At 46.7% G+C, this 288,358-nt stretch overlaps 1 protein-coding gene across 2 annotated transcripts; it reads left to right on the forward strand.

The window, feature by feature from the left end:
* Positions 1-16,160: 16,160 nt before the first annotated feature.
* Positions 16,161-205,947, forward strand: SYNDIG1 (synapse differentiation inducing 1). Of its 2 annotated transcripts, none has more exons than XM_025399274.1 (4): positions 16,161-16,708; positions 82,324-82,881; positions 124,997-125,134; positions 204,763-205,947. In XM_025399274.1, exons 2-4 carry the CDS (start codon positions 82,402-82,404, stop codon positions 204,919-204,921), a joined length of 777 nt encoding a protein of 258 aa, XP_025255059.1. In that variant the 5' UTR covers positions 16,161-16,708; positions 82,324-82,401; the 3' UTR covers positions 204,922-205,947. The 2 variants fall into 2 exon arrangements, with proteins under 2 accessions (XP_025255059.1, XP_025255060.1); XM_025399275.1 differs by lacking the exon at positions 16,161-16,708 and adding an exon at positions 16,761-16,880.
* Positions 205,948-288,358: the final 82,411 nt, after the last annotated feature.

Raw genomic sequence — 288,358 nt, forward strand, 5'->3', positions numbered from 1 at the left:
GGGTCTCAGGTGGCGGGTCCCCCATGCAGTGGGACACTGCCCCACACTCCTTCCCATCCTGGGGTCTCAGATGGCAGGTCCCCCATGCAGTGGGGGCACTCCCCCACACTCCCAGGAGCTGCACCTGCCCATCACCCTGTCTCTATTGTCTCACAACACTTGGCATCATCTCGGGATTCCTTTCTTTCTTCCCCCAATGGAACATGAGTTCCCCGAGTACAGGGACCAAGCCAGTCTCATACATATCTTACTTCCAGTGCCAAGAAGTGCCTGCCATGGATAAGGCAGTCAAAAAACATTTGTTAAAAGTGAGTGACTACATAACTGAGTGACAAATGCCCACCTTCTCCATCTGTGGTTCTCAACCTTGGAGGCACATAAAATTCACAAATGAACTTTAAAAATACAAATGCCAAGGTCCCCCTCAAACCTTGAATTTCTGACTTAATGGTTCTGGGGAAGAGCCTGGGTATCACGATTTGTTAAAACTACTAATGTGAATCAGATGTGGATCCAAGGCTGGGAATCAACTGGAATGTAGGTTTCAACCTGCAGAAAAGTTGTCATGATCCAGATACTGTCCACTCCACTCCTTGAAAGGACCCCAGAAAAAGACCTACTGCAAAAAGAAAAACTTCCATCTTGATGGTATTAGTTCTCAAAAGGGCAAAGTCAGGGGACCCTATGCATTGGTTTCAGGGCCTGAGCTCAGTGATTGTTAAGGCAAGTCCTGAAAAGTGAGGAATTGGTTGGAACTGGCAGAGTCTGACAACACAGTTTGGGATTAAAAGGCACAGCAAAGGGAGGGTCTTAAATGAGGTGTTGGTGAACAGACTCTTGAGTTGAGCCTTATGTTCCAAGAAGACGGATTCTGTGGCACAGTCTCCCAACTTCTTGCTATGTTTGCTTCTTTGGAGGTTTGTTTTTGCTTCGTCCCAATACTGTTTAACACATGAACAGGAATTCCTGTTGGTTTCTGCTCTCAATATTAATCAGAAGGAAAGCTTAGAAGCAAGTTTGAATCCACGCAAACAGAAGTATATTCAGAAAGAGTAAATGAAAATCCATATGGTCAAGAGGAAAGAAAAAAATCAAGCACTATGACATTGCCTCCACAGTCAATGGGGAAGCAGAGTCTGAAAGTTTTCTGAATTAACTACTAATTTTTATTTTAACATAAAACTATTGCATGATTAATAATATAACCCAATCTATTAAGCACAGTTTAATAAATCAACCTAATATTTTTGCAAGGAGTGAAAGATTAAGAATATGAATGTATTAGTGAAACAAATGATTTATTCTTAAAAAATGCAACATAACAATTCGAAATTAAAATCAGGAACCTAATTAGAGACCATCACAAAAAATATATTGATTTTGTTAAACATGTAGAAGATGGTTGGCTAGGAAAGCACATAGCAAGTTGTTTAGATGACTGCTTCACCAAGATACAAAGAGAGGTGCACTTTAGGAGGGACCATCAGCAGCCACCTGTGCTCCATCTACAAAGATCTGGCTGTGACGGCATGGCTCAGGAGCTGATCAGAAAATTTCTGGTAGACACTGTCTCCACTCCAAGCCATAAAGACAACTAACTAACCACTTCATTGGATCTAGATGCCAAAGCAAGCCATCTTGATTTAGATCCTTAATTTCCCTATTCACGAGGTAATAAAATAGAATTTTCTTTCTGGAAAGATGTTTTAAATCATGAAAATATTTAAACTGATCACAAAGCTAAGTGAAATACAATAAAACACAATGTCTGCAAGTATATATCATTTTAACGTTTTTTTAGAACAAATTCTTCATAACAAGATTCTTGTTGGGAGACCAGCGGGATGAGCCCAGGACCCCACCCCAGCTGGCTGGGCTGGAGGCTCAGCCCCACGGGGTGGAGGCTGTGCCTGGCCCTGACCCTGGGCTCCAGACACAATTTCCCTTCTTTGACCCCCCCGTCCCTCATTTTACATTCCTTCACAGCAGTTCCTCCCTTTGCTTTGGATGTTCTTGGCTTCGTCTCTTCCCCACTCCTAGACCACAAGCCCTTGTCAGGCAGAAGCTGTGTTTGAATCATCTTCTACCGTAACATCTAAGACAACACCCTGAAGTTACTGAGTGTTTGCTGAGTGAACTGTGTCTCTTGACTGCCTGCTTATCTGAGGGTGAGCTGTTCCCCGTAAACTCAGATCTCCCTTTTCCAGGACCGCTCAGGAGTGTCTGCTCATGAACAGCCAGGCTCAGCCAGCCCTGGAAAAGTAAGGTCTGCATGCAGGCGAAGAAAGAAGAATATAGTAGAAAAAACAGCAGTTGTCCTCGGTCCATTGAAATTCAAAGGATTCCCTGGGGATTTATTTTCTAAATGGCTTCTTATTTCCCTAAGTGTTTTGTCCTTTTTCCTCTGATGTGTGGGCATCCAATAAGCAGGCACTGGCGCCATCAACTCCTTATGTTCCCTCCCTGGAAAAATCCTCTAATTATAAAGCATCACTTGCTGCATGAGCCAAAGGGAAGAGTAAATTATTCCACTTTTGTTTGTACCATTGACTCCAGAGACGAATGTCTTCTCGTCCCCTGGGAAGCCAAAGCCATCCACGTTGACCTTTTGCAGAGGCGGGTGCGGATTCTTGTGCTCACCACTCTGTGAACCCCACAGCCCGTGAATTCGGGTGCCTGCCTCCCTTCTCCTCAGAAGCAGTCTGTGTGTATTCCAGCTTCCACTGTCCTCTTTTCAGAATGTCAAGGACACTATCTCCTACTGTTTGAGTCCCTCTGCCTGTTCCCATCTCCCAAGCAACAGGAGAAGGGCCTCTTAAATCCCTGATTGGGATACAATTCTCCTAACAACATTCCCAATTGCCTTTAGGGCTACATTGTACACAGAAAAAGCGTAGACAGCAGAGAGTATTTAACGCATGGTGACAATTAGTGTATACCGAATGCAAATGTCGCCTCCATACCAAGACCTTATATGCATGGTGTCATGGAACCCCCCGCAGCTGATCCATGATGAAGAGATGCTGTTGATGACTCCTTTTCAGTTTCAGACTAAGTGACCTGCCCAGGGTTCATCTCTCTCTCTCTCTCTCTCTTTCTCTCTCTCTCTCTCTCTCTCTCACACACACACACACACACACACACAGTCACACACGCACACTCTTGTAAGTGTCAGAGCAACCTTTTGGCCCCAAGCACTCTGACCCCTCAGCACGATGTCCTGCTGTCTCCCTAGAGCATCTTCCCTTTATGTGTCTTAGCTGTAGTCTCAGGAAGTTAGAACTGGCAGAGGCACTAGCTTAAGTGAGAAACCCAAGCACAAGGGTGGGTGAACAACAAGCTTGGGCCACAGGGAGATTATCCAGATAGCCTCTGAGACCTTGAGCAAGTCACGAGATCCAAGTGTCCTAGGCAGGTTCTTCCAGAATCAGACTTCTGATGAGAATCCACAGGCAAGTGACTGATGACGGGAGAGGCGCCAAGGGAGGTCAGGGAGGGAGCAGGAAAGGAGGGTGGGGAGGGGGGAAGTCAAGCCAGGCACAATCTCAAGAACAGTCTTGTAGGGTGATCTTCAGCCTGATCTTGAAGAGGCCTCTGGAGGGCAAGCAAGGCCTCTGAATTTGTCCTGCCTTGAAGCAGGGAAGCTGGACTTTCCCACTGCTGCCTGCCAGTCATGAGTTACTGACCACTAGGAAGGACATGCACCCACAGGCCCTTGTAGTTCTCTGAACAGCGAGACTAAGCAGCTCCCGTGGCCCAAGTCCCCGAAGAAAGAGCATGGGCTGCAGTTAGAAGAAAAGCATGCAGAAACTGCAGAGCTGGCATACAGATCAGACGCGGGCATCGCAGGGCATCTGAGTGGAGACCACCAGGTTCCAGGATACTCGGCCCCAGTCACTAGTACAATGCCCCACGGGGGGCCAGAGCTGTGTCTGTGACTGGGGCCCCCATGACCTCATCAGAAGATCTGGGGATTTGGGAGGTGAAATCGATTAAGGGGATTAGAAAGTAGGTTTTGAAGGAAAATTGACACAATTAGAGTATTTCACCTCCAGAGAAGACTAAATAGTAAGCCAGTAACTACACAAGTACATAAAGACTTCTTACCAAAAAATGATGGCTGATTCAAGGACTGCAGAAGTAGAATAATTGACATACTGCACATACAGAAGGGCTCCTACTGCACAAAGGAAACCCCAGCCTGACAAGGAAGGGAAGCCCCAGAAGACTGTAAGGAAGGGTACATGGTCAACATGCCCAGCATCTGTCTTGCAGGATTACACAGGGTCCCTCTGAAATAATTTGCTCTGAACAGATAAAGCACAACAACCAGGAACATTTCCTGTGTGTCTCTTATGTGGGAGGGTTTGGAAGCAGAAGTTCATAAAGTACATGAAAATGAGGATGAGAAGACCAGGATGAGCAGATCTTCAACACTGCCCTTGACCCTATGTTGGGAGAGTTGAGGCAGGTCAACCCTTAGAAGCCTGAACCTAGCATCAGAATGCTGCAGGGAGGGCCCTCTCCAGCCCAGAAGCTCCATACTGACTACTAGGCAGTATGGAACCTCTTAAAGAATCCATCCCTCATGTGAACAACGGCAGTGATACTGTCCCTGCCTCACTGGGCTGTGATCAATGGGTGCAGACACACTCAGAGCTCTTGCTACAGAGCTGGGAACAAAATAATGAAGTGTCAACTAGAATGGGTCTCCACATGTGAAATATATGCCCAAGCCTGGTGGAAAGGTGGCATTCACTGCTGCTTCAAAGGATTCAAAACACTCCTCTGCTCAAGCAGAATGTGAGTCAACACAGAACCATCAAGGGACACCCAATGTGTCCCACATAGCCAGCTCATATTATTTCTGTTTCTTCCAGTTATTGACACAGAACCTTCTAGCACACATACTCTGCAGAAACACAAGCTCATTCATTCTCCCCATGTCCTTCCGTGTTAGGTAAAATCTGGAAACTAGAATCCCCATTTTGCAAATACAAAGTAACTGAGAAACAGATCAAACTGCGACTCACTGAATCTGGAGCAAAAGCAGTTTCTATCTCCTGTCTCCTTCCTTGCAAGCTCAAGTTCCTGCTCCACTAGCCTAGATGTCAAGGTGCTTTATCCTTCTCCCTGCTCTGATATTTCTTTCTTTCCTTTTTGTAAAAAATGAATGAATCTTTCTTGATAGGAGTGACAAAGGAGTGCACAGAAAAGGTATGGAAATTTCAGAAGGGATGAGGTTCCTTCCCGCAGAATCTGACACTGGATCCCTGATTTACACAACCCGGGCACTGCCCCAGGAGCAGAGAAGGAAAAGCGCAAAGCAGGCTGTGCACATCCCCATCCATCTGATCAACTCACTGGATCCAAGCCTGGGAGATGCCTGCCGGGGAATTGTCATCTGTTCACTCTTATGCACTGCCCACAGATGGAACCCTCCAAGGTCAGTGGATGAGGGACAGGCTGTGGACAGGAAGAAAACCGGGAGTCAGGGGGCCTGGATGCAGGGAGTATTTCTTCCAGTTTCCAAATGTGACTTGGGGTGCCTGGCTCTGGGTTCCAAAGGTCGTGGTGAGCCCTGAGTGCTGCCCCTCCTCTTGCTTATACTGAACAGGGTCCTATTCTCAACTGAGAGGGGAGGCTGTCCAAAGCAGGATAGTGAGGATCATGCTCCAGACTGTTGTTGGGAGATGCTGTGTCTGACACAGGAGAATGATGTCAAGTCCAAAGACTAAGGAAGGGGAAGCAGAGGGCTAGATAGCAGCTGCGGAAGTCAATGCCAAAGGAACTAGGGGCAACATCAGCTTTCAGACTGTGCTTCAGAGTGAGCCCCCATCTGTGAGTGTGAGCTAGTGCCTCTCTGGGACACCAGCACCACTCCAGGAGCCTTGCGGCCTCATCTGCAAAAGGGGTCATCGTACCTGTGGAAGAGGCATCTCCTTAGGAGTAGAAGAGAATTTATGTGAAGGAGCCTCTGGTCAGTGCTGAGTCCAGATCACGGGTGGCTCCGTGATGACCTCAGGTGGATCCCAAATGTCAGACACTCCCCTACTCATTCCACAGTTAGCCGAGGGCCTCTTCCTCACCATCAACAGCAAATGGGCACACACTGAAAACCTTGGCTGTGCCACATTTCTTACCTATGTTGATTCTTTTACTCTTTGCAACAATGCCATGCCTGGGGCCCAAGAGGGAAGGGATCCACCCAGGGTCGCTCCACTGCAGACCTTGCAGCCAAAGGGAGCCGCAGCCTGGCCACACCCTCACTCTTGGTCTCCATGCTGCCACCTTGCCACCATCCTGATCCCGTCCTGATCTAGGAGGAAAGTGAAGGCTGCCAAGGGATCTCCAGCAGAACCTTCTTTTACAATTACAGTAGAAATTGGATCCTTCTTATTTCACTGCTCTGGTTTTGTTAACAGGCTATTTCTGTGTCAGTAACTGCCCATGGGTGTCAACTCCCCAGTGGGCTAGAATAAAGGGAAGATGTGACGTCCTTTCTTCTTCAGCAAAAAAGGATTGCCAGTATTGCTCCTTTAAACTTCCAGCCCACTCATCTGGGAGGTTCAGCCTGCCCTGTCACCTCAGAGCGCTCAAGCTGCTGGGCATGTCCTGACTTTTCCCTTTTCACATTCCCTTTGACTCTGCAGGAGGGAAGCGGGTCCAGTTGATCTGGAGAGGCTGAAAGGAGAAAGAACTGAGACAGAAGTAATCAGTGGAAATTCCAGAGGGAGATAGATCAGAACCTACTGTCTAAGCACAAAGGGCTGCTGGCTTAGTAAAGTGAGGCTAAGGTGGGGAGGTCAGTGAGCCAGGGAGCCTGCCCACCTGCAGAGTGGCTCTGCAGCTTTGTCCCTGCAGGATGAGGCCCTGAACTCTGCACCCACCCTGGTGGGCTGCACATTATGTGCTGGGAGACCACTGCAGGTGCAGGCTCAAAGCCCTGTCCCTGCAACTCTCTCCACCAACGTGCCTCCCGAGAGGCAGGTAAGGAAGAGGTAGGCCTCACGGAGCCACCCTCACGAAGTTGCGGGCGCCCTGTTTACTTCTCTGGACTCTGCCTTTGCCTTGATAACTAGGGGACAGTTAGGTGGTTTGCAGGAAAAAGACATGTTGCTGTTGAAAATTCTGTTTTCAGGCTGGGCACGGTGGCTCATAACTATAATTCCAGCATTTTGAGAGACTGAGGTAAGAGGATTGCTTGAGGCCGGGATTTTGAGACCAGTCTGGGCAGCATAGCAAGACTTCTCTACAAAAATAAATAAAATTTTCAGTGCAGCATTTGGGGTTTTTTTTGTTTGTTTTTTTGTTTTGTTTCGTTTTGTTTTGTTTTTGAGATGAGATCTTGCTATGTAGTCCAGGCTGGACTTGAACTCTTGGGCTCAAGAGATTCTCCCACTTCAGCTTCCTGAGTAGCTGGGACTACAGGTGTGTGCCACGGCACATGGCTAGCAGTTGTTATTTGTTTACACTGTGTTATGAACAGAATGTCTGTGTCTCCCCTCAAAATGTATACGCTGTAGCCCTAAACCCCAATGTGATGGTATTAGGAGTTGGGGCCTGTGGGAGGTCCTTAGGGCTAGAGGAGGTCATAAGGATGGGCATCCATGATGACATTAGTGTGCTTGTAAGATGAGGAAGAGATTGACCTCTTCTGGCTCCGAGTGAGCGCAGTGACACGGCAGTCGTCCTCCACCAGGAGGAGAGTCCTCGCCTATCAGCATGCTGAGCACGGACTTCCCAGCCTCCAGAATTATGAGAAATAAATGTGTACTTTTTTTAGGAGTGTATTTTTCTATTTGTTTGCTTTTAGGGAGCCTAAACAGAGTTTCTTGACGGGACAAAGTACATTATTATTAGAGATAATGCAAATTATTAATTAGCAAATATATTTGTATAGAAAGGGAAAAAGCCACAAAATATCTATGAATTGTAAGAAATAAGCACTGTTGCAGTGCAAATATCCCGAAACATTCATGTGGTGCCATGTTCAGCTCTCCGAAGCTCTTTAGCTCTTACCTGGAGCAGCCGTGCTCAGGTGATGCTGCTGGGAGTCTGGAGATAGATGAAGACACTCCCCCTACACCCGCCTTCATACCTACACATGCACCTGTACACTGGGACACACACTTGTGCAACACATACGCTGGAAAGGCCTCCAGTCCAGTAAGTGAAGCACAAAAGGTAAATAAATAACAAAGCTCCAGACAGGAGAGTGTGCGGCCCACAGAGACGGGGGCAGGCCCGCTGCCATGTTCCCAGGAAGTGGGATGTAGTCAATGGACCTTCCTTCCAGGGTGGGTTGGCCGTGCAGCCAGGAGAGTGATAGGAAATGGGAATTCAAGGGGCCACCCTAACAGGGAGTCATCTCACATGCCTTCAGGTGTTTGTCCGAGGAAAACGCATTGCAAAGAGTGTGAGAAACATCAGTGTGACTATTTCAAAGTGACGTGAAGAATCAAGGTTCATCAGCATTCTCTGCTGTCTGGGGAAGATCACTCACAGCTTACCTACACCAATCCAATCCGATTCTATCACTCTATTCACAGGTTGCTCACAGCCCAGGATGAGGCCCAATCCCCTAAAACCTGGTATGAGGCCTTTAGTGATGAGACCACTACCCACCTTTCCGGTCTTATCTTACGCGTCCTACACTCGTGCTCCATGCTTCTTCAAACTCAAAAACCAGAAAGAGCAAAACTGCCCCAGGAGCACTGCCTTCCCCCACCCCCAGGGTCATAAGCACCCACACGCAGGCAGGCCCTGCTCCTCGTCCAGGTCTCAGCTCTTTTGATTACTCCCTGTCTTCATGGGCTCCCCTCCCACTCTGCTCCCCCAGGACCCCTTCCTCGCCCCTTTGGAGCAGTCATCACTCTGCACAGTCACTGCTGTTTACTTGTCCTTTTGGGCAGGGCCATACCTGCCAGGCTCACCTGCTCCTGTGCCCCCAACAGCTGCTCTGTACCTGTCCAGTAGCAGACACCAACCAACACTCACCAAGCCAATTGACAAACACACAGGCAAAGAAAGAATACACCTGGGGACTGGGCCTCCCCAAGCAGTGTGACTCTACCACTGTGGATACAGCAGCTTCTTTGTTCTTGGTTAAATCACTTTGTTTTGCTATTTTTTCACCATGGCTGAGGGTGAGAAAAGCTTTACGTACATTCGGCAAGGTCTTCTTAGCTGGTGAGTCCTCTTTCAATCAATTCTGTATTTTCAGGTAGCTCTTGAACAGAAGGAGCTCTTCTTTCTGCTGCTGGCCAGGGCAAACGTGTCCTGTACCCCCAAATTGGATAGATTCTGTGAGGCCATGCTTAATACGTGCTATGGCAGGAGACCCTTGTGGGACCTGGGTGCCTGATAGCAAGCAAACTGCATCAAAGGAATGCCCCTAAGGACCAGCTGCCAGGCCAGCTGTGCAGAAGCAGAGTAAGGGCTCTTTGTGGGCTGGTGCTGATCTGCATGACAACTGCCCAGGGAACACAAGCCAGGGTGCAGCAGAGAGCTGCCTTTGGTTCAGGCACTTGCCTGAGTGAGTTCCTTTGTTTAAAAGGCATTCTTTTCTTAAAATATGAGTGATAAACCGAGAATCACAAAAATGAAATTGCTTACCTTTGTGTTTCCTCCCTTCAGTTCCACACGCTGCAGAATTACAGAAGTGGTTATTTTTGCAAAAGAACTTTTTTTCGCTCACAGAAAAAAAGCAAATGCAGCAAGAAATATGTTTTCTTGAGCCAAAAACGAGTTCTTAGGCCTTTTAGAAAGTGCCAGCAACCATGCTAATAATTAATGACATGTTTAAATGCTTAGTGCTGCACCAGCAATGTTTTCAAGAATCCCAACTTCTTAGTTTTTCTTGACGTTAGAGTTACACTTGTACAGCAAGAAAAATATAGTCTTCCTTTATCTTAGTGAGGAGGTGCATTGCACTGTTCACTTGGTGCCTGGATTGAAGTCGATGTCTGTGTCCATTTTTGGAAGCTCGAGTTTTTGAGCATATGCTACAAATTCTGGCCTCACAGGTCATCCTGTAGCAAAGCTTTGTAAAGCTTTTTCTTCTTCTTTTTTCTTTGTTTAATCTCTAATGGTCCTGAGAACAATCGTGTTTTCTAGCTTTCAGCTGAACTACAATTTTCTTAAAAATACTGAAGCTTCTGATACCACATTCAGTCATAATAATAGGTACGTATTATGGGACAATTAATTGGATCATAGAAATTAATAACTAGATAAAATTCAAAGAGAAGCCATCTGCTCAGGCAGGACAGGGGTGAGGCAGGTTTCTGGGGGACATGAGGACAGACAAGTTGGTGACACAATGAGGATGCAGGCTCTGGTGTGGACAGGCTGGGTCATTACCCATGGTAGCCGGAAATGCCTGGGAGAATGTAAGGCCAAGTGTGTGTTCAGGTCAAGTGACAATCTAAGAACAGGAAGTGGAAGACAGAGGTCAGGAGAGAGCAGAACAACTGCAGGGCCAGCCATACAGGACAACAAAAGAAAGAGCCACCATGTCCTTATGGGCAAGTGGGGGGCTTGAACTTTGTTCTGTCTTACCTGATTTCTGGCTGTCTGGTGTGTGAAAGGGCTGCTCGCTGGTGATGGTTTACGATCTCTCCCAACTGGACAGCATAAACAAAACCTACCTGTGCGACTATCTGCTATAAGCAGCCTTATGGCCCAGGCTCCACACAGGCTCACATTTAGAAAAAAGATCAACTGGACACCTAAAGTCTTGAATTGAAATACAGATCTCTAATGTAGGCTTGGGTAATGCAGGAATTCCACATCTTAAACGACACAGCAAGATTTCCCAGGATCCTATTTTGACATCTCTTTTCTGTTAGAGGGAACCCACTTCACACACTCAGGTACCACTCAGCAATACGGGTGATGCCTCCTCCTCCCCGGAGGGCAGAGGCTGATGGAGGTGCATCTCCTCTTCATCCCCTGGCTGGGTGATTCTGAGAAACACTCTTTTCCTTCCAAAGGGATGGAGAGTGGCTGCTGCCTGCAGTGGTGACCAGCTCAGGGATTCCTCTGCCATCTGACTCCCCTCCCACCCTGCTGGCCACCCACTGGCCCCTTACCCCTTTTTCCTGGGATTATTTTCCAAATAAATGTCCTGACTGAGCTCTCCAGCCCTGGTTTTGGGAAGGGAGACACAGGCCAAACGTCACATTCTTTCTGGGTATTTTAGCACCTCTGGTTTACTGAGGTGTGACAAATCTTATCCAATTTATCCAATTAAGGTTTGTGAAATTGTGAACTTGACTGAGGGAAACTATTCCAGCAAAGGATGGGCATAAGAACACCAGAAAATAGGTAGTAAAAGCTGCTATTTTGGCTTCCATGGGGTATTGAGGAAAGAAGACGGGTCTTAGAAGGGTCTGCTGACAAGCGCAGTGCTGCGCTGTGCCCATGGTGACCACCATTCCTCTTCTGTGTGCCCACGGCTGTCAGTGCCCTGGACACGCCTTCCATGCTCAATGCCAGTATGCCCACTTTCTAGATGGAGGAACTGGCATTTCAAGAAGATGAGGAGTGGCCGGGCGCGGTGGCTCAAGCCTATAGTCCCAGCACTTTGGGAGGCCGAGACGGGCGCATCACGAGGTCAGGAGATCGAGACCATCCTGACTAATATGGTGAAACCCTGTCTCTACTAAAAAATACAAAAAAACTAGCCGGGCGAGGTGGCGCCTGTAGTCCCAGCTACTCCGGAGGCTGAGGCAGGAGAATGGCATAAATCCAGGAGGCGGAGCTTGCAGTGAGCTGAGATCCGGCCACTGCACTCCCGCCTGAGCGACAGAACCAGACTCCGTCTCAAAAAAAAAAAAAAAAAAAAAGAAGAAGATGAGGAGGTTGTTGAATGTAAGCAAGTAAAGGTCGGATGTGAGGGAGTGGAGTTAAACTCACCTGGCCTGCCTCTGAGGCTGGCATCCTCTCCACCATATCATGCTGCACTGCCCACCCTCCTAGATAGGCCTGGGTGGCTCTTCAGGAGCCCACATTTTCATACTCTCAGAAGAGAAACTAAAGCTGTCCAAGGACTAAGGATAATACTCAAGACATTTTTGGCGTGAGCCATTGAGCAACAGAGTCCACAGGAGCTAGGGGCAGCCAGACGGAATCAGCCACTGAGATCTGGGGCGTCTAATCCAGACACGACAGTGTCTGCTGCACTCAGCCTCTGCCCCCTTGAAACAAGAAGATCCCCAGCTGAGGGAGAGACATCAGTCATGGTCCTAGGTTCTGAGGGTCTTCACACCAGCATCGGCTTTGTGCCAAGGATCTAGACTTTGCCATTTCTCTCAGCTTCTCAGAAAAAGCACCAGCAGCTCTTGTCTTGCCAACCATCTTTAAGAAAGGTGACCAGCCAGCTCCACTAAGGAAGGCGCTGCCAGCACTCTGAGCCTGCCCTTGCCTCCTACAATGCTAGGCAGCACATAGAATAAGCTCATTTCAGAGGTGAGGAAATCCAGGTGCTGTTAATCAGGATAGAGTGTGAGAGAGAGCAGCAGACACTTGCCTCCAGCCCAGGCTTGGCTGGCTCTGAGATGTGAGCTTCTACTTTGGCAGGGAAGCATTCAGCTGATGCCTGACAGACAACCCCTATTAATGTTGGCTACTGGGGACCCCACCCCACTTCTCACAAGCAATGTGAAGACAGAAGAGCCACTCTGTTCTCAAAATTCAGCTTCTTCCTCTTCCTGGAATCATTCCAAATGGCCCCACGGAGCGTAAGATTCAATGAGGTTATATTTATAAAGAACTCATCCCATTTCTAGACATGGTAATTGAAAAAAAGGCCACAGATTCCTCCTGTCACTCACTGCAAGTCCACTTCCAATGTGACTTTATAGCCACAGTACAGGATATCTCCCCAACTCCTGAATCTGGCCTGGGCCACTTGATCTGCTTTGGTCAATGAGATGATGTGATGTCACCCTGAAGAGTCATGCACATTGAGGCTTGCCTTCCCTCATTGCTATCGGGCACCCCGAAGCCACCACTGGGTGAAGAACTCTGAGCCAGCCTACAGGAAAAGGAGAGACATGGCCCATAGCCAGCCTACTCCCAGAAATGTAAGGTCTTTGGCTGCCAGCTGACCGCAGATGCCTGAGTGAGCCCAGACAGCACTGTGTGAGGCAGAGGCAATCCATCCCAGATGGCTCAGCCCATATTATCAACCCATAGCACTGTGAGCAAATCAATGATTATCATTTTAAGCCACTGAGTTTCGGAGTAGTTTGTTCAGTAGCAACAGATAACTGATACACCAGCACTATAGAAGTTGCTTAAAACATAGTATCTTTCTCTCCTCCTTGTTTCTTTCCAAAGTGCTGTAACGAATGCATGGGCAACACTGCTGATGCTGGAACTGAGCAGACCCAGACGTGCACTTGACCCTCTACTTTGGGAGGCTGAGGCAAGAGGATCATTGAGAAGTTTGAAACCAGCTTGGGTAACATGGCAAAACCCATGTCTCCACACAAAAAGAGAAAAAATACAAAAATTTTCCGGGCATGGTGCTGTGTCTGTAGTCCCAACTACTCAGGAGGCTGAGGTGAAAGGATCACTTGAGACCAGGAAGTTGAGGCTGCAGTGAGCCATGACTGTGCCAGTGCACTGCAGCCTGGGCCACAGAGCAACACTCTGTCTCAAAAAACACATTTACCTACATAACAAAACTGCGCATCCTGCACATGTACCCCTGAACTTAAAAGTTGAGAGTTAAAAAAAAAAAAATGTTAGCTGGAAGGTGTGGCAGCTTGCTCGGTGCCTGAGTGACAGTTCTTCCCAGCACAGGAGGTGGTCCACAGACCTCTCTTAACTCTGAAAGTTCTGTAACTTCCTCTGAGATAAGCATTGTTGAGGTTACCCCAATTTCCAAGAGACTTGGTAATTTCTATTGTGTCCCATTGCCTAATATGTGACAGCTCCTCGCTGACTTTCTTGAAAGTCTCTATTTCAATGCTATATCACAGCATACTAGATAATATTTCAAGCCACAATAAGGGAATCACAGGTAAGAGAAACTGCCCATCATGTGCTGGGCCACTGAGGTTCCCACCAGGAGCCCTTTTGAGCTGCTACATCTCCCAGGAGTGGGTGACATCCGTCTCTTTACATACATGTCCCGGCCCTGTGAGTTTCTTTTGCAATGAAGTGCAAGGCCCATTTGAATTGCATAAACACTAAGGGGTGTGTGTGTGTGTATGTGTGTTGGGGGGGTGTCAAGAAAAGACAACAGACAAGACACCTGGGGATCTTGCAGCTAAGTGAGCAGCATGGGACAAATAAAAATAATAGTATATTTTTAAATCCACTACATTGATTTCATGAATTTTCTTCCCTTTTCTCTCAAACTACTGTCTTTCTTCAACAGACATCAATTTCTTGACACCACAGTCCAATGTGGTTTGTTTTCAGTAACTATCAGCTGCTAGGTATTTGTTCAGCACTTGGGATGTACCCAGGCAAAGAGATGTGCAAGTATAAAACAAGGGAGCCCACCCTGCAACTGGGAAAGAGGAGTTACATGTTCATTCCAAAACAGAGAAACAATGTAAAAACAGGAAAAAAAAAGAAAGAAAGAAAGAAAGAAAAAAAGTATCCATGCTCAACTCATCAGCTGGGAAAGCCTGTGTGTAAAGTTCTGAAGCCTGAAAACTTTCAAAGAATCAAGGGTATAAAGGGTCCAGAAGAACTCAATACAGGACACAATTGCAAAAGTATTTTCTTCCTTTAATTTCTGCAACCCTCACTTTTGGAGGGAACACAGCCAGCGGTGACCTGGGGCCCCACGGGTTAGGCTGCACTCAACAAGGTGCCTGCTTGCTATATTAGGAAGAGTCCACTTTCAAATTCAAACTGCACCCAGGAGACAAAGGCGAGTCCTGGCTGTAGCCCAGGCAGGTGTTCTCTTGTCAAAACAAAACCTGCCTCAAAAGTCAATTCAGAGACTGGGCAAGTGAAAGAGCAGTGACTTAGAGATAGGGAACCGAGCTTGAGGCTACTCCTGCACATTGGGTCACTACGGAATCGTAATTACCCTTTTAAAACTTCAATTCCTTCGTCTGATAAATGGGATCAATGACGCTCCACCTCAAATGGGTCTAACAGTATCTGCTCAACCTAATGGCTTAGATGGGAAACTGCTTTATTCAGGAAAGGGCTCCGGAACAGTAAGCTGCTTTACTAAGGTGTGGTGGCATGTTCTTCCAAGTTGAGAAGTTCTGCTAGATGGGAGAAATGAACAGTGCCCGTTTCTGAGTGTTCCAGACTACAGCCTTGCAGCTCCGGAGACCTAAGGGAAGAAACATCAGGCATGTCTCGCGGGGCTGCAGACATGAAGATGGGGATGGAATTCAGGTGATGGTACTGGTTGCACTCACCTGCTCCTCCTTCAAATGCCTCCTTCTGGCACTCTGCATTTCAGCATTCTCTTTGGGCTGTGGAGGCTCCCCAGAAGCCACGTCCCCTGAAAGGAACATAGGAAGGACCTCTTGTTCCCGGCACCACCTTTAACTCCTGCCCCTGCCCACCAGGACACCTGGGCAAGACGCATCGCAATGGTGGGTTATCAGGCAGGAGGGAGGGCTCTAGGAGGGTTGGGAGCTGTGGAACCCTGGAGCTTAACCTTTTCTGACCACCAGAGAAGGAGACTGCGGTGGCAGGACTGGGGCCTCTGCCTAGTGTTGAAACGGGAGCGCACAGATGCTTTTCTAAATAACTTTTGACCCCCTTTCTGGTAAATCTTTTTTTCATACTTGATTCTCTATGAAATCTAGACTGCAAACACCACCTCCTCCTCTCCTAGAACGCAGACTGGCTTACCACCGCCCTAGTTTCCTTCCAATTCCAACTGGAGCGGGCCCGCCACGGGCCAACAGCAGGCTAGCTCAGGGCTGAGGGGGTCTCTGGAGTCTGAACTCCGCGCCCGCTTGCTCCTCCATGGCTTAGCTGGTCAGGACTTGAACATTCGCCGGACCCATAAATTGGGTCATTTTGAACCTCAAAACCGAACCGGAGCCTGGGGAGGCCTTTAGGACCGAGGGGAGCCATCCCTCCCTCTAGTCGGGCAGCAAATTCCTGTCCTCCTAGTCCCCCGCAGTTATCCACCGCCCCCAGCCTCTGTGGCCCTCATTGTCAGACACCGGCCCCGGGCCACCCTCTGGACGGGATCCCCCGCTAGGGCCTCCCTGGTCTGGGGCAAAGTTGGTGGCCACCTTCGCGCGGGCTGCGCCTTCCTCCTCTTCCCTGCCCTCCTCCCCCGGAGCCCGCGCCCGCCTCCTCCAGCACGCGCGTTGCCAGGCTCCGCAAGCTAAGCTGAGCGGCTGGCCCCAGGGCGCCCCTAGCCCAGCCTGCCGGCCAGGCGCGTGCGACGATAGTCTCCCAGCACCCCTTCCTCTCCCGAGAGGACTGGGCTCCGCCCCGGCGCCGCAGCTCCCGACTCCCCGCCGCTCGGGCTGCAGCCGCTGCCCCGCGCCCGGCGCTCGGGGCAGCCGGGGGTGCTGGCGGCTAGCGCAGGGCGGGGAGCGGCGGGGGGAGCGGAGCGGCGCAGAAGGGAGGGCAGAGGAGGAGAGAGCCTGGGAGCGGAGGAGCAGAGGCGGGTGCCGCACCGCCCCGCATGCTCGCTCGCTGGATAGACTCGCGGGCGGCCGCTTGGGCGCACTTGCCGGGTCACCTTGTCCCGGAGGTAAGTCCCGACCTCCAGGCCGCGGGGGCGGGCGGAGGGGCCCGCAGTGGGCGGGGTCGCGGCGGGGGCAGCGAGCTGGCGGCGGGAGCGGTAGGCTGCCGGGCGCTGGCGGGTGTCCTAGTCCTGGCTCCGCCTCGGAGCGCGCAGACCCGGCGGCGGCGTGGCGCCCGCGGTAAGTCCGGGTGGTCGCCGGGACGAGACTTGGGAGACACGGGGTCGGCGGGCGGGAGGAAGAGCTGAGCCGGCGGAGAAGATGCTGAGGAAAGGGTCGGTGCTGGCCCGGGCTGCACCTTGGTGCCTTGCCACCCCGGGAGACGCGAAGGGGCTGCTGTGCGAAGTCGATGGGAGCTGCTGAGACCGAGAACTGGGAGCGTAGTGGAGCCAGGCTGCCCAGCAGGGCCATGGGGGCGCGCGGCGGGCCAAGGCTCTGCGGGTTCGCGCTACCCCTCGGAGTGACCCGAAGGAGACCAGCCGGGGCTGTGAGCCGGGCGGCCGCGGAGCTGGGGACCTAGGTCTGTTTGGGAGTAGGAAGGGAAACAGACTAATCCTCCGAGCGGAGCGGCAGGCAAGGTGCAAGAGCGCTTGGGATGGGGAATCCCGACGGGCGACCGGGGCGGAAGCAGGGACTTCGGGAGCCTCCTTCCTCTAGCCAGGGCAAGACCTGCCTTCGAAAGCTGTCTGGCCCCTGGCAGCCGCGACAACCTGCAGCCCTGGGAGCCAAAGCCCCGGCGCCGAGATGGGAGCGAGCACATACGCTGTTTTGGTTCCAGTTTGAATCTCGCTTTTTCCTAGTCGTGATTTCTGCCTCTTCGTGTGAGCTCTCTGGGCAGTGGGGAGGAAGGAATGGCTCACTAGATGAGTTGGGCACTTTTCTTAGGGAAGGGGCTTTGGTCCCTTTGCGCTTTTTGCAAGACCCTGGTAGACTGGCTCTGGCAGCCGAGCTTTGAGGAGGCGGCCAGAGGGGCCGTTTGGCATCTCTGAAAGACGAGAGGAAGGAGTCTTCTGGTAGTCCTGTTTTCCTTTGGGGGTTTCCTTGCACGCAGAGGTTTGGGCGCTTGGCACCCCGACTTCAGGTGCTCACAGTCCTCCTGCGACATCAGATGCGCTGGCGCCGCGGCTCTCCTGGCTCGGACCGATGCCTGCGACTTCCCTGGCCATGTCTTGGTGTTTAGTGCAGCAGACACCGGCCGAAGGCTTGGCTGATCGGGGGTGTCGTGGAGGGGAGGGATGGGCATTACACAGTGGCTCCGTTTTCTGGTTGGAATCAGTTGGTGGGGCGTGCTCGCGCGCGTCTGTGTATCTGTCCGTTCCCCTCCTACAGCCCAGCGTGTTTGGTCTGAGTCCAAAGAAGGAGGTGGTGTGTGTGCTGCGTAGACCTGCGCCTGTGGGGTGAGCAGCCTCATAACAGCCCCTAGAGCCGGCCAACTTCTCAGTGCTAGGCTGCGACCTCAGGGGCCGCCGCGTCGGGGATCGGAAGTGGTCTTCAAAGAGGGGTCTGGCTCTCGAAGTCCTGGCAGCAGCCGAAGTGAAAAGGAGCTGCCAGGAGGCGGGCGGGCAGTCTGATGTCCGTTCTGGCGCGGACAGGAAGAAACTGAAGTCGAATTTTTAGATGAATTGCGTGCTGTGTTTGGCGGTAGTGTGGCCCGTTCTTTTGGAGGTCCACACCACAGGTGTGAGGCCTGTGGGCCCTGAGGAAGCGCCCTCCCCTTGTTTTCTCCCTCCCCTCTCTCTCCATCTCTCCACCGCCAGCCCCTTTCTTTGCGAGGAGCAAGCCTGACTTAGTAGCTGATCGGCGCCCTCTCTCACCCTGCCCCCGTATCCTGCATGAAAACGGAATCCTCATAATCAAGAGGGCCTTGTTTAAAAAAAGATGGAGAAATCTATTTTTAAACTATTTTATTATGGAAAATTTCAGTGGTACACAGTGGCAGACAGAGAATAGTGCCCTGAAGCTTTGTGTACCCCCCACCCAGTCACCACCTGCAGTTACCTTTTGTAGAGTTTTGGAGGCCTTATTTGATGAAGTATTTCAAAACTCATTCCAAAATGCTAAGTATTGGATAGTATGTTAATTAGCTCCATTCAGCCATGACACATTGTATACACATATCACGGCATCGCTTTGTACCCCATAAACATATACAATTATAATTTGTTAATGTCTGATAAAATAAACTAATTCATTAAAAATACAAAATTACTTTGATATAAACTTCAAAAAAAAAAAAATTCCAAACTCACCTCACCTCTAAACACATCCATCTGTATCTCCAGCTGATGACACTTCATTTTATGTTACCTAACTATCAGAAATGTCAGTTTTTAATAACCCCATTAGAGTATAGGTGATATTAAAATAAAAATGAAGGCCCCCTCCATTCCCATTTTAGGGTAGAAAAGGAAAACCTGCTAACTCTCCTTAGGGCGTACAGGGGCGAGATATTGAAGGAAAGACAAGTCCAGATCTCTGGAAGAGAGACATGTTAGCAATAGGACCAGACTTATCCTAATTCATGCAGGGTGTAAACATGATTCTGGTTGAGCCATGATAGGCAAGATAATTTTTTTTTGATAAAAACTTTAAAACTCAGTTCAAAAATTATAAGCAATTAATTTCTTCCACATTTAACATTGAGATAAAGGTGCTCTACCAGACTTATTTTTCTCATTAATTTTAAATCATATTTTCTAGGGAGTTATTACTATTATCAGAGAATAGAAAGTTATTTTCTTATGTAAGATTTCTATCGGAGGCACTAGTCGGTGCTATGTTGAGGTTCATGGAGCGTACTGAACATTTCATTGTTTAATTAGAAAATGTTTGGTCGTCCTCCAGGTCACACCTGCTCTGCCCTCTGAAGAGGCTCTGGGCTTGCTGAGATGTGATGTCCAGTGTGACTTTTACTGGCTGGAGAGGTGTGGCACACAGGGAGGCACTGGAGGCAGTGGGAGGGGATGCCCTCCCTCCACCAGCCCCCTCCCATCCTGCACACCTCTGTGCTTTCCTTTATATAAAAGCAGTTCCTAAAAATTGTCAATGACGTTCTTAGAGGAGTCAGTCAGACTTTTGAGTACCTTTATAAAGTGCACTATTTAAAGGCGTCCTTAGTTAACCTCTTGTAAGATGAATAACCATCTTGTAGGTGAGCAGTTTTATGTCCTGTCACCCCATCCCCAAATAAAACCTTGTCTTTTCATGACTCCAGCTTGGCCTGTGCCCCTCACATTGGCCTTTCAGATCCTCATGCACATTGGAAAATGCAGGTTCCATCTCAGAGTGAACGCACTGCTGTGGCCTATAGTTTGAACAGATGTCACATTATCAGCAAAATTCTTTGAATGAGTGGGTAAAGTGGCAAGGACTGAAGTATGGGGTGTTATTTTGACAACACCAGCAAAACACGGGGGGTAAGTGACTAGCAGAACAGCCTGTTGTATCAGTGGAAAGTTGCATAAGGTCATTTTGGGGCAGTGCATTGATAGAAGTTTTTGGAGCCATAGCTCTTGACTCAGCATCACTACACTAGAGGCATGGTGTCAAAATCTCTACAAAGCAGTACTGAAAACAGTAGAGATAGGCTGACCAGGTCTCTAACCACATCACTGGAATTAGAATAATGAAGTTGGCAGTGGGAGGTTTGAAAAATGTGGTTTCTCAGCATTCTCTATGCAAGATGCCTATGTTGAATGATTCCTAAGAGATCCTAAACTTGTGTTCAGAGAGCAGCTGAAGTAACCCGGGCACCAGCTATGATTCAGTGCCCTCGTGACTGCTTTGCTTACATCCAGGCAGCATATTGGATTGTGCGGAGAGTGGAGGAGGGATGCCCTGGGGAGACAGGTGTGCAGAGTATCTCCTGTCCCCAGGCTGCTCCCTCTTTCCCTTTGGGCCTTCCCCGAGTGCCATGAGTAGACATAGGCTCCAGAATCTGAAAGGTCCCATTTGTTTTCTCAGAATGCCATGTGAATACAAACTTTACCCAGAGAAACTTTGAGACAATGAAATGTCCTCAATCCAGTGTCTTTTTCGTTTAACAAACTGTGACAACATTAATGCTTGGTTTTCAAAATCCTGGAAAGAATATGGTTGAAAAGAAACGATCTCAGAAAAGTGACGTGGTTTGTCTAAGATCATTCAGCTAGCAAGCAGCAGAGCCCAGAGTCTGGAGCCTACAACCTGTCATTGGCAAGGGTGAGGATTGGGACAGTGCGTTTGCACTCACTTGGGGTGGACGTACACATGCACAGGAATGTGCCCAGGGTGCATACATAGCCATGTGGGCTAAAGATTTATGAGAATGTATAGGAAAGGCATGTGAGCAATAGCTTATGAAATTTAGCCTTAACATAACTAAATTTAGATTCATATTACCTTATAAACTTACGTGATGCATTCTCTAAGATGGAAACATTTTTAAAACAGATTACCAACAAACCACCACCCTCCATTTGTAATATGTGATGATTCAAGATGCAAGCATGATTCAGATAACAAAATGTAAATCTTCTTAAACTATTGTATGATAAATGACCTGTTAAATTACCAAAAACAAAGAAAAATAGAAATTCTAAAGAACAACAACAGATAAGCTTCGGGATCAAAAATAACTGTTAGAACCAAAAATAACAGAACCAGGAAACATTATACACAGGTAGAAAATAATAAAAATAAAAGCTGCTTCCAAAGGCACAACCCAGGGGATAACTTCGCCTGTTTAGTTATGTAAAAATAATTTAAGAGTTCAGTTAGCATTATTTCAGAGGCATGGGCCTTTTGCTCTGGAAGTTGCGCAATCAGTGTTCAGTGTGAAAACACTTTTCGCTTGGTTTTTAGTTCTTAACTGAATTTTGTGTCAATAAAATTCTCTTTTAAATACTGGTGTGGCATTTAGAGAATGAGTCTGAAGGAGAGAGTACTTGTGTGGATTTTAAACTGGGTGTTTCAAAAAGGGCTCACTTAGGGTAAATTTCTATTTTGAACAATTCTTAGGTCTCCAACAAGTTCAGCTGTTATCTATCACTTGACCTCACTGGGCAGGCACTTTCAGATGTTACCTCCGTCTGTTACTTCCCTAGGTTTCCTCTCTTTCAGAAAACTTCAGTGCCCAAAACAAAACCAGAAAGCAAACACATTTCAGATAATTCTAACTACAAAAGTTTTATTCCATTGCCTCAACTTTAAACTACAGATCTTTCTGAAAGGGAGATACAGTAATCTTACCTCAAATACATTTGGAACCACCCCCCACGCCCCTGCTTGGAAAAGCAAATAAATGAAGTGTTATAGAAACTCACTCTTCTGTCATGCATACAATAGTCAGTTTTTAACTTCCTCCTATAGGAGGAAGTTGGTCTTCACATGTTGGTGGTACAGACCCTCAGCTGGCGTGGGTCTGAGAGACAGGAGTTTATCCCTGAAGATCCTAATGGGATTAAGTCCTGGGACAGTTTCCTAGTGGAAACCCAGTAGCCATGCTTGGGGGTGGCCTGAAGCATTAGCTTTAGGGTAGACCCCGGGGAAGCCCAATTCATCCTACAAAAGATTGGTACCAATTCCACTGTTAATTATTTGCGGTTTCTAAAAGTGCATTTAATAAAGCCTATGTGTTTCTGTAGCCAACCTTCATGTCTGACATCTCAGCCTCAGCCCATCACCCATGTGTCTCCTTTATAAGAAACCTTGTTGTTCCGTTGAGTGCCCCATGGGATAATGGCACAGCACGAGTAAGGCAGTCGAAAGAGTCGAGATGTGATAGGTGGTGTGCGTGGTTTCTGAGATGCTGTCTAAGCGCAGGGACTGGCCTGGGCTGGTAGGCATAGATGATTGACTGTCACAGATTGACTGTAAGAGGCACTCATCTGCTGCAGATCTCCCGTGGAAACCCTGTATTTATGAGGACCTTGGAGAGGACCCTGCACCGGGCAGTCCCACCAATCCTAACCCAGTCTTGGAATGCTTTCAGATACCTCTTGCCTCTTTTGGCTTTACTTTTCTCTCCCAATTCCTCACCGTTTCCATAGTGCCTTTGTGACAAGTGGCTCCACAACAAAGAACTATGAGCTGATTAATGTGCATAGTGTCTTTTTTTTTTTTTTTTTTTAATGGCGTCTCACTCTGTCACCCAGGCTGGAGTGCAGTGGCACGATCTCAGCTTACTGCAACCTCCACCTCCTGGGTTCAAGCGATTTTTCTGCCTCAACCTCCCAAGTATCTGGTACTACAGGTGCACTCCACCATACCTGGCTAATTTTTCTATTTTTAGTAGAGACAGGGTTTTCACCATGTTGGCCAGGCTAGTCTCGAACTCCTGACCTCAAGTGATCTGCCCTCTTAGCTTCCCAAAGAGCTGGAATTACAGGCATGAACCACTGTGCCCAGCTTAAGGTGCATAGTATCTTAATAGTTTTTTTCTTATATACTAAACCTAGAGATACAGCTCATTAATTTCAGTACTCTAATAATAGTTTAGTGCTCTAAATTCCCTCACAAAAACAGGTTTTTGTTGAAAGCTAACTTTGAGTCAAGGGAAATAATCTTCTTTGTTATTTCTAAGTTTATTCTCTGCCCTTCATTCTTATCCTGACCTTTAAAAGCTGTGGATATTGGCCAGGTGCGGTGTCTCACGCCTGTAATCCCAGCACTTTGAGAGGCTAAGGCGGGCAGATCACTTGAGGTCAGGAGTTCAAGACCAATCTGACTAACATGGTGAAACCCCATCTCTACTAAAAATAACAAAAAATTAGCTGGGCTTGGTGGCGGGCACCCCTAGTCCCAGGTACTCAGGAGGCTGAGGCAGGAGAATGGCGTGAACCCAGGAAGCGGAGTTTGCAGTGAACCGAGATCCGAGATTGTGCCACTACACTCCAGCCTGGGTGACAGAGCGAGACTCCATCTCAAAAAAAAAAAAAACAAAACTGTGGATATTATATTAAGTATCACACCTTCACACAGTCCATTGTTTTCACTTTGTTCACAATGGGATCACTAACTGGAAGCCTCTCCTAACTGGTCTGGACTTGGCAAGGACCCTACAGCCTGCAGCACAGCTGTCTATCCCACTCAAGTGGCCTGGAACAAGGAGGGTCATTTGTCCAGCTGCATTTCTGTCCTTCTGCCATCCGCTCATCCGCTGTGGCCCTGCTCGTGTGGGTCCTCTTGTGTAAGATTCATTGGTACACTTGCTAATCTGAATGTTCTGGGTGTAGCTGTATTAGCTGTGAATCGGAGCCCTGGATGTATTTGGGGACATCACAGTCTATTTTAGAACCATAGAGATGAAATGTATCTCTTGACTCAATATGTGCAGAATTCGGTAGCTTCCTTCCTTGCCTATTGCTAGACCTCGAATTTCTGATTTGCCACATACCTTTCCAGGAAAAACATGCGTCACACTCTTGGGACACAGAAAGAGTTTGCATCCGTAATCCCAGCAACGGTTCTGTCTGTTGCTCTTCACATGCCTACAGGGCAAAGTGGCACAGGGCTGCTCAGTGAGTGCTGGGGTGACCAGGTGGCCCTACCGTCTCACCATTGGTGTTGGGCCATAGCCAGTCCTCAAACACGGTTTTTTTTTTTTTTTTTTTTTTAACCAGAGCAGGGCCACATGGGCACCTCCCTCCTCCCTAAGCTCTCCTGCATCCCATTGATTGTCTGCAGTCACCCATCTGTCCCACCCAGAGTCTGGCACTGCAGTCACCAGCTAGTCTATTCTACTACTTCAGCCTTGCCCCAGGTGCACCTGGGACTGTAGCACTCAGACTCACAGACAGTGGGAGCAAAGGGCTTCCTAATGGTCTCTGGATCAGAGAGCCAAGCTGTAAACCATCTGTGACTGCCCTGCCTCCCCATCATCTTGTCTTCCAGCGATTGCAATGCCCTGGATACCTGCAGAGGTTACTGAGGGGATGGGGTACACTGCACCCCACTGCCCCTGGCTCCAGTGTGTCCTGGCAGAGGGCCAGGTCAGTGCATGGAAGTGGGGTAGGGAGAGCCATGGCTCTGGGAGATACTTGCCCTTCTGGGGAGACTGAGGCTGGGGTGTGATGGAGTGCGATGGAGGGGCTGATGGAGAGCCCAGCATTGGTCAAAGGATGGACCTCAGTCACTAGTACTTCTACATGGTTATAGATATTCCAAACTCCAGGCGTTTCTGACCTGTCTGGACCTAAGACACAGACGTGGGCTTCTAGCATTACTGACCTCAGGATTTAGCTCTGGGCTGGACAAGAACTCCACCCTGCCAGTGGCCAAGCATCCTTTCTTGGTAGAACCAGGTAAGCCCTATGCCTCGCGGTGGAGCCGCCTGGCTGCTCTAAAAGGGTGGCCCTGCTCTTCAGATCTGGGTGAAATAGAGGTGAGCTAAACAATTGTGGGGAAATAAAGGGAGCTCAAACCCAAAGGGTCAGATTAAAGCTGGCAGGGCCTGTTTGGATGTTGTCATGAAGGTGATTCAGGAAGACCACCAGCTTTAACTATTGGTACCTTGTTGCTTCAGTGTCCCTCTCAAGGACCAGAGTGGCAGCGCCAGGCAGGGCAGGGAGGAACCCTAGGAGGGAAGGGTGGAGACTGAGCTTTGTCTGCTATTCCGTGTGACTCCCTCAGCAAGCTCCCCAGATGCCTGTTTGACACTTGGTGGAAAGAAGGGACCCAGAGGGCTTCCCCAACGTGCCATCCAGCCTCTGCATCTGCCAGATGCAGAGCCAGGGCACAGGGACCCAAGTTTTTAGGGCTTGTTTGCTTTTGTATTTGCCTCTAAAGTGCATTTTTTTTTCTCACCCACCATGCTCAGTTTTCTTGGCATTGCTGGAACCCAGAATACTGTTTGAGACAATGACAGACCCCGTGCACTGTAGACAAATAGATGCAGACAGCTCTGGCTTCCAGCAAGCCCCAAGTAGGACACAACATGATGAGGACATTTCTCTATCTGTGCTTTTCGGTGGTTTCCTGGGAGGAGAGCACCACAGCCAGTCAGGGGCACCATGGGCGAGGGGAGGCCCAGGTCCTAGGCCAGGCCAGGAGTCATGCACCTAGAAAAGTCTAGGAGAACAGAAGCCTCCCACAGAACTCCCAGGCAGGCAGAAGGGAAGCCGCATTCCTGTAATGCCAGAGGCCCAGACATTTAGAGAGAACGTCACATTGAACTCCGCAGGACAGCAGGTCAACTTTTAGACCTCGTGGGCACTGTGTTCTTGTCTTGCTCTCAGCATAAGGCTTTTCCCGGAAGATGAAAATGTTCTTTCTCCTTAGACACTGCCCAGAAATGCTGATCTTCCTGGAATTTCTATTCAGAGCTTGAAATATTACAGAAATGTATATTTGGTGAGTTGGGCTCTGCCAACTGTTTCAGTCGCTCCTTAAGGCTAAGTTGGTGCCTAATTAGAGTAAAAACAAAGATGCAAATTGTTTCTTGGGGACCCAAATCAGAGGGTCTCTGTCTCCACCAGAGCCTGGCCCAGCCCTGGAGAGTGACTTGGGAGCACCATCTTGACAGATCCTTCCCTCTCTTCTGAGACTTTCTCCCCAAGCCCTCAGCCTCCTTGGATTCCACCCACCAGACTTTCTCTGTCAGAATGGAGTGGCCCCAAGGGCAGGACTCACCGCTACCAACTGAGCTTTCCTATGTTCACAACTGGCTGCCCTGCATATTTTCCTGTTCCTACCCCTTACCCAACGTCATCTCTGGGAAGTTCTCTGGGGCAGCAGCCTCAGTGAACCCATTCTCTGTCTGCTCCCTCCAGCCCCTTGGGCTTCCCTTTCCATGCCCCTTCCTCTGATAATGATACTTAGTAACCCAGGAATCCACACTAGAAACTCCCTCAGCCCCTGTGCTCCTTCCTCTTCCTCATCACTAGATCTAAGTATTTCCTGCCTCTCTCTTGCATCTTTTCCACCCTTGGCCCTGTATGCACACTCCTCTCTTGCTGGATCATCTCAGTAGCTTCCTGCAAGCTCTCCCTGCCTGCTGCATTGTGCCTCTTGCCTCCAGGACTGCCAGGAGAGTGAGCTGTCTCAAGTGCAGATCCGCCTCTGGGACCCTCCTCTTGAAGCCCACTACTGGCACAGAACAGGCTGCTTGGGAAAGATACAAGGCAAGGCTGTCCTATCAGTCCCTGTTCACCCTCTAGCCTCATCCCCATTTCTCTACGTGCCCAGAACACCGAGTTACTCCTGCCCCTGCCATGCACAAGTACATGTGCACACACAAATGCCTGCACACACACACACTCCATGGTCCCACATGTGCACATGCACACACACACACATTACATAGTCCCACACCTCCCCCACCTGCAGTTGGCTGCCTCTTGCCTCTTGCTAATCTCCTCTGAGGTTCAAAGGCTTAGCTTGATCATCACCTCTTCCCAGTATCCTTCCTCCAAGTTTGGCATCCCCGCTTCTAGGTGCCCTTGGCACCTGGGCCCACACCAACACTGGTGTGGCGTTAGCAGAACAACCAAAGATGAAATATCTACAAAAAACTGTCAAGAAATGTGTAAGACCTATATAATGCTATTTCAATCAGAATGCCATTATTTGCCTTTTGAGCTTGACAGAATTATTCAAAAGTTCATGAAAGAATAATCAGGCTACAGTACTACCTTTTTTTCAGTGAAGAAATGTCCTACCAGATAATAAAACGAAGTGTTCAAATTACATTAATTGACCTCAAATCCACTAGTATGGCTACTGTCAAAAAATCACAGAAAATAACAAGGGTTGGTAAGGATGTTTAGAAATTGGAACCCATGTGCACTACTTGGGGAACTGTGAGAGGATGTAGTTGCTAGGGAAAATAGTGTGGAGGTTCCTCAAAAACACTAAACATAGATTTGCCATATGATCCAGCAGTCCCACTTCTGGGTATATATCCAAAATAATTGAAAGCAGAGTCTTGAAGAGATATGCACATGCCCATTTTGATAGTAACATTATTCACCATAGCTCAAATGTGGAAGCAAGCCAAGTGTCTATCAGCAAATGAGTAGATAAGCAAAATGTGCTAAACACATACAGTGAAATATTGTTCAGCTTTAAAAGGAAAAGAAATTCTGTCATAGGCTACAACACGATGAACCTTGAGGATACTAAGCTTCGTGAAATAAGCCAGAGACAAAAAGGCTCATACGATATGATTTCACTTATATGACATACTGAGAGTTCTCAAACTCAGAGGCAGAAAGTACAATGGTGGTTGTCAGGGTCTGGGGAAGGAGAGATGGGAGTTATTGTTTAAAGGGTATAGAGTTGCATACGTGCAAAATGAAAAAGTTCTGGAGACTCCTTGCACAGCAATATGAATATACTTAGCACTACTAAACTCTATACTATGAAATGGTTAAGATTATGTAAATTTTATGGGGTGTGTGTGTGTGTGTGTGTGTTGCCACAATAAAAAAAAACCACATTAATTGGAAATGTAAGATTCTAGTTACTGGCATGTAGTTAACAGGCTATTCTGATTTTCTACTGTTGCATAACAGACTGCCCCCAAAACTTAGAGTTCATGGATCTGTGTGTCAGGAATTTGAAAGGGCACAGTGGGGACGGCTTATCTCTGCTCCGTGGCTCCTGGGGCCTCAGCTGAGAAGACTCACATGTCTGGGACTGGAGTCTTTGCCCAGGCTGGGCTGACTCAAAGCCTGGACCAGGAGCACCTACACGTGACCTCTCCCTGGGTTTCCTCCCAGCATGGTGTCAGGATGGCCAGACTTCACATGCCGAGGCTTCTGCTCCAAAAGTGAGTGTGAACACGGTCAAGGCTGCACGCTCTCCTGCCCCATCTCCACAGCCACTCTGGGTCAGTGCCGCAGGATTCTGTTGATTATAGGCAAGTTTCTAAGCCAGCCCAGAATCAAGGAGGCAAATTAGACTCCGTTTTTGAAGGGAGGTGTATGAAAGAATTTATGAACCATACATTCAATCTGCCATGCAGACAAGTAGGTCAGAGAGAGAACTCTGACACGGATGCCAGCCCCAAGAGCCTAGTGAATGTGTGGGAGCCGGCGGGGAGAGCTGAATTAGTCAATGTGGAGCACTTTGGAAGTAGGTAGGTGGGCTATAAAGTCAATTTATACCTCCCCATTTCATAAAAAGTTCTGAATGTATTTTAAAAGCATTGATAAATAAATATTTTAAAAGCATGAATAAATTCAGCCTGAACATCTTACCAGTAATCCCAAGAGAAAAATAATTCATAAAGATTAAATATATGTACACATTCTGTACAACAGGCACTGTAAACAAAATTGAAAAGCATATAATAATCTGGAAACAAACATTTGCAACAAATTAAATGCTTAATAATCCTCCCAGAGCAAAGAAGAAAACACAAACAACCTTATTAAAAACTGAGTTCATGCAATGGAGAAAAAGGTGGGAAGAAGTGGAAATAACTAAGAAACAAATATATGGAAAAACATACGTGCATCTTTTCTTGTTTTTTGGTTTTTGTCGTCGTCGTTTTTTCTGAGATGGAGCCTCACTCTGTCACCCAGGCTGGAGTGCAGTGGCGTGATCTCTGCTCACTGCAACCTCTGCCTCCCAGGTTCAAGTGATTCTCCTGCCTCAGCCTCCTGGGTAGCTGAGATTACAGGTGCATGCCACCACACCTGGCTAATTTTTTCATTTTCAGCAGAGATGGGGTTTCACCATGGTTGGCCAGGCTAGTCTCGAACGCCTGACCTTGTGATGCACCTGCCTCAGCCTCCCAAACTGCTGGGATTACAGGCGTGAGTCACCATGCCTGGCTGTGCATCTTTACTTGTAATGATGAAAACGCACATTGAAGTTAGGGAAGATACATCTTTCCAAAATGACTGCCCAGCCTCAGAGATTCCAGTTGCTCAGTAAAGGCACCTGAGGCAGCTCTTGGGATCTCTGGGGAGGTTGAATCTCTTGTCTTGAAAGTTTCACTGAAAGGTTCACTGAGGTCCTTCCCTTATATCCTTGGCCCCATAACAGAACCATTAAAACATTTCTAAGACACACGCAGAGTATGTGCATCTTGACTTCAAGTAATGAACTGTCAGAAAAAAACTAAATGTCTGTCAAAAGGGGATGGTTAAATATGATGCAGCTATCATGATGTTCTTAAAATAATGATTCCATTATTTTAAATCCCTGGCCCATTGGCCAGGGCTGTGCTGAGTATGTATTTATATGGATCAATGTCCGTGGTAAACTACTAAGGATGGAAAGCTAGAGGTGGTAAACTACTAAGGATGGAAAGCTAGAGGAAAATATGTTAAACATTTGTGCGAATATGTTATTCTCTGGGAGTGAACTTTAAATATTTATTCAGATAATTCTTGAAAGCTGTTCTCCACATTGTTAATGGTATGTAGTCATGAGGAGTAGAATGGAAATAGGAACTTCCATGGTTTTAATTTTCTATGCATTGGTATGATTTCAATTCATAAACATAAACATGTTGTTTTTGCCATTTAAAAAAAAAAACCTATTTAAACACATATCTATCCTTCGGAAATAATCAGAGGTCTGGATGTAGTGGTTTGGCTACACGTTCACATTCATACCTGATTGGGGAAGGTGGAAAGCCTGGAGCCTCCTAGAAGTTGAGTGAAGGGTGTCTGTGTCAAGCATGCAATGCACGCTGTGGCTACAGTGTGATGCAGCGGGAATCCAAGCCGTGGGCACTCACACGCATGCAGAGAAAGGTGTGCATGTGTGGGAAGGGACTGCAGGAGACGCCAGTACCACCATGAGTAGCTCCAGGCATGGAGTTACATGTGGATTTCATTTCCTATGTTATGTACTTTCCTGATTTTCAACTTGATCCTTGATTACTGTTTTGATTTGGAAAAAAACTCAAAAGTTTAGAAATTATTTTGTTGCCTCTCTCATTTGACTGAAAATCTGTTTCTTAATCATATTTTATGTTCCCACGTCCTATGCCCAGAGCCTAGCACACATTATGTGCTCAGCCAATGTGTACTCTTCCTGGGCTTCTCCTGGGCACTTCCCTGCCTCTTGAAAGAAGGTGCTCTGCATTGCCCCCCAGGACTCCCAGTCTGAGGAGGCCCCTCTCCTCTGAGCATGTGTGTGCATGCTCCCGCCTGTGGCTGGCAGCCTTGGCTCTAAGCCCCACGACAGTGGATACGTTTTCAAGAGTAGTTCATTCACCATGTATTGAGGACTTGCCATTTGCTTGACCTTGTGGCAGACCCCAGAGACAGAGATGAAAGGCTGTGGTCCCTCACGGAAGAAGGGCGTTCAGAGGCCCTGCCTAATGTGCGAAGCCTCACTTAGCTTGACACGGTGCAAAATAGCGATCCAGGCGCAAAATGGCGATACAGGCAGGCACCGGGGCTGCAGGAGCAGGGGTGCTGCGGCAAGATGCAGCCAAGACTCAGAATGCGAAAGTGACTAGCCTGGAAGAGTAGAAAGAAGGGGTCTTCTCGGCAGAGGGTGCAAGATAGGGCAGAGGTCACAGAGGCCTCTGTGCACCTAGAAGGTGGAAGTTGGATGTGGCTTCAGAATTCAGTCTGCACCAGTGGTGTTTGCTGAGATCCAGGTGCCCACACGAGAAACAACAGATGGCGTCAGACGAATTCAAGTACAGTCCTGGCTACCTGTTGCTGCCCAGGTTGCCCCAGAATGTATAGCATGAAAACTGCTGAGGGTTGGGAATATTGGAGGGGTCGGCTGGGCGCATCCAGCCCAATTCTCTCAGGCAGGTGCTGTCAGACTGTATCTGGAGCCAGAAAAGTGGGGGCCTGGGGCTACTGGGGGTCAGCCGGGTAACTGTAACCTCTGGTGTGCTGCACGTGGTCTCCCCACATGGACGACATTGGCCTTTCTCACAGCATGGCAGCCTTGAGGTATTAAACTTCGTAAGAGGAAGGCCAAGGCTCCGGTTTGAGTGTTCCAGTAAAAGACAGGTTGCATGATCTTTTCTGACCTAGCCTCAGAGGTCAGGTCACGTCACACTTCTTCTATTCAGGGTGAGTCTCAAATCCACCTGGGTTCAAGGGGAGGGAGCAGAGAGACCCCACGTTTCACTGAGAGGAGTATCAGGGCCATATCCAGGAATAGATGTGGGATGGGAAGTAGTGTTGTGTCCACCTTTAGAAAAGATGATCTGACACAGATACTGAAAAACAAAATACTCCAATTACTTGCTCTACACACAGTAGGTCTTTAGATCACAAAATAATGAAAAGTAGAGCTTTTTCTTACTAGAAATTCATCTAGATCTATTTGTTTAATACATGGATTTTCTGGAGTGCTATGGTTTGAGTATGAATTATTTATTCCCACCAAAACTCATGTTGAAATGTGATCCCCAGTGTGGCAGTGTTTGGAGGTGGGGCCTAGTGGGCGGTGTTTGGGTCACGGGGGCAGATTCCCCATGAATGGCTTGATGCTATTCTTGAAGTGGTGAGTTCTTTCTTCCTTGAGGCTGGATTAGCGCTCCAGCCAGAGCAGGTTGTTATAAAGAGGGTTCCTCCTTCTGTTTGGTCTCTTCCCCTGCGTTTACGCTTCCCTTTTGACCATCTCCGCCATGTTATGATGCAGCACAAAAGCCCTTACCAGAAGCCAGGGCCATGGCCTTGAACTGAGCTAAATAAACCTCTTGCCTTTATAAATTACTCAGTCTCAGGTATTCTGTTACAGCAACACAAAACAGACTAAGACACATAGTCTTAATTATTTTCCATTGTCTGTATAAATTCTTAGTGTGTCAACTTGTTCTTTAAATGTATATTCTAGAGTGTGGTGCTATACTTGAGTCCATAATGCAGAATCTGGGACATAGATTTATAGCACCAATTTTGTCCATTAGATGGATGCGTTCGTCATTACATAAGGGAATTATAGGTCTTTGGAATTTTGTTCAATTCCGTCTCTCTCCAACGTTTTCACTAAAAAGACAGAAAGGAAAAGTGGGAAAAATTTTGAAGTTTCAGGTCCTTGTAGATCAGTGACTTCTCCAGACTTATGCAGAAATCAGTGGCAAAGCTAATTTTGATATAATTTGGATACAGTTTTTTTTTTATTGCCTTCTTGTTTTCTTTATTTCGTACGGTAATATCTCCTTTAAAGAAAGAGCCCTTTTAGCAAGTGTATGTATACAACATAGAAATAGTACCACAACAAATGACAGAAGACTGAACACGGCTGAGTGTTATTTAGGAGCTGAACAATGGAGTTTTCCATACCTGGAAGAGTCTGGAAGCAGGAGCTACTGACTCAGCAGCTCAGTGCGGTTGGAGCTGGATCTGTATAGTCCTTGTGGTCTTTCCTGGCTCCCAGATGGCTGCTACTGCCCCCGATATCACATATGAGGTCAAGGCAAGAAGTGAAAAAGGTGGACAGAGACCCCCCCAGGAGACATCTTTGGCCCAAGCTGTGTCTCATGGCCACCCTTGGTAATAAAGTATGGGGTACACGTGAGGATTTCATGAGAACTTAACTCTTCCAACCTCCAGGTGAAGGTGGGCAGGGTGAAGCACTGACGTTCAGCAGTGGGTCCTCCACTCATCCAGGGAGTGTCACCCCCAGCTCTCAGTGACAGGCGTGCCAAGGCCACATCACAGGGTAGGGGTGGGAAGGGAAGACTGGGTGTATTTATGAAGTCAAAGGAACAGTCAGTGGTTTGCTGGTGGGTGTGAAGTTGGGTGTGGTGTGTGGGCAGGACGGCACAAGAGAGGGCAGGGTGGGTGCTGGAGAGGCGGCAACCCCCATGCCTGGGCTGGGTAGCCAGGTGGAGGCCCTGGGCTGATGCCATTGCTGCTGATCCATAGACTTTGAGTAGCACGGGTCCAGAGTGATTCTCAAGTTTCGCTGCATGTTGGATTCACCTGGGGTTATTTAACAATTGGTTTATATACAAATAATGTAAAGACCAAAAATTGAGTTTAGTCCATAATATTAAAGAAGCAGCTGAATCAGTTTTGCTTACTGAAATATCTGTTCAGGCACCATTCCTCAAACTCTAATGCACGCACACAACACCTGGGGATTTGCAGGCACGCAAGCTCTGGTCCAGTGGGTCACTGGAACCCGAGAGTCTGCATTTCTTTTTTTCTTTCATGTATTTATTTATTTATTTAAATTTTTTTTGAGATGGAGTCTCTCTCTGACACCAGACTGGAGTGCAGTGGCATGATCTCAGTTCCCTGAAACCTCCACCTCCGGGGTTCAAGCAATTCTCCTGCCTCAGCCTCCTGAGTGTCTGGGACTACAGGTGCGTGCCAACACGCCCAGCTATTTTTTGTTTTTTTAGTAGAGACCAGGTTTCACCATGTTGGCCAGGATGGTCTCGATCTCCTGACCTCGTGATCCACCTGCCTTGGCCTCCCAAAGTTCTGGGATTACAGGCATAAGCCACCGCGCCAGGCCGAGAGTCTGCATTTCTAACAAGTGCCAGTGATGACAGTGCTGCTGTCCGCAGGACACGCTTTGAGCAGCCAGGGAATCACGGGCCAAGGTTAGCGGGGAGGGTCGTTGGGTGTAGGGTGGGGGTTTGAGAGTAGTTGTCCCTGGCTGGGCCACGGGAGGGAAGAAATGGCTTCAGGTGGAGAAGCTAGCAACACAGAGCTTGCAGACTTTCACTTATGGTTTAATTTGCCTTAAGTAAACTTATGTAACCTGGATTTTGGGTCAAGAAATATAATGCTTAAAATTTGTCTTATGTAACAATATAATAAAAAACAAATTTTTACTATCCTTTTATTTAAACATTTGGAGGTAGAAAATCAGTGCTGTAGTTGGCAACTGCTGTGCTTCTAGGTTTACTGAGGTGAGTGTTGCAAGAGACACAGCAAGAGCCCAGGCTCACAGGGGATGATGGTCCAGATGCCAGCTCTGTCCCTTACAGCCCCATGGCCATGCTGAGTTATCTGCTCTGGTTCCCCCATCTCTAAGTGAGAGCTGAGTGCTATTATCTCAAGAATGTGAGTAATGCCTTGCAAAGGGTCCAGCACACTTTTTTCATACGGTGGGACTAAATAAATGAATCCATGTCCACATGGAAATGCACACAGGTGTGTTTGTGTACATGTGTATGTGTGTGTATAAGTATGCATCGACGCATGCTAATCTTCCTTCCTTCTGGAATATTTGGCCCCATGTGATGTGTTTGTAACAGGGGCTGCAACACTTCCTCTCATCCTGCTGCACACAGCCCTTGGCACAGTGACATTGCCACAGCTCCCGTCAAGAAGAGGAGGTCCTGGGATCTGGATCTGGACTGAACCCATAACTGTCTTGGAGCACTAGAAGGAAGCGAAAGTGGCGATGGACCCTTTCTGAGGTAGTGCAGCCAGCAGCTGTCACTCACCGCCAGACACGTCGATGAGGCTGTAGTGTGCCGATCTACTCCAGCTGACTGCGGCTTCATCAGTGACCCCAGGAGAGACCAGCCAAGAATCAAGCATCCCAGCGCAGCTTCGCCTGCCAACCCAGAAAATAAGATGACTCCATTTTAAGCCACCAACTCTTAGGGTGGTTGGTTGCACAGCAAGTAATAACACATAGCTAGAAAAAAATGAGCTAGAAATATCTCTGCATAATACTCTATATTTACACTCAACTCAACAATATAGCCCTTGAGTAAATGTTGGAAGGGAATTCAGCTGGTCATTTATTGCTCCTGCAGAGAGGAAATGTGAGAAATAATTCAGCTGGGATCCTGGCCTTGGTAAAAGGCAAGACACCATTCGAGGCACTGCATTCACAATGAACCAGACATGAGAGGCAAACAGACATTTCCCAATTGTGCACGCATACAAAGTGCTTCACACAGTGCCTTGTGGGGTGCCCCTGCTTCTCTTCAGTGCTCCACGTCTGCTCGTAACTCACTTAGCTCTCACTACCTGGTGGTGTGCTAGAACAGTGGGAGACCAGCTGGACAAGCCCCAGAGTGGGGAGCAGAGGGAACAGTTCATCCACTTCAAGCCCTTCTGCAGGCTCCAGGCACAAACTGATGAAGGACAGAATTCTTTTGTCCTGCTGGAGCCAGTGGGTGTGAACACCGGAGGAGCCGTCCCCAGGCATCACATTGGCTCCTGCCCAAGAAAGGTGAGTCCCCGTTTGTTCAGCCTTTGCCAAGAACTCTATACCGCAGGGAGGCCCACGGTGTCTCATCGATGAGCTAAGTGGGACCAAGGTGTGAGTGTTTCACAGAACAGAAGTTAAATATGGAAGACTCTTCCTGCCTGGACTCTCAGCTGAAATACCTCTCCGGTATCTGCTGATGTCTTTAATGCCAGGCCTGGTGCCAGAGCATCCCTGGGTGCTCGGAGGAAAGGGACACGCCTCGCTCCACAGCTCTGGAATGGGGCATCAGTCCTGGGGTCAGGATTTTCCTCCTGTTCTATGTGAAAAGCCTCTTCCCCTGTTAGTCATCATTTCCCTGCTGTGACTGAGCCCTGTCCCTTGGTCTTGGCAAGTCTAAGCCCCTGTGGAGGCTGAGATTCCCGCAGGTGTCCTGACCCAGAACTGAACATCCAGCTTCTTTTAGAAGGCAGTGTTCTAGAAATGTGGAGGCCACGTTCCCGTCTGTATGCATGCACGCACACAGACTCATGGGGGCATACAGACACATGCACACACCATACTCAGACACACAGACACATACATGCACACATACAGTCACATGGACACAGACACTTGTATGCACACTGCCACATAGATACACACGCACACACAGACACAGACATGCATGCACACACATGCTCACAGGGACAAGCACAGTCACATGCAGGCACACACAGACACATGGGCACACAGATATAGATGCATGTGCACACACACAGGCGCATGCATGCATACACAGACATGTGGACACAAGATACAGGTACATGCACACACAGACACATGGACACACAGACACATAGACACATGCACACACAGAGACGCATGCACACAGAACATGCAAGTACACATGGATGGATGCACAGACACATAGACACAGATACATGCACACACACAGACACACATGCACACATATGCTCAGAGGGACAGGCACAGATACATATGGGCACACACCATAGTCACATGACCACACAGACACATAGACACATAGACACATAGATACAAGCACACACACAGATGCACGCACATAGACACATGCACGCACACATGGAAGGACGCACAGACACATGGACACATAGACACAGATACATGCACACACACAGACACACATGCACACATATGCTCAGAGGGACAGGCACAGATACATACGGGCACACACCATAGTCACATGACCACACAGACACATAGACACATAGACACATAGATACAAGCACACACACAGATGCACGCACATAGACACATGCACGCACACATGGAAGGACGCACAGACACATGGACACATAGACACAGATACATGCACACACACAGACACACATGCACACATATGCTCAGAGGGACAGGCACAGATACATACGGGCACACACCATAGTCACATGACCACACAGACACATAGACACATAGACACATAGATACATGCACACACAGAGACGCATGCACATAGACACATGCACGTACACATGGAAGGACACACAGACACATGGACACATAGACACATATACATGCACACAGAGACGCATATGCGCACATATGCTCACAGGGACAGGCACAGACACAGGCACACATCATAGCCACATGACCATACACAGACATATATGAATGCACACGCACATGCTTAAACAGACATACATTCACCACACACACATACATGGACACAGAAATGCACACACAGACACACTCATCCCCTGAACAGTAACCGCTCACCTCTATGACTGTCACTGCAGCATGGAGGGAGGAGGCAGTTGCCACTGGGGAACCAGGGGCCTCAAGTCAAAGGACAGTGTGTGGTTCAAGGACAGACTCGAGCGCCAAGTCAAGAACAAGAAGTTCCAACCACAGGCACTGGAGTGCGTTAAGAAGCCCCGTGGGCTGTTTTGTGTCGTCACCGAGCAGGCCTGGCCGCCAGTGGCTGCAGTGCATTGGCGCCCGGGTTCATCTGGTGAGGGTGAGGCGTGCCATCTGTGTGTGGCCCCCGAGCTGAATCCACCACATCTGCTCTCACAAATAACAGAAGAGAGAGGCAGGGGGTGCGCAGCCAGGGACAGGGATCAGGGAGGCACCCTCCAGGATACCTTTGGGGCCCTGCACCCTTTCCTGTTCCATCCGCACGTTCTGGGCAGTGACAGGGACAGGGCAGAAGGCCCAGGGGAGTGCCTCTGTGGGGTCTGATGTGTTGTGGAGGGATCAGTGTGTGTCCATGCCTGAAAGAGGAACATGCAGATCACAGTTTCCAGAGTACTTTATGTAAAGCTCATCTTTGCGGCTTCTTGATTTTTATTTATAGAGAGCTATTTCACCTAAAATAGCAGTTACGCCTTGCCTATGAGCCCACGAGGATGGGATTTGCTTGTGGAAGTTTGGAAGTGAAGAGAGGCCTAGAGGAGGGGAAACCAAGTCACAATCCTCATGGGAAAGGTGGTTTGGGGCTGCCGCAGGCAGTGGAAGGAGCTGGGCATAAAGGAGGCTATGCCTGGGGCTCTGCTGCCAGTGTGCCCGGGCTTGGATCCTGGCTTGCCCCTAGCCCTTGGGAGATCATTTAACCTCTCTGTGCCTCAGTTTCCTTATGAATGAAGAGAGCACACCAGTTACACCTCCATGGTGTCGTCAGGATAATTACCTGGATGAGAGATGTGCAGTGCTCAGCAGAATTGGCATGAAGCAGGGCCGAGCATGACAGCTGTGGCTAGGACTCCTTATGTGGGGCCTCAGCCAAGGCTAGCACCAGGGAATGAGCTGATTGGAGCCCATCATATGGCAGGTGAAGCTCTGCTAGGAACCTGGAAGTGCCAGGCTCCAGGGCGGCACAGAGGAGGGCAGGCAGATGCCAATCAGCAATCCAAGCTGCACAGTCTGGAAATTTGCACCAGTCTGAGTGGAGGTAGAGCCAGGGAGGAAGTAAATCCCGGAGGAGAAGGCCTGGGCCAACATGTTAGAGCCCAGCAGCAGTACTGAGCCCACGTATGGAGGTGCCATGGAGTCATGGCCCCTGGAGCTCCTCGTGCATCTGGTTGCTGTGGCAGGTAAGGGTTGGCCATTGAGGTCCAGGGCCAGGAAAGGACAAGCGCCATGGTGTGCAACAACCCCTATGGGACTGATAGTAAAACATACAGAAAATAATGTTTCAATAGCAAGCACTGCTGCCTCGGTCCGTAAGATGCTAACCTGTTGGCTACAGTGAGTGTGAGGTCAGCCGCAATCCATTTTGGGAATTCTTTGAAGGCCAAATGGTGACTCGTGGAATACTTAATAAAGCAAAGTTAAGGGTTGCCCCTGGAGAACAGAGGTCTGTACAGGCTGGGAGAGCAGCCAGGAGAGGACAGGATGCTGGAGTCTTTTTGCAGGGCCAGTCATGTCCGAACAACACCAGTTCACTTGCCGTAGGTTGACAGGTGCAGCAGATGAAAGAGTGGCGAACCTCAGATGCTATTGCCTTGATGTTATTAGCTCCTGATTCTGACAGCGCAGGGCCTGGCCCAGGGCACAGCCGCGCACAGGGTTAGCAGCATGCCCTGCTGCAGGAGGGAGTTGCCTTGTCACCATCCCCATAGCAGACCCAGGACAAGGTCCGTCACGTTCCTGATGCCAGGGGATGTGATATGTACATCCCTCAGTGGCTTCCAGGTGCAGACCCAACACTGACACTGACCTTACAGTCAAATGGCAAAGTAGAAAATCCAACCATAACATCAGCAAAGGACACTAGCTTGACAGCACTTTGGAGTATCTGGAGGAAATTAAAAGTATGGTTATGCTCGAAGAGATTTCACTGAGTCACAAGTCTCTGGGCTCTTGGGCACATCAAGATTTGTGTTGTGCACTTTCTGGGAAGAAAATATAATGGAAAATGGGGACATTCCATCAGGAAGTTGATAGTTTCCTTCAGTGCAAGTACTCTTTGGAAACGAAAGCAAAACAAAACAAAAACGATAAAAAATACAACAACAAGAAATGCTGAAGACAGGTGGAAGGAATGAAAATAGGCCTGAAGCAGGCACGTGCCCTAGGCAGAGCAAGGCACACACCTGCTGAGAGGACCCCACCAACAGGTGACCCAGCCCGGAGGCTCCCAGCCAGCTCCGTGTGAGCAAATCTTCCCATCCCGTTGTGTCCGTGTCCACAGCGAAACTCCAGGCACCGCAGGGACGCTGGGGAGAACCTTCTCCATCCACACCCCCTTGGAATGTGCCCACCCCTTTTCGCTCTTCTGGTGGGCTTTTGGGTTCTTGTCAGGGTTGGGGCTCCACCAAGTAGCCAGAGTGAACACAGAAAGCAGCCCTTGAGCCTGGCCTTCAAAGAGAGTTGCTAAGGGGTGACTAGGAGATGAGGAGGGTAGGCTCAGCCCCGCCGCTTCTGCTGTCTGGTTGGAGATCAGCTGCTGGCCACCGCAGGGGACATGTGCATTGTCATCTATCTTGGGAAAGACTTTGGTAAACCTCCAAGTTTCAAAGGAAAAACAAAACCTCACAGTGGCTCCCCTGCAGGATAAAGGACAGCACCGCCTTCTGTTTTCTTCAGAGGCTGGCTTGAGCCAGGTTTGCATAATCCCCCGCCTAGCCCTGAGCTGGAGAGAGAGTGTAAGAGCAGCTTCAGGTCGGATCCTTACATCCTTAGTGCAGTTCCCCCCAACTATCCCCTCCACCTCTCCTTCCCCGTTACATTGCTGGAGTGTGAGAGGCCTCCATGGCCAAAGGGCTTCCCAGGGGAGGGGCCCAGCGCCCAGCTTACCACCTGCACATCCAGCCCACTTTCTCCCTCCTCCTTCCCCTTTACCTTGCCTCTCCTTGCATCCGGCCAAAGTCCCACTCTGCCCTTCTACCTGAAAGCCAAATCCTCTAAGCAAAAGAATGGACACATTTTGCAAAGTGGCAGGAATTCAAGGTGCTGATGCACACGATGCTGGGCATGGCTTTGTGTGAGATTGAAGCATTGGTGGGGATGATCCTGCTTTGCTAATTTCACTAACGCCTGGAGAAGAGAAAATCTACAAAGCCTCAGGCAGGTAAAGGATATTGAAATTCAAGGCCATCAAAATATTGAGATGCCCTCAGAAAATTTAGGGAAGCCTTAATATTTCTGCATAAGTCATTCTCTTTCCTGTTTCTGTCAAAGTCAGTTTCGTTGGAAAAATTACACAAGCAAAAAACCTCAACGACACTTGATCATTTTTCACTCCAACAATTAGCACATACTTATAATTATAATTCAAGTCATGTTAGAAGCTAAAGGAACTCACTTTCCTAGTCGTGGGTTTCCTTTATTGGCGTGAAGCTGAACTGGCCCTCGTGTGCACACACACAAGGGCACACACGCATGCACGTGCACACACATCCACACACAGGCATGGACACACACACGCATGCACACACATGTGGGCACACACAGACATGCACTGGCACACACAGGCATGGGCACACACACATCCACATGCACACATGGACACACGCACACATGCAGGTACACACACTGTGGTGAAGTTTGCTTCCTGGTTTAAGTAGATTTGTTTTAACTACATCTTCACCAATATTAAATATCCTTGAGGGTTTTGAGTTGTAGGCTCCATGAGGGAGTTTTTGTCTGGTTTTGTCACTGCTCTGTCAACTGGGCCTGAAATCTAGCACCTAGAAGAAGGTGCTCGAATGCTCAGTGGAGTTGGTGACCTGTGGAGGGTGGTGGAGGAGGAGCAGAGCTCTGTCTCGACACTGTAGTGTGAGGAGCTTTACCCCCACCCTCAGGGGACCTTTGGGCAGCTGCAGGCTCAGAGGGGAGGCGTGGCTGGGTGCTGGGGGCACCACCAGCATTGGAAGAGCACTGAGACCCCAGGCTGGCCAAGCTCAGTAGGTAGAGAGAGAAGGAAGAAAAGATGAAGGAAGGGTCTTGGGTTCATCCCAACATGTGGAGGCCTAGAGGAGGAGACCCAGCCCTGGAAGCTGGTGACAGAGCTGCGGACACTGGCGTTTTGAGATTCCTGGCTCTGGCGGCTGAGCCGGGTGCATCCCGGCCACACCCCCGCTTGCTGGGTATGGGGTGGGAGGATCTAGGAGAGAACTGGGTTTGAACGCAGCAGAGGCTTCACCAGCAAAGTAGAAGGGCAGGGAAGAGGGCTGGGGGCGGCGTGCACGGCCGAGGACTGGATCACTGAGTGCAGATTGGGTAGCACGGCAGGGCAGCGTGTGTGGGACTCATGGTGTGGGGGAAGGCAGTGAAGGATGGAGGATTGAGCGCACAGTGTCAGGGAAGCTGCTGGGGGCGTGAGCAGGGAGGGATGCTGAGAAGAGCGGCCTCAGATCCATGCAGCTGGAGGAGCTGGCAGGTCCGAGGGTGACTGTGGGAGCAGACGACTCAGGAGGAGCAGTGGGAGAGATCATAGAAGTGGGGCATGAGGAGCTCGAGAAGCTAGCACATTGGCTGGGCATTGAAGTCACAGAGAGTGGTGTAGGCAGTGGTGGGTGAAGGGACGGGGCGCCTGGTGTTGACAGCACTCATTCCTGGGGGACTGGTGCCACCAAACGTCTGTGAAATTGAGCCCCGAGGGACAAGGAGGAACAGGATACAGGGAACAGGCCCCCCCGGGAAGGGTGCAGGTGGCTGGGGAGGGTGGGCAGGACTGGAGGCAGCAGGGACCGGGGCCCTGAGGAGCCACCCTACTCACCCTGCCCCTTTGCCCTGCAGAAGGCTGGCCTGACTGCCCAGAGGAACCCCTACTGTGCTGGCTTCGGGGACCTCAGACGTGACAGACACCTCCAGCCTTCCCCATGTCCCGAGAGAGTACGTGGTGGCCCTCTTCCCCTCTGAGAGAGGCCCAGAAATGCCCTCGGTGCCCTGGCAGGGTGCAGGGCCTCAGCCCTCTGAGTTTTTGCATTATTATAGGAGCCTCTGTCAGGAGTGACTCCCGCTGCCTAAGTCCAGGTCCTGGGTTCTCATTCCTTTTATAACCATGCCCTGGTCAGTTAAAAAGGTAGAACCCAATTACAAGAACAGTCACGAATGCATCTGCAGTAGCCATGGTCATTGACAGCTGTATTTATGACGCTTCACACTGTAAATTTAAACTAAGACAAGGATACGACGCGGTACAATGTCCATGTTCCTCTACTAGGGTGGGGTTTACCACTTAAACTTTGTGACCCACTTTTATGACATTCTTAGGGGCACACAAGGGGCATCACAAGGGAAGGTGGATTTCCTGTCAGCTGTTTCAGAAGACAGGACTACCCTCCAGGCCCTCAGCTCACTTCTCACTTGCGCTCCGGTCTGCCCCTGGCTTGCTGGAGGCCAGCCACTTGGCCACTTTTAGGGGGTCACCTCCCCATTCACTGCACATAACACTTATCCTTTATTGCCACCCCCACCGCAGTTTATCCCTCAGGTATCACCAGTTATGGTCCCAGCCCGCCTCGTCCAGTTCCCCGAGCTGGAAGATTCTCTGTCATGCAATGGCAGCGAGGCTGGGAATGTGGCCTGTGGTCTGGGACCAGGAGGGTGGCTATGATGCTCCACCTTCCACCTTCCCCTGAGACGCCGACTCACAACCCAGCCTCCAACAGCAGTGGGCATAGCTGGAACGAAGACACCAGAGACCATACCCTTATAAAAGTGCCTCGGGGTTTTATTCGGACAGAACAAGGATCAAGTCCTAGGACTAGGACTTCACTTTCTTCATGCACAAAACGAGAGTAATTGAGTTCTAAAGTTGACGGGACTCACATGTGATCACACTGGTGAGGTGGGCCAACCCCCTGGCCAAATGCTGGGCAAAGAGAGCTGCCGGGAAATGGAGGTAGTTATTATTTCTGTTTTCAAAAACTGAGCTTGACACCATGTTTCGGGAGCAGCAAGAGAGGGAACCCATCCTTCGCTTTTCCCTGTGGATGTTAACGTGAGGATACACTTGTCCATTCTGCCAGCTGTGCCACTGACGGGACTGCACTGAAGCAATGGCTGAATTTGAGAAGTGTTGCCATCTAGTGATACTCAGTCTTCCAGTTCATGAACATGGATATCTCTCCATATATTTAGGTCTTCTGTGATTTCTTCCAATGAGATGTCTTGTGGCTCTTAGCATACAAATGTTTCATTTCTTTTGTTAAATTTAATTCCTTAATATTTTATCCTTTTTGATTCTAAAAGCATGGGTTTATATAGTGGAATAAATGGGGTTTTTGGCATTGGTCACACCTGGGTGTAACTCTTACTGACCAGGTTTGTAAGGCAGGGCAAGATACTGTTGCGTTTTGTTTAGTTTTTTTCTGGACCTCTGTTTCCTCATCTATAAAATGGGCATCATAATTTATTTCTACTTGGCTTAGTGAGATGATCACTTGGGATAATGTGTATGAAAATACACAGCACAGGCCAGGTGCGATGGCTCATGCCTGTAATCCCAGCACTTTGGGAGGCCGAGGCAGGAGGATCACGAGGTCAGGAGATCGAGACCATCCTGGCTAACACGGTGAAACCCCGTCTCTACTAAAAATACAAAAAATTACCCAGGGTGGTGGCAGGCACCTGTAGTCCCAGCTACTCAGGAGGCTGAGGCAGGAGAATGGTGTGAACCTGGGAGGCAGAGCTTGCAGTAAGCTGAGATTGCGCCACTGCACTCCAGCCTGGGCGGCAGAGCGAGACTCCGTCAAAAAGAAAGAAAGAGAAGGAAGGAAGGAAGGAAGGAAGGAAGGAAGGAAGGAAGGAAGGAAGGAAGGAGGGAGGGAGGGAGGGAGGGAGGGAGGGAGGGAGGGAGGAAGGAAGGAAAAGAAATAAAATACACAGCACAGCAGCACAGTGTGGTAAATACTAGTTTCCTTTCAGATCTACAGTAAAGCTATTATTTTTTTCACATGTAACACGTTACCCCTATCCCGACACCAAAGCACAATATCCCCTGACACAATATCCCCAGAGTTGGGGGAGAAAAAAAGATCTGTTTGCTTTCACTTTTGTACTTTAAATATTTAAGATTTTTCTTACCCTTATTTTTTCTTTAGTGATGTAATTTTTATCTATTTCTAATTCTCAATTTCTACCCCTCCCCCCCAGAATCCTCCTGGTACCTTTGAGTTTCTAGATCCAGCCTTAGTAGGCTTATTAGAGTTTTATATCTTCATAGTAGCACTAATACCATTTGCTTAATTTACTATTTCATTGCTAGCTCATATTTTCTTAGGAGACAGAATTTTATCAGAATTTTATTCTTCTGTTCTTACGTATTTGAAATGAGATGACTGATGTCCAGACCCTGTGAATCAAATAAGTTTCTTCTGCTTCTCTCCTTTTCTTTTATCTCTTTTTCTTTCTTTCCTTCCTTCCTTCCTTCCTTCCTTCTTTCTTTCTTTCTTTTTTTCTTTCTTTTCTTTTTTTTTCTTTCAGACAGGGTCTCTCTGTGTTGCCCAGGCTGAGTGCAGTGGTGCGACCTCAGCTCACTGCAACCTTCGCCTCCCAGTTCAAGCAATTCTGTTGCCTCAGCCATCTGAGTAGCTGGGACTACAGGTGTGTGCCACCAAGCCTGGCTAATTTTTGTATTTTTAGTAGAGATGGGGTTTCACCATGCTGGTGAGACTGGTCTTGAACTCCTGGCCTCAAGTGATGTGCCCACATCAGCCTCCCAAAGGCCTGCGATTACAGCTGTGAGCCACTGTGCCTGGCCTCAGTTTCTCTTAATTTAGTATTTGTTTTCATTTAAATCACAAATGGGCTTCTTAGATTTCAGGACAGTTGGGATCTTGGAAGGGATTGGACTAGTCTTCCATATGCACTGCACTGCCCATGCCATACAGAGGGAAGGTAAGAACAGATGGAAAAGCAGCATTTCTTCAGGAACCTGGGGTCTCTGCCCAAAGTTAAATGGATACAAGGGCTTCTAGGCAACCCTGAGGACCATTGCTGTTAAAAAGAAAAACCAGCAGCTGGTGAAGAATATCAGCTACAGGGGCTGAAGAGCAGAGTTAGCTCATGGTCCCAGAGTGTAATTGAAGATCATGCCCTATTCTGATTTCATATGTGATCTGTGGATCCATTTGTGCCTGAACAAGATGGTAAACAATGGCTAAGTGCTGACAGTAAACAGCTTTTTCTTTTTTTTGAGACGGAGTCTCGCTCTGTCGCCCAGGCTGGAGTGCAGTGGCCGGATCTCGGCTCACTGCAAGCTCCGCCTCCCGGGTTTACGCCATTCTCCTGCCTCAGCCTCCTGAGTAGCTGGGACTACAGGTGCCCGCCATCTCGTCCAGCTAGTTTTTTGTATTTTTTAGTAGAGATGGGGTTTCACCGTGTTAGCCAGGATGGTCTTGATCTGAGCTCGTGATCTGCCCGTCTCGGCCTCCCAAAGTGCTGGGATTAACAGGCTTGAGCCACTGTGCCCGGCCAGTAAACAACTTTTTCAACCTGGATTGTCCAGATCCATGATCTTACACTGGAATCTCAACACAGGCTGTCATATAGAGCAGACTTGGCCATCAGCGAAAGCCACTGGCAGGTTATTTAAATAAACACCACAATCTCACAGCCCTCATTCCAGGGCAGTTTCCCACATGCTGATCTCACAACCCGGGCCCTGAAGAGGTGTCCAATCAGCAGATTCTTTAAGCAAAAACAAATCAGCTGACTTTACTGAAGTTTGGTTGACACACAAAAAGCTGTGCATGTTTAATGTATGCAACTCGAGGAGTTTGGACCTCAGGGTACACCCCCTGAAGCCATCAGCATACTCTGTGCCATAAACCTATTCATCACTTCCAAAAGCTTCCTTCCACCCTCTTTATTTATTATTAGTAGTAGTATTATTTGTGATAAGAAAACTTAACATAGGGTCTACCCTCTTAGCAAAATTGTAAGTATATATTATATAGTACTTAAAATTTTGTACTTTAAATGTCTACATTAGCCATAGCCGCTGAGCTGCACAGTAGCATGCTAGGACTTTGTCATTTTGTATAACCAAAACTGTGCCTCTTGACCAACACCTTCCCATTCCCATCTCCCATTTCTTGGCCCTGGCAGCCACTATTCCACTCTCTGTTGCTGTTAGTTTAACTGTGTTAGATTCCTCATATCATATATGTAGATGTGTCCTCGTGTGTCGGCCGTGTTCCGCTTAGCATAATGTCCTTTAGTCTTGTCCATGTCACAGATGTCAGGATTTCCCTCTTTGGTAAGGTTGACCAGTGTCCCATGGTGTGCACACCACCTTTTTTCCCTTCATTTGTCTATCAGTAGGCCCTTAGGCTGCTTGCATACCTTGGCTGTTATGAAGAATGCTACAGGGAACACGGGTGTGTGGCATCCAGATGTACAAGAAGAAGCAGGATTGCCAGGTCATAGGGTAGTCCGAGTTTCCATTTTTTGAGGAACTGTTTTCCCCAGGGGCTACACCAGTCAGTAGACTCTCAGTAGGCACTAGTGTCTCCTGTTTTGTTTGTTTGTTTGTTTGAGACAGAGTCTCGCTCTGTCATGAGTGCAGGCTGGAGTGCAGTGGCGCGATCTCGGCTCACTGCCACGTCTGCCTCCCATGTTCAAGCAATTCCTGCCTCAGCCTCCCGAGTAGCTGGGATTACAGGTGGGCAGCATCATGCCCAGCTAATTTTTGTATTTTTAGTAGTCACGGGGTTTCACCATGTTGGCCAGGCTTGTTTCGAACCCCTGATCTCAAGTGATTCCACCGCCTCAGCCTCCCAGAGTGCTGAGATTACAGGCGTGAGCCACTGCACCCAGCCTAGTGAAAGATGGGAGTCTTTCCTGATCCAGTTCAGCCACGAGTGGTCAGAAGAGGAACAGGACATGAGGCTTTATGTTCTCGTTCTCAGGCCCAGTGGCACAGTTATTTCCAGCAGTGCCGAAGGATAATTAAATCTCATTCATCACCACCCTCCTCTGCTACCCAGGCAAGGCTGCACCGCATGCATCCATAAATGACAGGATGTTTACCTATGAACACGAGAGAACTACCAACATGTGCCAACCTGTGATGGCATAAACACAGCAACTAATGTGGACTAGAAGTGACATGTATGGACTGAGTCAGTACCTGTCCAGATTCACTGGCTTTGCCAAGAACCTAACTGTCCAAACAGCAATTCTCTATACCCTTCCTGGGCAGAGGCTGCTCACTGGTGGGCGAGAAAGCAAGAAAGCAGAAGCACTGTTGATAAGGCAAGGTATGAGCACTCTCCCATCACGTAAAAATTCTATACAACACAATGAAAATCTTTATACAAAGTTGATATCAATATATGTAAAGCTGATTCCTGATTATCAGCCAAGGGAGTAGAGATAATAGATGCCTTATAAATCATGCCAGTAATTTTCACTATTCTAATGCAAATAGCTGCACTGAGAAGTGCCATCACCACTCACTCCGTACCCACTCATCTCCCCGGATTTAGTGAGAAGTGAAATGGCCCAAAGGTGGGCATCAGGAAAGGGAACCCAAAAAAGGCCAAAGCCAGCTAGCCAGCCACTTCTGGGTTGTCGGTTTGCTGCCAAAGACTCTAGACTCAGTTTCTGTGCATCCTTGTTGACAAAAGCACCAGAACTTGCTAGCATCCCTGGTCCTCTCGGTGATGGTGATGTTTGATTTATGCATGTGTATCCCTCAAATGGCATTTTAAATGATGCCAAATGTGACTCCTATGTTTCTTTAAAAGTGAGTGAATATATTTCACAGATGTCGTTGATAGAAAATGGCAGAAAAAATACAAATACCTTCTATGCTGCCAAAGAAAGAATGGAGTACCTTTCTAACAAGTGCTGTTTTCATCCTTTTTCCACGAGTTTCCACAAAACAATGGGTTGTTCAGGCATTTCAGTATCAACTTAGAGAGCTGGCTGTTTCTACTTGGAAAACAAAAGCAGATTCTTTTCTTTCTTTCTTTCTTTCTTTCTTTCTTTCTTTCTTTCTTTCTTTCTTTCTCTCTTTCTCTCTTTCTCTCTCTCTCTTTCTTCCTCTCTCCCTCCCTCCCTCCCTCCATCCTTCCCTCTCTCCCTCCTTCCTTCCTTTCTTTCTTTTTCTTTCTTTCTTTTCTCTTTCTTTCCCTCCCTCCGTCCCTCCCTCTCTCCCTCCTTCCTTCCTTTCTTCTTTCTTTCTTTCTTTTCTTTCTTTCTTTCTTTCTTCTTTTCTCTTTCTTTCTTTCCCTCCATCCCTCCCTCTCTCCCTCCTTCTTTCCTTCCTTTCTCTTTCTTTCTTTCTTTCTCTTTCTTTCTTTCCCTCCATCCCTCCCTCTCTCCCTCCTTCTTTCCTTCCTTGCTTCCTTCCTTTCTTTCTTTCTTTCTTTTTCTCTTTCTTTCCCTCCCTCCATCCCTCCCTCTCTCCCTCCTTCCTTCCTTCCCTTCTTTCTTTCTCTTTCTTTCTCTTTCTTTCTTTCTTTCTTTCTCTTTCTTTCCCTCCCTCTCTCCCTTCCTTCCTTCCTTTCTTTCTTTCTTTCTTTCTCTCTCTTTCTTTCTTTTTTCCCTCCCTCCCTCTCTCTTTCTCTCCCTCTTTCTCTCTCCCTCCCTTCCTCCCTCCCTCCCTTCCTTCCTTCCTTCCTTTCCTTCCTTCCTTCCTTCCTTCCTTCCTTTGTCTTCATTCAAGTGACATGTGCCATGCTTGCTACAGATGATAAAATGCAAGTGCACCGCTGTGTGCAGACACCACAGATCCTTCTTTAGACTTGGCCTCCTGTCTGGCTCCACAGTGGGCTTAGTTAAAGCTCAGCTTTTAAAATGATGGTCCTGTCAGCCATGTCCATTGGAACATCAGCAACCTGCCTGACCAAGGAGGACACTATAGAGTGTGGGATTTATATTTGGAAGCATGTGCTGTGGAAGATTCATTCCCCATAAAGCAAAATAAATTGCATTTACGATCTTAGGCTGACAAGGTGTGTACACAACTCTGGGGGAGCCCTGAGGGAAAGTTTTCTAATTAGTGAAGAAATACTGAAAACAGAAGTGGGGTAGCTGACCAATTCTACCATATAAACACTAAAAAACACAAGAAATGAAACTTGAAAAAGATATTTCCTGAAAGTGGCAAGCATACTAAAATAATTTAAAGCTTTTAGGAAAAGAAATCTACCTATCCATCTACTTATCTACCTATGTAGATATCCTCTATCTACCTATGTAGACAGCATATTTACATATTCCATCTATTTTTGTGTATGTAAAGTTTATTTTGTACTTTACATATGTAGTGTGTGCTTTGCTTTGCACATTGTACTTCTGCTTATAATCCACTAAAACTCTTGACAATGGTGATTCCGCTGGGACCTAGATGTCGTACCTGTAGCCTCCATATCCTCTGCAGCATGCACAGGGCAGTAGCCCTGGATGACAGCGAAGATAGCACATATGATGTGCTCTGAGCAGTAGGAGTGGATTCCATGGATCGAATCTGTGAATCCAGTTCACGGAGATCGTTGATCACCCTTCAAGCTTATTTCAGGCTCTAAGCTGTGCTGTGCCCAGCCATTTATATGGCTGCATTTCTGATGGGAAGCTGTATAGAGTAGGGACTGGGGACAGAGGTCCCAAGGCCACACCAGCTAGGTTCAGATTCCAGCCCTGCCACTTATTAGCTGTGTGATTGTCAGTGACATACTTTGCCTCTCTGTACCTCTGTTCCCTCTTCTGGAAATGGGGGTAGTAATATAATGTCCATGTCACAGGGGGTTGTGACGTATTTCATGGTGAGGTGCTTGGCCCCTGTGCTTCTGATAGTGTTTATCTGTCATGCACTAGCCTCAGTCTTACAGAGTTAAAGAAGCACCCACTTGTGGTGTATCATCTAGGAGAGATTTATGCATCAGAGCAAGTAAGGCCAGTGCCCCAGGTGTACCCACTGGGCACTCACCTCTGCAGGCCCCAAGCTGCTTCTGGCTGACACCTGTGGGCTTCTTCCTGGGGATTCTTTTCCAGCAAAGGGAGACTGCTCTGCCCATGCCAGGGCAAGCTAAGGGCCAAGAATGAATGGCCCACGAGCAGTCCTTGCCCAGTGGCGGGCAGGAAGTTGCTGGGCAGATGCCCCTGTCCTGATAGCTCTGAGTGAATGTCCTACACTGTCCCCCAGACGTTCTCACAGGGCTGAGCCCCAGCTGCTGGCAGCAGCAACTGGCTTAACCGCACATACCTCTCTCCTTCTTTCTGCTCCCTACTTTGCCTTTACCCAGTGCTTTCTGGAACCACCTCCCAAATGTACTGCTTGCAGTCAGATCCTCGTCACAGGGCCAGCTTCTGGGAGGTCTTGGGCATCATCCTAGATGCAGGAGGCATAGCCTTGTGGAAGCGGCAGGCCTGTTCTGCGTCATCTGTTTTCTCCCCATCACTAAGTGAATCCTTTCCAGGACAAGTGGTGAGCAGGGCTTGGTGTGTCACGTGGGAGGCAGTGTCTCTTGGGAAGCAGCTCTGCCTGTGCATTGATGCTGCTCTGATTCACAGAGCGTCGTCCTGGCCTCTCCAGGATGAATCATACCCCGGGCACAGACAGGAACGAATGTCAGGGAGACAGAATCTTTCAGAATCCTCACCACTGAATCTTCCCTGCAGAGTGCTGAGAAAGAATGTCTTTGAAACAATTATTTATTTGACCCTGGCAGCTATTTCAATGACTTTTAAGCAAGCTTTTTTAGTGACTTTTAAAAGTTAGTGTCATTCCATGGATGTCCCATTCAAATCTTTGTTAAGAACATGCTAGTTTGCTTTTCTAGATCAAATGCACATCCTCCAAGTGCATTGCCATTTGGCTTCTGGTAGGATGGTGTGAAGGCTTTGGGGCTGTCCTCTCTGTTAAAAGAAATAAAACACAAAGGTCACTGAAGAAGAGAAGTACCAGCACTGATTCATACAGTGCCTGCTGATGTGTCTGGAGAGCAGAGCGCTGACATGGGAGTTTTGTCTTTGCATTTATGTTAATTCTGCTTTAAACTCTGGTAAATTAAGTGGATATGAACTTAGCACAGTTATGTTCAGTGATCATTCAAGATGCCATAGCATGAAGCCCATCACACTTCCAAGTTTCAAGGGCCCTTTATCTGGGATGCATGAATGGACAGATTCATGGTCAGTGTCTCAGAAGCTTTGTGCTCTTCAGCTGAGCTTGGGAAGCAGACTGTGCCCTCATTCTTTCTTCTCCGTTGCTCGTTCCTGAGGACTGTGGGGGAAGGCAGGCGTCCCCTGCCAGAAGGCAGCTTGTGATGCCTGGAAATATAGCTGGGGATGCATTGCTTCTGCACGGTACTTATCACACGAGGCAGGGCGGACAGGTGGCAATATAACAAGATTGGCTAACCAGCTAACTAAATGCACAGGTGATCCTAACAAGCTGGAGGAAAAAGATTAGGAAAAATGAGATCACACCAAGAGGGAGGTGAGTACCCCAAATATATTTTGGTGTCTAGAGCTGGCTGTATGCTCAGCAGCAGTGCTGAGAGGGAGACACAGTCAGCAGCATGACTCACAGTGTCCGCGCGGTAAAAATAGACCAGGGGCTCAGGAGAAGCTCGTCTACTTTTGCTCTGATATGGGATGCAGAGTTCTCATAGAAGCAATGAGTGTCATCCCCCAAAATCCCCCACTGGGAATGCCTCCCCAGACCCGCAGCGCTCCAGTGCCCCTGACCCTATGCTGGCTTTCCACCGCTCTTATCTGCAGAACTAATTTATTGAGCTCATGATCTTAGTCCCTTGGCGCTTCAATCCCCCTGACCCTGTGCTCACTTTTCTACAGCTCTTATCTGCAGAACTCACTCATTGAGCTCATGATCTGCCTCTCATCTTTAGGTCAAGTGTGAGCTTCACAAGAACGTAGGCTTCTTCTGACTGCTTCCCGGACACCCCCAGCACTGAGAGCAGTGCCTCCTGCAGGGTGGGTACCTGGGCATGATTTATTGAATGACTGGGTTGAAGACATTTCATGGGGATTGCTGCTTACAAAGCAGATCCGTGGGACCTGGGGAGATCAGTTTTATGCTTTGTGGATGTTCATTGGTGTGACTCTCTGATGGCTTGTTTCACTGCAGTATACATTGTGGCATAGGTAGCCCAGGGAGCAATGAAGTCGTACATAGTAAAGAGACCCTATGCATAGCAAAAAGGCTTGAAGGAGCCCCTGGAAAGAAAACAGGGAAAGACAGGACAGAGACACAGTGAAAGAAACCCAAGCCCAAGCAAGCCCTACTGAGCTCCCTTGGCCCTCTCTGGATGCCACCCTCACCCTGGCGCTAGGTCTCCATCTGTGGCTCGGAGGCTGCCTGGGCGCTGGGACCTGGGGCTGTATTGTCCCTGTGGTGGAACATAGGTATTCTTAGTTTTCAGTTTTCTTCAGAATGAATCTGGATACAAACTTTAAAATCTGTAGCTCATGAAGAACAGCTTCTGCTTCAAAGAAGACCAGTGACGCAGGAACATAGAGAGTTGGGGGATGTCCAAGTTGAGACGGAGGTCTAAACGGGGATTGGCATATGCTGGCCCTCATGAGCCTTTGGTCTGTTCCCCTGGAGCTGTGTCACTGAAGAATTCCTGCAGAGCTGTCACAGAACCAATTCCCCTTCTGAAAGACCCTGTGGTTGCTGCACTAGCCCAGTAAGGATGTGGGGAAGCAAGTAGGAGATCGTTGAAGTGGCCTGGGTGAGAGGATGGTAGCTTGGTCCAGGGTGACGAGGGAGAGGAATCAGTAGGACTTGTTGATGCTTTGATTTTCATGGAGGAGGTGGTGAACAGATCCCAGGTGTGGGGCAAGGCCAGGTGAGCAGCGGCAAGGCTGTTCACAGACGTGGTGGGTGAGGAGCCAGCAGAGGGTCTGTGCATGTCCAGCTTGCTAGCCGAGTGGTCATTGGTACAGGACAGGTGGCACCACAGCCTACAGGGAGATGAGCTGGAAAAGGCTGAACAGAGGACCTGGGAAAGAGCCATTGGGAAGACCTGGTGGGGGAGCAGGAAAACCAGCCGAGGGCACGCAGCCAGGGGAGCCCTGGGGAAATTCTCTCAAGAAGAAGGAAGCTGCTCAGGGTGTCATGTTTGTCCGAGGTCGGGCCTGGTAGGGAGAGGTGGCCATTCTGTGGGCTCACTGACGTTTAGGACCCCCTCAGCAGGGACGAGGGGGGCTCAGAGTGGCTCCTACATATCCAAATCCCAGATCTGCCCCCTTACTCAACCTAGCAGCTAAATTGGGGCGGATTTTAGGAATCCACATGGATTGCTCTCTTCTGGGGTTTTTGTAAATGGCACTGCAACATTTTTAATAAAATTTAAATTGCAGAGCAGACTGGATCCTCGCTTCCGCCCATATTTGCTGTTTCCATGTTTACTCCACTCGCCCGGGTCAGGTGTTTGTGCTGTCTGGATGCCTCTCAGTGTTCTCCTTAGGAGACCAAGTCCTGGACATTAGGACACAGTGGGGCTGGGACTTATTTTAGAAGATCAGAAATCCAAATATAGAAAGTGAGATGCTAGACTTTCCCTTTGCAGCACAGTTGCAAAAAATCCTGAAGCTAGAGACATGCCATTAAAAGAGTTGCAGCATTTTCACTTGTCTCAGTCTTCCTATTCTGCCAAATTCTGTGGCTTGGTAGTAGCTAGATGCAGTCATGAAAACAGCACTGCTAAGGGGAAATACTTTCTTTGTAACTGATCCAGAACATCAGTGCCAGGATGGCAGGAATCAGAGAGGGGCCATAGCAAATGCTGACCCTCCAGTGCCGACCCCAAAAGTACGACTTAGCTCCCACCAATTCTCAAACCCTGGCCCCAGTTTATCGTAAGTGCTTTAATTTGGCACCACCAGGTCTGGTTCATAAATAACCTCAGAGAGGAATTTCCATGAAGGTGAATGCAGCTGCAGCTGGGACCATACCCATTGCCCAGGTAAAGGTCTGTCTGTCCAGACATCCATATCCTTAGCAAGTTATAAGACAAGGGGCACGTGGAATAAGATGAGGTGGAAACCTCTATCTAACCATGCCACGTGCCAGGCGGCAGCACACCCACATACCCAAAAAGGGAAAGCGTGACTGTGATGCCACGTCTGAGTTGTCAGGAAACCACTCCAGGTTTAGGAGACAGAAATTCCCCCAAGCGCCAAAGAGAGGGAGAGCATGGCCACAATGCCCCTGGTGCCACCAAGGGCTGAGCTGAGGGTGGCCAGTGCTTTGAGGTATTGGCGCTATTATTTTTTTCTTTGAAAACTGAAGCAATAAAATCTCAGACTCTGAAGTTTCTCTTGAAGTCCTATTAAGGTCCACCAGAAAAAGTCCTTCTCTGGAAGCCCCAGCCTGGCCCTGCTGCTGGGATGGAACTGTGGCCCTGTGGGCCTAATCTGGGATGGGCCACATCTAAAATAAAAGCTCCTATGGGTTCCCTCTTTTTATTTAAATCCGCTGATGCTGTGGTGTCCAGGGCAGTGGCTCCTCCAGGACCTGGCAAGCCATGTTAGTGTGGTCCCAGGCAGTCCCACATCGGTTCCCAAAGTCAGGCATACCTGAGCCCTGTGGGTCCCAGTTGCATGTGAGGGGCAGGTTTGAGTCACTCACACGGGCAGAGAAGCTGGGCAGTGGGCAAGGAAGCCCGGGAGCTCATTTAGTCATGAAGGGATTCTAGAATAAAGGAAGGATTTGGCAAGAGGGCCCAGGTATCTTAGATGGGCTCCCCAGAGTCCCCTGAGATAAGAATTTGGGTGCATGTAGCTTGCATGGGAAGTGATGCCAGAAAGCACTGGAAGTCAAGTGGGAAGTGAGCGTTCAGGGAGGCTGCCCAACACCCAATTCGTCATCAGCAGTTCCCAGCTGGGCAGGGGCCCCAGTCCTGCTGGTGACCATGGCAGGTGGAATAGGACCTCCTCTGAGTTACTGGTGGTCCATTCTCCACCTCTGCTTGTCAAGGCTGTGACTGTTCCTGGGCATTGACCTCCCCCTACAGTCTGCCAAGGCTGTGGCCCACAGGAGCTTGCTGCGTGCTGGCCGGAGGATGCTGCCAGGGCTTGCCCAGGGGTGAGAGCTGAGACACACAGCCAGGCACCAGGAATGCCTGAACCTTTCTGATTTATCATCTGTATTCCCGCGTGGTTCCTGAAGGAGGAACAAGTAAGACTCAATACCCATTTATCCCTGGCTGGTGAGAAACAGGGCTTTTCTGGAAGGAGCTGTGATGAGCTCAAAACAAAGCCCCTCCTTTGTTGGAAACCCTGTTCCTAGCCCATCCCTCTCCAGCTCCAGGAACCCAGCCCTTGCCACACTCTGCTGCACCCGGGAGCCGGGAGTGTGGCCCTCAGAAGAGGCCCCTTGCCCGCACCTGCTCAGCAGGAAGGCGGCAGCTTCCTCCTTTGGCTGCTGAAGGTCTATGGGTGTGGGGGAGCCTTCCCTGCTAGAGATAAGAAACTGAGCAGGAGCGGGTGTGAGCAAGGCATCTGAGCTAGGCTCAGGCTCCTCCCCCATTTGACCAGAAGAGAAGCAGGCAGCAGGAGCCTCCTGCAGCCATCTGTTTCCTCCTGTCCAGGACACGCTAATGGGCACCATTGGCCCAGAATCCATGGGTCCCACCCAAGGAGCTCATCTCCGAGAAGGGCTGGTGGGACAGCCACGAGGTGAGCTATTCCACAACCCAGGCACCCTCCGCAGGGAAGCTGCCTTCGTGCAGGGAATCACCCTCAGTGGGTACAACAGTGACCTCTCAGAAGACCCTGGGACCCAGGAGGACCACTGCAGGCCAAACTACCAAGTGTTTTGGATCTCCCCAGGTACCTAATGTGGTCTGAAAAGCATAAACCAATAAAAAAAGAAATGAAAAGAAAATGCCTGAGGAAAAGAGAAGATAAAACATAGATAAGAAAGGTGAGAAGGTTAAGAGATTAACACAAAAATGTTAACCATGGGGTAAGTGAAAAATTAAAATTAAGGAGGATCTTTTTTTTCTTCTTCCTTGAGACAGCATCTCACTCTATAGCCCAGGCTGGAGTGCAGTGGCACGATCTCGGTTCACTGCAACCTCTACCTCCCGGGTTCAAGCAATTCTCCTGCTTCAGCCTCCCGAGTAGCTGAGATTACAGGCATGCACCACCACGCCCAGCTAATCTTTGTATTTTTTTTTTTCTTTTTGAGACAGAGTCTCGCTCTGTCACCCAGGCTGGAGTGCAGTGGCACAATCTGGGCTCACTGCAAGCTCCACCTCCCGGGTTCACGCCATTCTCCTGCCTCAGCCTCCAGAGTAGCTGGGGCTACAGGCGTCCGCCACCATGCCAGGCTAATTTTTTGTATTTTTAGTAGAGAGGGGTTTCACTGGGTTAGCCAGGATGGTCTTGATCTCCTGACCTCATGATTGCCCTGCCTAGGCCTCCCAAAGTGCTGGGATTACAGGCATGAGCCACCACACCCGGCCAATTTTTGTATTTTCAGTAGAGACAGAGTTTCACCATGTTGGCCAGGATGGTCTCAAACTCCTGACCTCAAGTGATCTGCCCCCCTCAGCCTCCCAAAGTGCTGGGATTACAGGCATGAGCCACCATGCCCTGCCCAGGAGGATAATATTTAAATGTCAGATAATTTCAAAGCCCCAGTGAAGAAAAAGGTGAAATAAAAGAGATTTTAAAATAAATGTTTAAATGAACAAACAAAAAAAAACTAGAGCCAACAAAATTCAGAGGAAAGCCTAGAAGTTGAAGATCAAATTTTAAAGTAAAAATAAAAACAAAATGAGCAGGTAAAAGTTAAAACCAGGCTAGGGGCTGGAAGAGCAACAAAAATAGTTCTTCAAACTGATAAAAACCATGAATGTGCACCAGCTCCCACTCCATTCCCCTGCAGGCGCAGGCTGGAGTCACATGAGAACTGAAGAAAAGGGGAATAAATAGAGGTGGAAGCGGGAAGCTGAAGATGAAATCGAGGGTGTTACTACCAGGTCAGCAAGAAATAAAAACCCAATTGCCCAGATGCCAGGTCCCACAACCCAACACGTTCATGGTGATTTAAGAAAGTAACATGGAGTCAAAAGACCATCAGTAAAAAATGTGAAGAATCCCCTGGGCTTTAAGCATAAACCTCCCTGCAATGAGCATTGGTTTACTGTTTCACGTCCCTTGGTCCCTGTAATTTTAGCAGAAACCCCTGATGCAGACACCTTAGTGTGAGTTTACAACCTGATGGGTTATGGGCATGTTTTATTTAGCCCCTTGAGGGATTTAGTGTACACACACACATGTGTATGTATGTATATGTGTGTGTGTATTTCAATTATTTGTGATTATAAAATAATTCTGGAGCTCCAGTTTCTCTGAACTGTTTTTATTTTCCGTCTACTGGCTTATATTTTATTTCTATCATTAGATGTTACCCTTAAATTTTTAATATGCATTTCTTTTTTTTTTTTTTTTTTTTTTTTTTTTCATTTGAGACAGAGTCTCGCTCTGTCGCCCAGGCTGGAGTGCGGTGGCGCTATCTCGGCTCACTGCAAGCTCCACCTCCCGGGTTCACGCCATTCTCCCGCCTCAGCCTCCGAGTAGCTGGGACTACAGGCGCCCGCCACCACGCCCGGCTAGTTTTTTGTATTTTTAGTACAGACGGGGTTTCACCATGTTAGCCAGGATGGTCTCGATCTCCTGACCTCGTGATCCACCCGCCTCGGCCTCCCAAAGTGCTGGGATTACAGGCTTGAGCCACCGCGCCCGGCAATATGCATTTCTTAATGTGCAAATTCTAGAGTTAATACTGTCCATCTTTCTTCCTAACAACACAAGGAGTTTAGCATCCCCCTGCTTTCTTACGTTATTGTTCTGTATTTCAGTTCCTTCTAAGTTTTGTTCCAGCAGAATTAACCATCCTGAGTGTGGTTAGTTTTGCTGTTGTTTTCTATGGTCAATGCTCATTAAGTATTGCTCGTGTTCTTTACTTACTTCCCACCTTGCATCTCATTTTTACTTTGTCTGATCAGTTTTCTTTTTTCTGGAGAATATGCTTTAGTAGCCTTAATGAAGGGCTGCTAGTAGTCCATTCAGTCTTTGTACAAAGGCCTTATGTTCTCATTTGTGAATGATAGTTTAAATAGGTATAGAATTCTAGGATAAAGTGTTCTGTCTCACAAACACTGAAATTATTTTTGATTTCCTTATGGTTTCTAGTATAGTTTGGATGTGTGTCCCCAGTCCAAATCTCATGTTGAGATGTAATCCCCAATGTTGGAGGTAGGGCCTTGTGGGAGGTGATTGGATCATGGGACTGGTTTCTTCATGAACAGTTTAGCTCTGGCCCCTTGGTGCTGCTCTCACCATAATGAGTGAGTTCTCGTGAGATCTGGTGGTTGAAAGGTGTGTGCCACCTCCCCGCTCACTCTTGTTCCTGCTTTGGCCATGTGAGCTGCCTGCTCCTCTTTTCTTTCCACCATGATTGGAAGCTTCCTGAGGCCTCCCTAGAAGCTGAACAAATTCCAGCACCATGCTTCCTGTACAGCCTGCAAAACCATGAACCAAATACACCTCACTTCTTTATAAATTACCTGGTATTTCTTTATAGCAGTGCTAGAATGGCCTAATGCACTTTCTGTTGCTCTTGTTGAGAAACCTACTCTTGGTTTGCTTTTTTTCCTATAGGAATTTGAAATTATTTTCTCTGGGTTGGGCACAGTGACTCACGCCTATAATCCTAGCATTTTGGGAGGTCAAGGCAGGCGGATCACCTGAGGCCAGGAGTTCAAGACCAGCCTGGCCAATATGGTGAAACCCCATCTCTACTTAAAAGATTAAAAAAATAAAAATAAAATCAGTTGGGCATGCTGGCAAGCACCTGTAATCCCAGCTACTAGGGAGGCTGAGGCAGGAGAATCACTTGAACCCAGGGGGCAGAGGTTGCAGTGAGACGAGATTGTGCCATTGCACTCCAATCTGGGCGACAAGAGCAAAACTCCATCTCAAAAAAAAAAAAAAAAAAAGACAAGAAAAGAGGTTGAGATCATATTTTTGACTTTTGTGTAGTTACTATATTTAGTGTGGGATAGCTTTAATTTACCTTGTATTATATATGTCTGAACCTGCAAATTCACATCTTTTATTAGTTCTGAGAAATTCTCAAATATCTTCAGATGTTGCCTCTTCCCCATTCTCAATGTTCTCTCAGTCTGAAATTCCCAGGCTATTCATCTGGATTTTCTATTAGCAGATTGGGAGACCTTCTCATTTTTATCTTCCTACCTTTTAATGTGTCTTCCATAGTTTCCAGATTTATGCTGAATTCTAGGTAGTATCATCAGTTCCATATTCCAGTTCAAGTCCCTCATCAGATATTTCAAGTTTGCTTATTAACTCATCCATCATGTCTTAAATTTAATATTTATTTTTATTTCAGGAAATTCCAATTTGCCTTCTCTCTTTTGATAATGTATTTTTCCCCACGTGGATTTGGTTTCACCTTGTGTGCTAGAATATCTTAAGAGAGACTTATTTTATCTATCACTTGAAATTCTTGGAAGGCTGCTCTCTCTGCTGACTGAGGCTCAGGGCAGACCATTTCTTGGTAGATTTTAAATTTTTGAATGTTGACCTTTCTCCAAGGCACTTCCATTGAAAACTGTCATTATGCATTTCCTGAAGTGAGGATGCAGTACCAGGTACCCCTCAGAATCACTGACATGTCACCACTTTTTATGTTAGTTCCTCAGTGTAGGGGTTTCCTAGCTGCACAAATAATATAATCCCAAACCCCTGATCCACATGATGCTGTGTTTTCAGCATAGAACTTTCCCAGCACCAGGCCAATGGGACGACCCCATGTTTTCCCTCACTGAACTGATGGGAAGAGTGATTCTGGATTCAGAGTTTTCACTGGATACATTATTCTCTGAGCTTCCCATCTTTGTCTGGGGGTCTGGTTTCCACTCCCTTCTTGAGGAGACCCAGGCCCTGTCTCCTCTGCTCCCGCCACTAAACACATGCCCTGTTGCCAGGACTGGCCTGTCTCCCCACAATGAGGCAGCATCAGCTTGGGCTAAGGCTTCATATCCAACTTTCCTCCTTAATTCTAGCCCCTGAAGATTTCCCTTGCTTTCCTATGACCTTAGCTGTGGCTTATTAAAAAGTGCTATATTATGCAGTGTACTTACATGCTTTGTTGCAGGAAGTGTTTGAAGTGAATCTGGCACCATGTTTATAACCAGTTTCTGCTGAGAAATTTGAAGATCTGGCAATATGACATCTGTCTTTCAGCAGGACTAAAATTCGCTAGAAACTTGAGTGGCAGGGGGCATGTACTCCCTGTTCAGTCTCTAACTTATCACCTGTAATATTATTTTGACTCCTGTGTAGGCATTTATGATTCAGCATAATATATTCCATCTTTTACCCTTTTCCACGAAATGGATCTTAACAGCATCCAGTTCATATACCAATTCTGTACCACAAGCCTTTACTATTGATAAAGGAGAATGGCAGTCATGTGGCGCCATTGGTCTTTTGAAAAAAAAAAAAAATATATATATATATATATATATATATATATATTTTTTTTTTTTTTGAGAGGGAGTCTTGCTCTGTCACCCAGGCTGGAGTGCAGTGGCGCAGTCTCGGCTCAGTGCAAGCTCCGCCTCCAGGGTTCACTCCATTCTCCTGCCTCAGTCTCCTAAGTAGCTGGGACTACAGGCGTCCGCCACCACGCCCGGCTAATTTTTTGTATTTTTAGTAGAAACGGGGTTTCACCGTGTTAGCCAGGATGGTCTTGATCTCTTGACCTCGTGATCCACCCACCTTGGCCTCCCAAAGTGCTATTTTTTAGGACTTCGAAACTGACTTCCAATGAAGCCCACTAGCCAAAGACCAATAGAAGCACACTTATAGTCAAATGAAATTGGTTAAATTTAGCTGCTGCAGCAAGAAAATGGACTACATGGAATCTTGGGAGCACCTTCAGTAGGAGAAGATTCTTCAAGAATGGGGGCCTGTGCTAAATCATATTCTCAGGAGCAAGCAGGGGAGGGGCCGGCTCTGGACTGGTACTAGGGAGAAGCATCGATACCTAGCAATAGGGAATCTTTGCAGTCTCTGTACAGACAGTGGAGGAGCTGTCAGGGCTGGGACTGTCACCGTGAGAAAGGGCATGGCTCAGAAGCAGGGATCGAGGGCAGTTTTGCAGCTGCAGGAGGGTTCTGCTGCAGAAACACAGTTTATGGTCATTGTCCTTGTCCTGTTGGCAACACTGTGTCACCAGCAGGGCTAAATTGCACTTCCTGTCTGGGGGTTCAGCTAATCTTTCAGAAAAGTATTTTTGTCCGAGAGAAATTCCTTGTTCCAAAACAAAGCTCACTTCTTGTGACGCCCTGGGCAGAAGGTGCTGGGAGCAGCTTTCTGGGTGGCCCTGCTCATTTCCCAACCTCTGGCTTCCTGCTGGTTCTGACTCACAAGGGCCCTGAGGCTGTCACAGAGGACTCATCTCCATATTCACTGCTTGAGCATGTCTCCCAGCTCCATGTTTTCACTTGTGAAAGCATGGTCTTCAGGACATAAAATAATTTACCAGGAGAAACCAGTTTCTGTCTGTTGGCATCCTAGTGACAACAACGAGGACCATCACCACCTGTCTTCTGGCAACCACAGACACCCCCGAAGAAGCAGCGTGCCCCCACAGGGTCTCTGGAGTGAGAACACTCTTCCAATTTGGGTTTCTTGACCTTGCTAGGTTCGCACAGCCCACTACTAGCTGGCAGAGAATAACTCAAGAGCAAATGGCCCCAGGAATAAACTTGAGATATTAGCATGGGAATGCTGGATTGAAATGTGACTCATTTTCTCATCAGTCAGCATGCTGATGAACTAATTTCAGCTACTGATATTTTTTATGTTTCCCAGACTGAGCTGTTGCTCTGTTTCTCATACACAGGTCCGGGAGGTAGTCTGAGGGTTTATGATGTTAATTAATTGGAAGATGGACCATGACACTGTCCGAGAGACTGTGTAGTCATTTCTGAACCTTTGTAATAAACTGTGCTTCCCTATTGAAGAAGCACTTAGTTAAAGGAAAAATGTGAGAAATAGTCACTTTTTGTTTTTATGCTTTTGGTTTATTTCAGCAAATCTGAGGTTTAGTAAAAACCAATGGCACAGGAAAAAGCGAGTCACTCCACCATTTTGTTTCTGTGGGTACTTAAGATCTCATGTTGCACCCTAAGGATTTTTAAATAGATCATTTATGATGTGAATAATGAGCTGGCCATATTGTCACTTCTGGGTTCACTTCTGTGAGCTTGGGAAGATTAGAAGCACAGTATTCTTCAAGTTTCTTTTTCACCCTCTTTCACAAAATGGATCCTGGCAACAGCCAATCCACATCTCAGTTCTCCACCACATGCCTTTACGGTTGATACAGAGAATGGCAGCCATGTGGCTCCTTTGAGCTTTTGGTAAATTTGTATTACTCATGCAACTCTGGGCCTACTGAAAACCCTCAGTGCATAGTGGATTTTTCTCTTTCTCTTTCTCCCTCCTTCTCCTTCTCCCTCTCTCTCTCTCCTTTAGACAGACAGACACATGCATGCGCATGCACACATACACACACAAACACACATACCCCACCACCACCACCATCAAAAAACAGAATGTCATCACTGTAGATTAAACTCATTTAGAAACTAACCCATGCTAAGGAATTTTCCAAGTAGTGTTGCAGTCTGTGGTTCTTTCTCTCTTAGTTTATTTTCTATTTAATATTACATTTCTCCAATTCTAGGATGCACATTCCTTTCTTTTCACTTGTTCCTATTTCTGAAATTCTGAAACAGTGATGTGCCTCACAGTCAGTGGCTTCTGACCCTTGATGGAGTCCGACAAGGCTTTTCCCTGAGCGTGCTTTTATGTATATAGGTAAATCTAAGTGAATATTGACTGAATAAAAAACACTAACAAAATATTGTGGTGCTTATATATGTTGAACATATATTATTTTATATGTTTTTGTATCTTACATAATAGTATATGTATATTATATATAATTTAAAATAAAGCCAACAATAGTACTACAGTACTAAATTGGTAGATTGTAATCAGAATTAATATGTTTGAGGTTCTTATATTTTCCAGAAAGTGAAGAACTAACTTACATGAAATTCCAGTAATTTCAGGCCGGGCGCAGTGGCTCACGCCTATAATCCTAGCACTCTGGGAGGCTGAGGCGGGCAGATCACTTGACCTCAAGAGTTTGGGTCAGCCTGGGCAACATGGCAAAACCCTGTCTCTATTAAAAATACAAAACTCAGCTGGACATTGTGGTGTGCGCCTGTAATCCCAGCTGCTCAGGAGGCTGAGGCAGGAGAATCGCTTGAACCAGGGAGCCAGAGGTTGCAGTGAGCTGAGATCACGCCAGTGCACTCCAGCCTGGGTAACAAGAGAGAAACTGTCTCAAAAAAAAAAGAAAAAAAATATTCCAGTAAATTCAAAGATACTATACTTGTGCCTTTGTATACTTGTACCTAACGATGTTGTCTTGTACACCAACATTGTTACTTCTTATTTTTTTGAGAAAAGTGCTTTTTTATTGTAGTAAATACATATAAAATATGCCATTTTTTTCCTTTTTAAATGTACAATTCAGTGGCATTAAATTCGTGCACATTGCTGTGCAGCCATCACCACCGTCCACCTGCAGAACTTACCATCATCCTAAACCGAGACCTTGTCCCCATTAAGCAGTAACTCTCCGTTCCCTCCCTTCTGCAGCCCCTGCAGCTGTGTTCTATCTGTGAGTGTGACTACTCTAGGTACCTCACATAAGTGGAATCATGCAGTATTTGACCTTTTGTGACTGGTGTATTTCACTTAGCATATTGTCTTCAAGGGTCATCTATGCTATAGCAATGAGGAAAGTTTCCTTCATTTTGAAGGCTGACTAATAATCCAGGGTAGCATGTGCCATATTTTGCATATTCATTCCTCTGTCAATGGGCGTCTTCATTGTTTCCACCTCTGACTACTGCTGCATCATGATGCTGTGCACTTCAGTGTCCTCAAATCTGTGTTGGAGTCACTGCTTTCAATTTTTTTTTGAGACAGAGCCTTACTCTATTGCCCAGGCCTGGAGTACAGTGACACAATCACACCTGCTTTCCATTTTGGGGAGTGTATACTTGGCAGTGAAATGGCTGCTGTATAGTAACTCAACGTTGAATCTTTGAGGAGCCACCATCTTGTCTTCCACAGTGGCTGCTCCATTTGACATTTCCACTGGCAATGCACAGGGTTCCAATTTCTCCACAATAATATGAATTTTGAAGGCTATTTTCATATGGTTATTCTGGTTATTCTGGCTAGGATAATAAAGGCATATTTAAAAATTAAGTAGTACCTTGCCGGGCATGGTGACTTACGCCTGTAATCCTAGCACTTTGGGAGACCGAGGAGGGTGGATCCCCTGAGGTCAGGAGTTGGAGACCAGCCTGGCCAACAGGGCAAAATCCCGTCTCTACTAAAAATACAAAAATATTAGCTGGATGTGGTGGCACATGGCTGTAATCCCAGCTACTCGGGAGGCTGACGCAGGAGAATCGCTTGAACCCAGGAGGCGGAGGTTGTAGTGAGCCAAGACCATGCCACTGCACTCCAGCATGGGCGAAAAAGCAAGACTCCCTCTCAAAAAAAAAAAAAAAAAAAAAATTTAATTAATTAAGTAGTACCCCAAAATAGTAATGAAAGTTACAAACCTTTCCCCGTGGCCCCTAACATATCACTTCATATGCCCAGACACTCCTCAGAGGCAGCTCCTGCCCACCTTCCTGTTTTGACTGTTATTGCCACACCCTGACAACTGTGTTCATCCTGTTCTATCTTTTTTCTTTTTAGAGATGGAGTCTTGCTCTATTGTCTAGGCTAGAGTGCAGTGGCATGAGCACAGCTCACTGCAGCCTCAAACCCCTGGGCTCAAGTGATCCTCCGGCATCAGCCTCAGCTTCCTGCCTTAGTCTCCCACCTGTAGCTAGGACTATAGGTGCATATGCCTGGCCAGGTTTAAAAATTTTTTGTAGAGATGGGGTCTCATTATGTTACCCAGGCTGGTCTCCAACTCCTGGCTCCAAGTGATCCTCCCACCTCTGCCTCCCAGTGTACTGGGATTATAGGCATGAGCCCGTGTACCTGTCCGCATCAAGTTATTTCTTGATCCGTTAGCTTTAAATTCTGCCAGTGGACTCCCTACTTTGAAAGGGTAGAGACTAGTTCACTTAAGGTTAGAATTTAGTTCACTTACACTACTGCCCATCTCCTCCCCACTTCTCCCAACTTCTTAGGGATGTATTATTTTGAGTCCTTCCCTTGGTTACTGTCGTATTCATCTCCTCACTCCGTGGGATGAGGCTGTGGTTAGCATGCTTACCCACACTGCTTCTCTCTTTCCCATTGGCCTTCTGTATTAGTCTGTTTTGTGTTGCTATAAGGGAATACCAGAGGCTGGGGCATTTGTAAAGAAAAGAGGCTTATTTGGCTCATGGTTCTGTAGGCTGTACAAGCATGGTGCCAGCATCTGCTTGGCTTCTGGGGAAGCTTCAGGAAGCTTTTAATCATGGCAGAAGGGGAAGTGGCAGCCAAAGCATCACATGGTGAGAGAGAGCAAGAGAGAGAAGTCAGGGTCTTTTAAACAAGCAGCCCGCATGTAAACTAACAGCAAGAACTCACTCCTTGCCACAAGGATGGCACCAAGCCCTTCATGAGGAGTTCACCCCCATGACCCATACACCTCCTGTTAGGCCTGCCTTCAACACTGGTGATCACATTTCAATAAGAGATTTGGAGTGGACACACGTCCAAACTGTATCACCTTCCTATTGAGGTTGGTTGTGTCGTCAATTTTACATGAGAATGAGTCCAGCTTACTGGCTATGAGTCAGACCCTAAAGCCAGGCTTCCTGGCTGTGAAATCCAGCTCTGCGGCTTGTAGGTGAAAGACCTTAAACAGGTTGCTTCAGTTTTTGATGCCTTCGTTTCCACATCTGCAAAAGCGAGGATAATAACTATACCTATTTAATGGGGTTGTTATAAAAATTAAACAGGATAGTCCTTATTAAAAGTTTAGCACGATGCTTTGGATTTAGGAGAAGCCGAACTCTTGGCCGACATGATAATGTTATGGCTATAAATCCGAGTTTTGGTTATAAGTTAATGTTTCCTCTGGATTCAGCTCCAGCACCATAACCCCTGTGCCAGATAAAGGAAAATATAGAGTCCAGGTCAAATGGATTCTGTCATTTTAAATTCCACAGCTGTGTAAAATGATGGGAAATTTTGTTTTGCTTTATATTTGGACCCATGGAGTTCCTGTACACCTTTTCTGGCTGTGTGTGTTTTTCTGGAGTTTCTAAATGACATTCTTTTCACATTGAGGACAGAAACCTGCGCCTTCCTCACAGCATCCGTCTTAACTTCCAGCTGTGCGTGCATGCTGCCATTCTTGCTCACAAAGATGGTCTTTGTGAAGCCCACGGTGTTTATTATAAATGGGACAGATTGCTGCTGGCCAGCTGCCATGCAGAGATTGCTTTTTATTCATTTAAGCTATTCACTGCTTTCTCCTTATCTTCTATTATCCACATCCATGGTTTTCACTGCCATTTGTTTCTGGAGTAAATCTTTAAGTTACTTATTCAGACAGGCTGCTGTGAGACACATTTTCTGATTCTTGAAAATATTTATTGTCATCCGTGTTTTGTCTCCTTTTTGTTTTTACTCATCCTTGGAGGAGTGCTTGATGGAGTACATACTTTAAAAGTTTTTCTCTCAACTTCGAAGGTGCTGTCCCATTGCCTGTCCATGTACACGGTTTTGATGAATGGTCTTCTGCCAGCCCGTGTTCCTGTGTCCTCTTGGCCACCTGCAGGCTCCAAACATGAATTCCTAGCTGCAGCTTCTGCCCACACTCCTTCTTCTCTCCTTTGGTTAGATACCTCATCTACTGTTATGCTTTAAAATTATTTATCTTGTTAAGGATGACTTTTTCCATTTTCTCTTCCATTAAGATTCTTTTTGCTCTTTCACTAACATTTTAACGGGGTCTTGGAGAGAGGGGAAGAGTGATGTGTGTCCACTTCTTCGTCTAGCCCAGAAGCAGGCTCCCTGGTTCTCTCTTTATACAGCCTCATCAGACAGTTGTCTTTGCAGGGAAAAGACTTGGCCTTGTGGATCCTGTGTGGTATCTTTGCTTTCTGATTCACTGCCTCTGCTCTTACCTTGTTACCTCTTCTCATATATTCTTCGCCTTTATTATTATTATTTTGGTGAATTTATTAATTTAGATGGGGGCTCATTAATTTTTAACCTTTTAAAAATAATATATGCATTTAAGGCTACATATTTCCCTCTTCTCCTGCATCCCTAGGTTTCAATAATTTAGTTTTTCAATGATTCTGTCCTAGATATTTTTATATTTTGTTATGATTCCTTTTTGATCAAATGGTTATTAAGAAAGCATTTCTTTTTCTTCATTTCTAAATGAATGTAGTTTTTATTAATTGTATCAACTTTTATACGAATTGCATTGTGGTTAAAGAAAGTGATCTGTAAGATACTAATTTTTTATACATACATCTTCTGTTTTTTTTGTTTTTTTTTTTTTGACGGAGTCTCACTCTGTCACTCAAGCTGGAGTGCAGTGGCATCATCTTGGCTCACTGCAACCTCCACCTCCCGGGTTCAAGCAATTCTCCTGTGTCCACCTCCTGAGTAGTTGGAATTACAGGCACATGCCACCATGCCTGGCTGGTTTTTGTATTTTTAGTAGAGACGGGGTTTTGCCCTGTTGGCCAGGCTGGTCTCGAACTCCTGACCTCGGGTGATCTACCCGCCTCGGCCTCCCAAAGTGCTGGGATTACAGGCATGAGCCACCATGCCCAGCATACTTCATGGCCTAATACTTGATCAATTTTTGAAAGGAAGAAAGAGAGAGAAGAATGGAGAGAGAGCAAGAGAGACAGAGAATGAGAGAGAAAGAGAACATGTATGCGTAGAAGAATTTGTATTCTCTGTTGGATGCCAAGTTTTATACATGCATTTTTGATCAAAATTATTATTCAAATATTCTGTTTTTCTTAATTTGGGCCCGTTTATTTCTCAGCATAATTGAGAGCATACTTTTCAGTCTCCTGTTGTGATAGTGAAGATATTACATTATCCCCATAATTCTATAAATTTTGCTTTATATAATGTGATATAAATGGATTGTGTACATAGAAGTTGAGAATTATTGTATATGGTTAATTGGACCTCTCTCTGTGTAACTATGTTACTATATAATAATACTTTCTACTCCTTAATGTCCGCTTTGTTTTGTATTCATTACACCATGCCAAACTTCTTATTTGTTGCCTAGGATTTTCCAGGTATATATGTTTTCCATCCTTTTACTTTTAGCGCTTCCATGTCCGTATGCTTTAGATCTATCTCTTATGAATAACATATGTCTGGATATTATTTTAAATCCAAACTAACAATTTATTTTAATTGACAACAATTTAAATTAATTTGTACCTATCGTGAATACTGATATGTTTAGATTTGCTATTATCCTCTTTTTGTATTTGGAATTTGGCCTACTTTTTTTCTGTTTCATTTTTTTCTTACCTCTTTCTGTTTGATTGAGGTTTTACTGTTTTTTTCAGTCTTACTCATGTACTTCTCTCCCCTGGTTTAGAATGATTAGAAATGTTTCCATTCATTTGGTAGTTATCCTTGACATTTGCCTATGTATATTTAAGTCTAAAACTGAACATGTTAACACACTTCTGGAATATCAAAAGAATCTTAGAATCACTCACCTCCTGATTTGCATGCTATTGTTTTCCTGTGTTTAGAGTTTTAAGAATAAACCTAATGATTTACGTTTATATATATATATATATATATATAGAGAGAGAGAGAGAGAGAGAGAGAGAGTCAATGTTTGTTTGGATTTATAAATATGTTGTGAGTTTGTGTGCTCATAAGTCCTTGCATCTCAGATCATCACCCGGCATTATTTTTCTTCTTCCTAAAGTGCCTCCTTTAGAATTCCTTTTAGTTTAAATCTCTAAGTAGTTTTTTTATTTATTTGCAAATGGATTTTTCACTTGGCTCTTGAAAGATAATTTCATTATGTCCAATTCAAAGTTGAGAGTTAATATCTGTCAATATATTGAAGATATCAGTCCCTGGTCCTTTGGCTTCCGTTATTGCTTGATATGTGTCTTGCCATTCTAGTTTTTGTTGCTATGTAGATTATCCACTATTTTCCTTTGACTGCTTTTAAGACCTTTCCACTTAATCTTCAGCAGTTGCACGTAATGTGTCAATGTGGTATCTCCTGGATCAGTGAATTTGTGTTTCTCATCAGTGCTGAACATTTCTTAGGTAGCGTCCTTTGAAGTGTGGCTACTCCTCTCCCAGGCGTTCTTTCTCCATTTCCGAGACTCTCATTAGAAGAGACTGATCTTTCTCATTCTACCTGCCAGACTCTTTGCTGCTCATTGCTGTTTCCTATCTTTTTTTTCTATTCGTGAGGTATTTGGGGTTTTTTTCTCAGATCTGTCTTCTGGATTACATTTTTTTCTTAGCTGTGTTTATTCTGCTGTTAGATTCCAAATCTTCTGTTGTGCTTTTTACTTCAACAAACATATGTTTTGCTTTTTGAAATTCATGTTTCATTTTTCTGTTTGTTCTCATAGTCACTTGTCACTTGCTCCTTCTTGTGTTTTATTTATATAAGTGTTTCGTGAACAATTGTTCTGTACTTTCTTCTCACTATAAAAATATGTAAAGTCCTTGATGGTCCGGAGTTTTTCTCTCTTTCTCTACAGATACTCATGGTGGCATGCACTCTTTCGTGCATGATGATCTTTCTCAGCTCGTTGTTTGACCTTATTCTGTGGTTAAATTTGGGGGAAGGGGTTCTCTTAGAGATGTTTGTTTCTATTTCTGCCTGTAGTGAGGGGTCATCACTGAATTGCTCTATTGCAATCAACAGAACAGTGGTTCTCAGAGTGTGGTCCCTGGATCAGCTGCAGCAGCATCACCTGTGAGCTTCTTAGAAATGGAAACTTGGGTATCCCTTTCCACACTGAGTAAGGAACTCTACAGCCTGGCAATCTGGGCTTTAACATGCCTTTCAGGTGATTCAAATGCATGCTTAAATCTGAGACCGCATCCATAAAGAATCTTAGCTTAGAATAAAGTTCAGCCTCAACTTCTCTATCTTGTCTTTCTACAAGGCTATAAAACTTACTATCACTGTTACTGTTGAATCCTAAATCAATCCTAAATCCTAAATCAATCAATGCTAATCAATCCTAAATCAATCCTAAATCTGCCCCTTCAAGTAATCTTCTATGGAAGAGTGGTGATATTTGGAGATTTTCCTTCACAATCAATAATGTCTCAAAGTGTGTTCCAATCCTGCATCTAATTTTGTAACCAGGGAATCTCTCAGAGCATCTAGTCAATTTTAATGCCAAAAATAACAGTTTGTCCATTGACTTTTAATTTCACTGATGTGTTTTTATTTCTAAAAGTCCTAAATATTTCATTTGTAAAGTATCCTAAGTATGGTTATTTTATAATCTTCATCTGAAAGTGTTAATACCTACATTCACTGTGAACCAGATTTGTGATATTTCTGCTCACCCTTGCTTATTTCTTCCTGTGTTTAGTGCTTGTCTTAGTTCACTTCTGCTGTTACAACAAAATACCACACAGTGTAATTTATCAATAATAGAAATGTATTTCACACAGTTCTGAAGCCTGGGAAGCCCAACATTGAAGTGCTGACAGATTCAGTGTCTGATAGGGACTCACTGCCTTCTTCTAAGAGAGCACCCTGTTGCGTGTCCTCTGGAGGGGATGAGCACTGTGTGCTCACATGGCAGAAGCGAAAGAAGGGGCTGACTCTTCCCCCTCAAGCCCTTTTATACAGGCACTAATCCTATGGGTGGGGGCTTAATCACCTCCAAGGGCTCCGCCTCTTAATTCCATCACCTCAGGAATTTAGTTCCAACATATTAATTGCAAAGGGACACATGCATCCAAACCATTAGCAGTGCTCATTTCCCTCCCTTAAATCCCAAGCTCAGTTTGCTTTCTGAGACTATCCATGGGCATTTTCTAGGCCTGTCTTTAACATACGTTATCCTAGAGGACATTTGCATTTGCTTCTGCCAAGAATCACAGTGGTGGATTCCCAGCCCCAAACACTACAAACTAAGTGTTCAACTGTGTTTTTTAAGGCACATTAAGGGTGTGAAATCTCAGAGAGAGTGTGAGTGCGGGCTTGTGGTTAGAAATTCTCAGAGATGAAGCCCCTCTGGCCCTCCTCCAAAGAAGAAAAAAACAGTTTTACCCAAAATAATTTTAGAGATGAGAATGCTTTCAAGGCTTTCTCTTTCTCTCCTTCAGTGGGTGGGGAGGAAGACGTCTTGGCTGAGGCTGTGTCCACATTCACAATCTTATCACTTAAATCTTTGGTCACATGGGAGCCTCTGCATCTCTAAACCGTGGACTGTGTGTGTGTGAGAGGGTGTCACTGGTGTTGATGGTAATGATGACAATGGTACTGGTGACATTACTTGTACCAACAGTGATGTTAGTAGTAGTAGTAGTGGTAGTAGTGATATAATGGTGGTTGTGGGTCTGATTTCTGGTAACGATGGTGGTGGTGGTGGTGGTGTGGAAGGAATGATGGCTAGGAATCAGTAAAATTTTTCTGTAAAGAGTCAGATAATATTTTAGGCTTCATGGACAATATGGTCTCTGTCACAACTGCTCAACTCTTCCCTTGTTGTGAAGAAGAAGCCATAGACATATGTGCATGAATGGTTGTGGGTGTAGTCCAATAAAACTTTATTTATGGACATTGACATTTGAATTTCACATAATTTTGGTGTGTCATGGAATATTCCTATTTTCTTCAACCACTTAAAAATGTGAAAGCCATTCTTAGCTTGTGGGCTGTACAAATGCAGGTGTTAGATGTGTTTGTCCTGTGGCCTTAGTTTCTCAAATCCTGGCAGTAGTGTCAGCAGTGGGGATGATGGTGGCAATGGTGATGGTAATCCTATTGACAGTGTCAGTGGTGGGGATGATGATGGTGATGGTGGTGAGGGTGATGGTAGTACACCTGGTGATGGTATCAACGGTGGGGATAATAATGGTGATGGTGTCAATGTTGGAAATAGTGATGGTGATGGTGGTGGTGATGGTGTCAGTGGTGGGGATAATTATGGTGATGGTGGTGGTGATGGTGGCAATACCCCTGGTAATGGTTTCAGTGGTGGACATGATGACAGTGATGGTGGTGGTGATGGTAGTACTCCCGGTGATGGTGTCAGTGGTGGGGATGGTGATGGTAATATTCCTGGTGATGGTGTCAGTGGTGGGATGGTGATGGTGGTGGTGATGGTGTCAGTGTTGGGGATGGTGATGGTAGTTGTGATGGTAGTACTCCCGGTGATGGTGTCAGTGGTGGGGATGGTGATGGTGGTGGTGATGGTAGTACTCCCAGTGATGGTGTCGGTGGTGGGGAGAGTGGTGATGATGATGGCAGTACTCCTGGTGGTGGTGATTATGGCAATGGCTGTGGCAGTGATGCTGATTATTATGGTGATTGAAATTCTGGAGGTGATGGGGTAGTGAAGGTAGTGATGGTTGTGGTGGTGATGGTGGAGATAATGGAGATGGTGGTCATGGTGAGGGTGGTGGAGTTGGTAATGGTGGACACGGCAGCGTCACAGGGGAAGAAGCTGTCTCCCTCCACATTATCCTTAAAAATGAAGCGGAGACTCACAAAGCTACAGGGAGTTGGCACAACTTTTAAAAGCAGCAATGGCCTGAAAGGTTTCCTTATTTCCAAAATCACATCATATTTGCTATACATGTCTGAGTGCTTATAAATCAGATTTGGAGTTCCTGTGGACTGTGTCCCAGTGGTGCTGTGCTATGATAAAGCATCACTCACCAGCAGAAGTTTGGGTTGGCTTTGTGAACAGGAAGTCCCAGGCCACCAAAAATGATACATAGGATGATATAGCATTTTGCAATTGTAATGTGCTATTTAAATGCTAAATAGTAATAACTGATCTAGTCCCAAATGCTTCATTAACTCTCTCCACTGCCAAATCACAGGCTTTTCTGTGTGTTTGTGCTAAAGGCAAATTTTAATTGTTTTAATGAGGATTTGCAAGCAGCTCTTTTCTCTCTACACTTGGGCCTTGGTGAGTTACACATATCATTCGCTTAGCAATAGGGAAGTTTTGCTATTTACACAAAAGGCTTCTAACAGTGTTAGGGTTTGGGAAAGACCCAGCCCCTGGTGCCCTCCTAATGCCTTGCCAAATTGAGCTGTATAAGAAGGGTCAAGAGCAGCCGTACCTGTCAAACATGCCAAACACTCTGGCTAAATGAAACTGCAATTAGTTTTGTGGGGGGTTTTGTTTGTTTTTTGGGTTGTTTTTGTTTTTGTTTCTGGAAACGGAAGTCTTGTTCTGTCGCCCAGGCTGGAGTGCAGTGGTGCAATCTCTGCTCACTGCAACTTCTGCCTCCCAAGTTCAAGCGATTCTCCTGCCTCAGGCTCTGGAGTAGCTGGGACTATGGGCGCGTGCCACCATGCCCAGCTATTCTTTTTGTATTTTAGTAGAGATGGGTTGTCACAGTGTTGTCCAGACTTGTCTTGAACTCCTGAGCTCAAGCAGTCCGCCTGCCTCAGCCTCCCAAAGTGCTAGGATTACAGGTGTGAGCCACCACGCCTAGCCTGCAATTAGTTTTATTTTCTCCTTCAGTTGCATAGATAGCCAACTTCATTCTGTTTCTACTTGGAGAGGCTGCTACACAGGTGGTCTTATATGTTAAATGTGACTGATACTGCACAATATAATTGGCATTTGAGGTTTCTAATTAGCAACACAGGGATGGACATGGAATACTATGCTGTGAAGTTCCGTCCGCTCCATACAGTAACAAATCGTAAACCAACTGTGCAGATCTTTAAGTCATTCTGTGAAAGGAGTAGGTATATTTAAGAAAAGGAGAAGGGTGGGTGGTAGGGTGGGCGAGACATAGACTTTTTAAAAAATCTAGACTTATTTGCAGGTTCAGATAAAAAGGAAAACTAAGAGAAAGTTTTGATACTCCAGTTTTTCTGTATTTCTTTATTCATGCATTTGTTTGAAAATAATTGCACTTGCAATACTGGTTCCCAAAACATTCACTGGATTTTTTTCTAGCCAATTCCTCAGAGCAAAACCATGTATTAAACATTAGAAACAAGTTTGAAAAAAAAAATGCTACCTGTAATGAATAATCCTAATTTCTTCATGGATAGGTCCATGTATAACTCTGTCACGTTTCCAATGCATAATTCCCCCTGGAGCAGGCTGGGCTTCTTCACAGAAGGTGTGTGCCGTGTGTACTGCATGCAGGCTGAGCATGAAATTTCTCAGATCCATTTCTGGCGGGGAAGGTGGCTTCTGCGTGTGCTGGCTTATTCTGATGGGACACTCGGCATGCAAAAGCATCTGCTGTATTTAGGGGACTGAGTTTTTCTATTTCGCAATGAGTAAGCAGGCCCAGCCTGCAGCATTTTCTTCCATCAGTGGGTAACAGGGGCTGCCTCCAACGGGATTTGTCTGGTCCATCTAATGTTTCTGAGACCCTGCCTCTGTTTCCAGAACATCTACTATGTTGTCACTTTGTGTTCCGGGCCATACACAAAATGCCATTCCCTCACCCCAGAGGTACCCACTGAGGGCTTTGTTTTTAAGATAGTTTTATTCTCACTATATACATGCCAGAAAAAGAACACACTGTCTTATCAACCATTCAGCCAAAGATCTGTAATCATAATTAACCCCGTATTATACAAGAGCTAAAGGATAGCAACCACCATTTCCCTGCAAAATGAAAGCACAGTGAAGGTAAACACAATGCAGTGCTTCCATACTGTGGAGTATTATCCCGCCATGAGAAGAAATGACCTCAAACACATCATGCCAAGTGAAAGAAGGCAGTCATGAGAGACCACATAGTATATGATTCCAGTTATATGAAATGTCCAGAATAGGCAAATCCATGGAGACAGAAGGTAGATCAGTGTTTGCCAGGGGCTGGGGAAAGGAACCACATCATGGGCATGGGGTGACAGGAATGTTCTGGAATCAGACAGTGATGAGGGTTGCACAACTTCGTGAATATACTAAATCTCACTCAATTATACATCTTTAAATTTGGATGAATTTCATGGCAGGCAAATGATATTCCAGTAAAGCAATTATTTTTAAAAATGAATGAAAATACTAATCAAAGTTAAAGAAAGCAACAGAGTTGGGATCTTCCCGCACTCCCAGCCTTGCAGCCGTGAGCGTTCATGCGCAGCTTCGCAGCCTGAGCTGTTTCCCCAGCTTTCCAACAGAGACCCGGGGTCTTCTGCTTCATGAGGACTGTAAGGCTTGGAGTCAGAAACGCCTGGGCTCAATCTCCACCTATTTCTCTTTGTGTCTTTTCTATCTGCATTTAGATCAACCACTGTTAGGATTTAGGACCTTGTGAAATCCAAAAGACACCACCAGGGTGCATCCTGGAGGTTGCTGAGGCAGTCATTTTCTTGGGAAGGGGTTGGTGGGTCTGAGTCTTCCTTCTCCTGGGCCTCAGAAGCCAGGAAAGCTAACTGTTCCCCAGCACATGGGAGAGAATCCGTCTTTTAGGGGCAGGTTTAGATTACTCCACCTTCTGAGACTGCTCTGGAAAACCAGAATGCCAGTGAGTACTGAGGAGTTATTCTCCAGGGAACTGAGGACACCAAGACAATGCCCACCCTCCTAACTTTATCTCTCTGGTCTCCTCCTCTGCTTCCCAAACACTACCTATGCTGCTGCCTCTGCCTGGAACACCTTCCCTACACAGCTTAACCTGTTGATTTCTTCAAACCTCTCTATTACAGAAAATTTCAAACACACACGAAAGGAGAGAGGATTGTATAATGGATCGTGTGCACCCATCAGCCAACTTTGGTGGTCAGCCCACAGCCAGTCTTGTTTTCCCTGTATAGTATATACTCCTCCTTCAGTGGTCAGCCCACAGCCAGTCTTGTTTTCTCAGTATGATATACACTCCTCCTTCAGTGGTCAGCCTACAGCCAGTCTTGTTTTCTCAGTATGGTATACACTCCTCCTTCAGTGGTCAGCCCACAGCCAGTCTTGTTTTCCCTGTATGATACACTCCTCCTTCAGTGGTCAGCCCACAGCCAGTCTTGTTTTCCCTGTATGGTATACAACATACCTTCATTCATCACTCCTGCTGCCAGTCTTGTTTTCTCAGTATGGTATACACTCCTTCAGTGATCAAAGATGGTCAGAGATGACCCGAGGTAATGGCTGTCAGATGGGGCTCCAGATGGCAGTGCTGGTGGGTTCATCGGGGATCCCTGCTGTCCCGCATCCCATGAGACAGAGAGGTCATTGGCAAGATAAAAGAGGGATGCGTGATCCTAGAGCCACATGAGGCTGGAAATATACTTGGCGGGGACACTTTGGAAGGTGTTTTTGCTGTCACCTGTGGTTCCTTGACTTTCTACTGTCACTGAATTTCAGATGAGAATTCCAACTGAGATGATCAGTGGTCAGCCCACAGTCTTGTTTTCTTGGTATGGTGTGCACTTCTCCTTCCAATCCAGATGATTTTTAAAAAGTCCCAGACTGTGCATCTTTTATTTCATCTTTAAATACTTTAGCATGAATCTCCACATAGATAGCTCTTCTTTTTATGTTTGATTTTAGTTCAGTTTAATTGAGTTTTTCTAATTTTTATTATGTTAGCATAAAATTTACCAACTTAACAATTTTTAAGTGTACAGTTTGGTGGTATTAAGTACACTTATAATGTGTAAGCATCACCACCATCTATCTCTATATCCCTTTTCCTTCCACACCTATTAAATAATAACTCCTCACACCACTCCCATCCCCTGGAAACCACACTTTTGGTGACTTTTGAGTACTTTTGATGACTCTAAGTACCTCATATTGATGGAATCCTACAGCATATGTCTTTATGTGAGTAGCTTATTTCGCTTAGAATAATGTCCTCAAGGTCCATCCATGCTGTGGCCTATATCAGAATTCCCTTCCCTTTTTAAGGCTGAGCAATACTCCATTGAATGTAGATAGCACATTTTGCTTATCCATTCATCCGCAGACACTTGGGATGCTTTCACATTTCAACTATTATGAATAATACTGCTATGAACATGGCATGCCAATATCTCTTCAAGACCCTGTTTTCAACTCCTTTTGGTATATATCCAGAAGTGGAATTTCTGGACCATATGGTAATTCTATTTTTAATTATTTGAGGAACTGCCATACTGTTTTCCAAAGCGACTGAACCATTTTTCATTCCCACCAGCAGTGCACAAGGATTCCAGTTTTTTCACATCCTCACCAACACTTGTTATTTTCTGTTTTTTTAAAAAAACAGTAGCCATCCCAGTGAGTATGAGGTCATCTCTCATATGCAGTTTTGATTTTCATTTCCCATTATTAGTGATGTTGAGCATCTTTTCATGGGCTTATTGGCCATCTGTATATCTTCTTTGGAGAAATGTCTATTTAAGTCCTTTGCCAATTTTTGAATCAGATTTTGCTGTTGTTGAGTTTTAGCCATTCTCTGTATATCCTGGGTATTAATTCCTTATTAGATACATGATTTGCAAATGTTTTCTCCCATTCTGTGGCTTACTTTCTTACTCTGTTGATATTGTCTATTGATGCACAAAAATTTCTAAATTTTTATGAAGTCCAACTTGTTTTTTCTTTTGTTGCCTCTGCTTTTGGTGTCACGTCCAGGAGATCACTGACAAGTCCAATGTCATGAAGCTTTTGCCCTGTTTTCTTCTAAGAGTTTTATGGTTTTAGATTTTACGTTTAGGTGACTGATTTATTTGGGATTGGCTTTTGAATATGGTATTAGGTAAGGGTTCAACTTCATTCTTTTGCATATAGATATCCGATTTTTTAGCACCATTTGTTGATAAAAATGTCCTTTCCCTATTGAATGGTGTTGGCACCCTTGTCAAAAATCATTTGATTGTATAAGCAAGTGTTTATTTCTGGGCTCTCTATTTTATTCACTTGGTCCATATATGTGTATTTATGCCATATCACACTGTTTTGATTCTAGTGCCATTGTAGAAAGTCTTAAAATCAGGAGGTGTGAGTGAGTACTCCTACTTTGTTCTAAGTCCAGCCTGTGCTCCTTGAGATTCCATGTGAATGTTAGAATGGGTTTTTCTGTTTCTGCAGACAACATTGTTGGGATTTTGCTACTGATCACACTGAATCTATCGATAACTTTGGGTAGTATTGACATCCTAGCAATATCAAGGTTCCCAATGCATGAATATGGAATCTCTTCCCATTTATTCATGTCTTCCTTAATTTCTTTCAGCATTTTTTCTTTTTCTTTTTTTTTTTTTTGAGATAGAGTCTTGCTGTGTCACCCAGGCTGGAGTGCAGTGGCATGATCTCAGCTCACTGCAACCTCTGCCTCCTGTGTTCAAGAAATTCTTCTGCCTCAGCCTCATCAGTCTAATTTTTGTATTTTTAGTAGAGATAGGGTTTCACCATGATGTTGGCCAGGCTGGTTTCGAAATCCTGATCTCAAGTGATCCGCCCACTTCAGCCTCCCAAAGAGCTGGGATTACAGGCATGACCCACCACCCCCTGCCTCGGCAATGTTTTGATGACTTCATTGTACCAGTCTTTCACCTCATTGGTTCAATTAATTCTGAAGTATTGTGTTCTTTTTGATGCCATTGTAAATGAATTTTAAAAATTTCTTTTCAGATTCTTCATTGTTAGTGTATAGAAATGCAGCTGATTTTTGTGTATTAACATTTATCCTGCTACTTTGCTCACTTCATTTATTAGTTCTAACAGATTTTTTGTGGAATCTTTAGGGTTTTCTATATATGAGATCATACTTCTTCCTTTCCAATTAGGTGCCTTTTATTTTTTGTTCTTGCCTAATTTCTCTGGCTACAACTTTTAGTACAGTGTTCAATAAAAGTGGGAAAAGTGAGCATCTTTGCCTTGTTCTTGATCTTATGGGTGCTTTCACCATTGAGTATGATGTTCACTGTGGATTTCTTCAAATATAGCTTTTATTTTGTTGAGGTAATTTCTTTCTATTCCTAGTTTGTTTCATGTTTTTATCATGAAAGAGAAAAGCATCAATGCTTTTCCAGAAATGCTTAGTAGAAAAGCATTAAATTCTTTTTCTATGTCAGTTGAGATAATCGTATATCTTTGTCTTCCGTTCTGTTAATGTGGCGTATTACAGTGATTGATTTTCATAATTTTAACCCTCCTTGCATTCCAGAAATAAATCTCACTTGATCATGGTATATGATTCCTTTAATATGCCACTTAATTCAGTTTAGTAGTATTTTTGTTGGGCGTTTTACATCAGTGTTCATAAGGGATATGAGTCTGTAATGTTCCTCTGGTGTCTTGTCTGGCTTTGGTATTGGTAATGCTCACCTCATGGAATGACTTAGGAAGTGTTCTCTCCTCTTCAGTTTTTTTGGAAAAGTTTGAGAAGAACTGGTATTAGTTCTTTAAGTGTTTGCTACAATTCACCACCGAAGCCATTTTGTGAAAAATCTCTTATCTATTGCCATAAAACCCCAGAACTCTTGGACTAAGACATAAAAAATCATAGAGCTGAAAGGGACCTGAAATCTTTTCTTGCTCAAGCACCCCATTAATAATTCCACTTTCGTAAGCCACTTGCCCACAGTCAGATATTTAGTAGCAAAACTAGGGCTGAATCCCTGGCCTCCTGACTCTTAGTAAAGTGTTCTTTATACTGTGACAGTCTCCAAGTAAAAAAAAAATATATATATATATATATCATAAAATTTGTATAGAATATGTTGCATACCTGCTTTCTGACTTTTATTTTCCTTTCACAATGCCTCAATTTTCCCATTCACCTGATATTCACCCCAACTCATGGTTAGGTGTGCATGTTAGTAACTCCCCAGGAGAGTTCTTACAATGGTGATAAAGAGACTAAGAACTAGGAACTCAAATGCAAGGCCACAGAGGCCCCTCTTCATCTTGTCTTCTCCTCTAGCTGCCTTCCTCGATAAAGAAGCAGGTGGGGCATGATTGGCCAGTGATGCATTTAAAGCTCTGCTAAGCTCAAAACCAGACTCCAAGACTTATAAGAAGATGACACGGGGAACTCAGTGGTTGGTGCAGCCCAGAAAGCATTTGGTCAAGAGAAGGGAGCATCTTAGACAGAGCAGAGACTGCTTATGCAGAAATAAAGGGTCAGGCAGGAGGCTTTCATCTCTGTAGCTACTGGTTCTGAATATCATCAACTGAGAACATTTTTTTTAAAAATCCCACAAAAGTTATAAAGGGAATTGGAGGAACAGTAGCACCATTCTGGGGCAAGACTCCAGAGTGCATTGGTGCAGAGCCATGTGGATAACCCCAGATGGCAGCCTCATCAGAGGCATTCTCTCTCCTCCCATCAACCCAGTTTCATCTCTGAGTGGATGAACTGAGGCCCAGGGAAACGCTCTAAGCAGGTGGGAGTGGGTACCAGCAAACATGGAAGGAAATGAGTTAATGGGAATTATGAAGCAAAGACAATATATATGACAAACGAGCCTGTGTTGAAAGAGATATCGAAGGATGCGGCAATGACAAAAATAAAATTTCACTAATTTTGATCCCTTTCATTCATACGTATCATAATTTATGATACTCAAAGTTGAAAAAAATTCACTTCAATATGAAAAAAGTTGTTCTGTAAAAAACAGTTTGATACAATTTGAGTACATTTTAAAATTTAGTAAATAATCGGTTGTAAAATCAAGCCAACTTGTTCAGCAGGCCAAAACTTGCACTATACACTGTAGCCCAGCACCTCCTCAGCTTTAATGTGCAGACTCATCAGCTAGGATCATGTTAAAATGCAGATTCTGATTTAGTAGATGCAGGTGCTACTCAAGATTCTGCATTTCCAACAAGCTCCCAGCTGGTGCTGATGCTGCCGGTTCTCAGCAAATTCTGAGTGGCAAACTGTAGAGAGCACCCTAAGAGACCAAGCTGTGCCTATCTCAAGATGCCTCAGTAGCAGATTCGTGTTTGGGACTTGACGCCTCAAGATCATCACTAAGTAGGGATTATTGCAATCACATAATTTCCTGCTTGAATGAATAGCCATGTACCTGGGAAGAGCTAATCCCCATTACAGATTTGCAGTTCTGTTTTCCTATGGACTTGTCGGATGCTAATGTGATTGGGTTTACCCGTGGGTTTCAGGATGTCTGCTAGCAATCAAAGGTTCCTCTAGGCTGCAAGGGAGCCAGCTCCTGCAGTCTCCTTCATTTGGAAGCAGAGACTTTATAGAGATTCAGGTAATCAGTTTCTGCTACCTCTGGCTAGCCACCCCGACAGATCCTTTTTAACATTCACTGAATAGGTAGGACTGCATTTTGTCTAACTCTCACAGTTACTATGCGTTTATCAGCTGATTGGTACAGTCTGAAACAATGTGGGTCTGGGTGATTAGCTTGTTTTTAAGTGTGATTCTCTTCTCTCATCTCTGTTTTCTCCTCCTCCAGGAGAAATGGGTTCCCTGAGACAAGTGTGACCTACGTGCCCAGCCCGCCAGCCTGACGCCTAGCCAGAGAGAGAGGACCATGGATGGCATCATTGAACAGAAGAGCATGCTGGTGCACAGTAAAATCAGTGATGCTGGCAAGAGGAATGGCTTAATTAACACCAGAAACTTGATGGCCGAGAGCAGAGATGGTCTGGTGTCTGTTTACCCAGCGCCCCAGTACCAGAGCCACCGGGTGGGGGCCAGCACAGTGCCGGCCAGCCTGGACAGCAGCAGGAGTGAGCCGGTGCAGCAGCTGCTGGACCCCAACACCCTGCAGCAGTCGGTGGAGTCCCGCTACAGGCCCAACATCATCCTCTATTCAGAGGGTGTGCTGCGTTCCTGGGGGGACGGTGTGACCACCGACTGCTGCGAGACCACCTTCATCGAGGACCGATCGCCCACCAAAGACAGCCTCGAGTACCCCGATGGGAAGTTCATCGACCTCTCAGCTGATGACATAAAAATCCATACCCTGTCCTACGATGTGGAGGAGGAGGAGGAGTTCCAGGAGCTGGAGGTTAGAGGATGTGTTTGTCAGAGGCCCTCTAGGAATGTGTGATGGGGATTCTAGGGTGGGCAGGAGCCATGAATGCCTATACACTGTAGCCCAGAAATTAGGGAATGAAACTAGTGTGCAAAAATGCAGAAACTAAAGGCAGTCTTGGTGCCCTTCACTCTTGAATGCTTGTGGAAGATAGAAGGAGAGGAAAGACTTAGATTAACAGAAAGCCAGTGATTCTGGTATGAGATGACCCCAGGTAATGGCTGTCAGATGGGGCTGCAGAAGGCAGTGCTGGTGGGTTCATCAGTTTTCCCTGCTGTCCCTCATCCCATGAGACAGAGAGGTCATTGACAAGAGGAGGGAGGAATGCTTGATCCCAGAGCCACATGAGGCTGGAAATGTATTGGATGGGGGACACTTTGGGAGGTGTTTCTGCTGTCACCTGTGATTCCTTGACTTTGCATTCCACAGTTACTACTGAGAGATTGTTGATAGAGCTGAACCACGCTGGAAGAAAGTGTAGGTACTGATAGCCTAAAGGGAAGATAAGCTGACTTTTTTAGAGGACTGGAGGGCAGGTGACAGCATTTGAATTACATGTACAGAGATGTGCACATTGCACATTGGATATAGCATGGTAGGCACAGTGGTTGCTGGGTATGTGGCACACTGGCCCCCTAGGGCAGCACTGGGTGACAGGGTGAGAGCAGCTGCTGCAGGCCATGGACTAGCGGTTTGCTGCCCATGCGCTCCAAGACTTTCCGCTGCAGTGAGGCCAGGGATGTTTTCCCAGGACACGATGTCAGGGAAACTTGGGCCAGGCTTTCCGTCAGTTTGGTGGGGGAGGAAACCGCCGAACAGGTCCGACCTTCAGAGGCAGTGTGTGGCCAAAGGGGAAAGGGATGTCTGTTTTTCACTAAGGTAGGTGAGAACATTTTTGTAAGTAGAGAGGAAATGTTCAGAATGGAAAATTGAGGATCGTGGCCGGCGGCTGGGGAGTGGTCTTGGGGAAGCAGGAGCTGTACTCCAAGCATGTATGTGTGAGAGATGGCCTCTCAGAAGAAGTCCACGTGCTGGCCTGGGAGAGAAGAGAAGGGTGGGGTAAGGGAAACTTTCAAGCGCTCTGGGTTGAAGAGGAAGGAAAGGAGGGGTTCGTGTTGGCTGAGTATCAGCACAGCCAGAGAAGCTCTTGGGGTGTGTTGGGGTGTGGGGAGATTGCAGACAGTCTAGAGCAGTGAACTGGGGGAAGTGCCCATTCTAGAAAAGACTTCTGGAGAAACTGCCCAGTTGCAGTATGAGTTCGTGTGAAGATCTGGTCAGACCCAGGGCTCCATGACTTTCTCCAGCCGTGTGGGACCATCTTTAGCAGGTGAGACTCTCTTGGCAAGGTGTACTCTGCCTGGAAGGTGGAGGAGGCAGGAGAAAGCAAGAGGGAGGAAGTTTGGAGCCGAATCAGACCCACAACCATGGGACCCACGCTTGATAGAAAGGCCGGAGAAATTGCAAGGGAGTGACAGGTCAAGGAGACCAGAGGATCAGGATTGGAGACCTCAGTGAGAACCAGGAGCCAAGAGATCCGGCTTTAGTCAGGAGGGAGGATCAGCAATGGAGAGGGAAACTTCGGTGCAGCCCCAGCCAGTGGAGCCTGGGAAGCCCACTGGCAGGGAGTGGAGAGTCGTAGCATGGAAGAGGACCAAGACGTGATGCCTGGGCATCTGCGGAGGTCCTAATGCCCTCTGGTGACACCTGTGAAGGGAGGGTGCTCATGATGCAGCTGTGGAAAGTTGGGAGCATGCTTGGCTTCTGTTCAGAATCCTCTGCCCCTGTCTACTGTTTTGCAAGATCTGAGGGCTTTGCTTACAGCGAAATATAAATAAATACTGCCCGACCCGCATGGAGTGGAATTAGGGAAGCGAATGCACGAAAACGCAGCCCCAGGAGTTATGGGAACGGAATACCCCATCAGCTCTGAAGAGGGGCTAGGGCCCTGAGCTCAATGCAGGGTTCAGAAGTCATCACACAGGCAGGAGCCCTCCCCCGGCTATATCTTGAGGATGAGTAAGAGGAGGCTTGAGGGGAGCTGGCAGAGAAATTCCAGTCCAAGAGGACCTGGGGAGCACAGAGGCAGCAGCTCCAGAGATCTGCAGGGAAGAGGAACTGGTCAGAAATGCGGAGGCCTGTGGGAAAGACGGGGAGGAGACAGGTTGGAGAGGGAGGGGGTTCCCATCAGCAAGGACCTTATCAGCCACCTAAGGGAGACTGGATTTATGCAGAGTCACAAACTGAGATACGTGTGAGACAGAAGGGACCCACCAAAGAGTCAAGAAGGAGCCCTGGGAGGGGTGGGCCTGGAGCCTGGAGAGCCAGGCCCCACCCAGAGCATCTGTCCCCTCTGCTTCAGGGTCACTGCTGTGTCCCACCACACAGGCCGTGTTGCTGGGGAGCCTGAATAGATTTGTTAGAGTAACCAAGAGCCAGAATGCACCAACATTTAATCCACAAGACAATACAAAGTGAGCAGGATGTCATGTGGAGGACCTGGGAATCGCAGGAGGAGGCCTTGGCACCTGCACGTGACCATGCAGGTCCATGGAAGGGTCTCATGCAGAAGGGCTGTGGTCAGATCTTGATCTGTGTTTTCAGGAACTGCTCTGACCAGGAGTGGGACAAGGATGTAGAGGAGATGGAGGCAAGAGGGGAAGGCAGCCTGGGGCTAGGACCAAACCGGATGTGCCCCCTGCCTCTTTTGGGGGGCTTGTCATAAGGGCAGGTGAGAGAATAAAGACAGCATTAGAAATGGTGAAGAAATATCTAAAAGGTGAAATTTGTCGTTAATGGAGATGCGAGGGTAGAAAGGAAGGGATCAGAGATGTTCCCAAGCCCCCAGGGGGCCAAACTGGCTGGCAGAGGATTTTCAGCTTTCTTAAGGGTTTTTGGAAAATCCCCTCCAGGACACAATATGCCCCAGTGATAGAAGGCTTGGGATGGTTGATTGAAACCAACTAGATTGAAAAGGACATTTGAATGTCTCCATCATTTCTTTCTCACCCTTGTGGGTTCCTCCCCACCCCAATTGCATTCATGCACTTCTCTTGAATAACTACACTCTGCCAAGGTCAATGGGAGGAGAGAAGGTGGGAGGATAGCAGGTGGGAGGGGAACAGGTGGGAGAGGAGCAGGTGGGAGGGGAGCAGGGAGCAGGTGGGAGGGGAGCAGGTGGGAGGGGAGAAGGTGGGAGGAGAGCAGGTGAGCAGCAAATCTTCTTAGTCCTCAGTTAGCCTCCCTCCTGGTACTTCACAATGGACTACATTCAAAAGAATTGTTTATCCTTCTTGAAGACTCATGTGGGCTTCTGATGGAGCTTGCACATAAACACAACCAATATTTTAATGCAATTTTTAAAAAATTTATAGTATATCTGAATCCACATTTTTGTCAATCAATTACTGAATCCATTTTATTGCAATGATTTTTCACACAGTGGCTTCAGCAGGTAATAGATGTGGTTTTGGAACCCTGTAAGGGTCTGAAATCTACTCAGAGACAATGTTTTAAATAAAAGCTAGGAAGTGGGTGGAGGCAGACACAGACTTGTCTGTCTTAGTAGGTCCAAGGCTCTGACAAGTAGTATAGTATACTTCTTGGGAGGTAACTTTCCCACCCAGTCGTGCTCCTCTGATCTAGCAGCAAAAGTGGAAGCCCATCAGAAATAATTCTTTTAATAATACAGTAATAAGAATCTTTAGTCATAATAACGGTGCCTACTCTGTATTAATATTTCTAGTGACTTTTGACTATAACGTAAGATGGAGCATGTTGGCATTTATACCTTGGCCACAAAAGGCACTCCTAAAGTAACATCAATGGAACAGCCAGTTGTTTACAAATCGAGCTGCCTCTTAGGCACTTTAGTGAGACTTTCTGGTCGACATCCAAGGAGCTCACCTGGATCAAGAAATGGCCCTCCCACAAGCTCTGAGCGGAAGGGATGGAGACACATTACAGCTGCTGTTGCTTCTGTATGCGGCTCAGGATGCTGAGGAGGATTTCAGAGCCTCACCACAGTGGTTAACTTGGTCCCTTTTCTCTGAAAACAAAGATATTTTCTCAGAAACATTCTTACAGTATAGCTATGGTGCTTTTTATTCTATTCTTCTGTAAATAACAAAATACTAATGACTGGTTGGAAGTGTCATTGAACATGCAGTAGCTGTTCTTTGGTTTACTCTTTTCTCCATTCCATTAAATAATAAACGGTCATGTATTGATAAGCATTTGCTGCATAACAAATCACCCCCACAACATAGTGCCTTAACAACTCTTTCTTTAGCTTATGATTTCTGAGGGTAGACAATTGAGCTGGGCTCAGCTGGGTGATTGTTCTGCTGGTCTCACCTGGGCTCACTCACTTTTCCATAGCTAGCTGTGATGGGCTGGGCAGCCAGAGGCTGCTGGCTGCAGTAACAGAGGTGACTGCATCACCCAGCAGTCACCCATCCTGTCCCAGGCTTCATCGTGTGGCAGCCAGAGAGGTAGAGCCCACTGTGCAAGGGCTTGTCAAGTATGTGCCTATGTCCTGCATGTTACTATCTCATTGACCAGAGCAAGTCACACAGCCAAGCTCAGTCAGTGTGGAAAGGATTGCTTAAGGTCACGATATAGGGAAGTGATAACAAATTGGGTGCCAGTACTGCAACCACAGAGCCAAAAACCATAGGCTTTTGGCATCATTTTTTTTTTCAGATCATCTAATTGAACAGAATGACAACTACTGAAACAAAAGAACAGTGAATATTGATCTGAGCTCTTTCTAGAAGGCAGTTCTACTCAGAAAAAAATGTGATTTTTAACTTCTTTGAGTATTGCATAGCTTCACTTGGTTTACAGCGAATGGATGCTGTTTCCCAGAGAGTGCCGTTTTCAGAAAGCCACTGCCCTGGTTCGGAGTGGGGCCTTCTCATTGTCCTGGGTCGGAGCAGGGCCCCCTCGTTGCCCTGGTTCTGAGCGGGGCTTCCCTTGCTGGAGCTCCTGGGCACTGGGTGGCTGGCTGTGTTTTCCCCAATCACTTTCCCAAGACAGGTGCGTCCCTGGCATTTATGAAGGAGCCTCCCTAGGTCCGAAGAGGTCGGCCTGTCTGACACATGGTTTGCAAGGGCATGTGGAGTGTACTGTTTACCTTCAAGGTTGTGGTAGTACCAGGAACAGGTTCTATGACTAACTTTGAGAATATTTATGGGAGGTTCTCAACCATTCAGCAAGTGTTTATGATCTGTCCTGCTCCACTTTAAGTCATGAAGTAGAGCATGGCTTGACATTAGACAGGGAGATATAGGGGCACCTCTGGGGCTTTGCGGGAGTGCAGAGGTGCCGCTCATTATCTAGTACCACTGCGCTCAGGGTGACAAGACAGGCATCCTGTGGGGGTGCCCTCAGGACACTCTGGGTAGTGATAATTGGGCCTGATGTCCCACAGCCCGGGCCTCTTCCCAGGTATGTGAACACTGCTTCATCCACTTCCCAGCCAGTAGCTAAAAACTGCTGTCTCAGGGAATACCAGCAGTGGGAAACGACGTCTCCTTTCACACAGATAAACTCAGAGAGATTTCAGGGACAAGTAATGAAGCAGGGCTACAAAATACACAGTTTGAGTTTACAGCCATGAAATGAAGTGACTGGAGTCTGGGTGCAGAGGCCTGACCACCCTCCTTCCCTTAGAGATGGTGACCAGATGTTGAATGGCACTTACCTGTGGTAATGCAAAACCTTAAACCTTTCAGACCCGGAGTACGTGGCAGTCACCCCCTAGAAGCAGTGCCCACAGGGGCTGTGCCTTTTCTTCACTGAAGGAAGAAGGGAGAAGGGAACGCTCATCAGTGGAGCAACTTTTCTGCCAGGCCCTGCGAGTGCACTCGGCCATCGAGTCCTCGAAGCACTTGGGGACGGGTCATGGTGCTGTCCTCATCCTACATGTGGGGAGACAGAAACTTGGGGTGTTTCCAAGATCGCACACGTGGCTCTGCTGTCAGCCCTTGGATCTCAGACAGATCTGCTCACTTTAGACTCTGTCTCCTCATGACGCTGTTCTTTCTACATTAGGGGGAAAAATGTGTTCCAGTAAACTTCTGTTTCAGCATTATGCCAGAGTCCACAGACAAAGCAGGAAGAGACAGCACCAGGACCTCACGTCTGGGAACTCGCCATCAAGCTTTCCAAGGCCTTCCAGTCTGTCTTCTCATGTAAAAACTTGAAAGTGTTGGAGGACACAGAATTCTGTAACTGCAATAGAGCACTCACATATACTTCATTCATAAGCATGGAAAGAGGGGCGAGGACTCAGCACGCATTTGAAGAAAACCCAAAAGCATGAATGAGACAGAACAACAACAAATAGAACAATTGATCCAGAGGAAACAGAAAGAATTCAGAAAATAATAGACAACATTTTGAAAATTATTTTTAGTATCTCCAGAGAGATTTGAGGTGCTGATTTGGGTAGAGGAAAATTTGGGGGTTTTGTTTTGCTCATTTGTTTGTTTACCTCGTAGCACTGGCCAGAACCTCAAACACATTGTTGAGTGTAAGTGAACGAACATTCTTGCCTTGCTCCTGATCTTAGGGGAAAGCTGTTAGCTTTCATGATGAAAGATGATGTTTGTTGTAGTTCTTTATCGACACTCTTAATCAGGTATAGGAAGTTCCCTTTGTCACTTCTTTGTTGAAGAAGGTTTTTTATTTTATTTTTATTTTATTTTTTAATTGACAATAAATAGGGTATTCATATTTGTGGGATATATAGTGATGTTTTGGTACATATAACTTGGTGAGCAGATCGAGGTAATTAGCATATTCATTAACTCAAACATTGATCATTGCTTTCTGTTGGGAACATTCAATAACCTCCTTTTAACTATTTGCAACTGTATAATATATTTTTAACTGTTTTCATGCTACAGTGCTGTAGAACACAGGAACTTATTCATATCTAGCAGTAATTTTGTATGTTTTAATACATCTCTTCTTATCTCTCCCTTCCTCCTACTCTGCCCACCCTCTACTATTCTTCGTTCTACTTTTACTTCTTTGAAATCAACTCCTTTTAGTTTCCACGGGTGGAACATGCAGTGCTAAACTTTCCCTCCTGACTTACTTCATTTAACATAATGTCCTCCAGTTTCATCCATGTTTGCTGCAAATGACATAATTTCATTATTTTTTTATGGCTGAATAGTATCCTGCGGTGCTGAAATGGGAGAGTTCCCTGATTCCCCTTGCAGGATGTTTGATGGGTGTGGCTCGCCTGTTCTGTTGTTGCTCAAACCCACTGTGGGACTGGAGCATTCAGAAGGGCAGGTGCAGAGGCTGGGGCAAGTGCTTTGTGCTCCGAACCAGCAGTAGTGTCTAGGGGTGGGTGTCTGCAACCCTAGTGTTACAAAGTTCTTTCAGCTTTGCTGTCCACAGACGACTTGAATGCTAACAGGCTCAATGGACCCTCTGCCTTTTCGCAAGGACAGAGGGCTAGATCCAGAGCTGTTGCCCAGCATCCTGGAAAAATCAGGTCACACATGGGCTTGAAGGATGAATGCGAGGTTTTATTGAGTGGTAGAGGTGGTTTTCAGTGGGATGGATGTGGAGCTGGGATGGAGACTGGAGTGGGAAGGTGATCCTCTCCTGGACTTGGGCTGTCCAGTGGCTGGACTCCTCTCTGACCACCCCCAGCCAAACTCCTCTCGGCGTTCAGATGTTCCTCCTCTTCTCCCTTTCTCTGCCATGTTGTTCTGCCATTTGTCTGTTTGCTGGTCTGCTGGCTTGCTGGTCTGCCTCTGGGTCCTGGGGTTCAGGGTTTATATGGATGCAGGCCTGCGGGCTAAAAGACAACTTTTTGGGCACAAAAACAGGAATGCCCTTTCTCACTTAGGGTCACAGGTATCTGGGCTTGAGGGTGGGGCTTTGCCAGGAAACTGCCCTCTTCTACCCAGTATTTCCGTTTCCTGTCCTATCAGTGTACAACTACCCCATTTTCTTTATCCATTTATCTGTTTGTTGTTGGACACCTAGGTTAATTCCCTATCTTGGATATTGTGAATAGCACTTCAACAAACAAGTGGTGTAGGTGTCTCTCTAATGTACCGATTTCGTTTCCTTTGGATAAATGCCAAGTAGTGGGGTTGCTGGATGGTATGGTAGTTCTATTTGTAGTTTTTTGAGGGACCTGCATATGGACGTTCAATTTGTCAGGTACTACTTAGGTAATCGTATATGGTGTTTCTTTATTGTCCTTTATTTTTTCATCCTTTAATCATGTGGTATATTGCATTAACTGCTTTGCAGATAACAGACCATCCTTGCATTGGGAGGTAAATCCCACTTTGTCTTGGTTTATAAGCCTCTTTAAGTGTCACTGGATCTTATTTTCTAATCCTTGGATGAGGATTTCTTTGCCTATATTCACGAGGGATGTTGGTCCGCAGTTTTCTCTTCTTGTGCTATCTTTCCCGGACTCTGGTATGAGGGTAATATTGACTGCACAGAATAAGTTGGGAATTGTTCCTCTCTTTATTTTCTGAAAGATTCTGTTTAGTGTTGGTATGATTCCTTTTCAGGTGTTTGTTAGAAGTCACCAGTGAAGCCATTTGGGCCTGGCCTTTTCTTTGTGGGAAGAGTTTCAATTACTGAACTGATTCTATTACCTTACTGGTTTAAGTCTCTTGTTTTTGTTTTCTGGTTTTTTTGAGACAGAGTCTCGCTCTGTCACCCAAACTGGAGTGCAGTGAAACGATCTCAGCTCACTGCAAGCTCTGCCTCCTGGGTTCATGCCATTCTCCTGCTTCAGCCTCTGGAGTGGCTGGGACTACAGGTGCCCGCCACCACACCTAGGTAGTTTTTTGTATTTTTAGTAGAGACAGGGTTTTACCGTGTTAGCCAAGATGGTCTCGATCTCCTGACCTCGTGATTCGCCCGCCTCGGCCTCCCAAAGTGCTGGGATTACAGGCATGAGCCACTGCACCCGGCCAGTCTCTTGTTTTAAAGAAAATCCGAAAGTTGTCCTTTATTCTTGTCTCAGTTTTAGTATTGTGACGTCTAATTTGTTGGCATGAAGTTGTTCATCATATTCCATTTAAATCCTTTTAGTTTCTGTATGGTTGGTAATAATATTTATTCTTTCATGCCTCATTTTAGTAATTTAAGTTTCTCTATTTCTTTCTTGGTCAGTCTAGATAGAAATTGATCATTTTTTGGATCTTTTCAAATAGCTGACTTCTGGTTCCATTGATTTTTCTGTCTTTAGTCTTCCATTTTATTAATTTTTACTCAGATATTTATGACATCCTCCCCTCTGTTTTCTTTGGCTTAAATTTGCTCTTTTTTACCTATTTTGTTTAGGCATGAGCTGGGGTTACTTATTTGACATTTGTTTCTTCTTACAACGTATGTATTCTAGGCTATAACTTTCTTTCAAACACTGTCTTAACTTGTCCTAAAAATTTTGATTTGCTGTGTTTTAATTTTTATTTACTTAAAAATACTTCTATAGCCATTGTGATTTTACATTTTTCTAATGAATTATTTATTAATGTGTTGTTTAATTTCCAAATATTCAGGGATTTTGTTCTTTCCTATTATTTATTCTTAAGTAAATCTCATTAAGGTTGAAGGACATAGTTGGTATAATTTCTCTTTTAAATTGATTGATACTTGATATATGGCTTACTGTCTGATGTGTTCTGTGGAATATGCCATGTGAATAAGGAAAGAATGAGTGTTCTTTTGTGCAAAGTGTTTTATACAGGTTTGCAAGGTCAGGTGGGTTAATTGTGCTGTTCGTGTCTCCTGTTCTTGGTGTTTGTCTGCCTAGTTGTCACAATTAGGAGTGGAGTATCAGAAATACTTACTTTTAGGGAGTTGCCTATTTCTTTTATTTTGCCAGTGTTTACTTCATGTGTTTTGGGGCTCCGTTGTTAAGTGTGCATACCTTTATAATTGTTATATCTTGCTGAACTGTTGGCCATTTTATTATAAAGCTTCTGGCACTGAAACACCAAGGATTCCATCTAGAACCTGCTGCTCCCATCACAGAAAGCCAATCACTGAGATGATTATTGCCAAGGAAGAGGGCTTTAATCAGGTGCTGCAGCCAAGGATGTGGGAGCTCAGTCTCAAATCCATCTCCCTGCTGACTGAAGTCAGGGGTTTATGTAGCAGGGCGGAAGTGTAACAATGTATAGGAAAACAGGAACTCTGGAGGGACAAGGAAGCAATCATGATGAATGAGGGCCTTGGTGTCTCATTGTCTGGATGCAGTGATTTGGTGAGTTTCAGTTCTTTGATACTTTTTGAGAGGCCTGGGGACACTTTGCTGAGGAAGGAACTCAGATAAAACAATTTTAAGTTTCAATCTTTAAGACCAGAAGTGTCAGTTTCTATGTTTATCCAAAAAAATTATCTACTGGACTGTTGAGTCGGTTTCATGTCCCTCTTTGTGTCTAATAATATTTTTTGTCTTAAACTGTCTTGTCTGATATTAACATAGTCATTCTATCTTAACTATTATTGTTTTTGTGATATATCTTCTCCTATCCTTTTGCTTACAATTGATTTTTGTTTCTGAATTTAAAGTTTGTCTCAAATAGAAGGGACATACCTGAATCACGTTTTTGAAATAAAGCCTACACTCTCTGTCTTTTGATTGGAGTATGTAGCCCATTGGCATTAACCGTAATTTCGATATGATTGGAATAATGTCAGCCATTTTGATTCTTGTTTTCTGCATGTATCCTGGTTTAGTAATTGTTATTGTTTCTCTGTTTCTTCTTACTTCTGTTTTTGTATGTTAAGTAAATATGTTTAGAATACCATCTTAGTTTATCTGTTGCTTTTTAACTGTATTGTTATTTCCTTAGTATTGTCTCTGCAAATTACAATAAGCATCTAAATTTATCCAGGTTACTTCAAGGTAGTGCTAACTTCATTCCGGTAAAATATAGAAACCACACTCCAGTACAGCCCGATTGTCCCCATTTTTTGCTCATACTGTCGTGTACATATTTCATAGGCATTTTATAAATCTGACAGTAGTGTTAAACAACTGTTAATTTATACAATTATGTCTTTTAAAAATTATAACAGGGAAAACCAGTTTGGGATGTCTCAAAGAACTAAAGATAGAACTACCATTTGATCCAGCAATATCAGAAATCAATATATCAAAAACATACTTGCACTCATATGTTTATTGCAGCACTATTCACAATAGCACTGTTGTGAACAGTGACACTTCACAATCAGCGTGTCTATTAATGGATAATTGGATTTAAAAATGTGGTAGATATATACAATGTAATACTCTTCATCCTTAAAAAAGAATGAAATTACGTCAGTTGCAGCAACATGGATTCAACTTGAGGCCGTTATCTTGAATGAAACAAGCCAGGCACAGGAAGACAAATATCACATGTTCACCTCATAAGTGGGTGCTAAAAAATGTGTTCATATGGATGTAGAGAATGAAATGATAGATAAGGAAACTCAGAAGAGTGAGAGAGTGGGAGTGGGGAGAGTGATGATAAATTGGTTAATGGGTACAAGGTATGTAATTTGGGTGGTGGATATTCTAAAAAGCCCTGACCTGACCACTATGCAATTTATGCATGTCATAAAATTGCACACGTACTCCATAAATGTTTACAAATAAAAAGGAAGAAAGATCTATAATCCTTAAACAAGCAATAAACCAACCACTCAGGATCACAGGAGAATAAAAATGTGTTTATACAGTATTACATAGTTACCCTCACTCATATTTACTGTTCCCAGGGCTCTCCGTCTCTTCCTGTGAATTCAAATTGCCATCTACATCATCTACTTCCAGCCTGAAGACTTCTTTCACTGTTTCTTATAAGACAGGTCTGATAGGAACAAATTCATTCAGCCTTTATTTACCTGGGAATGTCTTTCTTTTGCTCTCATTTTTGAGAGGTAGTTTTGTTGGATATCGAATTCTTGTTTGGAAGTTTTTTTCACTTGTAACATGTCACTCTGTTGTCTTCTGGCCTCCATTGTTTCATATAAATCAGACATCAGTTGTCCTGATTTCCTGTTCAGGATGAGTCTTCTGTGGTTTTTTTCTCTTGCTTTCAAGATTTTCCCTGTTTTTCAATAATGTAATTGCCCTGTCTTGGTGTTGGTCTTTTCCTATTTGAAGTTCACTAAGCTTGAATCTACAACTTTTTTCTTTATATTTGGGAAGTTTTCGGCCATTATTTCTTCAACTTTTTTAAAAAAAAACATTTTTTTTTTTTTTTTTGAGACGGAGTCTTGCTCTGTCGCCCAGGCTGGAGTGCAGTGGCGGGATCTCAGCTCACTGCAAGCTCCGCCTCCCGGGTTCACGCCATTCTCCTGCCTCAGCCTCCCGAGTAGCTGGGACTACAGGCGGCCGCCACCTCGCCCGGCTAGTTTTTTTGTATTTTTTTAGTAGAGACGGGGTTTCACCGTGTTAGCCAGGATGGTCTCGATCTCCTGACCTCGTGATCCGCCCGTCTCGGCCTCCCAAAGTGCTGGGATTACAGGTTTGAGCCACCGCGCCCGGCCTTAAAAAAACATTTGTCTCCTCTCCTCCTTTGTTTTTTGTTTTTTGTTTTTTGTTTTGTTTTGTTTTTAATGCAGTCTCGCTCTGTCACCCAGGCTAGAGCGCATTTGTGCGATCTCGGCTCACTGCATCCTCTGCCTCCTGCATTCAAGTAATTCTCCTGCCTCAGCCTCCCGAGCAGCTGGGACTACAGGCACATGCCACCATGCTCAGCTAATTTTTGTATTTTTTTAGTAGAGACAGGCTTTCACTATGTTGGCCAGGCTGGACTCTCCTCTCCTTTTCAAACTCCCGTTGCAAATACATTGTTATGCTTGATATTTTCCCACAGATATTTGAGATTCTGTTCCTTTTCCCTTAACGTTTTTCTTTCTGTTCTTCAGCTTGGATAATTGATCTTTCAAATGTGTAGTTCCCTCGGTCATAACAAATCTGCTGTTGAGCCCCACTTGTGAATTTTCATTTCATATTGTATGTTCATTTCCATCCAGTGACTTCTTATGGGTTCTATGCCTTTTCTTACATTGAGTCATTGTCATCACCTTTTCCTTTTATTATTAAATATGGATTTCTTTAGTCTGTGAACATATTTGTCACTGTTGCATTGAAGTCTTTTTTTTTTTACTAAATCCAACAACTGTGCCCCCTACTCCAAGATAGTTTCTATTGACTGCTTTTTAAAAAACAAAAACAAAACTGGGTATGGGTCATGCTTTCCTGTTTCTATACCTGGCTAGTAATTTTTGTTGTGAATGAAAACTAAACTAGACAACTTGAATGATACAGGATAGCAACACAGGATTCTGATTTTTACCCCTAACGTTATGATTGTTACGTGGCGTTTCCTAAAAAAACAAAACAAAAACAAAAACAATAACAAAAAGAAACTGTTGTTTTGGGTGTCTTGTTTTAGTTTTTCTAGTGACTTATCTGGACTAAATATGCAGAGTCTTTCTCCTCTGCAGCATTCAGTCACTGACATCTCTCTTCAGCTTTTCTTTTCTTTTCTTTTCTTTTTTTTTTTTAACTCTTTTTTATTGTTAAGCCTGACTTCCTGGGATTCACTCCTGGGTCTGCATCGCTTAGAGGTCAGTCAGGTAATTATTGGGTAGACGTTGGGCTCAGATACCTCAAGCAGATAAGGTTTCTCCATCTGCCGATACCTCCATGTGTGGTTTGGACAGTGCATTCAAGGTTCAGGCAATTTTCCAGTCTGCTCCAGCCCCTGCTCCTGTCTGGCTCTCTTCTGCCCCCTCTGTGCATTTCCATTGCCACCAGGTCCACTCGGGATGTGAGGAGAGCTTACCCAGCCCCTCTATGCTTCCCTCATTTCCAGGAGCTCCCCGTTAAATTCCTGGTTGTCCTCTGGTTTGCCATTTGATCCAACCAGAGTTATAGCCTTAGACTAGGAGAGCTGGAAGCACCTCTACTGGCAGCTGGGCATGGTTTTCCACCCTCTGCTCTCAAGCAACTCAACCCTTTCCAGCAGTGAAGTTCCTAGTTTCCACGGCTAACCCCATTCTTCTAGTAGAAGCACTTCATGGACCAAGCTGGTGAATGACTTGGAGCAGCCCAGGGCAAGAACACCACAGACTCCCACTGTTACTACTCAAAATTTAGCAGTTTTTAATAAATAACACCTTTCAATATATTGTTGGCTCCTGGTCAGTTTGAGAGCCCGGCTATGGCTGTGTTTGACAGTTTTGTCCACTTGTTTCCTGGGCACGAGATCGGCCTGCCTCCTGACTGCCCTAGCAGAAGCCGTGCCAGGATACTATCTGAAGCACTGGACGTGCATTTCCCAACATGCAGTAAATATGGACAAAGAATGTGTTGATGCCCACACATGGCTTGTGGTTAGGTTGAGAATTTCAATCAAATTAATTATCTTTCAATAATATGATATATATTTAGTTACGGCATTAAAAGATTAAATTACTCATTTCCCTCCCTTGGAGCAGTCCCTAAATAGATAAATGCATTTAAATATTCCAGATTCTTCCAGTTCTGTGTGTAGGTCACTCACAAAAAGGAATCAGTTTCGCCTCCTTATAGTTGCATCTTGTCTTGTGCTGCCCAAATTGCAGCAACCACCTTATTCTGTGAAGAGCCACCAGCATGAAGAACTTTGGCTGATCCTAGAAACTGAATTTCCTTCATGAAGCAGGTATTTGCCACCATTGAGGGCATGCCAAATACTTACAATTTTCAAAAATAAAATAAAAAATATGAGCATGATTCGAATAGTAGCATGGCATCTAATGTTTTAATTTTCTATATCAAAAATACTAATAACTCATTTAAATGTGTCACTCAAGGCATGTATCTCAAAAAATAAAAATCAGTGTCTTTACATTATTATCTTAGATATCTCATCTTATGTGTGTCAATAAAAGGCATTGGGGTGTGAAATGTAGTCATTCTGTGAGAAGGAAAGAATCTCCCAGATAATAATACAAGGGGATCATTCTTCATTTTCCTCTAAAACAACGTGATAAGAAAAGGGCATCTATCCAAATGTGTGTGCTGAGAAAAGAAAATCTTTTAAAGTTTTCAGACTTGTGCTGATCATATCTCTTGATGTGGCTTCCGTGCCACTAGGGAAAATTGTGGGTGAGTAGAGACCTGTTCCATCTGTGGCTGCCTTAATAAAGGGAACAATGGCCAAAGAATCGTCATCTTTTGTTACTGTAAGGCTATAATTATTGTAATGAAATCCAGCTTTCTGTATTTACATGGAGCTATGAGGGAAATACCTTCTGACACGGGTCATTGTGACAAATGTAGTTTGAGGAGTAGTTAAGAGGCTGATAATTCATGAACCTCTTCCACACTCGGTTTTGAACAAGTACTAGTAAAATGTTGATTCTAAATGAAATTGTAGTTTAATAAAGTTGTCCCAAACTTGGCTGAAGGCCCCCTTGTCTCAAGTAGTACTCACTGAAACAAAATCCAGTACCAATAGAAAGGATCCTTCAGAATGCCCTGTAATGTAGATGTGCTCATGGGCTTATTAAAACATCTCTCTTGATGGGCCTGCCTCTGTCTTCAGCACTTTGGTAACTCTCTAATATGTGTCTAAAGTCTATTTCTGCAGTGATTAGCCTTGAAGCTGAAACTGGCCCAATTGTCCCATAGAACTGATATTTATGGTTTCTTTGAATAAACAGAAATTGATCCTCCCAACCCTAAAACTTGAGAAAGTTACGTTTGTCTTATCTGAGTTCCTTTCTCAGGAAATCAACCATCAGGCCTCCCAAAGAGCATCAGGAACTGAAACTCACCAAATCACATCTGGAGGATGAGACACGAGACCCCTCACCCATCACAATTGCCTAAATGACCACATGCTGCCTGTTGACCAGCCCTTCGTCCTTATCCCTCCCTAATTCCTGTTTTCCCACACATGGTTAAATTTCTTTCCTGTTATATAAACTCCTAATTAAATTTATTTATTTAGAGACAGGGTCTTGCTCTGTCACCCAGGCTGGAGTGCAGTGGCAAAATCTTGGCTCACTTAAGCCTTGACCTCCCAGGCTCAAGCAGTCCTTCCGCCACAGCCTTCTGAGTAGCTCAGACTACAGGTGCTCACCACCACGCCCAGCTAATATTTGTGTTTGTTTTTTGTAGAGACAGGGTCTGTGTTACTCAGGCTGATCTCACACTTTTGGACTCAAGTGATCTTTCTGTCTTGGCCTCCCCCAAGTACTAGGATTACAGGCATGAGCCACTGCACCAGGTGAAATCTGTAATTTTAGTTGGTTGGGGAGACAGATTGGAGGCTGATCTCCCATCTCTGTGGCTGCAACACCCAGTTAAAGCCTTCTCCCTGGCAGTCCTCATGTCTCAGTGATGGACTTTCTGTGCAGCCAGCAGCAGGACTGTGACCAAACCTCTAGCATTTCAGTAACAAGGCCTTGAGAATTCCTTTCAACCTGACCAATGTAGATAAAAACAGCATCTCCTACTTATCATACCATAATATTATAAGGAAAAAAGTGATGATAAACATTAAAATTAAATAGAAGAAACACATTATTTGAATTCAAGGTATTGGTGATGACAATGTGTTGATTTAAAAGAGTACAGAGAAACAGTCTTTGTATTACAATACAGTTCAGATGTGTATTAATCATGCTACACAGCAGGCAGAGTGCATCATTAACATCCAGAGATGAGCCCAGCCTTTATTTCAACCAATATCTTTCTTCCTTTTTCTCTAGCAAACAGTTTCACAGTATTTCCTAAAAACATAAGAACCCACGTCTGAACCATTGGTAGTTTGCGGTGCATCACAAGCTCTCATACGTAGAAAGAAACTGTAACAGGTTACAGGCCATGCGGCTGTACTGATTCTCAGCATGCTGTGTTGTTAAAAGGTAGATTTCCAAAATAATACAAAGAGGCATATCGTTTGTTGGAGATGTTGTGGCTGTAAAAATGATTAGAAGGGTGAGGATAGTCTGTCCTTATGGATGAAGAACAAGCACATCGATCTTTGGTGCTCTTGGTACAAACGGTACACGTGGCTGGCACTCTGATTCATCTGGAAGAAGCAGCAGCGGAAGGAGGTGAGAAGGAGGCCCCCACTGTGCAAAGCGTGCTGAATGATTCTTGCCTGGGCTCATCTGTAGCGAAGAATGTGTTCTCATTCACAAGTCGAGGAAAGAGGAAAAGCTGCTACTGTGCTGTCCTGGAACTTGCAGCTGGCTGAAGATCCCAGAAGAAAAGATGTTTTCCTCCTGGATAATGAAGCCCGCATTGTGCCCCATGCACCAGACACCGGAAGAACACGAGACTGTGTTAATGGAAACAGCCTCTGCCCAGCTTAAAGAATAAATCTTTAGAGAAAGAGGTACCTGCTGTTGTTCACTGGTGTTCATTAAAAAACACCCCCTTGATCGGTTCATCTGAATCTTCAGTAAGTTTTCATTGCACTTCAAATTCATGTGTAGGCAAAAAGTAAGCCAGCTTCAGTGATGTCATATGTTAGGGGACAAGTAATTAGAAATCCCATTTTTGGAAAGGTGAGAACCACTGGGGATATGGCGGAAGTCTCTGCCACCCTGAAACAAGAATATGTGAAGGAAGGAACACTCATCAGTTACAATACAAGAAGTTTCTTTAGAAATGGAATGTATAGCTTGGAGTCCTATAACCTTACATAAGACATGACACACACAGGCCGAGACTGTAAAATACAGCTTCAGGACTCATTCAGCCAAGATAACTGGTGCTTCAAGGAGGCCTGGTGGTGGAGGGTGCTGGGACGCCATGGGGGACGGGGGGGACGGGGCATCTGTAACTTGAGGTCCCAGCAGACGGCCATTCTCCCAGCAAAGCATGTAGTGTTCTTCTGGCCCAAGCTGGGTGATGTTTGGGTGTTTCTCAGTGTGGTAGATGCTATGGAATTTGTTTCTTCTAGAAAATAGAGGAAAAAGCAAGTCACTGGGACAGATTAGTCCATTGTTGCATCTCTTCCTCTAATACTTTGCTTTAGCCCTTTAAAAATGCCCCTGGGCAGCAGATCACCCAACAGCTCAGTAAACCCAGACTCTCTGCAGGGGACCTCCCGGAGCCCCAGCTCCCACCTTCTCCTTCCCCTGCCTCACAGCCCTGAGTCTCAGCCCCTCTTTCAACTTCTCAACCACTCCATGGGCTTTCCTGTCTCGGGGGTCCTTGCAGCCCTTCCTTCTGCCTAGAATGTTCTTTCTCTTGCCCTCCACTTGGCTGGCTTCTTATCACCCTCCCAATTTCCATTTAAATGCCATTATTTGTGTGTGTGTGTGTGTGTGTGTGTGTGTATTTTCTGTCTTGCTGGACACAGTTGTCTTAGGTCACATTTCCCAGAAGCAGACACTGATGTGGGAGCCATGAACAAGTGATTTGCGAAGAGATTCCTCCTAGGGAGGAGCAGCGAGCGAGTGGGGAATTCATGCAGGGGAGCCGTCTTAGCCAGAGTCCCACACAGGGAATCTCAGCCTGACCTGCAGGGGACTCTGCCGTGAAGGTGATGGCTGTGATGGTCGAAGGCCAGCTGGCTGCCACCACCAGGGAGCTGTGCAGCGAGCAGCCACAGGCTCCCTGAGGAACAGAGAAGTCAACTCCTATATGGGTCTCCAGATCTTAGCCCAGAGCTCGCACACAGTAGGCACATAATTATAATTAATATTCGGTCGATTCATCTAAGAAATAAGTGAAACTATCAGAGGAGAACTCCAAGGTACATTTCGTATGTGTTAAAGATAGGAATGAGGCTAAACTCTGTGTGAGCACCCAAGCCCTTGATAGTCCTCTGAGTGCAAATCTTAGGTGACCTTGAATTTGCTGAATGCTTTAAAAAGTCACCTTGTGTGAAATGCAAGAAGCAGGAATGGAACTCAGGCCTCCTGGTATATGGTTGGCTTCTGAGGCCTGTGCAGTGGCAGGCATTGATCTTCTGTCTCAGGGATGACATGGTTAACACATCTAATGTTGTTCCCAAGCAACATCCAGCATCATGCTGAGACCCAAGAGGAGAATATGTTTTCCACGAACCACAAAATGAAGACAGACTTTAAATAAGGAATAAAAGCATGACATGAGTATTATGAATGACCTGCCATTACTATCTTAGTAAAAAAGAAACCCCTCACTCATTCTAGCCAGAGAGTGCTTACTTTGTGAGCCCTGAAGCAATAGAGCAGAAGACAAACGGGCAGGTGAAAGGCAGCAAGTGGCCAGGTCCGCACTGCTCTCCTGGGCCCTGCCCGCAGCCAGAGCCCGCATCCTCAGCCTGGTGTTTTTTAAACACATTGCTGCAGAGGTCCCACCTAAAACCAATCATATCAAAACTTCTGGGGTCAGTATTTTTCATAAAGTCCTGCGGGTGATCCTGATTGCAGAAGCGTGGGTCTAAGGCGCTGGTGTACACCGTGGTCGTAATCACTGAAGCAGTCAGCTTGTTGTATAAAGGGCTGAGCCTGTTCTGAATACATTTGGCTGCAATCACTAATCACTGCACACATCCCTTAAAGTGTACTCCATGGAACACTCATCTCATGGAAAGAAAAATGGTTTGGGAGCACTGAGTACCTGTCCCCATCTCTGAAAACTCATAGCACTCACTAGAAAGTCAGGGCCCCACGAGTCCCACACATTATAGCCAGGCAGAGCCCAGATCTTTGACTTCAACTCTGTGACTCGTGAATTAATCTGGCCTTGCATCTTTTTGTTCCAAAAGACCGTCATTTTGACTTTCTGAATGAGTGCGTCACCGTGTGGACTTGGGGAAACACTCCTGGCCTCATTGTGCCCAAGCTGGCAGGTTCTGTGCCGCGGGGGAGAAAGAGAGCAAAGTATCAGATGACAGCTGTGCCAGTGCCACTGAAAAGGACCTGGCCTCAAGTCACAGGAGCAGAGTCAGAGCGTGCTTTCCTTGGACAGGCTCAGGAAGGCTGCTGTCACCTGGAGAAGACTGTCCCATCTGTGGGAAGGCAGCTGACGATCCCAGTGCCCGTGCAGACCAGAAGATGCAGGGACTCTGAACTCAGTACAAAGAACGAAGGAGGCAGCAGACAGTTTGTCATCCTCACTGCTGAGGTGGAGGTTTGACAGTGAGGTCCAGGCTCCTGATGTGCTCTAGGGGAAAGAAGCTGAGTGAAGGAGCCACGCTGAGTGACGCCTGTCCAAAGCCCTCTCCCGAGTCTGTCAAGCTTCAGCCTGTGCATGAATTACCTGGGTCTGGTTAAAGTGCAGGTCCCAGGGCAGGTCGGGGCGGGCCTGAGCATCTGCATTCCTACAGCTGCTGGGGGCCCCACCCTGAGCGGGAAGGACATGAACTTTCCTGGATGAAGGTCCAAATGCATGTTCTCTGACCACTTCAGGGACAGAGGAGGCATGAGACCGACCTTTCCTGAGAGCATAGCCCTTCTCTAGCCACACAGCCTGACCCCTTGTAGCCCCTTGTGGAAGCCCGAAGATCACACCTGCCGTCTTCTTGTTGCAGGACTTTTCCTTAGGTCAGTTAAAGACGGGGTCCTTGTCTGTCTCACAGCCACGAAAATTCAGGCTTGTAGACAGTCTGAAGGGTGAGTAAAGGAGGGCTTTATTGAGTGAAAAGGAAGAAAAGGAGGAAACAGGGACTCTCCATAAGCCCAGAGTCCCTGCTAGAGTGCTTCCCGCCTGGCAGTTTGAATCCCAGGTTCCACACAGGCAGAGTAAACAGTGCAAACTTCTGTGGCTCCACGTCAGTGCACACTCCTCCCAGTACGCAGGCCAGTTGGAGGTTTTCCAGGGCCCCTTCCCACCTGGCTGTCTCATTCTAAGGATGGCCCGTCCAGTGAAGACAACTCTCACACCTGCACTTCCTGCCCAAGCGTGCCCTGCTCTGAAGGACACCCCCAGCATCTCCACTCTCCCCAGGACGGTATGCCACTCTCCTGGGTCCCCCGTCACTCCGGGGCCCTCTTGGAAAGAGCTTAGGAAAAGAGAGCCCGGAGGTGCTCTGACCTGTGTGGTGTGGAGCAGAGGCTCCAGCCTCCTCCTTTCTGGAGACTTCCCTGCAAGTCTCAGCTTCCAAGCACCACCCCTCTAATTTCTGCACCATGTGAAGTCCATCCAGCAGGGCCTGTGCCCACCTGGTGGCATCTGCCTACTGCCTCCCTGAAATCTCAGAAGGCTCCTTTCAGGATGGGAGGGAGGGAAGGAGAGCCACACTGGGCTTCCCACTCGGCCCATGTGATATGCGTATGATGGGGGCACCATCCTCTCCACTGTGTCTACAGCTGCTAGAAATGCAGCAGCTGGGCCGGGTGCAGTGGCTCACTTCTGTAATCCCAGTAATTTCGGAGGCTGAGGCAGGTGGATCCCCTGAGGTCAGGGGTTTGAGACCAACCTGGCCAACATGGTAAAACCCTGTCTCTACTAAAATACAAAAATTAACCAGGCGTGATGGCAGGCGCCTGTAATCCCAGCTACTCTGGAGGCTGAGGCAGGAGAATCGCTTGAATCCGGGAGGCGGAGGTTGCAGTGAGTCGAGACTGCACCACTGCACTCCAGCCTGGGTGACAGAGGGAGAGTCTGTCTCGAAAAAGCAAAAAAGAAAGAAAGAAAAAGAAATGCAGCAGCTGGTCCAGTTTTGTGGGATAGGAGACATCATTGCACTGCAGCTGCTGGAGGCATGTGCTTTCTTTTGGCTTCAGGTAATGACAGGAAAGAAATAAATGTGCTCATAAAAGGGACTGTTCTTTTCTCTGTCCCTATCCCGTTCCTTGGTTAGCAGAATGCACCACTTTGTTTCAGGTAGAGTTGTCCCCTTGTAGCAGCCCCATCTGTCTGTCGTGAGTGTGGGCTGAGGAGGGGTGTGAGAATACTGGACTCCTAGGGCTGGTGACCTCGGGGCGTGTCTTTCATCCGGTCATTTCTACTCCCTTCTCATAACACCTGGAGTCTAGTCTGACCACGCAGGACTTCAGTGTCTGGGGGATCAGAAACTGAGATAAAAATGACACTAACCTTGAGGAGAGTTTTGAAAGAGCCAGCGGCCAAACCAATGAGAGGCATGACGCACATTGTCCTGATCACCTCTGTGGATCTGTAAGCAGCCGACAGGATTTCCAAAACATGAGGAATGAGGACTTTATATATTCCCATAAGTACTCAAAATGTGCTATCTGAGGTCAAAGGCAAGAGGTAGTCACAGCATTTGATGTAACAATTCCGGCTGAAGAAAGGCAGCAGGCAGCATTTTCTTGCAGTCCTCTTTTGGAAGAGTCACTTCTGCATAAATGTGTTCGCCTGAACCGAAGGTGGTCCTGTGCCCCCTGTTCGTACATGTCACCACCTCCACTCATCAGCTGGGCTTCTCAGAGATGATGTACGTCCATAACCAATTCTGAAGGCCTGAGGGACTCTGGGGGCATGGCGGAATTCACATCTGCTAGCTCGTCACACTGACCTGAGGAAATTGTCTCACCCTATGTGAGGAGACAGAAAGTGCACGTGTCCCTCGAATACCCGCCCACTGCAAGTGACGTGACACCCTTTGGTGTCGGAAATACAAGCTCAATAAATCATCACTCAGGGACTGCTGGAATTTCTGCAAACTGAAAACTATTCCCCCTCCTTAGCCTTTACCATAATTTGACCACAGGAGGAGAATTTCTATATGTGACCAAAAAGGCAAGAAGAAAATATTCACATCCAGGCAGTGTGTGACAGGAGAGTGACTCGTGTGTCCATGTCTAGCGCTTTTCCTAGCTCAAACGGGTTGGCATCCTTGTTTTACATGTGATGAATCTGAGGTTCCAGCTGCTTGTTTTCCATCTTGTCTTATGTTAGAATCACATATGATTAATTCATTTATAAGGTTCCACATGCCCAGAGAGAGCATCAGGGACCTAGGCCTCAGGAGTGTTGAAGCCCCTGAGTGAGCCCCAGAGGCAGCCCACCCCAAGGATATTGGTGACCTGCCCAAGGGTCTCAGCTAGGAAGGGGTGGATCAAAATTTAACTCCAAATCTCATGCTTTTTCTATTCTATTATACTGACTAACCTGTATCTTAAGGTCAAGTGGATCCAAATTGTCTAAATCAAAACCAAAAACGCCAGCTTTCTATTAAAAAATCAATTTTTGTAAAGTTTACTACAGAAAAAAAGTACAAAAAAATACTGAACCCCAGTTAGTGGTGTGATGCGGAAGTGTTTAGTGGGAGTGTCCTGCTGTGTGTAACTCACTCTGAAACGCATCAAAAAAGATAAGATGAAGCGATGGGTGGATAGGAGGATGAACAGATGCAGGCATAATGATAAAGCTGGTGCGGTAAAGATGCTAATTGTAGAACCTAAGTGATGAATACGTGAGCATTCACTAGATAATTCTTTTAAGTTGTTCTTTCGTATCTATTTGAAGTGCAGGTTGATGTAAGGAATAAAAAAGATGTCTTCTCTGCACCATTTGTTGACTAAAATACTTTTAATCTGCTGTTTAAAAATGGTCATACACCAATTTCAGTATTGTATTTTATAACATTATGGAGTTTATATGGACAGGCAAAATATTCTTCTGGCAGAGTTAATTTACTGAACAAATGTGTAGCAACACTGCTCTGAAAATATATGGGCCATCCCATTTAAATGAAGTGCTTAGCTATAAAGCTTTTAAAAGAAAACAGAAAATCTCTGTAACCCAGGGTAAGGTGAAGAGTTCTTAGCTATGACATCAGAAAAACAATCTATAAAAGAAAGAAAATACAAATTTTACTTAAGCAAAATTAAAAACTTTTGCTCTGCAAAAGACACTGTCAAATGATGAAAAGACAAGCTACACACTGGGAAAAAAATATTTGTAAATTGCATATCTGACAGTTTGTATCCAGAATACAGAAAAATTATCTCTAAATTTAAATGTAAGAAATCAAATCATCTAATTTAAAAATAGGCAAAATATTTGAACAGACACAAGGCAATATGTACATGGCAAAAAAGCACACAGAAAGATATTTGACATCATTAGCCATCAGGGAAATGCAGACTACAACCATGATTATATGCCACTGCACACCTCAGAGTAGCTAAAATCCAAAATATTGAAACTACTGGGTACTGGCAGGGATGCAGAGTAACTGGAACTCTCATACATTGCCGGTGGGAATGCAAACTGGAAGAGCAACTCTGGAAAACACTGTCAGTTTCTTCTAAACTTAAACAAACACCATATGACCCAGCAATCCTACTCCGAGGTATTTATGCTGAGGAAATAAAACCTTACATTCCCACAAAAACCCATACATATATGTCTATAACATGTATTTCTAATAACTCACAATTGGAAGAGCAAATGTTCTTCATTTTTGGATGAATGGATTAAACACATCGTGTTACTTATTATGGAAGTAATCACTCAGGAAAAAAAAATGAATGAACTGTGGATACACCCAGCAACCTGGATCTCAAGGGTATTGTGCCAGTAGAAATGGTCAGCCTCAAAAGGTTGTACACTGTATGTTTCCATTCCTATGCCTGCTCAAAAAGACGAAACTGTAACAGCCAACAGCAGTGCAGTGATTTCAAGGGGTTAAGGATGGGGAAAGGTGAAATATGAAAAGGAAAAATGAGGGAGTTCTTTGGAGGTGATGAAACCTTTCTGCATCTTGGGTGTTGGAGTGGTTGCATAAATCTATACATGCAACAAAATCCATAGAACTATACACTGCCAACACACACACACAAGAGTGAGGCACAGATACACTGGTGAAATCCGCTTAAGGTCTGTGGTTTAATCAGGAGTGTTACACCAATGTCATTTTCTGGGTTTTGATCATTGCATTATGGTTATGTAAGAGGCAAGCAAGGGTATATGGGAACTCTCTGTTCTATCTTTGCAGTTCCTACAGGAACTCTGTTCTATTTTTGAAATTTTTATGTAAGTCCAAAATTATTTCAAAGTGCATATATATATATATACACACACACAATATTTCAAAGTGTGTGTATATATATATAACATACATATATACACATATAAATACATTTATATTGTATGAAGTCATGTTTAATGAATTCAAATATTCTTTTCTGTAGTCTTCAAACTGTAACTAAAAATATCACTTAAATACATGCTTTTCTTTCAACAAAGCAGAACATTTTAGAACAGTGAAGAAAAAAAGGAAATTAATGATTATTAAAAATGGCTGATATCCAATTACCTAGAACACCCCAGCCCATCCCTTGGTAAATAACCAGAGATTTACTATAATTCTGTTTTACACAGAGGCAACCTTTTGAAATTGACCCATAGACAGTTTTTTTTTTTTTTTTTAGAAACATAGACATTAACCCTTCTGATCTTAAAGCTTGAAACTTACATTTGTTTTATCTGAGTTCCTTCTTCAAGAAAGGACCCTCAGGCCTTTCAACCCAAAAGTATCAAAGAACTGAAACTTACCAGATCACTGCATCCAGAGGAGAGGTCAGACCCCTCATTCATCACGATTGCTTCCTTAAGCCTCCCTGGTTCCTATTTTCTTACACATTGTTACATCTTCTCTGCTGTATAAACTCCTAATTTTAGTGAGTCAGGGAGATGGATTAGAGACTGAGCCCCCATCACCTCAGCTGTAGCACTGAATTAAAGCCTTCTTCCTAGGCAATACTCCTTGTGTCAGTCATTGGCTTTCTGTGTGGTGAGCAGCAGGACCTAGACCTAATCCCTGGTGTTTCAGTAAGACTTTGGTTTAGAAAATACTCAAATCCTTGCAACTTACGCCGCCCAGCTGAACCACAGCTACTTCCTGGCGTGTGGGGCTATAACCAGGGGGCCAGCCAGGAGGGCTCAGAGAGACTGGACGGGAGGCTCCTGGAATCACCTGAACTCAGGACTCTCCTAGCCCATGCCTTTTGCAGCTGGCTCTTCTTGTTGCAGAGGTGGGAGATGCAGATTTAAGGCTCTCAAACTGCAGAGGGCTGGTGACTTTGGCCACTGCCTGGAACTCTTGAGAGCATGGAGGAGACAGCAGACTGATCAGGTGGGAGACCCACATTCTTCCCACTCTGGAGTAAGACAGGTGGTTCTCACTCAAGCCGAAGAAGCTTCTGGTGCCCTTGCATGGAGGACACAGTTGGGCAGGATATGGGGAGTAGAGATGGCCACTGGCCTCTTAAAGGAAGGGATACAGTGGTGTTCATCTGCACCCCTCCCAGAGCAAGCTGTATGGATCTCAAGAGTGGAAAAGGCCAGACTCAAAATGTTTTATGCTTTATCTTTCCATTCCCAAGCCATTTTTGAAAAGATGAAACTGTAACAACTGATAGTGCAGTGGTTGCCAGGGGTTAAGGATGGAGGAAGGATGAGATATACAGAGGGAAAATGGGAGAATCATTCCTGGTGCTCACAAGAACTCAGAGACGACTTACTGGGTAGATGGATAGTGTGGATGGATGGATGTCAGGTTCCTCCAAGCTTGCACTTTGTTCCTGGGAGGATTGGCACTCTACCAGCCTCCTCCACCTCCCGGCCCCAGTCCTGACCCTCATCAGTCTGAAATTTTACACACTGCTCTGCTGTAAGTTCCTTCCAGATCCTGATGGTGGGTCTGTTCTGCTCTTGAGAGTGGGCATCCTGTGAAGAGCATTCCTGTGGCACAAGTGAGCCGCCCTCCTCTGCCAGATCTGCCCAGGAGCCGGTTGCTCTGAGGGTGCCTGGCAGTGGGCACTGGGCTGCCTCATCCTCTAAGAAGTCGCCTCTGACTATACAGGGTCCCCGTTCTGAGAGGGGAGGCTGGAAGCCGTCTTCAACCTGCTGAGCTCCAGCACAGCTGTTGGAAGTGTTTGACGTGCTGTGTTTCTGAGGCAGGTGTGTGATACCAGACGCCACTAAGTTGCTTCTCTGTGAGAATATGAAAAGGACAAACACGATGAGACACCAAATTGCAATGCTAAATGAATTATTCATGTGTCACAAAAAAGTGAATTCAATATGGGTTTTTTGCTTTTTCCAGTAATGCCCATGGTATTTCCATTAAAGCGCAAAGAAAGGGAAAAAAAAAAAAAAAATGTGTGCAACACTTAATCCCCAAAGGAAAAATAATCAAAGTATAATTTTTTCACTAAAATGCCACACTTTGTGAGGGGTTTCTCGACTTTTTGTTTATTTATTTTTGTTGTCTGCTTAACACGAGTAATTTATTCTAGACAGATGGCAATTTTTTCTTTCAGATTAAGATATAGCCATGACTTTAGCAAATGTTTATAGTCAAGACTTTTAAATATATAAATGGACACTAGTATCTTTTCTTTTTTTCTGAAATAATTTCATACTGACAGAAAAGTTGCAAAAATCGTCCAAAGAACTCCCAGGTACCCTTTGCCCAGCTTACCAATATTGAATATTTTGCCAAATGAGGGTTTTTATTTTTGAAATAATTTCAGACTTACACAAAAGTTGCAAGATAGTGCAGAGAATTCCTGTATACTTGCCTCCAGTTCCCCTCAATCTTAAGAGTTTACAATACTTGCTTTACACATCTCTCTATACGCGTATCTTTTTTTCTGAGAAATTTGCAAGTCTGTTACAGGCATAATGTTCTTTTATGCCTAAATGAACTACGTGTATTTTCTAATAAGAAGTTCAACTATGAAAGTCAAGAAATTAACATGGTCATTGTTGCAATATTATCTTCTATAGACCTTACTCAAATTTTGCCTCTTCTTTCTTTTTTTTTTTTTTTTTTTTTTTTGAGACAGAGTCTTGCTCTGTTGGCCAGGCTGGAGTTCAGTGGTGCAATCTCAGCTCACTGCAACCTCCGCCTCCCCAGCTCAAGCAATTTTCCTGCCTCAGCCTCCCAAGAAGCTGGGATTACAGGCTTATGCCACCACGCCTGACTAATTTTTGTATTTTTAGTAGAAACAGGGTTTCACCATGTTGGCCGGGGTTGGCCTGACCTCAGATAATCTGCCCGTCTCGGCCTCCCAAATTGCTGGGATTACAGCCACTGTGCCCAGCCTCCCTGTTCTTTCAATGTCGTCCTTTAAACCCAAAGAAAAAGACATTCAAATCCAAGATTTTAAGATTCCACATTGCATTTTCTTGTCATGCCTCTTTAGTCTTCTTTGGTCTGGAACAATCTCTCTGTCTCTCCTTGTTTTTCATGACTGGTGTCTTTGCAGAGTACAGGGCAATCTGTCAATTTGAATTTGTTGGATGATTCCTTATGATTGGGTTCCAGTTATGCATTTTTCTGGAAACACCCAGAAGTATCTCTGTGCTCTTTTAGTACATTGGGTCAGGGGGCCCACGGTATCCATTACTGGTGACAGTAGCTTTGATCATTTGATTTGGTGTCTGGAAAGTTTCTCGCTGCCCAAGTGACAATGTTGCTTTGTAATTAATGAGCATCTTGTAGGGAAGGAAGTACAGTGAGACCATGTGAAAATCTTGCTTTTCATTAGTCATTCACCAACTCATTTTAGCATTCTTTGACAATTGTCACCCATAGTTCCCTCTATGTTTATTAGTTAACATTCAACTATGAGGAAGAGTTTTTCCTTCTCCTGTATTTATTTATTTTTATCATGTATTACTTTATTTCAGGTTGGACCGTTGCTTTTTATTTATTCAGGGAGTAACTGACAGTATTTATTCAGTGTTTATGATGCTTACCCTGTTCCAGATTTGACTGCAAAAGTCCCTTCAAGTTGGCTTCGGTGTCTTTTGGACATAGCACATCATTCTTCAGTTGCCTTTTATTACATTTTCTGGCACAGCTGTTCCAGGTGCATCTTGTTCATTGCCAGCCCCAGCCTTGAAATCAGCTGTTTCTCCAAAGATCCCTGGTTTCTTTCATTGGACAATGGTATTTAGAAAACACAAACTGGGTGCTAGGTGTGCTCATTGCTACTTGGGATTCACTGTTTTTAGGCCTTCTTAGCAGACTGTAAGGGGAAAAGTATGTATGCATAAATATCCATATATATAGAAAACAACACATTTGTATTTTTCTGTCTATAGAAATGATAATCTATCCGTATTCAGTTCCAATCCAGTCAGTTCATATTGGTGTCTCTCATTCTTGTTTAAGTTGCATTGCATTCCATTGTGTGGACATACCAGTTTATTTAACCAGTCTCCTTTGAATGAACATTTAGGTTGTTTCCACTATTTCCCAGTTACCTATAATGCTGCAGTGAATAATAACCTTGTGCATATGTGTTTTTATATTTTTGGGATGTGAATCTTCAGGATAAATGACTAGAACTAGGATAGCTAAACCAAAAACACATGTCAGTAATGTTGTTATATATTGACAGTTTTTTCCCTAGAGACTGCACCAGTTTGCATTCCCATCATCTTGTTTCCCTGAAGTCTCACTTAATAGTATCATTAATTTTGACTTGATTGGTGAGAAATGGTGACTTAGTGTAGTTTTCATTTTCCTCGCTCTAAGGATATGTGAAGTCAGGCGGTATTTCCACCTGGACACAAGAGAGACAAGCAGAGCACACGGGACATGAAACGTAAGGGAGTGCCCAGGCTCTGGCACTGGCTGTGTCCCTGCATGGCACTGGGAGTGAGATAGGTGATAATGAAGAGGCCTGGATGACAGTAGGTGTCCTTACTCCCATTTTTACCTTTAAGCCAGCCCAAATCTACGCTGCTAAAAACTAGCTTGGAGTGTGCATCTGAAAACAGTAAAAGCCATGGTGGGTTATGTGCTGAGTTCTTCATAAAAACAAAGTGGAGATAAGAAGATCTAAAAGGACAACCATTGTCTTAGGCAATAACATGCTGTATGTCGCTCTTCTGGGCAGAGAATTACCCATGCAAACAACGTACATTGTAAGCAGAGGTACTCATTTAGTAACTGGATCAACAGGCAATGATAACTTGACATTCAGCTGTGAAACCAGCCCTTCTGGATGGGTCATAGAAGGCTGCATCCCTGTTTATTTCCCAGTCATGTAGGTTGATGTGGGATAAGCTCAGTTTTGTTCAAGCAGGGAGAAGCGGTCTGGCTGCGGGCACCTCTCTGTCACACTCAAGCCATGCTCTCTTGCTCTCCACAGTCCTGTATGTGTGTTGCTCACTCCCCAACCCCAGTTTTGCCTGCGCTGCTCTCCCTGCACCCAAGTCCTTTACCGAGTCTGCGGCCGCCAGACCCTTCTTCACAAAATGTGAAGTCCAGTGTACAAGACAAATTATATCCACGCTGTGAAAATAAAAACATATGAGAATGAAAAAACAGTATCATCGCCAGCTTACACTGATGGCCTGCTGCATCTTGGTCACTTTGACCTGAATCACCCAGTGATCTTTCACACCAAGTCTTGGAAAGCTTTGGCCCATCCTGTCATTGAAGGCCAGGGTATGTAACTGTTCATTGCACCCATCTGTTTGGCAGCGGTGATGAGGTTCCTCATCCTGCATGATGTGTTCGTCATGTGTCTTTGTCTTCTCACCCCCTCTCAAGTGTCCCAGAGTCTCATGGTCATGTTCCACATAGGGCTGCCCCAGGGCAGTATTGGGGGCATCCAGCAACCCCCAGTTCCTCCACAGGCTCTGCAGCAGGTTCTCTCAGCTCCCCTTACCCCATACCTTCTCAGGGATGACCCTTGCCTGAGACACCCCTGGGCCTGAACTTTCTCTGAAGACCTGAAGTCTGCCCTGCAAAGGGTGGGAGAATCTCTGCCCTCAGGAGACCAGGGTCAGTTTATTCCAGAGGGATAACTCAGAATGCATCTTACTCTGATTTCCTCGAGGTCCCAGCAGGAGCAGCCTCCAGGCTCCCACTTCTCCTCTTCTCCATCATCTTTGCTGAGATCACCTCCCAAGAAAGCAATTGCACCTGAATCCTTTACTCAAGCTCTGCTTCTGGGAGTACCTAAACTAAGACAAGTCCCAAGAGTACATTTGCTAGGCCGGGCACAGTGGCTCACACCTATAATCCTAGCACCTTGGGAGGCTGAGGCAGGCAGATTGCCTGAGCTCAGGAGTTTGAGACCAGCCTGGGCAACATGGTGAAACCCTTCTCTACTAAAAAATACAAAAAAAAAAAAAAATTATCCAGGCGTGGCGGCATGCACCTGTAGTCCCAGCTACTCAGGAGGCTGAAGCAAGAGAATTGCTTCAACCCTGGAGGTGGAGGTTACAGTGAGCCAAGATCGCACCGCTGCATTCCAGCATGAGCGACAGAGCTAGACTCCGTCTCCAAAATAAAAAATAAATAAATACAGTGCGTTTGCTAAAGTTGCCCTCCCAGGCCACTGAGCATTTCCAGGCCACAGGAAGAACTTAGTCTGATGGGTGAACTCAGTGAAGGAACTTCTTATTCTACTCTAACCATTGGATTAAATGCCTATAGCTAGTTAAAAGACAAGTATTTCGTTAATGCAGGAATATAGAAAACCAGTCCTCTAATATAATGATATGTCTTATCACATCATAAAACCTGAAGTCCAGTGTACAACACCATTATCTTCACAAAGACAAACCAGGAGCTACACACAGAGGTGAATCTTAATGAATTTCACTTCATTTGGCTCCTGCTTCCAGAACATTACAGATCCCTAGGGCTATCGTTAGGTGCTAATCAGAAACTTCGCAGAGAAGAAATACATTTGCGCTTTACCCAGAACAAATAGCCATTAACAGAGACAGTTCTCTTTTGATAACTTCCCTTTGTGATGAATGAATGCTTGTCTTCCTGGAGCATGGCAGATATTGCCAGGGAAACCCTGGATGTACCTCCCCAGCCTCATCCCATTACTTCTGGTGAGGTTTTTGTCTGACACAAGTGAATGCAGAATGCAGCCTTACAAGGGCCTTCTTGCCAAAGTTTGCCTTCCAGGACCCCATCCCTGCCTCAAAGGGCCAAACGTTTTTGAAAGAGAGTTCGGGTCTCCCACTAAGCAAGTCTATTGATCATGGGAATTGAGTCTTCATGGGGATGTGTTAGGAGCTAAGACCTAAAGCACCCATCCCAAAGGAAAAAAACACAATTTAAAGAAATAGAATGGAGGTGATCCATTAAGGCAGGCTGACTCAGCTTCAACCGTTCTGCCCATGCACACTGAACACTCATTTATTTCCAGAGAGTCTGTTTGCAAATAATCTCCTTCAAATATTTGCAAGCATCTACTCTGGACCCAGAATCAAATTGGGGGCCTCCAAAAGAGAAAAGGTCAGTCCTGGCCTCTAAGGGCTGCAGCGCAGTGCACACCTCATTTACAGCAGACAAGCCCCAAAAGCGCACAATGGAACTTCATCTCATTTCTTCTAGGACATGCAGGGCACTTGGGTTTTATTTGATTTCTCTTGCGAGATTAATATATTTTTCTGTACAGAAAAGTTTCATGTTTTATGCACCTAACTGGATTATTTTCTTCTAAAAATACCTCCCTCCTCAAAGAATATAAAATGATTTAGGAATATTGGGCTAGATACTACTAGGAGGAAAAATCTGTTTACTTCTGAATGATACATTGACTCGCTCATTTTTGAACATTATACATTAATTTATTTATTTTAGCTGAGATCCATTTGTTTTAGAAAAGATTGCCTGGGAAGGCAGCATGCAAAACAGGAAAAGTCTGAGCTGTCTGGGCCTGGGCAGGTTCAGGGACTCTGAGGCATCCATGCCACACCCCCTACCACCACTTGCCCCTTCACGGAGGCCCCAGGCCCTAAAGAGCACAGTGAGAAACCAGTGCATCGGCGACAGAATGAAAGTCCCTCTCCTTCAGTGACACATGGCATCTCCACCCACATTGTCTTGTGCTCCGTGACATCCCTCAAAAACCAAATGGAGACCAAATGGCTAGACCAGGCCCACCACTGATGGCAGAGGGCATGCCTTCCCCATTTTCAGGGGCACAGAGGGTACATACATCCTTGTGACAACAGCAAAATCAAATATGTTGCAATTCGAAATACATATTTACTAGAAAATCTGGTGTTTTTGTTGGTTGAATTATCTGGTTAATGAAGATCTGATTAACAAAGAATAACTGAATTCTCCAATTTTAGGAATTAGAATAAAGAGTGAAGTACAGTTGACATTTTAACGACACTACCCATTATTTCATTTTTTTACTATGATTCCGAGCTCTAGTTTGGGGCTGATGATTGTTGAGCGTTTCTGCTGTACCTGCTTTGGGCTGTTGCGATGTGTGATGGAAGACAGTTGATCGGGGGTCACGTGCCCCTGGCATCACATACCTGGAAGGGGCTGGGTCAAGGCAGGGCTCTGAGATCTGCTTTGCCCCTTGTCATGGTTGACTCCTGAGTTGTGAACTCACAGGCATCTGAGCACTGGGCGCAGATGGGAAGGGAGTCACAGACATGAACTCTAGCCATGTGCTGAAGAGTAATGACCACCCCAGTCCCTGGACTCTCCAGCCCTGCCCCCAAGCTAGGCACTGGCTCTCAACCCATAGCAGTGCCTCTGGCCCTGACACCTCTGTGGCCCCCTGTCTCCTCCTCCCCATCCCATCTCTTTCAGCAATCCAGCACAGACGTCCCTAAGGATTCCCAAATCCTCACTTCTGTTGAGAAAGCCATGGATCCCTTCCCAGCCCCTTCCCCAGTTCTCCACCTGACCCATCAAAATGAAACAACCTGCTCAGCAGACATGCTTTGTAAAAGGCAGTTTTAAAGTGGCAGGGTTTTGTCAGTTTGCTCTTGCTTGTTTCACGCCAGTATGTGAAATATCCTCTTTCCACAAAAAAACTACTATCTAGTAGGAAAAACTAAAAGTGTGACAGCATATACCCAAAATGATTGGTCAGTAATTTAGGGCAATGTGTGTTCAGACATGAAAACATGGCTTCCTAGGGCTCTGCACTCTGAAAGCCCCAGATCTCCATACAGCTGTGTACTTGTGAGCCCTGTGTGCATCGCACATCAGGGGTCCTCAGGAGATGTCTGTGGTTTTTCCGTGACCTGACTTCGAGTAAAGGAGAGAACAGGAGGCCTCAAGATGTTGCAGAAGCCTAGTGCAGAGAGGACGGTTTGACATGGGCAGAAGGGTCAGCCTTCTACAGCCAGGCAGCCCATGGAAAACCCCTGAGTGGACCCAAATGGACCTCTGGGGCTTGCCCCGATGGTGCAGGTGCAGGAAGATGGCCCCAGCACTGGCCCTGCAAGGTCTCCATGGCTCACATCTCAGACACCAGCCTTACCCATGTGGCTCACGAAAAGTCATTCCCTTCTGTGGGACTGGAAGCTCTTGCCTGAAGGCCTCAAAGGCAGCTGGATCCACTTCCACACACCTGTGATGTGGAATGAGGGTGTCTCGCTCCAAGCTGTCTGCCAAGACCAGAGAACATGAGTGCACCTTCCGTAGATGCAGGGGGCTTGAGCTGTGTCATCCGCCTACAGCTTTCCCAGGTGCTGTCCTTGGCTCTGTCCTCAGTTGCCCGGGAGCCACCATAAATAAGACAGCCTTGACCGTGGCCAAGTCATCATTCTCACCTAACCTTGAAACGCTTCTCGGTGGGCACATGTAAACGATGGTGAAGATGTACGCCCTGGAGAGTGCAGGAAGGCATTTCAGAAGGTGAAGAGAGGATCAGAGGTCATGCAGCCGGGCTGAATGCGGAGTCTTCTCAGGCAATGATAGGCCCAGGAAGGTGGAGCTGCTGGTGACTCCACTGTCCTCTGTACAAATTGTAGGGGCTTCACCATTTTAGTTAGTGTTGTTCATATTGGCTGAGGCCACAGGCGAATCCCTCATTCATTCAGCAAATGGGTGTAAGTCCTACTATGTGCCAGGCACTGCTCTGGGCACTTAGAATACAGCTTTGGATAAAATGTGCAGATTTCTGCCCTCCTGGTGCTTAGAAGGGAGTCAGGGACCATGCGCGGTGGCTCATGCCTGTAATCCCAACACTTTGGGAGGCCCAGGCAGGCGGATCACTTGAGGTCAGGAGTTCGAGACCAGCCTGGCTAACATGGTGAAACCCCATCTCTACTAAAAATATAAAAATTAGCCAGGCATGATGGCACACACCTGTAATCCCAGCTACTCCAGAGGCTGAGGCAGGAGAATCACTTGAACCAGGGAGGCAGAGGTTGCAGCGAGCCCCAGTCGCACCACTGCACTCCAGCTGGGAGACAGTGCAAGACTCTGTCTCAAAAAAAAAAAGAGAGAAAAGAAGGGAGTCAGAAAGTAGACAAATCAGTATCACGTGAGTGCAGAGAAGCCCCTAGCAGGCTGGGGATAGAGGGACTGGGAAGGTGGTGGCAGCTTTGCAGCCATGTAGGGAAGGCTCTGATGAGAAGTGGCATTTGAGCAAAAGCCCCAAATGAAGTGAGCAAGCTAGGCACATGTGCATCCTGGCTTAGCGGAGGGCAAGTGCACAGGCTCTGATGCAGGCAAGGCACACACGCACGTGGGAAGAGCAGCAGGGAGCTCCCTGCAGGTGGAAGACGCCAAGCCCAGAGTAAAGAGGGTCAGATCCCATGAGACAGCTGTCGGTGCAAGGTCAGAGATCACCAGATCCTTACGTTTGTGCCTTTCCACAATGTCAGGCATTTTACTGATGCTGCATTCTCCATCATAAAAGCCACGGGCTCCCTGGAGTTCCTAGGAGGCATTCTCCTTAGTGCTTCCCCTTGCCTCGAGAGTGAGAGTGGCAGGCACGCAGGCTTGAGCCGAGCCACCCGTCAGTCAGTATTGCAAACCATGCATCACAGTATATTTAATCAACGAATTAATGTTATAGATTAAACATTCCACAACAAACTAAGTAACATTTAACATCAAGAGGAAAGGGATAGGAAAAGGAGTTCGTGTGCCAGTCCAGGGAGAGTGACGAAAATGAAAAGAATATGCTGGCCTGGCCCAGGGGCTCTGTCAGTGGTCAGTGTCTTTCAAAGAAGAGTCTTTGCTATGGGCGGAGCCTTCAACGGCAGATACTGAGCTCCTTATCATAAGTGATGGCAAGTTGGTGTCTGTTAAAATGACTGTTTTTGAGCTGCTGAAGTCTTGCTCTTTTTATGGCTGCAGAGTCCTCTGGTAAGGACTAATAGTGCAGAATGTGCTTGGTTAAATCCTGGTCTGGTTGGGTGCAGCCTTTATTGATCAGGCAAAAAAACTCTGGTCTCTGTTGAACAGGTGCCCTATGAAATATAAGATGGAGTCTTTTTCTAAGATGGAGTCACTAATGTCAAAGGTGCTCTATACAACGGCACAGTCCAATAGGACCTTCTGAGGTGGTGGAAATGTTCTGCATCTGTGCTGTCCCATGTGACAGGCGTGGGACTCACGTGGCTTCTGAGCATGTGGTGTCACCGAGGGACCAGTGTTGGTTGTGTGTACTTGGGAGCACTTTAAGCGGACACAGCTCCACGTGGCCAATGGCTGCTGGGCTCCTCAGGGCAGGTATGGCCACTGGGACTGCCACCCTTGGATGGTGCCTGAGATGCTCACTAAAGTCGGTGAGCACAGAGAAGTGGGCCATGGGCGGGGTTCAGCTTCCCACTCCTGAAACAGGTACCTCGCACTCTTGCTCACAAAGCTGCCAGGAATGCTGAACATTGTGATATGCAAACATTTGGTGTCATGCCCTGCGCTATGATTATTTTGTTAAAATATCCCCAGGAAGAAAACCCCGAGGGGACTGAGAGTCCTCTCTCTCCATGGAGGTAAGGAAAACAGGGCTAGAACAGGCAGGCAACGCGGTAGAATGGGTGGCCCTGGAGGGCACCCACCTTTCTCTGCCTTGGTTTTAGCTCAAAAATGTGGGACCTCTGCATGAATTGCAGACTCCTTTGGAATGTTTTCAGTCCGCAGATGTACCGATTAAATGACCCATGAAGAGGATTCTTTAAAACAGCTGCAGTGCATGATGAGTCTTTCTTGGTGCTGGGGATTGTGTGTATTTCTCTGCTTGGCTTGTTGGTATCTATGTGGCCTCTCCTAGGCCAGCCTCATCTCCTCTCCTTTCTCTCGGGTGGCATGATGTCCACGACCACTTATACCCCAGGACACTCCTGGCAGAAGAGGGAACAAAGAAAAGAGCTGGGGTGTTTTTGTCTACCCTATAATTTGTCTGAGTTTGGTTGTTTGGTTGTTTGTTTGTTTTTTGAGATGGAGCCTCACTCTGTCGCCCAGACTGGAGTGCAGTGATGCAATCTTGGCTCACTACAACCTCCACTTCCTCGGTTCAAGCAATCTTCTGCCTTAGCCTCCTGAGTAACTGAGACTATAGGCATGCACCACGAAGCTCCGCTATTTTTTTTTTTTTTTAGTAGAGACAGGGTTTCACCATGTTGGCCAGGCGGGTCTCGAACTCCTGACCTCAAGTGATCCTTCGACCTCAGCCTCCCAAAGTGCTGAGATAACAGGTGTGAACCACCATGCCCAGCCCTGAGTTTTTAAAATCTATTTCAATCAAAGTTGACAAATTATTTTGGTGTCATCTAGCCTCAGCTTGGTAATTTACAGAGTGTGATTCCTTTATGCTTCTAAATTAAAATCTGTGAAGATTTTGGGGGAGTGCCCTGAAAGCTAAATCTTTGCTTCTTGGGGTAATGCTAAAGCTATTTCTAAAGATGGAAGGCAATGCTTCCATGTGCCTACATGGTCTGGGGCAACAGTTCCCCAAGCATTGACTAAGATCGGGAAAAACCTCACTGTTGCCACAGGCCTCTTTCCATCACCACCATGAGACAGACTTAGCAAGAAGCAGAATCATCAGAGTCCCTGGCAGGGAGAGGGGAGGAAGACAACTCATCTTCTCATGAGAAGCAGTGGAGGCAAAGTGGGGTTTGTGTGCAGCCAAAGCAGCCATGTGCAAACCCAGCACGCAGCTCAGAGCCCTAGGTGAGCAGTTGGCATCAGAGATTCCAGACTCCAGCAGCCACTCACAGGATGATTTGTGAGTGGACGTGTTTTAACCTCTTGGAGCCTCAGCTTTGTCCTTTGTAAAGCAGAAATGACAATGACAATAAAGATAGTAATAACACCATTTGTAAACTAAAAATAAAGAAACTAAAAAATAAATAAACACAGGCAGACTTTTTGGTTTTGTGCAAGGATACGTCGGGACCCATGGCTGCTGCGCTCCCTGAGGTCAAGGGCTGAGCTGCGCACTGGAGAAATGGCCGTTCCCCAGCCTGGCTCTGCTGCTCTCGGGTCTTGGACATGGGTTAGTTTGTCACAGGTTGAACCTTCTGAGCATCTCCTGCAGAGACAGCCCCTTCTGAAGCTCAGCAGTTCCAAAATCAGCTCCCTGACACCCCCAAAGCCACATGTTTTCAGTGAGGGATGGAGAGTGGAGTCGACAGGGCCATGTGTGATGAGGTGCAACTGGGCAGATACCCAGATTCCATGGGGCATGCCTTCCACACTGCACAGCCTTCATGCTGCACGCCATTCATACTGCACACCCTCCCCACTGCACAGCTTCCACGCTGCATGTCATTCATACTGCACGTGCTTCCCCCCGGACATCCTCCACACTGCACAGCCTCTATGCTGCATGTCCTCCCCCTGCACATCCTCTCCACTGCATTCTCTCCATGTTGCACGTGCTCCATGTTGCACATCCTCCCACCTGGACATCCTCCCCACTGCACGTCCTCTCCCCTGCACATCCTCCCCACTGCGGGTCCTTACCCCTGTGCATCCTCCCTTCTGCAGGTCCTCACCCCTGCAAGTCCTCCCAACTGCATAGCCTCCTCCCTTCACGTCCTCCCCACTGCATGTCCTTCCACCTGTACGTCCTCCCCACTGCACGTCCTCCCACCTGCATGTCCTCCCTGATGTACATCCTCCCTGCCGCACATCCCGCTGCACAGTCTCCATATTGCATGTACATCCTCCCCGCTTCATGGCCTCCCTCCCTCACATCCTCCACACTACATGGCCTCCCTCCTTCACGTCCTCCCCCCTGCACATCCTTCCCACTGCATGTCCTCCCCCTTCACATCCTCCCTGCTGCACTCCCTTCCCACTGCACTTCCTTCGCATTACAAGTCCTCCCTGCTGCACGTCCACTCCCTGCACATCCTCCCCACTGCACGTCCTCCCCACTACACCTCCTCCCCCTTTCACATACTTCCCACTGCACGGCCTCCCCCCTTCACATCCTCCCCATTGCACGTCCTCCCCCATGCATGCTCTCCCCCTGCACAGCCTCCCCCCTGCATGGCCTCCCCTTGCATGACCTCTCCCCGCATGACCTCCCCCCGCATGTCCTCCCCTCACATGTCCTCCCCTCTGCATGTCCTCCCCGCTGCACATCCTCCTCCCTGCATGTCCTCCCCACTCCACGTCCTCCCCCTGCATGTCATCCCCCCACACGTCCTCCCCACTTCATGTCCTCCCCACTGCATGTTCTCCCCGCTACACATCCTTCCCCCTGCACATCCTCACCCCTTTACATTCTCACCCCTGCACGTCCTCACCCCTGCCCGTCCTCACCACTGCACATCCTCCCCTCTGCACATCCTCCACGCGGCACACCCACCCCACTGCTTATCCTTCCCACCCACCACTCGTCCTTCTTACAGATTCCAGACTCCAGCACCCGAGGCTGGGAAGTGAGCATCTCCGCCTGGACAGCCTGGGGCCTCACAACTCCCCCATGAATTATGCATCCCTGTGGGCTGTTCCGCTTTTCTTCCCCCTTAGCCATAATGATGGCAATTTTCATATCCCCTTACTGTTCAGAGACCATATGGGGGCCAATGTGCTGAATAAAGAGAAGAGAAATCTCACAAGCATGGCTCTGTGGACAGAGGCTTTGCAGCCCCAGACACATGAAGCAGCCACCACAGTAGATGCAGTGAGGGGCGAGGCCAGGAGCTGGCCCTGTAGCCTGAGCAAGTCGCTTGCCCTGTTGGTGGAGTGGCACTTCAGATCCCTGCCCTGCAGGCTTGTTGGGGGGCAAGTAAACAGTGAGCCCAAGCTCCACGAGAGGCCACCTGGAAAGTCCTTATTGTTGGACTGAGCCTATGAAAATGCGGTGTACCAGGGAGCTTCAGGTCTCACTGCAGCACCATGGCTGGCTGCACAGTGATTAGAGGCTCTGACTGGCAGTTTTACCTGTGTTTAATTAACAGAAATAGGAAAGGGGGCCGTGGTCACTTGTGGGCCTTCCCAGAGTCTATTAGTACGGAGAAATGTCTGGGGCGCACAGACACCAGTGGTGAGCAGCGGGCTGGCATCCACGCAAGTGCTGCACTCACAGGGTGGGCCCACCTGCACTTTTGTCTGGCTTCACAGGGTCTGTCCGGGAGCCCCCTAAAGAAATGGCCCTGTCACTGCCTTACACTGCCACAGCAGTGTCTCAAAGTGCTCCAGCTTGCGGCAGGGGGCCTCTGCTCAACAACCTTGGGCAGCTGGCAGAGAGCTAGGAAGCCAGGGCCTCCTCCAAGAGGAAATGAGCCACTACTCTTCTAGGAAACAATATCTGGAGTAAGATGGGCTTCAACTTTGTATAGGACAAATGCAGGGTGGCCCTGGGGTTTGGAAGAGTTGGCGTGAACACTTCGTATTTTGATGAGGAAAGAGCCCAGCCAGTGGAATGACAGCCAGGAGGCACCCTCTGCACAAACACCAAGGCAGGGCCCAGCCAGTCAGCCTCCTGGAGGACCCGTGTGCCCTTTGTGGGGAGGGTGGGGCAATGGTTCTCTTTGCTAGGTCAGCATTGGAATCGTCTGAGCTGCTTTTTAAAAATTACTGTGGAATTGGCCGGACACAGTGGCTCACGCCTGTAATTCCAGCACTTTGGGAGGCTGAGGCGGGCGGCTCACAAGATCAGGAGATCGAGACCATCCTGGCTAACTCGGTGAAACCCCGTCTCTACTAAAAACACAAAAAATTAGCCGGGCGTGGTGGCAGGCGCCTGTAGTCCCAGCTACTTGGGAGGCTGAGGCAAGAGAATGGCGTGAACCCGGGAGGCGGAGCTTGCAGTGAGCCGAGATCCGGCCACTGCACTCCAGCCTGGGCGACAGAGCGAGACTCCATCTCAAACAAACAACAACAAAAAAATTACTGTGGAATCACAAACCACATGCCCCATGTTCTCACTTGTAAGTGGGAGCTGAATGATGAGGACCCATGGATGCAAAGAGAATAATAGACACTGGGGCCTACCAGAGGTTGGAGGGTAGAAGGAGGGAAAGGAGTAGAAAGAATAACTACTGCAGACTAGGCTTATACCTGGGTGATGAAATAATCTGTGCACCAAACCCCCATGACATGAGTTTACCTATAAAACAAACCTGCACGCATACCCCTGAACCTAAAAAAAAGTTTTAAAAAATATAAAATTAAAAAGTAAATTCCTGTACCCAGCTTCACCCTGATTCCCTGCTCCCAGCACACACCTTCTCCATCAGAACCCCTAGGAGGGTCTCACTCAGCCCCTGCCATCAGGTCACAGAGCAGAAGGGCACAGCTGAGGCTCACTGGGCTGTCCTCTGCTCCTCAGGAAGCTGCCCTCATGCTCCAGGTGGAAATCAGGCCCCACCTATGTCTTGACTCAGTTCAGAGTCAAGGGAAACTTAAAAGAGAGATTCAGGGGACAGTGTCCTCTGTCGATCCACATCAGCCTTGCCTCGTCCTTGTCCGCTAGTGAGAAGTCTCGGAATACAAAGAAAAACACGCCTGGGCTATCCCTTCTGAGAGTCTCCAGTCCATCCTCAGAACACACTGACAGTGCATGGTGGCAACAGGGCCAGTTCTGCAGGTGGCTTCCAGGCAGGCAGTCCCTGCGAAGTCCCCAGTCCCATCCTTTGTCCCCACCATCCAGGCACTCACATCCCAGTGATCTTAGAAATACTGCTTTCTGTAGGATTTCTTCTGCAACTGAATGACCCAAGAGCCCCGTACTTGGCATTATTATCTTCCTGTTCTTGGCAAGCATTTCCTTGGCCGGGCCGCCCTTCCTGGGAGGCTGTGTACTTACAGCAGTAACGATGGCTCAAACGACATCAGCAACTGCAGCTGCCTCCTGGGGAGGGCCTGCGCCTGCCAGGCATCATCCCACATCCCTGGACACCCCAGGATGACTCCTTTATTAATCTTTTCTCCTGTCCTGTCCTGCTGGTTCTCTCTTGCAGAGCGACTACTCGAGCGACACAGAGAGTGAGGACAATTTCCTCATGATGCCCCCGCGGGACCATCTGGGCCTCAGTGTCTTCTCCATGCTCTGCTGCTTCTGGCCTCTGGGCATCGCAGCCTTCTACTTGTCCCATGAGGTAAGGCCTCCTTGGTCTGTGGCACCTGGTGTGCAGGTGTTGACAGGGCAGGGGTGAGGGCGACAATCCCAGCTGAGGAAGAGGAGAAGCGAGGAAGCCCAGACAGCTCCTGCTACAGCTGGGTCAGCCCTTGCCCAGTTGGAGGATAGGCTGGGAGAAGTCAGAGTCAGGGGACCCTGGGGGCCGGGTGGAGGCATTCGGGCTGCCTCACCCCAGATGCATCTGTGTCCTCGCAGAGGCGGGACTGCCTTCTGAAGAGGCCTCATGACCGAAGCGAGTGTCTGCTTGGTAGAAGGCACGTGGCCTTTGGGAGGCTGTCCTTCATTTAGGTGCTGGGGTTGTGTGCATGGGGTGACCCTAGTGCCGGGAAACACCAGGCCCAGGTGGGCTACATTTAACTTAACGAGAGAGGAGAAAAGAAGGGTTTTGATTTCCTTGCTAAAGAATCCTTCCTATAAAATAGATTCCAGTTCCACAGCAGCCCCCGTACCTGCCCCAGGTGAACGCCCTGCTTGTGGAAATGGCACATCTCAGCATGACATCTGCCGTTCCTCCCCAACATAAGGCTTCTAAAGGTTTCGATTCCCAGCCTTTTTCACTACAGAGCATCCTATTGGTTGCCCCTTATGCAACCTACATTTTGAAAATATTGGAAATATTTTTCTCTAGCAAGTGCAGAGTATTCATTCAGAAATCAGCTATATTCACATTTTTATTAATCAGAGAAAGACATTTCTACTTGCCAATTACAGAGTGAGCTGACGGCATTACCATGGCCCACTGCTATCTGCCCAAACAAAAGAGGGAGAAAGGGCGCTCCTCTGCTGGCCCGGGGTGGGGGTGGTGCCGGGCGCCCGTGGGGTGTTTTCAGGGAGGGCTGAAGATGCCTCGAAGGTGCAGAGGGTCCCTCTCCAGCTTCTAGGGTTCGGGACCAGGGCTGCACACAACTGAGCCTGGCAGGTGCTTCTTCTGAAACAGATTGCCTGGCTGAGCCCAGCAGTTGCTTCTTGATGGCTTCTGTATTGGTTGGGTTTGTTGGACGAGTGAGAGGAGAATCCACCCTGGCCTTAATGGGGTTTCTGTTTTCCCCTGCACATCTTGAGTGGTGACTGGCCCCTCTCTCTGACATCCAAGGAGGAGCAGGGGAGCGTGGGGGGTGGCCTGTGGTCCTCCTGAGGGCAAGTGCTTCCTGACAGGGCACGAGAAGTTGGGCAGCCTTTGCAGGCAGGGGTGTAGCCAGAGGGGCCCAGTGTGGAAATCTTTATCTGCTGGGGCTAGGCTGAGCAGTTGTTCCAGACCCAGCTTTGATCTTGAGGGTCTGTCCGAGCTTCTCTTGTGACTTCGTCCCATGAATGCCACAGAACCCCTTCTCCATCAGCACAAGCATGGGGTGGGGAGCCTGACTCCTGGGTCTGGCAGGGCCTGGTGGCTGTGGAGTGGAGGCAGATGTGAGTGAACCCTGCTGCGGGATGAGGTGCCAGACTGGGACACACAGGAGCTGGAGAAATGGGTGTGGGCACAGGCCCATGGTGGGCAGAGCCTGCCATGCCACATAAACTGCACCCTGATGCTGCCAACAGACAAGAGCAGTCTTGCAAGGGAAGGACAGATTGGGCCCAGGAGCTGGACAGGTGACATCAAACGCGTCCCCGAAGCCTCCTTTGTACACCCCAGCCCTGCGTCATCTCCATATGGGGAAGAATAGGGACACACCCACCTTCGTGGGGCCCAGCCGCTGAGACATCCATGTAAAAGTGCCACAGAGTGCTGGGTGGATGGAACCCTGGAGAGATGGCAAGGGGCCGCAGGGAGAGGCTGCCTACCTGGCCAAAGGAGAGACCAGTCCTTTGTGGTGTCCGTGGTCTCTGCCGCTCCATGTGCTCGGATTGACGCCCCAGTCTCTGGTGCAGGGCAAGGTATGGACAGCGTCTCTATTCCAAAGATCATCATTATAATAAAGAGCAAGGCTACAACTGCAGAGACTGTGTCTAGAGTCTTTCTCAGAAAGTAATTTTATGCTGAACACAGTAAGAGCCTCTCAGGCTTGGGTCTGAGAACCCATGGTGTTTGATACGTTAGACAGTGTAGAGGATTTCTATTACTTGGTTAGCTGCAAATGGGAAATGCAGTTTCTATAGTGGCTTCTGATCACTTTTTTGGAGATGAAGTGGAAACATTTTGGGGGGTGGGTGTAGGTGTTGCCTTCACTATGGGCGTAGAGAGGAGCTTTCAGGGCCAATGGCTGCAGCCTCCCTTTTCATTGCGCTTTGAGAATGGATTTCCCTGTGGTAGAACCACAACAGAGAAGAGGGGCTGACACTTTTATAAAGATACCTGTGGAGGTGAGTCCCATTTGCAGAGCCTGCTTCCGCATCCCTTTCCAATCAGAACTCCCTTCCCAGGCAGCTCCCCTTAGTCCGCAGTGGTGGTTCCGGGTGCTGCTGCAGATCCTGGAAACAAGCAGCCCTGCTCAGGATGCCTCAGCCGGCTACCAGGCTGCTGAGCATTCCGTTTGCAGCCCACACTGCAGATGTGTGGTCTCCAGCAGGCCATCGTGGGGAAGCCGGCAGCTGCCAAGGAGAGAGAGTGTGGCACAGAATAGAACAGATGCAATCTGAGAATCCTTGCACTAAATTAAATCAGTGCTTTCCTAAGCGAGGCCACCTGGGAGTGCGAAGCCCAGGACTGGAGAGGGGGAAGCCCGTAACCCTCTCTGCCGCAGTGGCCAGCACCTCCTGCCGCCTTGTTGGGTCAAGGGGATGATGCACCTGGGCGAAGAGCATGTTGGTGGAGCCGAGGCTCTCCAGGCCCACAGTGCCATTCACGAGGAAATCTTTGACATCTAAGTGTGACTTTGGGTTTTCTTTCCCTTTTATCTCAGATCATATCACAGTGTACTCTGACAGTCAGGCCGTGTCTGCTCGTTGTCAAAATAACTGTTCAGTGAAGTCAAAGGAACATGCCAAGCCATTACAGAAAACCAAAACAACATCTTATGGTAGTTTGATTAAATTGGGCAGTGGAGAAAATGAGGGCAGCCATCTCTAGAATTATGCGCCTCCGATACGTTGTTCTGTCCTGTTGTAGTCTGGTCCCATTTAGCAGGCAGCTCTCCCATGCCTCTGTTTCCTGACGCATGCAATGATATTAACATGATTTCCAGGCTGTGCGGTTAGCTGAGGGTTAGAGATGTAAGGCCAGTGAAAGTCCCCAGGAGGCACCTGCAGAGCAACTGCTGCTGGTCGTGCCCTGCTGGAAACCTGAGTTCCCAGGTGCTGGGGGTCCGGAGGCCAAGGGATGCCTGGAAAGACACAGACACAGCTTTCCCAGGAGATTTTGTTAATTCTAAAAATGTGTTCATGAACTAGCATAACAGTAGTAATCAAAGTGTTAGTGAGGTGGGTAACATTGGCTGACCACCTACTGTGTGCCAGCTTCAGCGTTGGGCCATGCACCCTTGCTTCCGGGGTGTGGTCCTGGACCCCCTATGCACTTGCTAGAAATACACACTGTCTGTTCCACCGCAGACCTGCTCAGTCAGAGTCTCTGGGGCAAAGCCCAGGAATCTGCATTTTGAGGAGGCCTCCAGCTCCTCGTGGATGCAACTGCCGTCACCTGGGAGGGGCCGTGGTGACCTGCGCTGCAGTCATGGCTGGGAATCTAATAAGCAGTGGGAAGCTGCAGGATGTCTTTTGGAAGAAATGACCCCGGGTTTTGGTTGTGGTGTGAAAGGAAGAGGGAAGGGAGGGATGCCCTGGGTTCTGATGGTGTTCGGGTGTGAGTAGTGCTGTCCTACATGCATGATCTCATAGGAGCTCCATGGCATGGATGCTGAAATCAGGGTTCAGTGAGGTTGAGTGATGAGCCTAAAGCCAACATTGGTGAGCAGTAAGCCAGAGCTAGCAGGATGTGTGGGCTTGGAGGCACCTGCCTTCTCTGGGGGAGGTATCTGGCTTGTCCCTGAGCTGTGGGGTGGGGGTGGGTGGGCAGATGAGGGCAGCATGTTGTCTACAACTTCGTTTTGCTCAACAATGTTCCATCTGGTCCCCATTGCAAGCACGCTTTGTAAACCGGTTCATACAGAGGACGGTGTGGGTGTGTGCGATTATGGTGGTGTGGCTTCATCTAGGAACTGACATTTGTGAATGATACTGAGGATAGACATGAATCCCATAATTGGCTGAGTGGCTGCTGTCAGCTAGTTAATGCGCACACTTTATCTTATTTAATCTTTGCAGTGAGTCCGGAAGGTGGAAAATTATTACCTCCAGTTTACAGATGAACAAAACTGAAGTTTCAAGGGATTTAATAAGTAACAGATATCACAGAGGTAGCAAGTATGGGCACATGAGAGAAATATTAATATTTCTAACCCTTAAAGCCATATTTTTTGCAATATAGCTTTGACTTTTATCTGTTTGCAAACAAAAATAGAACCACCATCCTTGCTTCTAAATTCACCATCCCCCCACCCTGTTTGGAAAAGCTGGCAGGGGAGGAAAGCCTGTCTGAGCATGGTATGGCATTGGTCCTCATGGCACTTCACTCCATCCCATGTGATGGGGGCAGCCGGGGACTGAAGCCAGAGCCCTGCCCCAAAGGGGGCACTGGGCCTGGACCTGCGCCGGGCAGGCCCCAGGGTTCGTGTGTTGACTCTGCTGGCAGACGTCTTTGCATTCAAGCATTTATTATGTCTTGATCTAATTTCATTTCATAAAATGTTTCTTTCCTTTACTAACTGCAACATTATAACAATAATTAAATGAGAAAAGGGTATTAGGAAGCAGATTATGAATTTTATGAATAGTACCAGCAAAGGGAATTGGGCAAATTAGGGGAAAAAAGAGAATCTTTTTATGGTACTGAAAATCTAGAACAAGAGTGCAACCTAGCTAATAGCAAAGCCCCTTGGAATCCATTCATTTACCCACTGATTAGTGAACACCTCCCACGTGTTCAGTAAGTGCCGCGCATGCAGCAGTGAACAGAGCAAACCAAATCCCTCTTCTCAGAGCTGACGTGCTCGTCGCCTGCCTCTCTTCCTTGCAACGTCAGCTTTACTTTTCTCCGTTTTGCTCACTGGCTATTAGCTGCGGATGGACATGGGGAGTGTGGAGCTGAGAGAAATATTTTAAACAGGGTGGCCCTGGCGGCGCTCGCGGAAAGGATGGTGTCTTATGATGCAGCCTTGGGCTGAGCCAGGGGGAGCCCTTGGGGAGGAGCTTCCAGACAGAGAGGCCGGCAGTGCTGAGACCCTGTGGGGCACACGTGGGCCAGGTGGGGCCGGCGTGGCCGAGCGGGGGGCCGCGGGTGTCGAGCTAGGAATGGGGGTAGGGGGTGACTAACAAGGCGGGACAAACGTGGGCAGACCCCGAGACTCTTTAGGCTGTGACTGGGCGAGGCTTCCACTTTGGGATAAGAAGCCTCCGGGGCTTGAGTGGAGGAGAAGCCCCTATGGTCACATGCTCCCGGGAGCCTTCCGGAGACCTGCGCTGCAGGGGTGGCTGGGAATTTCATAAGCAGTGGGGAGCTGCGGGGTGTCTTCTGGATGAATGATCCCTGGGCTTAGGTTGCAGTGTGAAAGGAAGAGGGAAGGGAGGGATGCCCTGGACCAGGGGTTTCCTGCAGACGGGTAGGCAGCACCTGCAGCGGGGCCTCTCAAGTCCCACAGCCGTCGGCCTCTGCGTGGAGGCGCTGAACCACGGGGGCTCCAGGGAGACGTCTGGGCCGAGGGTAGGAGTGTAAGTCCTGAGCTGGGGGTCAAGCGCCGGCACAGTGATGAGGGGCCCGTGGGAGCATTGACCACTGATGAGCAGCTTCAGGCATGCAAGGAGGGACAGCCCCGAGGAGCAGACTCCACAGCGAGAGGAAGGGAACCCATCCAGCGAGGCAGAGCTGCACTGCTGGGACTTGGATCAGCAGGCACATCAGAGGGGCGCGGAGGGACTTGTGGGTGCTGGGCACATTCCCTTTCCTGACCGGGGTGCTGGCCGTATGCTTGTGGAAACTCTTTGAGCTTTATTTACACTTTGTGTGTGTGTGTACACGTTTCCGTTTTCCCTAAGAATACTATACTTCCATTAAAACATTTAGAAAATTCACGTATTTGGGAGGCCTAGGGAGAGAAACTGCTTGAGGCCAATGGGTTCAAAGCCAGCCTGTGCAACAGAACCCATGTATACAAAAATTTAAAAATTAACTGAGCGTGGTGGCTCGTGCCTGTGGTCACAGCTACTCATGAGGCTGAGGCGGGAAGATCATTTGAGCCCAGGAGTTCAAGGCTGCTGTGATCTATGATCCCACCACTGCACTCAAGCCTGAGTGACAGAATGGGACCTTGTTTGTAAATATACATATGGATATGTAAAGAGAGAAATTGGACATAGTATATCTAGTTATCTTTTTTTGAAGAGTTTTGCAGTAAACAGAGAGTGAGAAATGGGGTGCTATTCAATGAGGTCAAGTCAAGAGTGTTCTTTTTTTGTTTTTGTTTTTGTTTTTGCTTTTAAGTGGGAGAAATGATAGCATATTTGTTCATGATGAAAATGACCCAAAAGAGAGAAAAATAGATGTTGTGAAATACGGTGGGAAGGAGAATGAGGGGACAGTTAGGGGAGCAACAAAAAAACCCCATGTGCAGCAAGCACCTTGCACATACATGACATCACACACCTCTTGGGGCAGATGCACATGAGGCATTAGGCTATGAGAATCATATACCTGTTCCCAGGTCACGCTTCCAAGGGTAGAGCCAGGATTCGGTGCCCCCACCATCATTGCCCGCTTCTGGGTCAGTGATCAGTGATTACTGTACTTAGTGACAGATTCCACCAAATACTGCCCAAGTGTTAGAGGAAATCACAGTCTTGCTTTTAACATTGCAAATACCCACATAGGGAAGAGTTATAGAAGTCTGATATCCTTGCCTCTTGTCTTCAGTAAAATAGCAGCCCTGCTTGTAGGTCCTGGGGATATGTCTGTCCTTCTCCCTCTGACTCCATTAAAACCGGATTATATTAAATTATGGGAGAGAACCAAGCAATCTTGGGTAATGATATGTACTAAATGTACTTATTGTTTCTCTTGAATTTGGTGCTTTCCAGCAGAGTAGAAATATAAGTCAAGTACAGGCTGTTCTTTCTCCTCTGAATAAGATGCTCTGCAAATTCTGCAAAGGTGGAGGGAACAATTGCGGGATTTGGGTATGAAAACTTATCACTCAAGTAAGCTTTGTAGGACATTAAGGGACACGACACCATCATCATTCCAACAGGAATTAAGTGTTTCCCTTCTCAATCTTACTCTGGATATTAATTCTAATTATTTATGGCTGGTGTGTAGGATGCAATGTTTTCTGTCAATTTCCCAGAAAGAGCCTAAACCTTCCTGTAACCACCGTCAAGACATTGCTTAGAGAGTGTGGGGACATGTGTTCCTCCCAGAGATCCAAACAATGCCAGTAGTTGCAATTTGCTTTCTTAGTTGTGTTCTTGAGCTGCCGGGCTGTTGATGAACTAATCAACAGGGCCATCATAATCAGACTTGGATGATTTGTCCCCACTTTCTAGGTTTTTTAAATCAAGTATTTAATTTTTGAGACAGGGTATCACTCTGCTGCCCAGGCTGGAGTGCAGTGGTACGATCATGGCTCACTGCATCCTCAGCCTCCTGAACTCAAGCTATCCTCACACCTCAGCCTCCCAGGTAGCTGGGAATACAGGTGCCTGCCACCACACCAGGCTAATTTTAGTGTTTTGTAGAGATGGGGATCTCTCTTTGTTTTCCAGGCTGGTCTCAAACTCCTGGACTCAAATGATTCTCCTGCTTCAGCCTCCCAAAGTGCTGAGATTACAGGTGTGAGCCACCACTCTGTGGCCCCCAGTTTTTTAATATGGAAAGAACAAGCTGATTTGCCCAGGGAAAAAGTTTAGGTCAGTAAGATCATCTGAAAGTAGGGAGAAATCAGGAAATCCTGAGGACTTCAGCTCATTGTCCACACCTCTGGCCCCCTGCTGCTGCTGGAAAAACTCAGTTTGTCTTTCTTTAAAGTTAAAGGGTACATGTGGAGGTTTGTTACATAGGTCAATTGCATGTCATGGGAGTTTGATGTACAGATTATTTCATCACCCAGGTAATAAGCATCACCCAGGTAAATACCTGATAGGTAATTTTTGGATCCTCTCCCTCCTCCTACCCTCCTTCCTCAAGTCGGCCCCATTGTCTGTTGTTCCTTTTCTTTGTGTTCATGTGTTCTCAATGTTTAGGTTCCACTTGTAAGTCAGAACATGCAGTATCTGGTTTTCTGTTCCTGTGTCAGTTCATTTAGGATTATGGCCTCCAGCTCCATCCATGTTGCTGCAAAGGACATGATCTCCTTTTGTTTGTAGCTATGCAGTATTTCATGGTATGTATGTACCACATTTTCTTTATCCAGTCTACCACTCACAGGCATTTAGTTGGTTCCATGTCTTTGCCATTGGGAATAGTGCTGTGATGAACATATGCACACATATGTCTTTATAGTAGAATGATTTATATTCCTTTGGGTATATACCCAGTGATGGGATTGCTGAGTCAAATGGTAATTCTCTTTTAAGTTATTTGAGAAATTGCCACACTGCTTTCCAAAATGGCTGAACTACTTTACACTCCCACCAGCAATGTAAAAGCCTTCCCTTTTCTCCACAACCTTGCTAGCATCTGTTATTTTTTGACATTTTAATAATAGCTGTTTTGACTATATGAGAGTTTCTCATTGTGCTTTCGATTCGTATTTCTCTAATGATTAGTGATGTTGAACATTTTTTTCCTATGGTTGTTGGCTGCGTGTATGTTTTCTTTCGAAAAAAATCTGTCGTGTCCTTTTCCCACTTTTTAATGGGGTTCTTCCTTGCTTGTTAATTTGTTTAAGTTCTTTATGGATTCTGGATATTAGACCTTTGTTGGATGAATACTTTGCAAATATTTTCTCCTATTCCGTAGGTTGTTTGTTTACTCTGTTGAACATTTCTTTTGCTGTGCAGAAGCTCTTTAGTTTGATTGGTACAGTTTATCAATTTTTGGTTTTGTTTCTATTGCTTTTGATGTCTCCACTGTGAAATCTTTGCCAAGGCCTATGTCCAGGATGCTATTTCCTAGGTTATCTTCCAGGGTTTTTATAATTGTAGATTTCACATTTCAGTCTTTACTCCATCTTGAATTCATTTGTGTATATAGTGTAAGGAAGGGATACAGCTTCAACTTTCTGCATATGGCTAGCCAGTTATCTTATCACCATTTATTGAATAGCGAGTTCTTCTTCCATTGCTTGTTGTTGTCGACTTTGTCAAAGATCAGGTGTATGGCTTTATTTCTGGGTTCTCTATTCTGTTTCATTGGTCTATATGTCTGTTTTTGTGCTAGTACCATGCTGTTTTGGTTATTGCAGCCTTCTAATATGGTTTGAAGTCAGGTAACATGATGCCTCCAGCTTTATTCTTTCCACTTAGGATTGCCTTGGCTATTTGAGCTCTTTTTTGGTTCCACATGAGTTATAAAATAACTTTTTTCTGATTCTGTGAAAAATGTCATTGGTAACTTGACAGGAATAGCGCTAGATCTTCAAGTGCTTTAGAGATTATAGCCATTTTAACAATATTGATTCTTCCTATCCATGAGCAGGAAATATTTTTTTGGTTGATTGTGTCATCTCTGATTTCTTTGAGCAGCATTTTATAATTCTCATTGTAGAGATCTTTCACCTCCCTGTTAGCTGTATTCCTAAGTATTTTATTCCATTTGTGGCTATTGTGAATGGAATTGCTTTCGTGAATCTTGGGTGTTGTTGGTATATAGGAATGCTACTGATTTTTGCACAACTTTGCTGAAGTTGTTTATCAGATCTAGGAGCTTTCAGGTAGAAATTATGGGGTTTTCTAGGTATAGAATCATATTATCTGCCAACAGAGATAGTTTTTCACTTCTCTTTCTATTTGGATGCCTTTTATTTCTTTCTCTTGACTGATTGTTCTGGCTAGGACTTCCAGTACTTTGTCGAACAGGAGTGGTGAGAGTGGACGTCCTTGTCTTGTTCCGGTTCTCAAAGGGATTGCTTCCAACTTTTGCCATTCAGTATGAAATTGGCTTTGGGTTTGTGATAAATGGCTCTTATTATGTTGAGTATGCTCCTTCAATGCCTAGTTTATTAATGGTTTTTAACATGAAAGGATGCTGAATTTTATCAAAAGCCTTTTCTGCATCTATTGAGATGATCATGTGGTTTTTGTTTTTATTTCCCTTTATGTAATGAATTACATTTATTTGTTTGCATATGTTGAACCAACCTTGCATCCCAGGGATAAAACCCACTTGATTGTGATGGATTAGCTTTTTGATGTGCTTCTGGTTTTTGCTGAAAATTTTTACATCTATGTTTATTTAGTATATTGGCCTGAAGTTTTCTTTTTCTGTTAAGTCTTTGCCAGGTTTTGGTATCAGGATGATACTGATCTCATAGGATGTGTTAGGTAGAAGTCCCTCCTCCTCAACTTTTTTGAAATAGTTTCAGTAGGAATGATACCAGCTCTTCTTTATACATCTGGTGGAATTCGGCCGTGAAGCCATGTGGTCCTGGGCTTTTTCTGGTTGGTAGGCTTTCTATTTCTGATTCAATTCTGGAACTTATTATTGGCCTTTTCAGGTGTTCAATTTCTTCCTGGTTCAATCTTGGGAGATGTTGTGTTTGCAGAAATGTATCCATTTCTTCTAAGTGTTACAGATGGTGTGCATAGAAGTGTTCCTGGTAGTCTCTGAGGATTTTTGTATTTATGATTGTGTTTATTTGGATCTTCTCTCTTTTATTCTTCATTAGTCTAGCTAGTTGTCTATCAAGCTTATTTATTCTTTCAAAGAACAAACTTCTGGATTTGTTTATCTCTTGTATGGTTTTTCACTCCTCAGTTTTCTTCAGTTCACCTCTGATTCTGCTTACTTCTTGTCTTCTGTTAGCTTTGGGGTTGGTGTGCTCTTGTTTCTCTAGTTCCTCTAGGTGTAATGTTAAGTTGTTAACTTGAGATCTAACTTTTTGATGTGGGCATTTAGCACCATAAGCTTCCCTCTTTAGGTGGGGGAAGCTTCCCACTGCTTTAGCTGTGTCCCAGAGATTCTGATATATTGTATCTTTGTTCTCATTAGTTTCAAAGAATTCCTTGATTTCTGCCCTAATTTTATTGTTTACCCAAAAGTCATTCAGGAGCAGATTGCTTAATTTCCATATAAGTGTATGGTTTTGAGTGATTTTCTTTATGTTGATTTTTTAAAAACAATTCCAATTTTTAATGTGTATTTATGTGTTTATTTTGCCAATTACTCATTTAAGAGATAATTAAATGTGAAGTCTCTAAACCTTTTTTTTCTTTTGAGCTGGAGTCTCACTCTGTCACCCAGGCTGGAGTACAGTGGCGTGATCTCGGCTCACTGCAACCTCCATCTCCCGGGTTCAAGCAATTCTATTGTCTCAGCCTCCCAAGTAGCTGGGACTACAGGCGCCCGCCACCATGCCTGGCTAATTTTTGTATTTTTAGTAGAGATAGAGTTTCGCCATGTTGGCTAGGTTAGTCTCGAACTCTTGACCTCAAGTGATCCGACCGCCTTGGCCTGCCAAACTGCTGGAATTACAGGTGTGAGCCACCGGGCCTGGCCTCCAAACCTTTGCTTACACTCCTCACTCATGGTGTTTTACCTACAGGTTGTTTCTCATCCTCACCCCGCTTGGAGCCCTTCCGTTGCACTCAGAATTCTTGAGCAGTCAGTGCCGGGACATATAAGCTCTGCATCTTCAATCTCCCCCAGTCCCATTCAGATTGATTCATTGGCCATCGACTGGACACCTGCCATGTTCGCATGTTTAGTCTCATTGGATTCAAAGGATATCACTGGTCACAAAGCATCCTCCTTGCTCAGGCATTTGCAACCTGTGCAGATGGTAAAAGGGGGCACAACCCTTGCTGCTGGGACACAAAGAGCCTCTGAGTGCTGAGGAGCGGGGAATGCAGTACCCTGGGTGTGCTGGAGGCCGTCTGACCCTGTCCTCCACTGGGAGTCCATGAACAGATTTCTCTTTGAATTCCCTCCTCCTCCTTTCACCTCATGTCCTTTTCCATGGTCCTCTTCTAGAACACATTTGGAAGAACTGTCCCAGCAGCTCTCCCCAGGAGACAGAAAACAGATGTCCATTGTCCATTTGTCTGCACATAAAAGTGCAGTTTGGGAGGGAAGAAATAGAGAGTGCAGAAGAGATTCTGGCTTTGTGCTATGGAAATGGCTGTATGTACTTTCCCTTGTTCTTGCTCTAATTAATTTCAGGACTCAGTTTGTTTCCCCATTGGCTGCCTTATCCCATCTTGTGTCTGTTTTCCAAAGAGCTAAAGATGTTAAAGAGTACAGCATTTCTTCCACTTTTTTCCTTGTTCTGGAAGGGATGCTAAGGCTGGGAGGTGGCTGCATTTACACAGACCCACTGGGTGAGTCTGTGGTGGATCAGGGCTTGAATTCTGGCCACTGTGTTTCCTGGAGGCTCTGAGATCCCTAACATGACAGCTATGTGATGCACTCAGTGTGGTGAGCCTTGGACAGAAATAGCTGAGTCCATCAACTCAACTGGGCTCCCTAGAACACAGAACCTGCAGCAAGGTTGGAGTTCTGTGGCCTTATCTGGAAGTGCGATTCCAGACCAGTGAACATGAGGGAAATGGAAAGGAGGTGTGGAAGGAGGTGGGGTAACATAGGGTAGTGCCTTCCCCTCTGGCCTCTGCTTCTTAGCAGGTCTCTGGGTAGGCTTTACTGAGACAGCAGAGGGCAACTGGAGAGGGAAGTAGCAGTGTAGTTCCCAGTGTTAAAGTCTGCCCCACTGGGAATGAACCTCCCTACACGAACAAGTTCCAGACCGTGCTTCCTCCAGAGCTGCTGTGGAGGCCAGAATCTGGGAGCCTGGGCTGGAGTTCATCAAGCTGGTGGTGGTGGGAAGAGCCAGAGACCCCAGGCAGTGGACTGATGTGGCCTGCATAAAGTTAGCCATTGGAAAGGCCAGGGCAGAGCAAGCAATTTGTGAGCCTGAGAGACAGCAAGGCTGAGGGACACTGAGACACAGGAGGTGAGTCTGCTATTTCTCCCTCTGGAAGCAAAAGCGCCAACTGAGAGTCACCTCAGCATGCAAGAATCAGAGGAGCACCTTAGCCCCTCTGTAGCCTTTGGTGCCCAGCACACCCAGGGTACTACATTTCCCTCTCCTCAGCATTCAGAGGCTCTTTGCGTCCCAGCAGCAAAGGTTGTGCCCCCCTTTACCATCTGCACAGGCTGCAAATGTCTGAGCAAGGAGGATGCTTTGTGACCAGTGATATCCTTTGAATCCAATGAGACTAAACATGCGAACATGGCAGATGTCCAGTCGATGGCCAATGAATCAATCCAAAAGGGACTACAGGAGATTGAGGATGCAGAAAGCATAGAAGACTGCCTTTCCTCCTAGGACTCAAGGAGGTCAAAACTGCAGCATAGAGGTGCATTCTGGTCCACACCACCTCACATCAAATGCCAATTTGGGTTATGTAATAAGCTGACATCAGTCTGTTTTTCAGAGTGCAACCTGTGTTAGCCAAATTCAAACCCACATTAAAGAGGGTAATTCTCACCAGGACAGCCCTGTTTTGAGTACAGCAGGGACCTGCTTGGGTGTCAACAGCAAATCTTCCCTGGCCATAGTTCTAGTTCTCTGTTGAGCCAAGAACTGTGCTGCTGCAGACAGGCACTGTGCAGGGTATGGAGTGGAGGGCTTGCTGCCACACACTCACGAAACAAGAATGGCAGCAAGGGCAAAGTGCTTTAGATGCACAATTGCACCTAATTCCCACAGCAGCCCCGTGAAATTAATACTGGTATTATCACCATTTTACAGACGATAAAATTTACAAATTGGAATCCAGGTCTGTATAAATCAGGGTCTGTGCTGTTTTAAAACCTTTCACATATGCCCAGAACCACTGTTTCACAGCAAGTTTACAGTGACTTTTATTTCATCTTCAAGAGAATCCTGAAATAGGCACATTCTATTGTACCTAGCAAGTGAGGAAGTCAGCGCCCAGCAAGGTTGTTTAAGGTGTTCAGGATCACACAGCAGGTTGGCTGTGCGCCAGGACTGGGGCCGACAGTAGGTGAAACTGTGAGGAAATCCACAAGCACCTCTAGGTGCTCAGGATTGGCTCCTACAGATTCTAGTCCAATCTCATTCATGACCTCATTTGCTTTTCAGTTTAACACTGCTTGGTTTTGGTTTACTACTTTTCCCATGGAAACATTTTTTAATTATGTCTTACCAGTTATTCTCCACTTATCCCATCAACAAAGGGTCAGTTTTGTGATTTTAAAATATACACTATGTAGACCTTTATCTTTCATCATATGCTAAAATCAACTCACAATGAGTTTAATACTTAAACGTAAGACCAAAAACTATAAAACTACTAACAAAAACCTAGGGAAATCTCTCCTAGATATTGGTCTAGGCGAAAAATTAATGGCTAGGACCTCAAAAGCACAGGCAACCAAAATAAAAATAGACAAACAGGACTTAATTAAACAAAAAAGCTTCTGCACAGCAAAAGAAATAATCAATAAAGAGACAGCTTGCAAAATGGAAGAAATATTTGCAAACTATACATCTCACAAGGGATAATATCCAGAATATACAAGAAATTCAAACAACAGGAAGAAAATGCTACAAATAATCCCATTAAAAAGTGGGCAAAGGATTTGTATAGATTTCTCAAAATAAGACAAACTGCTAACAGATGTATGAAAAAATGCTGAACACCACAAATCATCAGAAAAATGCAAATCAAAATCACAATGAGATGTCATCATCTTACCCCAGTCAGAATGGCTGTTATTAAAAAGACAAAATAACATATGTTGCTAAGTATGCAGAGAAATGGGAACTCTTATACACTGTTAGTAAGAATGCAAACTAGTAGAACCACTATAGAAAGCAGTATGGAGATTTCTCAAAAAATTAAAAATAGAATACCTTTGACCTAGCAATTCCACTACTGGGTATCTACCCAAAGAAAAAGAAATAATTATATCAAATAAATACCTACACTCTCATAGTTATTGCAGCACTGTTCACAATGGCAAAAATATGGAATCAACCCAAGTGCCCATCAGTGGACAAATGGATAAAGAAAATGTTGTATAGATACACAATGGAATACGATTTGGCCATAACAAAGAATGGAATAATGCCATTTTCAGCATCATGGGTGGAACTGGAGATTATTTGGGCACAAAAAGGCAAATACTACCTGCTCTCACTTATAAACATAAGAACTAAAAAGTCTGATCACATGGAGGCAGAGAGTGGAAAGATAGATAATAGAGACTGGGAAGGGTGAGTAGCTGGAGGAGGATGAAGAGAGGTGGGTTACAGGGTACAAATGTACAGTTACGTGAAAGGAATGCATTCAATGGTTGATAACAGTGTAGGGTGACTATAGTTAGACAAAACTGTATTATATTCAGAAGATGACACCTTAAATACCCTGACTTGATCGCTACACATTGTATACATCTAACACAATTTCACAGGTATCTCATACATTTGTACAAATTTTTTAAAAGTTACGCTACAGTATACAGTCATTTGTCAGAAGAATCAAGTGATTTATTTCATATGTCTTCATCACAAAAAAAATGAGCTTTGCACATATGCAATATATTATTACACATTTTTGAAAGTTAGGAAAAAGAAAAAGAGACTGGAAGAAAATCACTCCATCTGTAGGCAGTGGTTGGTTTTTCTCTTCCTTCCTGCATGTGTCTTTGTGTTTATTTATTTTTTTGTTTTAGCACCGTTAATGTGAATGGGATTGTCAAACCTTTCCTAGTTTGAAAATAACAGTCAGAATAGAAGCATAATTGTACAGCTTAACAAATTATTTTAAAGCAAGTGGCCAAGTCACCATCACCCAGGTCAGGAATGTCCCTGGGACCCCCAGGGTAGAAGGACTGGCACCTTCCAGCCATCCTTCCTCCTTACTGCTCTCCTTCCTCCCCACCCAGTGACCACTAGAATGACCTCCACAGGACACACTTTTCTTGCACATTTTTATTATTTTACCACCTAAGATTGAGTTCCTCAACCTTCATGTCTTCATCTTTCTTTAGTTTATTTTTTATTTTTTACTTTTTTTGAGATGGAGTTTTGCTCTTGTCACCTAGACCAGAGTGCAATGGTGCGATGGCATGATCTCGGCTCACTGCAACCTCCACCTCCCAGGTTCAAGCAATTTTCCTATCTCAGCCTCCTGAGTAGCTGGGATTACAGGTGCCCGCCACCACAACCAGCTAATTTTTATATTCTTAGAGACAGGGTTTCACCATGTTGGCCAGGCTGGTCTTGAACTCCTGACCTCAGGCTATCTGCCTGCCTTGGCCTCCCAAAGTACTGGGATTACAGGTGTGAGCCTCCACGCCCAGCCCATGTCTTCATCTTTCCTTATTGTACTTGCAAAAGTCACATTGCATCTGAGTGGCACTCTTATCTTGTCTCTGCTCTCAACAGAAAAATTTCCAACATTTCACTGTTAAGTAGGATCTTTAGATAACTCATTTTTAAATCATTAATGGATGTTGGATTTACCAAAGGCATTTTGCATAAATAAAAAACAATTATATGAATATTTGCCTTTAATCTACTAATTAAATTACATTGACTGATTTGAAATGTTAAACCAACCTTGCATTCCTAAAATAAACCCTAATTGATCATAATTTGTATATGTTGCTGAATTTTTTGCTTCTGTTTTGCTTAACATTTTTGTGTTTCTGTTCATGAGAGAGATTGATGTGTATTATCCTTTGTGGTAATTTCATTAAGTTTTCATACCAATGTTACTCCGGTTGTGAAGAGTTCCCTTTTTCTGTTCTCTGAACATTTATTTAAACTGAAATTATCTATTTTTCAAATCTTTGGTGGCAGTTATTGGTGGAGCTCTTTGAGCTTGGACTTCTCATCATAGGAAGATTTTAAATTAGTGATTTACTTTCTTTAATATTGATATCTCTGATTAGGCTTTCTGTTGTTTCTTGTATCAGTTATGGCAAGTTATATTTTTCTAGGATTTTATCAGTTTCATCAAAATAATCAATTTTAATAATATTTTAAAAATATGAATTTGGACTTTAAGAACTAAAGAGAAGATTATCTTTTCTAGGGATGGATGGACAGACAGAAAGAAATACTTCAAAATGACAATGTTATTGTTTTACACTGGTGATATTTAACTGTAGAAATCCTTATATTCCACTACTTTGCTCCTCATTTCTTCCTAAATTTTTTATTGTCCAGCTTGAATGATACCCTTCTGCCTAAAGAACATCCTTTAGAATTTCCTTTAGAATGGCTTTTCTTCTGGTAAACACTCTCTGTTTTATGTCGTTAGAAATATCTTTTTATCACATTTATTCTTGCAGGTATGTTCATTGGGTATAGAATTCTGCTCCACAGTTTCCTCTGTAGTTGTGTCTCAACTCCTGCCAAACCCATTCGCTGAGTTATAATATTGTTTGTTTTTTTTATTTTCCAGTTATATAATTCCCATGTGTCTTCTTTTTCAGATCACCTACAACCCTTCTTGTATGTTTCAGTCACCTGCCAACACTTCCAAGTTTTGTTTTATTTCCTGGAACATAGTAAGCAGAGGTATTTTAGTCTATGCCTGATCATTATGATACCTGTGAGTCTGGATGTTTGTTGTTTTTCCTTGTTCTTCACTCATGGTATATTTTCTCAGATGTTACTGATTTTATGCTGCTCATTATTTTTGACAAAGTATTCATAGTAATATTTTGAAGATTAGGAAGATGACACCTTTCTTCGGATAGGTTATTTCTTTGCTTTTTTCCAGGACATAGGGCACAAAAAATTCAAGACCATCTTAGTCCACACTCAAGCTCTGAGGAGAAGCAGAGCTGGGCTGTAGCCCATGAGGGGCTGGTATACTTTCATTTCACCTTTTCTCCCACAGCTTAGCTCTTTGGTGCTCCATCCTATGGCTGGTTTACAGGATCTCCCTCTTTGCTGGGCTCTGAACCCCCACTTGGATTCCCACCATCTCACAAAGTAACCCAAAACTCACCCTCTCAGACACCTCTTATGGTCAGCAAACATCCCTAGGGCATGTGTGTCCTCATATGACTGGTCCACCCTTCTGAATTATTGTCCTCTCTCTGGTCTTGACCGGATAATCCCTCATCTTATCTCTTTAATGCTTTACAAAATATTTTCTTTGATGTTTCTTTAATGTGTTTTAGCTGTCTTCTGTAGAAGGGTTACCAGTCTGGCATTATTAGAAGCAGAAATCTACATTTCTGTTTCCTTAGTTGTTTGTACAGATAATATATTATTTTTTATAACAGCAATATTTTTGACTACAAAATTGGAAGCTTGGTTTACGGACCTAGATTATCTGTCACTTGAATTCCCATTTCTTCTGGTACTAACTGAAATTCGAACTGGCTCTTTGCACTGCATGAGTAACCAACACAATGCTATCAAGGCTAATGAGGAGTGTAAGGACATGGGAAGAAGCCCACACAGCTCACTCCAATGCAAATGAAGAAACAATCTTTATTTAAATGCTACAAAGAGCCACTGGGCATGGAATCTGCCACATTGTAGATGCTCACTTAAATGCCGGTTGTGTTTGTGTCTGACGCAAAGATGTGCACACCTGTGTTCTGCTTGGTCATTTCATAAAGATGAACCATGTGGTTTATAAATGCAGCATTACCAAAGAGTGTCCAGAGTTGGGAGAGATTGTGGCTAAGATCAAATCATGCTGCCAAATCCTGTGAGCACATGCCTTTGGCAGGACTGTAGACAAGTTTCCCTAACCCATGGGGACTTCTGGGGGAAGCTTCATTCTTAGTCCTCCAAGCTCTGCCACTGAGCAGGGAGGTGAGGGCTGGAGGTGCCCATAGATGAGAGCTGTTCACAAGAAGTGTTAATTCCCTGGTCTTTCTGCCTTGTTCCTGCACGGTAGATGGACACAATAATGACAGAGGTGCCCTGAGTAGGACACGGCCTCAGGGAGGAAGTAAATCGCAGGACTTCAGCTGTATGCAGCAGAAGGGAGACCTGGACACAGGCCTGGGATGGCAGTGGAGGGCCAAAAGCCCTGAGTGCAAAGCAGGGTCTGTCCACTGACAGGGCATTCTCAGCGAGGAAGCATTGCATTGAGAGTGGAGTAGACCATCAGGAGGAGTTGTCAGAAAGCAGCGTATAGAAACGGTGTGTTTGGAAAACAACCCATCCTTAGCCCAGAAGAATTTTCTTCACAAGGAAATGAGCAGAGACATTCGTCAGGCACTGTGGGGTCACAGTGGATACCTGCTCCTACAGACAGATGTGGAGAAGAATATCTGGAGGAAGGCCAGGGGAGTTCGTTCTCCTCCCTTCAATTGCCCCCAACCAGGAGCACAGTCACAGTCAACCTTTGCCTGACACAATAAATGAACTGGGACTTTCCCAAACATCTGAAACAAAATGCCCCGGGTGTTCTCAGAAGCTGTCACCTATCCATCTTTCTAATCACTTATCTTACCAAAGTGAACAACATTTTCATGTTCTCTCTAAACCCTGTCACAAAGGCAGACCTCTTTTGAAATGTCTATTATTCTTTTTTTTTTTTTCTTCAAAGTTGTGTGCTTAGAACATGTGCATTGTGTGGAACTGGAGCTCCACGGATTCCACACCTCGATGGTGCTGTTCATAATCATGCATAAGTGTGGGTGTCAGAGGCATTTGAACCAGAGTGACTCCATCTTGAACAGGGGCTGGTTAAGGTATCGCTGAGACCTGCTGGGCTGCATTCCCAGGTTAGGCATTCTAAGTCAGAGGATAAGACAGGAGGTTGGCACAAGATACAGGTCATAAAGACCTTGCTGATAAACGGATGCAGTAAAGAAGCCAGCCAAAACCCACCAAAACCAAGATAGCAATGAAAGTGACCTCTGGTCTTCCTCACTGCTCATTATATGCTAAAAGACACTCCCACCAGCGCCATGACAGTTTACAATGCCATGGCAATGTCAGGAAGTTACCCTGTATGGTCCAAAAAGCGGGGGGACCCTCAGTTCTGGGAATTGCTCACCCTTTTCCCAGAAAAATCATGAAAAATCCACCCTTTGTTTAGCATACAATCAAGAAATAAGCATAAAAAGAGCCAACCAGCAGCCCTCCCTTGGGGCTGCTCTGCCTGTGGAGTAGCCGTTCTTTTATTACTTTCTTAATAAACTTGCTTTCACTTTACTCTATGGACCCACCTCGAATTCTTTCTGGCACGAGGTCCAAGAATCCTCTCTTGAGGTCTGGATCGGGACTCCTTTCCAGTGACTCTGGGATAATGTTCCATGCACCCCGCCAGATTCCACTTTTATCCTTAAGTTCCTTATTTTTTAACATCCCCAAATTTAAAGTAAATTGAATCCCATCTAATGAATGCGTCTGTTAGGCTCTGGTAGATTCAGAATCAGCACAAGAGCCAAGTTTTCCCTTGAGAGTCGCAGGGCATCCAAGGTCATGGGCAGGTAGTCGGGGGGCATCTGGGTAAAGACATGAAACCTGTGCTGGGGTCCAGGAGAAAGTCCTGACAAAGGGCGTCTCAACCAAGCAGGAGTGATGGAGCCACACAGAAAGAAAATGCTACCCAGGGACAGATGGGTGGGAAGAGTTTGCAGTGGGCCCACATCTGCCTCCCTGGGTGAGTGACATGTAAACGAAGGTTGCAATGAGGGCTATAAGAGCCCAGCCAGACACAAGTATAACACTGACTTTGCAGACAAATGCATTGAAAAACATTGCTAGAGGATGGCTCCAATATTACCGCATGGGTTTATTTTAACTTGTATCAGGGAAATGTGTGAGGGCAGTTAAGCAGTCAAGTGGCATCTTTCCTCTCTCTCTCCCTCCCCCAGTCTGTATCTCTGTCTCAGTATGCGTATTTAATATGCTGATTGTAGCTTCTGAGAGCTGTTTTGCAACTTCTGGATTTAAAGAATTCCATATAAATATTAATGATCTGGTGCAGCCAAGACAAATCAGGTTTCTTATCTATTTTTTTCCTCTGGAATCCATGCTGCAGTTAGTTACTGATTTTAACTTGTTTTGATGTGTAAATGAACAAATACATCATGTCTGCTTTGCTCCTTGCAGTGGATTGGATAGATGTTTTTTTCCACTGATAGGTGATGCATTGTCTTGGTAATTAGCATCTTGATTTTGTGATTATTTGTCTGTAGCAGAGAAAATATGCATGCTGATTGTCCAAGGGCAGAATCTGCAAACCTGTGATGTGTGGGATCCAGGGTTGACATCGCAATGCATTACAATGTAAGCTGTGCACTCTTCCTTTTGGACTCAGGGCTCACCTCCAATTACATTTCCCACATGTGATCATTTTTCTTTAAATGATGTACCTGAAGCTTTTAGAATTTAGCATGCCTCCAACAGCAAAGCTGTTCACACGTTTCTTTTGCATCTCTTTTAAGATTGAGGTCTTCTGTGCAGGTCCTACAGAATTATGGTTTTGTGTGGTGTCCGTTGGCTTCTGGTCACTATCTGTGGCCATTTCTGTGACTGCCAGGCCAACCTGGTCAGAGGCTGGGACAATCCAACAATGTGCTGGCTGATCTCAGAGGTACTGGAGCATCATTACAAGTGTCTCCAGCACAGCCATGTGGGCAGCCAGTGCTGTCCTCAGATGGCCTCAAGCCAGGTCTCGAAGCTCCACCTGTGTCAGGGGATGTGGCTATGAGGCTGTGGTTACTGGAATGTCCCTGCCTCCTAAATAGCTGATGGTTGAGGACTGACCCCTCTTGCCGTGAGCAACAACTCATGAACAATTGTCTCTGGGAAACTATTTCACTGAATTCTAATAGATATCTAGCAGACAATTACCCCAGATTTCACTTTGTCCTCAAATCTTAGGTTCTGTTGACCTCATGCTAAATCAAAAGTACGAATTGCATTTTAAGGTAAAACCTTGGGTTATTATATAATTGACTATTATATTATTGAAAAAGTTACTAGGAAAAGAGAACAAATCTGAATTAGAAATGTCCATCCAGATGCTACCTCGAATAGATTTAGGAAACTTACTGTAGCCCAGTTAATCCTTACTCTAAGGGTTTTCTGGAAGTAGAGATCTGGAGTTTAGACCCTGTGCTACAGGTGGGCAGAGCGCAGCACACATGCCCACCCCTGGGGTGACGTAGGGGAGCATGCAGGATCAGCGGGGGCCAGGGGCTGCCAAGCAAGAGGATTGCAGTCAGCAGAAGATCGTGTGCTCCTGTGTTCGTCAGAATGCTTTCCCCTGGATGCTGACTTGGAAAGTGGACACAGACGAGCAGGAGAAGGAGCAGTGTTTGGAGGATGATTCTGGGATCTTCGTTTTGAAGCTGCCCTGGGCAGTTTAGGCAGTACTGTCCATAGGGAGTTGGAAATAAGGAGTTTTCAAGAATCATGTGTTATATGAACGAACCTCTTTCCACTCATTTGGGCTTTGTTTGCCACTGATGACCTGGTGAAAGTTCTTTTTGAACCTTGGCCGGGCACTGTAGCTCATGCCTGTAATCCCAGCACTCTGGGAGGCTGAGGCAGTTGAATCACCTGAGGTCAGAAGTTCGAGACCAGCCTGGCCAACATGGCGAAACCCTATCTCTACTAAAAATATAAAAATTAGCTGGGCGTGGTGGCGCGCACCTGTAATTGCAGCTACTAGTGGGGGCTGAGGCAGGAGAATTGCTTGAACCCAGGAGGCAGAGGTTGCAATAAGCCACGATCATGCCACTGCACTCCATCCTGGGCAACAGAGCAAGACTCTGTCTCAAAAAAAAAAAAAAAAAAGGCTGGGCACGGTGGCTTACGCCTGTAATACCAGCACTTTGGGAGGCCAAGGCGGGTGGATGACAAGGTCAGGAGATCGAGACCATCCTGGCTAACAAAGTGAAACCCCGTCTCTACTAAAAATACAAAAAAGAAAAAAATTACCTGGGCATGGTGGCGGGCGCCTGTAGTCCCAGCTACTCGGGAGGCTGAGGCAGGAGAATGGCGTGAACCTGGGAGGCGGAGCTTGCAGTGAGCTGAGATTGCGCCACTGCACTCCAGCCTGGGAGACAGCCAGACTCCGTCTAAAAAAAAAAAAAAAAGGAAAAGAAAAGAAAGAAAACTCCACCTCATTCGGGCTGATGAGAGTCCCAGTTGGGCACCGTGGTTCTGGCCAAAGGGCTGTCCTCAATGCCTGATTCACCCGGGCTGCTGGAGTGGAAAGCGGGGCTAGGAAGAGCCTTGGCCCATGACGAATGTTCGCCCCTCCTGCTGCCTGGCTGTGACTTTTTCTCCTCAAGAGCGAGACAGTCACCATGGGCCATATTCACAGTAGAGATGGCCTGGGGCTCCACCTCTCCCTGCTTCAAGGGCTGAAATTCACAGGCAGCTGTGGGGACAGGGAAGCCCAACTGCTCTCTCACTGGCACACTGGGACTTGAGTTGGCCACAGCTGGAGAACCTTCTATTAATTACTTTCTTCCCTTTTTGTAGACTTTTTAGGTGTACTCCATTTGATGAAAACCTAATCTTTTAAAACTCCCAATATTTACAATGGTTAAGTCAAGGGCAGTTATGTGCATCACAAATACCCGAAGGTAACATTAACGTATTAACATAATGTCTTGCAATTTACTTCAAGTATATTTAAAATACAGGTTTATACAGAAATCTATTTTACAGACTTTTCCAGGATGAGATCTTCTTGTGAAACAAGATGTTAGAGCACATTCAAAACATCTTTGGCAGCTAAACCCCGTAGTCTCCAATGCTGAATTTTAGTGTGTCCTTCCAGTTGTATACCTAAGAAAAGATATTTTAATTATAAAGGTATGATCTATCAATGCTTTCTAGAATATAAACCCACGACAAATAATGCAGAAATTATTTTAAATTTTGGCAATATTATCTTCTAAGTATTTTTTTTTCTTTGAGACAGTCTCGTTCTGTCGCCCAGGCTGGAATGCAGTAGCGTGATCTCAGCTCACTTGCCTCCTGTGTTCAAGCGATTCTCCTGCCTCAGCCTCCTGAGTAGTTGGGACTACAGGCGCCTGCCATCGTGCCCAGCTAATTTTAGTACTTTTAGTAGAAATGGGGTTTCACCATGTTGGCCAGGCTGTTCTCAAACTCCTGAGTTCAGGTGATTTGCCCACCTCGGCCTCCCAAAGTGCTGGGATTACAGGCGTGAGTCACCGCGCCCCTCCAATAAAATCTTAAAGGTGACAATCCATCACCCACCAACTGACCCACTTCAAGTGACAGCACCGCAGGACCCCTGTGTCCAGACCTCTGCACACAGGAACATGAAACGTGTGCACATAGCAAAATACTCGGGAGGAATACACGAGGTATTATGTATGCTGATCTCATAGATGAGACAATAATTAAAAAGTGACTGAAACTACCTTTCCTGTTGGTAAAGGAAAGCTTTCAGCCACAAATAAGGCAATAAGTACCTCTCAGACCGCCCGATGCCCATCAGTAAGGATGGGGCTGAGAAATGTAGATGGAGGGAATCATGTGAATGATATTGATAACATAAGCTCAGTTCTCTTGGCTAACCCTTGCACTCTAGAATTAAAGCTAAGATTAGGTGATGTTCAGAAAAACAGCATACAGTAGTGCTTTGTGTGGAGGACAGTAATTTTGTGTGTCCATATGTTGGTGCAAGCCAAACCTATAGATTCACATGAGGAGCGACAAATGAGTCATTGGTTGATCAGCACATTATAGATTCTCATGGGAATTCAGGGCTATTTTAGGTTCATCTCAGTGTCATGGGCATTTTAAAGTTGCTCATCACATTACCATCTACACCTCTGCTGTAAAAGAATGGCATAGCAAGAGGACAGGACCCATGCTTCATGACTCTGGAGGTAGCAGTTCTCGGCATTGTCCCCCTTTCCTTGCCTCTTTGCTTAGCTTTAGCATTTTCTGGTGCTTAGGGAGTTATAAGAATCCCAGACAGAGAGCATAGCAAATGCCCAATTTAGAGCTGAAAAAATTACCTCGATCTTGTGCTTTGACGTGGAAGGCGGATGTGGGATGCCCTTTGCTTTTCTTTTTCTGTCCTTCCTTTTAGACGGGGCACTCTTTATTTTTAACCTGTCTAGACTGTGTATAAAGTAGTAAAGGGTCTCTGAAGCACAGCTGCAGCATTCACTTGTATCAGTCTATATGTATGTCCCTGGAAGCTTTGCATTGTGGCAGCACTCAAGCACACGCAGGAGCAGAGGATGGTGAGCCCCTGGACTCTGCTGGGAGCTAGAAGGGATGGATGCCTCAGTGAATTCGGAAATAAATGATGATGCAACAGGACTGCTGACTGCTCAGGGGACTTGGAAACAGCAAAACAGATAGGCCGAGAGAGGTGCCTTTGAGAGCCGGCCCTGCACTAGAGTGTAGGAAATTGGAAGAATGAGTTTATAACCACGTCACCAGCACAACTGACTCTCCAGAAGCTCCATGGTTTGGGGCCACTTGAACATTCGTATCTCAGCTCACAGTGCAAGGCCTGACCTCTATCTGGACAGTATCACCCCTCAAGAGCCCACTCCACCCAGTCTGAGCTTGTGTTTTCCACACATGTCTGCACCCCAAGGCTTCCCCATTTCCCCCATTCTGCCATTATCCTCTTTGCCCCTTCCCTATGCTCCCAGGTCCATCCCACGTGCAACACTACCCACCACTACCACCACGTGGTGCCTCTGATCATCTCTTTTTGGTCAAAAGGAAAAGCACAGGAGCTTCCAGGCCACCCTGGAAAGGTTTTCAGGCACAGAAAACACAAAGAACAGGTGGGCAATACTTTGTGGTGCTGCCTGCCAGGAATCCTAAACACAGGTGAAAACATGGAAATTGCAGCTCTCACCCAGCTAATTTTAGACTGACACTGGTGGGTGGACAGACAGGGTATCTTGAGGCTCTCCAAGCCCAGTTTTAAAATGATTCTCTGCATTCCTGTGATAATTTTGAAAAATTTTGCCCTGCTCTTCATAGGTGTATAGAATGCTTTGCATTCCTTTGGGGATGTCATACGGGGTGTGAGAACCAAAAAGGATATGGTAAGTGGCGATTCTTCATTCCAGAGCCACCTGTGTCCATGCAACAATTCCGAATCACCCGCCGTGGGCACTCGGAAGCATGTTTATGCATGAAGCTGTGCACACAGTGGGGCCGAGTGCTAACCAGCCAGAATGAATGTACTATCCCCATCTCTGATTCCACAGCAGGGCTCCTGAGTCACGCACACCACCCACAAAGGAAGCTCAGATTTGTGCATTGCCTGATTGTTCTGGTCCTTAAGCTGGATTTTAGGTAATTGGAAAGGTATCTTGCAAGTAACACTCTCAGCAGGGCACAATTTATTATGCATGAAAGTTGAATCTCGAGAAAGGGAGTTGCCCCAAATTGGCTGATGAGCTGATGAGTCTGGAGGGAGGCAGAGCCCTTCAAGAAGCCACCTGACCTTCTCCCTGCCTGGCCCAGGCACTGTGTATTTGCCCAGGTGCATGTAAGTGTTCTTTGCCCAGAGCTGTGCTTTGGTGCTGCCCAGGGAGAGGGAGATGGGTCCACAGGAGGAAGCCAGGCCACTCTGGGCGCCTTTGCCTTGTCAAGAAGGGCTGCGTCTTCTTTGAGGGCTTTGCCCTGCTGCAATGACAGGAAATGAGTTGAACTGGCATCTTATTTCCTTAGTCAGAGGGGCATCTACTGTCTTCAGCCAGCTCCCAGGCATGCTTCCTGGCAGATTCTCTCAAATCTGCTCCCCTAGCTGAACTGCGCGATGCTCAGGATGTTGCCTCTGAGTGTTCGCCTTATTTCTGCTGCTGGAACTACTGTCTGCCCACATCCGGGGCTCCAAACCACGGCCCACAGCTCCCTCCCCTCGCCTCACCACATTCTCCAGGTTGTGAATCCCAAGCATTGTCTCTCTACGAAGGCTCCTGGCCTCTCCATTCCTGTCTGCTGTCCCTTTACTCTAGTCTGGTTCTCATGGCCTGCCACTTTTTGGAACCATTAGATTGTTCTTCCAGTTCACCACCCTGTTTTCGTACCTCCCTTTTCTCTTGTGTCAGCCAAAGTCCCCAAGTTAATGCTCCTAAGGCGGGTAAGCTGGTGCCTGTCTCCAGCCCAGGCTTCAGCGGTTCCTGATGCTCTGCAGAGCTCACTCAGAGCACCTTTGCTGGAGGTTGGTGGCTCTCACAACTCAGCTTAGGGCTCTATTTCCAGCACCCCCCTCCTACCCACAGCAGGACCATCCTGCCCACAGGGTCTCAGCAGGGCCACACCCTCCCTCTCCCACTCTCTCCTGCCTTCCATACCCTGGTGTGCACTTGCCACCCCAACCTTTCATGGCCTGTCCTCCCATGCCACCCCTCCAGGAGCCCTTCCTCAACCTCTACCTGGAGGCCTTCTACCCACAAGCTTCCACTTCCTCCACAGGAAATGGGCCAGGTGCCTCTCCCAGGACCCTCCTCATGCAGTGTGGCTCTGCTGTTCGGTTTTAGCCCATGGTGCTGGTCTCCCTTGAGTATTCTAAGTTCAAGAATCATAGCGAATCTGGCCAGAGCCCTCTTGTTACTGTCACGTGTGATCCCCGAGAATGGGATAATACTGTAATTCAGGTGTTCTAAAATAAAATACAGGGAGCACCAAACCCTGCACTGCTTCCTGTAATTGCATGTCTTAATGAGAGTGTTCTTGACATATCCAGTTCCATTGCATAGCTGTGCTGACAGGGACATAGCCACTTAATGGCAAGAGCAAGAAAAATATTGCCCCAGGGAATATCACATAGTTTATGTATCAAGTTCTCTAAGGGTCTGCGTGGTTAGAGGCAAAAAATTCAACCTGCCACCACTGTGTGCCTTTCATGAGAAAGGCCGATTCTTTCTGCAAATTCTTCATTAATCCTCGTCACCACTTAGGAGCACGGAGGCCACCCAAGACTTTTCTTTTCTCCAAATAATTCATCTTTTTTATTTAGATAGGAACAGTCTGACCTTAGCTGAAAGGGCTGGGAAGGTGCCTTTAATTTTTGGACAGGGCTTAACCCTTTGGTGCCAGGACAGACATCACGTGCCCCTGAGTCCTGAGTCTACTTGGGAATATTTGTGATGGTCCCTGTTGACATAAACATCCTTGTGCCTTTGTCTTAAAGCAGGAGAAGAAAGCAGCCTGCGCTATTATTCATGACACGTGACATCCCAAGCCATCAGACTAAAGAATGGCTTTGGCAGCAGGACTTAAAACTGATCTTGGCACAACCTTTCATTAACCTGCAAAAGATTAATTTTATTTCCCAGTAACTTAACAGAATTCAAAAGCTAGGAGAAAAGGCTTAAAGGAAAGTCAACCTTAGATATGTTTCTAAATATATCTTAACTCAGAAATATTCCCCCTCGGTCCCAGCATAGAATTATAACAGCTCTTCATCTTCAAAAAGTGTGCATGAAGGGTTCCGGCTCTTGGTGGTCCATAAACAAATGGTTGCAGGAGTCAAGAACTCAGGGTCTGGGAGGCTCCTGGATCTAGACACATCACTGCCAGCCACTCAGGAGCAGGGACAAACCCCAGAGGGTATCCACCCCAACAACGGGACACATCCTGCGTGCCCATCTCAACCACAGGCTGTCACATCCTGAGCTTTTCCATGTGCCAGGCACCATGCTGAGTGCTTCATGAGCTCTGTCACATGCGTGCCTCCACAACAGTGATGAAATGGGAAGGAATGCTTTATGGATGAGGAGATTGCATCTCTGGGAGATGGCACCATGGGATGGGGTGAAGGCAGGGTGTCAGAGCAGACCCTCCCAATGCTTGGCTAGACTGCCCACCTCCAAGGCAACCTGGAAGATATCAGACCTCCCTGTTACTTAGATAAAGGGTCTGGGTGCTTGGGGTTGGAAGTTTGAAAGCATCCTGGTGACGGCCAGTCCCAGCTATGTGATCCTGGCCAAGTTACTCCCTATCCCAGGGCCTCTGAGATAAGATAAGACAAGATGTGGTGAGGCTGACAGCTGCTGTGTGTGCTGTATGGGAGCAAGCAAGCTTACTCTGCAAATCAGAGAGACAGCACCATCCGCACCTGGACAGCCACTCCCTGTCCTGCCATCTCCCTGGACAGAGCTGCATGCCCAGGCCTGGTGCAGTCTCCTTGCTGGCCTCACCATCAGCCTTCCATGACACAGACCTGCCCATGGACCCCAGCATGGAGCTAGGACTGGGGGAGAATTTGCCCTCAGCGTACCCATTGTGCCTAGCCAGACCCCGAGCTTCCTGTGTCCCCCATTGAGGATCCTAAAGCCACCCGCACCCCCTGCCTCGACACCTCGACACAGAGGTTCTCCCTTCATGCTTGCCCTCCTGACCTTGTGCCGGGAACTCCTGCTCAGCCCACACAGAACCAGCTCCTAAGGCGTCTCCCAGAGCCCTTCTAGACTGACGGCGTGCCCCTGCAGCTCTTCTCCAGCTACAGTTGGGACTTTAAGGAACATTCCCAGCTTAAATCATGACACCCAAAGGACAAGGGCGTAAATGGCATAAATGGGATTTGGAACCTGAATTCTTAGTGTCTGGAGATAGAAGAGGATGGTAATCTAGGGCTTTGGGGGATAACATGAATGGAGAGGCCATGGTGCCTCCCAGGTAGGGGAGAGAGGCTGTTACCAGTGCTGGGTGAGGCAGACCATGGAGAGCACCCTGATCGCCAGCAGGGTTGGGCATCGCTCTCAGATCTTTTCTTTTTTTTGACAGTATCTCTCTCTGTTGCCCAGGTTAGAATGCAATGGCACTATCACGGCTCATAGCAGCCTTGACCTCCGGGGCTCAATTGATCCTCCTGCCTCAGCCTCCGAAGTAGCTGGGACTATAGGCACACACCACCATGCCCACCACACCTGGCTAATTTTTAAATTTTTTTGTAGAGATGGGGTCTCACTATGTTGCTCAGGCTGGTCTTGAACTCTTGGGCTTAAATGATCCTCCCACCTCAGCCTCCCAAAGTGCTGGGATTATAGGCATGAGCCACTGCACCCAGCTTCACTCTGAGATATTAATGTGCATGATTAGACTTTTTAGTATTCATGTAATCTGTGGTTTGGTAAAGGAATATAATAAATATACTGTTTTGTTTGTTTGTTTGACTGGTTGTTGTAAAGAGTGAAGTAGGGAGGCAACAACCAAGAATAAAGGGAACTGGTTCATCAGAGCACTTTCCCCAAACCTCCCACTCTCCAGTGAAAACAGAATCTGAGGGGAACTAACCTAAAGTTGCTAATTTAAGACTCTGGAGTGATCACAGCAATATATTAAATTAGATCTTAGAAACTGGGGCTAGGAAAATCAAAAGAAGGAAGGAAGGAAGGGAGGGAGGCAGTGAGAGAGGGAGGGAGAGAGGGGGAGGGAAGGAGGGGGAGAGGGAATCACATGGGAGGAATGAGCTAACCCTCCACACAGATCCTTTTTGGAAGTTGTCAGGGTATAAATAAAACACAAATACTATTAAAGTGCTAATTATTGACAAATTGTTGTCAAGGAGAAGTCCTGCTTCGCCTATTTAAATGCTTAGGCTATACTTAGAATGTTTATATGCATAAATTAATGTAATTGGTGAGTGGAGAATGAAATGAACAGAACTTAACAATACCTTGTAGTTTGGACCAGGTGTGGGGAAATGTTCTCAAACGTCTGACTTGTCAAATATTTTAAAGCAGCATTATTGCTTTCAAGCACTTCTGTTACCTTGCAATTAACAAGTTTATGTTTCAAAGGAGTTATTTCAGGGGCCTACTTTAATAAGTGAAAGCTAATATTTGAAATTAACAACCAATTTGTACATGTTTATTGAAATTCTTAAAGACGTTAGTATCTTAAGTAGGTTAGGCAGCTTCCTTGCTAATATTTGAACATCCATGTAATTGGTCCACACAGCGTTTTGTCCACCCTAATAGCTTGCCTTTCCTTGTGTGATGGTCTTCTAAAGATCCTCACACCCCAACACCCGTGTGAAATGAAATGGACCCAGGGAGGGGTGTTGCCCCAATGTTGCAGGAAACAGGGACTCTGATAATCAGAGAATCCCACCACCCACCTGAAATCCTTAAAGGGGGTGATGGGCAAGACCTGGGTTCAGCCTGGATCTTCCAACCCCAGGTTGTGCTCTCTTACAGCTCCTTTAGCACCCTTCCAGAACCAAGCTCCTGACCCAGCAGGAGAGGCCACCTCTCTCTAACTGCTGGGCCCCTCAGTGAAGACTGTCGAGCTTTGTGGGAGCCTGGGAGCACAAGGAGCCCATGCTGCACCCACTTCATCCTCCCCATGGCCCCAGGGCTAGGCAGGCTTTTTCGGGGTCAAGAACTCACCCAGTTTCCCCTCCAGGTGGCCTCTCCTCACAGGCACATTTTCAGAGGGGACACAGGTACTCAGTTTACCCCACACTGCTGTCCCTGAAACGGGCGCCCAGTGGAAAGTCTGCGGAGTCTTTCACCTTCCACCTCCTCTCAGTTCGCTGCTGCCCAAAGTTCTCAATGTCCCTCTGCAGCTCAGAGAACGTGGGATTCTTCCCCTCTCCCCTCTAGAGGAAGGACCCCTAAGAGGGCCAGGGAAGTCATTTAGCACATCCATGAGCCTGGGTGGAAAATGAGTTACATCATTATTTTCATCAACCTCTAGCTGAAATTTAGCACTTCCTCCAATTAGGAGTGTAAGCAGCACACGGCAGAGTTTGTTGTGACTTTGTACCAGGAGAAACCACAGATGTCTTCACATCACATAACAGCTGTTGATGGTATCTTAAAATATTGTTTATGCTCATCACTACTTTAAAAATGCAAACCCAAATGTTAGTTGCTATTTAATGTCTTAAAGTAGCCCATGTATTTCTATATTGATTATGACTTTTAATATTTCCAAAGCTCTATTTCAATATATTTGGTTCATCTTTTAAGCCTCTGTATTTTATTGTATACATTTAAGAACACTATTCCGAGACAGGGGCTGTGGCTCTAAGAAGGTGAGGTTTTCTACCTGGCGTTGTGACATGTTGTCCATCTGGCCAGCACCTCCTTCCCACCCAGCTCAAGGCCTTTCACCAAAGCCTTTCCAGGGGCTCACGCCCCTCCTCCACCAACATCCCCCCAGCTCCGCCTTTGGGGATTTTAATTCGAAGGAAACTGAAGCTCTCATTCCAGACAGGGCCAAGATCATGTTGCCAGTACAAGGGTGGGCCAACCTGCCTTCCCTCAGGCAGTGAAAGGCCTGCCTTCTGCACTCTCAGCCACCTCAGGGCCCAGGTTTCTGGGTTCAGCAGGAGAAAGCACAGAATCTGATTTGTGGGGAGCAGCAGCAGCTCCCAGGAGAAGGTGCGAGGAGGCCCCGGCAAGGCGGAGCAGAAAGGAGCAGGTGCAGGGGGTGAGGCAGCTGCACAGGGCTGAGGCAGCTGGACGGGGCTTCAGCCTTCACACCTGGACAGCAACTGGCTGAGCCTGGAGGAGAGAAAATCGCCTGCTAGCTTCGCTGTTTGCTGCTGCTGTGATGCCCAGCTGCTGCTCATAGGGTATGCACTTCCCAACCCTTCACTGAGCTACTGTTGCCACACAGGGTGCCGGCACTGGGGACACAGCACAGAGCAGGACCAAGGCCCTGTCCTTGTAGGGTTTGAAATACCAGGCCAGGTAGCAGAGCCCCGGCCTGCTACCTTCAGGGTGCTGACCTTCAGAGTGTGGGCCAAAGAGGTGGCTTCGGCAGCTTCTGGAGGTATCTGTCCCCTTCCACAGCCCTCCGTGGCATCCGTGTACTCTCAGGCCTCCCCCTTCTCCTGTAGCTGCTTAGGTCACTCAGGAGGTTTACATAACAGACACAGAAAATTTACCCGATGTGATAGGTGGACCGAGAAGAGGTGGCCGCCTGGATGCTGTCCCCAGGGTTCTCCCACAGCACGGGGCCTGCACCCCATCACGTGGCTCTGCAAGGGGCTGCTCACCCTCCAGCCATCCCCACCGAACGTCCGTGCTCCTGGCCCACATCCTTCCTCTCCCTCACCTCCTAAACTCAGTCACCGACTCTGCCCCATCAGGACACCCTTCTCTCTGCTGCCCTGCCACCTCCTAACTGGTTGACTGGAGCACAAAAGGGGACACGGCACTACTCTGAACCAGGGAAAGCTGGGAATGGACTTGCGTGCCTTCCTCACAGTCACAGCTGCACCCTTTGGAGGTGCAACAGCAATGCCTGTAAGACCAGACCTTTAATGAGCTTCTAGACACTGCCTGCCTGGTGCTCCTGAGAACTCGACTTTATAAGAGCCACCTCCTTCTCCGAAAGGATCCCAGACGTAGGCAACCCATTTCACCCTCAGACTCCCCGGTCAACATGGCAAGGCCTGGGGGTGCATTTTGCCCTCTGAGATTTACCACAAGGAAGCCCCCCAAAAGGGCGGGCAAACCCAAGACCTTCCCCGCTGGGCTCCTGGCCAAGGAGAGCCCAGGGGAGGCTGAGGGAGAGCTCAAGAAGGGGGGATCCTGGGGGGAGGGTCTAGGAGAGGGGAGACACTGGGAAGGGGGTCCTGAGGGAGGGTCTGGGAGTGGGGAGAGAGGCTGGGGAGGGATTAGAGCCCGGGAAGCAGGGAGAACCTGGAGAAGAGGGAGAGCCCAGGGATGGGGGAGAGCCTGGGGAGGGGCAGACCCCTGGCATAGTGGAGGGGGAATCCCGGCGAGTGGGGAGAGCCTGGGGAAGGGGGATGCTGAGAGAGAGCCTGGGGAGAGGGGAGAGCGTGGGAAGTAGGAAGAGCCCGGGAAGTAGGAAGAGCCCAGGGAGGGGGGTCCTGAGGCACAGCCTGAGGAGTGGGGAGTGCCCAGGAAAGGGGGAGACCCTGGGGAAGGGGAAGAGCCTGGAGAGGGGTAAGAGCCCTGGAAAGGGGGAGAGCCTGGGGAGGGGGGAGAGCCTAGGGAGGGGGGAGAGTCCAAGGAGGGGGGTCCTGAGAGAGCCCGGGGAGGAGGGAGAGACCAGAGGTGGGGAGAGTCCGGGGAGGGGTGTCCTGAAGGAGAGCCTGGGGAAGGGGGAGAGCCCCGGGAGGGAGGAGAGCCCCGGGATTGGGGAGAGCCCCGGGAGAGGGGAGAGCCCGGGGATGGGGGAGAGCCTGGGGAAGGGGGTCCCTGGGAAGGGCCCAGGGAGGGGGGTTCTTTACCATCTCTGGGAGGCAGAGCACCTGTCCTCCTGGGCACTGTGGGGCTCAGCCTCTCCTTCTCTTGCGGGGTCATTTCTGACCAGGCAAATTGTGTCCCGACGAGCCTGCTATTCTGCCAACCCAGAGGAGTATTCTCCTCTATACTCCGAGGAGAAAAAGACATCGTCCCAACAGCAGCTTCATTCGCTTTATATTTTCCTCTCATCTTTTGAAGCTGGAAGAAGAGGTTCTGTGTTAAAAATGTTCCTTCCCACTGTGCATAATGCTAATGTCCTCCACATATTAAAGCTAATGGAATATTTTACACACTGAGAATAGCCGCTGTGACCTTTTCTTCTTTTGGATGAGTCTCTTATTTTTTTCTCTCTTACCTCTTCCCCTCCATGTGACTCTTTTTCCTTTTTCCTTTCTTTGTTTTTTATTTATTTTGTGGTGGTGGTTGTTATTTCAGATATGTAACTACTGTAGCCAAGTGACCAGGGCATTAGGGCTTGTATTTCCTTAATTGCAACAACAAATAATATCATCAAATAATATACAGGGAGACAAAATGCACCTGTTTTCTTCCAGGTATGGCCTCTGCAGAACCTCCCGCTCTTATATGCGAAGACTGAGGTTTACAGTCTCCTTTGCAGGGCGAGAGTGTTGAAGCCTCCTGGGATTTAAAACTGCCAAAAGAGTTAAAGAGAAGCTGTGGTCTTGGGTCTATCTCACTGTTTTAAATGCTGGAAAAATGAAAATGCCTATGATAAGCCTGTGAGTCTGACTTAGTGGAACCCTCAGCCCTCAGCCAAACTTGGCTGGTGTTACACCTCAAGGATCCTTTAATCGGATGCGTAACGAGGATCTGGACTGGCTGCGCAGTGTGTACACATAAGCTCCTAAGGCCTTCGCTGCAGCTGCTCTGAAGAGTAGGGACCCAGGGCCATTCCTCCTGGGCCCAGTGGTCATTGTCATCATCAAGTCTGTTCTCTTTAAATGCTGCTGTTATGAAAGGAGCTGGAGGGTAGCTAATCATTTGTACAACACTAATTCAGTCTTGTTTCACTTCTCAATGTTTGCGAAGTGGTAAGAGAGACAAGTCTGCCATCTTCGTGTTCCTGTTCGTAGATGATTGTCAGGGGAGCTGGTATTTATATGCCATAAACAAGGGCATGCATTTGCAAGTGCACGCACACACATAATTCAAGAACCTTGCTTCTACATTGTATTTATTTTTAATGTTTATAATTAAGATAAATGTAGTGTTGCCACTATGTAACAGCATAGCCCAGACTGACTACGTTATCTTCATGATATTGTTAGTCAACAAAGCTCCAACCATTAAAGAAAAGTCATCTTTTAGTGACCAGAACATATTGTATCACAGACCCCATGTGGCATGACCCAGCCTAACTTTCATGTGCAAAATCAGGATTCAGTGTCTTCCATTTGAGTGGCATTGAGGGAGAGAAAGGGTGACGCAGAGGCTTCCAGGTTCAGACCCTGCATGAGGCAAAGCATGTTGTGGAGTTCTGCACATGAGGATACTGAGGCCCTGGGAATTTAAATATGGACTCAACTAAAGAGGTTCAAAATCCTGGCCGCCCTGGAGAGCTTCCCTAAGACTCTAGAGGAGAAGGTAAATTCTTCTTCAGGATAACCTTGTATCAGTTGCTGCAAACTTCAAGCCACAGTCTATGTGATTCTTATCGGTTTCAAAGGAAAGTATTTCATACACAACTCCAGCTCCCCGTTTTCTGATAAATCTCAAAATTTTATTTACAACACTGATCTATTTATTGCTGCTACCCATACATGGTGGCATAAACAACTTTTTCATTATGCTCATGATTTCTGTGATTGAGAGTTCAAGAGGCACCATGAGGATGGTTTGTCTTTGCAACATGATGTCTGGGACCTCGGCTAGGAAGACCCAAAGCTGGGGGTGACCAGACAGTACGGTCTGGAAACACTTGGAGATGTCTTTACTCCCACATTTGGTCATCAGTGCTGGCTGTTGGCTCGTACTTTAAACCAACTATCCATAGGAGGCCCATCTCAGTGCCTTTCCATGTGGTCTCTGCACATGGGCTAATTTGAGCTTTCTCACAACACAGCAGCTGGGTTCCTCAAGCAAACATCCTATATCAAGGTGGAACACAAGATCTGGTTGTGATCCAACCTTCAAAGCCAGGCAGCATCACTTCTGCTGGACTCTACTGGTCAAGGCATTCATGGGAGAAGACATAGATGTCAAGGCTCTAGAAGATTATAAAGGATGGGGAAAATTGCAGCTGCTATTTTGGGACTATATAGTCTGCCACAGCTGTATTTCCAAGGATGAAAGAAAATTATACACATAACATATTTGTATTAATAGGTTCACAGGAAAATTAATAATGACAGAACAATTATTTTCCTAAATACTTTATTCCAAAACAATATATCAAATTAACAAAATATCTTTGACCTAAAATGCCTTCTGTCAGTTCTCATAAGTTCATGGCATTATTTCAGTAAAAGGTAAAAGGCATTTTGACTGAGATGCTATTATACATGGCAGATGCCTGTTGGCATACATAGCAATGATGATAAACACATTACCTGATGGAGATAAAAGGGCTAAGAATCTTGTGAATCTTCAATGAGCAAAGCAAACAGCATTATGTTGATAATGCTAAATGATAGCATTATATATTTTGAGAGTGTTAAAAAATAAGCTAAGTTAGCATATTCCATCAAATATGTGCAGCCTGATGTTTTATATGTGTACGAGAAAGGAATAGAAACTGTCTCAACAAAAGAGAGCAACCTTAAAGCATTTGCTAATCTTCCACAAGCATCTCACTTGCTATTCTAAAAACAAAGTGTTGGGAAAGCTTCTCTATTTACTTTTGCTACTTAAGTAAATAATTTATCACATCATAAGTGCATAGCACTTTGAAGGTTTCAGTTGGTTGGCTTAGCACAATTTGGCATTCTCTCTTGTTAAATGGCCATTTGCAAAATGTCTTATTTCAGATCTGCTGAAATACTGCATTTCTAAGTTTACACCCTGCTTATTCATATTTTTAAATAACTCTTTTGCCATTTAGTCCCAAACCCATGTGCTGATATGTCTGCCGGGTCTCATTTCTTCCCCTGTATTAGTATCAGAAGCAGTGGTATGCTTTTGTTATGGGGAAAACTCTACCCTGGGAAGAAACAGAAAGATTTTAAAGTCATGCCTTTTTCTGGAGTGCACCCCAGGCCACCTATGCACTCCAAAGAATGATACTTGATCAAATCAGAGAACATTTCCTTCCCTATGCCCTACCACCATGTGAATGAGCATAAAAGGTTGGCAACCACTAGTGTAACATATGAAAATAACCATGAGTTGAGCTTGAGAAGCCACAAGACATATATTCTGACTTAGGTGCCACATATAGAGGAGCCCAAATGCCAAGAGAGGAGGCAAAAATAAGGACATTAGAAGTTTCTGACACATAAATCTACACCAAACATCTAATACACTTCAACTCCTGGCCAAATTAACATCAATTCTCACCTGAAAGTCATTTAACTCAGTATCTTCTGCCCTATACCATATGTCTATATTTCAACAAAATATTACAAGGCAGGCCACAAGTCAAGAAAACACTGATGAAACAAAATAATCATCAGAACCAAACTCAAATATGACTCAGATGTTGGAATTGTCAGACGTGTAATTTAAAACAAGTATGATCAATATGTGAAAGACTTTGATGGAAGAGGTAGACAACACTTAAGAAAATGGATGTCAGCAGGAATATGAAAAGAAATGCCAGTAATACAAAAAAGACAAACAAATAATTTTTTACTGGGCTCATACATAGATTTGACATGGCTGAAGAAAGAATCAGTGACCTTGAGGGTAGGTGAAAAGAAATGACCCAAACTGAAACACATTGAGAAAAAAGAATGGAAAATGAAACACAGCAGGACAGAAAGTCCAAGAATGTGGAACAATATGAAATGGTGTAACACAGGGATCTCCAACCCCCAGGCCGTGGACCAGTACTGGTTTGTGGCCTATTAGAAACTGGGCCGCACAGCAGGAGGTGAGTGGCTGGTGAGCAAGCATTACCAGCTGAGCTCTGCCTCCTGTCAGATCACTGGTGGCATTAGATTCTCATAGGAGTACAAACCGTATTATGAACTGCACATGTGAGGGATCTAGGTTGCACACTCCTTATGAGAATCTAATGCCTGATGACCTGAGATGGAACGGTTTCATCCTGAAACCATCCCCTCTGCACTGATCTGTGGAAAAATAGTTTTCCACGAAACTGGTTCCTGGTGCCAAAAAGGATGGCAGCCACTAGTGTAACATATGAAAATTGGAATACCAGAAAAAGACACAAGAAATATTTTTTAAAATCATGGCCAACAATATTCCAATATTAGTCATAGACACCAAGCCACAGTCCTAAGAAACTGAGAAAACATCAAGCAGAATTAGAACAAAAAACAAAAACAAACCAACAACAACCAAAAGTAACTGAGATATATCCTGTTAAAACCATGGAAAATTGAAACCAAAGAGAAAATCTTGAATACATCTGAAAAGAATGAAGATGTTCTCTTTAGAGAAATAAAGATTAAAGCTACAGCAGACTTATCAGAAACTGTGCGACTCTGTAATCCCAGCTACCAGGGAGGCTGAGGCAGGAGAACCACTTGAACCCGGGAGGCGGAGGTTATGGTGGGCTGAGATCACGCCCCTGCACTCCAGCTTGAGCAACAGAGCAAGACTCCCTCAAAAAGAAAGAAAAGAAAAGAAAAAAGAGACTGTGCAACTAAGAATGCAGCTTACTGCAATCTTTAAAGATTTGAAGAAACAAATAAAGAAAAAATACTGGCAAGTTAGAATTGCATATCCAGTAAGAGTATCCCTCAAAAGTCAAGGATAAAGTAAAAACTATCTCAGATAAACAGCTGAGGGAATTCATTGCCAGCAGGGCTGAAGTCTATAAGAAATAGCAAGGAAAGTCTTCAAACAGAAGGAAAATGTTACAGGTCAGAAATTTGGATCTACATAAAGAAAAAAAGTACAGCAAAAAAGGAATAACTAGAAGTGAAATAAAATATTTTGTTTTTCTTGCTCATAATTTATCTAAAAGATCCATTTAAAGCAAAAATAGTGACACTGCCTTTGGTGATTATAGCATGTGTTCAAGTGAAAAATGAAAACAGCATCCCAAGAAATGAGAAGGGCATCTGCAAAAGGTATTATTCGAGGGTAAATTTAGATTAGTTTAAGATGTATACTATTAACCTTGGGCACTAAACTATACATTAAAAAAGAAGTATAAATAATAAGTCAATAGAGGATAATATAAGTCAATAAAAGTCAATAGATTCCATTTTACACGGAATCATGTAAAATGTTCAGTTGAAACTAGAGGAGGCTGAAAAAGGGGAAAAACAAAAAACAAACAAAAAAAAAAACAGAACAAATGCAACAACCATACAAAGATGGCAGCCATTAATCTGACTGTATTATCAGTTATATATGACAGTTAAAAGACAGATTGTCAAACTGGAGTTTTAAAAATGAGACCCAACTGGCAGGGTGCGGTGGTTCACACCTGTAATCTCAGCACTTTGGGAGGCCGAGGCAGGCGGATCACGAAGTCAGGAGATCGAGACCATCCTGGCGAACAAGGTAAAATCTCGTCTCTACTAAAAATGCAAAAAAAATTAGCTGTGTGTAGTGGCGGGCGCCTGTAGTCCCAGCTACTCGGGAGGCTGAGGCAGGAGAATGGCGTGAACCCGGGAGGTGGAGCTTGCAGTGAGCCGAGATCCCACCACTGCATTCCAGCCTGGGTGACAGAGCCAGACTCCGTCTCGAAAAAAAAAGAGACCCAACTGAATGCTGTTTATAAGAAACCTACTTTAAATATAAAGATACAGATGTATTAAAATTAAGGAATGGGACCGGGCGCGGTGGCTCAAGCCTGTAATCCCAGCACTTTGGGAGGCCGAGACGGGCAGATCACGAGGTCAGGAGATCAAGACCATCCTGGCTAACACGGTGAAACCCCGTCTCTACTGAAAAAAAATACAAAAACCTAGCCGGACGAGGTGGCGGCACCTGTAGTCCCAGCTACTCGGGAGGCTGAAGCAGGAGAATGGCATAAACCCGGGAGGCAGAGCTTGCAGTGAACTGAGATCCGGCCACTGCACTCCAGCCTGGGCAACAGAGCGAGACTCCGTCTCAAAAAAAAAAAAAAAAAAAATTAAGGAATGGAAAAAGATGTACTATGCTAACACTAATCAAAATAAAGCTGAAGTGGCTATATTAATTTCAGACAAAGTTAACTTCAGAACAACAAAGATCATCATAGATAAAGAGGCTCATTGGATATGATGAAAGGTTCAAGTATCCAAGAAGATACAACTATCCTAAACATGTGTGCTCCTAACCACAGAGAGTCAAAATATGAGAGGCAAAAACTGATAGAAATGGAAGAAGAAGATACAAGGGTAGTTAGAGATTTTCATGCCCATTTGTCAGTAATTGACAGATCAAGCAGAGAGAAAATTAGTGAAGATATAAATCATAAACGATGATCTGAATAGCACTATCAATCTACTTGACCTTATTAACATTAAAAGAAAATTTCATTCAACAACAGCGTAATATACATTCTTCTCAGGGGCACATGAAGCGGTCACAATATAGGCCATATTCTGGGTCACAAAACAATCCTCAAAAGATTGAAAACTGTAGAAAAAATAAAAAGTATGTGACAGACAACAAAATAATTAAGATAGAACTAAATAACAGAAAGATACAGGTTATTTCTCAAATATTTGGAACTTAGAAAAAAACCCTTCTCAATAACGCATGGTCAAAGAATAAATCTCAAGGAAAACTTAAGAATATTTCAACTAAGTGTACATGGAAATATAATTTAAAATTTGGGAGATGTAGTTAAAGCAATGATTAAAGGGAAATTTATAGCATTAAATGCATATCTTAGAAAAAATGAAAGATTTACTATCTATAAACTTCTATCTTAGGGCACTAGAGGAATAACAAATTAAACAAAAGGAAGGAAATAACTACAATTAGAGAAGAAATGAATAACATTATAAACGGGAAAAATGTAGAGAAAATAACAAAACCAAATGTCAGTTCTTTGAAAAGAAAACATAAAATTTGAAGAGATCAACACAATTAAACCTCTAGCCAGGCTAACCAGGAGATAAAGACAACACAAATTATCAACCTCAGGAATGAAAAAGGGCCATCACTCCTGATGCCTGGGACATTGAAAGGAGAATAAGAGAATGCTGTGAACAATTCTGTACCTGTAAATCCAGTAACTTAGATGAAAGTGACCAGTCCCTTGAAAATACAAATGACAAAGCTCACTTGCAGAGCAAGGGATAACCTGATTGCTCTACCGCAGTGAAAGCAATGGTTCTCAGTCTTATCTACCTATGGAATCTGGAAAACTTGAAGGACCGTTGATGCCTGGGCCCTTCTGCTGGTGAATTTTATGTGATTGGTCTGGGGTGAGGCCTGGGTGCTCTGGTTTTGAGAACTCCTCCCCTGATTCTGATGACCTACCAAAGGGATCATGCTGCAGTCTCCGCATTCGGATGTCCTTTGAACAAAAGGATGTTTTTCCTACACTTCAGAAAACATTCTCCATAGTGCCTCTTTCAAAGGCTAAAAGACATGAAGCATTCCCCAGTTCCCGGGACTGGAACTGGCACTGGTTTGATTCCCAGTCTCAGAAATGCCCATCAATCAGTTCTCAGCAACAACAAAATGCTTTGCTACCGAACTAAAAGGGAACGCTCTTCTGAGCTTGTTTGACGACAGGGTCCCACTGTCAAGTGGAGAACAAGGCTGGGGGAACCCTAAGAATAAGCCCCCCTCTTCAGCACTTCTTAGCGCTGCCCTGGAGCAGGGTCGCCTCTGGAGGTTGGAGAATCAAGTGCTCAGTCACTCCGCGGAGATCCTCGGGCCGGAGAGCAGCGTGGTGATGAAAACTTGAAGAGTAAGCTCTCTGAGCTGTGGCAGTATCTTTCCATCTTTTATTCATGTCGTTGATGTGCAGCGTGGATGTTAAATCATTTTTGATCATTCGTAATTAGGGCACTTAGAGGAGAGCAGGATGGTCCCCCGCTAGGACAGAGGAAGGCAGAAGCTGGCGAGCTGTCGGCCGGGTTCGCTCTCCGGGGCATCCCCAGCATGCTCAGCCCCCTACTTCCTTATGTAAAAATTATCTGGGAAAAAAAGAAAAGAATTGGCAACCACTGCCAGGAAGCAGGTTGAAAGCTTCCTGGCACTGCCAGAGCCCGTGTCCCTTAAGTCGAGACTCTTCTGAAGCGAGTACCAGGGGAGCCCCGCGAACTTGGACATCTGCAGCAAGGCACTCCTCTGCAGTCAGCAGCTCTGACACCTTTCATTATGCAGCTCTGTGCTCCCCATCCTGCCAGCCTCTGCTTATTCATCCTCTGATGTATTTATTGGTGTGTGGACCATCAATTGAGGTGGCCTTACTAAGGGCTTCATAGCAGAGAAAATGAAAAGATTTCCAAGTGAAGAAGGTCGTTATTACTGACTGGAGGAAGACCTGGCATGGACCCTGAGCAGAATTTCCACTTCAAGAAAGGCAGTATCAGTGCATAATGCTATACGTTTGTCCTCTAAGTGATGGACTTTGAAATTTCTTTTGTATTTTCTGCTCCCCACCCAATCAAAACACATTGAGAATGGCAGCGGGGCCAGCAGGACCCGTGGGAAGGGGAGTCTGGCTGCAGCCAAGCTGGTAGTCCCCAGGAAGCACACACCCCTGCTCCACCCTTTGCCTTCTGCCAAACACACCGCGCTAGGGCTCTGTCACCATTATCCGGAGTTGCATCCTCTGCCTGCCCTTGATCCTTCCAGAACAGGAAGTGAAGGTCAGCCTTGCTTTTCAGTCTCCACGCTTTGCAGATTGGGTGGAAGGGAAGGCAAGCAAGTCTGTAGGCTTTCCAAAGCCCCCATATGGATTCTAAGATCTAGACCCTGAAAGGCAGGAAGATGATGATTTTGAGGGCATAGTGGTCTTCATGAGAAAGGCAGCCACAGCTACTCTGTATCTGTCCACGTTAGCCCCATGCAAATGGCTTTGTTTCAGGCAGAATGAATGCAGAGCTTGGACAGTGGAGATGGATGCTCAGCTGAGAGGCTGCAGATAGAACACGTGAGCCAGAAAGGCCGGCTCTGGCCTGCTACACACAAGACATGCCAAGGGCAGGCCCAAGAGCCCACACACTCCTCTGTGACAGACGTGGACATGTCGGCTCCCCGCTTATGCTGAAGTGGCCTCCCAACAGTGAGACAAGTGTGCCTCTGGGGTTCTCGGATTGGTCTTGCTACTGCCCTTGGGGAGACTTCCTCGGCAGTGTCTTAGGATGGAGGAAGGTCCTAGGTGGAAATTCTTGGGCAAGAGAATCAAAAGTGACTGCTTTGACTTCAGGGCCTTTCAAAGAGTCATGGCAATTAAATAAACAATATGCCAAAGAGAAATCAAGACAGGAAGAAGAGGAAAGGAGGTAGGCAGAGGAGGAAGGAAACTGACAGGAAGCCAAATGAGGACCACAGAGAAAGGCCCTCGCAGCCACCTGAGCCCACGCAGCAGTCAGCAGCTCTGTTGTGTCAAGACCATATAAATAAACCAAGGAAAAGAAGCCCACCACTGCCTGTGCCATGCTGTGCTGTAGGAACACGGAGAATTGGGGCCCTTCCACATGTTTATACACCACTGAGGCTTCAAAGCTGAAAGTGATTTACAAAGCTAGCCATGGTTTACTGCCAGCAAGGAGAAGTAAATGTAATGCAGGTTTTGTGAAATCATTTTACAGCACCATTGCCAGGGAGGGTGGACCAGAGTGAGCAGCCCAGGCAGCTTCCAGAACTGAGATAGTATCAGCTGCCGAGATAACTGCTTGAAGACAGGCAAGTGGTCGTGTGTCTCTGCCTCCTGCTGCCAAGTGGCCTTTCTGCTGCCACTCAAGATATTCTATACTTTGAGGTCATGCACAAGTGCCTGGAGTCAGGAGCTGAGTCCAAGCCCAACCCTGCAAGGACCACATGCGTGACTGCACAGGAGATGCATCATCTATAAAGTGAGAGATTCTGCTGGTGGTGGTGAAAAATGCCAGAACTCGATGATAAAAAGACAAAGACCTGAATAGTTAATTCACAAAGCAGATATGCAAAAATCAAGAAGCACAGAGATGGTGCCCATGATCTTGTATCATCAGAGGAGTGCAAACGGAAACCTCATGAGCTGCCTCTGCACACACCCACCGGCGTGGTCCATATTCAACGTGCTGAGACCCCTGGGGATTGGCTGGGACCTAGAGGACTGGGACACTCACCCACTGCTGGTGTGAGGGTAAAATGCTCCAAACACCGTGGAAATGATCTGAAGTTTCCTTAGAAACATAAACACATGTATCTCCCTTATTCCCACCTAGATATTTTCCCAAGAGAAACGAACTCAGAAATGTCCACAAAAAGAGATATACAGGATTGTTCATGATACTTTATTCATCAGGGCCCCAAACTGAAAACAACCCAGGGGAGCAGAGAAACAGCCAGAGTCTATCTCAAGGGTCCTTTGAATCCAGGATGGTTCACCAGGCAGCTCCATGTGGTGGGGCGGGCCTGAGTCCCTCTGTTTCAAAGGCAGCAGAATCCCTTACATGGTTGCAGCGACATCCACACTCCTGAGGTCCTGGGTCCTGGGAGCCCTCGTGCTGCATCCTCAGGACTCGTCAGACCTTGGTCCACTGTCACCTGGCTGCCCTTGGGCTGCCCCTGCTGGGAACCCTGCCTCTCTGCCATTGCCACTCTACAAGAACCCCAGGTTATAGAATGTCCCATCCAGAGGGAAGGTGACACTGAAGTAGTCAGTGGTGAGATTAATACCGAACAAAGAGAAGTGAAGGCAAATGCCTTCGGAGCAATAAAGAACACTCTAAAGAGAGGAGGACAGCAGGATCACGTGATGATTTGGGTCTGGAAGATGAGCTGGCTTGGCTGCTGATGGGAAGTGAGGGAGAAGGGTATTTAACTGAGGTGGTCGTAGAAGCCCTTGGATTGTCCACAGGGCGTGTTGTTATGGAGGGCAATGACAGGAAATCAACACTGCCTCAAAAGTCCCAGCTGGGGAGCCTCTACTTTGTGACGTACAAGGGAAACCATGGAAATCAAGGAAGAGGCTGTGGCCTAGAAGGCTTCAAAGTGAAGTCTGAGGAAATTAGAGAACAGGCTCACAGAATGTCCTGGGAGCTGTGGGCCCAGGCAAGGTTGGAAACCGTGGCCTGGCATCTTCCCTGCCCAGCTGTAGAAGTAGAAGATGAAATGGTGGCTCCTGCGGCGGGCATCACCGTGCATGGGGGTGAGCTCCGGGGCAGGTGGAGGCAGCAGAGGCCTGAGGACTGCGGAAGGGCCTCGTCAGCCACCACATCCCCACCTGCGGGCGCGACAGCCTCATCATCTCCTCCAGAAAGCAATACTCTCAGCCACACATCAGGAACTGTCAGCCTCAAATTCAACATTCCTCATTCTTGAACCAATTTATCAAAACTTTTATTTTCACAAAAAGGTGATATTTTTGTATTTGGGATCAGGAGGACCTTTGTAGTTTATTAGGGGTACACTGGGAAGGACTTCCGGAGCAGAGCTTTATCACATAAAATCTGCTGAGGCATCTGAGCATTGAGGAATCTCTCCTGGAAACCAACACATCGGAAAAATTTCAAAAATTCCTCCTGCTGAGAGCACCCTTCTTGGTATGTGTGTGTGTATCTAATAAGTATATACACTTATATGCAGAACCATATCCTGTGAAACTAGCTTTATTTTCAAAGAGTTGCAATAAAATAAGTTTCTGTGGCTAGTTCTATACTCTACTATCACCTAGCTTTGTTTTAAATAGTAGATTTGCAGTGTTGGTGACTTTTGAAACCAAGGATCCAACATTTTGATAAGAGCTTAGATTGCTCATAGTTACATCAACCAAGACTCAAAAATGTGAGCAAAGCATCACTGCTGTCCAGTTACGCATGTCCCTGTAGCCTCATCCTCTGCTCCTGTCTTCAGAGGGTGGCACAGACTAGACCAGAACTAGATTCATTCATCTCCCAGATGTCTTTCTGTGTAAGTGGGGGCTGTGGGCCAAGGCGGTGGCAGGGGAGGGCAAGGAGGAATTTGGAAGTCAGCCTATCTGAGACCTTTCCAGTTCTGTGAATTCCCTGCTGCTTAGATTTCACACCTAATTCTTACTTTATTTTTATTTTTTATTTTATTTTCTTTTATTTGAAACAGAGTTTCACTCTGTTGCACAGGCTGGAGTGCAGTGGTGCGATCATGGCTCACTTCAAACTCTGCCTCTCAGGTTCAAGTGATTCTCACGCCTCAGCCTCCTAAGTAGCTGGGATTACAGGTGTGTGCCACCACGCCTGGCTAAATTTTGTATTTTTAGTAGAGACGGGGTTTCACCATGTTGGCCAGGCTGGTCTCAAACTCCTGACCTTAGGTGATCAGCCCGTCTTGGCCTCCCAAAGTGCTGGGATTACAAGCGTGAGCCACCACACCTGGCCAGATCTCACATATAATAATAACACCAGTGAAAATAAGCAGGCTGCCTCATTTCAATGAGATTTTTTCAAAACTCCTGGTCCCAGGACCACAGGGCTCCCTCTTTGTCAGGAGTCCAGGTAACAAGATGATAACATGGCCCTGCTGCCATGAGCAGGGAAACAGCAGGAAGCCTTGCTTCCCTTCAGGTATTTAATGCCAGCTGGAGGGACAAAGAGACCTGTAAACAATTGTGGCTTTGCAAGGAAACAAGGGAGAGTCATAGAGGCTTCCAGACACAGGGATGACAAGCTCTTTTCCTCCCTTCTGGAATAAATTTGCAAGAAGCCGAAACAGAACTTGAAATGAACTTATTTTATGAAGGCCCTGGAGGGATACTGCCATGGATTATGTGAAATTTTGTTTTGTTTTGTTTTGTTTTGTTTTGTTTCGGTCAATAAAGTTACCACAGGCTTTCATATCCCAGAATAACCTTTCCCATAGTTTCCAGTGGTTCTTTGTGCTCCATTCTGTACCTCCTTCCCTGAGGAAAATCAGAGGCGATGGGCAGACCGTGTCGAATCTGAATATGATGTGCTTGCTGCGGCAAGCTTACTGCCATGCTCAATACTGAGTGAGGAGGCTTGCCTGGAAACTGTCCCACTGGTCAGAGTGCCTCCAGACCCAGAATGGCTTGGCCCGGATCGTTCAGGCTCATGTTACTGTCTTGAGTACAGACGTAGGATCTGAGCCCTCGTTGGTTGCAGGGCCACACTGCCCACCGCTCTGGCACGTGCCTTCCTCCCCGACACAACGCAGCTGGAAGGCCCACAGTGGAGTGTGTGACGCCCCTGATGCGCCCCTCCTGGTTTATACGTGCCTGGCAGAGTCCCAGCACCCAGCACGGGAGCGGGTGCAGGGGAAGCTCAGAAATAAACACAGATCAATATGAACGGTAACGTTCACGGAGGGGAATGCTCCAAAGAACCCCTCTAAGTTGGCCCCCTTTTGATTCTAGTTGATCACCCTGGAAGGAATGACAGCATTCAATTCTTCCATCCTTTTCTCCAGTTCTCAAGGGCTGGTTCCCTGGACCAGCGGCATGAGGGTCATCTGGGAACGTTTTAAGATCATGAACTCCCCTCAGCTCCCCAGACCTGCTGGCTCAGAAGCTCTGGGGGCGGGGCTAGCAGTCTGGGTGTGAATGCCCCTCTGAAGTTGCTGTGGAGACTCCTGGGCTAGCATATGCTGAAGTCAGCCTGTCCTGATGTTCCTCTTGGTTAGGAACCCCAGCACCTAGAGGAGGCCATGGTTCAGGGTTGTTGGGGTGTGGGCACAGCACAGGACACCCTCACCAGCCACTCTCACCTTTTCACTCCTGCCCTCCCAGGTCACCTGCATCCACCAAACGCCACCTGGGTTCCCTTCATTATCAGTGGAACACATAGGCACACGTCTGGATTTGTTCATTCGTTGTCTTTTCAAATATAGTGTACTCAATGTGGAAAACAGAAGGAGGAGGAAGAGAATGGAGAAAGAAAGCATAAAAAATGAACCTCTCCTCCATGCCCCTTTCTCAAAGCCACCCCTCCAGGGGGACCCCGTCTTTCTGTGCCTTTATCAATGTGTGTGTGGCCAGTTTTGATTTACACATAGAAAAGCATCAAAGTGCATTGCAGCTTGCTTTTTCACATAATGTAAATACTTCTGATATCTGCATATAAACACCAGCATTGACATTTTTAATGATTCTGTAGCATTTTGATGTAGGAATTGCAATAATTTCATTACAGGAATGTTTTCCCTAAAAATGGACATGTCAATTGTTTTCAACTTCTCCTTTTGCAAATATAGAATATCCACAAATGAAATTCCAGCAAGTCAAAGGTTATTCACATGTAAATGTAGCTACATACTGTAACTTCTCCTCCAGAAGTCTGTACCAGTTTTCATTCCCATTAACAAAATGCGAATGCCTGTCTTTCCCACCTGGGCTCAGTGTTCCATTTTCAACAATCTAGTAGATAAAAGATACTGTCAGTTTCAGTTTGTATGTCATTGGTTACTATAATGCTGAACATCTTTATGTGTGTTATTTTTTTCCTGTTTTTATTATTTCCTGTATAAATTTCTAGTTCTACATTTACCATTTTGCATTGGGCTTTCACATTTTATTAATTTGTAAACCTTATTTTTCTGACACAGTTTTTAGTCTGCTGTTTGTGAGCTTTATTGCAAACATGTCCTCCTGCCAGACTTGGCTGTCAGTGGTGCCATTTGTTGTAGAAAGGAGTCCTGGAGTACCTTCAGTGGTTGCTGGGGGGAAGCTTCCAGGGCACTACAGTCCAGTTCTTTACAGCTGCTGAGCATTGGTCTTGTGGCGTCTCACGGTGACTCAGCAGAAGACAGAGCCTGTGCTGGTGTCTCCCAGGCACCATCGGATCCTGCAGCTCCCACGCGGCAGTCCCAGGAGCAGCCTGGCTGTGTGACTCAGCAGCTTTCCTCCCCTGTTCTGAGGGGGCGCAGCTGGGGACAGCACGGGCTTCTGCCCACTCCTCACCCCGCCAGCGGGAAGCCTCCAAGACTTGGGAAGGAAAGGCAGTGAAGACCTCACTTGTCTCCTGCTGGGCCGTGGGCCCGGGTGCTGGCTTCACCGTGGTGACTCATGAACACACGAAGAATTGGGTGTGCAGAGGAGGAGAAATCGTGCAGTGAAGAGCCCCATCGTCCTGTCACAAAATCCACTGCTCACCTTTTATTTCTGCACCTATCTCCTCGTGCTTCACAGAGCCTCTGACCAAGGCAGCTTCCTCTTATCATTCACAGATTTTATAACTTTCTGCCTTTCTGAATAGGCTCTTCATTCCTGGTCATCTTGCATAATTTCCCACCAGTGATTCTAAAGAAGAGAAGCTGTCGCTATGATAAAAGCTCTGCAGATTCAGGGACATTGCGCCTTATCCCAGTGGACACCAAGGGTCTCTGTGCTGGTTGGGTCTTGCCCCCAGTTCTCATCTTTCTTATTAAATACTTAAGTTTCTAAACTGGAGACTTTTCTTGATGAGGAGGCCAACTAAAGGAATACCTTTTCATAACCTTTTTTTTATTATTACATTCACATCACAAAACACATAGTTTTACAGCAGCGCAGTTATTCACACATGCCTCTTGTTTTTCAGAGCACCGTGTTCTCCCCCTCTGTGTTGAGGGTGGATCTCATGGTCACACAGGTAACCTACGTTAACCACCTCGACTGCCCTTCCAGGTTCCGCCACACTCAGCCATTTGTATATGCACACACACCTAGCACCCGGTGACCAAGCCACCTACCACTGTGGGGACGCTCTCACTGGTTTATTCTCATGAGATTAAACACATTTTCTGTATCTCAATGTTTTCACTGACAATACTTTCCAATATTCTGGAAATTTTGTAGTTATTGTCTTTAGCATTCATGAAATACCTGCATAACGATGACTGTCGTTGACCCAGCTGTCTTTCCAACACTGCTTGTTCACTGTTGTCTGGGCTTTGGGGGGTTCTATGAACAATGTTCTAATCAAATGTAGTTTTTGGTGAAAGTTTATATCCATATTTGCTGGTATATAAGACTGGGCTGCAAATAGGATACTTCAGTTTTCATGAGAAAGCTTAACTTCTTTTCATCATACATCAGTTGGAAGTGATTTTCATCTATTATTGAAGCTGCGTCGTTGTTTGGGGTAAATACCCGAGGTTCATTGTCTCATGCCAAGGGAATCCAGGAAATAGACACACAAGCAGTGTGTTTAAGAGTGAAGGTTTAATAGGCAAAAGAAAGAGAAAAGAGAATAGCTCTGTCTCCTGCAGAGAGAGAGGGGCGCCTGAGTGGGTCTTCTGGTCCGTGGCAGAGTACATGGGGTTTTATAGACTGGCTTGAGGAAGCGGTGTCTGATTTACATAGGGCCCAAAGATTGGTCGGACCAGGTGTGCCATTTACATAGCACACGAAGAAGCTGGACACCTCTCCCTAATGTTCTATTATGCAGATGGGGTCTCTACCTGGCCAGTGCCCTGTTGTCTGCTCCTTGCTGTGCACGTGGTTGACAAGGAAAGGAGATGATTGAGTGCCATGTTGAACCTGCCTGGCTGCCAGGTAGCCTTTTCCTGTTGGCACAGCTGCTGGCATTCACTCGTGCAAACTTCCAGCTTATCTATGTCTGCAGTTCAATTTTACAGGCTGCTGTTTGTTAGAAAAGAAGTGATTTGGGGGCTGCTTTTCATTAAAAGGAAAACCTTACCAAGGACTCTCTTACCCTCATTATCTGCCTAAAGAATTTCTTTTTAACTGCTATATCATTATTATAAGATCAAATCTATATTGGTCATGTAAACAAACCTAGGTTCTGCCAGGGGTGCAGTAGGAAATCACAAGTTGCAGTTGAGGCCTTGCAGACCACCCAAGGGGCGAGAATTTTCCTCTGCACATGGGAAGTCACTGCTTGGCCCTTTCCCTGTGGGGGATCCTGCAAGGCAGTTCCCTGCAGCCACAGGCAAGGCCCGGGGAGGGCGAGCTGCTGTATCCTCAGCAGCCTGCCCTCCCGGCAGCTGAGGAGGGGACACTGGCTAGGAAGAGGGGTCTTGGTACAGCTCATACAGAATCCCACATGGAGCTACATGCAGCATAGATGCCAATTACATAGTGAATAGACAAGTGAACGATGAACAAGAAACCCAATACTCTGTGGTGTGTCTCATGTGGTAATTACAAGCCACGTGGTAATTTACGATTCCTTCCCTTCAGAGCAACATTTTTCTCAAGTCCCTTCTGCATCCCCTCCCTCCACTCTAACAGCCTCTTCCCTGTGAAAAGCAGTGGCATAGGAGAGACAAAAGGAATAGGCCCATAAAGACAACCCTCTCATTCAGAGACGTCAGCCCTCAGAGGTCCCACCTGGCCATCGGATCTTCTTCATGAAGCCTCTTGCTAACCTAGAAAACTCCAGCAAAATGTGGGCTCTCCAGACTTCTGCCACAGAGAAGACCCTTTTAAAACGCTGATATTCCTAGATGTGATACAGAGCAAGTCACTAAAGTCCTAAATTCAAATCAAGGAAAGAAGGGGGCAGGTGATGCCAGAAACAGAACAGGCAAAGAGCAGAGCAGGTGCTCTGCCAGCAGGCACCGGTCAAAGGTCCAGCAGCAAAAGGTGTATAGGTGTCACCAAGAGCCGCAGGCACCACAGCAGGGTAGAGGCAGTGGGCTGTACCCACCTAGCTGGCTGGTGTAGACCACCCTGGCTCCCTTTGAGGCTCCCCAGCCCCAGAACACCCCTCAACTACCTGTAGACTCCTCTGTGTAGTTGAGACTTCTTGGAAGAAATCCAGGACTATCCTAGAAGCACCTTAGAAACTGCTGTGACCTGGAGGGGTTAAATGCCTGACCGAGGCCACAGCTAGTTAATGGCCAAGCTGGCACTAACATCCAGTCATCCAGTGTCCAAGAGAGTGTTCCTTCCAAACATTGCATCACTTAGCCTCACGCAGTCCTAAAAAGTGGAGGTGAGTGAGTCGCCCAAGCAAAGCAGGCACTGATCACCTCTCACTCACAGAGGAAAAGCAGCCAGCACAAAGCTGCACTGTCAACTCCTACCAAAGCTGGGCACCCCAGTGACAGTGCAGGGCTGAGAAGGACAGAAAAACTAAGACGGATGCTGCAGGTGCAAAATTAGATTTTTGAAAGAAGAGACTATAACTGACAAGTTTGCATATATATTAAGAACAGCAATATGGTGGCAGGTAAAAATAGAAATTGTTTTATTTATTATTTATTTAGAGACTCTGTCTCCAGAGGGTCTCACTCTGTCACCCAGGCTGGACGGCAGCGGCACCATCAGGACTAACTGCGTCCTCCACCTCCTGAGCTCAAGCGATCCCCCCATCCCAGCCCCTTCCCGAGCAGCTGGAACTACAAGCATGTACCACCATGCCCGGTGAAATTTTGTATTTTTAAAATAGAGACAGGGTTTCACAACATTGCCTAGGCTGGTCTCAAACTCTTGGACTCAAGCAATCCCCCCACTTTGACCTCCCAAAGGACTGGGATTACATGAACCACCACACTCAGCCTGGAATTTGTATGTTTTTAAATGTGTCACTGGATGAATATCTGTGAATGTGATTGCTACTGAAAACAAAAGGGAATGGCCATTGTCACGATAAATGGCATATTAAATGTGGAAGCAGAAGCTCGAGCTCTGATTTGAAAGTCTGTGCATGACTCAGCTTGGGCATGTGACGGCGTCTGATTCCAGGCTCAGAGAGTGAGCACGCTGCACTGTTTAAGAAATAAACACAGGGGCAGCCCAGGGGTGCCAAAGGTCATAGGCCTGGCATGCAGGACTTGTGGTGAGATGGCAGCCTGGACTGGAAGGCAGCATGCTTGGCCTCCCTGCCAGCATGGTGGGTGCAGCTGACATCAGCAGCAGGTGACAGACATGGGGGCCCAGGAAGCAGAGCTGAGGAGGTGCTGTCCTTACGACAAGACCCACAAAGGCCACACACATTATTATAATACAAAGCACTGTGTGCAGCCTAAAATGTGGAGACCGGAGGGGTGCACACAGAGGGCATGAAATGCACCCAGGGTGAGGTAAGACGCAGGCAGGGAGAACATGACAGGCTCAGGGGAGGGTTGTCAGATGGCCAATAGGGGAAGCACATCTCAACAGGGCATGAACCAGATGCATGTGCCCACTGGCTCCAGTGCTACTGGGGGCTTCGTATGTGACAGTGATGATGAAGGTTTATCAGCCTGCAGAGACAGCAGTCCCTGCCACTGCAGATCAGAGCCCAGTGAGGACAGTAGGGTAAGGCATGTTCCCCACACAGGAAGGCTTTGACAGCAGCGCCCCAGAATTCTAAAAGGCATCTCAGCATCTCTGGGGCTGGGAGACAGCCTGCTGTCCCTGCCCTTCAGCTCCCTAGTCTGAGTGACGGGAACACTGCCACCACCCTAGCTGCTCACACTTGGAGGAATAAATTGAGTTGTCAGCGTGATGCTGACCAGGACAGAATGGCATCCTGCCGTATCAGTATGTTTTGCTTGTTGTTGTTGTTGTTAACATTAACACAATGGAAATTTTGGACATTGTGATAAACTATGAAAAAACAGAAGAAATCACACTGACGAGTTTAGCCTGTTTCTTTCTGGCCCTGTTTTCTAAACATTGTTCTCTATATAGGTAAGATTAAATTTTAAAGTCTGCCTTTTTGTAATCAATACCGTGAGCATTTTCCATGTAATTAGCACTGTCTCATTAGCATAATTGTCTGTGAGTACCAGATATCTCACCATGTGGATACAACATGATTATTTAACTATTCACAAATACATTTTAAGGCATTTAGATTGCTCCCCAAATTTTCATTCTAATAAACAACACTACATGTTTTTTTTCAGTTTTTTGCTTAAATCTTTATTCTTGTTTCTTAAGAAATAGGCTTTCCTGGCCAGGTGCAATGGCTCATGCCTGTAATCCCAGCACTTTGGAAGGCCAAGGTTGGTGGATCACTTGAGGTCAGGAGACTAGCCTGGTCAACACGGTAAAACCCCATCTCTACTGAAAATATAAAAATTAGCTGGGCATGGTGGGGAGCACCTGTAATACCAGCTACTCAGGAGGCTGAGGCAGGAGAATCTGGGAGGCAGAGTTTGCAGTGAGCCGAGATCATGCCACTGCTCTGCAGCCTGGGTGACAGAGTGAAACTCTGTCTCAAAAAGAAAGAAAAGAAAGAAGGAATGAAGGAAAGGAAAGGAAAGGAAGAAAGAGAGAGAAGAAGGAAGGAAGGAAGGAAGGAAGGAAGGAAGGAAGGAAGGAAGGAAGGAAGGAAGGAAGGAAGGAAGGAAGGAAGGAGGGAAGGAAGGAAGGAAAAGAAAGAGGGAGGGAGAAAAAAAGGAAGGAAGGAAGGAGCTTTTTTTCAAATAATTAAAGCGTTAGATTTCATGGTTATCTAGTGGCCCCAATGTGGGAAGACCTTGTAAACAAATGTGTTTTGTTTTACTGTGTAATTGCTTTTCTATGAAATTGGCTGGAAAGAGGAGATTTCAGATGAGAACAAGAGGACTAATATGTCACCCATAATACAGCAAAACTTGCAGAAGCTTGCTGGACACAAAAACACAGGAGTCCTAGTGGTGCTTCTGCAGATAGCATGGGATGGATCCACACACCCTCTAGAGGCACCAAACTAGCAACCCAATAGCATTTCACAGGCACAAAACAGCCAGCACCCACGTATCAGGGAGAGGGTGCACACGGAGGGCACATGGGCAGGTGCCTGCCAGCCTGCATGCACACAGCTGGTCACTCCACAATGTCCACGCATTTTCGTTGCTAAAAATTGCTCTTCATCCCCAATGGGTGTTTAACAAGAAAGATCTGCCCTTCCTCTCATAGCTCTTAAAACCTTAGACCTCCTCATTTGTTCCCAGGAACTTTTGCTTAGAGAATGATATTGGTGACAGTAGTTTCTATTCATGAGCACTTACTACAATCCAAGAGTTAGAAGCTGTTACTCACTAGCTATGTGATCTTGGATAAAGTTCACCTTCCTGAACCTTAAGTCCTCATTTTTAAAGTATCGTTAATGGTTTCACATGCAGACATGTTTAGGAGAACTTATGTTGAAATACATTTTTGAAAAAGGTGCTAATGGATGGATGGGTTGATGGATGGATGGATGGAGAGTTGGGTAGATACATAAATATAGCAAAATGATAATGGTACACCAAAGTGGTGAGTATATGGGTGTTGACTATAGTTTCTTTTAACTTTTCCATATCTTAACATAAAATATTGCTGAGGAAAACAGTATTGATAATGATACCTACTAGATAGTGTTGTGCAGTGGAAGAAACGAGGTGAGGCAAGTAAAGTGTTGTCTGTATGGTGTTCGACATAAAGCTGTAAGTCAGTGTGTTATTATTGTTAATATTTGTCACAACCAGCAAAATAGGTATTATAACTCTATTTTAGGGGAAAAAAATGAAACTAGACACTCAGATAAAATAGTAACAGGACGTAAACTAGTTAACATTCATGCTAGACTTGAGCCGGGCCAGCCTATCCCAAAGCTGTGCCCTGCCCACCTCGCCACCAGGCAGCCAAGGACGGAGCATGGGGTGTGCAGCAGGGTCTGCAGACTCACAGCTCCTGATCTCTCACCTTGTCCCATGCCATGCCCTGATGTTTTTAAAGTCAACTTTTTATTTTAGAATAGTTTTAGGTTGACAAAAAATTTACTAAGACAGTACACAGAGTTCCCATGTATTCCTTACCTGGTTTCTCCTTTCCCTAACTTCTTACGGTGTGACACATTTGTCACAATTAATCAGCCACTATTAACACATTATCAAAAACTACACTCTATGGACTATCTAGGCTCTATGGTTGAACAACAAACAAAAACAAAACACAAAAGAACCATAGTCCATAACGGATTCCTTCAGGATTTACCTAATGTCCTTTTTCTGTTCCGAGGTCCCATCCAAGAAACCATATGGCGTTTAGTAGTTATGTCTCGTTAAGGTCTTCTTGGCTGTGACAGTTTCTCAAATAAGTCTCCTTGTTTTTGATGGCCTTGGCAATTTTGCAGAGCACTGGTCAGATACATTATGAGAGGCCCCACTGTTGGGATTGGTCTGATGTCTTTACCATGATTCGACTGAGGTTATAGACTTGGGGTCACATCAGGGGCACCTGCTATCGGTGTGACTTGTTGCTGTTGATGTTAAACTTGCACCTGGTGAGAGAGCGATTCTCAGGGCCTCCACCGCAGAGTCACTCTTTCCCCCTTCCCATGCTGTCCTCTGTCATAGGAATTCACCGCACAGCCCACACTTGAAGGGTAGGGGGGAAAATGCTTTATCACCTTAAGGGCGGAGCACTTGGGTAAATTTTTTGGAATTTGTCTATGTGGGAGATTTGTCTATTCTCCATTAATTCATTCACCCATTTATTTGTGTCAGTATGGACCCTTGGATATTTATGTTATACTTTGGTTTCTAATCCAAAACTACATAATTTATTTGCTGCTTTGACCCTTGGGAGTTCTTTCAGATTGGTTTCTGTGTCCACTTGACATCCTTTTGTTTTTTGAAGCACTTCCTTACTTTTTTGCACTGCAAGATGCTGCTTCAGGTTTATCTTGCATGTTTCCTGTCCACGTCCTAGAATCTACTATTTTCCTATGGAGCTCTGGTTCGTTCATTAAAGAATGATGTTTGAAACCAAGATCTGGGCACTGGGTGTGCTTGTGGCTTCTGGGGTGTCGTTGAATCTAGGCTATCTCAGTGACAAAGCTAGGAAATAAATGTGTGTATCCTCATGCCATTACTATTAGGTTAGTTGCATTTTAATGGCAAAAGTGCAATTACTTTTGTACCAATCGAATTAGTTCTATATGTAGAGTGTTTCTACTTGTTTAAATATGTAGAAATATTTATTATTTATATAAGTATAATTATTTATGTGTGTGTATATAGATATGTATCTCCATCTGTATCTGTATTAAGCTAAATGTGAGTTCATACTGATGCCTCCAACTCTAACTCATTGTCACACATCACTGCAGCCTTCTTCCCTTACTTCTCTGTACCCTCCTACTCCAACAATGAGAAACCGGCTCCAACCATCCACTATCCACTTACTTAATTGTTCATTTCTAGTCTAAGTGTATAGCGTCAGATTTGTCAACCTGTATCTTCATGGGAAGTAACTTTATCAGCTAGAGTGCCTTGCTTATGTGCAGTTCTTTCAGCCTTTAGTCCTATAGTCTCATTTTCAGAGTTACTTCAGTCAACACTCACCTCACCTCCTTCAATGAAGTTGTTGCATAAATTTGTAATACAGTTAGATTCATCCATCATAATCTGCATTCCTTCCTGGCATCCCCTGACTTCCTAATCAATTTTTTAATTTGAATAGAATAAGGTTTTCATCTTTGTGTTGTAAAGTCCTGTGGGTTTTGACAAATGCACAGTGCCACATATTTACCATGACAGTGTCATACAGAATAGTTTCAGACATGCTCTAAGAAGAAACACAGCTTTGTGGAAAGAGCCTTTAAATATGTGATTTCCAACCCACTTACGTGATGCTGACTTCTCCCTCTTGCCCCACAACTCGGCCCCAGATTTCTCAATAGAAAAACAGGCACATCATCAAAAAGAGAAAACTGAGCCCTAACAATAATTAGCTTGCAGCTTCATATATTTTGAAATGCAAGAAGTAGACTTTCTATGTCAAAGAAGAAAAAGTGAATCATGTAGACTAGCTAACGCAAACACCCACACCTTATTCCCAGGGAAGGAGGAAAATCAATGGATTCCAGGATACGACAGCTTCCAAACACACTTCGATTTATTGATTATGAGCCTGATGATGAGCAAATTGGTCTGCTCTACTGAATCTCCACGTGCTCATCCATGGAGCAAGGCTACTGTTAATCTTCAGCCCTCTGTTGCTCACATAGATGATGAGGCAGAGGCTAATTAAAATGACAGTTAAAACGTTTTGTTCACTGTGGCAAATTTTACCTCCCAAAGATGGCCACAGCATTCCCAGCACACATGCTCTTCTGCAATGTGGCCTTGCCCCTGCTCCATTAAGGCAGAGAATTTCATTCACCTCTTGGCTTAGTGCTTTGCACAGCACTGGGATGCACTTAGTGCCTTGCTTGTCGCAGTGGAGTGCAGGAAGAGGGCTCTGTGTGGCCTCAGAAGCCAGGAATCACCAAAGCCTTGCTACTTCTGCCTCACTCACTGGGACACTTGCTCTTGGAGCCCTGAGCTACAATGTAAAAAGTCTTCCTCCCTGAGACCGCCATGCTTTGGGGAAGCCCAAGTCACATGGAGAGGCCACTTGTAGGTGTTCTGGTCAACAGGCTTAGTCTCTGAGTTATCTCAGCCCAAGAACCAGATATCTGAGAGAAGTTACATTGGACCTCCAGATCAGCGCATTATCCAGCTGAGTGCTGCCTGAATTCTTGACCCCAGGATTCATAAGCACCCAGTGGTGGTTGTCTTAAGCCACTGGGGTACTTAGCCACAGAGCAGTAGATCACCAGAACACTCACTACTGTGTCCTAGGTACTGTTCTAAAGACTGGTGTATATTAACACCCTAGTACTCTCAAAGACCCCATGACACAGTGACTCATTATCTTCAGCTTACAGACGAGGAAACTGAAGCACAGAGAAGGAAAGAAACTTGTAGAAAGTCACAGTACAGTGAAGCAACGGGTTTGAAACCAGTCAGTCTGACCCTGAAAAAATGCTCTTACATGAGCAAAAGTGCTTGAGAGGCACTTTGGGAAGTAACTGTTAGAGAAATTAAAGTTACCAAGCGTGCCGTCTGGGATCCATCTGCAGCCAGATGAATGATGTGGAAGTGTGCAGCTCTCTCCTGGTGGTGAAATGAGCCTCCTGTTAGAATGAGGAAGCCAAACTGTCTTCAAGGATCTTGCCACATTCCAGGCAAAACACCCACGTTAATTAATTTTTTCATAATTATTTCAATGGGAAGCATCTGCACCCAGTTGGGCATAGATAATCTGAGTAGGAACGCGACTCGTTTACCCACAACTTGAGATGAGCAGACCAAATAGCTGGTTTTCCAACCATTAGATGAGAGCCCACACTGCCAGGTAGGATGCGGATGGCCACATTGGTGCCATCTGTTCCTGTGGCTGTGGCTCCCACTGAAACAGCTCAGCAGAGAGAACCGGCACAGGGCTACAGAGAAAGAGGGAGAGAGGGCAATGGAGAGGGAAAGAGGGAAGTGAGGGGGAGGCTGCCTCGGTGTGTGCTGAGAGCTCTCAGCCTTGAGCCCTCTGGGCGAATACACTGTCCGGACCAGCAGATGATCCTGCTGTCCCCTCACTTCACCAGCTGCAGGTCTGCACCCAGGCTACACCTGGGCTGAGAGAGGCGGAGGCTGGGCTAGGGGGAACCTCATGCCACCAGTATATGTGGCTACCATCTGATTAATCTTCTATTCGGAGGCTGAAAATGCTCAGCAAGTCTTCATTGGATATCATCTCAACAGTCCTAAGAACCAAAATATTCGAATCTTGGTTCTCTCCTCCCTAATATAGTGGACTCTAGAGAGAACACCTGGTGCTGGCCAGCTCCAGCAATGGCTTGCAGGAGTCAAGGCACCCTTCTCACCTGGATAGAAGCCAAGCTTGTGCTTCCTGTGGGAGTGTGATCATGTAACCTTGTCCCACACAGAGCCACCTCCATCCACCTGGAGAGAGGAGAGCTGGAGCATGCACTTGCCCAGGAAGGCCTCAGTTCACATACGAGCCCCTCTTCAGTCAGATTTTATGTCAGGGTAGAGACCTGCCCTTTCAAGTCCAGCATCTCATTTTGAAGCCCCACATGCAGCTCTGAGGAAGCTATGCATGTTCCTCCAATACCTAGAGGACTGTGGACAGACCAGGGAACGTGCACACATTGCAGTAAGCAACACTGCCTATACACAACGGTAATTTCCCAGTGACTGCTCCAGGGACTGCTATGGCTTAGGTGTTTGTCACCTCCAAACCTCATGCTAAAATTTGATCTCCAGTGTGGCAATACTGGGAGATGGGACCTGGTGGAAAGTGTTTGGGTCCAGGGGGCAGATCTCTCATGAGTAGATGAATTCCCTCCCCTGGGTGTGAGAGAGTTCTGTCTCTATGAGCTCCTTCGATAGCTGCCTGTTAGAAAGAGTCTGGCACACCCCACTTCCTCTCCCACCACATAATCTCTGTGCGTGCATACCGCTTTCAAGGCTCTCCTTCCACTTTTTGCAGTGAGTTGAAGCAGCCTGATGTCCTCCTCACCATATGCAGATGCTCAGTCTTTTTTTTTTTTTTTTTTTTTGAGACACACTCTCACTCTGTTGCTGAGGCTGGAGTGCAGTGGCATGATCTCGGCTCTCCGCAATGTCTGCCTCCTCAGTTTAAGTGATTCTCCTGCCTCAGCCTCCTGAGTAGCTGGGACTACAGGTGTGCACCAACACTCCAGGCTAATTTTTGTATTTTTGGTAGAGATGGAATTTCACCATGTTGGCCAGGCTGGCCTCAAACTCCTGACCTCAGGTGATCCACCCACCTCAGTCTCCCAGACTGCTGAGTTTACAGACATGAGCCACCACGCCCGGCTGATGCTCAGTCTTGAATTTTCTAGCCTACATAGTTATGAGCCAAATAAACCTGTTTTCTTGATAAACTATCCAGCCTCAGGTATTCTGTGATAGCAACACAAAGTGGACTAAGACAACAACCCTCATGTAGTCTTTTGAATCTTTTTCTTTTGAGTTCAGTACAAGAGAATTTCCTATCTTTCCTTTGGAATTCATTCCAAAGAAGCAGATTCTTGTTAGCTTACACCTGACAGTTGGCACTTCATTAAAAGGTCTAAGTAAAGAAGTCGATGTAGATATACTTTTAATTTTGCATCTTGCTCCCAATCAGAGAACCCAGAAACTAAACAGTTGAGAGCCATATGAACACACAGGCAGGGCAGGGTACACGGCAGCACTTTCTCGATGGCTTGAAACCTGCTTCCCTGGAGTTGACACAGGGCAGTGCATGTGGCAGAATCAGGGGAATCTGTTTGGGGTATATATGCCATCAATTCACGCTTCAGAGGCAAGTTTCTTCTCACTAGGGAAAGAAAAAGCAGTATGATATGAACATCCTCTTTGAGCCAAACACTTTCTTTGGGAAGGGGAATGATGGATATCCCAAAGTGCAGCGCAGGGTATGTGGGCTCACAGGCATCTGTGGAAAAGGAGAGGCACTTGTCAATTTCATATGGAAATATCAGGATAGCCCTGAAATGGCAGCTTGCAAGGAACCAGATGGAGCAGGCGATACCATGACACAATTCCGAGAATAATCCCAGTTAAGAAGGCCCAGCAAGCTGGAACCTGTTTTCCAAAGGAAAGTGCCCTTTTTCATTTGAGATAAAAATCTCAGGAAATGGGTGGATTTTTTTTCTAGCAATTAGATACATGCAAGGGAGTATTGTGAAAAGTTGGGGATAGACTGAGCAGCACATCAGTCAGACTGGGCTGCTGTCACAAGTTACTGTGGACTAGGTGGTTTAAACAGCAGCCATCTGTTTCTCACAGTTCTAGAAGCTGGACATCTGAGATCAGGGTACTAGCATGGTCAGGTTCTGGGGAGGGCTGTCTTCCAGGCTGCAGATGGCCACCTTCTCCCTGTGTCCTCACTGGTTTGCAGAGAGAGAACTCTTGTGTCTTCTCTTCTTAGAAAGGCACCGATCCCATCCTAAGGGTTTCAGCCTCATTACCTCATCCAAACCCAGTCACCTCCCAATGGCTCCACCTTCTAATACCATCTCATTGGAATTAGGGCTTCAATATATGAAGTTGGGAGATGGGGTGGTACACACACATGCAGCCCATAGCAGTTTGGCTCACAGACATGCCTCTGGGTAATGAAGAAACAAACTCAGCTTCACTGAAGGCCCTCTCTTGAAGTGGGCACTTTTCCTTTTAAGAGAGGAGGTTTGTGGAGGTTTATGATCTGCTGCCATTGCCCCGCAGTGTGTGTCTTGGTGTCACCAAGGATCTGAGGACATATAGAGCATGTGGCACCTTCCCAGTGTGTCCACTCCAACTACCGAATCTTCACTTCACTTGACTGTAGAATAATTGTGAAGTCTGATTTCCTTTGTCTCACTATATTATCACACATTTGGGGTTAGTGGATGTCAGAAACTCTTGCAGCAGGAAAATAAAAACCTGAAGGAGTGGAACTAGGAAGTGCACATCCCTGGTTGCCAGCATCCAGTCTGAAAGCAGAGAGGCTCCCCAGGGAGAGGCCAGAAGGGCCAGCAGTGAGACCAGCACCAGCCTGGCAAGGGCTGCTTCTCTGCTGCAGAGGCAAACAGTTTTCAGAAGTTCAGATCCAACTGTGCTAAGCAAGCCGTCTTCTTAGTAAGAGCTGAGTGTTAGAAATGAGTGCCCAAGCCAAGTGCAGCAACATAGAGGCCAAGACTCAGCAGCCAGATTCCATCTCAGCAGTCAACATTGGGATGCTAACAGCTGGTGGAGGCCAGCGTCTGCAGAGGACACTATTGCTGTATTCATGTTACCAGCATGCTGCTTGAATTTCTGTTGGAAAAGTACTGATTCTTATTATTCACTTATATCCTGGATATATCCTTCATTCATGTCATCTATGTGCAAAGTGCTATGTTAAGTGTTGAAAAAAGGTGAGCAAAAAGGTGACCTATGCTCCCTTGGAGCTTACGGTCTAGTGGGCAAATGAACATTCACTTAGTAAGTGTCATGAATGCAAAGTTGTATGAAGGCATGGTGCGGGGAAGCATGACCTGAACCAGGGACCAAGGAAGCCTCCTCCAGGGACTCAATGTTTGTGTGAGATCTGGAGACATCCTGTTGAGGTGGTGGGCAGGGGGCCCTACAGCTGAAGGTGAGCCACCTGGAAGTAATAGTTCTGCTTTGGGTGGACAATCAGCTGACCATCATTTTTATGTTACCCCCCCTCATTCAGTTTATAATTTTCTTTGGTGGTTCCATTGAGATCTAGGATTTGTTTTTCCCCTGCTGGAAATCTATGAGTTCTAATTTATGAAATTGTCATCATTCTTAGAGACAATCTTTGTGTTTTATTGGGCTTGAGTGCTGGATCCATTTATATTTTAACTTCTCAGCAGGGCTCTTGCACACGTGTATCTATAAATTCAGGGCCCATGCCTATGGTTATCCTGACTTGAGGTCTGGATTGCTCACTTACGGTCCAGGACAGACACAAAGCTTACTTGCTGGTTTATTAACATGGGGTGGAGACTGGGGAATTTCTAGTCCTCTGTCATGGAGAGAATTCTTTGAGGCTATGGGATTTATGCATGAGTTCTCCCTGGAGCAAACACCATGTCCTGTCTCCCCTCAAGGCATTAGAAACTCAGCCACACACCCCAAGTCCTGACTCCTGGAAATGAATTACCCATTGGCTACATAGTTTCTGTGCCTTCTCAGTGAAAGGGGTCACCCATGTCATTCCAGTTGGCCATCTTGCTGGAATGCAAGACCTATCATACTTCACAGATAAACACCAGTGACAGTACCAAATGTAAAAGACTTTATTTAAAACAGGAAAATATTAAAATAGAAAATGCAAATAAAATGAATTAAAATGCAGGAAGCCATTGCTTCCTGTGGCATACATTCATCTTTAATACATTTTGTGCAACCAACAGATGGATCGCATGGGCATGGGAGGGCCAACAAACACAGCTCCCTTGTGTCAGCCAGGCCCTGGGTCACAGTTACCCACTAACCCAAAATAGGGGTAGCTTGCAGGCAGCAGGGCACTGGGTGTGGTTCAGAAAGCAAGTTCGACTCTGTCGCTTACACTTTCTCAGTCTTCATTGTCTCATCTGTAACGTGTCATCTAGACCAGTCCCCAAGGCTGTTGTGAAAGCAAACTCATAAAGAGTTGAACCAGCTAGAAAGTAGCACTTGTATAATGCTGTCTGCCTTCCAGGAGGCACCACGTTTATAAACAGAAATCTGCAAGTTTGCCAGCTGTGCTCGAAATAAATGGCCCATCCAGTTTGTGCCGAGCCCTCCGACCATAGTGAGCTGTCCATCCTCAGTTCACATGGTGTGTATCTGCCTGTGTGCTCCCACTCAGCATCACGTACATGGGCAGCACCATGGAGTCAAGTGAAACAAATCGATTGTGGAAACCTTTCCATCCTTTTTTTTCCCACTTGAATTAAAGAAGATTCAACCTTATATGTTGTACAAATTCTCCAGGTGAGAAAAACATCCCTCTCTTTACCGTAAGCACCGGGTCTCAGAATTCAGTGCACCAGCCCAGCCTCCCAGCTGGGACAGCGTTTCCTGTGTGCTCTTGCCAGCTGTAATGGTTCTGCAGTATGTGTGGAAACAGACTGTTGCATCGTATGAAAACAAACGTGTGTTTCTTGAAAATGCAATGTATCTTGTACTTCTTACAGCTCACTTCTGGCTCCCAAGGGCTCCCAAGGACCACGCAATGACTGTTATTTCTTGTTTCTTTCTTTTTTTTTGAGACAGAGTAGCCCAGGCTGGAGTGCTACTCTGTGCGATCTCAGCTCACTGCAACCCCCACCTCCGGGGCTCAAGCAATTCTCCTGAGTCAGCTTCCCAAGTAGCTGGGATTACAGGTGTACACCACCATGTCTGGCTAATTTTTTTGTATTTTCAGTAGAGATGGGGTTTTCACCATGTCGCCCTGGGTAGTCTCAAACTCCTGAGCTCAGGCAATCCTTCTGCCTCGGCCTCCTTATATTCATATGTGTATTTGTTTTTATTGTGTTTTCCTATCACTTCAGCTTGTTTGTGTTTGTTCATATGTGTTTACTCTTAAGGCCAACACTCTTGAATTTATCTATTTTGCTTCCCTGCAAAGAGGCTGACTGTAAGCATAGATCCTTACCAGGGCCATTCTCCAAATATCGCCTTAGAACCATGGCCACAGACTGCATTCACTGTCGATAAAGGCCACAAAAATGTCACAAATATATCTCTTGGTCAAAAAGGGGATACAGCAAGAGATGGTGGGTTAATCACTATAAACTTCCCCACCAAGGGCCTATCCAAATTTCCTAAAGTTGCAGTCAGTCCTGCTACAGAAGGAGTGGCAAAGGCAGATAAATGACCACACATGAGCCAAGTTTGTGATTGAATCAGTAAAGCACACATAGGAGTTGTTTTGACGTATATTTAAAACAAAGGAAATTTACTCAGCTGTGCAGATTAGAAGTCTAATACATAATGAGCTAAGGGCGCTTCTTCATAGGCAAAGCCTCCCGTCCTGGGCCACCAGGTGAAAGGGGAGTCACTCGAGGAGAGTGGCTGTCACTGCAGTACACTAAAGATGACCACGCGTTTCTTGACCTGCTTCCTGCATCCTTTTCCCTTGAATCTGGGCTGGCCCCACTGAGTCACTCGTAACCAGTAGGACACAGCAGAAGTGATGTTCTGAGTCTCCTGTGGCTGATAACCAGGAGAAACTTGCAGCTTCCCCCCTGCAACACTCACCCAGAGCCCTGAGCTGCCACACAGGAAGTTCAACTAGCGGTGGCCACCGTGCTGGAGAGGCCCAGGCACCAGGTATGAGTGCAGCTGTCTCAGGCACCCCAGGGCAGTCCAGGCACCGGTGACCCCACATCAGGTGACCCAGTTAATGCCGATGGAGTAGAAGAGTCAACCAGCTGGTCTGATCTGAATTCCTGACCCACAAATTATCAGACAGAAGAAAATGGTTGTTGTTCAAGCCACCAGGCTTTGGAACCATTTGTTACCAGCAGTAGATAATTTAGAACAGTCGCCGCTCCCCACAGAGCGGTCATCTTTGCAGAATGATGCATGAGCCCTCGGGTTGCATCCAGGAAATGGGATTGATGGGAAAGCCAGGCAGAGGCGTTGAAAGGGAAGCATTAACAGGCTGAGGCTCCTCCCCGCAAGTGAGATGCAAGGTGCAGCCAAAGACACACCCATCTCTAGCCTCTGCTCAAAATTCTCTTCCTCCTGGAACCTCCTAATTTTGTTTTCAGCTACCAGGATTCACCCCTTATCCCAGGATGCCTTACTGAGGAATGTTCACAAAACTTACATGAGCTCCCCCACTATAGCCTACAAGTCAGAAGAGCCATCAGAAGAGGCTTCTGCCTGTCCTACCCTGGGCTCTGGTCCAGCCCTCAGCCTGCTTGTGGTTGGCTGTGATTCCAGTAAGTTTAACAGCTTCCAAGTGGCCTAATGTGATTCTTCATTCAGCTGATTGTGATATGGGAGAAATGGAAACATGACAAAGCAATTGGTTGAGACACAGCAGATGACGCCAGCGCTGCACCCGTATTCCCTTTGCACTCATGGCTCTAACTGCAAATACCTGCCATGGCTCTGTTGGAGGCTTACTCCACTCACAGCAGGGTGCCCGGTCATGTGCAGGGGAGGGCCAGAAATGTGGGGAGGTGAACAAACGGGAGCAGACCTCAAGCAACGGTGGAGGAGACTGGGGCTACATATTCCAGACTCCTTGCTCCTGGAGGGGAGCCCCTGGGAATATTCTTCCAGATGTCTGCAGTGGGGCTGACACAGCCACCCCCTGCTCATTCACCCACCCTGCACCGGCTCCTCTGCCTCCCTATCTCACCTCTCTACCTTCTTAATGGCACTTACTGGGATCACCTCCAAGGAAGCTGCTTGCCCTCCTACCCTTGTCTCAGAGTCACCTCTGGACCCCGCCTAAGCTGGAAAGACATTAAGAACAAAGGGATCAGTTTCTAGTGGCACTTGAACATGTGTGTTATGTCAGCTCCTTCATAAAATCTTTGTTTAAGTTATGGTAAAAGAATAAGGTGTGAAACCATGAAGGAAAAGAAAAAGGATGTGGAGCAACAGGAAACAAAGATGTCAGCACATTTTGGAAGACGAAAGTTCACAAAGGAGTGGTGATTGTGCAGTGTGGCTGAGTCTGCAAGTTGTAACAGGTAAAGCACCCAGTCCTGTCTCCCATCTTCAGGGCTCAGTGGCAGACATTTCTTCATCCCAGCAGGTGACCAGTCAGAATGCCTTCAGCCTTGGTGACTCGGGGCACGGGGTGGGGGGGCCGAGGGCAGACCAAAGTCCACAGCGTGATGAGCAGTGGGGCCCGGCCCCTCCAATGCCCAGGCCACAGTGCTCCTTAACCCCCCTGGCTCTTACCCCAAGGCAGGAGGCTGGGGGATTTGTCCCTAGAGAAAGTGAAAGTCTCTATGTTAGTCTTCTAGGGCCGCCACAACAAAATGCCAGACTGAGTGACTAAACAACAGAAATTTAACTCTGTCAACTCTGGAGGCTGGAAGCCTGAGGTTGGCAGGGCTGGATTATCCTGAGGCCACTCTTCTTCACGTGGCCGCCTTCTTGCCACGACTTCACGGGGTCATCCCTCTGTGTCCGCGTCATCTCTTCCTGTAAGGACAGCACGCATGTCAGATGAGGGCCCATCCTAACAATGCCATTTCCTAACAATGCCATTTACACTTAATCACCTCTTTAAAGACCTTGTCTCCAAATACAGTCACATTCTGAGGTATGGGGGGCCAGGATTTCACCATATAATTTTGGGGGAACAAAATTCAGCCTATAACAGTCCCCAGAGAAAAGACCAATGTACAATGTATGCTGTTGTACAGAAGCTAAAGAAATCTAAGAGACAGCCTGCAGCCTAATCAATACTATGGAAAATCTCACCAGTTAATCAGTGCCATATATGCAGAGCATCTGATTAGCCTGTTGGTGATCCTCAATGTTAAATAACAGCCAGTGATTTCCTGACACTTGAGAACACCTGTACCATGAAAAACAAACAAACAAAAAAGAGAGACCTGAACAAATGGGCGAGGGTCAGGGGAAGGATTCTGATTGATAGAGAGACAATGCAGGAAGTAGAAAGTGTCTTTCAAAAAATCTATACAGTTAATATTTTCAGAGAGATAAGGAATGAAATCAACTTCCTGAAACCAAAAAGGAAAGTTGTGTAAAAGCAAAAGCGAGAAAACAGAAAGAGTAAACAAACAGAAAGAGTAAACAAAAGGAAATTAAGGAATATGATACCCAAATACTATCCCATAGAAGGCTTGGAGAACGTTTGAGGAAATGTCCCATAAAGTACAACAAAAGGAAAGAGGTAGACAATGACAAAAGCAAGCAAGAGAAGGGGAGACAGACAGAAAGAAAGAAGGGAAGGAAGAGAGGGAGGGAGGGAGACAAGGAGGGAGGGAAAGAGGGAGGGAGGAAGGAAGGAAGGAAGGAAGGAAGGAAGGAAGGAAGGAAGGAAGGAAGGAAGGAAGCAGGCAAGCAAGCGTGGGTTAGAGAATTCATTGAACATCAAAGCCCTTCAAATCAACATTTTAGAACACCTAGGTGGCAGGGGACTCCATCAGAGCTTCTAGAGAGAAGGAGCAGCTGCAGCAGTGAAGGGATATAAAGATGATGCTAGATCTGTTGAAGTGAAGGGGTATAAAGATGATGCTACCTGTTGACAGTATTGGAAGTGAGAAGAGTATGGGGCAAGGCTTTCAGAAGTCCAAGGAAAAATCATTTCCAACGTGGAATTCTATACTTTTCCAAACTGTCAGTCAAACGTGGCAGTAGAATATGGCCATTCCAGGCGTGCAGAGACTGCCTCCCACGCACTGATGTTCTGAAAGCTTCTGCAGTGTGTGTTGCAGGGACAAGTTTCCCTGAGATAAGACCTGAGATCTAGGAAACGAAAACTGTAACGTCAAAGGGAAGCAAGGTGAGGCATCAAAGAGCAATCAGCTTCAATGGAGCAGAATGCCAGGAGTATGGTCCCAGGAAATAAGAAGGAATTAATAGGTCATCTGATATGTTTGATTATAGCCTGAAAAATTGTATTGAGAGGGTGTTAATGGGTGTGGTAAAAACTACAGCAACTGAAGCCAGAAGAAAAGAGGCATAAACCAGTGCACTTGGCTTAGCAGTGAACACAATGTGCATAGTCAAAATAATGACCATATTAGGGGATGAAGGAAAGAAGTGACAAAGGGGGTGGGGACAGAGGTTTCCAAGAAAATGAACTCTTCATCCACCAGAATAGTCGGTCAGTGATAGGTAGTTGACAAATTGATAAATCAAGAAATTAAATATGCTTAACTCCTTAAGAAAGAAGTAAATACCAGATGGATCCACTAACAAAGTTCAAAATGCATCTTTGGGAAAGAGCCTCAGAGGTAGAGAAGTATCCAAAGACATTGCTGCTGGTGTTTTATTTTATACATCTTTTGGTGTCTTGTATTTTACCAAACACTTTGAGCATACTCCTTTGATGATAAAAAGTATTTTAGAAACTAAATATATACATATACTTATCAGCAATTCTAGTCCTAGCTATATAGCCAGCAGAAATACATCTATATACTCATCAAAAAAAAAAAAAAAAAAAAGACTAGAATGTTCATAGCAGAGCTATCCATAGTAGCCCAAAACTAGAAACTATTCAGATGCTTTTCCACAGGGGAATGGACGAACAGACTGCAGTGCATTCCTGCAACAAGAGCCTAGCGAACGGATGGTCCATCACTGCACACACAGGGGAGAGTCTCACACCCAGAGCAGAGGACTCAGACACCATCGTGCATGTACTATGGGACCTATAGGGCCTACCAAAGCAGGCAAACAGAATGTGGGCTGTTGTAATTCAGCAAAGTGGGCACCGCTAAGGATGAGGGACAGTGAGGGGGCACAGGAAGGCCTTGGGAGTTATATGGTGCTGTTCTTAGTGCCAATGCTGGTTACATGTGTGGTGGGCCTTCCCCAAGCTGTGTACTGATGCACAGAGCACTTCTCTATGAGTGTTCCACATGGTATACAGTCATATGGGAGATATATATCACATTTTAAAGAAGAATGAAGGGCACAGGAAAAGCCAGTATAAAGTGTGTGACCATTTACTGCTATTTGGATCTGACGAATAAGGAGAGTGACAGTTGTCAGTCCCACTGATTCTAGCCGTAATTCTGATGTAATAATAGAATATCTCACGATTTTAGGATCCTCCCTATTCCTAAACGGCCTGCATGCTGGACCCCGTGGCACCCTGAGGAAAGCAGGCGTGCTGAGGGGCACTGGTGAGGAGGGCCAAGAGGCGTTTGCAGAGGTTGGGCTGCTGGGGTGGAACCAGCTACTCACCTGGAGGAAGGTGAAGCATCATGGGCAGCATTCAGAGGGCGCCAGGATGCAGGAACGAGCTGAAGCCACCCAGACACGGAAATCCACTTCTTGGACCAGATCACGAGTGCCCCTCGCCCTCCTCAGGGGCTCCCGTCTCTGCTTCGCTTCTTCCTGAGCTCTGTGTGCTCCCACTCGAGCAGTGCCAGCGCCGCAGCCCCCTCCCTCTCAGGCAAGCTAAGCCTGAATCTGTGAGAAACGAAGGCCAGCTTCTCCCTGGCCAGGGCCAGAGGCCAGTGACACCGTTTGGATGTTTATCCCCTCCGAATCTCATATTGAGATGTACCCCCCAGTGTTGGAGGTAGGGCCTGGTGGGGGCTGTTTGGATCACGGGGACAGATCCCTCATGGCTTGGTGCTGTCCTCAAGACACTGAGTGCTCTGAGATCTGGTTGAGTAAAAGTGTGTAGCCCCTCCTGTCCCTTGCTGTCATACTCCTGCTCTGGCCCTGTCAGCTCCTGGTTTTCCTTCCTCCATGAGTGAAAAGTCCCTAAGGCCTCCCCGGAAGCGGAGTAGAGGCTGACGCCATGCTTCCGGTACAGCCTCCAGAAGGATGAGCTACTTAAATCTCTTTTCTTTATAAGTTATCAGCCTCAGGTATTCCTTTATAGCCTTGCAAGGAGGGCCGAACACAGTCAGCAAATGGAGTAAATGATAGCAGCTCCGCCGTCCAGCAGCAGCCTGGCGCAGCGGCCGCAGTTCCTGTTTATGTTTATGATGTTGTTATATGGTGATCTCTTTAAATTGAGATCCACAGAAGGGGCTGGCCTTGAGGACAAAGACACTCAAGACGCCTCCCTGTGAGGAAGTCCCCTCCCTTGGATGTAGTGATTCAGACGAGCAGGAGGTGGAGAGGATCAGTGCCGGCACCCAGGTGGTGACGCAGCCATCCTCTGGTGTTTGAGTTGGGTTGTAACCAACAGTCGGTACATTTGGTTTCACAGTCCATTGCCTCCCTGCCATTTAGACCTAACTAACATCAGAAGATTTATTTTTTTATGGCTTACAATATAAGGGTTGCTAAAAAAGCAGGGGTGAGAGGTCATAAAAATAGACCTGGGCCTAAACACATGCAGGAAACAAACGTGTGTTGGGGGGTCTGCGTGTAAGACCCTTTGCCTGAGAAGCCTCCCGTTCCTGTAGTTGCTGTTCAGCTTCTCTTTCTGTCCGCATTAAGAATATTGAATCTGTCTCTTTGTCGAGTACAGCTCTCAGTACTTTGTCATTGCATGGCGAACATTAGATGATGATAAATGATGGAAATAACCTTTACAATAATGCAAAGAAATGTAATCCAGCCAGACAGGTATCAGTACTGGAAAGAAAATGAACCATAAAACACCCGTGATGCAATACGTTTCCAGAGAAATAGTTCGGGAGGCAGCCAGTATCTTGCAGAAGCCGGTCCCAGATCTCGGGAGGCAGGTGTCTGGCGAGGGCGTAACTGCTGAGGACCCCCAGCTGTGCTGGCCCTGGTCCATGGAGGACGCAGACTGTGGAAACATCAACCTTGCTCCTAAAAACTGACTGCAGGAGAAACAACGCAGCCGGGGTAGCCATCAGAAAACATGATTTTTCCAAAACCTCAAACAACAGTGGATAATTTCCAGCCAAAGGACAAGCAAAAGCTCATCAGAAACTCCATGAAGAGGGAAGAGAAATGCCAGCCAGTGGGTCCTGGCCTGTCTGAGACAGCCCAGAGTCCAGCACTTCAGACATCTCCAGGGTGTCTCAGAGAAAGGCAGGTAGTGACGTGGCAGGGGACTGGAACTTGGAGGAGTGGATTCTGCCGCGGGGTCACTGAGAACTGGGTCCCTGATGGCCGGTGCCCCTTCCCGTGACAGATTCCACACAGGAGCTGCAGACCGTGGACCCCTGAAGTGGACAGGCACTCTGGCCATGCCCTGCGAGGACGAAAGCCCTCCCCCAGTGACCTGCAGGTTTCAAGGGGCTTCCCCCTCCCACGGTCACCCCCATGTCCTTCATCTTGCAGCTGTTTCATTATCTCCACCCTGACGTTGAACTGTGTGGAGTATGACCCCCCGCCCCGGCCCCACCCCAGCGACTCACTGAAGGTGAAAGAGATTCCCACGAGGCATGCAGGTGTGGAGCCTGTTTCCCAGGGGCCTGGGAAGGCCCGCGTAGCACACAGCCCGGAAACGCCCGGAGCTTCACTTCGGGCATCACCACAGGCTCTTCTCCTGGCGGGGTCATCTGCCTTGCTTTCTCCCAGATCCATGCTGTCCAGTGTGGGACCCCCCAGCCACGGGCAACTGTTTACTTTTAAATTAGTTAAAATTAAGTAATATTAAAATTCAGTTCTGCAGTAGCATGAGCCAAGCCCCAAGTGCCCTGTAGACTCAGCAGGTGGCACGGTCAAGCAGCATCTCCGTCCCCCAGGAGCCTCTGCACGGCTCTGATGTGGACCTTCCCTCCCCAGCTGCTACCCGGTCTCCAGCTCCTCTCGCCCGCTCCTTTCCTGGGTTACCCAAGAAGCTGCCAGTCCCTCCCACTCTGCCCTGCTGAGCGTGACACACTGCCAGAACTGGAGCCAAGTCCTCCCCATGCCCTGTTGAGCCCACAGGGCTTCCCTTTAATAGGTGTCACCAGCCACAGAAAGAAGCATTGGACATAACTCGTTCCTTTCTGGATTCGCCTATTTTTATCTTCCTTAGTGGCTTGTAGATTGCATAAAGCCAGTGAGTGACTACCAGCCACGATTTGGGGCCTGCCCGCATGGGATTCTGCACATCGTGGAAATGTTTCTGGAGAGCATGAGTTACCTTTGGGAACACGGTAGGGGGAAAGTCTGCCGTCCTCATCATCGTGTGGTCATGAATGACACTCCCTGGGCCCTGTCTGGGCACTACCAGGTGTGGGTGATGTGTCCTGCATTCAGCAAAGAGGCTAGCATCAACGCTGCAGTGCCTGAGTGCTGGGTGGAGACACGAGGGCCCAGACCTAAGGCAGCTGGGAAGATACCATGGAGAAGCTGTGGCCCGGAAGATGAATAGTGTTGAAACAGTGACAGGTGATGAAAAGGCCACTGCAAATACAACCAGAGCAAAGGGAAAATCAGGGAGAGGTGGGGAGAGGCCTGGAGAGGGAGCAGGGCAGCACCTGGCCTTGACAATTACATTTGCATCCGTGTTCGGAGACGAAGTCAGCCTCTCGTTTTCCTTTCTCTGACTTTTCTTCTCTGGTTTTGGCATCAAGATTTTATCAGTTTTATAAAGTGAGTTTCTCTGTTCTCTGTAGGTGGTTCTTATCTGTTCATTTATTTATTGATAGAATTCATTTCTAAAGTAAGGTAGACTTTTTTCAACTATGCTTTCTTCCAGTTACTGTTCTTTTCCAGAAGTATCCATGAACCTGTTTCCACGCCAACAACAGATGCGACGTGGGCCTGTTTTGTGCTGTAGATAATAGGATGCTGAGTCCGGCTTCTTTTGTTCATCACTGTGCCTCTGAGATTTATTCCATGACCATTTGGGTGCCATGACGGCTTGCCCTTCTATCACTGGCACTCATTGGGCTTCCAGGGCAGGGCAACCATGAGTCAGACTCCTTTGAACATTCTTACAGATGCATTTTGTGAACACATGAATAATTGTTGTTGGGTATTTACACAAATAAATGTCCACTCATTTACGGGAGTGGAATTGTTGTTGTGTGATGTATCTATATGTTCAGCTGTAAGAAATGCTCACCATTTCCCCAAGTGATGGCATGAATTTACATCCCGCCAGGAGTGCAGGGGAATTTTAGTTTTCCCACATTCTCCGTGACACTTCCTATTGCCTCTTGGCCGTGTCTTGGCCTTGCTGGAGGGTCCATGCATGTGCTAAGCATCCTGGGTTGGGCATGTGTGCACACACAGTAGGCCTGGCCTCAAGAGGAGGGGCCTCCTCTCTTCCCCTCCTCCTTCCCACTTGTCAACCACAGTGTCTGCCCCTGTGGACAAAGTGTGGTTGGCAGGAGCAGATAGGTGACAGAGATGTCACAGTCGCCCCCAACTCAGATTGTCACAGGAGGCTCATGCTCTCGTACATGGCTTGCTTTCTCATCTGGGCATTTGGCAGGTTCTTCTCAGGCCCACACTCACCTTCACATGCCCAGCCTGCTGCACAGGCCCTGTGTGTCCGTCCACTTGCCCCTCAGTTGGGCTCTACTGGACGGGACCTAAGACCATGTCTGGTCCCTGGGGACCGTGTCAGCCTTTGTTCCTGGCCCAGCCAGGGCCTGGCCATCTCCACAGAGTCGCACCCTCCTGGCCTCACCCCTGAGACTGCTAGCCAGCCGTTCGCCTTGCAGACTCTCCAGGCAGGAACCGGCTGGCCATCCGCCCACAGTGCTGGACATGCATGGAGCCCACAGTGTCCCGTGGCAGCTGCGCCCCCGCAGCCTGAGTGAAAAACAAATGCCTGCCTTCTGTGGACGGAACCCAGGCTGAGCAACTGTCAGTCCTTCCAAATGCTTCTCAGCCTCCAAACCCTTTGTGAAGGCACAGGCTTTGAGGCATCTAAGTTGGTTCTGCTCTCTTATTTAGAAAACAGGCAAAGGCTGCTGGGGGTGGGGGCAGGGAGGTCCCTGTCACATCCTAGGGTGTGTCTCTTTTGATGTGGAGCCTGGGGTGGAGCTTCCAGCTGGACCTCCTGTTACAGAGCAAGTGAGCAGAAGAAAGAAGGAGGGAGGGAGGAAGGGGGAGGGAGGGAAGAAAGGGGGAGGAAGGAGGGAGAGAGGAGGGAGGGAAGACCGAGCGAGGAGGGAGGGAGGAAAGAGGGAGGAGGTAAGAAGGAGGGAGGGAAGAAGAAGGAAGAAGGGAGGAAAGAGGGGGGAAGTAGGAAGGAGAGAGGGAAGATGGAGGAAGGAGGGAGGGAGAGAAGAGGGAGGAGGTAGGAAGGAGGAAGGGAAGAGGTAGGAAGGAAGGAGGGAGGAGGGAGAAAAGAAGGAGGAGTTAGGAAGGAGGGAGGGAACAGGGAGGAAGGCAGGAGGAAAGAGGGAGGAAGTAGGAAGGAGTGAGGGAAGAGGGAGGAAGGAGGGAGGAAAGATGGAGGAAGGAGGGAGGGAAGAGGGAGAGAGGAGGGAGGAAAGAGGAGGTAGGAAGGAGGGAGGGAAGAGGGAGGGAAGAGGGAAGAAGAAGGAAGGGAGAAAAAAGGGAGGAAGGAGGGAGGGAGGAAAAGAGGGAGGAAGGAGGGAGGGATGAAGGAGGGAGAGGAGGAAAAAGGAAGGAAGGGAGGAGGGAGGGAGGGAGGGACAGGCCTTCAGCACGCCAGCATGTGCTAAGATACATTCTTGGATAAACCAGGGACCTCAGGTGGGCATGAGAAGGGGAGACACTCAACTTGGCCACTGCCCCAACTAGAGCAAGACCTGGATCCACCAGGTGCATCAGAAGGAAGCAGGGCCTAGGACCCACTCCCAAACCTCTCTGCCACCTCCACAAGAAGCCACTACCTTCAGATAAAACCATTCCCCAAAATGTGGCCAATCTGCAAGGCAGGGGTTCCACCAGAGAGAATTGCTGGGGGGTTTCAGCACTAAACACTAACACCCATGGAACGTAAATTGACTTTGTCCCTCCACAAACTGGTCATTTTTCATCACGAAACCATGAGCAGCATGACCGTTACATGTGGATCAACAGCGCTCGGTCCTTTGACAGCCAGTTCCTTTGACTTGGCCACTTGGTAGTGACCATTCTACCTAAGGATGTGTGACCCAGTGGTGGTACAAGGTGGCTGGACCTCAGTTCGGATGGTGACAACTTCAGCCAAAGCACATTCGTTCTGGCTGTCTGTCCTCTGCTTCTGTAACTTTTATTTCCTCAGTGTGAACAGCACTGCACTTGAGGGACTGGAAGGGGATGCTTCCATAACTGTCATTGCTATGGCGCACGTTTACTTTTGCTCTTCAATTTAAAATTCAGGTCTTCTACATATCTTTGCAACTAGGGAAGAGAAAGCAGGTCTTTTAATTCCAGAACCGCAGTGCACACATCACGCTCCAATGTGGGCTGTGCAGGAGCTCAGCGCCTGGAGGGTTTCAGGTTGCAGGACATCTCCCTTGGGGGCTGTGTCTGATGCCCTGCAGCCAGCCCTGCCGATGGAGCCTGGCTGCTGCCTGTGTTCCCAACGATGAGCCCTTGTGCCCTGGGCTGTTAAGGCTCTGTCTCTGCTGTGAGCTGAAACGCTTTCTCTGAAGAGCCCTCACGGTGCAGAAATAGTGTCTTTGGGTCCTGCTGAGCCCCTGCCCCCAGCCCACCGCTGGCACAAGGTGCAGGCACCAGGCACTACTTGGGGCTTCCCCAACCACCTGCATTTTCTAACCACCTGCACTTATTTTCCAACGAAAGGCCAATAAAGAAAGTCACAAACTTCGCTTGCAACCTGTGGGCAAAAGGGCAGGGAAGGAAAAGCCCAACCACAAGAAATAACAATCTTGACAAACTTTTTTGCACCTACACACAAAGCCTTGCCTTCAGCTCAGAGACTCTTGGACTCAGGTCAAGTTGCCCTGCCCTCATGCACAGCAAAAAACCTTGTCAAAGAGCCGGGAGCTTTCATCCAGCAGCTGTCAGGATGGAAACATGTCTTCCCATTTGCACCCTGTCAAAGGAATGAGCAAGCTGTTTCGCGGCCACAGTTATCCATTTTCTAAAACAAAAGGTTCACGTCAGGTAATCACCTTCATTAGACCATGTTGTGTGTTTTGTGTATGTAAATGACGTCTCTGCCTTGTGGGAGTGGGCACCCCAGGAACTCTGGCTTCTATGACACGCAGATGCCGAGTGACATTGCTGAAGGCAGCCTGCTTGCTAAGGCTGCATCTGTTTGCTATTTCTGACATCAGCGATCAGGCCCCTAACACACCACATTCCCTAGGTTTCTTGTTAGAGCCAAACATATAAACCTGCGGATCGAGTGTGATTCTCAAGCAGACACACCAGCTTAGGCATGAGAGCTCTGGTGCGTGTGTGTGCAGAACCTGCAGAGTTGGGCCAGAACTGAGGTCAAGAGGCAGCCCCATGCCACTGCCTTCCTCCTCAACACCACCAGAGAGACTGGGACTGTGCCCCAGTTAGAGAAGTACTATATTCCCCCTATCCCCCCAGAGCCCAGCCCAGGCCCCAGGGAGACCACAACACACAAGAAAGACAGGGGCTCTACCTCGGGGAGCTTACCAGTGAGCAGGAAGGCAACTCTTCCACAAGTGGGTACTCAGATGTGTGAGTCCTCATGAGCTCAGGAAGCCCAGCATGGGTGTTCCCACAGGGGTCAGGGAATGCTGCTGGCAGGTGCCCAGGCAGCTGTAGTGACTCCGCCTTCCTCTCCGCACCCCTTTGTGTAGCCATGGAGATAGCACTAAGGCTGGTGATTATGGCGGGGACACAGCCATGACCCTAATGAGCGATGGCTCTTTGAGTTAGCGCTAAGGAAAGGCAATTAGAGGAAATTGTATCCTAAGATGTGGGCCTGTGTGGGATCGCTGCCGCATGAAACAGACTGGGCTCGTCGCAACTTCATTCATTCATTCATTTATTCATTCATTGTCCTAAGAGGCTTCCATTTTGCATCCCTTTACCTCTGCTCCCTCCAGAATTGTCCACAGTGAGCTCTCAAGCTCAGTTCCAAGACAAAAAGTTGGGGAGGAAAAAAACAAAAACTAGCTTTTAGGATCCCAAAGCGAGGGGAGTGAGAAGGAAGCCAGGCAGCGGCGGGCATCCCTTCCCCACGTGGTACAGACTTCCAGAGCTCAGAGACCATGGAAGATGCAGGTTCACATCATGAGTCATCTGAGTGTGAGCCTTTCTGGTCCACTGAAGAGGTGTTGGTATGTTTCAGCTGGTGTGTTTGAGCGAACGACATGCCGACTCCCATACTCACGTATAAAACCTAGGAATGTCACTGACCTTAGGTGGAAACGGAACCCGGTAGAAATCTGGCTTTGTGGAGACGGCCATGAGAGTGAGCTAGGACATTCTGCCAGGGTAGTCCTGACCACAGGGGGCCCGCCAGTGGCTTGGGGTCGACCCTCCTCAGCATCACGTGGGCTCCCGGGGCTCAGTGCCTTGGTAGCTTCCCACCCCATCTGCCAAATGAGCCATTTTACTCTGGTGGTGCCTCCATGGTGGCCTCCAAAACCTCCGTGTTTCTATCTCCTCATGACCCCAAGAATCATGAATTTGATTACACCAACACCTGGTTATGTCATTGAGCACTAAGGAATATAGCTGTTAGTTTTATATCAAATGATTTTATTGATGGATGAATTTTACTAACGCCAGCCATGTCCAGGGTGGGGACGGTCGGGAAGTGAATGACTCATGGCCATGGCAGGCAAGGCAGCTGAGGAGGAAGGTCTCAGGCGTCCTCCAGTGGGTTTCACGATCTTATGCCGGAGTTTCTCTCGGGGAAATAAGAGCTGTCATTGCCTTCTGCACACCTCCAGTGGGTAGCAGAGATTCAACAGATAGGTAGAAATATGCTTTAGAAAATTACGAGTTATTCAACTAAATGAGCACACCGTTCTTGGGTAGAAAGAGCGGCACTGGAGGAGTCATATCTAGCCCATCCCTCAATACTGGTGCTGGAGTTCCCAGACCCCACACTGGTGGAACTCAGTTGAGCTACTCCCAGCTTTCTCTTATTCCCTTGGGGCCAAGTAGAAAAGAAGTCTGTCTTCCCTGCGATGTGGGGGAACAGCAGCAGATCCCAGCCCCACATTCGTTTCTTGCAGTTAGAGAACTGCCCTGGTCATAGCAGGTGTGAGCACAGTTTCCCCCTCAGCCTTCTCTGCATCGACAATGCCTTTTTCTGAATCAGCAGCCATAGATGAGCCCTCCATTCACTGCTTGTTCCAACTTGCTTACCATGACTTCCTTTTTCTTCTCCAACTCTGCAGACCAACAAAGCCGTGGCCAAGGGGGACTTGCACCAGGCCAGCACCAGCTCCCGGCGGGCCCTGTTCCTGGCAGTGCTGTCCATCACCATTGGGACTGGCGTCTATGTGGGCGTGGCCGTGGCCCTCATCGCCTACCTCTCCAAGAACAACCACCTGTGAGCTTCCTGCGAACGAAGGGGGAGCGCCCGGGGCCAGGTCTGTGTGGACGTGGAGGAAGCAGACATACCGCATGATGTTGTACAGTACAAATGATCGCCAAAAGACGCCACGAAGCCCTGGGGTTTCCTACCCATGAATTTCTTTTGTTTTTATCCTTTAATTTCATGTTCACAGCACTGTGTAGAGCACCAGACAGACGGGCACTGCTAATCCTTCCAAAGGAAAGCTCCAAAGATCCCAGCCCGCAAGGCTGTCTCTGGATGGATTCTGGTGGATGAATGGCAGCGCGGCTCTCTGCAGCCTGCCAGTGCCCAGAGTGCTGCCGCATGAGCAATATACAAACAGTCCAAAAAAGTGTTTATTTTTTATGGAACACGGTGCAATAGGCAGAGGACAAGGGACACATCACTCTTCTGTCTGTGGCCCTGCTGGAGTCCTTTGTGCCCCTCCTGAGTCCACATGCCTTCCCTGCAAGATGAGAATGGGGCTGGGAAGAAAGAGGTGACACCATGGCTGGCAGGAGCCCCGCTGCACTGCTCTGCAGACCCATTGGCCTGACCCTGGAAGCAGAGCCAGCCCGGGACCTGCCCCTGTTCCTTTCCCTTCACACCACCCCAGCCTCAAGATGTCGAGCCACTCCAGAACGTGTCTCACTCCACAGCTACCCCGCAGCAATACGCACTCTTGGGACCTCACTGATCTAGGATGGGGAGGCAGGCCCCCGCCCCTCCCAAGACTCCTCAAGAAAGAGCCCCACGGTTGCTCCAGAAACTCAAGGCACTGCAGCCGTGGGCACTGCCTCAGCGTAAAGACACAGGGGCGCCTCCCAATCACCGCGCTGGCGGATGCTCACCCCGTCATAAGCAGAAACTAGTGATCCTGGAAACGAGATGGGCCTTACTCTGTCGACTAAATGAATAGCTATTTTCTTGTCATTTTTTAAAGTGCAACTCTTGCTTCATGCTGCTTAAGTTACCAGACGAATGCTGAGAAATAAGTAATCACAGACATTTTAATACCATTTCATTGCTGTTTTACGAGTGTTCATTACTTAACAAAAAATTATCTTTTAGCTTTTTCGCTTAAGACTTTTCTTTCTGATGAATAGCTGTCGTTGGGTTTCATTTATACTTTCCCCTGTGGTTTAAGGAACTGCAGAGCCACCCAGGCCTCCACCTATGAAATAGTAGGGGGTTCTCTAGGAGAACCGAAGTCCCTGCCGCTTCAGTTTCCACCAATAAATATGATCGTCCTAATCCCCTCAGTGGACGCAGAGACCCCCCTCTCCAGGACAGTGGCTCCGCCTGCAGCACTTGGCAAATTCCTGAGGCCTGGGTCAGCCCCAGGCTGACCTGATTGGTCAAGATGTGGCCTAGTAACTGCAACGTGAAGCCAAGGTTGAGAACCACTGCCCTGGAATAAGGACTACGGGTTTGATCCTTCTTCCTGACACTGTCCTTCTTGACCTTGAACATTTAATATTCTGAAAATTATTAGCACTGTCTTCCCGGGTCAAATTTGAGATCCATCTAGCATGTGTCTCTACTGGATGGTTCACAGGGACTATAGGATTTTAACCCTAAGAAGTAGATAGGGAAGCCAGCCAACACCCTCGTAGGAGTTAGAGTCACCAGCCATGGAGGGCATAGGTTTAGGCTCAAACCAACCTGGATTTGAATCCAGCTGTGCTACTTTCTAGCTCTGTGATCTTGGGTAAAGGTTTACACCTCGGTCGGGCACAGTGGCTCACGCCTGTAATCCCAGCACTTTGGGAGGCCAAGGTGGGTGAATCACGAGGTCAGGAGTTCGAGACCAGCCTGACCAGCATGGTGAAACCCCTGTTTCTACTAAATATACAAAAAATTAGCAGGGTGTGGTGGTGCGTGCCTGTAATCCCAGCTACTCGGGAGGCTGAGGCAGGAGAATCGCTTGAACCTGGGAGGCGAGGTTACAGTGAGCCGAGATTGCACCACTGCACNAGAATCGCTTGAACCTGGGAGGCGAGGTTACAGTGAGCCGAGATTGCCCCACCGCACCCCCGCCGGGGCCCAAAAAATAAAAAAAAAAAAAAAAAAAAAAAAAAAAAAAAAAAAGTCTATACCTCTCTGAGCTTCGTCTCTAGGTCTCTAGGAGAGGATAATCAATAAGGCCCATTTTGTGGGGTTGCTGGGGAAGGTGCTAGGCACAGACCATGGCTCCTGGCAGGAGCAGGTGGTCATAGTTACTATCATGTCCTTGATGGGCTATTCCATGGCTGGTCTGTGTCCCTCCATCTCTCAGGGTTCATTTATCACAAGCCATTGTGTCAAATGGTCACCATGCCATCTGCAGCTGCCACAGACAGACCACACAGCTAACCAGGAACCAGGCCCCCTGACACCAGGACCAGCCCCTCCAGAGCTATACTTGTCCTGAAATGATCCATTTCAAGTTCAAAGGCTCCCCAAAGGCGCATACCTTTGGATGTGGTAAAGAAGTAGAACCTGTCTGTACATCCACACCCATCATTTCTGTCTATAATGTCACAGTCACCCTAAGCCAGGCCCTTAGTGCCAGGTACTTTACCTCTGCTAGACCAACTACCCATCTTATTCCAGCCTCTATTTCCAGATGGAAAAGCCTCAGTTCCCAGGGGTTTGGCCCTATCTAAGTTGTCAAGCTCTGCCGAGTCTTTCTCAAGGGCTTTACCTATGGGTGTAAATGGTCATAGTGGGCACAGGGGACAGGGCCAGCTGAAGGCAGCCATGAGGCCCAGCAGCTCACCTGGCAGCTAGGCATAGTGTGTGACAGCCCTGCAACTGGCTTGGCCTTGGTGGCAGGGAAAGTGACTGAAGGTCATCGTCGGTGGCTGTGTTAGTGACTGCTGTCAGCTGAGCCATATTCTGAGTGTGTCGGAGCGACCTGCACCTCCCTAAACCTGCATCATTGTTGTTAGGCCCACGTGGCATCCACTAAGCACAGCTATGCACGGCACACATGACCTCGCCTCATCCTCCCAATAGTCCCAGCAGGGAGGTGTCCCCACCTCCTCCCCAGGTGTCCCTGCCTCCCCAGGCATCCCCCCACCTCCCAAGGCATCCCTATATCCCAGGTACTCCCACCTCTCCAGGTAGCCACACCTCCCCAGGCATCCCCACCTCCCCAGGTAACCCTGCTTCCCCAGGCATCCCCCGCCTCCCAGGTACCCCCACCTCCCGAGGCATCCCCACCTCCCCAGGTACCCCTGCCTCCCCAGGCATCCCAACCTCCCGAGATACCCCTACCTCCCCAGGCGTCCCCGCCTCCCCAGGTACCCCTGTCTCCCCAAGTACCCCCACCTTCCCCAGGCATCCCCACCTCCCCAGGTATCCCCACCTCCCCAGGCATCCCCGCCTCCCCAGGTACCCCCACCTTCCTGGGCGTCCCCATCTCCCCAGGTACCTCCACCTCCCAAGGCATCCCTACCTCCCCAGCTACCCCCACTCCCTAGGTATGCCCACCTCCCAAGGCATCCCCACTTCCCCAGGGACCCCCACCTCCCCAGGCATCCCCAGCTTCAGCAAGTGTCCCAACTGACTTGACCAGGTGTCATACCCCAACTATTCCCAGGGAACTATAGTGAGTTCTGAGGAGAACATGGTAGGGGAGGACCCATCATTGATCACCATGCCATCTGCAGCTGCCACAGACAGACCACACAGCTAACCAGGAACCAGGCCCCCTGACACCAGGACCAGCTCCTCCAGAGCTGGAACAGGGCTTCCCTCAAACTCAGCCAGCTCTACAGGTGGCCCTGCCCTCTGCAGTAGCCTATGGATTTAAAATGACCAGTGGAGCAATCTTCCTGCTTACCAATTGCCGTTCCCATGCCCTGGATACCAATGTCAAGTGGAGCCTGCACTGAGATCATGGCCAAAGCCGCCCTCCAGAGCTGTGGCCTGAGTTCAGGATCTGACCCCTGAGGTTTATAGCATCCCTCAGAGGCTCCTAGTGGACCGGCTGAAATGCCTATCCTTATGACATTTTTGTGCTTCCCTCTTCCCCTCAAAGTCTACCTGCATTAGTTGCCATCGGTGCTGACATCTGTTGATCCAATTTGCCAATAGGCCATTAACTGTCCCTCCATAGCCTGAGCTGAGGCCGAACCCTCGGAAATCACGGCCACCCCACCTCCAATCTAAGGATGCCTCCCTGCCTCTGCTTTGTGCTGATAACACTGGGATCAATGGCATCAGGCTGTGGCTGTGCTGTCCCCACCCCCATGACCTCCTGGAAGTTCTTCCCTGCTCTTCAGAGTGAGCTTGGCTGTCCAAGGGGTGGGGGCTTCGCTCCCCTGACGCTCTTGTCTGAATAGTCTGCTCATCTTTGAAAGTAACGGTGGATGCTAGACCAAGACACAGCAGGTCTTCAGACTGTGGGCTCCCTGCCAAACAAGCATGTCCACTGAGTAATGAATTTGTCAACCACCTGAGCCTCACAGGGAAGAGTCAAAGTTCCCTGTGGGGAGAGGGCAGAAGGGGCAGGATCTGCTGACCCTGCATTTAAGGCGCAGCAGGAATCAGGACCACAGGGGCGACTTCACCTTCCCACAGGAGTGAGGGACGGGCATGGCCTGGGGCCTCAGAACAAGGTCCCCAGAACAAGGTCCCCAGAACAGGGTCCCGGGAAATGAGAAGGTTGAGTACAGCTGCCCCATGCACAAGGGGATAGGGATGGCTGGGATGGAGTTCCAGGAAGGTATGCAAAACGGGATGACACCCCCTGGGCAGGGGAAGACCCTGAGGGCTCTAAGGATTTGCCCAAATCTACCAGGTAGAAAAGCAGCAGATGGGTGTGAATGTGGGTGACTCCACGCAGAAGCACCAGACTGGAGACATTCCCAGTGGGTGGGGCTGGGCTTGGCTTTCCAAACCCAAACAACGGGAGAGGGCCGGTTCATGCTGCAGGGAAACCTGTATTTGCTTGAGGCGAAACAAGCCTCTACTCCAGAAGAAAGGTCAAGGGCTCATTCCTTTGGGTTTTGTTGCTGGTCCTGCTGCTGCTGTTTGGTTTGGTTTGGTTTTGAAAGCCCATGGAGTAGGACAGGTTTCTTCAGGAAAGCTTTCAAGGCCCAAGGGCAACAGCATGCAGGCAGGGCTGAGTCCTGGCCTTCACACTGAGGACACTGACCCCACCCGCTCCAGGATGCCCACTGTGAGCCTCTCACGTTGGCCCGAGGGCGGCCTGAAGGGCCTCTAGGCACTGTTGACAGCTGCCTCTGGTCAATTCTGTCCAGCAGAGGCCATAGACCCACCGCAGTGCCTACAGCTGCACATGCTGGAGGCTCCACAGGAGAGAATGAAGAATGCCGAGGGCTAAATCCACGAGAGCTTCGCTGGGCTCCCAGGGCAGGCTTGTGCCCGGGGTTCCCAGGTCAGGCTTGTGCACAGGGCTCCCAGGGTGGGGTCCCAGGGCGGGCTCGTGGGCAGGGCTCCCAGGGTGGGGTTCCAGGACAGGCTGGTGTGCAGGGCTCCCAAGGTGGGCTGGTTCCCAGGGCTCTTGGGGCAGGCTGGTGTGCTCCTTACATACTCCAGCACAGCTGGAGCATCCGCTTCCAGGCCTTCCCATCACAGCGCTAAAGCCATTAGGAGCGACAAGGACAATGTCTTTGTCCTGATTCTGACCAAGGCCCTCTCTGACTTGCATTGCAGGCATCTCCATTACCTAATGTGTGCCTACAGTCACCATGCTGTGTCCAAATATCACAACGAGGAGCCACAGGCACACAGTTCCCAGATTAGATCTGAATATTTGCCTTGACCTATTCTTGAGATTTCTGCCTCTGCTCCAATCCAGGACAAGTGCTGTGGCTGCTCTGGCAGCAGACCTGGCTTCTCAGTGCCACTGCACCCGTCCCATCAATGCAGGGGCCAAAGTGGCGGATCTGGGCTCCAGACTGCGAGACAAGTGTCCCCTCAGCTGAGCATGTTGTCAGTCTCCTCCGTCACCCTCATGTCCTTTGCTCTAGTACAGAATGAGCCCAGGGCTGCGCTTGCCCCAGACAGAGAGAATTCAGCACCCGGGCCTACACTCAGTCAGTCAAGGCTGAGTGAAAACGAGGTGCTCTGGGAGGTGCCAGATAGGTCCTGGAGGGCACATCCCCTGCACCTCCTACTACGTCTAGGCGACTGCGCTTTGCTGTTTACTGAAACCAGGTCATTCAGGGGCAAATATGAATATACATAGACAGAGATAGCAATAAGACATTTAAGAGAGAGAGAGGTGACACAAAATCACGGTATCTGAACCATCTCCTCCAGCTCTAAGCCAGCGCTCTCCATTCTCGTCGGCCTTTGCTTATGATACCTTAGGACACCTGAGTCCAACTCATGACTCAGCCAAAAAATGGACAATGATTTGGATCTGTTGTCTATATATGCCAAAGCATCCATATTTGGGTTCCAACTATTTTATTAAACCATTCAAGATTTGCAGGTGGAACAAGATGGTCTCAGTTCCCCTAACTCACCTGAGCTACTGTCTTCATTCCCTGGATAGAGTTGGCACATTTTAAGCAGCATCTATTTTTCTACTGAATTGGCTGATGAAGTGTTCCTGCTAAGTAGAAAGAATCTGCTAAAGTGGGCTCTGACTTGCTGAGGGCTGAATTGGCGGAAGGGCCGATGAGGAGCTGGGAGACCTCTCCTGCTTAGCACAGTGAGTGAGTCTTCCATTATTCTCTCAAGACGTTCTTCAGTCATTAACGACAAGGGATGGTCCCTGTCCCGCCACAATCTTTAACGTAGAAAAGAGAGCAGGCTCACTTGCCCTTCCTTTTAGTTCACAATGGAATAATGGGAAGGAATTAAATGTAAAACTTTGTTATTACTCCAAGAGAAGAATCCAGCTGTTCAGGTGTTCTAAACCAACTCTCCATCTGGTGTGTGTGGATTCTCAAACAATAGGTGCTTTAAAAATAATACATACCTTAAATTTGAAGAGTGCATTGCAAACTGGTCTGCTTCATATTCTCAGCAGTCCTGTGCCGCATCTGAAATGGAACTCTAAAGGTTGCTTTCCTCAACACCCCTGGGTGACAAATCCTGCCTTGGGCTCAGCCAAGGGGCAGTGAGGCAGGTGCCCCACAATCACGGTTGCAAGATGGCCACAGCACTCCCTGAGTCTCGCCCCGCTGAGACCCCAGCACAGAGGGTGCCTGGCTTTGTTCCCCCTTGCACTGAGCATCCCCTTTGGGGAATATGTGGCACCAGGATGATTTGCACCAGGAGAGAAGCTGGGGATGTCAGGCTTCTTCCAAATGTCCTCCCCTAATCTGTGGCTTCCCCTGGAGCAGGTGCAGCATTTCGGGCATGAAAGGAACCTCCCCGCGACCCCCACCCCAAGGCCTCATCTGAGTCCAGTTCACAAGAAAGTGGTGATTGCAGTGGTTGATGTGGAAGGCACAGGCTAGGAGAACATGAAGCCGGGGGCCACCTGCGCTCAGGGATAACCGAGGTCTGACAGCAAATGGAATCAGCAACCAGAGTCGGCTTTGCACCCACTCATAGGGGATACTTGTGAAGGTTTGGGGAGACATTTTTTGGTTATCACAACTACCCCTCTTATGGAGAGAGTCAGGGATGCTGCTCAACATCCTGCAATGCCCAGGATGATCCCCACAACAGAGAGCTAGACGACCCCAAACATCAGCAATGCTAAGAAACCCTGCATTATGCCACCTGGCTTGGTTACTCACAACACGAACATTCACATTTTGAAAAGCGGCTCTGAATTAGGAACCACCCAGGTGGAGCCTGCCAAGTACGCTTGGAATCCACTCACAGACCTATGAAAGGGCTTCCCTGAACACCCCCATCATAGTTTAGCTGAAGAGAGGAAGGGGAAGCGGAGAGAGGGAACGAGGGAACCACCCCCTCCTCTGAGCCCTGCAAGAAGCCTGTGGAGTCGAACATCGCTTCAGCTGCCGTGTGCACACCTCCACCTGCCTTCACCAGCAGTGTGCCGATTCCAGCCAAACGGGAGCAGTGAAATAGACAGAGCTTCCCACTGGAGGTGGCCTGGGGCTTTGTAGAGAAAGTTTTCAGGGTCACTCAATCACTGACTCCCAGAAATCCTCTGATCCAGAAAGGGCTGTGGGTTTCATCCACAGAGGACAGAGACAGGGCCCCACGGGAGGGGCATGAGCCCAAGTCAGCCAGGTCATGGTAGGTTTGGACTCGAGTCTGCTGGGTGGTGGCCGAGCCTCCTTCCCCAGCTACACCACTGTGGGTGAGGATCAGGGTCTAACCGGGTGAGGCACAGGCATCACCAGCAGCGTTGCCATCCTTTCCCGGACGGTGGTCTAAATGAGGCTGGGGACCACGTGCTCTCCACTGTGTAAGCTGTGGGCAAGAAATCAGACCCACAGGGCAGGGCTGCTCACAGAAAAAGTATGGTTCCTTCCACTCCTTCCCCGCGAATTAGGAGAGGACTGCATTTGAAAAGAGGTTGGACAAGGCCTATCAGAGTCTGCAGGGGAGGTTTGGGCTTTAATTTAGTTATCTGCAGGTTTATTCATTCTCAGTCACTCAGCATCACTGTGGAATAAAGCCAGAGGTGCAATGCATGGGGCAGGCATTCCATGACCCCTCGCAAATGCCAGGGAAGTTTGACAAGCACTGCTGAGCACCTACTGTGTACAAGGGCTAGAGTGGGCCCTTGGGAAACAAAGACGAGGAAAGGGGCAGAGCTAGAGAAGTGCACAGCCTCACTAGAGACAGTGCAGGGGCAGAACCAAGGCCACGGGCCAGGGGCCTAGGGAAGGGGGGACCAAGGCCATAGACCACGCAAGTCCAACAGCATGCGTTTGTGGTGGGAGAGGCTGCTCAGGCTGGAGCAGCAACCTCGAGGGAGACTCGGTTTCCGCTCCAACTCTCCTGGGAGCTTCATTCATTCTTCCAGCTTCTTGGGACACTCTTCCAGTTCTTAGGCTTCCATCAACCCTTCGCAAAAGCTGCATCTGGCCCCATGTGCACATATCCCTGGTGCTTGTGTGGGTGGCAGGTTCCTGCCTGCGCAGCTCTGTCAGCTTTGGGAGAGATGGAGGTGGTGCTCCCCAGGACCCTCACACCTGGGTGATGGTCTCCCTTCCTAAAGGGGATCAGTGAGCGGCCACAGCACTCTCCTTCAGTCACTCAGATGGCCACTGCTGAGTATTGCCTGTGGTGGGGTACGTAAGGCAGGGCCTTGTTTCTAATGGGCCAAGAAGGTCATCTTGACCATAGGGTGCTGGCAGCAGAAGATTCAGTCTAGGGTTCTCCCTTTTCAGTCCCCAGTTATGCCCCTTCCTCACATTGAGGATGAGGGGCACTGATAGAGCGGTGTGGCACGGAGGGAGGCTTCTGCCAATCATGGAGCATTCTATGATGTCATCTTCATCCGTACCATGGTCTCAGGGGTCTGTATCCTTGTGATCCCCGTGTCCCAGAGGGGAGGCCAAGGCTCAAAGAGGTTAGGAAATAAATCGTCCCAGGTCACACAGCTGGTACAAATCTCAATTATGCTCCAGCTCTGCCCAAATCCCAGGTTGGTAGTCTCAACTGCTACACACTCCACTCTCAACACACGCCTTCTGGCATAACTAGCTTTGCTGGCTGCTAGTCTGAAAAGGAAATGGAGGTGTAGCCTTCCCAGTTTTCCAGGTGTGAGGTTCTGGGACTGAGAAGGCCTTGTCCGCCCTCTCCACTGCCCTTGATTGGGATTCCTGGTACCCACCACTCACCTGGGTAGCATCAATCAGATTGTATTTTGGTCTTGGGAAAATGAAACTCAGGTCTTCTCTCTGGAGGGGAAGGTGATTGGTCCTAGAAAAGAACGGGAGGGCAGCCCGTGTGTCCGGAGGCCCCTACACTGCCAGTATGTAGCAGACACTGTCACAAGCCCTCCCTCTGAAGCCCCACCACAGTCCTCAAGGGGGATATGGGCTCTAACCTTCCCATTCTACAGATGGGGAAACTGAGGCTCGGAGAACCAGTACTTTGCCTGATGACAGAGCTGGTCCACAACAGGCCAGAGTCAAAGTTCAGGTCCGAGTGGCTCCCCAAGAGGCCAAACGCCCAAAACACACCCGTCTGGACAGTGGCCTCTTGAGGAGTTGCCTGTATTTTTTTGCCCAGGCTGCTGTAACAAACATCACAGACTGGGTGGCTTAAACAACAGAATTGTACTTCCCACTGTTCTGGAGACTGGAAGTCCCAAATCAGATGTCAGCAGGACGGGTTCTTCTGAGGTCTCTCCTTGGCTTGCAGGCAGCTGCCCTCTTCCTGAGTTTCCCACGTACATGTCCCAATCTTCTAATAAGGACATAGCCATCTAGGATCAGGCCCACCCCTAGTGACCTCATTTTAACTTAACTACCTCTTTAAGGATTCTATCTCCAAATAGTCACATTCTGAGGCCTGGGGATTAGGACTCCAACATATGAGTTTTGAGGGGACACAACAGAGCCCAGGTCACTGTCCAAGCTAGTGCATCTCCCATCCCTGTGACCTCCCACCCCCTTGTGCAGATACGCTGCCAAGCCCCTTACCACCACCCAGCAGAGCTGCCCTCAGCCACGCCCACATCTGTCTGTCTATTTGTCTGCCCGCATCTGTGGGCCCCACATCAGTGCTGTGTTTGATCCATGAAGGGTTCAAGCGGCACATACATGGGCAGTGTTCAGTATGTGGACCCCTTCTTCCCAAGGCTACAGAGAGCCCAGCTGGCATCTGCACAGAATTCAGACTTGGTAGTGTCGGCTGAGCTGGGGATGCTGCCCACGACCAGGATCCTGCAGGCAGAGGGCAAGAGGACCTCTACGATGAGGAGCTCCCCAGCTGGGGGCTGTGCACCCCCCACCCTGCCTGTCTGCAGCCCAGCCATGACTGAGTTGTGAGAGAGACCCAGAGAGGCTTTGCCACTCAGCCCCGGGGCTCTTCCCCTGTGTCGAGGAACTCCTTGGGAACCGGCATGCACCGGTCAAGTGGGAGTCAGTGGGGCCTGCCAGGACAAGGACCTTAGACCAGGTGAAGATGCCTGGCTGGACACGGGGGACCCCAAGGTGGGAGCAGAGAGGATCATTGGAAAGGATGGCATTGGTGAATGTGCTCACACACACTGGGGTGGGGGGGGGGTGCTGCTAGGGAACTGTCAGGGATATTTGACAGGCAGATTTTCAGACTGATGAAGTCCTGCCTAAACCTACCTGAGGGTAAGAGTCAACCAAGTGTGTGCAGCTTCTGCTACCACAGCCCCGTGTCCCACAAGCAGCCCACTTAGACTGGCTGCCCCACTGTGAGGAGCATGGCCACTGACAGCCTTTGGTGCTAGAGCCACAGCCCGCTCTCCCTGGGGCGGCCCTAGCTAGTAACCAGGCCAGTCAGAGACACAGGCCTGGCCTTTCCCACCCAGACCAGTTCTTCCCACCAGCACCCTGGGCTTAGAGGTGCCCAGAGGTTGCCCTGCATCCTGAAGGCTCCTCCTGCCCAAGCCCACAGTCTCCACGGCTGGTTCACCACAAGCCTCTCCGCTGCACACCTTGGTGCTGCTCCCTGGAGAGCCTGCCTGCGCCTGCCTCCCCGGGTGAGGTCCAGGGAGATTAGGACTCAGGTGTTAGGAAGGTGAAGCCCAATCTTGAAAAGGTGAAAAGATAACCATGAGCAGCTGCAGCCTAACCCATGTGACTCCCGCACCATTGAAACCAACAATCCATCTTCTAATTGGAGAAGCCCTTTGCCACAGCTCACTCTGAGCCCTTCTCACAGATGACGGACTCAGCCTCTTTCAGTGACTGGCTCCATGGCTCGGGGCCCTTGCGTTCCCTTAGGCTCCTGCCTGCTGGACCCACCATATTCTTCCACAGCATCCATCTACCCTCTTCATCCCTCCCGACATAGAGGCCCCTGAGCTCGTGAAGCAGGGTGCAAGGAAAGAAGCACACTTTGCTATGTGGCAGCTGCAGCTCTGCTTTCAGCCCACACGGACTCATTTTGATGGAGACAAGTCTGACAGGCTTAGAAAATTTACTCGGAATCCTCAGCACAGTGCAAACTTTTGTCTCCTTCTCTGCAAAAAAAGAGGAGGCCTGTGTTTGTCTATAGAAGGCCCCTGTTAGCAGAGCCTCCAAGGAAGGTCATAATGAATGTTTGGGGTAAATGTTTGCAGAACCATGATTTGAACAGCGCCAAGGTAGGTGATACTGTTTTTCATTCTGTGATTTCCTGTGCAATTAAACTCTCTTAATCTTCACTTGCCTCTCACCTGTGAAACAGATCTCCTCTGAACTAAGACTCATCTCAGTTGTTCTAGGAGCAGAACTGAACTGTGATAGTGCAGCTAGAAAATACTTGCTGCTTCTAAGTTATGCACCAAAGAGAAAAATAAACACTTCTTAGCTTGAATATTACAGAAACAAATTTAACTTCTTGGAAGACGAACCAGGCCAGAACTCCCACTCACAGTGAAGCCACAGCTCCTGAAGAATGGCCCTGGAGAATATGAAATGACAAAGAAGTCTTGAGCAATTGGACTACTCTGGGGGTCAGCTTCTGCTCTCTCCACAGCCCAGGGGTGTTTTTGGTGCCCTCCTGCCGTGATCCCAGGTGCAGAGAAGGCCGCAGCAGTGCAGCTCACATAGTCTCTGCCCACCCACCCCCACAAGCTGAGGCTTTTCTAGCATTCATTCAAGGCTTTCCAGACTCAACTTTCCAGTAGAGAGCTCACATTCTTCTGGCTCATATCTGATAAGACTAAGGTTTTCTACCCCGAGGAGCGCCCTGGGTACCGCTGCCCTGGAATGCCAAAGGTCAACTCTGAATCATCCCAACAGCACCCTGCCAGGAGATGGGCATCTGGCAGATCCAGCACCTTGGCCTCTGATGTAGTGGGAGCCCCTTCTCAGCCCATGCATGACCCATGACCACACTCTGCCTATCTTTCAAGGCCAGCTGATATCCATCTGCTCCAGAAAGCCTTATTTGACACCTCCCCAGCCTGCAGGAACCAGGACCAATCCAAATTCCAGAGCCTCTAGCATCAGGCCCCACTGGCCACTCAATCCCAGCAGAGGGCCATGCAGGGCTGACTCCTAACCACTTACCACGTGCATTGTGGTTGCAGACCTGCCCAGTGATCCAGCTGCTCTGAGCTCAGAGGTTACGGTGTCAGTAAGGGAAAGGCTCCTTCCATGGGGGAAGACAATGACCAGGCAAACCAACAGACAGGCCAGCAACCACAGAGAATGGGAGGACTCAAAGAGACAGGCAGCAAGGGAATGGGTGCCACCAGGCTTGGAGGTGCCACTGGAGATGGTCAGGGGGTGACTTTAGATGTCCCCAAGCCAACGCAGTTGCCATTGACACAAAAGCCCTGGAACAATGAGAGGCTTAGGCCCTGGTCTATCACCCAGACGTGCCTGAAGCCAGCCCAGGTTTGCTACTCAGGACACTCACGTGCTGGCTGGCACCCCTCCCAGGTGCCTGGCAAAGTCATGGCCAGAACCCACCACCCACATTCCTCTTTTGGAGACGCCAGCAGAGGTGCATGGGCCTTGTGGAGATGAGACGTGGAATTTAGGATGGTTGGGCTGATGGCTGACCATGAGTTCAGGTCGCCACACCAGCACAGTGACAGATGCCAGAGCTGATAGCAATAACTGACCATGCAGGTGAGGAAGAAGATCATATCTGCGTGTCATAAGGTCTCGGGTCATGCTCTGGAGATGCATCTCAGCCAGGAAGTAGTTTCCAAAGAGCACAAAGTGAAAACGGCATAGGGTCAGTATTCGGTTTGTAATTTTGTAATGTGGAATGTAAAAAAGCTATAACAATGTAATATGGAAGAATTACATCTTCTAATTGATATCAAAAACTATGTTGGGTTTACAACCCTGCACATGATACACCCACTGCCATCTGTACAACAACGGCACAGTCTCTCTCAGTGCACCAGGGGACCCCATTCCACAAGGGGGTTCTCAGGGTGCTTCGCAGCAGGCCACACTGCAACCTGTGCACGAGGGTTCCAGCTTGCTGGCTTTTCTATCTGCTATTCTTATTTTCATCTTCTGGAGGCCAGTACATCAAGTTTTCCAATTGTTCCTCAGTCAGTCTTTGTGTAGGGCTGCCAGTTCCTTCTCTGATTCTTCCTTCAAGAATATTGAAGAAATCATCACCAGGCAGAGGCGGCCCATTCCCCTCAGGAACCCTTTACTCCCGAGTCATTGGCAGGAAAATATTAAAATCATTCATGCATGCTTCCCATGGCTTTGCTTAAAATGCATCGATTTCTTTCAGGCGTGATTGCATTTGTTACCTCGGGATAAATGCTCATTGATTGAAGCACCTGTTTAAATCGCACCCTACTTCTAGCCCTGCCCCCAGACCTGTCTTTGCATTCAGGGAGCGCAGGTGAATTAGATATCTTTATGATGGAACTCTGCTGTAATGTCTACAATGAAGTGGAGGAAAGGCCTTCATTAAATGTTTGTTGAATTTAATTAAATTGAATTTACGATTTTATGCATAGCCCGTCCTCTCCAGGTGAGTAATGTGCTAAGCTTCTCCAAACCAAAATGAGAGGCCTATCTCAGAGTGAGTAAGAACTGGGAGCTGGGAATGAAGGTCAGGGCCTTGGTAATGAAGAACCGAGTGAGATGTTCTTGGATTATCAATCCTGGGGACTGCTATCTCAGTGACCCTTTCCATCATCTGATGATGACACTGGCTGCCTAGGCCAGCATGTAGGATGTTGGAGTAGCTTGAGATCACCCGTGTTCTGGGGTTGAGATGGAGCAGGGACCCTTCTTGGGGCCTGCTGGGCCCTCCAGTTACTCCTTCCCGCAAGCATGGAAATAAAGGAAAATCCTGAGTTCCTTCGAGGGACATTCCAGGCACCCAGCTAACCCTGAGAAATAAAAGAGCAATTTGATAAGCAAGAAGGTTATAGTGGCTTAAAACAGTAGCCAACGATGTTAGAGTCATGAGAGTATTTGGTTTCCTACGGAAACTAAAGATAACATCTTAGCATATGTCCTTGCATTGTTTTTCAGAAATGTGGAACCCCATCCAATGGGTTCACTGGCACACAGACCTCAGACAAGGGGGAGCTGAGGACTGGACTCTGACCACCGTTCTTCGTTCTAAATTTCTTCCTGAGGGCCAAGAGGAGGTCACGTCCACCAGCTAAACCTAGCATTCTCTTCTGCTGTTTACAAAATTTTTAGACAAGGCTTTGCTTCCTTAAACAATTGCAAGTTTAAAATCTTTGAATCCAGCCATTTATGACCTGTGGTCCCCCGCTTGGAGATGTTCCACTTTTTTAGGTCAAGCCAATGTACAGCCTCCAACTATTGATTTATGTCTTTGCCTGTGACCTCTGCCTCCCTCCCTTTAAAAACTCCTACCTGTAAGCCACTGAGGCCAGGTCTCAAGCATGAGCTGCCCTGCAATCATTGCCTCACTTTCTCTCACCGCAGCCCTGAGGTCAGCTTTGGCTTTGCTCTGCTGCACTGGTGGACCCAAGGTCTGTTCACTAATGGTCAGCCTAGGGTCCTGCCTCCAGCCCTGATTTCTCAGAGGTTAGACTTGGACCATCCAAGCCCCTTGAAAGGAAGTGAGCTTGTTCCAAGACGGCCGGGAAGGGATTTCCATTTTGAGCTCCATAGGCGGTTCCTTCAGCTATCTCTGTGGCTCGCAGACAAAAGCCGGCCCAGGGTGAAAGTGATCCTGCCAAGCTGAGACACTCAGAGAACAAAGGACATCTTGAAGGTGAGCGCCTCCCACTTCTCCTTGTGATGCGCACACATTAGGGGAGAATACTAAATGCAATGACGGAAAAGGATGGAGACGCGGTGACCACGGCAATGAGATCAGCAGCCTGCTACCCCATGTGGAGGCTGCCGCGACCTCTGAGGCACACCCCCGTTCCCCTACCTCTGAAAACTGGACTCATGGGGATACTCAACACCCGAACGCCCTCCTCACGGTACAGCAGGAATCTTCCCGGGTGCCGCTCGCATTCTCTAGAGGCTGATTTTGCATGGCTCTCTCCACTCGTCTGTTCCGCCCGAACCGGGCGATTAGGAAGGCGGCTCTGACCTCCTCCGCCGCTCTTCAGTGGATCCATCCCTGCACCCAGCTGGCACAGCAGATAGTTCTTCCTTAACTTTACTCTGTGGGATTTTCACCCTTTTCTTTTCAATAAATGACTCAGAAGTGAATGTTTCCCACTGGCGTATTTTCTCTCTCTCTGTTTCTGTGTGTGCCTGTCTCTCAGTCTCTCTCTCTCTGTCTCTGTCCCTCTCTTACACGGGCACACACACATGATCACACACACACGATAACAGAGTTACACATCTGGCTATCAACGTTCTGTATACAAAGCTTCCACAGGTCCTGCAGAATAGAGCCCTGCGTCAGCCTGTGGGCAAGCCCGTCGCACTGACCCAGGCCAGCCTCAGGGCCAGCCCTCTCTTGGATGCATCCTAACTTCAGAAAGGGCACGCTGGCTCCTGTGCTGTTGGACGCTCGCAGGGCCCTCGAGCAGTAGCCATCCCAAAGGATAATCAGAGACTCCAGAGGTGGGAACACAGGGCTCAGGGGGCTGCGTCCCCAAAACTCCGCTGCTGGGTGTACTCAATGTCCTGGCTCGACTGACACAGTCCTTGCTCAGCTGTGTTTTCAAACTTCATGCCCTGGGCTCACTGGTGTTCAGCATTCAGATTCCCCTGCGCCGGATGATGACAGCAGGTTTGCCATGACTGCTATTGATGAATGAAAGGATGAAGACCGCCACAGGCCTGGGCACAGAGGAAGGAGGGGAGTTCTGAGTTTGGAGGCAGCTTCGTGAGGGGTCTGCATTTACCTGAACCTGTGTTCTGGCATGGATAGGCACGAGGCTAAGAAGGTCAGCATGTAGCAGGAAGCAAACTGTGAAGTACCTCTCTGGCCTTTGCGAATTACCACAGTTAGGGGTCCACCCAGAAAACTGTGAAGTACCTCTCTGGACTTTGTGAATTACCACAGTGAGGGGTCTATGCAGGAGTACTGGTCATTCAGAGACTCAGCTCAACCGCAGACCTTAGTAGTGTGCACCTCAGAGTGAAGCAGAAAGGCCCCAGGAGAAACCATTGCCAGCTCTCAGCCTCCTGCTCCAAGGAGGAGATGTGTGGCTTCAAGGGGTGCTCAAGGCCTGGACTTATTCCCTCAGGCCATGAATCTGGGGCCTCCTCAGGGCATCAGTTGGGGGCGGTGTCTGCACATGGAACTGAAATCCTAATTTAGGCTCCCCAAGAAGCCCCTCTTGCCACATGTCTTCCCTCCCACCCTGGGTCTTACAAATTCTCCAGTGTGGCACACCCTGTTCTGCCCTATTTCCCAGCTACCCTCACAGGTGTATCAGAGTCAGGTGTGTCCCCAAAGGCCCAGGCAAATGCAGACCCCTCATGAAGCTGTCTCCAAACTCAGAATTCACTCCTTCCTCTGTGCCCAGGCCTGTGGCAGTTTTCATCCATTCATTTCATCAATAGCGCTCATGGCAAACCCGCTGTCATCGTCCGGCCCCGGGGAATCTGGATGCTGAACACCAGTGAGCCCAGGGCATGAAGCTTGAGAACACAACTGTGAGAAGGAACACAAGCACAGAAGGTGCAGAAGGTGCATCCTGTGACCCATTTAGATCTGGTTCAAAGGAAGAAAAGCTAGACTGTAATGAAGCATAGGCAGGTAACAAGAGCTGATGGAGTGCTGGAGAATAATACGCAATTCAAGGCAGGGCTTCTCTCTGCAGAAGGCAGTTCAGAGATTTCCTAAAGAGCTAAAACAATCCCACAACTGGGCAACTACTCGAAGCAAGAGAAATGATTGTATCAAAAGGACATCTGCTCTTGCACTGTTCACAACAACAAAGACATGAGGTCAACCTGAGTGCCCATCGATGGCTAAATAGATAAAGAAAATATGGTGTGTCTACACAATGGAATACTAAGCCATAAAAAAGAATGAAGTCATGTCTTTTGCAGCAACATGGATGGAACTGGTGGCCATTATCTTAAGTGAAATAGCTCAGACAGAAAGTCAAATACCGCATATTTTCACTTATAAGTGGGGGCTAAATAGTGTGTACACATGGACAAAGAGTGTGCAGTGATAGACACTGGAGACTCAGAATGGTGGGGGGCAGATAGGGGAGGGGGATGAGAAATTACTTAACCAGTACGATGTACACTATTAGGGTGACAGATACGCTAAAAGCCAAGACTTCACCACTATACAACATATGCGTGTAACAAAATTGCACTTGTATCCCTTAAATTTATACAAATTAAAATTAAAACCAAAAAGACAGCAGTTCTTCCACAGGAAGGGAAGGGACAGGGTGGCAATCAGCAGAGGGATCTGGGGTGCTGGCAAGGCTCCCTTTCTGAGGCCAGAAGGGCACAGGTGCCTCCTATTTTTCTTAAACTGTGTATTCCTTATACACATTGCTTCTATGTAGGATGTGGCTCATGCTTTTAAAAAATCAAGCCATAGATTTAGTGTGTGCCAGGCACTCTGCTGGGCTTGAGGATTAAAAATATTAAGAAGGCATAGCCCTGTGCCCAAGGACTCATATGTCCACATCCTTTCATCTGTGTTGTGCTGCTGCTCCAATCACAGACTCCAGGGTTAGAGGATGTGGGCTGGGATCCCTGCTACCCCACTCACTAGCATCTCTGGGCCTGACTTCCCTCATCTTTCAAGTCTCCAGGCACAGATCTACTCTGAGGAGTAAATAAGGGGATGCAGGTTCCGGCTCAGCACAGGGCTCTCCGGGAAGGCTGCAGTCTCCACCATGGGTGTCCTTAGGGTTTCTAATTCAGTCCTGCACCATGGTCCTGGACTTAACTGCAGCTCCCTCTGTATTTTAGGATTCTTTTTTTAAACAGACCTCGTATTTTATGCATTATTTGGCTCAGCATTAGCTATTTGGGAAGCAGGATAAGTGTTATACACGTATATTTAAATATGATTAAATTTGATCCTCTCAAAAAAATGACCCTGTGAAGCAAGCAGGTAGGGCACTATTTTTGAAACTTACAAGCAGGGAAACCGATGTGTAGGGAGACTAAATGGAGGCTCCTCTCAGCAGACAAGGTGTTCCTCTTTTTACAAAGGCACAATGCAGAGACCAGAGGCTGCTGTCGGCATCTGAAAATTTAACTGTAAGGTTAAAAAGAAGCAGGTTCAAAGGTTCAGCGAAGGAAGCCCAGCCATTGCATCCATTGGCCTTGAACACTGACCTGCCAGCAACGTGTGGATTTCAGAGTCTCCAAACAGGGAAACTGGAAACACCAGCTTCACTTAGAAAACAGGTTTTTTTTCACTGAAAAGAAAAATCTCCTTGGAAGTACTTTTTTGTGTGACATTGCTGTAACAAACTTCTTCCTTTAATCTTTGAGAAAGAGAAAAGTGTGCTCATTGCAGCGGCAGCAGAAGCCAACACGCTTCTCAGCAATGTCTGTCCCCACAGGGAAGCACCATGTTTGATTCGATTGTGCCAAGAAGAAATGGGGAAGGGAGCCAGCGGGAGTGGCTGGGGCCTGGCTCCTGCTTGGCATTCATGCCACGTGTGGCTTCCTCAGGGGGCCAGACCACTCTGAGATGGCTTGACCTCAAGAGCAACTGTGGTCCTGAGGGTGATGGTGGAGACACAAAATGGCATCTTCCGCTCCTCTTTCACGCGGATGTTAGTGAGATAAAACCAGAAAATCAAAGAATACATTCAACAATTTCCATTTCCTGATAACAAGATTTCTCCAAGTGCAGGTGGCCAGTGTTGGCACCAATGGTAGTGGCCGTCAATGCCCAGCCCATGATCCTCAGGCTCCTGTTTCCAGGGGGATGAGGAGTAATGCCCTCGGCTATGCCCCACGGGCTCCCCTTCACCTCTGCAGGGTTCAGGGCAGGCACAGGACCAGGGAGTTGCCATTGGGAGTAGCCTCAGCCAGTGGTGCTGGGAGTCGTGGGTAGTCACCAGCTTCCCAGTAGGACAGAGCCTCGGCTGTCCTCGTCTGTCACTGGCTCTTTCATGCAGCCTCTGCTGGCATCTTCCCCTTCGGCTACCAGTGCTTCCTGGGATCACCTCCCAAATAAATCCCTGGCACGTGCGTCCCTGCCTGCTCTCCCCCTGCTCTCCACTGGGAGGCCCCTCTCAATGCGCCCTAGGCCATCTTTGTTCACACTCCTGCTCCGGGGCTTGGTGAGATCTAACCTTGAAACCCTGCTGATGCTCCTGTCTCTTCATGCTGTGCCAACTTCCCTCAGTGGGCAGTGGGGCCCCTACATTGGAGTTTACACCGTGGCCGCTGTAGACCTGAAGTCCCTTGGCTCAGGTTTCCTGGGGCTCCCGCTGGCTCCGCCTCTGGCAGCCTCCTGGCTTCTAGTCCTCACGGAGGCAGCTGGGGTAACGTCTGCTTCTGCTGATTTGTTGTGGACCTAAAATTCACCCTCTTTAGTGCGCAGTGCTAAGAGTTTTGATAAATATGCACTGACATGGAACCACCTTGACAGTCAAGATACGAAGCTTCGTCACTCCCCAAATCCCCACATGCCCAATGCAGTCAACCCCTGCCCCACCTGTAAGCGGCGGCACTGCCCTGCCCTCTGCCCCCACCGTGTGGGTTTCCAGAGTGTCCTGTGAATGGAGCTGCACAGAATGCAGCCTTCCAGCCTGCTTCTTACCCTCAGCCTGCAGCCACTCATCCAGCTTGTGGCGTGCATCAACAGCTCCCCCTTTTGTATTGCTAAGTAGCGTTGCACAGGGCGGGTGCAGTGGTGTGTCCATGCCCTAGTGGGAGGACATTTGGGTTGTGTATTCGAAGTTGGGGCAACTTTGAATAAAGCTACTATAAACAAGAGTGTACACGTTTTTGCGGGAACATAAGTTTCCATTCCTTTAGGTGAAATACCTGGAGTGGGATTATTAACACCTTTTTAACTGACTCCCATCTTGCCCTGTGCCACTTCCCAGTTCCTCACGTGTGCCTCCTGGGACCACTATTTCCCAGCCCTTGTCTGAGATCTGCTTCCAAGGAACACCAAGCTAAGACAGCAAGTGACCGTGGGGGCCTTGAGGCTGCACTACAGCTGGGGCTCAGAGGCGGATAAATACCATATGAGGCCCAGACTTACGATTCCCCAGGAAAAAGAAGTTCCTGAGTCCCAGAAGCCGATAGCTGTCTGCAGCAAACCGGCCTTTTTGCACAGAGAAATTCACACCAAACTCTGAAATATTTATTTTTATTTTGTTTTATTTCAATAGGTTTTTGGGGAACAGGTGGTGTTTGGTTACATGAATAATTTCTTTAGTGGTGATTTCTGGGATTTTGGAGCACCCATCACTCGAGCAGTGTACACTGTACCCAGAGTGTAGCCTTTATCCCTCACCCCCCTCCCACCCTTTCTCCCAAGTCCCCAAAGTCCATTGTATCATTCTTATTTTTTTGCATCCTCATAGCTTAGCTCCCACTTATGAGTGAGAACATCCGATATTTGGTTTTCCATTCCTGAGTTACTTCACTTAGAATAATGGTCTCCAACTCCCTCCAGGTTGCTGTGAACCCCATTATTTCATTCCTTCTTGTTGCTGAATAGTATTCACATATATATATACACACACACACATATATATAATATATATATATATAAAATATCACATTTTCTTTATCCACTCATTGATGGGCATTTGGGCTTGTTCTAAATTTTTGCAATTGCAAATTGTGCTGCTGTAAACATGCGTAGGCAAGTATCCTTTTTTGTATAATGACTTCTTTTCCTCTGGGAAGATTACCCAGTGATGGGATTGCTGGATCAAATGGTAGATCTAGTTTTAGTTCTTTAAGCAATCTCCACACTGTTTTCCATATTGGTTGTACTCGTTTTACATTCCCACCAGCAGTGTAAAAGTGTTCCCTTTCCACCACATCCACGCCAACATCTATTTCTTTATAATGGCCATTCTTGCAGGAATAAGGTGGTGTCACATTGCAATTTTGATTTGCATTACCCTGATAATTAGTGATGTTGAGCTTTTTTCATATGCTGACTGGCCATTTGCATATCTTCTTTTAAGAATTGTCTATTCATGTCCTTAGCCCACTTTTTGATGGGATTTTTTTTTTCTTGCTGATTTGTTTTAAGTTCCTTGTAGATTCCGGATATTAGTCCTTCGTTGGATGCATAGTTTTTAAAGATTTTCTCCCACTCTATGAGAAAATCTTGTTTGTTTACTCTACTGATTATTGCTTTTGCTGTGCAGAAGCTTTTCAGTTTAATTAAGTCCCAACTATTTTTCTTTGTTTTTGTTGCATTTGCTTTGAGATTCTTGGTCATGAAGTATTTGCCTAAGCCAATGTCTAGAAGGATTTTTCAGATGTTATCTTCTGGGATTTTTATGATTTCAGGCCATAGCTTTAAGTCTCTGATCCATCCTGAGTTGGTCTTTGTATAAGGTGAGAGATGAAGAACCAGTTTCATTCTCCTACATGTGGCTTGCCAATTATCCCAGCACCATTTGTTGACTAGGGTGTCCTTTCCCCACTTTGTGTTTTTGTTTGCTTTGTCGAAGATCAGTTGACTGTAGGTATTAGGCTTTATTTCTGGGTTCTTCATTCTGTTCCATTGGTCTATATGCCTGTTTTTATACCTGTGCCATGCTGTTTTGGTGACTATGGCCTTACAGTGTAGTCTGAAGTCAGGTAATGTGATGCCTCTAGATTTGTTGGTTTTGCTTAGTCTTGCTTTGGCTGTGGTGGCTCTTTTTTGGTCCCATATGAATTTTAGGATGGTTTGTTCTAGTTCTATGAAGAATTATGGTGGCAATTGATGGGAATTGCATTAAACCTGTAGATTGCTTTTGGCAGTATGGTCATTTTCACAATATTGATTCTACTCATCCACAAGCATAGGATGTGTTTCCATTTGTTTGTGTCATCTGTGATTTCTTTCAGCAGTGTTTTGTAGTTTTCCTTGTAGAGGTCTTTCACCTCCTTAGTTAGGTATACTCCTAAGGTTTTTGTTTGTTTGTTTTTGTTTTTGCAGCTATTGTAAAAGGAATTGAGTTCTTGATTTGAAGCTGTTTGTGTATAGCAGTGCTACTGATTTGTGTACATTAATTTTGTATCCTGAAACTTTGCTTAATTTATTTACCAGTTCTAGGAGCTTTTTGGATGAGTCTTTAGAGTTTTCTAGGTGTATGATCATATCAGCTGCAAACAGCAACAGTTTAACTTCCTCTTTGCGATTTGGATGCCCTTTACTTCTTTCTTCTTGTCTGATTACTGTGGCTAGAACTTCTAGCAGTGTGTTAAGTAGAAGTGGTGAAAGTGGGCATCCTTTTCTTGTTCCAGTTCTCAGGGGGAATGATGTCAACTTTTCCCCATTCTGTGTAATGTTGACTGTGGATTTGTCATAGATGGCTTTTATTACCTTAAGGTGTGCCCCTTCTATGCCAATTTTGCTGAGGGATTTAATCATAAAAAGATGTTGGATTTTGTTAAATGCTTTTTCTGCATCTATTGAGATGATTATGTGATTTTTGTTTTTAATTCTGTTTATGTGCATATCACATTTATTGACTTGTGTATGTTAAAACCATCCCAGCATCCCTGGTTTAAAAAACACTTGTTCATGGTGGATTATCTTTTTGATATGCTGTTGAATTCAGTTCACTATTATTTTGTTGAGGATTTTTTCATCTGTGTTCATCAGGGGTATTGGTCTCTAGTTTTCTTTTTTTGTTATGTCCTTTCCAGGTTTTGGTATTAGGGTGATACTGGCTTCATAGAATGATTTAGGGAGAAGCTCCTCTTTCTGTATCTTTTGGAATAGAGTCAATAGAACTGGTACCGATTCCTAATTCTTCCTTGTTTTGTTTTTGTTTTTGTTTTGAGACAGGGTCTCCCTCTGTCACCAAGGCTGGAGAACAGTGGTACAATCTCAGCTCACTGTAGCCTTGACCCCCCAGGCTCAAGCAATTCTCCCACCTCAGCTTCCCAGGTAGCTAGGACCACAGGCACATGCCACCACACCAGCTAATTTTTGTATTTTTTGTAGAGATGGGGTTTTACCATGTTTCCCAGGCTGAGCTCAGGTGATCTGCCTGGCTGGGCCTCCCAAAGTGCTGGGATTATAGGAGTGAGCCACCATGCCCAGCCCCAATTCTTCTTTGAATGGTTGATAGAATTCAGCTGTGAATACACATGGTTGTGGACTTTTTTGTTGTTGCTGGCAATTTTTTAATTACCATTTTAATCTCGCTGCTTGTTATTGGTCTGTTCAGAGTTTCTGTTTCTTCCTGGTTTAACCTAGGAGGGTTGTATATTTCCAGGAATTTATTCATCTCCTTTAGGTTTTCTAGTTTGTGCATGTCAAGGTGTTCATAGTAGCCTTGAATAGTCTTTTGTATTTCTATGGTATTGGTTGTAATATCTCCCGTTTCATTTCTAATTGAGCTTATTTGGATCTTCTCTCTTCTTTTCTTGGTTAATCTCACTAATGGTCTGTCAATTTTTTATCTATTTCAAAGAACCAACTTTTTGTTTCATTTGTCTTTTGTGTTTTTTGATTCAGTTTCATTTAGTTCTGCTCTGATCTTTGTTATTTCTTTTCTTCCATTGGGTTTGGATTTGATTTGTTCTTGTTTCTCTAGTTCCCTGAGATGTGACCTTAGATTGGTTATTTGTGTTCTTTCAGACTTTTTGATATAAGCATGTTAGGCTATGAACTTTCTTCTTAGCGATGCATTTGCTGTATCCTGGAGATTTTGGTAGGTTTTGTCACTGCTGTCATTCAGTTCAAAGAATTTTTAAATTTCCAACTTGATTTTATTGTCGACCCAACAATCATAGAGAAGCAGGTTATTTAATTTCCATGTATTTGCATGGTTTTGAGGGTTCCTTTTGGAGTTGATTTCTAATTTTATTCCACTGTAGTCTGAGAGAGTACTTGATATAATTTCAATTTTCTTGAATTTGTTGAGACTTGTTTTATGGCCTATCATATGGTCTGTCTTGGAGAATGTTCCATGTGCTTTTGAATAGAATGGATATTCTGCTATTGTTGGGTAGAATGATCTGTAAATATCTGTTAAATCCATTTGCTCTAGGGTATGGTTTAAGTCCATTGTTTCTTTGTTGACTTTCTGTCTTGATGACCTGTCTAGTGCTGTCAGTGGAGTATTGAAGTCCCCCACTATTATTGTGTTGCTGTCCTCAACCAGCTTCCACACAGCCCACAGCTCAAAAGGCTGGTCTCACTCCCACCATGTCCCCAACAACAGCACCAAGTTGTTCCAGGTGGCTGGTGAGCAGGGTTGAAAACTTGCCCCAGGCTAGAAGCCTCCCCACTGAGAAAGCAAGCTGTCCCATGGAACCTGCAGCAGCTATTCACCTCCTTCAAAGGGTCTGTGGATTCTCTTGGCTTTTCTGGTATGTTCCTGCAGTAGTTCTTGGAGCAAAAGTTCATGATGTGATTCTCCACAGGCTGCTCTGTCTGTCTGAGCAGGAACTACAAGTTCTTCATGCCTCCTCTCTGCCATTTTTTTCTGGTCTCCAAAAAAATATTTTTTAATCTACAAATAGAATTGAGACTAATAAGCCTTTTAGATGTAGGTTCTTAAGGACCTGGGGAAACCAAAAATCGCTAAGTCCAAACCCTGACTATCTAATGAAGACCGAGTGGCCCCATCCCTCATATGCTGCAATTCCTTTTTTTTTTTATTTTATTTTATGTATTTGGACAATTTGGACAATGCATGCTTGCTGTTTTTAACATTCTATAATTTGGAGAATGTGAAAATTCTTCATAATCTCACTCTCAAAGACAACATCCATGAACAGCTGTGCACAGGCAAGCTCCAACGTTTCCTATGCATATCTACCGATTTTTCACTTTAAAATAGTAAATAAATGACAGACATTTTCTCCTTATACATACGTAGAGCCCTTCCCTGTCAAGGCAAATGGATGAAGGCATTTTTGTTGCCTGCATCTCATCCCTCTGCACTTTCCAAGATTGCCTTGTTCCATTAGAAAGGAGGAAAGGGGAACAAAGAGAAACAGGAATGTCTTTTATTTCTCAGCATTATTCAAATAGATTACCTCCCTCACATATAATCCTAGGGGGAAATTGCCAATTTCCGTGTTTGTGGAAAATCCATTTTCACAGGCTAACCTTTTCCAGCAGGTGTGGGCTGCTGCTGGCTCCAGGCCATCTCTGTCTTCCACCTCCCCAAGTTTTCCAAGTAACCAAGCCCCACCCTATGCCTTGGCTAGGAACTGGCCCATTCTCTTCCTGCCACCAGCCCTCTAGGAAACTTCCACAGGTGCCCAGGTCTCCTGGGTGTAGAGAGCACAGCCTTGCTCCACAACCGCCAGCTCATGCTGAGAGGAGACGCTCAGGTGGGATGGAGCTCTCTGAGCTGGTTCTGCAGGAGCTGAGCTGGCTGCCATCATGGAGGCCAGAGTCTAGCTGGTGTGAATCCAGCAGAGCCACCCCCAACATGCCCCTGAACCTTGTTCCCCTCTCCTCCCTGTGGCTTTGTTCATCACGAGCAGATGGATGTCTTCAGACTAGAGTATCTGCTCCATCAGGGCCTTCTGCCACCAGGGGATATTCTGCTCCTGCCCATGCACCACAGCAGCCACCAGCCACCCCTGGCTATTGAGCACTTGAAATGTGACTGGTGCACCTGTGAAACAGAATGTTTTCTTTAAGCAACCACATCCTGCCAGTGGGCAAAGTACGGGACAGCGCAGGTATAGACAGGAAGGTGGAAAAACGCATCTCAGGAAGGGAGAACCTTTATATGAGGCAAGGAGACTGCAGCTTGGACAAGCCCAGGGTCAGGAAGAGGGCCTCCTCTTCCCTCTGCACACCAGCCTGGGTCATCTTAAACCTGCAGTGAGGTGGGCCCTTGGCATGGGGAATGCAGGAGTGCAGGGTGAAAAGAGGGCATGGTGTGGGGCCAGCCAAGGCTGAGGAAGCAGCCAGGTGATGCAGAGCTCCATGTCGGCAGGGCCCATTGACTTGCTCTGGCAGCCTGCTGGGGCCTGGGTGCAGGTTCAGATCACAAGTGCAGGCTCAGAGAAGCAGGGAAGGAGGGTGTTCCTTGATGGCAGTAACTCCATGCTGTGTAGTTCACGCTGGAGACAGCACAGAGCCCACCAGGTCCAGCGTTGCAGGTGTGTCGGCCTGAGACTGCAACACCGCTGACCACTTACTCAGGGAGACTGAGCTACTGCTGTGGCCCCAGTCCCCCTCCCTATGGCTGGAGGGTACAAAGCAGAGCCAGGGCCGGAGCTTCATGTGGGACTGGTGACAGTGCTGTGACTGGCAAGCCCCAAGTCCTCAGCACTGCCTCTAATTAGGGGAAATTGTCATGTCCCTGGGCCTCTCTGACTTTTAATTTCATCTTCAAACTGTGGCTTGTAAATGGATCAAACTTCTCAAACTCTAGTGAGCCTGAGAACAACCCAGGGTGCTTGTTTAAAATATAATTCCTGGGTTTCTGGACTGGATTCTGGAACAGAAAAAGAATGTTAATGGAAAAACAGGTGAAATCTGATGAAGTCTAGAGTTAATTAATTGTAATGTGCCAGTGTTGCTTTCTTAGTTTTTACCAATGAACCTTGGTAACGTAAGATACTATTAGAGGGAGCAAACTTGGTGAGGGGCGTGTGGGAACATTCACATTATCTCCGCAGACTGTTTATGACTCAAGCTGGTGAAGAATAAAATGTGTATTTTTTAAAAAGCCTGTTCCTCACCCCGACCCCAGCCATTCTGAATTCAGTAGGTTTGGGGGTGGGTCCCCAGGGGCTGTGATGGGAGTGAGCAGCAGACCGGGTTGGAAAACGCTGAACCCTGTTCCCATGGTGCTCGCTGGAACCATTCCTGGTTCCAGGTTCTCTGAGGTGGCTTTCCACCCAAGCAACAGGGGTACAGCCAGAAAGAAGGCCACAGAGGCCAGAGAGTCAGAAGCGGGCCTGGAATCTGGAAGGGCCAGAGAGAGCCGAGGACATAGGAGACGAGAAGTCCAGATGTCGGCAAAGAGGGACATGAAGGGGCAGAGCTGCGGACTTGCCTCCCTCGCCGTCCCCTGCACTTGCCACGCACCTGCCATGAGCACCTGCAGTGCACACCTGTGTGGCGTGGGGGGCACCCTGAGCACCCACCCCCGAGTTCCACAAGTTCCACTCCTGGGAAAACACATAAGGAGCTGGCGGCAGAGGCTCTGGGCCTGAAGTCAGAGCTCAAGAGTGGGTGGAAGATCAAATCCTTGGATGAAAAGGACAAAAATACCAGAAATCTAAGTGTGGAGGCCCCAGTCTGCTGCCTCTAGACCCTCCCCGGGTTGGGACAGGCCCCGGCTGAATAAGGGAGTTGGCCAGTGTGGCGGGAGAGAGGCATCTTGGGAGTACCCCAAGCCTCGTGGCACAGAAAAGACCCGTGGATTTGCTCCCAGGACCACAAATGGCCGACACTGCCCTGTGAGGGCAGGTGTGACCAGGACACACCATGGCCAGGAAGGGCCAGGTGAAGTGACCTGGGCCCTGAGTGGCAGCATGGCCGGAACTCGGCCATTCTCTGGGATCTGGAGGGACATAGGAAGTAGGACAAGGAGAGTGGGGCTCCGGGAGGGCAGCCAGGAGGGCAGTGGTGGTTGCAGCCTCTAGGGTGGGAGGGCCCAGAAAGCGTGGGAGGAGGCCCCAGTTCAGCAGACTTTTGCTAGGGAGAGGCAGAGAAGGCCTGGGCTGAAATCCAGGCAGAGCGGATGTTGCCAAGACACTGACTGGAAGGCGGGTCAGCAGGACACAGTCAGATGATTCCTGCCCTTTCTGGGGTGACTTTGCAGCACCTCCTCATAGTGGCCTGAGCTTCTCCATCACCTGTGGTAGAGTCCATGGCCCCGAGCTTGCACACTGGGACTGCTAGGCCTGCAGAACCTATTAGAAAATGCAGAACTTAGGAATCTGCATCTCCAGGGTTGGGGCCCAGGAATCTATTTTTTTACATCCCAAGGTGATTCTAACGAGCTATCAGGTTTGGTAACTGCCAGAAGAAAGGACTTCCAAGTCCCTAGGCTATGGGACCCTGGCCCCAGGGACACAAGCTAGACGTGCAGGCTCTGGTTGTCCCCAGGGAAGTGACCGTTCTGACCTCACCCCAGGATACCTCACAAGTTTTAGTGCTCAGCCTCTCCCACCTGAGTCCGTGGCCCAAAGTGGTTATAGCCCAAGGAGTTATTGCTGCCATAAATTCAAAAAAATGAAGCATTTCGGAAGACAATTTTCTTTTTGATTCCCAGCCAGGCTTCCTTTGGAGAGACGGCTGGAAGTCCACGCTGTCCCTGAGCTGTGTCTCCCTTTCCTTCCTGTGCCACCCCTGCTGTGACCTCGCTGGCGCCGGCTCCGGACAGGCTGCTGCTTCCCGAGTCCCTGGAGGCTTCATCAGAACCACTCAGTTTCCCTCCTCGGGCAGCTCCACGGCAGAGCAAACTTCATTAGTTCCAGCACTCGCTCAAGGACTTTCTGTCTCTCCCTTCATGGTCTTGTTTACTTTTCTTACCTTCTGTTTCTACTCTTTTTGGTTTCCACAGAAATTCCTTGCACAACTGGTTTGGTCCAGTTCTGCCATCAGCATCCGGGCCGCTGCCTGCTGCAGGGCTGAGAGTTGACACCATCAGAAACAGTGCCCTGCTGGCTGGGGCATAATTTAGTTCAGATGACACTCTGTGGTCAATGTTGTATTTTCCCCTAGATCCTACTGGAGCCACACAGAGGAAAATCTACTGCATGTAAAGCTAATGACAGGTTGAATACATCAGGAATTGCTGAGTCTTGGTTGGATAATACATCATACGGATGCTTGGCAAGTGCCTTCATTCATTCCTTCACTCATTCACTCTTACAGTGATTCATTCAACAAACTTGACTGAGTGGCTGCCCTGCCCCAGGTGCTATGTTAGGTAGATTCCACCAGAGAGGAAAAGAGGAGCAATAGAAAGGGGTGCGTGTGTGCACTTGTGTGGCATGATTAAATATGGCTTGTGTAATGTATATGATGAAACAAACACGAGTGACTATCTAGGCATAAAGAGGTAGTTGCCCTAAGAGTTGCACAGTGTAATGTTTCATGGGAAAGCATTTCAGAGGGGCTCTGAGCAGCCCCTGAAGCAAGGGTAGGTCCACCAACCACAGGCAGTCTGTATGTGTGCCCAGAGCAGGATGGGAAGAGGGGGTGGTCAGAGGCTGGAGGCTGGGGACACGTCCATCCCATTCCTAAGCACCACCAGCCCCCCATGCTCAGCCATAAACTTAACCCCACATCCTCTCCTAAATATCCCAGGGCTGGAACCAGGGCCCTGGCATGTGAGTTGATGAAAACCTTATTAGCTTGATTCTGCACCTTGGAGGCTGGTGGTTCTGGCATTTGCTGAGCAGGTAGGTGGCCATGAGCTGGGACCCAGATGTCCATAAAACCAAGAGCTTCATGGAGAGAGAGATTGTCCAAAGTCACTGTCAGCTGAAAAAAGTGACAAGGGCCCTGAGAGGGCAGATGATGTGCTAGGCCCTGAGAATGAACCAGGAAATGCTTCCAGGAGGGATGGATAGGGCAGGCTTCATGGAAAAGCAGAGGAGGATGTGTAAACAGCTAGTTAGCAGGAGGCAGGCGAGTTAAGCGGGGCACTTGCTAGGAACAGGGAACCATGGAATGGACCCAGCAGGGAAGTGGTAGACGCAGCGGTGGCAAGAAGGGGGAATTGGAGCTGGACTTAGGGGTCCTTGAGGGGCAAACTAAAGACTTTGAGTTTGACCCCAAGAAGGTCAAGCAGCCTTGGGAAGTGGCTTTAATGGCTGGGGATGGCGAGATCAACACCACGTTCAGGGGTCAGAGTCTTGTGGCCCAGTGGGGTGGGCACAGGGCTGGAGGGGGAGGATGCACTAAGAGGCAGAGAGGCAGAGGGATATCCCTTGGGGGCATGAGCTGAGACAGGCTGGGAATGTGAATGGAAAGGACGAGGTGCTGGTGAGCCTTGCCATGGCTGACCACAGCCTCGTAGCTTCACTGAAACATTCCTCAGAGGCAACCGAAGATTCAGGGAAGAAGCCATGTCCATGGGCTTCCAGCACCGGAAGGATCAACCCTTCAGGCACATATGACAACCTACTCTCAGGTCCTTCCTACCAATTCCTGGTGGGGCATCTAGGGCCATCTTGGTTTGTTTAATCTGAGTTCCCTAGCTGCCACTAGAAAGTAAACTGGATTTTTTTTTTTTTTTACTTTGGATAATTCAGACTTTCAGTTCTACAAAGGATTGGAGGCTGAGTAAGTGGACTGTCCTGTCCCCATGTGGACAAGTGGCCCAGCCACTGCAAGCTGCTGTGTTCTGGAAAAAGGACAAATTATATCCAGGTCTCTATTCAAATCCCACTCTGCTGCTTGGCCAGCTCCCTGAGATTCAGTTCCCCGTCAAAAAAGTGGCATTGTGAGCGCCTACCTAATGGGCCAAGAAGAAAGGAGGAGCTGAGAACAAGCTTGTCACCATCAGGCACACCCGTCGGCATTTTCTTCTCTTCTTCCTGAACACCCAGCAGATCGGACAGCAGCCTCCCCTGCAGCCAGGTGAGTTCTAAACAATAGGATGTGAGCCAGAGAGCACTCTTCCCCTTCTGCAGGCTGGATCCAGATGTAGACACCAAGGCCCTAGAGAACAGAGGAGCCACAAGGTGGGAGAATTCCTGGAAGGGATCGGAAGAGGGAGGACTGCTACCTGCCAGCCAGGACCTTGCATTTTTGACTCTTCAGGGAATAAGCAATAAACTTCCGTATTTGCAACTTTGGACATTATGGGGTCCTTTTGCTATAGGAGCCAGCATTAACCCAAAGGAGACAGATCATGTCATCTGCAGAATCTCTTCCGAGGCAAGCAGCATCAGGGAGATGTGTCCGAACAAAGCAAGGAGATTCAGGACAGAAGAATCTTGACCTAGTCAAGTTCAACTAAAAGCACACACTTGGGAAAGGAAGGAAGCCCCGAGCTCATAGCTCTCCCTTAAGACAGAACCTTCCTTCTGCCCGGAACCCTTCAGCATTGAAGCAAAGCAACAAGCCCATGCTCGGGAGATCTAACTCCCCAGAATAAATGTCTGACCATGTGTAAGCCTTAATCATCTAATGTGATTAGGGCCAACAGCATGGCTTAGCCTAGTGGGGAAATACTCTGAAAAAGATTCAGGAAAACCCAGATAATCATGCCTTGCTTTAACTAGGAGAACCGGAACAGCAGGGCAAGTAACGTTAACTACAAGACCCATGCCCGGCTGTCATGCTCCTCCTAGGAGCATCAGGCACTCACCACACCCCCGCATGCCCTGGCCACATCCACAGCTGCTGCTGCAGATACCGCACATCTGGGCTGGCTCCCCTGCAGTCCCTCTGTAGTGACCCAAGCCAGAAAGATTCACTTCTGCGTGGATCTGCCACCTGCAACAGGGCACATATTGACTGGGGTTCTGAGCTTGCTAACTGCAGTTGCAATGTAACTACACTAGTGCATGCAGCACATTGTGATTCCCGCAACCCGCCTCTCAACCGTTTTCTCCCTTCCTAGCCCAGTGCCAGGGCCCTCAGCAACACTGCAGGGCAGAGGGGTGGGGATCAGCAACTTCTTAATCCTGGGGCACAGGCAGAAAATGTAAGCCAGCCCTGCCCCTGCCTCTACTCCCAAGCATGGGCTGTGACAGCCCTGAAATCCCAGTTCAGCCACTCAATTGCCCTGTGACCTGAGGCAAGATACTCACAATCTCTGAGTTTCTCTCCTCCGAAAAGTGGAGATGATGCCTGCACCTCCTTCCCAGGTTGCTGGGATCCTGAGTCCTAGCCCAGTGCTGCCCAGTATCATTAGCACCCTTACCAGGCATGGGGCCTGACAAGTCATAAATGAGCTGTGTGAGTCACTGTTCTTCTGCGAACCTTGGTTTTTTTGTCCTACCTGGTGATGGAATAGGCTCAGCCCTGCCTATCCCTGTTGGTGTTGCTGCAGGAGCAGCTACAAAACCCAGTAGACCATTTACTGCCGTGACAGCCTGCCGTCACCCATCCCTAACCATGGAAACCCCAGATGACTCTTGGGGTGTTGCAGGAGGCAGAGGGGCCCAGGTGACTCTCGGTGGCAGCTACAGGAGCCCAGTGATCCCAGCACTCACTGCCTGAATCAAATGTGGGTGTGGAGGATGGACGTGCAGGGATGAGGGCTCTGGGCTCATCGGAGCCTGTGGCCATGGCAACCTCATCAGCAGCTCCATGTGGGGATGATTAAGGAATATTTACATTAATTAAGAGTCCAAACATCTTCCTTGTCCAGGCAGGGACCTGATGTACACATGCCTCTCTCCAACCTCTCAGTACCCTTGGCTATGCCTTGGGCAGGCCTGCTGGATGCTGGAGCGGGTCCTGCAGCGGAAGGATTCTGGCTCTGCTCTCCAACCTCTCAGAACCTCACTTGCTTTGACGCATTTCCTTCCACTGCTGTTCCCAGCCTTCTAAGTGAGCCATCAGCAGCCTCATGCGCATCATCCATCTGCTTTATTCACAAAACAAACCATCGTTGCTGGGCTGGTTCGGACACCGGCCTCCCTCTTTGACATCATCATGAACAATAGTCACTGTTTCGTTTGAACCAAAATTGTCTAATGTTGTACAAAAATACAGAGTCTCTTTGAGTCTTCCAAGGACATGTGACATCCTGGAAGCTGGAACAAAATCCAAGCCCCAGAGGCATCCCACAGATGACCACAGTGAACCTGGATGTGCGGGGAGCCAGGTGGAGCCCAGGGACTGGGGACGAGAAGGTGGCTTGGAGGAAGAGGATAGGAGCCCTCCTGCAAATACCCCTGACTCCGCAGTGGGGTCTCACCTGAGAAGTTCCCCCATGGCTTCAGCAGGGCAGTTCTTTGTGGAGACAGTGGGTGCAGAGACCAGCAGGTCAGCCCCAGGGCGAGTAGCAGACCCCATGGGGAGGAGCCCCTTGCTGGGGGGTGGGGGAACTTACTCCTCGTAATGGGCATGGTATAGCCCTTCCTTCCTCTAGGCCCCACCTGTGGCTTCTCTCCGCAGAAGTCCATCCTGCTCTGAGCCTCAGCCACATAAAACCTCCCTCCACACCCACCAGGAGCCCCAGCTCTGCTGTTGGGCCTGCTCTAGCCGCCTTCTCCATTTCCTGAAGACACTGCGGGACCTCCTGTCCCCATTTCATGAGCACTGAGGACTGGGGAGAGCAGCCCAGAGCCGAGTGGGCCTGAGTGCCTGCTGTTCAGATGAGGTCCACACACGCCCCTGCTTCCTATTTGTTTCCCCAAATTCCTGATTCTTACCTTCCTTGGGGACTAGGGGTGAGGAATGATCCACTTCAGAGCCCAACCCTTATCAGACAGAGCCCACACCTTGCAGGCAGAAAGGCCAAGAAGGCCCCCAACCCCCAGCAAGTCAGACTTAGAAGCATACTCGCTGCTGGAGGCCTGGGGTCCTTGGTACAGGGCAGTTCCCTTGCAGTTCCCGAGCAGGAACTGAGCCTCGACTTCCTTCAGCCTACTTCCCTGATGGCTGCCTCCAGGGTGAGGCAAGGCAGCACTCAAGCTGCCCGCATGCAGGAAGCCCTCCACGTGCTCCTGGCTGGAAGCATTTGTGTTGCCATCAGCATTTACATTGCAACAGGAAGACTGCTCCACTGCGGTGGCAGTGGCTCATGCAGTCTGCAGAGAGCCCACTGTTAAATGCCTAGCAATTTGGGGAGCCGGTTGTCAAACTATTGGTAGCTTGAATTCTGCAATAGTGGGAGGGTTTGCACCACAGAAGTCAGAAGATGCTACAAATTGGGATTTGTTGGTGTCTTTTTAAAATTTTCCTTCTGGACTGTTGGCTTACTAGGTCACCCCTGCTCGGCGCCATCAATTTTTTCTTATTTATCAAATTAAAGGAGAGAGGGTGGTCCTAGAATTATCTGCATTGTCTCCCCTCTGGTGTCTCATTCACATGCAGATTGTGGGATCCCACCCTAGACCTCCCAGAGCCAAATCTCCAAGGGTAAACGTGGCCCCTGTGTGGGACTGGGAAAGGTGATTTGTTTTATGCACAGTTACTTGAGGGACCCACTGGTCCACACATTCAGGTGCCCGGAGTCCAGGACTTGAGACTCCAGGAGCCCTCAGCCACGTGCTTCTGCCCATCACTCTCAGTCACCTCTTAGGTGGAGCATTTTTCTTTTCACCTCCGTTTCTCAGTCAACAAAGCCTCACTGCTTTGACAGTTCACAAAGAGTCCTAATTTACTGGCTTTTCCTAAGGATGTCCACATTGGCCTAGTAACTCATGGCTTTAAGCCTGAAACAAAAAAGGCACACACACATTTGGCATGTAAGTGGCCGTGAGACCTTCAATGGATGAGTTACCCCCTTTCAAAGGTACTCACAGACATCTCAGAGAACAGAGGTCACAGCCATCCCAGAGCACAGGCCTTGGACCCACATCTTGGCATCCCTGGAAGCTGACAAACACCGAATCTCCTGGCCCAGATCTCTTTCATCCAGACCAGTGCACCTCAAACCTTAACCTGCACATCAAATGCCAGGAAATTGTGTTAAAAGGCAGATATGGTTCACAGGTCTGGGGCAGGGCCTGAGATTTTAGAAATTACCAAGCTCTTAGGGGATGCTGATGCTGCTGGTCCAGGGACCACACATTGAGTCACAAGGGTCTCTGCTTCACTGTTACCCATGTAACCTTCTGGAAGAGATAGTAAGAGTTCTGACACCATTACAGATGAAAGGATTCACTACATTTTTTATATTTGTTTCTGCTGCCTCCTAACTTCTCTTCTAGGTGTGTCTCAGCTAGGACCCCCAGACTTCAGTTTCACTTATTGATTGCCGCAGAACACTTCAAAACTTAGAAGCTTAAACAACAAAAATTAATTTGAGTTGGAGCTCAGCTGGGTAGTTCTTCAGCTCTAGGTAGCGTGTGCGAGAGCTGGTGCACCCCGTGTTCACATACCTGGGGCTTCTCTAGAGAGCTACTGTGGCTGGGAGTTGACCAGACATGTGAGTTCTCTCTCCTTGTGATCTGACCACCAGGGTAGTTCGGGCTTCCTTATAGCATGGTGGTCTCAGACCTGTTGGACCTCTTATATGACAGCTGCCTTCCACAAGAAAGCATTCCAAGGAGACAAACTCCCACGTAGAAACATTGATCAGGTATCTGCCTGTATCACACTTGCTAACATCCAGTTCTCAACAAATTACATGGCCAAGCCCAGAGTCAAGGGGGAAAGGGCCTACACAAGGGTGAGAACGCCGGAAGGTGTGGTTCACTGGGGCTGCAGATACAAAAGCCGACCATGGCCTCTAACTTCTGATTCCCACACTGGTGTTTATTCATCTATCCTTATCTGAAGTTCAATTCCCTTAGAAATTATCTCACCTAATAGCTCATTTGAGGGAGTCTTGGATCTCTAGCAATTATCAGAAAACTGCCTTCTGAATTCAGCTTCATTAGAACATTTAAAAGGAAACAGTTCATTAGAAGTTCAGAAATACTCATTTTCATGCAAGACTTGCTTGCTTAAGTGATTACATTGAAAATTAATTAATTCTTTTAGTCATATTTTTAATGGAGGAGGAATTTAATTCTTTGAATAGTATGACAAATTTCTGCTGAAGACTGACAGCTGTGGGTATTAATCACTGTTCTCACTTCAGAAACTATTCTCCCTGCCCAATTTCATTATTTTGTGGTGAAGGAATGGCTTAGAATTGCCACTGGCAAAAAGGGAATTTGGACCACAAACTAGGGTACTGTCATTACCAATACGGTGACAAAGGGATTGGGAGCTTCATCCAAACCCTGGAGACTTCACCATCCCACACTCTGTGGCCCGGCAGCACCTGCTGGCGGCATCATCACCTCACATTTCAAAGTTGCTCCTGCACATATATCTGGGGTGGCTTATAAGAAATGGGCAAACGATCACTTTGGCATTTTCCTTAAAACTTTCTGTCCACATATTTTTATTAAAAAATGAAAGAGCAGGCCGGGTGCAGTGGCTCACGCCTGTAATCCCAGCACTTTGGGAGGCCGAGGCAGGCGGATCACAAGGTCAGGAGATCAAGACCATCCTGTGAATGGTGAAACCCCGTCTCTATTGAAAATACAAAAAATTAGCTGGGTGCGGTGGTGGGTGCCTGTAGTCCAAGCTACTCGGGAGGCTGAGGCAGGAGAATGGCATGAACCCGGGAGGCAGAGCTTGCAGTGAGCCAAGATTGCACCACTGCACTCCAGCCTGGGCGACTGAGCAAGACTCCGTCTCAAAAAAAAAAAAAAAAAGAAAAGAAAAGAAAGAGCATCATAAAGATGATCTAGACAGATCAAAAGAATGCGCAATGAACAATCCATTTCTTTCCACCCAGCAAGGCTGGAGGCCAATCCTCAGCATTCCGGAGACAGTGAGTTCAGTTTCTCACATTTTGTGTGTGTGTGTGTGTGTGTGTGTGTGTGTGTGTGTGTCTGAATGTGTCTCTGTTTCACATCCACTTTTGAATGTTTGCTAAAGAACACTTTAAAACTTAGCAGCTTAAACAACAGAAATTAATTTGAGCTGGGGCCTTAGCTGGGCAGTTCTTCAGTTCTAGGTGTGTATGCAAGAAACCTACACTGGAAGTTATTTTCTCTGAACTCCTTGAAGATATCATTGCATCGTTTTCAGGTTTCCATTGCTTTGTTGAAAAGTCAGATTAAAGCATATCTTTTTTTCTGGATTATTTAAAGATTTTTGTCTTAGCTTTACTATTATGTGCCTGGATGTTGTTTTCTTTGTACTCAAAGCCCAATTTCTTTGGATCTGTGGTCAATGTCTTTAACCAGTTCTACAAAGTTTTCAGCAGTTATCTCTTTAAGTACTATTTCTACCCTATTTATTATTCCTCTCCTTTTCAGACTCTAATTACACATATATTAGATATTTTCCATGTGTTCTATGTCTCTTAATGTCTTTCTCTATTTTTAATTCTTTTTTCTCTTCATGCTTTAGTTTAGATATTTTCTTCAAATTTATCTTTCAATTCACTTTCTCTTTAACTGCCTCCAATCTGCTGTTAGACTCGTTCACTGACTTCTTAATTTTAGTTATTTTATTTTCCAGTTATAAAATTTGTATTTGATTCTTTTTTACAGCTTCTGATTTTTGGCTCCATGTCTCACTCTGTTCTTTAATTTTCTTTAACATATAAAGTGAGCTTATTTTAAAGTCTGAATCTAATAGCTCCGATATTTGGATCCCCATGGGTCTGTTTCTAATATCTTTTGTTGACGCTGTTGTTATTGTCGTATTTCATTCATGTTGTCTTATTGTGTGTTTAATTATTTTAATAAAAACCTCTACCTTTAGTTAGAAGTTATGTTTTTCAGAAAGGGTTGATGAGTGACTGTTCTTCAGGTCCAGGCATGTTTGAAAATATCTTCTTTTGCCTTTATATCAAAATAATTGTTTAGGAATTTAATTATTGCATTATTTTTTCTCTAATAAACTCAATCATATTACTCGGCTTGCTAAAATTGCATTCAGTATTGCTGTAGGAAAAACTGAGACCAAGCTAATCTTCCTGATTTTGTGTAACTTGTAATTTTTTTTTTTTTTTTTTTTTGAGACAGAGTCTCACTCTGTCACCCAGGCTGGAGTGCAGTGGCACTGATCTCGACTCACTGCAAGCTCCACCTCTCGGGTTCACGCCATTCTCCTGCCTCAGCCTCCCGAGTAGCTGGGACTACAGGCACCAGCCACCATGCCCAGCTAATTTTTTGTATTTTTAGTAGAGATGGGGTTTCACCGTGTTAGCCAGGATGGTCTCGATCACCTGACCTCGTGATCCGCCCGCCTCAGCCTCCCAAAGTGCTGGGATTACAGACGTAAGCCACCGAGCCTGGCCGTAACTTGTATTTTTTATGTGAGACCCTATAGGTTTGTTTCTTTATCTTCAAATTCTAAAATCTCCAATCTTCACCAAGATATTTCTTGGTAATAGTCATTCTATGTCAGCTTTGTTTAAGTTCTAGCATTCCTTTCCATTCTTTCACTCAGGCTGCTCCTAGGAGTACTTCCTTTTATTATATTTTTAACATATTTTATTCTTTTTTACTTCCTGAATTTTCTTGTTCTCAGATACTATGTATATATATGTATAGTTGAATCTCCTTTAATTAATACTTTTTCTATAATCATTTTCTCTCTGTGTACTTTTCTAAGTGTGTTATCCATACCTCTGACTATAGTTTTAGTGTTAGCTTTTTTTTATCCCTTTGTTTCTAATGCGACTTTTATTTGGTTTCATTTACTAATTCTAATTTCTTTTCTTAACTCACCCAGACCAATATTATCTCTTTCTGGTGTCTTATCTCTTCTTCAATTTCTAGCGTATTTTCTTTGCACTATTTTTTCTTACAACTTATTGTAACCTACATGTCCAGCAAGAAAAAATAAACCACATCAGGTATCTTAAGAAAAACAAATTTAATATAAAATATTGTCAACCAAGCATTGAACCAAAAAGAGAAAGGGGAAAATACCAAGGTACCTTTAAGGTAACAACTCCTGGGAGCCACTACCACATCTAGGCTGGAGAAACAAAGTGAACAAATGGAACATTAAATCTGTAGCTCTGACAGAGGAGCATTCTCAAGCTGGAAGCTAGACTTTTGAGTAGGGGTTGCTACTTGGTTAGTGCTGGTGTCTTCAAGCTCCCAGGAAATGTCCTAAGGGCCTATGGCCCAGATATCTAAGGATAGGACTCCTTGGCTGGTGCTGGCACATCAGGAATTGAGAGGAGGGATGTGAGATGAGTCCTCTGTGTAGGGGGCCACTGCTTATCAGGAGTTGATGCCTGACCTCAGCAGAAGAAGCCCATGGAGCTAAGGCCAAGACACAGAGAAGAAGCAGTGCATGGCTGGTCCTGGTGCATTAGGAGCCCAAAAAGAGGTCTCATGAAACAGACCCAGGCTGGGAGGCAGGGATCCAGCTGAGTGTTGTCCATGTCTCTGAATGTCATCCAGTCATTGGTTTTGAGTGTGAGTTACTGTGGAGGGGATTCAGCTGCTGCAGAGAAAGGAGCTGTCACAACTGGGATGAGGACCCATTGCTGGGGAGACGCTGATAGGAAATGGGAGGACCCATTGCTGGGGAGATGCTGATAGAACAGGAGGGAAGGAGCAGGTCCTATTCCTCCTACAGCCATGACGCCTCCCTCTAACACTGCTTCTTGGTGTTCCTCACAATGGGGAATAACTGATAGATTAGAAACGTGGCTGCAGAGTCCCAGCCCCATCACAGAGCAGAGGTTAAAAAGGTGGGCATGCAGCCAGAGGACACGACTTAAGAGACAGCACTCTTCAAAGAAGCTTTTGTCCAAAATCCCCTTCTGCCTCGCAGCTCAGCTTTCAGATGCGTGTCCTGCATCAGCCTTGCTTGTTAGCTTCTTTTGTTACTGGCTCCTTTCTGAGTTACCCACTGAGGGAAAGGGGAAACATGAGGGGAAGGAAAGGGCATCCACTGGGGTGGTGAAACATCCACCCAGGTGTTTTCTTTCATGCCGTGCTCACTTAGCTTTTGCTTAACTTTAATCTGATTAGTTGATCGCTGTGCACACTCCCCCTTTATCCTACCCCTACCGCCATCTGCCTTTTGCAGAAACAGCTGCTCTGGGCAGCCTCTCCTCTACCCCTCTCCCTGGCCTGCTTCAACACCATGTACCAGGGTTTGCGGGCTGCTTCCATGGTCTCTCCATGTCCCAGATGTTGCAATGGCAGATTCCAGGTCCTTGACTGGGCCTTCATTGCTATCTAACTCTTTCTTTGAGAACTCTGTCATGCTTGGGAGACCTGAGGGGTCATCTTTGTTTCATACTGTTTTTCTTTCTGTCCAATTTCACTCCATTTTCCAGCTATTCTTCACGGTGAGTGGTTTGAGGTAGTGGGCTTCTTTCTAATTTAGTTAAATATGGAGTTTTCTTCTCCATTTCTTCATTCCTTTTGGCTGTTTTTGGTTGTTGAGTAAGAGTACAAATACCTCTATACCGATATTTTCAACTAGAAGCCAGAAAACTGGGATTGAAATCTTTATCTGCCATTGATCTTCGAAGTCTATCATAATTAAGTACTTTGACAAAGAGTACAAGAAAAGACAGTAGTGCTTCTCTAGCTTACTGTGTTTCGTTTTTTCTGCCTTGGCTCTTAGGCAACTCAAAACAAAATATAGAGGTCAATTTTGGCAACTCTAGTTTTTATGTTAGCTCTCCAACAGACCTCTTTTGCTTTTTTCACAATGTAGATAGCTGCTCGAAGTCTCTTTATATGCCACTTGAAATCCTGTCTGCAAACATGTCAGGTGTACTTGATCATTTTTAAAGTTCGATAGGATCACTGATTACTTAAGATGTGGACATCAAGCTGTAGTCTTTGAATAAATGCAGGAGACACCTCCTAAGAGGGATCACCATACTGCTCATTCTGGGGGTTCCCAGTAGTAGCAGTATTTTAGGTACTCAACGGATAGTGCCTCAAAGTCACCAGAGCTGGACTTTCCCAGGGCCTGTGGCATTGGTTAACATGTCCATCATCGTTACTATTTACTTTAGCCTTGGTCTAAATTATCTCATGTCTGTAACCATCTACCTTCCTTAGTTGTGTGTCACCAGAGGGCATGCATCTCATTTCGGCTCTCATTGTACCCCCACGACCTCCCCACCTGAAATACAGCAAATGCTTTTACTGCATGTTGCACAGAATGCATGTTCAAGATGTGAAGTGTATGAGTGAGTGAGGAATGGAGCAAATGAGTAAGTGAATGAATGCCGTGAAGACATCTGGCAAGTTTTCTGCAATTAAGCACACACTCTGTGCCAAGCACTATGCTGAGTTCCGTTTAGAGGAGAGATAGAAGTTGGCATGCACTTTTTGTTCACAGGAAAGAACACTGTCTTAGGCACTAGACAAGGTGGTTTACTCACAGAGGCTAGAATAATTCCCTGGCACTGGGCATAGAACTCTTGGAGAAGAAAATGCTATATGGGCAAACAAAAGGAAGTCATCGTAAATTTCTGTATTACATACCTTTTGGGAGCCTAGACAAGCCAAGCTCCTTACTGGGGAAGGCAAATCAGGATATACAATTTGGCATCATCGTAAAAGGCAGCACATGAAATTTCACACAACATGAAATTACTCTCTTAAAGTGTACAATTCATGGAGTTCTGGTACATTCACAAGGTTGTGCAATCATTACCACCATCAAATTCCAGAACATTCTTACTACCCCAAAGAAAACCCCACAGCTATTACCAGTTACTTCTAAGTCTCCCCTACCTCCAGTCCCTGGCAATCACAAATCTAGTTTCTGTCTTTTATGTTTTTCATGTTCTGGACATTTTCTCTCAGTGGGATCATACAAGAAAGTCTTTTGTATCTGCCTTCTTTCACTCAGCATAATGTTTTCTAGGTTCATCCATGTTGTAGCATGTATTGGTGCTTCATTCCTTCCTATATCTGAGTATTTCATTGTATGGACATAAAAAGTTCTGTTTATTCATTCTTCATTTGTTGGTCATTTGGGTTGTTCTCACCTTTTTGATGACATGAATAATGCTGTTTGAACACTGATTTACAAGGTGTTTAAGTAAATGTATGTTTTCAATTTTCTAGGGTATATACTTATAAGTGGAATTGCTGTATCATAGAGTAACTCTGTGTATAACTGTTTGAGGAACTGCCAAACTGTTTACACAGCAGTTGCATCATTTTATATTCCCACCAGCAATAAATGAGGGTCCAAATTTTCCTACATCTTTGTCAACACTTATTACTGTTCATCTTCTTATTATAGCCATCCTATAGCTATAGGAAATGGTATATTATTGTAATTTTGATTTGCATTTCCTTGATGACTAATGTCATTCAGTATCTTTTGATGTGCCTGTGGCCATTGGTATACCTTCTTTGGAGAAATGTTTATTCAAGTCCTTCGCCCATTTTTAAAATGAAATTGCCTTTTATTATTGAGTTGTAAGAGTTGTTTATACATTCTGAATAATAGATGCTTCTCAACTATATGATTTACAAATCTTTTCCCCCATTTCATGGGTTGTCCTTTCACTTTCTTGGTAGTGTTCTTTGATTTCCATAAGTTCTTAATTTTGATTGTCTTATACATTTATTTTTGGTTTCCTGTGATTTTAAAATTTTTATTTTTTATTTCAAAAGGCTTTTGAGGAACAGGTGGTGTTTGGTTACATGGATAAGTTCTTTAGTGATGATTTCCAAGATTTTACCACACCCATCACTGGCGAAGTGTACACTGTATGCAATGTGCAGTCTTTTATCCCTCACCCTCCTCCCACCCTTTCTCCTGATTCCCCAAAGTCCATTGTATTGTTCTTATGCCTTTGCATCCTCATAGCTTAGTTCCCACTTATGAGTGAGAACATACAATGTTTGGTTTTCCATTCCTGAATTATTTTACTTAGAATAATGGTTTCCAATTCCACCCAGGTTTCTGTGAATCCCATTATTTCATTCCTTTTTATGGCTGACTAGTATCTCATGGTATGTATGTATGTATATATACATACCACATTTATTTATTCAATTGTCAATTGATGGACATTTGGCCTGGTTCCATATTTTTGCAATTGCAAATTGTGCTGCTATAGACATGCATGGGAAAGTATCTTTTTCATATAATGACTTCTTTCCTCTGGGTAGATACCCAGTAGTGGGATTTCTGGATCAAATGGTAGATCTATTTTTAGTTCTTTAAGGACTCCCCACATTATTTTCCATAGTGGTTGTACTAGTTTACATTCCCACCAGCAGTGTAAAAGTGTTCCCTTTTCACCACATCCATGCCAGTATCTATTTTTTTGTTGTTGTTGTTCTTTGATTATGGCCATTCTTGCAGGAGTAAGGTGGTATCACATTGTGGTTTTGATTTGCATTTCATTGATAATTAGTAATGTTGAGCTTTTTCATATATGTTTGTTGGGCGTTTGCATATCTTCTTTTGAGAACTGTCTATTTGTGTTGTTAGCCCACTTTTTGATGGGATTGTTTGTTTTTTCTTTGCTGATTTGTTTGAGTTCATTGTAGATTCTGGTTATTAGTACTTTGTTGGATGCATAGTTTTTGAAGATTTTCTCCCACTCTGTGAGGTGTCTGTTTACTGTGCTGATTATTTATTTTGCTGTCCAGAAACTTTTTAGTTTATTAAGTCCCATCTATTTATCTTTGTTTTTGTAGCATTTGCTTTTGGGTTCTTGGTCATAAAGTATTTGCCTAAGCCAATGTCTAGAAGGATTTTTCAGATGTTATCTTCTTGAATTTTTATGGTTTAAGGTCATAGATTTAAGTCTTTGATCCATTGTGAGTTGATTTTTGTATAAGCTGAGAGAGGAGAAACCAGTTTCATTATTTTACACACGTGGCTTGACAATTATCCCAGCACCACTTGTTGATTAGTGTGTCCTTTCCCCACTTTATGTTTTTGTTTGCTTTGTCAGAATTCAATTGACTGTAGGTATCAGGCTTTATTTCTGGGTTCTCTATTCTGTTCCATTGGTCTGTGTGCCTGTTTTTATGCCAGTACCATGCTGTTTTGGTGACTATAGCCCTACAGTATAGTTTGAAGTCAGGTAATGTGATGCCTTCAGATTTGTTGGTTTTGTTTAGTCTTGCTTTGGCTCTGGGGGCTCTTTTTTGGTTCCATATGAATTTTAGGATTGTTTGTTCTAGTTCTATGAAGAATTATGGTGGCAACTGATGGGAATTGCATTAAACCTGTAGATTGCTTTTGGCAGTATGGTCATTTTCACAATATTGATTCTACTCATCCACGAGCATAGGATGTGTTTCCATTTGTTTGTGTCATCTATGATTTCTTTCAGTAGTGTTTTGTAGTTTTCCTTGAAGACTTTCACCTCCTTGGTTAGGTATATTTCTAGGATTTTATTTTGTTTACAGCTACTGTGAAAGAGGTTGAGTTCTTGATTTGATTCTGAGTTTGGCTGCTGTTGGTGTATAGAAGTGCTACTGATTTGTGTACATTAATTTTGTCCTGAAATTTTATTGAATTCATTTACCAGTTCTAGCAGCTATTTGGACGAGTCTTTAGGGTTTTTAGGTATATAATCATATCATTGGTGAACAGTGACAGTTTGATTTCCTTTTTACTGATTTGGATGCCCTTTATTTCTTTATTCTTCTCTGATTGCTCTGGCTAGAACTTCCAGTACTATGTTGAATAGATGTGGTGAAAGTGGGCATCCTTTTCTTGTTCCAGTTCTCAGGGGGCATGATTTCAACCTTTCTCCATTCATTTTAATGTTGGCTGTGGGTGTGTTAGAAATAACTTTTATTACCTTGAGGTATGTCCCTTCTATGATGATTTTGCTGAGGGTTTTAATCATAAATCATAAAGGCATGTTAGATTTTGTCAAATGTTTTTTCTGCATCTATGAAGACAATTGTGTGATTTTTGCTTTTAATTCTGTTTATGTGGTGTATCACATTTATTGATTTGTATATGTTAAAACTTCCTGTATCCCAGGTATGAAACACATTTGACCATGGTGGATTATCTTTTTGATATGCTATTTATTTGATTAGCTAGTACTTTGTTGAGGATTTTTTTCATCTATATTCATCAGGGATATTGGTCTCTAGTTTTCTTTTTTTGTTATGTTCTTTCCTGGTTTTGGTATTAGGGTGATTCTGGCTTCATTGAATGATTCAGGGAGGAGTCCCTCTTTCTCTATCTTTTGGAATGGTGTCAATAGGATTGGTATCAATTCTTCCTTGAATGTCTGATAGAATTCCACTTTCAATCCATCTAGCCCTGGACTTTTTTCATTTTTTTTTTTTTTTTTTTAAATTACCATTTCAATCTCAGTGCTGGTTATTGGTCTGTGCAGAGTTTCTGTTTCTTCCTGGTTTAATCTAGGAGGGTTATATACTTCCAAGAATTTATCCATCTCCTCTGGGTTTTCTAGTTTGTGCATGTGAAGGTGTTCATAGTAGCCTTGAATGATCTTTTGTATTTCTGTGGTATCAGTTGTAGTATCTCCCATTTCATTGCTAATTGAGTTTATTAGGATCTTCTCTCCTCTTGTCTTGGTTAATCTCACTAACGGTCTTTTCAAAGAACCAGCTTTTTGCTTGATTTATCTTTTGTATTTTTTATTTCAACTTCATTTAGTTCTGCTCTGATCTTTGTTATTTCTTTTCTTCTATTGGATTTGGGTTTGGTTTGTTCTTGTTTCTCTTGTTCCTTGAGGTGTGACCTTATACTCTCTATTTGTGCTCTTTCAGACTTTTTAATGTAGGCCTTCTAGGCTATGAACTTTCCTCTTAGCACCACTTTTGCTGTATCCTGGAGATTTTGATAGGTTGTGTCACTATTATCATTCAGTTTTAAAAATTTTTTAATTTCCATCTTGATTTCATCATTGACCCAATGATCATTCAGGAACAGTTTATTTACTTTCCATGTATTTGGATGGTTTCAAAGGTTTCTTACACTGTGGTTTGAGAGCACACTTGATATAATTTTGATATTCTTAAATTAATTGAAACTTGTTTTGTATCCTATTACATGTTCTATCTTGGAGAATGTTTCATGTGCTGATAAATAGAATGTATATTCTGCAGTTGTTAGATAGAATATTCTGTAAACATCTTTTAAGTCCATTTGTTCTATGGTATAGTTTAAGACCATTGTTTCTTTGTTGACCTTCTGTCTTGATGACCTGTCTAGTGCTGTCAGTGGAGCATTGAAGTCCCCCACTATTATTATATTGCTGTCTATCTCATTTCTTAAGTCTAGTAGTAATTGTTTTATAAATTTGGGAGCTCCAGTGTTAGGTGCATATATATTTAGAACTGTTATGTTTTCCTCTTGGACTAGTCCTTTTATCATTATATAGTGTACCTCTTTGTCTTTTTTAACTGCTGTTGCTTTAAAGTCTGTTTTGTCAGACATAAGAATAGGTACTCCTGCTTGCTTTTGGTGTTCATTTGCATGGAATATCTTCTTCCACCCCTTTACCTTAAGTTTATATGAGACCTTATGTGTTAGGTGAGTCTCTTAAGGGCAGCAGATACCTGGTTTGTGAATTCTTATCTACTCTGTCATCCTCTGTCTCTTAAGTGGAGCATTTAGGCCATTTACATTCAACTTTAATATCGAGAGGTGAGGTACTATTCTATTCATTATGCTAGTTGTTGCCAAAATACCTTTTTTTCATTGTGATCTTATTTTATAGGTCCTTTGAGATTTATGATTTAAGGAGGTTTTATTTTGGTGTATTTCAAGAATTTGTTTCAAGGTTTAGAGCTCCTTTTAGAAGTTCTGGTATTGTTGGCTTGGTAGTGGTGAATTCTTTCAGCATTGGTTTGTCTGAAAAAGACTGTATTTTCCCTTCATTTATGAAGCTTAGTTTTGCTCAATACAAATTCTTGGCCAATGATTGTTTTGTTTAAGAAGGCTAAACAGGACTTCAATCCCTTCTAGCTTGTAGGGTTTGTTCTGAGAAATCTGCTGTTAATCTGATAGGATTTTCATGCATAGGTTACCTGATGCTTTTGTCTCACAGCTCCTAAGGTTCTTTCCTTTATCTTGATTTTAGATAATTTGATGATTATGTGCCTAGGCAATGATCTTTTTGTAATGAATTTCCCAAGTGTTCTTTGAGTTTCTTGTATTTTGATGCCTAGATCTTCAGCAAGGCCAGGGAAGTCTTCCTTACTCATTCTCTCAAATACGTTTTACAAACTTTTAGATTTCTCTTCTTCCTTAGGAACACCAATTATTCTTAGGTTTTGTCCTTTAACATAACCCCAAACTTCTTGGAGGCTTTGTTCATTTTTTTTATTCTTTTTTCTTTGTCTTTGTTGGATTGGATTGGAAAGCCTTGTCTTTGCATTCTGAAGTTCTTTCTTCTACTTGTTCAATTCGATTGCTGAAACTTTCCAGTGTATTTTGCATTTCTCTAAGTGTGTCCTTCATTTCCAGAAGTTGTGATTGTTTTTTATTATGCTATTTCCCTGGAGATTTTTTCCTTTCATATTCTGCATCTTAATTTTTCAATTTCTTTAAGTTGGATTTCACCTTTCTCTGGTGCCTCCCTGATTAGCTTAATAGCCTTCTGAGTTATCTTTTTGGCAATTCAGATACTTTTACTTGGCTTGGATCCACTGCTGGTGAGCTAGCGTGATCTTTCAGGGATATTAAATAACCTTGTTTTGTCATCTTACCAGGATTGTTTTTCTGGTTCCTTCTCATTTGGGTAGACTATGTCAGAGGGAAGATCTGGGACTCAAAAGCTGCTAATTCTGATTCTTTTGTCCCACTGGATCCTTCCTTGATGTGGTGTTCTCCCCCTTCCTTCCCCTAGGGATGGGGCTTCCTAAGAGCCAAACTGTAGTGATTGTTATTTCTCTTCTAGATCCAGTCACCCAGTGGAGCTACTGGGCTCTGGCCTGGTACTCGGGAGTACGTCTGCAAAGAGTCCTGTGATGTGATCTGTCTTCAGGTGTCTCAGCTGTGGATACCAGCACCTGTTCCAGTGGAGGTAGCCGGGGAGTAAGGTGGACTCAGTGAGGGTCTTTGGTTGTATTTTTGTTAAGTGTACTGGTTTTGTGTTGGTTGTCCTCCAGCACATCAGCTGCAGTAGCATAGGGAGGATCTGGTGGTGGATGGAGCCATAGAGCTCCCAAGAGATTATGTCCTTTGTCTTCAGCTACCTCTACCAGGGCAAGTAGAGGAAGACCATCAGACAGTGGCAGGGTTAGGCATGGCTGAGCTCAGACTCTCCTTGGGCAGGGCTTGCCATGGCTGCTGTAGAGGATGGGGGTTTTATTCTCAGACCAATGGAGTTATGTTCCCAGGGGGATTATGGCCGCCTCTGCTGTGTCATACAGGTCACCAGGGAAGTGGGAGAAAACCAGCATGACAGGCCTCACCCAGCTCCCAGACAGTCCAAAAGGCAAGTCTCACTCCCACTGTGCCCCCACAAGAGCATCAAGTTTATTTCCAAGCAGACAGTGAGCAGGGCTGAGAACCTGCCCCAGACTACAAGCCTCCCCACTGAGAAAACAAGCAGGGCTTTCAGGCTTCTTGCCTCCCTGCCTGCCATGGTTTCTGTGTTCATAAATGCACTCCCTGTTCACCTCCTCCCTTGGATTCTGTCCATGAAAGTTCATGTTTGGTTGAAATTGTTACAAAGTCCAGCTGGAAGTTTCCTTCTCTCCGCGGTCTTTCCTCAGTTCCACTGGCACCCCTCCACAAAAACCCCTGAGAGACAAAGTCAGGAATGGCTTTCCTGGGGACCAAGAGTGCCTACAGTGTTCTTCCCACTGCTTCCTCTACGCTTGTATTTCACTTGGCTCTCTAAATTCATCTCAGCCCCAGGTAAGGTCAAATTCTTTTCCCATCATCTAGACCTTCAGGTTCCGCAGTGAGGATGTGTGTTCAGGGGCAGACATTCCCCTCTCACACTTTGGGCACTCAGTTTTTCAGCTGTCTCTTGGATCCTACAGTGGCAAACTGCTTCCTTCAAAGGGGCTTATGCTTTTTTGTCATATCTAAAACACGATTGCTTAATCCAAATTCACAAAGACTTATACCTATGTTTTCTCTAAAAATGTTACAGATTGGCTTTTACATTTAGGTCTTTGATCCATTTTGGTTAATTTTTCTATATTGTTTGAGGTGGGAGCCAACTTAATTTTTTCACATCTTGGCACCATTTGTTGAAAGGTTATTCTTTTCTCATTCAGTGGTCTTGGTACCTTTGTTGACAATCAATTGCCCATAGGTGCACAGATTTATATCTGGACTCTCAATTATATTCTGTCATCCATATATCTGTCATTGTGCCCGTACCTTATTGTCTTGATTAATTTAGCTTTGTAGTAAGTTTTGAAATGGGAAAGTCTGAGTCTTCCAACTTTGTTGTTCTTTTTTAAAAACTGTTTTGGGTACTCCAGGTTCCATTTCCATAAAGATTTTAGATGAGAATTTCTATTCCTGGAAAACAAAAAGTTGGTATTTTAATAGGGAGCACATGAAATCTCTGTATCAATTTGGTGAGTATTACTACCTTAACAAAATTCATCCAGTCCACGAATATGGGATGTCTTTTCAATCATTTTGCTGTGATACACTTTATTCTAGCTATCTTTTGTAGTTTTCAGTGTATAAGTCTTACACTTCTTTAAATGTATTACTAAGTATTTCATTCTTTTTGGTCCTACTAAACATGAGATTATTTTCTTAATTTCATTTTCAGATGGTTTATTGCTAATGTATAGAAATGCAACTGATTTTTGCGTATTGATTTTGAATCCTACAAGTTTGCTGAAGTCGTAATAGTTTACTTGTGCATTTTCTGGGAATTTCTATATATGAGGTCAGATCATCTGCAAATACTGACAGTTGTACTTCTTCCTTTCCAATCTATGTATTTTTCTGACCTAACTGACCTGGGTAGAACTTCCAGAACATTGTTAAATGAAGTGGCAAGAGGAGAGACATTCTTGTTTTGTCCCTGATCTTCTAGGAAAGATTTTAGTCTTTTGCTATTAAGTATGATATTAACTGTGGGTTTTTCATAAATGTCCTTTATCAATTTGAGAAAGCATCCTTACATTCCTGGTTTCTTGGGTGTTTTTCATCATAGAAAGGTGGTAGACTGGGTCAAGGGTTTGTCTGTGTCCATTGAGATCTTATGTGATTTTTATCCTTTATTTTATTAGTGTGGTATATTACATTGATTACTTTCTCATATGTTGAACCAAATTGGCATCTTGGGATAATTACCACATGGTGAATGCTGCTAGATTTGGTTTTCTAGTGTTTCATTGAGTATTTTCATATCTACATTTATAAGATGCATTGGTTTGTGGTTTTCTTTTCTTATGCTATTTGACTTTGGTATCAGAGTAACACTGGAATAATAGCAAGAACGGGGGAGTCTTACTCCTATTCTGCTTTTTAGAAGAGTATTTAAAGGACTAGTGTTAATTATTTTGTAAAGGTTTAGTAGAATTCATCAAATCACTGGTGAAGCTAACTTGTTCTGGGCTTTTCTTTGCAGGAAGTTTGTTTTTGTTTTTGTTTTGTGACTAATTCAATCTCCTTACTTGTTACAAGTCTATTTCTTTGTGAGTCCATTTTGGAGGTTTGTATCTTTCTAGGAATTTGTCCATTTTATGTGAATGTCTAATATGTTGTAACACAGTTTGTCATGATATTCCTTTATAATCTTTTTTCTTTTTGAATGGTCTGTGTTAATGCCCCCCCCCCCCCACTTTATTCCTGATTTAGTAATTTCAGTCTTCTCTCTTTCTCTCCTGGTCAGCCTAGTTACAGATGTGTCGATTTTGTTAATCTTTTCAAGAAGCAATTTTTATTGTGTTCATTTTCTCCGTTGTTTTTCTGTTCTCTATTTTATTTATTTCTTCTCTATTGTTTACTTCCTGCAGCTGCTTTGGGTGTAGTGTTCTTCCTTTTCTAGTTGCTTAAGGTGGATGGTTTAGTTACAGACTTCAAGGATTTCTCCTTTTTAAATGTAGACACTGATGGCTGTATATTTCTCTCTGAGCACCACTTTCATTTTATCCTATAAATTCAGGTATGTTGCATTTTAATTTCCATTCATCTCAAAGAATTTCCCAATTTCTTGTGATTTCTCTTTGACCTATTGGTCATTTTTTTTTTTTTTTTTTGGAGACGGAGTCTCGCTCTGTCGCCCAGGCTGGAGTGCAGTGGCCGGATCTCAGCTCACTGCAAGCTCCGCCTCCATATATTTGTGACTTTTCAAATTTCCTTTTGTTACCAATTTCTTTTTTTTTTCTATTGTGGTCAGAGAACATTCTTGGCATGTGTTTGATCATTGCAAATTTATTGGGACCGATTTTGTGACTTAACATATGCTCTACCATGGAAAATATTCTATGTGCATTTAAGAGAAATGTGTATTCTGTTGTTGGGTAGAGTGCTCTGTAGGTGACTCTTGTCATTGTTTCATATTGTTCAAGTTATCCATTATTTTGTGATCTTCTGTCTAATTGTTCTAATCATTATTTAGAATGGAGTGTTGAACTATTACTGTTGAATTGTCAATTTCTCCCTTTAATTCTGTCATTTTTCTTCATGTATTTTGGGTCTCTGTTGTTATTTGTACAATTATTACATCTTCTTGATGGAGTTTCCATTTATCATTATAAAATGTCCTTTGTCTCAAGTAGCAGTTTTTGTCTTTAAGTCTGTTTTGTCTGACATTAGTATAAGCACTCTGGCTCTCTATAGGTTACTGTTTGTATGCAATGTATTTTCCATACTTTTATTTTCAAACCATTCGTTTCTTTGAATCTAAAGTGTGTCTCTTTTTGTTATTATATCACTGGATCATGTTTTGATCCACTCTTCCATTCTCTATCTTTTAATTGGAGAGTTAAATCCATTTACAAATCTGCCTTCCCCACTGGAGATGACAAGAGTGGAGCTCTGGTTTTCCCTTTTCTCTACACAGTGTGAACTATTACTCACTTCACTTCTTGCCAGGACAACTTAAATAAAACTGGCAACCAGCTAGTTATGTAATTTGACTGTCACATTCTCTCTCTGGGACTCAGCTTTCTTATTTGAAAATAACTTGGGACAGACTTTTAACATTCTTTCGACCAATGTGCAAATGACACACTGCACACCTGTGCAGGGAATGGCCTGACTCTAGACGTCTCCCACTGGTCCTGTGAGTAGAATTGAGTGGAGAGACTGAAAAGCTTATAGTTTCCTGATGGGCAAAATAATAGCAATTCATTTTCACTAGGCCCAAAATAGTCCAATGTATCATCTAATGACCTCAGGTTGCTTCCAGTATCTCCCACAACGTTTGTACCCAGAGCATCAGGCAGAAACCTGAGACTGGGTCTTTTCCTTCATGCAGGCCCCCGATGTGAGTCACCAGCACCTGTCACTTCTACTTGCCAAACACTGGCCCTCTCGCCTCCCTGCTGCCACCTCTGCCTCATTCCTGCCTTTCTCATTTCTCACGCTCCTGCTTCCTGTCCCTCTGCCCTCTCCATATGCCAATTGATGCACTGTCACAGCACCCCAAAAATCCTTCCAAAATGGCCTTTGTCATCGCTGCCCGCTGCTGAATACTCTCTGCAAACTCCAGACCCTCCTCGGCTTCCTACCCAAGGCCTCCATGATTAGACACCTTCCCACCTGCCAGGCTCATTGCTTCTCCTCCACATTCAGTTCCTCCACCAATCTATCGCAGTTTCCTAGAAACAGTGGGCTCTGTCCAGCTTCTCTCCCTCTGCACCAGCTGCTCCTCATCGAGAGCCCCACTCCCCAGGCTGCAGTTCTTCAACCACTGTGCTTGCTCCTTAAAAGAATTTTGACAGTCATGAAACTTCTTTCACATATATTTGAGGTAACATTTAACTTTTTCACACAAACATATAATTTTTCAGATATTATAAAAACTGCCATTTTAAAATAAAACTGTTAGCTCTCTCTAGAATTTATGCAATAGAAAATAAATACTGGCCAGTTGCAGTGGCTCACGCCTGTAATCCCAGCACTTTGGGAGGCCGAGGAGGATGTATCATGAGGTCAGATGTTTCAGAGCAGCCTGGCCAACATGGTGAAACCCTGTCTCTACTGAAAATACAAAAATTAACCAGGTGTTGTAGTGTGCACCTGTAATACCAGCTACTCAGGAGGCTGAGGCAGAAGAATCACTTGAACCCGGGAGGCAGAGGTCACAGTGAGCCAAGATCGCACCACTGCACTCCAGCCTGGGCAACAGAGTGAGACTCCATCTCAAAAAAAAAAAAAAAAGAAAGAAAGAAAGAAAGAAAGAAAGAAAGAAAGAAAGAAAGAAAATAAATACCACAGCAATTTAAAACTTACCATTATCCATTTTAAAAGAATATATGAGCAGCGTGTAATCCCAGCACTTTGGGAGGCCGAGGCAGGTGGATCACAAGGTCAGGAGTTTGAGACCAGCTTGACCACCATGGTGAAACCCCCCTCTACTAAAAATACAAAAATTAGGCAGGCATGGTGGTGCACGCCTGTAATTCCAGCTACTTGGGAGGCTGAGACAGGAGACTTGCTTGCCAGGAGGTGGAGGTTGCAGAAAAGAAAAAAAAAAAAGAATACACGAGCAATCTCCACCTTAACAGTCAGAAATTTTACCCCTTCTTTTCTTCCACTGGAACTCACAGTTCAATTCTACTTCCGTCATTGAATTTTATTCTAATGTCATAGAATTTTATGCTTGAAAGTACTTTATTATCATCTCATAAAATTCTGGAAGAGAAACATGCATATCAATTGAAATTATTTTGTTTCCTATGACCAAAAGGCTCTAGATGTTCAATTTTTTAATTGAGTTATCATGACAATGATCATTAATTGAGCAATTCAAGATATATAATAAAAAATTGATAAATTATTATATTAAAAAATAAGATTGCATTGGGGATGTTCCTTGTAATGAGATGATTTTGTGGTCATTGCTCTGTTTCTTGAGTAACCCACGTATATGTCCCCTGGATCAAGAAGTGGACAGCAGGGATAGCAGGTGCCCGTGACTGGTGCAGTTGTCTGGAGAGAGCTCAGGGTTCCCCCAACCCACCCCTGTGGTTCATATTGATATTGACCTTTACTGGGGGCCTATAAATTGTATTTTTGGCTAGGGCCTTGCTGTAGATGATTAGTGCTTATTTTGAGTATTAAGCAAGGGAGACCTCATATCAGTTTTATTCTCACCTTTGTTTTTTGTGGTTTTGTTTTACAGCTGAATACACTGAGAAACTTTATTCCCATCTAAGAGTAGGTGAAAATTTTGTTATACCAATGGCATTCAGTTCTGAGGCTCTTTCTCAGTTATAGCCATTAGATCTGCCTTTAATTTTGTTGATAGCAAAGAATTAGAAACCACCTCCCTTAGAAAGGGATTTGTTTTCCAATCATTCAAATCATCATTGCTCAGTCTCTTGGAAGTCTATGCAAAGGGCACTATTACAAGACTCTCAGAGGACCGTATACCAGCATTTCCCTTGTAGGCACTTGGTTCAACCTGCTAAGAGAAAGCGCTGGATATTATCTTATCATATGCTTTGAATATATTTTCCTGAAGACCTTGAGGGTGAGGCTTAGCCAGCCTGAATGATGGAGACGCCACCCTGATGACATGCTTGGAAAGCCAGCACTGCAGCTTCTGTTGGCACAATTCAACTGCCAGATGGGACTCCCTCCCGGGTGAAGGCATATGGCGTTTCTCAGCTCAAGCAAATGTGTGAATTGCATGTTTCAAGAAATAGCATAAAAATCACTGAGAAATAAATTGCAAAATGTATCTTATAAGAAAGATGACTAAAATCAGTCAATATTAAACTGATAAAAATTGAATATAATAATTCATATTTATTTTATAATAAGTTGTAAAAAAAACAAGGTAAGTCTAAATACTATTTGTTATTATTGAATGTGGTATAATGCCATCATGTAGCAAAACTATTACGTATGATATAAAATGTGTGACAAAAGCTTTAGTAAGCCTGTGGCAAAGGTACATTTCTGGACATTTTGGGTTGTTTTGCTAATTTTGAGAATAATCAAAATCATCTACTAAAGTCATAAACAACTTCAAAAATTTTATGGGACATAATCAAAGTTTTTCTTTATACTTAAGAAAACAGAAGGTAAAAGTGTCAAAGTACTAAGGGCTTGAACTTTTATGTATAATATTATTTTTGTTAATGAGAAGAATACAGTAAATGTTTATTTTGATAAAGATGAGGATTGACTATAATTAGAATAAATATTTCAATCTATGGTGTGATAAAATGGGTTTTCACTTACTTTGGAATAATGCACACACAATTTTAATCAGTGAATTTTACCTTGTATATCTTGAAAATATTTAGTGATCTCCCCTCACCAAAATTCCAGTGACACTTAACATCATAATCTTCATTAAACTGTGACCCCTACTGCTCTGGCTGTTCAAAGACACTTTTCTTTCTGGCCAATGGCGTATCCAGATGACAAACATGGCCAAGAGCAGGGGAAAGCTGCTCCCTTTAAATTAGTCAGGGGAGCAATTGAGCCAATGTTTTTTACTGAGGTTTTCTCTGCTATGCTCCCACAGGCTGTCCCCCAAGAGCACGGTAGTCTTTGGCAATTGTCTGGGCATGGAAGGGGCACGCTCACTAAAGGACGACTTCATCAAGCCCTCTGCTCTGCTCTGCTCTGCTCTGCTCTGCTCTGTGATGTGTCCAAATTCAGAACCTCCCCACGCTGGCCCCTCATGGATAAGGTTTAAGGCAGGAAGGGCCCAGCTGGGCTGGAGTCCCTAAGTTAATCTGCAGCCCTCAAATGGCCCTGCTCTCCAGACGGGCAGAGTGAGAGATTTGAGGCAGCATTAATATGGAGCAGGAGAGGAGCCTTTGTGTCTCCTGGTGTGATCATGAGGCAGGTCAGATTCAGGAAGACCAGCCTGTGGAAGCCCAGGCTCTGGTGAGTTGCCAAGAAAAGCCTGAGAAGCCTGTGGACCCGGGGAGTCAAGTAGCCAGATGACAGTTCACATCTCCTGCTTGTTTTCAAATTAACATGGAATCCCTGTTTCCCTCCAGGCCAACATTGTCTCAGTATCTTACCTAGAACCCAGTCGACACTCAAGAAATGTGTGTTGAGTTGAAAAGTGTTAAGTGAGCTACCACTTGCTAAGAGAAAGCCCCACCCAGCCTTTGGCAGGGGTCTGGGTTTGGAGCCTGAAATAGTCTCAGCTCTGGGGAAGAAAGAATGACATATCCTCTCTCCGGTAGGTTCTAAGACCAGCCCAGACTTTCCCAGGCACAAACTCAGAGCCCTCGAACACAACCTCTGGTCTCTAGACTGTGCATCTCCAGGGCAGCTAGAAGCATCCCCCCTCCTCTCTGGAGGCTGATCGGCGCCTGGGGACATCCTCTCTCTTGCCACCAAGCAGCAGGCTCCAGACTTGTCAAACTTGGCTTTTCTGATAAATCATTCACAAACTTTCATCCCCACTGGTATCTGCTATTTGCTAATTGAATAATTAGATATAATTAATAACATCATACATTACCATAATTTTACATTATAGGTGTCAAGAGGATATAATTTAATTAGAGGTTAATGTTTTGGGCTTGGAATCAGATGCTTAAGTGAACTACATGTAGCTTGTGCTTCTGCCAGCTGGAGAAGCATGAACTGTGCCCTTTTGATTCATTCTGCTGCGTTTCTAAGGTCTGGAAAAGCAGAGAGGGAAACACACTGATTTCTTGAAATTTGGTGGCTGAAGAGAAATTCCCAGAAAACAGCATTGATGTTTGTGTATGTGTCTGAACATCTGTTGCAGCTCTGCCTCATAGAGGATATATGCTAGCTACTCTGGGGGACACAAAAGACCCCATCTTTATGTCCACAGCCAAGAAGGTCAAATAAGGCTTGCACAGAAGTCCCTGCAGCAGGAAATAACAAGTGACAACCTCCATTGTCACATGGCTGAGTTATGACAGATTTGCAGGATGCATGCAATCAGGAAATCATGTGCTTTCTGATAAGAATGACTCTGGAATATACTGCTAAGTGTAATTTCTAAAATTTATAACTTGCTAAGACTTCTCCTGTAATAAAATTTACAGGTCAGAAAAGAGAAACTGTCAAGACATTAATCATGATGTCAGACTTAGAAAAGATGCCTGTTAGAGAGATCACGACAGATCAGTGGTGTGGGAATTGAAAGGATGGGGAGGCTGCCCCTGCGTGAAGGTGGGAACTCACAATAACAAGTGAGGGAGCCCCAAGTCAAGAAACCCCTTTTATTTCCAATGCATCTCGGAGCATGTCTGCTGTCTGTGTATGAGTTTACTCTCTGGGTTTGATGAATTGACGTCTCTGGTGAGTATGGTCAGTGCTGCTGTCTGGGCTGACCTGATCGTGGTAGAGGACTGTATTCTGAAGGAGCCTTAGATTCCCGGTTAGCGCTGCCTGCTGCTTGATCACCTCCAGGTTCGGTTGTGAGGCACAATCCATCATGTTAGGTCAGGGTTCTTGATGGCGTCTCAAAATCTGAGTGTGGTGCAGAGGGCTCCCCAGCTCAGGAATGACCATCAAGAGGTGCCTGTCCCCGGGCTGGGGCAGGAGAGTGGCAGGTTCAGGGTGTTGCCACGGTGAACGCTAAAGTGAGAGGGAGTCATGGAATTTCCTAAGAGGTTGGTGGGCCGGTTGAGAAGTGAAATGGTGCCTGTGCTGCATGAGGAGCTATGAGGTCAGGCAGGGAGCCTAGAGCTAGTTCAGAGGAAACACCAGCAGTGCCAGCTCCTGCCCCGAGGCAAGAGGGATAACCTTTATCACTGAATCCAGGCTACAGAGTCCACAACAGGCTTTTGATAGAGTGGAGACAAAAGAGACTCCATCCTGGATGCTGGTTACATGCTGATTTCTGGTCAGCCCCAGTCCCAGGAATGAGTCCCGATTCTACTGTATTCAATTTCCCTCGCGTAAGAGCATGTCAACCTTGATGCTACCATACAAATGGCAGGCTCTGACACACACAGCATTCTTTCCTGTTCTAGGGGGCTGCCTTTCATCATCTCAATAGAGCACATACACTCTTTCCCTATGGTATATAAGCCCTGGGTCTGAGGAGTGATAGCAGGGAAGTCTACTTGTCTTGTAGCCTCTCAAGACTCTGCTTCTGTTCGAAGGTTCTAATGAATCACCTTATACCCACAAACTGGATTTGCCTGCCTCATCTTTTGGTTTCCTGGCACTTCTGGCATTTTGGGGCTGCTTGGCATATTCAGCCCTTCCATGAAGTTGATTCAGAACCTTAAGGGCATGTCCAGATGTCTCATGCACAAATAGATGAATGGCTTTGCTAGTTAGGAACGCACCTGGAAGGAGGCCACTGAGGAGCCTTCTTCAGGTCCCACAAGGCCTGCTCATGTTGGAACTCCCATAGCAGAGGGTCTTTCTGAGAACTGAGTTCATAAAGAGGTATCATAACCTCAGAAAAACTTGGCACCCATTGTCTGCAATATCAAGTTAACCTAGAAACCCTCTCCATTGTTGCTGTGAGGGTTCTAGGACAAGTCTGCATAGTCTTTTGTCTATTGGGAGGGAATGCCTTTCCCTCTTCTGGTAGGCCATGCACTAAATATCAGAATGTGCTCTGACCATTTTGTAAAGTCTTGACTGTGGACCTGGGAAAGGCAGGAGGGACTTCAGTGAAGCCCTGGGGTGCACCCGGTCAGGTACACTGTTGTCCTCCAGGTGAAGGAAGAAAAACTTGACTGATCTGGGGCACACCGAGAAGAGCCGACCAAAGCTCTACTGCAGTGAAGCAGGTAGCTGCGGGAGGAACCAATGGCGGGATGGTGTTTGGGTTAGGAATTACTGGGAAGTGAGAAATGACAAATGTGTCGATGCCCTGAAGTTTTGACCACATCAATTTCTCATCCATTCAGTTTCTTGGCAGGACCGGAGGGTTGTAAGGGTGAATGCAGGGCATGGGAAGGGCATGCAGGGCTCTGGCTATAAGGCTTTTAACTCTAGTTTGAGCCTTTCCTTCATTCCCAGCTTCATGGGATAATGGAGAAATTTCGGTAACCATTTGGTAGGATCTATCTAAATTTTAATAGGTTCTACTCAAATTAATTTCTGTATGTTGGTGGAAGTTTTAGCCCATAGAGTATCAGATACAGTGTCAAGGTCTTTATCTAGGGCCCACATCTGATGTGACAGAAGGGGCAAAAGTAGAATGAGAACAGACACAGCTTGATGATGAACAAAAGAGTCCTCTGGGACTGCAGGAAATTGTCCCTCTGGTGTGCAAATGTTCTGTTTGCAATGTGAATGTCTTGCTATTAAATTTGCATAGATGGGATCACAGAACAGGAAAGAGTGTTTTTAGCCAAGGATCTGAAGGTTATACAGTTCAGGGCCAGGAGCTCAGCAAAATCCATGGGTTATTTGAAACATCAGTCACTTGTGTGGTGTGTTTGCTCTGAGATGAAGGTTAAGCAAAGGTGGCAAGTGTAGCTTAGAAAGAGCAGCTCCTGTATCAACCAGGAATAATGAAATGGACCATCTATATGTGTCATCAACTCATCTTAAGTATTTAAGGTAAGAGCAAGATATTGGGTGCACCCTCGTCTAACTAGATTTTCTGATTTTTCTTTGTCTTGCCTTTTCTTTTCCAAGATGGGATGATCTTTATTCCAGATTCCCTTTTGTTTACATATCTACAAGTATCATTATCAGTTTGTCAGTTGGCTGGGAGTGGGTCACCCTGCTGTTTGATCTGTAGGGCCATGCATTTATTTTGGGTCCTGTCATGCTTTTGTTCTAAAGCCCTTTCAACATGCTCTGCCAAATGTTGTAGTTCAGGTGAAAAGACTGCCTTTCTGTTCTAATTTCTGTTTTTGAATTACATATACAAATTGACAAAATGAGATGAAAGAGCTGCTTTCCCATCACCATCTTCTTTAACTCCTAAATGTAGCCTCAATATATTTTCTAGTTTAGTCTTAACATTGCCTATACTTTTATATTTTATATATTTGCATGATATAATTATGGTCCAGTAGATTTTACTGGAAATGTTTCAGGCATTGCATGTAGGAGACCTAACCCTAATTTATAGGCCCTTTTTGGGCCCTTGAGCTTATTGTGGAAAGAGGGATCCTATAGGTCCATTTCCAGTTCAGTCCAATCAGCTCTTACCATCTAGGATTTAGCATCTGAGGCTCTGACCAATATGTGAACAACCTGACATAGGTTGGGTCACTGCATCAACCAGGCTTCTCCAGGGAAACAGAACCAATATGGTGAGTGGTGAGTGAGTGTGTGTGTGTGTGTGTGTGCATGTGTGTGTGACAGAGAGAGACAGAGAGAGAGAGAGAGAGAGATTTTAAAGAATTGACCTGATAGATGATGGAAGCTGGCAAGTCCAAAATCTGCAGGGTGGGCTGGCAGGCTGGAGACCCAGGCAAGAGGCAATTTTGCTGTTCAGTCCAAAGGCCATCAGCTGCATCATCCATCTTGCTCTGAGGAGGTCAGTTTCACATTCCATTTAGGCCTTCAACTGATTGGAAGAGGTGCACCCACATTAGGGAATACAATCTGCTTCACTAGAAGTACACCAATTTGAATGTTGATTTCATCCATAACAACCTCATAGAGACAGCTAAAATAATGTTTGACCACATAAATTGGGAATCATGGCACAGTCAGGTGGACTCATAACATTAACCATCACAGTAGCCCTGGGTCCTATACACCCAAAAGTTTCTTTAGGAATAGTTGCTGGCTTTGTCTAGGTTTAGGGGAATCCTCAATTAGAGCTGTCAATTCAGCGTGGTTCCCAGGTTTACATTCTACAGCTGTCAGCATACTTGGCTTCTGGGAGCAATAAGACTTTGGAGACAACAATTATTTGGGGGGGGGGGGTCATACAAAAATCATTGGTAAAAGCTAGATAGACAAGGACAAGAGGAAGGAGGAGCTGATGGGGGTGCAGAGGAGAGGGGCCAGAAGGAAAGTAAACAACGAGATATTCATACAAGGGACTGCCACACAGCAACCAAAAGAAATGAACCATGCTACACACAATGACAGTGAATCCCACAGATACCAGCAGGGCAAAGAGGTCAGAAACAAGAGATAACACACTATATTATACCACTGATATGAGGAGAAGTTCAGGAAATCCTACACGTTAGGGAGAGGCTTTAGAATAGTGGTTACCCTGTGGCAAGGGGGTGCTGTGGACTGGGAAGAGACATGACTGGTTCCCAGGGGACTGTGTGCTCTATGTCTCAAGCAGGTGGTAGCTACATGGAGTGGCAGTTATGTGGGGTGGTAGTTGGGGGGGTGGTAATTATTCAAGGTGGTAATTACACAGAATGGTAGTTACATGGGGTGGTAGTTACATGGGTTGGTAGTTATTCAAGGTGGTAGTTGCAGGGTCATAGTTACATGAGATGGTAGTTGTTTGAGGTGTAGTTACATGGGGTGGTAGATCTTTGGGGTGGTAGTTACAGAGGTTAGTAAATATACAGGGTGGTTGTTACATGTGGTGGTAGTTACATGCGATAGTAGTTACACAGAGTGATAGTTACATGAGGTGTTAGTTATTTGGGGTAGTGGTTATGTAGTTGGTAGTTACTTGGGGCCGTAGTTACATGAGTGGTAGTTACATGGCATGGTAGTTACACGGGGTGGTAGTTATTCAGGGTGGTAGATACATTGAGTGGCAGTTATGTGAGGTGGTAGTTTTTGGGGTGGTAGTTACATGGAGTGGTAGCTATGTGAGGTGGTAGTTATTTGGGGTGGTAGCTACACAGGGTAGTAGTTATTTGGGTTGGTAGTTGTTACATGGGGTGATAGTTATATGCAGTGGTAGTTGTCTGGGGTGGTAGTTACGTAACGTGGTAGTTATGTGGGATGGTATTTACACGGGGCGGTAGTAACATGGGGTGGCAGTTACAAGGGGTGGTAGTGTGAACCCAGAAAATCTGAGACAGGCCTCAGTTAATTTAAAAGGTTTATTTTGCCAAGGCTGAGGATGCGCACCTGTGACACAGCCCCAGGAGGTCCTAATGATCTGTGCCTAAAGTGGTCAGAGCACAGTTTGGTTTTACACATTCTAGGGAGACATGAGACGTCAATTAATATATGCAAAATGAACACTGGTTCAGTCTGGAAAGGCGGGGCGACTCAGAGCAAAGACGGGAAGACTGAAAGTGGGGAGTGGGCTCCCAGGTCATAGGTAGATAAGAGACAAATGGTTGCATTCTTTTGAGTTTCTGATTAGGCTCTTCAAAGGAAGCAATCAGATGAGCATTTATCTCAGTGGAGCGGAGGGGCGACTTTGAATAGAATGGGAGGCAGGTTGGCTCTAAGCAGTTCCCAGCTTGACTTCCCTTTAGCTTAGTGATTTGAAGGCCCCCAGAATCATTTTTCCTTTCACTGTAGTTACATGGGGTAGTAATTACAAGGGGTGGTAGCTACATGGGATGGTAATAACTCAGGATGCTGGTTACATGGGGTGGTAGTTACATAGGGTAGTAGTTGTCAGAGTCGTAATTATATGGATTAGTAGTTATTCAGGGTGATAATTACAATGGGTGGTAATTATGCAGGATGTTAGTTACGTGGGGTGGTGGTTATTGTGGGTAGTACTTACACAGGGTGGTAGTTATTCGGGGTGGTAGTGACACAGGGTGGTTATTCTGGGTGGTACTTATTCAAGGTGGTAGTTACACTGGGCTATAGTTAGAAGGGTTGGTGATTATTTGAGGTGGTAGTGACACAGGGTGGTAGTTATTCAAAGTGGTAGTTATTCTGGGTGATAGTGACACAGGATGGTAGCTAGGTGGGTTGGTGGATATATAGGGTGGTAGTTATTAGGAGTGGTAGTCACACGGGTGGTGGTTATAGAAGTGATAGTGACACAGGGTGGTGGATATGCGGGGTGGTAGTCACACAGGGTGGTAGTTATTCAAGGTGGTAGTTATTTGGGGTGGTAGTGATGTAGGGTGGTAGTTAGGTGGGTTATTCAAGGTGGTGGTTACACAGGGTGGTAGTCACATGAGGTGGTGATTATTGCATGGTACTCACATGGGGTGGTGGATATACGGGTGGTAGTCACATGGGGTGGTAGTTATCTGAGGTGGTAGTTATTTGGGGTGGTAGTTGCACAGGATGGTAGTTAGGTGGGCTGGTGGTTATACAGGGTGGTTGTTATTTGGGGTGCTACTCACATGGGGTGGTGGTTATAGGGGTGGTACTCACATGGGGTGGTGGATATGTGGGGTGGTAGTCACACGGAGAGTGGTAGTTACTCGAGGTGGTATTCGGAGTGGTAGTGACACAGGATGGTAGTTAGGCGGGTTGGTGTTTATTCAGGGTGGTAGTCAGTTATTGGGGTGGTACTCACACAGGGTGGTGGCCATGCGGGGTGGCAGGCGGGGTGGCAGTCACACGAGGTGGTAATCAGTTATTGGGGTGGTAGTCGGTTATTGGGGTGGTGGCTATGCGGGGTGGCAGTCACATGGGGTGGTAGTCAGTTATTGGACTGGTAGTTATTTGGTGTGGTGACTATGCGAGGTGGCAGGTGGGGTGGCAGTCACACGAGGTGGTAGTTATTGGGGTGGTGGCAGGCGAGGTGGCAGGCAGAGTGGCAGTCACATGAGGTGGTAGTCAGTTATTGGGGTGGTGACTATGCGGGGTGGCAGTCACATGGGGTTGTAGTTGGTTACTGGAGTGGTGGCAGACGGGGTGGTGGTTGTGCAGGGTGGTAGTCAGTTATTGGGGTGGTGACTATGCAAGGTGGCTGGCGGGGTGGCAGTCACATGGGGTAGTAGTTATTGCAGTGATGACTATGCGGGGTGGCTGGCGGGGTGGCGGTCACATGGGGTGGTAGTTACTGGGGTGGTGGCTATGCAGGGTGGCAGGCTGGGTGGCGGTGGCGCGGGTGCAGCTCTCCAGTTTTGTGCACTTTGTCATTCCCACTGGTGCACTTGTAAATGTTTAATAAGCAGCTATCTGGGCAGGAAAGCTCTAGTTTGCAGTGTCTGCCCCTTCTGAGGTGTGATTCCTCTCACCCGTGGCCGCTTCCAGGCTGCACATGTGAGGTCCATGAACACAGTTAGGGAGGGCCGTGGATCCGCCTCACCTTGCGAGTACAGATGCAGTCAAATGTCAATGAACCGGAAGTGACAAGTTTGAGTACTTTCCCTTCATTTTAATACAATTCATTTAATTGTAAGTTTTTAACGTTTAATTTTTAATGATGCCTGTGTTAACAATTGGCTCCCAAGATCCCTGAAAATTTAGCACTTAGGTTTCAGGAGCTGAAGCAAGCTGGCTCCAGCATCCACTGGTGGTATCTCAAGGTAATTATTTAAGAAACAAAATTTTTCCTGCTTAAGAGTTGAAGGAACGAAGGCAAGTGCAGAGTGAGGAAATGAGCAGATGTCCAGCTCTTGTGAGGAAAGGAGAGGAAGAGAGTGCCCTGAAGAATCTGAGCACTGGAGCGGACACGGGGGTCTCAATGCCACACCATTCGCACCTAGTTGAACTGTGTCTGCCCGCTGCCGGCTTGAGCTCGTGGGCCTGCACAGCCAGAGGCACACACCCCTCAGAGCTGCTTGAGACGGGGGTACGTCCCTCCAACCAGTTACCCAGCCCCGCAGGCCCACCATGCTGAATCAATACTGGTATCGAGTTTACTAATTATGTATAGCAATAATAAGGACAAGAGTCATTCATCTATAGCAGCAGTTCACCCAGAATTTTTTACACATACACAGTATCAAGTATTCTGCTTTACTGTGTCAGAAATTTTAACCCAGTATTTTTGAAATCCAAAGAGCATCTTTCAGACAGGCCTTTGAAGTGGGAAACAACATTAAAAATCCCCTGTAAAACACAGGTGCCAAGGTTAGTATCAGAGACATGGCAGAAGATGATTCCATTCCTTAAGGTGGTGGTTGCCGTTGGGATGTGGCTGTTGTGGCTGTTGATACTGGCAGAGGCTGTGCTCTGAGGAGCCCAGGAGGGCTCAATCGATTGGAAATACCCCCAGCATGGATGGCCCAAAAATGGCAGCATGGAAACCAAAGCCCTTGGTAGAGGAGGTCTGGCTGAGCCAGAGATTCATGTTCCTGAGGAAGCCCTGCGGCTCACAGGAGCTGATTCTCCATATCACCCCACTGTGCCACCTTCCACTGGGTCTCCTGCCCCACCCGCTGCCTCCCTCATCTCGCAGACGTGGCAAGCATAATACAGCCTCTTTTCCGCTGCTCATCTTCTTGAGAGAGGACTTCTTCCCTGCAACATGACTGTTTAATGACTGTCTACAGGAGAGAAACAGCATCACGGCCGGGTAGGGCTGAACTGCGGGGGAGTCCGGGCATTTGGTGGAATTCTGCATGTTATCTTGTGTGCAGGCAGTGGGTACCAGGGTTTGGAATACAGGGATTTTCCTGTCTGTGATAAAATACCTCTGACTCTACAGGAAAGCAGGCACAATTCACTCAATCAACATACTAAAAAGTATAGGCTCTGGCCAGGAAAATTAAGCCTCTTTACTCTGAGTAGCCGTCCTCCTAGTCAGCTCCCAAAGGCAGGCACCGGCTTGCTCTGAAGGCAGCAGATAAACAGACAGTACATTTGGGTACCATCCGAAAGATAACCAGCCATTTGCTTAATGCTCTCAATTTCTATTTCTGGCTCATGGATGTTTTCTCTCATTTTTTCTCGGCTGAGAACCCAACAAGGGCTCCACACTGAGCTTCAGTAGGGCAGGGCACTGAAGCCATTTCCACCCAACACCAGCCAGCCAGGGGGAGCTGCCTGCAACACTGTAAGGAGGGATTGGGGGCAGGCCACAAATATGGCCTTAGTCTACCCTCAAACCCCTCCCAGCATCCTGTCCATTGTTGTTGCCACCCTCAGACCCTTAGAGGACCACTTGAGGTCACTGCAAGCATGATGATGGCCCAGACACTTCCAAGACAGGCTGAATCAGAATATCTGAGCAACTGTGACACAGAAACCTGCATTGTAACAAACCCTGGATAGATCTGAAGTTTGCGGGCCACTAGGCACCCCACTAGAATGCAAGCTTCCAGAAGGGAGGGACTTTGCTTTGTTCATTGCTATCTCCTCAGCACCTCGGGGATAGCAATTAAACATTTTCAACAATTAAACACTTCTGGAAGGCACCTCTCCAGGGGAGAGTTCCCTACCTTAACCATGAAGGGCTGCTGATCAGGTTAGAGTTGGCAATGTGACACTCATCCTCCCACTCCCCAGTCCTGCTCAGGGCAGACATCACCAATCAATTACAGCAGTCTTAATGCCTACAGCCCGAACACCACCACCCTGCATTCCAGGCTGCCACAGCAAACCCAGCAAAGTCAGTGCCTGAGAGAGCTCATCCTTGCCGTCTGGGAGTCACCGTCTTCCTGATCCTTCCCAGTTCAGAGACCCTGTGGACATTGTGATGAGGCTTCCAAACTGGCCCCACCACATGGGGACACCTGCCAGTGGGCGTCTTGATGCTGCTCTGAGGAGGGTAGGGCCTGGGCCTTCCCTGTGAGAAGGAGGCTTTCTGGTCATCACAACAGAATGCAAACAGTGAGGGGCGAAGCCTGTGGCCCCAGAGAGCCACTTGCCTGGCCTTAGGAGGCCTCCACGTTCCCATGAGTTTACATCATGGAGAATGAGAATCTCTGGCCACATATTTAAAGTGGAAAGCATAAATGATTATCGTGGGCATTTGCTCAACATGATTTACCAGCCCCGGCCTATTTTGTGCCTGCCAGGCGCTGTTCTAGAAGCTGGGGACACAGGGTGAAGGTGGTAGGAAAGCTGCAGCCTACAGAGGAGCAATGCACTCAACAGACTTCTCCCTGAGCCACAGGGACCTCATCGGTGAGCCTGGCAAAGATGCCATCCATTGGCCTCTGTCGGCCATGGAACTCACGAATTATTTCTATTCTTTTTCTTAGAATTGTAACTGCATTCTTAATAGTAACTCACATGAGGAGGAAAATATTCTAGACTTTGCTTTAACATCTGATTCTCCCTTTAACCTGTCCCATGAAAACTGAGCCTGTTATTGGATTCTCCAGACTGTTTTCTTCATGGGAAATGGGGATAAGAATTTCTGCCTGCTGGGGAACCAAGCACAATATAACTATGAAAATGCTAAAAATATACCGTGCTTCCCAAAGGAGTTGAGATCACCTAAAATAAATGACATAACCACAGTATAGTCAGAAAGCAGAACTAGAGTGTGGAAAATCAGGACCTGGGGAAGAAAGACAGAGACACTAATGGGCTTTAAGAGGTTGAGCAGCAAAACCCAAACATCCTTGACATCAAGTGGTGTCCAATTAATGAAAAGAGGGAGATCCTGACAATATACCCGACACAGAAAGTTCTTTTTCCTTCCAAAAGATAGGTTTGGCATAAGAGGAACATATTTCACAGAGTTTATGAAGGATAATTTGTCTCCAGAAGTTTCTGCATGTGCTCAGCCCTCTGTGGCAGCAAATAGCAGTTGGAATATTTGTAATTCTCTGCAGAGATCTTCAGAAGACTCAGCCCTCTGCAGTATGAACTGTGAATAGTGATGGAGAGAGATTCTGTTTGTCAAAACCAACCAAGGGCAGGGACTAGCCCCAGATGAGCTGGTGTGGAGGTGCAGAGAAATGGAGTTTCACTGTGGCCATCAGAGGGATTTCTATTTCAGAAGTACTTAGAAGAAGAATTCAATCTAGGTCAGAGGGCAGACTCTGGAGAGGGGCTTTCTGGAGAGGTGGGGGAGGGGCAAAGACTTTGTTCAGGGACCGGTGAGTACCAGCAGTGCTTTCTCCCACCTCCCCTTCCAGGTCTGGGGTTTGCTTTTAGAACAGGGAGGACCAGGAGCAGGTAGACACCCAACATTCCCATACACAGCCACGTAACGTGGTCAACAGCACTGTCCTGCTGAGCCGCCCCCGCCCCCATGTGCTGGGCTTTGGGATGTCCCTACCATGGGCACATCCCGTCAGTCCGCTGATGTGGGCCACTGACCAAACTGCTGGCCTGCTCTCTTCAGAAGTGTCCAGGCAACGAAGGACAGTGAAGGCTGAGAAGGCACACTCCAGAGGCAACATGGACAGAGCCGCACGGCAAGCAATGGTAACACTCCAGGCACGCAGGGCTCCCAGACAGGGGAGAAAGGCTGATCATTGGCATCTCTGAGAAAACTGACAAAGAATGATTAAATGGTAGTATTAATACTAAGTTTCCTGAGTTTTGATCATTATACTGTGACTGTGTGATAGGAAGGGCTCTTGCTCTCATGCCATATGGTGAAATATTTAGGAATAAATAGCATGAGGACTCCAACTCTCAAGTGCATCAGAAAAAAAATGACATTAGCTACGCACACAGAAAGTGATGCTGGGCTGGAATGCACACGGTGGGTGAATGAAGCTAAAGGGTATAGAGGTAAATTGTCTTAAACTTACCGAAAAGTTGCGGATTTAGGACAAAGAGCTCCTACACTCTCTTTACCCTCATTCTCCAGTTGTGTACTTTTTGCCCCACCATTTTCTGTGTGTACATATGTAGTATTATTTCACATACAATTCTTACTTGTCAATTATATCTTAATAAAACTGGAAAAAATTGTTGAGAAGGCAGATCTCATGTGATCTCTTACCCCTCTCCCCAAAAAAATGACAGAGAAACTACAGCCCTCACCCAGGCACAGGGTCCGCTAGGCTCACCAGACGCTCTGGCAGAGAAGCACACCACCAAAGTACAGGCAGGAAGGGCCGAGTCAGGCAGGCCCAATTCCTTCCCAACACTCCCCAGCCTAATAACTCAGCCTGACTCCCTGGGGAGGAAGGAAGACACCAGTGTGTTACTTCCGAGAAGAAAAAGTCACGAGGGAGGGAGAAAGGCCATGACGATGTCTGCAGCCATCACCAAGGCTCCATTTCTAACAGACAGCTCTGTCTCCGCCAGCTGGCACATCGGTGGCTCTCTATAGCCTAGAGCCAAGCTGTCTGAGGTCTCTCCTTATCTCCTTAGGAATGCATGCTTTACAGTGAGATGGCCAAGTCTAATCCTTAGCTTTAATCAAGTTCATCCAGTGCCCCAGGGGATAGGGACAGCGTGGGAACCATTTAAATCACACAGGCTGCTGTCCCTTGGAGAGAGTGGGGATGGGGGAATGGGTTCATTCACGTAGGTAATGCTTTCCCGCTTCATCCATGCTGCTGCAAATAGAAACCATCATGTATATAGGCCACATTTTCCTTATTCACCGTGAAATAAGCCAGACACAGAAAGACAAGTATCACATGATCTCATTACACGTGCAATCTAAACAGACTGAACTCACAGAATGGAGGAGAATGGCGGTTAGCAGGGGCTGGGCTGAGGCGGCGGAGGCGGAAAGGGGAGCTGTTGGTCAAAAGGTACAAAGTCAACAGTTAAGCGGGAGGAATGGGTTTCACTAACCTAGTGCACAGACAGGTAATCTTAGCGAATAAAAATGTATTATATATTTTTAAATTGCTAAAAGAGTAGATTTTAAACATTCTCAACACACACACACGATACTCATGTGAGGAGGTGGCTCCGCTAAGGCACCCGCAAGCGCATGCACACCTCGCCATAGCACACGCCCCACAAACTTACACGATTACTATTTTCCCACTTATTTTTTAAAAAGAGAGGAGAGGGCTTATGATCCTGATAGCATGCACATTTTGTGATTCTGAATGTGATTATACTGATGAAGCATAAAGCACTGTTTACTCTGTAATAATCCACACACGCCTTGTCCCTTGGGCACCCCAGTGGTATGGGTGAAAAAGGCCCTGAACACCCAGGCCCATCCAGACTTGCCTCTTGCCGTAAGGGTCATGGCTTATCTTCCCAGGAAGCAATGCCACAGCATCCAAAAGTTCGTTAGCAAACAGCAAACGATGCTGAGTCAGGGAGGTAGGGGGCTCCTCCTTCTGAAATGAATAAAAGACTTCCTGCAATTGCTGTGCTTCAAACGTCAGGTACCGTCTCTGTTTACCAAGGTGTTTAAAGATTGCTCATTTTCTCCAAGTTTCTAATAGCATAAATTATCTTACTGCTCTAAATAAAGAGGTTATAACGTATTATTTTAGATTTTCAGCAACCACATGCATTTAGCAGTTACACATATTAGTGCTGCCAAGTGACTTCGAAAGATAAATACTGGTGGTTAGAATAATGCCACGCTTGCACTTGTTTTATTAAACTGAAATCCAGATCGCAATGGCTCTATTCCAGTCCTCTACTCCCTGAGTGTCCAATTAACTAGAAAAATACACTTTTCCTCATTTAAAGAGTCTGCTCCATATTAATTCCAAAGGGTTATACATTGGTCACTATTTTCAAATCCTGTAATAAATATGGTGGAGCCGCTGTTTCTGCTGGTGCCCTGGTGACTCCCCAGGCTCATGACTCCCAGCACGCTGCGCAGGCCTCCTGCAGCCCCTGGAGAATCTGCCTGAGGGCTTTCCCAGCAATGTGGGGTCGGGACACAAGCAGCCCTTAGCTGATTACAAGTGGGAATTGGAGGGTGAACAGCCCCACTTCCTGCCCCTTGGGATGGGAGGACCCTGGGGTATTATCTACCCCTCTCCCCATGGCTGAACCCTAGCTGCCCACAGCTTTGTCCTGGCTCCTTCCCACTCCCCCTACCCTCAGGAAGGTTGGAGCTTCCTGAGATCAGCTCCCAGATGAGCTACTGAGAGGTGACAATGTGCTAGCAACCCTCACTCTCAGCGCCTCCTCGGCCTCGGCGTCCACTCTGGCGGCGCCTGAGGAGCCCTTCAGCCCGCCACGGCACCTTGGGAGCCCCACTCTGGGATGGCTGAGGCCGGAGCCGCCTCCCTCTGCTTGCGGGGAGATATGGATGGAGAAGCGCGAGCGGGAACCGGGGCTACGCGGCGATCGCGGGCCAGTGCGAGTTCCGGCACGGCAGGCGCGGGCGCGGGCTCCGCGGTCCCCGCACACCGAGCGGCCGGCCGATGCCGCCGGCCCAGGGCAGTGAGGGGTTTAGCACCCGGGCCAGCAGCTGCGGAGGTTGCGCCGGGTCCCCCAGCAGTGCCGGCCCGCCGGCGCTGCACTCAAAACTTCTCGCCGGGTTTAGCTGTCTCCCAGCGGAGTAGGGCTGGAGACCTGCAGCCCGCCATGTCTGAGCTCCCTCTCTGCGGTGGGCTCCCTCCTCGGCCCAAGCCTCCCCGACGGGCGCCGCCCCCTGCTCCGTGGCGCCTGGTCCCACCGACAGCCCGAGAGCTGAGGAGTGCAGGCTCGGCTCAGGACTGGCGGGTAGCTCCGCCTGCAGTCCCGTGCAGGATCCACGAGGTGAAGCCAGCTGGGCTCCTGAGCCGGATGGGGACTTGGAGAACTTTTATATCTAGCGAGAGGATTAGATGTGCACCAATCAGCACTCTGTATCTAGCTAATCTTGTGGGGACTTGGAGAAATTTTATGTCTAGCTAGAGGATGGTAAATACACCAATCAGTACTCTGTGTCTAGCTCAAGGATTGTAAATACACCAATCAGTACTCTGTGTCTAGCTCAAGGTTTGTAAATACACCAATTGGTACTCTGTATCTAGCTAACCTAGTGGGGACTTGGAGAACTTTTATGTCTAGCATTCTGTCTAGCTCAAGGATTGTAAACGCACCAATCAGCACTCTGTCAAAATGGACCAATCAGCTCTCTTTAAAATAGACCAATCAGCTCTCTGTAAAATGGACCAGTCAGCAGGATGTGGGTGGGGTCAGATAAGGGAATAAAAGCAGACTGCCTGAACCAAGTAGCGGCTATGCCGCTTGGGTCGCTTTCAAGACTGTGGAGGCTTTGTTCTTTCAGCTTTTTGGTCCATGTTGCTTTTATGAGCTGTAACGCTCACTATGAAGGTCTGCAGCTTCATTTCTGGCAGCAAGATCACGAACTCACCAGATGGAGAAAGCACCAGACACATCTGAATGTCTGAAGAAACAAGGTAGGACACACCATCTTGAAGAACTCTAATACTCACCGCGAGGGTTTGCGGCTTCATTCTTGAAATCGGTGAGACCAAAAACCCACCAATTCTGGACACATTACCATTCTCCAACCTTGTTATCCACTTTTGTGGGAGACTCACCTGAGTTATCCACCAATTCCCCAAAAACGATCTTTGTCTTCTTGTAGTCAGCAGGCAAAGAGGAGGCTCCCAGTGTGGGGGAAGGGAGGAAGAGGAGAGCACAGGGTTTTGAGCCCTGAAGGTAGAAGCAAATCTTTCCATGGGAGCAGGAAGGAGGGAACTGCCATGCGCAGGGCTGGGATTCCCGGGTCCCTGGAGCTGTAGAACTTTGTGTCTTGGGCCAGGAGCTGCTCTCGAGGGTGAGTAGACAACTGACAAGTCTCAGTAGAAGCTCTGAGAAACTTACCGCTTCTCTTCCAACTTTTCTTTCCAGGCTTTCAGCAAATACCTCCCACGCAGACACTTCTGGCAGCCAGGGCCTGTGTAGGACAAACAGTGGTGGATGAGGCAGTACCGCCCTCTTTGTGGGGGTAATGAGGTCTCTGCCCCCACCCCTGCTCTCCTTGAAGCCCATCATCACTCCCTGGACAGAGGCAGCATGGAGTGAGGGTGGTCTGCAACCGGGCTCCTGGGCTTGCTACACCAGCCTGCTCAGCAGGTGCTTCTCACCTGCCTCCTCTTCAGAGCCCCAGGATCACACGGTTGGTCCTGGGAAGACTCCCACCAAGAGCCAGGGTAGTACCATCCAGCCAAGATAGAGAAGGGTCCTCAGCCAGAGAGCCGGGCAGAGGCCTTGTCCTCGCTGAGGCTGCCTCAGCAGCTGGCCCCGAGATAAGGATTTGGTTTATCTGAGAGGGGATTCTCGGAAGGACCTGAAAGAGAGTGAGGAAGGAAGGGAAGTGTCGCCAGGAGGGGACCAAAGTTAAAACCCAGGAGCAGGAAATCAGTAACACCAAAGCCAGTGGGAGAGCGAGCCTGGGGTGGTCACCTTTGGGAGATTTGAGGTCTGTATCTCAGAGTCTGTGCCTCCAAGTGTCCTTTCCAGAGAGCCAGGCACCGGGGCTGGATCTAGCAGCTCCAGTAGGTCTGCAGCTGTGGGCAGCTTCCCAGGGCCTGGCTTTCCAGCCTTTCAGGAGAGAACCCTGAGAAGGAGCAGATGGTAAGAGGCGATGGGCACGTGCCAGACCCGCAGCGCTGTGGATGCGGGGACAGAGACCTTAGGTCTGGAGTGCAGGTGCATGTGCACTACACTGGCCCTCCCGGCCCCAGGAGTGAGATCAGGAAGCGAGAACCTCAGGGAACTGAGGTGTCCCTGCATCCCTTCTGCCTGCCTGCAGGGTCAATGCGGGGTGAACTGCATGGACCATCATTGTTTTCTACAGTAGCACCGGGGCTTAGGGATTCACCCATCAGTAGGAAATCAAGCATCAGCTGTGTGTCAGGAAGCCAGGGTGCTGTGGTCTGCATGTTTGTGTGTCTATGTTCCTCTAAATCCAGATGCTGAAAACTAATCACCAAAGTTATGGTATGAGGAGGTGGGGCCTTTAGCAGGTACTTAGATCATGATGGGGAGACCTCATGAGTGGCACTGGTGCTCTTATGAAAGAGCACTGAAGGGGCTGTTAGCCCTTTTTGGTGTTTCCACCATGTGAGGACACATGGAAGGTCTCATCTAGGAGGAACAGGCTCTCACCAGCCCCTGAATCTGCTGGTGCCTTGACCTGGGACTTCCCAGACTCCAAAACTGTGAGCAATATATGTTGCAGCTTATAAATCCCCCAGTCTCGGGTGTTTTGATACAGCAGCAGGAGCAGATTAACACACAAGGAAAAGTCCCAGCGTCTGACTTTAGACAACTGACCTGGTCAGCAGTTCTCAAAGTGGGCTCCCAGGACCAACAAGGCATTACCTGGAAACTTCTTGGAAATGAAGCTCTCGGTCCCCACCTCCCAGACCTCTGAACTCCAAAGGAGCTGCGACACCTGTTCACAGGCCCTCGGGGTACTCTGAGGCAAGTTGGCGTTGGAGAGCCACTGAACCAGGGAGATTGGGGAGGTCTTCATTAACTGTGGGAGAAAACCAAGGGGGAGGGCAGGCTTGCTACTGAGGCAGCCTTTTCACATCGTTCCCCAGGAGATAACCCTGCCGCCCCAATGGTGGGTTGGATGTGGAGACACTAACTTGGGTGTTAAGGTGCCTAGGACAAGAACAAGAGAAGATTACATCTGAACACCACACAGAGAAGGATTGAAGCAATCTCTTACACCTTGGGGAAGCAGAAAGAAGAACATTAAAAAGGAAAGTAAAGCATGCACATAGCCCAAAACTTCAAAGATTGCTGAACATTTTCATACAAAAAGTGAAAGCCTTTCTCTTGTTTTCTAGGCTCATTCACTTCTTAGATGTCCTTTTGAGAAAGTTCTGTGCATGTGCCAACATAGGTATTTTATAGGGTTAGTTATTTGTTATTCTGTTTTTACACTGTTGTGCGTTTTGTTATTCCCTTAAACATATGTCTTGGAAATATTTCGGTATTGGTAGAGAGAGGGTCATTTCATTCTTTGCGTATGTTAATAACTTGTTACTGAAATTGTACACATAAAAGTGAACAAATTGTGGTTTTACCATCAGTAGAATTGTCATAATCTAAGTAAATCTGTTTCGTAATGATTTAATTTTTCTGTTCTGGTTTCATTTTTGCAACAATATTTGTAAGTGTTTCTTTTTCCTGGCTAACTTATGAGTACAGCCACCAGGTCAATTCCTGGCAGGGGCACTGCTAAGTCAAAGGGTAGCTGCATTTTTAACTTAGATGGATATGGCCCATTAACTTTCCAGGGCAGCCTTCTGCAACTTACACTCCTGTTGACAATTTACAAATGCGACCTTTTCCCTATGCTCACAGCAGGCACCAGTGCCATTGCATTTTTAATTTTTGCTACTTTGAAATTATGTCTTTTTGTTATTTTTATGTGTTTCTGTAACTTTGAGAGAAATTGAGCAAGCCTTTTAAATATATTTATTGACCAATTTCATTTATAGTCCTGTGGGCTTTTCAGTCGGATTTGTAAATGTTTTTCTTACTGACTGATGAGCACTCTTTGTAAAATGTGTTGCCCAATGAAGCCTACAAGCCTTTTCCCACTTGGGTTTCAAATATTTTCTTCAGTTAATTATCCCCTTTTTCTTTAATTGTGGGTTTTTGTGTCCTCGATGATGATTTTTATTTCTAGTCAAATATCTCAACATTTCCCGTTAAAGTTTTCAAATATATGTCCTGCTTACGCATTTCCCATTCACAATTATAAATAAATTCACCTTTTAAACTTCAGAATGTTTTCATTTCACTCTTGTACACTCACATCTCTCATACTTCTGGAACTTACTTTGGAACAGTAAGGCAGTGGGTCAGAATTCTGTACGGTTTTCCAAATACCACATTGTCTCTAAGCCATTTATTCAATATTTCCTCCCCTCTGATTTAAAATGCTTCCTATCACACACACTCAATTTGAGTATATATTTGTGTATATCCTGGGGCCTCTTTCTGCTGCACACAAACGTTCATGTTGATCTGGTTTCATTCTTGAACCTTCACGGTGCATTTGACAGTTCATAGGACTACTTCCCAATTCCCTTCTTTCTCCTGACACTTCCTGTTTATTTTCCCGCATCAATTTCCCTTCACATAGCATGTTAGTGTTTCAACTGGGATTGCACTGATCCTATGACTAGTTTAGGGTTAACAGTCATCTTCATAATATTGATTCATTCTAGCAGCAAGTTACCTTTCACAGTTTCATTTTATCCCTTAGCAGGATTTTCAGGTTTTGTTTATATAGGTCCTACATGTTTCTTTTAAAGTTTGTATTTTGCTATTGTCTCAACTAAATGCTATCTTAAATGCAATATTTTTTCATAATTTTTTTGACAGAGTCTCACTGTGTTGCCCAGGCTGGAGTGCAGCACTGCAATCTCAGCTTACTGCAACCACCCCCTCTCGGGCTGAAGTGATTCTCCTGCCTCAGCCTCCCAGGTAGCTAGGACTACAGGTACACACCTCTATGCTTGGCCAGTTTTTCATATTTTTTGTAGATACAGGGTTTTGCCATGTTGCCCAGGCTAGTCTTCAACTCTTGAACTCCAGCGATTCGCCCACTTCAGCCTCCCAAAGTGCTGGGATTTTAGGTGTGAGCCATCGAGCCCGGCCTTTTTTCATATTTTAACAAGTTATTTGTACATAGAAAAGTTAGTTATTATGCATAATAATTTTCCTACCTGAGTTATTGTTTTCCATAGGTTTCGCCGTTATTCTGGATATTCTAAGCACAAAATCATGTTATCTGTGAACAGTGGTAACTTCACTTTGACATCTCACTATTTTACTGGCACTCCTGACTCTCCTCTGATTTTATTGTATAGCCTTCTGTAACCAGCCTACATAAGATCATGGTGAATCCTTGTTTGTTCCTGGCCTTACATAAAGCTTCTGATGTTTCAAGCCTCATAATAGCAAAACTAACTGTATACCTGATGGAAAAAAACAGTAGCAACATGAAGGATGTATAAATGGGGTGAAAATAAAGAGAACCTGAAGCAGGAACTGAGGCTGGTGTGAGCCCACAACTGGGCCTGGTCTGTTTTAGGAGCAGCAGGGCCATCGTGTGGACCCCTCACCCAGTGCCCTCCTGATGGTGCTAGGATGCCTTCATGTAGCGAGAGGACTAGCCTTTGCTGCAGAGTCTCCACGGTGGTGGGGACAGACAGATGGGAAAGACAGAGCTGTTCTGGACTAGAAGCCATGGAATTGGCAGATGGCATGAGAAAAGGGAGGAGAGTTTGCTGCTGAGGGCCAGGCTGAGGCAGTTGGCTTCCAGGAACAGGTGGGTGGCGTGGTCTGTGGAGGAGGCAGGATGTGAGTGATCGGGGTCAGGGTGCCGAGAATGCCAGTGTGACTTGACAGGTTGTACACGTAAGGTGCCGGTGGAGGATGGTGGAGAACCAAACAGGCAGGTGAGGAGAAAGGGGTCAGTCAAGGAATTGAAGACAGTCATTAGAGAGGAAAGCCGTAATCATTAGGGAAAACTGCAGGCCCATGTGCTGCATTCACGAGAGAATCGCATTTTACCCCTGCCAGTATGGTCTGGGTCCTTGCCCAGCAAACTTGGTCTCTTGGGGATACTGGGTACCTGGAAATGACCAGACAAAACCAGTGCACAGTGACCAGAGAAGCTTTATTAGCCCCAGAAATCTAGAAAGTTCACCAGGGAGCCATGCGCCTCACCCCTGGAACCTGTGAATGTTGGTTCAGGTGGCAAAAAAAAAGGACTTTGTAGATGTGATTAAGTAAGGACATGGAGGAGAGATGTATTTTCCACGTGGGTCCTAAGTGCAATCCACACATCCTTGTAACAGGGAGACAGAGAGAGATTTGACACACAGCAGAGGAGATGGTGATGGGAAGATAAAGGTGGAGACTGGAGCCATGTGGCCACAAGCCAAGGAATGCAGGCAGCCACCAGTGGTTGGTAGAGGCCAGGAGGGTCCACCCCTGGAGCCTCCGGAGGGGGCTCCTGCTGACACCTGATTTGGGTCCAGAGATTCTGGCCTCTAAAGCTGTAAGAGAGCAAATTTCTGTTCTTTCAAGTAATATAGATAGTTTATCTCAGCAACCCAAGGAAAGTAACATCACCAATAGATACAGTTTATCTCAGCAACCCAAGGAAACTAACACTGCTGGGAAGGATGTCATGCCTGGGCAGGGAAACCGCCCAGAGGCAGGAGTCTCTGTGCGGCCAGTGTCCGCTCACCCAACTTCTCCCTACACCTCTCCCGACCCTCCCGCCCATGCTGCGACGATGACAGAGCCTGGAGCCCAGCATGGAACGCTCCTCCCACCTCTCTGGTCTCCACCATGGACCTCGTTACTCCAGGGCACATCTGGCTCAGGTGTAGACAGAGCAAGTGCAGGGGCACAGCGGGGATTCCAGCCCCATGAGAGGCTTCAAAGGAGCCAGCGCAGATCAGATGCAAAACCAGCTGTGGTCTACATGGACAAGGAAGCTCTCTGTGTACAGCGCCCATGTGACAAAGCTGAGGAGGAGACGCACCTGGCTCAAGGTCCTCTCTCCTGCAGCAGGCACATGACCCAGCTTGGCTCTCACTGTCCAGCAGCTCCCGGAAAAGTGTGAGTTTCTGTGGGTCGGCAGTTCCCACCAGGCTTGGAAGCGGAACACTAGGAGCTGCAGCTGCAGGTCTTGCTCAGGGACCTGTGTGTTCTTCCCAACCAGGGCCTGGGGCCAGCCTCAGGGCTAGGCTCTCCTACATGTGCCCAGGATCTGCCAGGCTCCTGGGCACCCTTCCTTCCCATGCACTGCTCCACACTTTCTTCCCCAACCCCAAGCTGAGGCGTAGCCATAGCCAGCCAGTCTTGCACATCCCCCACACCCTGGACCCCACCCCAATTCCTTCTCCGCAGGCTGGATGGATACAGGGTCTGGTGGGAAAGCTACCATTGGGGCCTAACGAGGGCACTCGTACCCCAAGTTCTCTCTCTGAGAAAAAGGAAACCACCAGTGGCTGTGCACCAGCCATGGGGTCTGCACTTGGCCAAGGTCAGTTTTTCAGCATCATCCCTCGCTAGGACTCTGGAATAGAAATTGTTCTCTGTTTCACAGAAGAGAAAATGAGTCCCCAGCAGAGAAGAAATCCCACCACCATGGCTGGCCTCAGCCCTGTGGTGTTGGCTGCCTGCTCTCGAGAGCCTCAGCAGGAGGGAGAAGCTCATTCGCATGTTTATGGGAGAGCACTTTTCTTTCCTGCCTCCCTTCCCAGAGACCCCGCCTCACCCTTCTGTCTTTAGCGTCCTTGACGAAGCTTGTGCGTTATTGAGAAAGACCACCAAGCAGGGAACGCTGCCCAGCTCACCTGACTTAGGGCCCCATTGGAGGGAAAGATGGTCCAAGAAAGCAGCAGCCCTCCTCCCTCCTGGGCTGGGGTCCAGGACAGCCAATCTCAGTGGAGTGAAATTGAGGGGTGCCCCAATCCAAGGGGGATACCTGCAGCCTTGACAATTAAAACTCCAAAAACCCAGACCCCGTGACTTCAAGGGCACCCTGTAGGCCGTGACAGCTCCTGGGTCTGTGTTTCTGCAGCTGCGCATTGTCCTCTGGAAAGTGATAAGCTGAGGGGCGCTGGCTTGCAGGGGAGCCATATCTGGGATAATCAACTTTTCACCACTGATCCTGTGTGGAATATGAAGTTGGGAGCAGCAAGTTATGTAAAACAAAGTGTGGATTCTAAATGGATTCAAGAGATGGGTGCAGAGGCAGAGGTCAGGGCCAGGGTGTCAGAGGGCAGCCTCCTAATCTGCATGCTGTGAACTCCAGTGAGTCCTCTCTGGGTACTAATCTCAAGATGAAAAGCCCAGATATGTGGTCAAGGCAGGAAGCCATCCCTGGCCTGTTCCTCCTGGCCTGGGTTTGCAGCTTGGTGCTGGGCCTGGTACAGGAGTATGGGGCTAGCCCACCAGTGTAAACACAGACTTTAGGAGGCATAGGAGCCTGGCAAGGGCCTCCCCTCTTCCCACTTCCAGGCCCACAATCCCCTGCAGAAAGCACTGAGCACAGAGGGCCAGGCCTGGTGCTCTGCTCCAGCTCCTTCCTGGGAGTGTCTTTCACAGCTGCTTCTCCACCACCGTTACCTTGACCTCCTACACCCCAGCTCCATTACCTTGACTGTATTAGAACTGCTCCTCTGCAGGACACCACCTCATTAGTAAACAAACACATCAATTTCACCTCCAAAATGATACTGTCTAACTGCATCACCACAGCCCTAAATTACTTTGTGCTGTTTTCAAAAGTCAGTATCACTCTCCAGACACGCACATTCACACCCCCAAGAAGCAGGTTTGCTAAGGACGCAGGGAAGGTGTTGGGGCCAGGATATTACTGCTCAACAGAGATGTCCCAGCCATGTGGGGAGATGCAGAGGCCTCCGCCCCCAATGGAACATGTGGGAGGGGCACTGCCCATCTGACACGGACTCTCTCACTGCCTGGAAAGTGGCTTGTCATTCAACCTCACCTTCCTGTTACATTGCACGTGGCCCCTCTCCCACCCTGGACCTCAGTCTCCCCAGGAGCTCTGCCGTATGTGGGTGTTCTGGTTCCGTCCTGATTTCTGTGGTCAGTGGATCACATTTCCAGTAATTTACACACATTCTTTCTCTCTCATCGGATGCATCCAATGCCTGAATGTGACTTAACAGTCTTCAGTCTGTATTCACAGAAATAAATTCCCAAGCTTGAGAATGTTCCTTTTATTTGCGCAAGTTACTTGATGTGGGCTCAGAAGTAGGCCACTGTGGTGAGAGGGAGTGTCCCAGGGCCAACAGAAGGTGGCTCACGTGGGTGAAGGCCAGGGAAGCAGAGCCTGAGCGAGGGGCCGACCCCTCTGCCCCTCCCCAGAGTCCATGCCCAGTGGGCTGTGGGGGACACAGATCCTGCCAAGGCCCTCGGGCAGGAGCTGTGCGGTTCCAGCCTCTTTACTTTGTGGTTGACAGGCCCGGGCGTCTCTCTCCACCTGTTTTGTCTCCTCTTTGCCCCGTTGGAACCCCAGCCTCTCCATTTCTGAAAAGAGCAGAGAAAGGACAACATTGGTGAATGACAGCAATAAGAGAAGGTAGCCTTCACCTGCAGAGGATGAGTGGCCCCAGCCTGGGCCTGCCCAGAGGAGGAGGCCACGGGGACACCGACAAGGGGCTGGTTCGGCAAGATCAGAACCCTCGGTCTCCAGGAAGCAAGATGCCAACAGCATCCGCGGCTGGGAGTCAGTCATTAGCGTCCCCTCAGACCCCACATCTGCCCCTCCCAGCTCTTGCCCATGGCAGCTTCCTGGGATGACCTTCCTCCAGGCACAGCAGGGGCTGCCATGGGAGGACAGCAAGTCTACAGGGTGCGCTCCATGCACCCACCGAGGGGCCTTGCCTCCCTAGCTGTGCCACAGCCAGCTCTACGCCCATGCTCACCGGCCTGACAGGGACCTGGGACTTATTGGCCGTGAGCCTCAGACATATTTGAAGGAGAAAATGTATTTTGGTTTTCTGCCAACCATGTAGTCTTTTATCAAAGAGAAGGCACTGGAAGGCACTTCTCAGAGGGAGGGTTCGGCAGAGCTCCCTGCCCTGAGGTGGAGTCGCTGACCCCTTCCACTTCCCAGTTCTGCTGCTGTAGCTCCTGAGGCTGGCTGAAGGCTGATGGCCCATTGCAAGGTGTGTGTGGCTGCTGTCCTTGTATTTTTAAGAAGTCACTCAAGCCTGACAGCTGGGGATGGGTAGGCGGCCAGTGGTAAGACCTGCCCAGGGCTCTATCTCCAGCTGCCTGTCCCACCCATGTCCCCCGCCCATCAGCTCACATAGACACACAGCACGGAGTGGAGTGTGTTCCTAGAAGCAGCCCCCTTGGAAGAGGGGTCCCCTGCTCCTGAGAACTCCAAGGCATTCCGCTCCCACCCTTCACAGGGCACAGGTGGCTGCTCGCGGACCTGATGGTGCTTGGTATCCTGTCCTGAAACCATGGCCGCTCACTCATCTATAACCGGGTTACAGTCTATCAGTTTAAAAAAAAAAAACTCAAAATAATAATGACCTATTACACTGGCCTTGGCTCCACTGCACCCACCAGTTCAGCATCACAGGGTGGGCCGTGCATGCCACGGGCTGCCGGAGACCAGGAGGCCACCTGAAATGCAGTGTGACCATCAGGCCGTCTCCGCCCCTGGGACCCCAGTGTTGGGCCACACTCTCACTGTAGAATGAAGTGTTTCTGCACGTTTCTCTGTCCTCCATCCATCCAGATCTCAGCAGGACCTCCTGCCCATCCTCCGTGTGATTCAGAGTCCCCGGATGCACTCCATGCAGCAGCGAGGTGGTTCTTCCGTAAACAGTTTTGTGCCTGCCACATGCCAGGCACCATACCAGGTGCTGGGACACCCCCTACCACCACCACCTCTATGCACTGAAGACCCTAATACCTTTAAATCTGTTCGCTGCACATTAGAATCACTCACAGAGCCTTAAAACTCCCCTTGTCCAGATTACTTCCATTCCAATTAAATTAGAATTGGGGGCAGGGCAGTTGAGTATTTTTAAAGCTTCCTGGGTGATTTTAAAGTGCAGACAGGGTTGGGAACCAACCCTTTAACATATTGCTTTTATTTTAATTTCTGTTTACTTGAAAAACAGTGCCTTTTCAAACTCGAATGTACCTCTACACTTCTGGGAGTTTCACTCCAGGACAGGTTCCAGCTCAGCAGGTCTGGAGCAAGCCTGGGATTCTGTGTGGGCCACAAGCTCCCAGGCGATGCTGATGCTGCCTGCTTTGAGCCATGCAGCTTTGAACTCATTACCTCATTTGGTTTTAATGCCAACTCTCCCAGGCAGTAAGCCACAAGACCAGGAGTTGAGTCCATGTGGTAGATATTTTGAATCTCTGATGCTCCACAGAGAAGCAGGCCTAAACTCCTGTGGATGAAGGAGGGCGTTTGCAAATAACAAGGGAGCAAGTGTGTCTTGGTAACTGGGCATGGACAGGGCCCCTCTCCCAGGAGACACTTGTTTACCTGCCTGCGTCCTCTAGGTTCGACTCCGTGGGGCCTCACAGACCACTGA

This window comes from Theropithecus gelada, chromosome 10 (genome assembly GCF_003255815.1).
Source record: "Theropithecus gelada isolate Dixy chromosome 10, Tgel_1.0, whole genome shotgun sequence".
NCBI classification, from domain to species: domain Eukaryota; kingdom Metazoa; phylum Chordata; class Mammalia; order Primates; family Cercopithecidae; genus Theropithecus; species Theropithecus gelada.

Excerpts from the sequence above, each read along its gene's own strand:
- SYNDIG1 (XM_025399274.1), top strand. The coding sequence starts at position 82,402 with ATGGATGGCATCATTGAACAGAAGAGCATGCTGGTGCACAGTAAAATC. Across the intron at positions 82,882-124,996 it reads AGGAGTTCCAGGAGCTGGAG|AGCGACTACTCGAGCGACAC; the intron begins GTTAGAGGATGT and ends TCTCTCTTGCAG. Across the intron at positions 125,135-204,762 it reads CCTTCTACTTGTCCCATGAG|ACCAACAAAGCCGTGGCCAA; the intron begins GTAAGGCCTCCT and ends CCAACTCTGCAG.